A 288,358-nucleotide genomic window follows, 5' to 3' on the forward strand; every position below is an offset into this window, starting at 1 on the left:
AATTCTTGGTTGAGTTCCAAATGTATAGACACAGTCAAATTGATGTTTTACTCTATGCACAGGCCAGCTTAGAAATTTCCTTCTCCGTTTACATGACAAGTACAGGAACTGGTGAGACCAATGCAGCTCCAACTGTAGCAGTGACTGGATCTTTGTTGAGGTTTTTGATGTTCATCTTCTGGAATGACTCTTCCAGAGATTGCTGATGTGGGAAGTTCTTCTTCATATCTTATCTTTGTTCATTTTGTGGTTAGCCCAATTGGGCTTTGATCCTCTATAGAAGCAAAAAGAGACCTTTTTCCCCTCCTATTTTTATGCCCTTTATACCATGTGTAGAATTCAATGGATGTCAACACATAGGAACTGCTCTTTTATCAATAGAGAGGAATATTATCAGAAAACAGTACCACCACAGCGATCATCTGCAAATCTTTAACTGATCAAAATTAAGGATATTTTAGGCATGACTTAATCCTTGATTTACCGTTAACTTTATTCTATCAGGGAGTTATCCCCCTTTTCTTTCTTTATTTTCTTTTTCTTTTTCTTTCTCGTTATCATTAATCTAAACTTACATGAAGAATATTCTGTTTACTAGTCTCTCCCCTATACCTGGTCCCCACTATTAACCCCTTTCCAGTCACTGTCATTCTGCAGAGCAAAATGTTGTAGAATCACTACTTGTCTTCTCTGTGTTGTACAGCCCACCCCTTTCTCCCACCCACCCCCATTAGCATGCTAATCTTAATATCCTCCTTCTACTTCCCCCCTTATCCCTCCCTATCCACCAATCCTCCCCGCTCCCTTTCCCTTTGGTACCTGTTACTCCATTCTTGCGTTCTGTGAATCCGCTTCTGCTTTGTTCGTTCAGTTTTCCCTTCATTCTTACACTCCACAGATCAGTGAAATCATTTGGTATTTCTCTATCTCTTCTTGGCTTTTTCACAGAGTAAAATACCCTCCAGCTCCTTCCATGGTGCTGCCAATGGTAGGATTTGCCCTTTTCTTATGTCTGAGTAATATACCATTTTGTACATATATAACATCTTCTTTATCCATTCATCTACCAGTGAACATTTAGGTTGCTTCCAGTTCTTTGCTATACTAATCAGTGCTGCAATAAACATCGGGGTGCATCTGTCTTTTTCAAACTTGATTGCTGCTCTCCTGGTATATATTCCTTAAAATGGAATTCCTGAGTCCGGTGGTGAATCTTTTCTGAGCATTTTGAGGAACCTCCATACTCCTTTCCACAATGGTTGAACTAATTTACATTCCCACCAGCAGTGTAGGAGGGTTCCCCTTTCTCCACAGCCGCAACAACATTTGTTGTTGTTTGTCTCTTGAATGATAGCTATCCTTTGTGGAGTGAGGTGATAACTCATTGTAGTTTTCATTTGCATTTCTCTGATAAAAAGAGATGTGGAGCATCTTTTCATGTGTCTGTTGGCCATCTGTATTTGTTATTTGGAGAACCGTCTGTTCAGTTCCTCTACCCATTTTTAATTGGATTATTTGTTTTTAGTTTGTTGAGGCATGTGAGCTCTTTATATATTTTGGGCGTCAAGCCTTTATCGGATGTGTCATTTACAAATATATTTTCCCATCCTGTAGGGTTCCTTTCTGTTGTATTGATGGTGTCTACTGCTCTACAGAAGCTTTTCACCTTAATATATTCCCTCTTTTCATTTTTGCTGTTGTTTTCCTTACCCGGGAGATATTTTCAAGAAGAAGTCACTCATGTTTATGACTAAGAGGTTTCTGCCTATGTTTTCTTCCAAGAGTTTAATGGTTTCATGACTTACCTTCCGGTCTTTGATACATTTTGGATTTACTTTTGTATATGGGGTTAGAACACAGTGCAGTTTCATTCTCCTTCATGTAGCTGTCCAGATTTGCCATCACAATCTGTTGAAGAGACTGTCATTTCGCCATTGTATGTCCATGTCTCCTTTATCAAATATTAATTGACCACATATATTTGGGTTAATGTCTGGAGTGTCTATTCTGTTCCACCCGTGTGTGGCTCTGTTCTTGTGCCAGTACCATATTGTCTTGATTACTACGGCTTTATAGTAGAGCGTGAAGTTGGTGAGTGAGATCACCCCTACGTTATTCTTCTCTCTCAGCATTGCTATGGCTATTCGGTTTCTTTGGTGTTTCCGTGTGAATTTTTCATTTATTTGTTCCAATTCATTGAAGAATGTTGCTGATGATTTCATAGGAAAACTTCAAATCTGTATATTGCTTTGCTCAGGATGGCCATTTTCATGATATTAATTCTTCCTAGCCTCGTGAATGTGTGAGTTTGCATTTGTTAGTGTCGCCTTTAATTTCTCTTAAGTGTGACTTGTTGTTTCCTGAGTATATGTCTATCACTTCTTTGCTTAGGTTTATTCCAAGGTTTTTTATCCTTTCTGCTGCAATTGTGAACGGAATTGTTTTCCAGATTTCTCTTTCTACTGGTTCATTGTTCGTGTACAGTAAAGCTACGATTTCTGTGTGTTAATTTTCTATCGTGTGACTTTGCCCTATCCCGATATGAGCTCTATAAGTTTTGGTGTGGAGTCTTTAGGGTTTTTTATGTACAATTTCATGTCATCTGCAAATAGAGACAGTTTAACTTCTTGTCTACCAATATGGATTCCTTGTGTTTCTTTGTTTTGTCTAATTGCTTTAGTTAGGACCTCCAGTACTGTGTTGAATAACACTGGGAGTGTCGGCATCCCTGTCTTGTACCCAATCGCAGAAGAAATGCTTTCATCTTCTCGCTGTTCACTATGATGTTGTGTGTGTGTTTATCATATATGGGCTTTATTATGTTGAGGTACTTGCCCTCTATACACATTTTGTTGAGAGTGTTTATCATGAATGGTTGTAGAACTATGTCAAACGCTTTTTCAGCATCTATGGAGATGATCATGTGGTTTTCTCTGTCTTTATGTTGATGTGCTGGATGATGTTGATGGATTATCAAATGTCGTACTATACTTGCATCCCTGGGATGAATCCCACTTGGTCATGGGGTATCATCCTTTGGATGTATTTTGGAATTCGTTTCGCTAATACGTTGTTTTGTATTTTTACAATTACGTTCATCAATTATAATCGTCTGTAGTGTTTCTTTCTCTGGTGCCATCTTTATCTGGCTTTTCCATTAGAGTGATATCGGTTTCATAGAGTGAGTTTGGGAGTAATCCCTCCTCTTCTATTTTTTGGAAAACTTTAAGGAGTATGGGTATAATGTCTGATCTGTATGTCTGTTAATATTCCGAGGAAAATCCATCTGTCCCGGGGATTTGTTCTTTGGTAGTTTTTTGCTTACTGATTCAATTCCGTTGCTGGTAATTGGTGTGTTAAGATTTTATGTTTTTTTCTGGGTCAGCCATGGAAGGTTTTATTCTCCTAGGAATTTGTCCATTTCTCCTTGGTTTCCCAGCTTATCATCGTATAGGTTTTCATAGTACTCTCTAATAATTCTTTGTATTTCTGTGGTGTCCGTCGTGGTTTTTCCTTTTTTATTTCTGATTCTGTTGATGTGTGTTGACTCTCTTTTCCTCTTAATATGTCTTTCAAGAGGCTTATCTATATTGTTTATTTTCCCGAAGAAACAGCTCTTGCTTTCTTTGACATTTGATAATGTTTTCTTCTCAACATTATTTATTTCTTCTCTGGTCTTTATTTATTCCATCGTTCTGCTGACCTTAGGCCACATTTGTTCTCCTTTTTCCAACTTCGATAATTGAGACGTTAGACCATTGATTTGGGATTTTTCTTCCTTCTTTACATGTGACTGGATTGCTATATATTTTCCTCTTAAGACTGCTTTTGCCGTACCCACAGTAGTTTTAGCTTTCTGTTGTTGTCATTTGTTTAAATATAATGCTGAATCTCCATTTTAATTTGGTCATGAGTAATTGATAATTTAGGAGCATGTAGTTAAGCCTCCATGTGTTTGTGAGCCTTTTTGCTTCCTTTGTCCAATTTATTTGTATTTCTATGCATTTGTGGTCTGAAAAGTTGGTTGATAGGACTTCAGTATCTTGGAATTTACTGAGGCTCTTTTTGTTGCCTACTATGTGGTCTACTCTGGAGAATGTTTCATGTGCACGTGAGAAGAATGTGTGTCCTGATGCTTTTGGAGGTAGAATTGTGTAGATATCTAATAGGGCCATCTGTTCTAGTGTGTTGTTCAGTGATTCTGTGTCCTTACTTATTTTCTGTCTCTTGGATCTGTCCTTTGGAGTGAGTGGTGGATTGAAGTCTCCCAATGTGTATGCATTGCATTCTATTTCCTCTTTAATTCTGTTAGTATTTGTTTCACATATGCTGGTGCTCCTGTGTTGTATTCATATATACTCATAAATGTTATATCCTCTTGTTGAACTGCGCCCTTCATCATTATGTAATGTCCTCCTTTATCTTTTATTATTTTTTTCTTTTTTCTTTAAAATTTTTTGTGCTTTATATATGATTTGTATGTTTATCCCACTTTCTCCGTTATTATGTTTATAATTGTTATTAATTATTTTAATATAAAGGTGAGGGGTTGGTAGATGCAAGATAAAAGTAGAATACACGGTTTAGTGTTGTAAGAGAGCACATGTAGATGATCAGGTGTGTGCCTGTAGACTAAGTGTTAGTCCAAGCTGGACAAGGGCAATAAAACATCCACGTATGCTGATTTCTCTCAAAACAAGGGCATTGATGTTTTAAGCCTCACCTCTGTAGATTCACAGTTTCACACCTGATGGCCGCCCTCCAACTGTGCCTGTCTTATGTTGTTCATCCCTTGAAGAGTCTTCCCATCTCTGGCAAACAAGTCATCTTCCGGGACCATACAGGGAAATTTAAATTTGATAATTGAGGTAGAATCAATATTGTTTGAAAAGTTAGCTTTTTACTTCTTTGCAGTTTTATGCCATGTGGTTTCTGTGCCCAGCATTTTTCAGGAAGTATCTTTACCACTTGGAAGAATTATCTTACTCGGTAAATTATATATGAGGGACGACTTCTATTTCAGGGCTCTAATTAGCAAGGAAGAAGAAAAGCTATAGAAGTAGCAGACGGACCAAATCATGGGAAGATTGTTTATTTCTTTGAAATATCTTCTTGTAGATTAACTTAAGCATGTGTAGGTTTTAAACTACTAATTAAATTGCGCACACACATTAACATAGAAAGAATACACTTACATAACCAAAGCAGAACTATAATTACTAGCCATCTCCAGTGAAACCAAGAAAAACCAGTTAGGCATCGTAGGCATTTGTGAAAATTTATCTACGTTATGATGGATATTGTCCAACTGAACTTGAAAAGTCTGAGAGAAATCAGACAAATTAAATCATCCGATTCCTGGGAACTCTTCACATCCCATATGCTCTTTTAACAGTAGATAGTTTGTAGTTGTAAGATTTTGGAGCACTATAACTTGCCCTTCTCCTAATTCTTGGTTGAGTTCCAACAGTATAGACACAGTCAAATTGATGTTTTACAGTATGCACAGGCCAGCTTAGATATTTCCTTCTCCATTTACATGACAAGTATAGGAACTGGTGAGACGAATGCAGCTCCAACTGTAGCAGTGCATGGATCTTTTTGGAGGTATTTTGATGATCATCTTGTGGAATGACTCTTCCAGAGAGTGCTGTGTTAAGTTCTTCTTCATATCGTATCTTAGTTCATTTTGTAGTTTGCCCAATTAGGCTTTGTTCCTCTATATAAGCGCAAAGAGACCTTTTTCCCCACACTTTCATATGCCCTTTAACCATTGTGTAGAACTCAATGGAGGTCAACACATAGGAACTGCTCTTTTATGAATAGAGAGGAATATTATCAGAAAACAGTACCTCCACACCGATCATCTGCAAATCTTTAACTGATCAAAATTTAGGATATTTTAATCATGAATTAATCCTTGATTTACAGCTAACTTTATTCATTCAGTTAGTTATCCCCCTTTTCTTTCTTTATTTTATTTTTCTTTTTCTTTCTCGTTGTCATTAATCTAAACTTACATGAAGAAAATTCTGTTTACTAGTCTCTCCCCTATACCTGGTCCCCACTATTAACCCCTTTCCAGTCACTGTCATTCAGCAGAGCAAAATGTTGTAGAATCACTACTTGTCTTCTCTGTGTTGTACAGCCCTCCCCTTTCACCCACCCACCCAAATTAGCATGCTAATCTTAATACCCTCCTTCTACTTCCCCCCTTATCCCTCCCTATCCACCCATCCTCCCCACTCCCTTTCACTTTGGTACCTGTTACTCCATTCTTGCGTTCTGTGAATCCGCTTCTGTTTTGTTCGTTCAGTTTTTCCTTCGTTCTTACACTCCACAGATCAGTGAAATCATTTGCAATTTCTCTTTCTCTGCTTGGCTTCTTTCACTGACCATAATACCCTCCAGCTCCATCCATGTTGCTGCCTATGGTAGGATTTGCCCTCTTCTTATGTCTGAGTAATATACCATTTTCTATATGTACCACATCTACTTTAACCATTCATCTACCAGTGGACATTGAGGTTGCTTCCAGTTCTTTGCTATACTAAACAGTGCTGAAATAAACATCGGGGTGCATCTGTCTTTTTCAAACTTGATTGCTGCGTTCCTGGTTTATATTCCTTAAAATGGAATTCCTCGGTCCAGGGGTGTATCTTTTCTGAGTATTGTGAGGACCTCCTTACGCTTTTTCACAATGGTTGAACAAATTTACATTCCCACCATCTGTGTAGGAGGGTTCCCCTTTCTCTACAGCTGCAACAACATTTGTTGTTTTTTGTCTCTTGAATGATAGCCATCCTTTGTCTAGTGAGGTGATAACTCATTGTAGTTTTAATTTGCATTTCCCTGATAAAAAGAGATGTGGTGCATCTTTTCATGTGTCTGTTGGCCATCTGTATTTGTTATTTGGAGAACCGTGTGTTCAGTTCCGCTGCCCATTTTTTAATTTTATTATTTGTTTTTTGTTTGTTGTGTCATGTGAGCTCTTCATATATTTTGGCATCAATCTGTATCAAATGTTGCATTTACAAATATATTTTCCCATACTGTAGGGCTACTTTCTATTTTATTGATGCTGTCTACTGCTCTACAAAAGCTTTTCACCTTAATATATTCCCACTTTTCATTTTTGCTGTTGTTTTCTTTTCCCGGGAGGTATTTTCAAGAAGGGGTCACTATTGTTTATGTCTAAAAGGTTTCTGCCTATGTTTTCCTCCAAGAGTTTAATGGTTTCACGACTTACCTTCCTGTCTTTGATATATTTTGGATTTACTTTTGAATATGGTGTTAGACCACAGTGCAGTTTCATTCTCCTTAATGTAGCTGTCCAGATTTGCCATCACAATCTGTTGAAGAGACTGTCATTTCGCCATTGTATGTCCATGGCTACTTTATCAATTATTAATTGACCACATATATTTGGGTTAATGTCTTGAGTGTCTAGTCTGTTCCACTGGAGTGTGGCTCTGTTCTTGTGCCAGTACCATATTGTCTTGATTACTTCGGCTTAATAGTACAGCGTGAAGTTGGTGAGTGAGGTCACCCCTACGTTATTCTTCTCTCTCAGCATTGCTATGGCTCTTCGGTGTCTTTGGTGTTTCCGTGTGAATTTTTCATTTATTTGTTCCAATTCATTGAAGAATGTTGCTGATGATTTCATAGGAAAACTTCAAATCTGTATATTGCTTTGCTCAGGATGGCCATTTTCATGATATTAATTCTTCCTAGCCACGTGAATGTGTGAGTTTCCATTTGTTAGTGTCGCCTTTAATTTCTCAAGTGTGACTTCTTTTCTGAGTATATGTCTATCACTTCTTTCCTTAGGTTTATTCCTAGGTATTTTATCCTTTCTGCTTCAATTGTGAACGGAATTGTTTTCCAGATTTCTCTTTCTACTCGTTCGTTGTTCGTGTACAGGAAAGCTACAGATTTCTGTGTGTTAATTTTCTATCGTGCAACTTTGCTGTATTACGGTATGAGCTCTAGTAGTTTTGGTGTGGAGTCTTTAGGGTTTTTTATGTACAATTTCATGTCATCTGCAAATAGAGAAAGTTTAACTTCTTGTCTACCAATATGGATTCCTTGTGTTTCTTTGTTTTGCCTAATTGCTGTGCCAAGACCTCCAGTACTGTGTTGAATAACATTGGGGAGAGTGGGCATCCCTGTCTTGTATCCAATCGCAGAAGAAAAGCTTTCAGCTTCTCGCTGTTCACTATGACGTTGGCTGCGGTTTTATCATATATGGGCTTTATTATGTTTAGGTACTTGCCCTCTATACACATTTTGTTGAGAGTGTTTACCGTGAATGGTTGTAGAACTTTGTCGAATGCTTTTTCAGCATCCTTGGAGATGATCATGTGTTTTTGTCTGTCTTTATGTTGATGTGCTGGATGATGTTGATGGATTATCAAATGTCGTACTATCCTTGCATCCCTGGGATGAGTCCCACTTGGTTATGGGTTATAATCCTTTGGATGTATTTTTGAATTCGTTTTGCTAATACGTTGATTTGTATTTTTACATCTACATTCATCAGGGATAATGGTCTGTAGTGTTTTTTTTTTGGTACCGTCTTTAACTTCTTTTTTTCTATTAGAGTGATATTGATTTCATAGAGTGAGTTTGGGAATAATCCTTCCTCTTCTATTTTTTGGAAAACTTTAAGGAGTATGGGTATTATGTCTGATCTGTATGTCTGTTAAAATTCCGAGGAAAATCCATCTGTCCCGGGGATTTGTTCTTTGGTAGTTTTTTGCTTACTGATTCAATTCCGTTGCTGGTAATTGGTGTGTTAAGATTTTATGTTTTTTTCTGGGTCAGCCATGGAAGTTTTTATTCTTCTAGGAAGTTGTCCATTTCTCCTTGTTTTCTCAGCTATTCATCGTATAGGTTTTCAGGGTACTCTCTAAAAATTCTTTATATTTCTGTGGTGTCCGTCGTGGTTCTTCCTTTTTTATTTCTGATTCTGTTGATGTGTGTTTCTGTCTTTTCCTCTTAATATGTCTAGCAAGAGGCTTATCTATATTGTTTATTTTCCCGAAGGAACAGCTCTTGCTTTCTTTGACATTTGCTAATGTTTTCTTCTCAACATTATTTATTTCTTCTCTGATCTTTATTTATTCCATCATTCTGCTGACCTTAGGCCTCATTTGTTCTCCCTTTTCCAACTTCGTTAATTGAGAATTTAGACCATTCATTTGGGATTGTTCTTCCTTCTTTACTTGTGACTGGATTGCTATATATTTTCCTCTTAAGACTGCTTTTGCCGTAACCACAGTAGTTTAACTTTCTGTTGTTGTCGTTTGTGTAAATATAATGCTGAATCTCGATTTTAATTTGGTCTTTGAGTAATTGATTATTTAGTAGCATGTTGCTAAGCCTCCATGTGTTTGTTAGCCTTTTTGCTTTCTTTGTACACTTTATTAGTAGTTTTATGCATTTGTGGTCTGAAATGTTGGTTGATAGGATTTCAATTTCTTGGAATTTACTGAGGCTCTTTTTGTTGCATACAATGTGGTCTATTCTGGAGATTGTTTCATGTGCACGTGAGAAGAATGTGTGTCCTGTAGCTTTTGAATGTAGAATTGTGTAGATATCTATTAGGGCCATCTGTTCTAGTGTGTTGTTCAGTGCCTCTGGTGTCCTTACTTATTTTTTGTCTCTTGGATCTGTCCTTTGGAGTTAGTGGTGGGTTGAAATCTCCCAAAGTGTATGCATTGCATTCTATTTCCTCCTTTAATTCTGTTAGTATTTGTTTCACATATGCTGGTGCTCCTTTGTTGTATTCATATATACTCATAATGGTTATATCCTCTTGTTGAACTGAGCCCGTCATCATTATGTAATGTCCGTCTTAAATTTTTTTTCTTATTTTCTTTCTTTCTTTCTTTTTTTTAAATTTTTTGTGCTTTATATATGATATGTAGGTTTATTAAACTTTCTCCTTTATTATGTTTATAATTGTTATTAATATTTTTTAATATAAAGGTGAAGTGGTAGGTAGATGCTAGATAAAGGTTGAAAACATGGTTTAGTGCTGTAAGAGAGCACATGTAGATGATCATGTGTGTGCCTGTAGACTAAGTTTTAGTCCAAGCTAGACAAGGGCAATAAAATATCCACGGATACAAATTTCTCTCCAAACAAGTGCATTGAGGTTTTAAGCCTCACCTCTGTAGATTCCCAATTTCTCACCTGACGGCCACACTGCGATTGTGCCTGAATTATGTTGTGCCTACGTTCAGGAGTCTACCAATCTCTAGCTAACCAGTCATCTTCCGAGACAGTACAGTTAATTTTAAATTTGATAAGTCACATAGAAGCAATATTGTTTGATAAGGTTAGCTTTTTACTTCTTTCCACATTTATGCCATGTGGTTTCTGTGCCCAGCATTTTTCCTGAAGTATCTTTAACACTTGGAAGAATTTTATTACTCGGTTAATTCGATATGAGACTCGTCTTCTACTTAAGGGCTGTAGTTAGCAAAGAAAAAGAAAAGCTATAGAAGTAACCGACGGAAGAAAACATGGGAAGATTTTTTATTTCCTTTAAATATCTTCTTGTAGAGTAACTTAAGCATGAATAGGTTTTAAATTAGTAATTAAATTGGGCACACACATTAAAATAGAAAGAATACACTTACATAACCAAAGCAGAACTATAATTACCAGCCATCTCCAGTGAAACCTAGAAAACCAGTTAGATATCCTAGACATTTGTGAAAATTTATCTACGATATGATGGATATTGTCAAACTGAACTTGAACGGTCTGAGAGAAATCAGAAAAAGTAAATAAACCGATTCCTTGGAACAGTTCACATCCCATATGCTCTTTTAACAGTAGATTGTTTGTAGTTGTAAGATTTTGGAGCGCTATAACTTGCACTTCTCCTAATTCTTGGTTGAGTTAAAACAGTATAGACACAGTCAAATTGATGTTTTACTGTATGCACAGGCCAGCTTAGATATTTCCTTCTCCATTTACATGACAAGTATAGGAACTGGTGAGACGAATGCAGCTCCAACTGTAGCAGTGCCTGGATCTTTGTTGAGGTTTTTTGATGATAATCTTCTGGAATGACTCTTCCAGAGAATGCTGATGTGGGAAGATCTTCTTCATATCGTATCTAAGTAATTTTTCTGGTTAGCCCAATCAGGCTTTGATCCTCTATATAAGCACAAAGAGACCTTTTTCCCCACAATTTTATATGCCCTTTATACCATTGTGCAGAACTCAATGGAGGTCAACACACAGGAACTGCTCTTTTATCAATAGAGAGGAATATTATCTGAAAACTGTATCTCCACACCGATCATCTGCAAATCTTTAACTGACCAAAATTAAGGATATTTTAAGCATGAATTAATCCTTGATTTACAGTTAACTTTATTCTATCAGGGTGTTATCCCCATTTTCTTTCTTTATATTCTTTTTCTTTTTCTCTCTCGTTATCATTAATCTAAACTTACATGAAGAATATTCTGTTTACTAGTCTCTCCCCTATACCTGGTCCCCACTATTAACCCCTTTCCAGTCACTGTCATTCAGCAGAGCAAAATGTTGTAGAATCACTACTTGTCTTCTCTGTTTTGTACAGCCCTCCCCTTTCTCCCACCCACCCCCATTAGCATGCTAATCTTAACACCCTCCTTCTATTTCCCCCCTTATCCCTCCCTATCCACGCATATTCCCCACTCCCTTTCCCTTCGGTACCTGTTTCTCCATTCTTGGATTCTCTGAATCCGCTTCTGTTTTGTTCGTTCAGTTTTTCCTTCGTTCTTACACTCCACAGATCAGTGAATTCATTTAGTATTTATCTTTCTCTGCTTGGCTTATTGCACTGAGCTTAATACCCTCCAGCTAAATCCATGTTGCTCCCAATGGTAGTTTTGCTCTCTTCTTATGGCTGAGTAATATTCCATTTTGTATATGTACCACATCATCTTTACCCATTCATCTACCAATGGACATTTAGGTTGCTTCTAGTTCTTGCTATAGTAAATAGTTCTGCAATAAACATCGGGTTTCATCTGTCTTTTTCTAACTTGATTTCTGCTTTCTTAGTGTATATTCCTTGGAATCGAATTCCTGGGTCCAATGGTAAATCTTTTCTGAGCATTTTGAGGAACCTCCATACTCCTTTCCACAATGGTTGAACTAATTTATATTCCCACCAGCAGTGTAGGAGGGTTCCCCTTTCTCCACAGCCTCAACAGTATTTGTTGTTGTTTGTCTTTTGAATGATAGCCATCCTTAGTGGTGTTACGTGATAACTCATTGTAGTTTTAATTTGCATTTCTCTGATAATAAGAGATGTGGAGCATCTTTTCATGTGTCTGTTGGCCATCTGTATTGGATATTTGGAGATCTGTCTGTTCAGTTCCTCTGCCCATTTTTTAGTTGGATTATTTATTTTTTGTTTGTTGAGACATGTGAGCTCTTATATATTTTGGGCGTCAAGCCTTTATCAGATGTGTCGTTTACAAATATATTTTCCCATCCTGTAGTGCTCCTTTCTGTTGTTTTGATGGTGTCTACTGCTCTACAGAAGCTTTTCACCTTAATATATTCCCACTTGTTCATTTTTGCTTTTGTTTTCTTTCCCGGGAGATATGTTCAAGAAGAGGTCACTCATGTTTATGTCTAAGAGTTTTCTGCCTATGTTTTCTTCCAAGTGTTTAATGGTTTCATGACTTACCTTCCAGTCTTTGATAATCATTTATAATAGTTCAAAGGTTTTGTTACCTCTGTCATTTCTGTTGTCTCTATTATACCAAGAACCTTAGTAATATGGAACTGTACTGAGCGTCCTTGGACCTTTGAGAAGCCCATTCTCTGTTACTTCAGAGTAATCACCATTTAATCAATAAATGATCTCTCTGGAATGCATATTTTTCTTGTCACTCCCTTACTTAAACTCCTGAAATAGCTTCCATTTCCTTCAATTTATAGGTCAAATTCCTTAGCTTTGTCTTGAATAATCTGAGCCCACCTGACCTGCCCCATCACCTCTCCTGCTACTTTACCTCACACACCCACTGACAGGCCTGCCTAACTTCTGACTGGCCAGTCACCAGATGTATCCTGCTGTTTGGCAACTCCATTATCTGACAATTTTGGCCCACCTGCCTGGAAACTCTCTTCCTATTTTTCCACCTGGATAACTGCATCTCCTCCTCTAGAATATCTGTTTAACGTAGGGAAGGGGATGTGGGTCTCAGTTTAAAGGCAGTGATGTAAGGTTTAACTACATACAGCTGAACTACCATGCAAAACATATAAAACCATTCCAATGTAGATGAAACGTGATTTTGTTTATACAATATTGAACATAAATATGTATGTGAAAAATATGTATCATTAAATACCAGTATCAAATTCAGAGCAATGCAGTAAAAGCTAAAGCTGTAAGAAGCGGGAAACAGATCTCATGAGGGTATCACAGTTGCAATTCTGCCTTCTAATGTTTCCCTAACTCTGGGACTCCCTGAGTCTTCCTAGTTGCCTGAGTGATTAAAACTGTAAGTTGTCTCTGTCTGTCTCTTTTCAATGCAGATGCACCCTATAATGCTAACTCTCTATAGCGCAATAGTCTGTGAATCTTTTCCTGACCCCCTTAAACAATACCAGCCTCATAGAATTCCATTCATATCACTACTATAGCACCCATTGATCTTTGTCATAATTATCTAAGTATCTGTTCTCCCATATAGACTGTAAACTCCTCCAGTGTGTGAACCATATCATCTTTGTTACTCTACCCTTAGGACATAGAACAGCCCTTAGCAAAGATTGGACCAGTGTTTCTCAAGTCATATTCCATAGATCAGCACTGAAATTACCCAGGGCTCCTCTTAAAATGCAAATTCATAAAAGAGAAATAGCCATTTAAATTTAATTTTGATTTAATGTTGTGATTTAGCACTTCTTGGGTGAGAATGAGGAATCCCTGTTTTAAAGACACTTGTCAGGTGATACTGATGCAAATGTAAGCATAGCCCCTTTTCTGATGTCTTCTCTGTTTACTTCCTTGTCCTCCATAGATGTGACCTCTCCTGTTGATGCAGTGTAAGATATGGGAATGTATGTAAACTAGATGCATTGGTGTGTTGCTGGCACTGACAGGGGACACCTGGGAGGGAGCTGGAAGATGGCTTGAATTTTCCACAGAGGTTTTGCACCTGTGTCTGTGCACCTGCATTTAAGTTGCTACAAAAGCTGAGAAGTGGTAGTAGTGCTCTGTGACTCCTTAGGACTTGTCGCATCCTTTAAAAAGTGAATTGCAGCAAGACAAGGAGGGAAACTCATCTTAACTCAGTCTTATTGGTCTGTGGTTGAACACATCACTTTTGCTACTTATAGTTCAGACAGTCAGCCTGCATGACATTCAATCAAATGTTTATAGGACACTTTTGGGAAAACTTGTCCTTGCTTCTACAAGACAGGCTCTTTTCCTGGTTGCAAACAAGGAAACATGTGGCTCAGACGGCTGTTGACAACTTTCTTATGACTGTGAATTCTACATCCAAAAGCAACAGGACACACATTCTTCTCACGTGCACATGGAACATTTTCCAGAATAGACCACATACTAGGCCACAAAAAGAGCCTCAGTAAATTCCAAAAGATTGAAATCCTGTAAACCAACTTTTCAGACCACGAATGCATAAAACAACAAATAAATTGTACAAAAAAAGCAAAAAGGCTCACAAACACATGGACGCTTTACAACATGCTCCTAAATAACCAATGGATCAAAGACGTGTTTGAAATGGAGATTCAGTAGTATACGGAAACAAATAACAACAACACAAAGCCCCAACTACTGTGGGACACAGCAAAAGCAGTCTTAAGAATATATATATAATATATAAATATAAATATATATATAATACATAAATATAAAAATTATATATATAATATATAAATATAAAAATATATGGCAATACAGGCATATTTAAAAAAGGAAGAAAAATGCCAAATGAATTTTCTAATGTCACAATTATCGAAATTGTAAAAGAAGAACAAATGAAGGCTAAGGTCAGGAGAAGGAGGGACAAAATAAAGAACAGAGAAGAAATAAATAAAGTTGAGAAGAATAAAACATTTGCAAAAATCAATGAAACCAAGAGCTAATTCTTCAAGAAAATAAACAATATAGATGAGCCTCTTGCAAGAATTATTAAGAGGAAAAGAGAGTCAACACACATCAACAGAACCAGAAATAAGAAAATAAAAACCACGACGGACCCCACAGAAATACAAAGAATTATTAGAGAGTACTATGAAAACCTATATGCTGACTAGTGGGAAACCTAGGAGAAATGGACAACTAACTAGAAAACTAAAACATTCTATGGCTGACCCAGAAAGAAACAGAAAATCTAAACAGACCAAATACCAGTAACAAAATTGAAGCAGTAAGCAAAAAACTACCAAAGAAAAATTATCCGGGCCAGATGGATTAACCTGGGAATTTTATCAGACATACAGATCATTCATACTACCCATTCTCCTTAAAGATTCCCAAAAAATAGAAGAGGAGGGAATAATCCAAACCCACTCGATGAAGCCAACATCACCCTAATACCAAAACAAGGCAAAGACGGCACCAAAAAAAAATGACAGTCCAATATCACTGATGAATGTAGATGCAAAAAAACACAACAAAATAGAAGCAAACCGAATTCAAAAATACATGCAAAGGATCATACCCCATTACCAAGTGGGATTCATCCCAGGGATGCTAGGATGGTACGACATTTGATAATCCATCAACGTCAAACAGCACATCAACAAAAAGACAGACAAAAACCACATGATCATCTCCATAGATGCTGAAAAAGCATTCGACAAAATTCTACATGCATTCATGATAAACAATCTAAACAAAATGGGTATAGAGGGCAAGTACCTCAACATAATAAAGGCCATATATGATAAACCCACAGCCAACATCACACTGAAGAGCGAGAAGTTGAAAGAATTTCCTCTGAGATGGGGAACTAGACAGGGATGCCCACTCTCCTCACTGTTATTTAACATAGTACTTGAGGTCCTAGACACAGCAGTTAGTCAAAACAAAGAAACACAGGGAATCCATATTGGTAGAGAAGAAGTTAAACTCTCTCTACTTGCAGATGACATGAAATTGTACATAAAAAACCCTAAAGACTACACTCTAAAACTACTAGAACTGATATCGGGATACAGCAAAGTCGCACAATAGAAAATTAACACACAGAAATCTGTAGCTTTCCTATACACTAACAATAAACCAATAGAAAGAGAAACCAGGAAAACAATTCCATTCAAAATTGCATCAAAGAATAAAATACCCCGGAATAAACCTAACCATAGAAGTGAAAGACATAAACTCTGAAAACTTGAAGTCACTCTTAAGAGAAATTAAAGGGGACCCAAACAAATGGAAACTCATCCCATGCCCGTGGCTAGGAGGAATTAATATCGCAAAAATGGCCATCCTGCCCAAAGCAATATACAGATTTGATGCAATCCCTGTCAAATTACCAGCAGCATTCTTCAATGAACTGGAAAAAATAATTGAAAAATTCATATGGAAACACCAAAGACCCTGAATAGCCATAGCAAGCTTGAGAGAGAAGAATAAAGTAGGGGGGATCTCACTCCCCAACTTCAAGTTCTACTATAAAGCCATAGTAACCAAGACAATATGGTACTGGCACAAGAACAGAGCCACAGACCAGTGGAAAAGACTAGACACTTCAGACATTAACCCAAATATATATGGCCAATTAATATTTGATAAAGGAGCCACAGACATACAATGGCTAAATGACAATCTTTTCAACAGATGGTGCTGGTAAATCTGGACAGCTACATTTAGGAGAATGTAGGAGAAACTGGAAAATTGTCTAACGATATATACAAAAGTAAATTCAAATGGATCAAAGACCGGAATGTAAGCCATGAAACCATTAAACTCTTGGGAAAAACATAGGCAGAAACCACTAAGACATAAACATGAGCGACTTCTACTTGAACTTATCTCCCTGGGCAAGGAAAATAACAGCAAAAATGAACAAGTGGGACTATATTAAACTGAAAAGCTTCTGCACAGCAAAAGTCAACATCAGTAGAACAAAAAGGAACTCTATAAGATGGGAGAATATATTTGTAAATGACAGATGCGATAAAGGCTTGCTGTCCAAAATATATAAAGAGCTCACAGGGTTCAACAAACAAAAAACAAATAATCAAATTAAAAAATGGGCAGAGGAACTGAACAGACAGTTCTCCTATAAACAAATACAGATGGCAAACAAACACACGAAAAGATGCACCATGTCGCTAATTATCAGAGAAATGCTAATTAAAAGTACAATGAGGTATCACCTCACACCAGTAAGGATGGCTATCATCCAAAAGACAAAAAACAACAGATGATGTAGTGGCTGTGGAGAAAGGGGAACCCTCCTACACTGCTGGTGGGAATGTAAATTAGTTCAACAATTGCGGAAATCTGTATGGAGGTTCCTCAAAATGCTCAAAACACACTTACAATTTGACCCAGGAATGCCACTGCTAGGAATTTACCATAAGAACACAGCAAACAAGTTTATAAATGACAGATGCACTCCTATATTTATCGCACCACTATTTACAATAGCCAAGAACTGGAAGCAACCAAACTGTCCAGCAGTGAATGAATGGATAAAGATGATGTGGTACATATACACAATGGAATATTACTCAGCCATAAGAAGAGCACAAATCGTACCATTTGCAGCAACATGGATGGAGCTGGAGGGTATTATGTTCAGTGAAATAAGCCAAACAGAGAAAGAGAAATACGAAATGATTTCACTCATCTGTGGAGTAAGAACGAAGGAGAAAGTGAACTAACAAAACAGCAGCAGAATCACAGAACCCAAGAATGGACAAACAGGTACAAAAGGGAAAGGGACTGGGGAGGATGGCTAGGTAAGGAGGGATAAGGGGGGGAAGAAGAAGGAGGGTATTAAGATTATAATGCATAATGGGGGTAATGGGAGAAAGCGGAGGGCTGTACAACACAGAGAAGACAAGAAGTGATTCCTCAAAATTTTGCTATGCTGATGGACAGTGACTGTAAAGGGGTTTATAGCGGGGACCTGCATAGGGGAGAGAATAGTAAACATAATATTATTCATATAAGTTTTGATTAATGATAATGAGAAAAAAAAGAAAAATGAAAGAAAGAAATAAAAAGGGGATTACTAACTGATAGGATAAAACCAGCTGTAAATCAACGATTAATGCATGCCTTAAATATCCTTAATTTTGATCAGTTAAAAGGCGGCAGATGACAGGTATGGAAGTACAGTTTCTGATAATATTCCTTTCTATTAAAAAAAGCAGTACCTACGTGTTGACCTCCAGTGAGTTCTACACCATGGTATAAAGGGCATATCAAAGTGTGAGCAAAGGGTCTCTTGTGCTTATACAGAGGATCAAAGCCTAATTGAGCTACCCAGAACATGAAAAAAGATACGATATGAAGAACTTCCAACATCAGCACTCTCTGGAAGTGTCATTCCAGAAGATGATCATCAAAAAACCTCAACAAAGATCCAGGCACCGCTACAGTTGGAGCTGCATTCGTCCCACCAGTCCCTATACTTGCCATGTGGATGGAGAAGAGATATCTAAGCTGGCCTTGCATACAGTAAAATAACAAATTTGATTGGGTCTATACTGTTGGAACTCAACCAAGAATTAGGAGAAGAGCAAGTTGTAGTGCTCCAAAATCTTACAACTACAGACTAACTACTGTTAAAACAGCATAAGGGATGTGAATATATTCCAGGAATTGGTTGTTTTAATTTGTCAGATTTCTCTCAGACTGTACAAGTTCAGTTGGACAATATCCATCATATCATAGATAAATTTTCACAAATGCCTAGGATGCCAAACTGGTTTTCTTGGTTTCACTGGAGGTGGCTGGTAAATATATAGGACTGCTTTGGTTATGTAACTATATTACTATTATGTTAATGTGTGTGTGCAATTTAATAAGTAGTTTAAAACCTATACATGCTTAAGTTACTCTACAAGAAGATATTTCAAAGAAATAATCAATCTTCCCATCTTTTCGTCCGTCTGCTACTTCTATACCTTTTCTTCTTCCTTGCAAATTACATCCCTTAAATAGAAATCGGGCCTCATATCAAATTTACCGAGTATCGTAATTCTTCCAAGTGGTAAAGATACCTCAAGATAAATGCTGGGCATAGCAACCACAGGGCATTAATCAGCAAATAAGTAAAAAGCTAACCTTTTCAAACAATATAGATTCTCTCCCACTTACCAACTTTACATTTCCCTGTATGGCCCCAGAAGATGACTAGTTAGTCAGAGACAGGTAAGATTCCTCAAGGGAGAAACAACATGAGACAGGCACACTCAAAGGGGGGCCATAACGTGAGAAATTGGGAATCAACAAAGAGGTGAGGCTTAGAACCTCAAAGTCCCTGTTTAGAGAGAAATCTTCTGCATCCGTGTATGTCTTATTGCCTTTGCCTAGCTTGGACTAACACTTAGTCTACAGGCACACACCTGATCATCTACATATGCTCTCTTACTACACTAAAGTATGTTTCCTACCTTTATCTTGCATCTAACTATAACTTCACATTTTTATTGAAAAATATTAATAATAATTATAATCATAATAAGGGAGAAATGTGGGATATACATATAAATCAAGTATACAACAAAAAAAAATTTTTTAATGAAAGGAAGAAAGAAGAAAAGTAACAAAAGATAAAGAAGGACACTCCATAATGATGAAAGGCTCAGTCCAAGAAGAGGATATAACCATTATAATTATATATGAACACAACAGTGGAGCACCACAATATTTGAAAAAAATACTAATAGAATTTAAGGAGGAAATAGAATGCAATGCATACACTTTGGGAGAATTAAACGCAATATTCACTCCAAAGGACAGATCCACCAAACATAAAAATAAGTAAGGACACAGAGGCACTGAACAACACACTAGAACAGATGGACCTAATAGACATCTATGGAACTCTACAACCAAAAGCAACAGGACAGACAATCTTCTCACGTGTACATGGAACATTCCCTAGAATAGACCACATACTACACCACAAAAAGAGCCTCAGTAAATTCCAAAAGATTGAAATCCTATCAACCTACATTTGAGACCACGAATGCATAAAACTACAAATAAATTGTACAAAGAAAGCAAAAAGGCTCACAAACACATGGAGGCTTAACAACATGCTCCTAAATAATCAATTAATCAAAGACCAAATTAAAATGGAGATTCAGCAGTATATGGAAACAAATGACAACAACACAAAACCAAAACTACTGAGGGTACGGCAAAAGCAGTCTTAAGAGGAAAATATATAGCAATCCAGTCACATGTAAAAAAGGAAGAACAATCCCAAATGAATGGTCTAATGTCACAGTTATCGAAATTGGAAAAAGAAGAACAAATGATGCCTAAGGTCAGCAGAAGGATGGAAAAAATAAAGATCAGAGAAGAAATAAATAAAGTTGAGGAGAAGAAAACATTAGCAAAAATCAAAGAAACCAACAGCTGGTTCTTCAAGAAAATAAACAATATAGGTGAGACTCTAGCCAGACTTATTAGGAGGTAAAGAGAGCCAACACACATCAACAGGATCAGAAATAAGAAAGGAAAAACCATGACGGAATCCACAGAAATACAAAGAATTACTAGAGAGTACTATAAAAACCTATATGCTGGAGAGGGGCAGAAGATGGCGGCGTGAGTAGAGCAGCGGAAATCTCCTCCCAAAACAACATATATCTATGAAAATATAACAAAGACAACCCTTCCCAGAATAAAGACCAGAGGACACAGGACAATATCCAGACCACATCCGCACCTGAGAGAACCCAGCGCCTCGCGAAGGGGGTAAGATACAAGCCCCGGCCCCACGGGAGCCGAACGCCCCTCCCCCCAGCTCCCGGCGGGAGAAGAGTAGGCAGAGCGGGAGGGAGACGGAGCACAGGGCTGCCGAGCACCCAGCCCCCGCCATTCGGGCCAGAGTGCAGGGCGCTCGATACTAGGAAAACAGGGCAGCAAGAACAGTGAGCAGGCACTGGAGGCTGGGCGACTGAGGGCATAAGAAAAGCGCGCGACCATTTTTCATTTTTTGCTTTTTTGCTGTTTTGTTTTGGCGAGCGCTTTTTGGGAGTTTTAAAGGGATAGGGACCCCAACACTAGGGAAATAGGGCAGAAAGACTGGTGAGCGGAGGCCTGAGGCTGGCACCGCAGAATAAAGAAAAACGAACGACCACCTATTTTTTTTTTTTTTAATTAAAAAAAAAATTTTCTTTTTTTTTGGAGGGCATTGTTTTGTTTTGGCACGTGCTTTTTGGAAGTCTTAAAGGGGCAGGACGGGTCACTTAATCCAGAGGTAGGGAATCCTGGATCTCTGGGCACCCTAACCCCTGGGCTGCAGGGAGCAGGGAGGCCCCTTACGGAGATAAATAGCCTCCCAGCAGCTCCTGCTCCAATGAGACTCCACCATTTTGGAGTAGCTGCCCGAGCCAGGCCACGCCCACAGCAACAGCGGAGATTAACTCCATAGCAGCCGGGCAGGAAGCAGGAACCCTGTCCGCGGGCAGCTGCACAGCACAAGCCACTAGAGGCCGCTGTTTTCCCAGGAGAGGAGGGCCACAAACCAACAAGAAAGGAAGTCCTTCCAGCCGTCACTCGTCCCAGTTCTGCAGACTATTCCTATCACCATGAAAAGGCAAAGCTACAGGCAGACAAAGATCACAGAGACAACACCAGAGAAGGAGACAGACCTAACCAGTCTCCCTGAAAAAGAATTCAAAATAAGAATCATAAACATGCTGACAGAGATGCAGAGAAATACGCAAGAGAAATGGGATGAAGTCTGGAAGGAGATCACAGATGCCAGAAAGGAGATCGCAGAAATGAAACAAACTCTGGAAGGGTTTATAAGCAGAATGGATAGAGTGCAAGAGGCCATTGATGGAATTGAAACCAGAGAACAGGAACGCATAGAAGCTGACATAGAGAGAGACAAAAGGATCTCCAGGAATGAAACAATATTAAGAGAACTGTGTGACCAATCCAAAAGGAACAATGTCCGTATTATAGGGGTCCCAGAAGAAGAAGAGAGAGGAAAAGAGATGGAAAGTATCTTAGAAGAAATAATTGCTGAAAACTTCCCCACACTGGGGGAGGAAGTAATCGAACAGACCACGGAAATACACAGAACCCCCAACAGAAAGGATCCAAGAAGGGCAACACCAAGACACATAATAATTAAAATGGCAAAGATCAAGGACAAGGAAAGAGTGTTAAAGGCAGCTAGAGAGAAAAAGGTCACCTATAAAGGGAAACCCATCAGGCTAACGTCAGATTTCTCAACAGAAACCCTACAGGCCAGAAGAGAATGGCATGATATATTTAATACAATGAAACAGAAGGGCCTTGAACCAAGGATACTGTATCCAGCACGACTATCATTCAAATATGACGGTGGGATTAAACAATTCCCAGACAAACAAAAGCTGAGGGAATTTGATTTCCACAAACCACCTCTACAGAACATCTTACAGGGACTGCTCTAGATGGGAGCACTCCTAGAAAGAGCACAGCACAAAACACCCAACATATGAAGAATCGAGGAGGAGGAACAAGAAGGGAGAGAAGAAAAGAATCTCCAGATAGTGTACATAACAGCTCAATAAGCGAGCTAAGTTAGGCAGTAAGATACTAAAGAGGCTAACCTTGAACCTTTGGTAACCACGAATTTAAAGCCTGCAATGGCAATAAGTACATATCTTTCAATAGTCACCCTAAATGTTAATGGGTTGAATGCACCAATCAAAAGACACAGAGTAACAGAATGGATAAAAAAGCAAGACCCATCTATATGCTGCTTACAAGAAACTCACCTCAAACCCAAAGACATGTACAGACTAAAAGTCAAGGGATGGAAAAACATATTTCAAGCAAACAACAGTGAGAAGAAAGCAGGGGTTGCAGTACTAATATGAGACAAAATAGACTTCAAAACAAAGAAAGTAACAAGAGATAAAGAAGGACACTACATAATGATAAAGGGCTCAGTCAAACAAGAGGATATAACCATTCTAAATATATATGCACCCAACACAGGAGAACCAGCATATGTGAAACAAATACTAACAGAACTAAAGGGGGATATAGACTGCATTGCATTCATTCTAGGAGACTTCAACACACCACTCACCCCAAAGGATAGATCCACTGGGCAGAAAATAAGTAAGGACACGGAAGCACTGAACAACACAGTAGAGCAGATGGACCTAATAGACATCTATAGAACTCTACATCCAAAAGCACCGGGATATACATTCTTCTCAAGTGCACATGGAACATTCTCCAGAATAGACCACATACTAGGCCACAAAAAGAGCCTCAGAAAATTCGAAAAGATTGAAATCCTACCAACCAACTTTTCAGACCACAAAGGCATAAAACTAGAAATAAACTGTACAAAGAAAGCAAAGAGGCTCACAAACACATGGAGGCTTAACAACACGCTCCTAAATAATCAATGGATCAATGACCAAATCAAAATGGAGATCCAGCAATATATGGAAACAAATGACAACAACAACACTAAGCCCCAACTTCTGTGGGACACAGCAAAAGCAGTCTTAAGAGGAAAGTATATAGCAAACCAAGCATATTTAAAAAAGGAAGAACAATCCCAAATGAATGGTCTAATGTCACAATTATCGAAATTGGAAAAAGAAGAACAGATGAGGCCTAAGGTCAGCAGAAGGAGGGACATAATAAAGATCAGAGAAGAAATAAATAAAATTGAGAAGAAAAAAACAATAGCAAAATCAATGAAACTAAGAGCTGGTTCTTTGAGAAAACAAACAAAATCGTTAAGCCTCTAGCCAGACTTATTAAGAAGAAAAGAGAGTCAACACAGATCAACAGTATCAGAAACGAGAAAGGAAAAATCACGACGGACCCCACGGAAATGCAAAGAATTATTGGAGAATACTATGAAAACCTATATGCTAACAAGCTGGGAAACCTAGGAGAAATGGACAACTTCCTAGAAAAATATAACCTTCCAAGATTGACCCAGGAAGAAACAGAAAATCTAAACAGACCTATTACCAGCAACGAAATTGAAGCGGTAATCAAAAAACTACCAAAGAACAAAACGCCCGGGCCAGATGGATTTACCTCAGAATTTTATCAGACATACAGGGAAGACATAATACCCATTCTCCTTAAAGTTTTCCAAAAAATAGAGGAGGAGGGGATACTCCCAAACTCATTCTATGAAGCTAACATCACCCTAATACCAAAACCAGGCAAAGACCCCACCAAAAAAGAAAACTACAGACCAATATCCCTGATGAACGTAGATGCAAAAATACTCAACAAAATATAAGCAAACCTAATTCAAAAATACATCAAAAGGATCATACACCATGACCAAGTGGGATTCATCCCAGGGATGCAAGGATGGTACAACATTCGAAAGTCCATCAACATCATCCACCACATCAACAAAAAGAAAGACAAAAACCACATGATCATCTCCATAGATGCTGAAAAAGCATTTGACAAAGTTCAACATCCATTCATGTTAAAAACTCTCAGCAAAATGGGAATAGAGGGCAAGTACCTCAACATAATAAAGGCCATCTATGATAAACCCACAGCCAACATTATATTGAACAGCGAGAAGCTGAAAGCATTTCCGCTGAGATCGGGAACTAGACAGGGATGCCCACTCTCTCCACTGTTATTTAACATAGTACTGGAGGTCCTAGCCACGGCAGTCAGACAAAATAAAGAAATACAAGGAATCCAGATTGGTAAAGAAGAAGTTAAACTGTCACTATTTGCAGATGACATGATACTGTACATAAAAAACCCTAAAGACTCCACCCCAAAACTACTAGAACTGATATCGGAATACAGCAAAGTTGCAGGATACAAAATCAACACACAGAAATCTGTGGCTTTCCTATATACTAACAACGAACCAACAGAAAGAGAAATCAAGAAAACAACTCCATTCACAATTGCATCCAAAAAAATAAAATACCTAGGAATAAACCTAACCAAAGAAGTGAAAGACTTATACTCTGAAAACTACAAGTCACTCTTAAGAGAAATTAAAGGGGACACTATCAGATAGAAACTCACCCCATGCTCGTGGCTAGGAAGAATTAATATCGTCAAAATGGCCATCCTGCCCAAAGCAATATACAGATTTGTTGCAATCCCTAAGAAACTACCAGCAACATTCTTCAATGAACTTTAACAAATAATTCAAAAATTCATATGGAAACACCAAAGACCCCGAATAGCCAAAGCAATCCTGAGAAAGAAGAATAAAGTAGGGGGGATCTCACTCCCCAACTTCAAGCTCTACTATAAAGCCATAGTAATCAAGACAATTTGGTACTGGCACAAGAGCAGAGCCACAGACCAATGGAACAGACTAGAGAATCCAGACATTAACCCAGACATATATGGTCAATTAATATTTGATAAAGGAGCCATGGACATACAATGGCGAAATGACTGTCTCTTCAACAGGTGGTGCTGGCAAAACTGGACAGCTACATGTAGGAGAATGAAACTGGACCATTGTCTAACCCCATATACAAAAGTAAACTCAAAATGGATCAAAGACCTGAATGTAAGCCATGAAACCATTAAACTCTTGGAAGAAAACATAGGCGAAAACCTCTTAGACATAAACATGAGTGACCTCTTCTTGAACATATCTCCCCGGGCAAGGAAAACAACAGCAAAAATGAGTAAGTGGGACTATATTAAGCTGAAAAGCATCTGTACAGCAAAAGACACCATCAAGAGAACAAGAAGGATCCCTACAGTATGGGAGAATATATTTGAAAATGACACATCCGATAAAGGCTTGACGTCCAGAATATATAAAGAGCTCACACGCCTCAACAAACAAAAAACAAATAACCCAATTAAAAAATGGGCAGAGGAACTGAACAGACAATTCTCCAAAATAGAAATACAGATGGCCAACAGACACATGAAAAGATGCTCCACATCGCTAATTATCAGAGAAATGCAAATTAAAACTACAATGAGGTATCACCTCACACCAGTAAGGATGGCTGCCATCCAAAAGACAAACAACAACAAATGTTGGCGAGGCTGTGGAGAAAGGGGAACCCTCCTACACTGCTGGTGGGAATGTAAGTTAGTTCAACCATTGTGGAAAGCAGTATGGAGGTATATCAAAATGCTCAAAACAGACTTACCATTTGACCCAGGAATTGCACTCCTAGGAATTTACCCTAAGAACGCAGCAATCAAGTTTGAGAAAGACAGATGCACCCCTATGTTTATTGCAGCACTATTTACAATAGCCAAGAATTGGAAGCAACCTAAATGTCCATCGATAGATGAATGGATAAAGAAGATGTGGTACATATACACAATGGAATACTACTCAGCCATAAGAAAAGGGCAAATCCAATCATTTGCAGCAACATGGATGGAGCTGGAGGGTATTATGCTCAGTGAAATAAGCCAAGCGGAGAAAGAGAAATACCAAATGATTTCACTTATCTGTGGAATATAAGAACAAAGGAAAAACTGAAGGAACAAAACAGCAGCAGAATCACAGAACTCAAGAATGGACTAACAGGTACCAAAGGGAAAAGGACTGGGGAGGATGGGTGGGTAGGGAGGGATAAGGAGGGGAGAAATAGGGGTTTATTAAGATTAACATACATGGGGGGGTAGGAGAAAAGGGAGGGCTGTACAACACAGAGAAAGCAAGTAGTGATTCGACAACATTTTGCTATGCTGATGGACAGTGACTGTAAAGGGGTTTATAGGGGAGACCTGGTATAGGGGAGAGCCTAGTAAACATAATATTCGTCATGTAAGTGTAGATTAGTGATACCAAAAACAAAGCAAAAAAAAAAAAGGGCAGTTCCTGTGTGGTAACCTCCAACGAGTTCTACACGAGGTTATAAAGGGCATATAAAAGTTTAGGCAAAGGGTCTGTTGGTGTTTATACAGAGGATCAAAGCCTAATTGGGCTACCCCGAAAATGAACTAATATACGATATGAAAAAGAACTTCCAACGTCTGCATTCTCTGGAAGACTCATGCCAGAAGATGATCATCAAAAAACCCCAACAAAGATCCACGCACTGCTACAGCTGTAGATGCACTCATCCCACCAGTTCCTCGACTTGCCATGGGAATGAGTAAGGAGATATCTAAGCTGGCCTGTGCATACAGTAAAACAACAAATTTGACTGGATCTATACTGTTGGAACTCAACCAAGAATATGGAGAAGTGCAAATTGTAGCGCTCCAAAGTCTTACAACTACAGACTATTTACTGTTAAAAGAACATATGGCATGTGAACAGTCCCCAGGAATGGGTTGTTTTAATTTGTCTGATTTCTCTCAGACTGTTCAAGTTCAGTTAGACAATATCCACCATATCATAGATAAGTTTTCAGAAATGCCTAAGGTGCCTTAATGGTATTCTTGGTTTCACTGGAGATGGCTAGTAATTACAGATATGCTTTGGTTATGTAACTATAATCCTATTATGTTAATGTGTGTGCGCAATTTAAGTAGTAGCTTAAAACCTTTATATTCTGAAGTTACTCTACAAGAAGATATGTCAAAGGAATAATCAATATTCCCTTGTTTTCTTCCGCCTGCTACTTCTATAGCTTTTCTTCTTCCTTCCTAATTACAACCCTTAAATAGAATTCGTGCCTCATATCAAATTTACCGAGTATCATAACTCCTCCAAGTGGTAAAGATACCTCAAGACAAATGCTGGGCATAGAAGCCACAGGGCATAAATATGCAAAGAAGTAAAAAGCTAACCTTTTCAAACAATAAGGCTTCTCTCTCACTTACCATCTCTACATTTCCCTGTATGGCCCAGGAAGATGACTAGTTAGCCAGAGACGGGTAAGATTCCTCAAGGGAGGAACTACCTGAGACAGGCACAGTCGCAGGGGGGCCATCAGGTGAGTAATTGGGGATCAACAGAGGTTGAGGCTTAGAACCTCACTCCCCCTGTTCTGAGAGAAATCTTCTGCATACGTGGATGTTTTATTGCCCTGGTCTAGCTTGGATTAACACATAGTCTACAGGCACACACCTGATCAACTACATTTGCTCTCTTACAACACTAAACTATGTTTTCTAGGTTTACCTTGTATCTACCTACCACTTCAGCATTTTATTAAAAATAATAATAATAAAGAGAGAAATGTGGTATCCACATATAAATCAAGTATAAAAAAAATGAGTATTCATATTTGAACTGACTGTTTAGAGTTCATAATGCATGAGCAAAACCAAAAGTTTCTGTGATGACTGCCCTTGTACTGTTCACCATGTAACTTATTCATTTTGTAAGAATTTGTTCTACATGTAAGAACTTGTCTGTTATGCCTCAGAAGATTGGAGACTGACGAAAATTAGGCTTGGGGTGGATTAATGATTGTGCATTGAGCATTGACTCCCCTATACAGAATTTTACTGTCGTTAACAACCATTTGATCAATAAATATGAGAGATGCCCTCACAAAAAAAAAAAACAAAAAAACAAAACAAACAAACAAACAAAAAAAAGAATAGACTTCCAATGGTAAAATAAATAAGTAACCGGGATGTAATGTACAGCATAAGGAATAGTCAAGATATTGAACCGCTTGGTAGGGTGATAGCTGAAACCTCGAATTATGTATATAAATGTTCTACCACTGTGTTGTACACTTGAAACTAATGTAATGTAATACTGTGCATCAACTACCCTTCAATAAAAAATAATTATTTAAAAAAAAAAAAAACCTATATGCTGACTAGCTGGGAAACCTAGGAGAAATGGACAACTTCCTAGAAAAATAAAACCTCCTATGGCTGACCCAGAAAGAAACAGAAAATCTATACAGTCCAACTACCAGCTACGGAATTGAAGCAGTAAGCATAGAATTACCAAAGAACAAATATACGGGACAGATGGATTAACCTGGGAATTTAATCAGACATACAGATCAGACATAATACCCATTCTCCTTAAAGTTTTCCAAAAAATAGAAGAAGAGCGAATACTCCCAAACTCACTCTATGAAGCAAACATCACCCTAATACCAAAACCAGATAAAGACTGCACCAAAAGAAATGACAGACCAATATCACGGATGAACGTAGATGCAAAAATACACAACAAAATATAAGCAAACAGAATTCAGAAATACATCCAAAGGATCGTAAGCTATGACAAAGAGGGATACATCTAAGGGATGCAGGGATGGTACGACATTTGGTAATCCATCAACATTATCAAGCACATCAACATAAATACAGACAAAACCACATGATCATCTCCATAGATGCTGAAAAAGCATTCGACAAAGTTCTACAACCATTAATAATAAAAACTCTCAACAAAATGCGTATAGAGGGCAAGTATCTCAACATAATAAAGCCCATATATGATAAACACACAGCCAACATCATAGTGAACAGCGAGAAGATGAAAGCATTTCTTCTGCGATTGGGTACAAGACAGGGATGCCCACACTCCCAGTGTTATTCAACACAGTACTGGAGGTCCTAACTAAAGCAATTAGACAAAACAAAGAAACACAATGAATCCATATTGGTAGACAAGAAGTTAAACTGTCTCTATTTGCAGATGACATGAAATTGTACATAAAAAACCCTAAAGACTCCACACCAAAACTTATAGAGCTCATATCGGGATACAGCAAATTTGCACGATAGAAAATTTACACAAAGAAATCTGTAGCTTTCCTTTACAAGAAAAATGAACCAATAGAAAGAGAAATCTGGAAAACAATTCCGTTCACAATTGCAGCAGAAAGGATAAAATACCTAGGAATAAACCTAACCAGAGAAGTGATAAACATATACTCAGAAAACAACAAGTTACTCTTAAGAGAAATTAAAGGGGACACTAACAAAAGGAAACTCACCTATTCACGTTGCTAGGAAGAATTAATATCATGAAAATGGAAATCCTGCCCAAAGCAATATACAGATTTGATGATTTCTTTTCAAAATACCAGCAACATTCTTCAATTAACTGGAACAAATAATTGAAAAATTCATACGGAAACACCAAAGACCCCGAATAGTTATAGCAATACTGAGAGAGAAGAATAAAGTAGGGGGGATCTCACTCACCAACTTCAAGCTCTACTATAAAGCCATAGTAATCAAGACAATATGGTACTGGCACAAGAACAGAGCCACAAACCAGTGGAACAGACTAAACAATCCAGACATTAAGCCAAATATATGTGGTCAATTAATATTAGATAAAGGAGCCATGGACATACAATGGCAAAATGACAGTCTCTTCAAGAGATTGTGCTGGCAAATCTGGACAGCTACATGAAGGAGAATGAAACTGGACCGTGGTCTAACTCCATATACAAAAGTAAATCCAAATGTATCAAAGACCAGAAGGTAAGTCATGAAACCATTAAACTCTTGGAAGAAAACCTAGGCAGAAACTTCTTAGACATAAACATGAGTGACCTCTTCTTGAACATATCTCCCGGGTAAGTAAAACAACAGCCAAAATGAACAAGTGGGTATATATTAAGGTGAAAAGCACCTATAGAGCAGTAGACACCATCAACATAAGAGAAAGGAGCCCAACAGGATGGGAAAATATTTTTGTAAATGACACATCCGATAAAGGCTTGACGACAAAAATATATAAAGAGATCACAAGTCTCAACAAACAAAAAAACAAATAATCCACTTAAGAAATGGGCAGAGGAACTGAACAGACAGTCCTCCAAATAACAAATACAGATGGCCAACAGACACATGAAAAGAAGCTCCACATCTCTTATTATCAGAGAAATGCAAATTAAAACTACAATGAGTTATCACCTCACACCAAAAAGGATGAAAGGATGGCTATCATTCAAGAGACAAACAACAACAAATGTTGCGGCGGTGGAGAAAGGGGAACCCTCCTACACTGCTGGTGGGAATGTAAATTAGTTCAACCATTGTGGAAAGGAGTATGGAGGTTCCTCAAAATGCTCAAGAAAGTTTTACCATTGACCAAGGAATTCCATTCCAAGGAATATACACTAAGAATGCAGCAATCAAGTTTGAAAAAGACACATGCACCCCGATGTTTATTGCTGCGCTATTTACTATAGAAAAGAATTTGAAGGAACCTAAATGTTCATAGATAGATGAATGGATAAGAAGATGTGGTACATATACAAAATGGAATATTACTCAGCCATAAGAAGAGGGCAAATCCTACCATTGGCAGCAACATGAATGGACCTGGAGGGTTTTATGCTCAGTGCAATAAGCCAAGCAGAGAAAGAGAAATACCAAATGACTTCACTGAGCTGTGGAGTGTAAGAACGAAGGAAAAACTGAACGAACAAAACAGAAGCGGATTCACAGAACGCAAGAATGGTGTAACAGCTACCAAAGGGAAAGGGAGTGGGGAGAATGGGTGGTTAAGGAGGGATAAGGGGGGAAGTGCAAGGAGGGTATTAAAATTAGCATGCTAATGGGGGTGGGTGGGAGAAAGGGGAGGGCTGTACAACACAGAGAAGACAAGTAGTGATTCTACAACATTTTGCTCTGCTGAAAGTCAGTGACTGCATAGGGGTTAATAGTGGGGACCACATATTGGGGAGAGACTAGTGAACAGAATATACTTCATGTAATTTTAGATTAATGAAAACGAGAAAAAAAAGAAAAATAAAACAAAGAAAGAAAAGGGGGATAACTCCGTGATAGAATAAAGTTAACTGTAAATCAAGGATTAAGTATGCCTAAAATATCCTTAATTTTGATCAGTTAAAGATTTGCAGATGATCGGTGTGGAGGCACAGTTTTCTGATAATATTCCTCTCTATTGATAAAAGAGCAGTTCCTGTGTTTGGACCCCCAATGAGTTCTTCACAATGGTATAAAGGGCATATAAGAGTGTGGAGAAAAAGATCTCTTTGTGCTTATATAGAGGATCAACGCCTAATTGGGCTAACCACAAAATGAACTAAGATACGATATGAAGAAGAACTTCCCACATCAGCACCCTCTGGAAGAATCATTCCAGAAGATGATCATCAAAAAACCTCAACAAAGATCCAGGCACTGCTACAGTTGGAGTTGCATTGGTCTCCCCAGTTCCGATACTTGCCATGTGAATGGAGAAGGAAATATCTAAGCTGGCCTGTGGATACAGTAAAACAACAAATTTGACTGTGTCTATACTGTTAGAACTCAACCAAGAATTAGGACAAGTGTAAGTTATAGCGCTTCAAAATCTTACAACTACAGACTATCTATTGTTAAAAGGGCATATGAGATGTGAACAGTCCCAAGGAATCGGTTGTTTACTTTGTATAATTTTTCTGAGACCGTTCAAGTTCAGTTGGACAATATCCATCATATCGTAGATAAATTTACACAAACGCCTTGGATGCCTAACTGATTTTCTTGGTTTCACTGGAGATGGCTGGGAATTATAGGTCTGCTTTGGTTATGTAAGTGTATTCCTTCTATGTTAATGTGTGTGCCCAATTTAATTAGTGGTATAAAAACTATACACACTTAAGTTACTCTACAAGAAGATATTTCAAAGAAATAAACAATCTTCCCATGTTTTCGTCTGTCTGCTACTTCTATAGCTTTTCTTCTACTTTGCAAATTACAGCCCTTAAATAGAATTCGTGCCTCATGTCTAATTTACCGAGTAAGATAATTCTTCCAAGTGCTAAAGATACTTCAGGAAAAATGCTGGGCACAGAAACCACATGGCATAAATCTGCAAAGAAGTAAATGCTAACCTTTTCAAACAATATTCCTTCTATCTCACTTATCAAATTAAAATTCCCTGTATGGTCCCGGAAGATGACTGGTTAGCCAGAGATGGGTAGATTCCTCAAGGGAGGAACAACATAAGACGGGCACAGTCGCAGGGCGGCCATCAGGTGAGAAATTGGGAATCTACAGAGGTGAGGCTTAAAACCTCAATGCCCTTGTTTTGAGAGAAATCTGCATCCGTGGATGTTTTATTTCCCTTCTCTAGCTTGGACTAACCCTTAGTCCACAGGCACACACCTGATCATCTACATGTGCTCTCTTACAACACTAAACCATGTTTTCTACCTTTATCTGGCATCTACCTACCACTTCACCTTTATATTAAAAAATATTAATAACAATTATAAACATAATAACGGAGAAAAGTGGGATAAACATACAAATCTTGTATAAAGCTCAAAAAATTTTAAAAAAAGAAATAAAGAACGAAAAAAGAAAATAAAAGAAAAAGAAGGACATTACATAATGATGAAGGGCTCAGTTCAACAAGAGGATATAACCATTATGAGTATATATGAATCCAACACAGGAGCACCAGCATATGTGAAACAAATACTAACAGAATTAAAGGAGGAATTAGAATGCAATGTATACATATGGGAGACTTCAACCCACCACTCACTCAAAAGGACAGATCCAAGAGACAGAAAATAAGTAAGGACACAGAGGCACTGAACAACACACTAGAACAGATGGCCTTAATAGATATCTATACAATTCTACATCCAAAGCAAAAAGGACACACATTCTTCTCACGTACACATGAAACATTCTCCAGAATAGACCATTTGGTAGGCAACAAAAAGAGCCAAATTAAATTCCAAGAGATTGAAATCCTATCTACCAACTTTTCAGACCACAAATGCATAAAACTACAAATAAATTGTACAAAGAAAGCAAAAAGGCTCACAAACACATGGAGGCATAACAACATGCTCCTAAATAATCAATTACTCAAACACCAAATTAAAATGGAGATTCAGCAGTATATGGAAACAAATGACAACAACACAAAGCCAAAACTACTGTGGGTACGGCAAAGCAGTCTTAAGAGGAAAATATGTAGCAATCCAGTCACATGTAAAGAAAGAAGAACAATCCCAAATGAATGGTCTAATGTCACAATTATCGAAGTTGGAAAGAGGAGAACAAATGAGGCCTAAGATTAGCAGAAGGATGGAAAAAATAAAGATCAGAGAAGAAATAAATAAAGTTGAGAAGAAAACATTAGCAAAAATCAACGAAAGCAAGAGCTGGTTCTTCGGGAAAATAAACAATATAGATAAGCCTCTTGCCATACACATTAAGAGGAAAAGAGAGTCAACACACATCAACAAAATTAGAAACAGAAAAGGAAAAACCACGACGGACACCACAGAAATACAAAGAATTATTAGAGAGTACAATGAAAACCTATACGCTAATAAGCTGGGAAACCAAGGAGAAATGGACAACTTCCTAGGAAAATAAAACCTTCCATGACGGACCCAGAAAAAAACAGAAAATCTTAACGGACAAATTACCAGCAACGGAATTGAATCAGTAAGCAAAAAACTACCAAAGAAAAAATCCCCGGGACACATGGATTTACCTCGGAATTTTAACAGATATACAGGTCACACATTATACCCATACTCCTTAACGTTTTGCAAAAAATAGAAGAGGAGGGATTACTCCCAAACTCGATGAAACCATTATCACTCTAATAGCAAAACCAGGTAAAGACCATACCAAAGAAAAAAACACTACAGACCATTATCCCTGATGAACTTAGATGTAAAAATACAAAACAAAATATTAGCAAAACGAATTCAAAAATACATGCAAAGGATCATACCCCATGACTAAGTGGGATTCATCCCAGGGATGAAAGGATGGTACGACATTTGATAATTAATCAACATCATCCAGCACATCAACATAAAGACATATAAACCACATGATCATCTCCATAGAAGCTGTAAAAGCATTCGACAAAGTTCTACAACCATTCATGATAAACACTCTCCACAAAATGTGTATGGAGGGAAAATACCTTAACATAATAAAGCCCATATATGATAAACCCACAGCCAACATCATAGTGAACAGTGAGAAGCTGAAAGCTTTTCTTCTGTGATTGGGTACAAGACAGGGATGCCCACTCTCCCCAATGTTATTCAACACAGTACTGGAGGTCGTAGCCACAGCAATTAGGCAAAACAAAGAAACACAAGGAATCCATATTGGAAGACAAGAAGTTAAACTGTCTTTATTTGCAGATGACATGTAATTGTACATAAAAAACCCTAAAGACTCCACAGAAAAACTACAGGAGCTCATATCGGGATACAGCAAATTTACACGATAGAAAATTAACACACAGAAATCTGTAGCTTTCCTGTACACGAACAGTGAACCAATAGAAAGAGAAATCTGGAAAACAATTGCGTTCACAATTGCAGCAGAAAGGATAAAATACCTAGGAATAAACCTAACCAAAGAAGTGATAGACATATACTCAAAAACAAAAAGTCACTCTTAAGAGAAAATAAAGGGGACACTAAAAAATGGAAACACCCATTCACGAGGCTAGGAAGAATTAATATCATGAAAATGGCCATCCTGCTCAAAGCAATATACAGATTTGATGTTTTCCTATCAAATTACCAGCAACATTCTTCAATTAACTGGAACAAATAATTGAAAAATTCATATGGAAACACCAAAGACCCTGAACACCCATAGCAATACTGAGAGAGAAGATTAAAGTTGGGGGGATCTCACTCACCAACTTCAAGCGCTACTATAAAGCCATAGTAATCAAGATAATATGGTACTGGCACAAGAACAGAGCAACACACACCAGTGGAACAGACTAGACACTCCAGACATTAACCCAAATATATGTGGTCAATTAATATTTGATAAAGGAGCCATGGACATACAATAGCAAAATGACAGTCTCTTCAACAGATTGTGCTGTCAAATCTGGACAGCTACATGAAGAGAATGAAACTGGACCGTTGTCTAACTCCATATACAAAAGTAAATCCAAAATGTATCAAAGACCGGAAGGTAAGTCATGAAACCATTAAACTCTTGGAAGAAAACAGAGGCAGAAACCTCTTAGACATAAACATGAGTGACCTCTTCTTGAAAATATCTCCCGGGTAAGGAAAACAACAGCAAAAATGAAAAGTGGGAATATATTAAGGTGAAAAGCTTCTGTAGAGCAGTAGACACAATCAATACAACAGAAACGAGCCCTACAGGATGGGAAAATATATTTGTAAATGACACATCCGATAAAGGCTTGATGCCCAAAATATATAAAGAGCTCACATGCCTCAACAAACAAAATAAACAAATAATCCAATTAAAAAATGGGCAGAGGAACTGAACAGACGGTTCTCCAAATAACAAATGGCCAACAGACACATGAAAAAAAGCTCCACATCTCTTATTATCAGAGAAATGTAAATTAAAACTACAATGAGTTATCACTTCACACCACTAAGGATGGCTATCATTCAAAAGACAAACAACAACAAATGTTGTTGCGGCTGTTGAGAAAGGGGTACCCTCCTACACTGCTGGAGGGAAGGTAAATTAGTTCAACCATTGTGGAAGGAGTATGGAGGTTTATCAAAATGCTTAGAAAATATTTACCATTGGAACCAGGAATTCCATTCCAAGGAATATCCACTAAGATGCAGCAATCAAGTTTGAAAAAGACAGAGGCACCGCGATGTTTATTGCAGCGCTATTTACTATAGAAAAGAACTGGATGCAACCTAAATGTCCTTTGGTAGATGAATGGATAAAGAAGATGTGGTACATATACAAAATGGAATATTACTCAGCCATAAGAATTGGACAAATCCTACCATTGGCAGCAACATGGATGGAGCTGGAGAGTTTTATGCTCAGTGCAATAAGCCAAGCAGAGAATGAGAAATACCAAATGACTTCACTGAGCTGTGGAGTGTAAGAACTAAGGAAAAACTGAATGAACAAAAGAGAAGCGGATACACAGAACCCAAGAATGGAGTAACAAATACCAAAGGGAAAGGGAGTGGTGAGGATGGGTGGTTGGGAGATATAAGGGGGAAAGTACAAGGAGGGTATTAAGATTAGCATGCTAATGGGGGTGGGTGTGAGAAAGGGGAGGACTGTACAACACAGAGAAGACAAGAAGTGATTCTACAACATTTTGCTCTGCTGATGGACAGTGACTGGAAAGGGGTTAATAATGGGGACCAGGTATTGGGGAGAGACTAGTGTACAGAATATTCTTCATGTAAGTTTAGATAAATGATAACGAGAAAAAAAAGGAAAAATAAAACAAACAAAGAATAGGGGGATAATTCCCTGATAGAATAAAGTTAACTGTAAATCAAGGATTAATTCATGCCTAAAATATCCTTAATTTTGATCAGTTAACGATTTGCAGATGATCGATGTGGAGGCACAGTTTTCTGATAATATTCCTCTCTATTGATAAAAGAGCAGTTCCTGTGTGTTAACCCCCAATGAGTTCTACACAATGGTTTAAAGAGCATATAAAAGTGTGGGGAAAAAGGTCTCTTTGTGCTTATATAGAGGATCAAAGCCTAATTGGGCTAACCACAAAATGAACTAAGATACGATATGAAGAAGAACTTCCCACATCAGCAATCTCTGGAAGAGTCATTCCAGAAGATGATCATCAAAAAACCTCAACAAAGATCCAGGCACTGCTACAGTTGGAGCTGCATTCGTCTCACCAGTTCCTGTACTTGTCATGTAAATGGAGAAGGAAATATCTAAGCTGGCCTGTGCATAGAGTAAAACATCAATTTGACTGTGTCTATACTTTTGGAACTCAACCAAGAATTAGGAGAAGTGCAAGTTGTAGCACTCCAAAATCTTACAACTACAAATTATCTACTGTTAAAAGAGCATATGGGATGTGAACAGTTCCCAGGAATCGGATGTTTTAATTTGTCTGATTTCTCTCAGACCGTTCAAGTTCAGTTGGACAATATCCATCATATCGTAGATAAATTTTCACAAATGCCTAGGATGCCTAACTGGTTTTTCTTGGTTTCACTGGAGATGGCTGGTAATTATAGGTCTGCTTTGATTATGTAAGTGTATTCCTTCGATGTTAATGTGTGTGCCCAATTTAATTAGTAGTTTAAAACCTATACATGCTTAAGTTACTCTACAAGAAGATATTTCAAAGAAATAAACAATCTTCCCATGTTTTCGTCTGTCTGCTACTTCTATAGCTTTTCTTCTACTTTGCAAATTACAGCCCCTAAATAGAAGTCGTGCCTCACGTCTAATTTATCGAGTAAGATAATTCTTCCAAGTGCTAAAGATACTTCAGGAAAAATGCTGGGCACAGAAACCACATGGCATAAATCTGTAAAGAAGTAAATGCTAACCTTTTCAAACAATATTCCTTCTATCTCACTTATCAAATTAAAATTCCCTGTATGGTCCCGGAAGATGACTGGTTAGCCAGAGATGGGTAGATTCCTCAAGGGAGGAACAACATAAGACGGGCACAGTCGCAGGGCGGCCATCAGGTGAGAAATTGGGAATCTACAGAGGTGAGGCTTAAAACCTCAATGCCCTTGTTTTGAGAGAAATCTGCATCCGTGGATGTTTTATTTCCCTTCTCTAGCTTGGACTAACACTTAGTCCACAGGCACACATCTGATCATCTACATGTGCTCTCTTCCAACACTAAACCATGTTTTCTACCTTTATCTTGCATCTACCTACCACTTCACCTATATATTAAAAATTATTAATTACAATTATAAACATTATAACAGAGAAAATTGGGATAAACATACAAATCATGTATAAAGCCAAAAAAAATTAAAAAAAAGAAAGAAAGAACGAAAAAAGAAAATAAAAGAAAAAGAAGGACATTACATAATGATGAAGGGCTCAGTTCAACAAGAGGATATAACCATTATGAGTATATATGAATCCAACACAGGAGCACCAGCATATGTGAAACAAATACTAACAGAATTAAAGGAGGAAATAGAAGGCAATGTATACATTTTGGGAGACTTCATTCCACCACTCACTCCAAAGGACAGATCCAAGAGACAGAAAATAAGTAAGGACACAGAGGCACTGAACAACACACTAGAACAGATGGCCCTAATAGATATCTACACAATTCTACATCCAAAAGCAACAGGACACACATTCTACTCATGTGCACATGAATCATTCTCCAGAGTAGACCACATAGTAGGCAACAGAAAGAGCCTCAGTAAATTCCAAGAGATTGAAATCCTATCAAACAACTTTTCAGAGCACAAATGCATAAAACTACAAATAAATTGTACAAAGAAAGCAAAAAGGCTCACAAACACATGGAATCATAACAACATGCTCCTAAATAATCAATTACTCAAAGACCAAATTAAAATAGAAATTCAGCAGTATATGGAAACAAATGACAACAACACAAAGCCAAAACTACTGTGGGTACGCAAAAGCAGTCTTAAGAGGAAAATATATAGCAATCCAGTCACATGTAAAGAAAGAAGAACAATCCCAAATGAATGGTCTAATGTCACAATTATCGAAGGTGGAAAAAGGAGAACAAATGAGGCCTAAGGTCAGCAGAAGGATGGAAAAAATAAAGATTAGAGGAGAAATAAATAAAGTTGAAAAGAAAACATTAGCAAATATCAAAGAAAGCAAGAGCTGGTTCTTCGGGAAAATAAACAATATAGATAAGCCTCTTGCCAGACCTATTAAGAGGAAAACAGAGTCTACACACTTCAACAGAATCAGAAATAAAAAAGGAAAAACCACGACGGACACCACAGAAATACAAAGAATTATTAGAGAGTACTATGAAACCTATACGCTGATAAGCTGGGAAACCAAGGAGAAATGGACAACTTCCTAGGAAAATAAAACCTTCCGTGGCTGACCCAGCAAAAAACATAAAATCTTAACAGACCAATTACCAGCAACGGAATTGAAACATTAAGCAGAAAACTACCAAAGAAAAAATCCCTGTGACAGATGGATTTATCTCGGAATTTTAACAGACATACAGATCAGACATAATGCCCATACTCCTTAAAGTTTTCCAAGAAATAGAAGAGGAGGGATTACTCCCAAACTCACTCTATGAAACCAATATCACTCTAATAGAAAAACCAGGTAAAGACCGTACCAAAGAAATGAACACTACAGACCATTATCCCTGATGAACATAGATGTAAAAATACAAAACAAAATATTAGCAGAAAAAATTCAAAAATACATCCAAAGGATCATATCCCATGACCAAGTGGGATTCATCCCAGGGATGCAAGGATGGTACGACATTTGATAATTAATCAACATCATCCAGTACATCAACATAAAGACAGATAAACCACATGATCATCTCCATAGATGCTGAAAAAGCATTCGACAAAGTTCTACAACCATTCATGATAAACACTCTCAACAAAATGTGTATAGAGGGCAAGTTCCTCAACATAATAAAGCCCATATACGATAAACCCACAGCCAACATCATAGTGAAGAGTGAGAAACTGAAAGCTTCTCTTCTGCGATTGGGTACAAGAAAGGGATGCCCACTCTCCCCACTGTTATTCAACACTGTACTGGAGGACCTAGCCACAGCAATTAGACAAAACAAAGAAACACAAGGAATCCATATTGGAAGACAAGAAGTTAAACTGTCTCTATTTGCAGATGACATGAAATTGTACATAAAATACTCTAAAGACTCCAAACCAAAACTACTAGAGCTCATATCGGGATATAGCAAAGTTCCACGATAGAAAATTAACACACAGAAATCTGTAGCTTTCCTGTACACGAACAAGGAACCAGTAGAAAGAGAAATCTGGAAAACAATTGCGTTCACAATTGCAGCAGAAAGGATAAAATACCTAGGAATAAACGTAACCAAAGAAGTGATAGACATATACTCAGAAAACAACAAGTCACTCTTAAGAGAAATTAAAGGGGACACTAACAAATGGAAACTCACCAATTCACGTGGCTAGGAAGAATTAATATCATGAAAATGGCCATCCTGCCCAAAGCAATATACAGATTTGATGTTTTCCTATCAAATTACCAGCAACATTCTTCAATTAACTGGAACAAATAATTAAAAAATTCATACGGAAACACCAAAGACCCCGTATAGCCATAGCAATACTGAGAGAGAAGAATAACGTAGGGGTGATCTCACTCACCAACTTCACGCTCTACTATAAAGCCATAGTAATCAAGACAATATGGTACTGGCACAAGAACAGAGCCACACACCAGTGGAACAGACTAGACACTCCAGACATTAACCCAAATATATGTGGTCAATTAATATTTGATAAAGGAGCCATGGACATACAATGGCGAAATGACAGTCTCTTCAACAGGTTGTGCTGGCAAATCTGGACAGCTACATGAAGGAGAATGAAACTGTACCGTGGTCTAACCCCATACACAAAAGTAAATTCAAAATGGTTCAAAGTCTTGAAAGTAAGTCATGAAACCATAAAACTCTTAGAAAAAAAACACAGGTAAAAACCTCTTAGACATAAATAAACATGAGTGACCTATTGTTGAACATATCTCCCAGGGCAAGGAAATCAACAGCAAAAATGAAAAAGTGGATCTATATTAAGCTGAAAAGCTTCTTTACAGCAAAAGACACCATCAATAGAAAAAGGAACCCTACAGTATGAGAGAATATATTTGTAAATGACAGATCCTATAAAGGCTTGACACCCAAAATATATAAAGAGCTCACCCACCTCAACAAACAAATACAAACAATCCACTTAAAAAAAGGTCCGAGGAACTGATCAGACAGTTCTTCAAAAGGAAATACAGATGGTCAACAGACACATGAAAAGATGCTCCACATGGCTAATTATCAAGAGAAATGCAAATTAAAACAACAATGAGGTATCATCTCACACCAGTAAGGATGGCTACCATCCAAAAGACAAATAACAACAAATGTTGGCGAGGTTGTGGAGAAAGGGTAACACTCCTACACTGCTGGTGGGAATGTAAATTATTTCAACCATTGTGGAAAGCAGTATGGAGGTTCCTCAGAATGCTCAAAATAGGCTTACCATTTGACACAGGAATTCCACTCCTAGGAATTTAACCTAAGAACGTAGCACTCAAGTTTGAAAAAGACAGATGCAGCCTATGTTTTTTGCAGTGCTATTTACAATAACTAAGAATTGGAAGCAACCTAAGTGTCCGTCAGTAGATGAATGGATAAAGAAGATGAGGTTCATACACACAATGGAATATTACTCAGCCATAAGAAGAAAATAAATCCTACCATTTACTCAACATGGATGGATTTAGTGGATATTATGCTCATTGAAGTAAGCTAGTGAGAGAAAGGAAAGTGCCAAATGAATTCACTCTCCTGTGGAGGGCTACAAAAAATAAAAAAAGTGAAGGAACAAGAAAGTAGCTGCCTCACCAAACCCAAGAATGGACTAACAGTTACCAAGGAAAGTGATTGGGGGGGATGGGTTGGAAGGGAGGAAAGAGATGGAAAATGGGGCATTACGAGCAGCACTGATAATGTGGGTTGTGGGCAGGTACAGGGAAGGCAGAATAGTACAGTGAAATCAGAATCCCTTCTACAGCATATTACTGGGCTGAAGGACATTGAGTCTTATGGGGCATGTGGGGTGGAAAGGATAATGGGCTGAGTCAAGTAACCAAAATGTTGCTCATGTAACTGTTCCTACTCACATCAAGATAAAAAGAAACATACAGGACCTTGGATCTGATTTCCATTTTTCCTGATGCTGTCAAGTAGTCAGCATCCACCTCACTGAAATCACACCCCCAGGTAGGGCTTGAGGCTTTCGACTGGGGAGCTGCTCATATGAGTAGACACTTTGTGTCTCTACGAAAAATGAAGTTGCTCATGTAATTGTCGATTAATGAAAAATGAATAATAAAGCAAAAAACAAGCAAATAAATAATAATAAATATGTAAATAAAGAATGCAACATCACAGTATTAAAAAGACATATGTACTCCATTGTTTATCACAGCACTATTAAGGATACAAAAGAAATGGAAGAAACCTAAGTGTCCATCGGTAGATGAATGGATAAAGAAGATGTAGTTCATACAAAAATGGAATATTACTCAGCCTTAAGAAGAAAATAAATCCTAACATTTCCCAAAACATGGATGCAGCTTGAGTATATGATGCTCCTTGAAATAAGCTAGTGAGAGAAAGAAAAGTGCCAAATGATTTCACTCACCTGTGGAGTATTAGAAAAAAGAACAAAGTGAAGGAACAAGACAGTTGCAGCCTCACCGAACCCAAGAATGGACCAATGGTTACCAAGGGAAAGTGACTGAGTGGGATGTGTTGGAAGGGAGGAAAGAGATGGAAAATGAGGAATTACTAGCAGCACAGCTAATGTGGATTGGGGGAGGGCATGGGGATGGCAGTAGAGCACAGCGAAGATCACTATCGCTTCTACAGCATATTACTGGGCTGATGGACATTGACTCTTATGGGGCATGTGGAGGGTACTGGATAATGGGGGTACTCTAGTAACCATAATGTTCCTCGTGCAACTGTTTAGTACTGACATCAAAATAAAAAGAAACGCACAGGACCTTGATCCGATTTCCATTTTTCCTGATGTTGTCAAGATGGTAAGCATTCACCTTACCAAAATCACACCCCAGTCTAGGGAACTAGGCTCTGAACTGGGAAGCTGCTAATATGAACAGACGCTTTGTGTCTCTAGGAAAGAGGCACCTCTGTGACATCATGGATTCACCAGGCAACAGTACTGCTCTTGCAAACCCCACCCCAGGGTGGCAGGCATTGCCCAGCCATGGGAAGATGCATCATCTTAGCAACATTCCTGGTTCTGATGTATATATATATATACATATATATAAATATTTCACTCTTTAATGGAGAATAAGAACAAAGAAAAAACTGAAGGACCAAAACAGAAGAAGACGCAGAGGACCCAAGAATGGACTAAAAGTTACCAAAGGGTAAAGGTCTCGGTTTGATGCCTGGGACTTCAGGGATAAGGGTCAGGGAAAAGTAAAGGTGGCTTTATTATTAGCATGCATGTTTCATGTGGCACAGGTATCACTGTAGAATACTGAGAAGGAGAGGAGGGATTTCACAATATGTGGTCATGCTAATGGAAAGTTACTGCAATGGGGTAAGTAGCAGGACGATGAACATGGAGGGAGTCTAAAAAACAATGTTCTGCCTGTAATTGTAGATTAATGATAACAAAATAAAAAAATATGGAAATATTAAGGAGAAGTACTGCAACAGATCCACACAACCCAAGAATAGACTAACATTTACCAAAAGGAAAGGGACTGGGGTGGATGGGTGTGAATGCAATGATAGGGGGTGAAGGAAAAGAAAGTGTGCATTGTGGTTAGCATGTATAATGTGTGAGTAGAGACCCTGGAAAGCTGTAAAACACAGAGAAGACAAGTAGTGATTGTACAGAATCCTACTACACTGATGAACAGTGACTGCAATGGGGTATCAGGTGTATTTAGTGATGGGGGTAGTTTAGGAAACATAAAGTTGCTCATGTAATTGTCAACTGATTAAAAATGAATTATGAAGTTATAAACAAACAAATAATAGTAAATATAAAAATAAAAAGAATTCAGCAGCACACTTTAAAAAAGACATATGCACTCCTATGTTTATCACAGCACTTTTGAGGATACAAAAGAAATTGAAGCAACCTAAGTGTCCATCAGTAGATGAGTGGATAAAGAAGATGTGCTTCATATACACAATGGAATATTACTCAGCCATAAGAAGAAAATAAATCATACCATTTACTCAACATGTACGAGTTTGTTGGATATTATGCTCACTGAAATAAGGTAATGAGAGAAAGAAAACTGCCAAATGATGTCACTCACATGTGGATTATTAGGAAAAAGAAAAAAAGTGAAGGAACAAGACAGTAGCAACCTCAATGAATCCAAGACTGGACCAACATTACCAAGAGAAAGTGACTGAGGGGGATGTGTTGGAAGGGAGGAAAGAGATGGAAAATGGGGCATTACGATCAGCACAGCTAATGTGGATTGGGGGCGGGCATGGGGAAGGCAGCAGAGCACAGCAAAGATCACTATCACTTCTACAGCATATTACTGGGCTGATGGACATTGACTCTTGTGGGGCATGTGGAGGGTACTGGATAATGGGGGTACTCTAGTAACCGTAATGTTGCTCATGCAACTGTTTAGTACTGACATCAAAATGAAAAGAAATGCACAGGACCTTGTATCATATTTCAATTTTCCCTGATGCTGTCACGGTGGTCAGCATCCACCTCACTGAAATTACACTCCCAGCTAGGGCCCTAGGCTCTGGACTGGGACGCTGCTCATTTGAACAGACATTTTGCATCTCTAGGAAAGAGGCACCACTGTGACATCATGGATTCACCAGGCAACAGTGCTGCTCTTGTAAACTCCATCCCCAGAGGGTTGCAATGCCCAGCCATGGGGAGCTGCATCATCTTAGCAAACATTCCTGGATCTGGTCTATATATATATACATAGAAAATGATTTAAATCATGATTGGAGAATAAGAGCACAGAAAAACTGAAGGACCAAAACAGCAGCAGATGCACAGGACACAAGAATGGACTAACAGTTACCAAAGGGTAAATGACTCATTTGGATGACTGGAAATTCAGGGATAAGGGTCAGGGGAAAGAAAGGGAGCTTCATTATTAGCATGTAAAATCTTTGCTGTGGCACATGTACAGTTGTACAACACTGAGAAGACAAGGGGTGACTTCACAGTATCTGGTCATGCTGATGGAAAGTTACTGCAATGGAGTACGTAGCAGGAAGATGGAGATAGGGGAGTCTAAAAAACTTAATGTTCTGCATGTAATTGTAGATTAATGATAACGAAATAAAAAAAACAATGAAAAAATTAAAGAGCAATAGGGCAGCAGATCTACACAATCCAAGACTGGACTAACAGTTACCCAAACGAAAAGGACTGGGGTGGATGGGTTTGAATGCAGTAATAAGGGGGTGAAGGGCGAGAAAGCACTCATTGTGGTTAGCATGTATAATGTGGGAGGGGAGTTCCATGGGGGCTGTAAAACACAGAGAATACAGTTAATGATTCTACAGAATCCTACTACACTGATGGACAGTGACTGCAATGGGGAACCAGGGGGTACCTGGTGATGTGGGGAGTTTAGGAAACAAAAGAGTTGCTCCTGTAATTATTGAGTAATGAAAAATTAATAACAAAGAAACAAACAATAGTAAATATATAACTAAATAAATAATGCAGCAGCACAGTTTTACAAAGACATATGTACCTCTATGTTTATCACAGCACTGTGCAGGGAACAAAATATATGGAAGCAACCTAGGTGTCCGTCTGTAGATAAATGGATAAAGAAGATGTTCAAACACACAGTGGAATACTGCACAGCCTTAATAAGAAAATAAACCCTATCATTTGCTAGAACATGGATGGAGCTTGAGGATATTAGGCTCATTGAAATAAGCTGGGAGAGAAAGAAAAGTGCGAAATGAATTCACTCACCTGTGGAGTATTAGGAAAATGAAAATAAGTGAGGGAAAAGACAGCAGCATAACTGAACCCAAGAATGGACTAATGGTTTTCCAAGGGTAAGTGACTGAGGGAGATGGGTAAGAAGGGAGGAAAGATATGGACAATGGGGCATTCCGAGCAGCACAGATAATGTGGTTTTGCTGTGGGCACGGGGAAGGCAGTAGAGCACAGCAAAGATCAGTATCACTTCTAAAGCATATTAATGGGCTAATGGATATTGACTCTTATGGGGCATGTGGTGGGGACTGGATAATGGGGGTAGTCTAGTAACGGTAATGTGGCTCATATTACTGTTTAGTACTGACATGAAAATAAAAGAAACACACAGGACCTAGGATATGATTTCCATATTCCCTGATGCTGTCAAGGTGGTGCATCCACCTCACTGAAATCACACTCCCAGCTAGGGCTTGAGGCTCTGGACTGGGAAGCTGCTCATATGAGCACACGCTTTGTGTCTCTAGGAAAGAGACACCACTGTGACGTGGATTCTACAGGCAACAGTGCTGCTCTTGCAAACTCCGCCTCCAGGGGGCGGGCAATACCCAGTCATGGGGAGCTGCAGCATCTTGGCCAACATTTCTGGTTTTATGTATATATGTATTTATATATATATACATATAAAATGATTTCACTCATCAGAGGAGAAAAATAACAAAGAAAAACTGAAGGAGCAAAACAGCAGCAGATGCACAGGACCCAAGTATGGATTAATGGTTACCAAAGGGAAAAGGATTCGGTTGGATGCCTGGAATGGCAGGGATAATGTCAGGGGAAAGAATGGGGGCTTTATGATTAGCATATATAATGTTTGGTGTGGCACAGGTACAGATGTACAACACTGAGAAGATGAGGAATGATTCCACAGTATCTGGTCATGGTGATGGAAAGTTACTGCAATGGGGTATGTGGAGGGAAGTTGGAGAAAGGTGGAGTTCAAAATATTTTATGTTCTGCATATAATTGTAGATTAATGATAACAAAATATAAAAACAATGTGAAAATTAAGGAGCAATAGAGCAACAGATCTACACAACCCAAGAATTTACTAACAGTTACCCGAACAAAAAGGACTGGGGTGTATGGGTGTGAATACAGTGATAAGGGTGTGAAGGGAAAGAAAGGGTGCATTGTGGTTAGCATATGGGAGTTGGGACCAGGAGGGCTGTAAAACACAGAAAAGATGAGTAGTGAGTATCTTACTACACTGATTGACAGTGACTGCAATGAGGCTTCTGGGGGTACCTGGGGATTTAGGGCATTTAGGAAACATAAACTTGCTCATGTAATTGTTGATTAATGAAAAATGAATAATAAAAAAAGTAAGTAATAATAAATATATAAGTAAAAATAATGCAGCAGCACATTTAAAAAAGACATTTGTACCCCTATGTTTATCACAGCATTATAAAGGATACAAAAGAAATGGAACCAACCTAAGTGTCCATCTGTAGATGAGTGGATAAAGACGATATAGTTCATACATACAATGGAATATTACTCAGCCATAAGAATAAATCAAATCCTACCATTTGCAATAACATGAACGGAGCTGCACGGTATTCTGCACAGTGAAATAAGCCAGGCGGAGAAAGACAAGTATCAAATGACTTCACACATCTTTAGAGTATAAGAACAAAGAAAAAAGGGAAAGAGCAAAACAGCATGAGATTCACAGAACCCACGAATGAATTACATTTATCCAAGTGAAAGGAACTGCAGGGGTTGGCTGGAAATGGAAGGATAAGTGGGGGAGAGAATGAAATGGGTTTTATGATTAGCAAGTATAATGTGTGGGGTTGCATGGGGAGCAATGTGCAACACAGAGAAGTCAAGTTGTAATTTTACAGCATTTTAATATGCTGATGGACAGTGAAAGCAATGGGCTATGGGGGTAATTTGGTGATAGGGAGTGTCTAGTAAACATAATATTACTCATGTTCTTGTAGTTTAAAGAAAGATAGATGATAGTTAGAAAGACATAGATAGATTGAAAGATAGATGCATAGGTAAATTAATAAATATAAATGAATGAATGAATGAACGACTGAATGAATGAATAAATAAATAAATGGGCAAATAAAGTAGCAAATAAATAAATGAGCAAATAAATAACTAAATAAATACAATGCAGCCATCCAGTTTAAAAAAGACACATGCACACCTATGTTTATCACAGCACTATTAACAATAATGAAGCTAAGTGTCCCTAAGTAGATGAATGGATAAAGAAGGTATGGTACATATACACAATGGAATATTATTCACTCATAAACAGAAAACAAATCCTACCATTTACTAGAACATGGACAGAGCTGGAGGATATTGTGCTCATTGAAATAATCTAGGGAGAGAAAGACATGTGCCAAATGATTTCACTTATGGGTGAAGTATGAGAACAAAGGAAAAACTGAAGGACAAAAACAGCAGCAGACTCACAAAACCTAAGAATAGACTAACACTTAACCAAATGGAAAGGGACTGGAGAGGATCAGTTGGAAAGGAGGGATAATGGGGGAGTACAAATAAAGGGGGCATAATGATTGACATGTATAATGTGGGGGTGGCACAGGGACAGTTGTACAATAAAGAGAAGAAAAGTAGTGATTGAACAGCATCTTAGCATTCTGATGGACAGTTACTGCAAATGGGTATCTGGGGAGAAATTGGTGATGCGGGGAGTCTAGTAAATATAATGATTCTCATGTAATTGTACATTAATGATACCAGAAGAAATGAATGAATGAATGAGTGAATGAAGGAATAAATAAATATAAATATAAATAAATAAATAAATAAGGAACACAGCCATAGTGTTTAAAATGGACATATGCACCCCTATGTTTATCACAGCACTATTCACAATAGCCAAACAAAGTGTCCATCAGTAGAAGAATGGATAAAGAAGATGTGGTACATATACACAATGGAATATTATTCAGCCATAAGAAGAAAAAAATGCTAGTATTTACAACAACATGAATGGAGGTAGGGGGAATTATGCTCAGTGAAATAACCCAGGCAGAGAAAGACAAGTATCAAATGATTTCACTCATCTGTGGCGTATAAGAAGAAAGAGAACACTGAAGGAGCAAAACACCAGTAGCCTTGCTGAACCCAAGAATGGACTAATGGGTACCAAATGGACTGTGACTGTGGAGGATGGGAGGGAAGGGAGAAATAAGGGGGAAATCGGGGCATTAAGAGTAGCACACATAATAAGGGTGGGGGTCCAGCATGGGGAATGCAGTATAACACAGAGAAGACTAGTAGTGATTCTACAGCATCTTACTAAGCTTATGGAGAGTGACTGCAATGGTGTAAGTGGAGGTAACATAGTGATGAAGGAGTGTAGTAAACATAGCGTTCCCCATGTAATTGGAGATTAATGATAGCAAGTTTAAAAATAGACTAAAAATGAAATAAAAGAATGCAGTAACCAGTTTGAAAAAGATACATGCACCCCTACATTTATCACAGCACTATTCACAATAGTCAAGCTAAGTGTCCATTAGTAGATGAATGAATACAGAAGATGTGGTGCATATACACAATGGAATATTCTTCAGCCATAAGAAGAAAACAAATCCTACCATTTACAACAACATGGATGGAGCTGGAGGATATTGTGTTCATTGAAACAAGCTAGGTGGAGAAAGACAAGTGCTAAATGATTTACCTCATCTGTGGAGTATAACAATGAAGCAAATTTGAAGGAACAAAATAGCAGCAGACTCAGAGACTCCGAGAAGACACTAGTGATGACCAGAGGAGAAGGGTATAGGTGAGTGGGTGGGGATGGAGGGAGAAGGCGATGTAGGGGTATTATCCCTGGTATACATGTGTTGGGGGATCATGGGGAATACACCGTAGCACAGAGAAGGTAAATAGTGATCTGTGACATCTTGCTGCACTGATGGACAGTGACTTCATTGGGGTATGGGTGGGGACTTGATAATATGGGTAAACTGTAGTAACCACATCGTTTTTCATGTGAAACCTTCCTAAGAGTGTATATCCATAGAACCTTAATAAAAATTCTTGAAAAACAAAAATAAATGATATGTTAATCTCAAGAGATACAGAAAAATCATTTGAGAAATCCCTCAACATGTATTCATGACAAAAACTCTCAACAACTTACATATAGAGGGAATATATCTCAACATAATAAAAGTCATATGTAGTAAGGCAACAATGTGAAAAACTGAAAGTTTTTCCTCTGAGATCAGGATCAAAACAAGGGGGCCACTCCTGCTTTATTATTCAACAAAGTAGTGGAAGTCCTACCCAGAGAAATTAGGCAAGAAAAAGAAACAAAAGGCAAACAAATCAAAACAAAAAAAAGCAAAAACATCATTATATGTATGACTATACATAACACTGAAGACTTAAAAAGCTGTTACCACTAACTGAATGAAGTCAATAATATTGAGAATGTAAAATCAATATACAAAACTCAGCTGTGTTTCTACATACTGATAGTGAACTATCAGTAAGAGATATTAAGAAACTACTCCCATTTATAACTGCACTGAAAATAATAAAATACCTACAAATAAATCAAACCAATGAGGTGAAAAATCTGTATGCTGAAATCTATAAGACACTGATAAAAGAAGCTGAAGAATAGGTAAAGAAATGTAAACAGTCTGTGCTCATAGACTGAAATGATCATTATCACATACTACACAAACAAATCCACAGATTCAGTGTAACCCCTTACCAAAACTGCCATGGCATTTTTCATGGAACTACCACAAACCTAAAATGTGTATGGAACCATGGAAGTCTGAATAGCCAAAGCAATCTTGAGAAAGAACAACAAAGCTGGAGGCATCAAGCTCCCTGATTTCAAAATGTATCAATAAAGCTATAATAATCAAAACAGTACAGTACAGACACCAAGATCCATGGAACAGAATAGAGAGCTCAGAGGTAAACCCAGTCATAGAGGGTTAATTAACTTACAGCAAAGGAGCCAGGAATATACAGAGGGAAAGAACAGTCTTTTGAACAAATCGCTGGGAAAACTGTACAGAAAAATAACAAAACAGGATGATTATATTGTACCATAAACAAAAAGAACTCAAAATGAATCAAAGACTGAAACATTAAGGCCTAAAGTCATGAACTTCCCAGAAGAAAACGTAAGAGGGTAAACTCATTGACACTGTATTAGTTGATGGTTTTTTGAATTTGACACCAAGAGTGAAAGAAGGCAATAAAAGTGAGAAGAAAAGTAGGATTCTATCAAACTAAAAAGGTTCTGTACAGCAAAAGAAGCAATCAACAAAACAAAAAGACAATCTATAGATTGAGAGAAAATATTTTGAAACCACATAGCTGATAAGGAATTAATATCTAAAATATAGGAAGAATTAATGCAATCCAGTAGTGGAAAAAACCCAACAAACAACCCAATTACTAAAGGGGCAGAGATGTAAATGGATATGTTTCCAAAGAACACATACAAATTGCCAATGTGCACATGAAAAGGTGCTACATATCACTAATCATTAAGAAATGCAAATCAAATGCAATGAGATATCACCTCGTACCTGTTAGAATGTCTATTATCAGAAAGGCAAGTAATACCAAGTGTTGGAGAGGATGTGGAGAAGTGTTCTGTTTTGATGCACAGTTAGAAGATAAATTGGTCCTGCTGCTCTCTAAAACAGTATGGAATTTCAATAAAAAATAAAGAAACGGAACTACCATGTGATTCAGCAATTCTACTTCTGAGTATTTATCCAAAGGAGATGAAATCACAATATTAAAATATCTGTTCTGTTCAGTGCAGCATTGTTTCCAATAGCCAGGACCTAGAAACAATCTAAGTGTCCACTGATGGATGAATGGACAAAGAAAATGTTGTATATATATGCACAATGTGATATTATTCAGTTACCAATAAATGGAAAATCTGCCATTTATTATTACAACATGGATGTACTCTAAGTGAAATAAGTCAAATAATGTATGATATCACTTATATTTGGAATCTAAAACAAAACAGAACAAAAAAGAGAATTCATACATATACAGAACACACTGGTGAATAACAGAGAAGGCGCGGGTGAGGGGTGGGGGTAGGCACAATGGGTGAAGGTCAAAAGTTACAGACTTCCAGTTACCAGACACGTAAGTCCTGGGATGTAATATATAGCATGGTGAATATAGTTAACAATGTTGCATTTGTATATTTAAATGTTGAGAGAGTAGATATTAAAAGTTCTCATCCAAGAAGAATCCTACCTAAATACAGTGATGGATGTTATCTAAACTTACTGTTAAAATAATTTCACAATGTATAACACATATCAAATCATTATGTAGCACACGTAAAACTAACAAAATACAGTATGTCAATATATCTGAATTATAAAACTATTAATTTTAGAATAATCTAGCAGCTCGTAAAAAAGTACAATTCATGGTGCACCATTTGGATAATGGGCACGGGCGGGTCCAAGGGCGCCCCGGGGCGGAGCCAGGTGGCCGCGAGGGGCGGGCGCGACAGGCGCGGGCAGCCTTTGGCGTCCGCACGCCGCCAGGCCGCCCTACTGGCTGTAGCCTCCTCCCAGGCGAAGGCCTTCACGGAACCTCGGCGGTGGCGGCGGCACCGGGGCGGGGGTCGAGGAAGGCTGCCGCTTCGGGTGGAGTGAGGAGCGATTGTCTGAGCGAGGCCAGACTGGAAGCCTTCCCTCAATGACCCCCCTAGCACGCGCCCGTACCCGCCTCACTCATCCCAATGGCGCCGGGCGCCCGCTCCCGCTGCTCTGGGGCCTGGAAGTTCCCCAAGGGCACCCAGGAGCTGGAGGCTCAGCGGCCAACGTGGCCTCAGGGTACTGAAGGCGGGAGGGAGCTAGGGAGCCGCGGGCGTGAGCAGAGGGCAGGCGGGGAGCTTCACGCAGGCGCCGTGGGAAAATGACCCCAGGGGTCACCGCGGCGCGCTGCCTGATGGGGGGAAGCCCGGGAACCCTGGCGGACTGACGGCGAGAGCGCGGGAGCTCCGCAGGGCCCGCCGGGAGCTGACGCTGTGGCTGCTCTCTCCTCTCCAATCTCTCTTTTTTTTCAGTCTCACCATTATGTAGTCTGGACTATGCGGGTTTTTTTATTTTTATATTTTTTAGTATCATTAATCTACAATTATATGAGCAACATTATGGTGACTAGACTCCCCCCATCATCCAGTCCCCCCCCCCAACATACCCCATTACAGTCACTGGCCATCAGCATAGTAAGATGCTACAGAATCAGTACTTGACTTCTCTGTGCGATACTGACCTCCCCGTGGGACCCTCCCCCACATTATGAGCACTAATCGCAATGCCCCTTTTCCCTCTTCCCCCTCCCTCCCCAGATAGTCAGCCCAGTCCCTTTCCCTTTGGTAACTTGGTTATAGGGGGAGTCTAGTAAACATAATGTTACTCCTGTAACTGCAGATAAATGATAAAAAAATTAATAATAATAATCATCATCATCATCATCATCATTATAGATGATAGATAGACATACAAATAAATAAAAAATAAATAACATGAAGTCACAGTGGTGCCTCTTTCCAAGATACAGAATGTGTATGCTGCGAAGAGCAGGTTTCCACTTCAGGGCATGGTGACCCAGACTGGGATTTGATTTCAGTGAGTTAGGCACTGGCCACGTTGACAGCATGAGGGAAAATGGAAACCACATCCAAGGTACTGTGTGTTTCATTTTACTTGGGGTCAGTACTAAACAGTTACATGTTCACCATAATGGTTCCTATACTCTCACCATTATCTTATCAAGTCCCCACCGCATATGCCATACGAGTCACTGACCATCAGCCCAGTAATATGATGTTGAAGCACTACTTGTCTTCTCTGTGTTGTACAGCCCTCCCTGTGCTCCCCCCCACATTATACATGCTAATCGTAATGGACCTTTATTTACCTGCCCTCACCCCTCCCTTCCCACCAAGCCACCCCAGTCCCTTTCCCTTTGGTAACTGTTAGTCCGTTCTTGTGATTCTGCTGCTGTTTTGCTCCTTCAGTTTTCTCTTTGTTCTTATACTCCATAGATGAGTGAAATCATTTCATGCTTCGTCCTTCTGTTCCTGGCTTATTTCACTGAGCATAATACCCTGTAGCTCCATCCATGTTGTTGCAACTGGTAGGATTTGTTTTCATCAAGTGGCTGATTAATATTTCACTGTGTATATGTACCACATCTTCTTCATCCACTCATCTACTGATGGACACATATCTTGCTATTGAGAATAGTGCTGTGTAAACAGAGGAGTGCATATGCCTTTTTCAAACGGGGTTGCTGCGTACTTTTTTGTACTTATTAATTTATTTTTTAATTTTGATATCATTAATCTACAATTAGATGAGGAACATTATGTTTATGAGACTCCTCCATCAAAAACTTACCCCACATAGCCCATTGCAGTCAGTGTCCATCAGCGTAGTAAGATGCTGTAGAATCACTACTTGTCTGCTCTGTGTGGTTAAGCACTCCCTGTGGCCCCTCCACACTATGCATGTTAATCATAATGTGCTCTTTCTTTACTCCCCTTGATTCCCCCATTCCCACCCATTCATCCCAGTCCCTTTCCCTTTGGTAACTGTTAGTCCATTCTTGGGTTCTGTGTGTTTGCTGCTGTTTGCTTCTTCAGTTTTTTCCTTGTTCTCCTTTTCTACTGATGAGTAAAGTTATTTGATACTTGTTTCTCTCCGCCTGGCATATTTCACTGTGCATAATACCCTCTAGCTCCATCCAGGTTGTTGCAAATGGTAGGATTTGTTTTCTTCTTATGGCTGAATAATAGTCCATTGTGTAAATAATCCACGTCTTCTATATTCATTCGTCTACTGATGGACAATTAGCTTGGCTACTGTGAACATTGCTGTGATAAACATAGGGGTGCATGTTTCTTTTTTAACCTGTGCTGCTGCATTCTTTTTATTTATTTATTTATTATTTGTTTGTTTATTTTTATTTAATATACAATTACATGGGTAACATTATGTTTACTAGACTCCCCCCATCACCAAGTTCCCCCATGATACCCCATTGCAGTCACTATCCATCAGTGTTGTAAGGTACTGTGGAATCACAACTTGTCTTCTCAGTGTTGTACAGCCCTACCTGTGCCCCACCACATGTTATACATGCTAATCATAATGCCACCTTAACTTTCCCCCACCCCTTACCCATACAGTCCCAACAATCCACCACAGTGCTTTTCCCTGTAGTAACTGTTAGTCCATTCTTCTGTTCTGTGAGTGTGCTGCTGTTTTGCTCCTTCAGTTTTTTCTTTGTTATTATACTCTAGGAAGACGGAAATCATTTTGTACTTGTCTTTCTCTACCTGGCTTATTTTACTGTGTATAATACCCTATAGCTCCATTGATGTTGCAAATGGTATTAATTGTTTTCCTTGTATGGTTGAATAACAGTCCATTGTGTGCATGTACCACATCTTCTTCATCCATTCATCTACTCATGGACACTTAGCTTGGCTACTGTGAATAGTGTTGTGATAAACATAGGGGTGCATATGTCTTTTTAAACAGAGCTGCTGCAATATTTTTATTTATTTATATATAATTTATGTATTTACTTCTTTATTTCCTATTAATCTACAATTTCATGAGTAAAATTATGTTCACCAGATTCCCTGCACCATCAAGTTTCACCCCAGATACCCCATTACAGTCAGTGTCTATCAGGGTAGAAAGATACTGCAGATTCACTACTTTTCTTCTCAGTTTTGTGCATCCCTCCACATGCCATCCCTCCCACATTATACATGCTATTCCTAATGTGCCCTTTCTTCTCCCCACCTGCTATCCCTACATTCCCACCCAAACACCTCATTCCCTTTCCCTTTAGTAACTGTTGGTTCTTGTCAGTGCTGTGTGTCTGCTGCTGTTTTATTCCTTCAGTTTTTTCTTTGTTCTTATACTCCCTAGATGAGTGAAATCATTTCATACTTGTCTTTCACTGCCTTATTTCACTGAGCATAACACGTTGTAGCTCCATCCATATTGCTGCAAATGTTAGGATTTGATTTCCGCTTTTGGCTGAATCATGTTGCACTGTGTGTATGCAACACATCTCCTTCATCCGTTTATCTACTGATGGACACTTACCTTGGCTATTCTGATTAGTGCTGTGGTAAACATAGGGGTGTATATGTCTTTTTACAATGGAGTTTCTGCATTTTTTTTACTTATTTATTTATTTTATTTTGATATCGTTAATCTACAATTAGGTGAGTAACATTATGTTTACTATACTCCCCCATCGAAAAGTTACCTGATATAGCCCATTGCAGTCATGTCCATCAGCGCAGAAAGATGCTGTAGAATCACTACTTGTCTTCTCTGTGTGTACAGAACACCCTTTGCCGACCCCACATTATACTTGCTAATCATAATACCCCCTTTATGTAGCCCACCTTTTCCCTCCATTCCCACCTGTCCATGCAAGACCCTTCCCCTTTGATAACTGTTAGTCCATTTTGGGTTCTGTGAGTCTGCTGCTGTTTTGCTTCTTCACTTTATTCTTTGTTCTCCTTCTCTGCAGCTGAGTGAAGTCATTTGATACTTGTCTTTCTTTGCCTGGCTTATTTCACTGTATATACTACCCACTATCTCCATCCATGCTGTTGCAAATTGTAGGTTTGTTTTCTTCTTATGGCTGAATAACATTTCATTGTGTATATGTACTGTACCACATCTGTATCCATTCATCTCCTGATGGACACTTTGCTTGGCTATTGTGAATAGTGCTGTGATAAACATAGGGTTGCATATGTTTTATTTAAACTAGGCTGCTGCACTCTATGTGTATATATATTTATTTATATTTCCTTATTTTTTATTTATTTATCATTATCTACAATTACATACGTAACATTATGTTTACTAGACTCCACCCATCACGAAGTTCCCAACAAATAACCCATTGCATTCACTTTCCATCAGCGTAGTAACATACTGTATAATCATGTACTTGTCCTCTGTGTCTTACAGACCTCCTGGTGTCCCTCCTCCCACATTATACATGCTAATTGTAATGCACCCTTTCTTTCCCCCAACCCCTTATCCCTCCATTCCCACCCATCCACCCCACTCCCTTTCCCTGTCCATTCTTGTGTCCTGTGAATCTGCTGCTGATAGCTTGTTAAGATTTTTCACTGTTTTTTTACTTCATTATCATTAATCTACAATTACATGCTGAACATTAAGTTTTCTAGACTACTCCCATCAACAAGTTCTCCCCACATACCCCATTGCAGTCACTTTACATCACCATGGTAAGATGCAGTGGAAATACTCCTTGGCTTCTCCTCAGTTTTGTACAGCCTTACGTTTGCCTCACGAAACATTATACATGCTAATCATAATGCCTTCTTTCTTTCCCGTGCTCCTTATCCCTCCAGTTCCAGACATCCACCCCATTCCTTTTCCCTTTGGTAACTGTTAGTCCATTCTTGGGGTCTGTGAGTCTGCTACTGTTTTGCTCCTTCAGGTTTTCTTTGTTCTTATACTCCACTGATGATTGAAATCATTATATATATATATATATATATATATATATATATATATATATCCAGTAATGTTTGCTAAGATGATGCAGCTACCCATTGCTGGGCCTTGACCACACCCTGGGGTTGGACTTTGCAAGAGCAGCACTCTTGCCTACAGATTCCATGATGTCACAGTAGTGCCTCTTTCCTAGAGACACAATGTGTATGCTGGGAGGAGCAGCTTGTCTCTTCAGACCCTGGTGTCCTAGATGGAGGTATGATTTCGATGAGGGGGTCACTGACCACCTTGATAGCATCAGGGAAAATGGAAACCTGATCCAAGGTACTGTGTGTTTCTTTTTATTTTTATGTCCATACTAAACAGTTACATAAGCAACATTATGTTTTCTAGACTCCCCCATTATTAAGTACCCACCACCTACCACACAGGAGTCACCATCCATCAGCACAGTAATATTCTGTAGAAGCCCTACTGAACTTTGCTCTATTGTACAGCACTCCCCTTATCCCCCTTACACATTATACATGCTCAGCATAATGCACCCTTTCTCCCCCACCCTTAAACCTCCATTCCCACCAATCCTCCCCAGTCCCTTTCCCTTTGGTAAGTGTTAGACCATTATTGATTTCTCTAAATGTGCTAATGCTTTGCTCCTTCAGTTTTTTTCTTTGTTTTTACACTCTTTAGAAGACTGAAATCATTTCATACTTGTCTTTCTTTACCTGGCTTATTTCACTGTGTATAGTACCTTATAGCTCCATCCATTTTGCAAATGGTAGGATTTGTTTTCCTGTTATGGCTGAATAATATTTCATTTTATACATGTACCTCATTTTCTTCATCCATTCATCTACTGATGGACACTTAGATTCGCTGTTGTGAATAGTGTATTGATAAACGTATGTGTGCACGTCTTTTTAAAACTGGACTGCTGCCTTCGATTTAGTTCGTTATATTTATTAATTTATTATTTATTTATCATTAATCTGCTATTACATAAGTAAAATTATTTTTACTAGACTTATCCCATCACCAAGCTCCCCCTACTACCCCATTACAGTCACTTTCCATCAGTGTAGTAAGATACTGTCAAATCACTGCTTGTCTTCTCTGTATTGTCCAGTCCTCCCCGTGCACTCCGTCTGACATTATACATGCTAATTGTAATGTGCCCTTTCTTCCCACACAGCCTTTGTCCCTCCATTCCCACCCATCCACCCCAGGCTCTTTCACTTTGGTAACTCAGTCCATTCTCGGATTCTGTAAGTCTGCTGCTGTTTTACTCGTTCAATTTTTTCTTTGTTCTTATTTGACAATGATGAGTGAAATCATTTTATGTTTATATGTAGGCAAGAACTACTTATATTCCCTGAAATGATGCAGAACCTCATGGCTGGGCAGTGACCACCATGTTGGGGTGGAGTTTGAAAGAGCAGCACTGTTGCCTGGAGATTCCGTGACGTCACAGAGGTGCCTCTTTACCGGAGACACAATGCATATGCTGAGAGGTGCAGGTTCCCACTTCAAATCCCGATGCCCTAGATGGGGATGTGTTTTCGTTGAGGTGGGCACTGCCCACCTGGACAGCATCATGGAAAATGTAAACCAGATCCAAGGTACTGTGTGTTTCTTTTTATTTTGGTGTCAGTACTAAACAGTTACATGAGCAACATTATGCTTACTAGAATACCCCCATTATCCAGTACCCTCCACATACCCCATAAGAGTCAGTGTCCATGAGCCCAGTAATATGCTGTAGAAGTGCTATGCATGGTCGCTGTACTTTACTGCCTTCCCCATGCCCGCCCCTTGCCACATTATGTATGCTACTCATAATGCCCCATTTTCCCTCTCTTCCCTCCCTTCCAACCCATCCTCCTCAGTCACTTTCCCTTTGGTAACCATTAGTCAATTCTTGGATTCAGAGGGGATACTACTGTCTTATTCCTTCACTTTTTTTCTTTTTTCTAATAGTCCACAGGTGAATGAAATCATTTGAGACATTTCTTTCTCTGCCTGGCTTATTTCACATAGTATAATACCCTCTAGCTCCATCCATGTTGTTGTAAATAGTAGGATTTGCTTTCTTCATATGGCTAAATAATATTCCTCTTTGTATATGTAACCACAACTTAATCAAGGCATATCATGGTGGACACTTCGCTTGGCTGTTGTGTATTATGCTGTGATAAACATAGGGGTGCAGATGCCTTTTTAAATCTAGGCTGCTGCACTCTATTATTTATTTATTATATATATTTATTTTCATTAATTCATTTATTTTTTTATTTGTCATTAATCTAAAATTACATGTATAACATTATGCTTACTAGACTCCCCCCATCACCAAGATGTCCCCAGATTCCCCATTGCAGTCAATGTCCATGAGCATAGTAAGATACTGTAGAATCACTTCTTGTCTTCTTTGTGATGTTAAGCCCTTCCCATAACCCCCTCACACATTATACACACTAATCGTAATGCACGCTTTCTTTCTCCCCCCTCCTTATCCCTCCATTGCTACTTATAGACCCCAGTCCCTTTCCCTTTGTTAACTGTTAGTCCATTCTTGGGTTCTATGAAACTGCTTCTGTTGTGCTCCTTCGGTTCTTTCTTGGTTCTCCTTCTCCACATGTGGGTGAAATCGTTTGATAGTTGTCTTTCTCCCCCTGGCTTATTTCACTGTGTACAATTGCCTCTAGCTTGAACCATGTTGTTGAAAATGGTAGTATTTGTACTGTTCTTATGGCTGAATAGTATTCCATTGTGTATATATACCATGTCTGCTTTATCCATTCATCTACTGATGGACACTTAGCTTTCCTACTGTGAATATTGCTATGATAAACATAGGGGTGCACATGTAATTTTTACACTGGGCTGATACATCATTTCATCTATCTATTTATCTATCTATCTATCTATCTATCTATCTATCCATCTATCTATCTATCTATCTATTTATCACTAATCTACAATTACATGCCTACCATTATGTTTACTAGACTCCACCAATGACCAAGTTTCCCCCAGATATCCCACTGCAGACCCTTTCCATCAGCGTAGTACGGTAAAGTAGAACCACTACTTCTTTTCTCTGTGTTGTTGAGCCCTCCCCATGCCCCCCCTTCCACATTATACATGCTAAACTTAATCCACATATTCTACCTCCCCCCTTGTCCCTCCTTTCCCAAACATCCATCCCAGTCCCTTATTAACTTTTAGTCCATTCTTCAGTCTGTGAGTTTGGTGCTGTTTTGCTACTACAGTTTTTTCTTTGTTCTTGTACTCCAATGATGAGTGAAATCATTTTATATATATATGTATGCCGGATCCTCTGATGTTTGCTAAGATGATGCCACTCCCCACAGCTTCACAGTCTGCTCCCTCTGGGCATCCTGGACTGGGGACCGATGTGATGCACTGGCCGAGGCCTGCGACTACTTCCCGGTGTAATTCTATCCTGTGGAGAATCGTGTTCCTTCATTTGCTAAACTTGACAGCCTGCAACTGCGTTTCCTACATGCGTTTCCACTAGGCAGGCACAAGGTGGGTAGAGACAAGAATGGAATAACAATTCCATCCTGCCATCTTGGGGTGGAGTTTGCAAGAGCATCACAGTTGCCTGGAGATTCCATGATATCTCAGTGATGCCACGTTCCTAGACACAGAATGTGTATGCTGAGAGATGTAGCTAACCACTTTAGAGCCTGGTGCCCAAGACAGGGGTGTGATTTCAGTGAGGTGGGTGCTGACCACCTTGACAGCATCAGGGAAAATGGAAATAGATCCAAGGTACTGTGTGTTTCTTTTTATTTTGGTGTCAGTACTAAACAGTTACATAAGCAACCTTATGGTTACTGTAATACCCCCATTATCAAATCCCCACCACATAGCCCATAAGAGTCATAGTCCATCAGCGTAGTATGGTAAATGTATGTGCCCAGTAATATGGCCTAGAAGCACTACTGAACTTTGCTGTGTTTTACTGCCTTCGTGCCCTCTCCTGGCCCACATTATGCATGCTACTCGTAATGCCCCATTTTCCCTCTCTTCCCTCCCTTCCAACCCATGCTCCTCAGTCACTTTCCGTTTGGTAACCGTTAGTCCATTCTTGGATTTGGCGTGGGTGCTACTGTTTTGTTGCTTCATTTTTCTTCATTTTTCTAATACTCCACATGTGAGAGAAGTCATTTGACACTTTTCTCTCTCTGCGTGGTTTATTTCACTGAGCGTAACACCCTCTGGCTCCATCCATGTTGTTGCAAATGGTATGATTTGATTTCCTCATATGGCTAAATAATATTCCACTGTGTATATGTACCACATGTTCTTCATGCATTCATCTACTGATGGACATTTAGCTTGGCTATTGTGAATACTGCTGTGATAAACATAGGGCCACACATATCTTTTTTAAACACGACAGTGGCATTCTATTCATTTTTGAACTATTTATTTATTTGTTTCTTTATTGTTTATCATTAATCTACAATTACATGAGTCACTTTATTCACCAAGTTCCCCCTGCATACCCCATTGCAGTCAGTTTACATCAGCATAGTAAGGTAGTGTAAAATCACTACTTGACTTCTCTGTGCTGTTCAACCCTTCCCGTGCCCCTATCCCACATTGTACATTTTAATCATAAATTCCATTTCTCCCCCACCCATTATACCTCTGTTCCATCCCATCCTCCCTAGTGCTTTTCCCTTTGTTAATTATTATTCCATTCTTATCTTCTGTTAGTCTGCTCCTGTTTAGCTCCTTCTGTTTTTCCTTTGTTCTTATATTCCAATGATGTGTGAAATCATTTTATATATATATAAGTAGGCAAGAACCACTGATGTTTGCTAAGATGATGCATCTCCCTATGGATGGGCTGTCCCAGCGATCTGGGGGTGGAATTTGCAAGAGCAACACTGTTGCCTAGAAGTTCCATGACATCACAGTGGTGCCTCTTTCCTGGAGACACAATGTGTATGCTGAGAGCAGCAAGTTCCCACTTCAGAGCCTGGTGCCCTAAATGGGGGTGTGATATCACTGAGGTGGTTGCTGACCACCTTGACAGCATCAGGGATAATGGAAACCAGATCCAAGGTACTATGTGTTTCTTTTTATATGGTTTCAGAATGAAACTGTTATGTGAGCAACATTATGGTAACTAGACACCCCCCGTTATGAAGTTCCACTTACGTACCATGTAAGACTCAGTGACCATCAGCCCACTAATATTTGGTAGAAGCCCTACTGATTTTTGCTTTCTGACACTGCCTTCCCCGTGCCCACCCTGTGACCACATTATGTGTGCTACTCTTAATGCCCTATTGTCCCTCTCTTGCCTCCTTTCTAACTCATTCTCCTCAGTCACTTTCCCTTTGGTAACCATTGGTCCATTCTTGGGTTGGGCAAGGCTGCTACTGCTGTGATCCTTCACTTGGTTTCTTTTTTCTAATACTCCACAAGTGAGTGAAATAATTTGAGACTTTTCTCTCTCTGCCTGGCTTATTTCACTGATTATAATACCCTCTAGCTCCATCCATGTTGTTGTAAATGGTAGGATTTGATTTCTTCATATGGATGAAAAGTATCCACTATTTATATGTACCACATGTTCTTCATCCATTCATCTACTGATGAACACTTAAATAATAGTGCCACGATAATCATCGGGGAGCACATCTTTTTTTAAACTCAGCTGCTGCATTCTATGTATTTCTTTATACATTTATGTATTTATGTTTATTTATTGTTTATAATTAATTTGCAGTTACAGGAGTAACATAATGTTTGCTAGACTCTCCCCATCGCCAAGTTCCCCCCAAATACCCCATTATAGTCACTTTCCAACACTTCTCTGTGTTGTAGAGCCATCCCTATGCCCCTGTCCCCCATTATAAATGCTAATCATAATTCACAGTTTCCTTACCCACGCCCTTTTCTGTCCATTCCCATCCATCCACCCCAGTCTGTTTCCCTTTATGAACTGTTAGCCCATTCTTGGGTTCGGCGAGGCTGCTACTGTCTTGTTCCTTCACTTTTTTCTTTTTACAAATACTCCACAGGTGACTGAAATCATTTGGCACTTTTCTTTCTCTCCCAGCTTATTTCACTGAGCATAATATCCTCCAGCCCCATCCATGTTCTAGTAAATGGAAGGATTTATTTTCTTCTTATGGCTGAGTAATATTCCATCGTGTGTATGAACCACATCTTTATCCATTTATCTACAGAAGGACACATAGGTTGCTTCCATTTCTTTTGTATCCTGTATAGTGCTGTGTTAAATACAGCCATGTGTATGTCTTTTTTAAACTGTGCTGCAGCATTTTTTTTATTTATATGTTATCACTTATTTGTTTGTTTTTTTAGTTTTCATTTTTCATTAATTGACAATTACATGAGTAACTTTATGTTTCCTAAACAGCCCCCATCACCAAGTACCCCATAAACTCCATTGCAGTCACAGTCGATATGTGTAGTAAGATACAGCAGAATCACTGCTTGTCTTCTCTTTGTTTTATAGCCATCCTCGTTCCCAACTCTCACATTATAAATGCTAACTACAATGCGTCCTTTCTTTCCCTTCACCCCTTTGTCATTGCATTCACACCCATCCTCCCTTTTAGTAACTGTTAGTCCATTCTTGGGTTGTGTGGATCTGCTGCTGTACTGCTCCTTCTGTTTTTTATTTCTTCTTATACTCCAATGATGAGCGAAATCATTTTATATATACATATAATAAGGGCTGAACCGCTGATGTTTGCTAAGATGATGCAGCTCCCCATGGCTGGGCAGTGTCCGCCAAGTGGGGGTGGAGTTTGTAGGGAGCACTGCTGCCTGCAGATTCCATGACATCACAGTGGTGCTTCTTTCATAGAGACAGAATTTGTATGCTGAGAGGTGCAGGTTCCCACTTATGAGCCTGGTGTCCTAGATTGGTGGTGTGATTTTGGTGAGTTGTATGCTGACTAATATGACAGCATTGGGGAAAATGGAAACCATTTCCCTACATTAATCTACAATTACATGAGTACTATTGTGTTTACAGGTCCAAAGTACTATCTGTTTCTTTTTATTTTTGTGTCAGTAGTAAACAGCTACATGAGCTACATTATGGTTACTACACTATCCCCACTATCAAGTCACCAACACATACCCCATAAGAGTCACTGTCCACCAGCCTAGTAACATGCTATAGAAGTGCTACTGATCTTCACTGTGTTATACTGCATTGCCCGTGCCTGCTCCTGGCCACATTATGTGTGGTACATGTAATGCACCATTTTCCTACTCTTCCATCCCTTACCACCCAACATCCTCAGTCACTTTCCTTTTGGTAACCATTATTCCATTCTTGGGTTTGGCAAGGCTGCTACTGTCTTGTTCCTTCACTTTGTTTCTTTTGTCTAATACTCCACAGATGAGTGATTTAATTTGAGACTTTTCTTTTTCTGCCTAGTTTATTTCACTGAGCATAATACCCCCTAGCTCTTTCCTTGTTGTAAATGGTAGGATTTGTTTTCTTCATATGGCTGAATAATATTCCACTGTGTATATGAGTACATTTTCTTCATCCACTCATCTACTGATGGACACTTAGCTTGGCTATTACGAATAGTGCTTTGATAATCATAAGGGTGCACATCTCTTTTTCATACTGGGCTGCTGCATTCTGTTTATTTATTTATTAAATTTTTATCAATTATTTTTCATTAATCTACAATTATATGAGTAATATTATGTTTACTAGAATCTCCCATCACCAACTTTTCCCCAAATAACCCCTTTCACTAACTTTCCATCAGAGTAGTATGGTACTGTAGTATCACTGTTTTTCTTCTCTGTGTTGTACAGTCCTTCCCGTCCAATCCCTCCCTCATTATATGTGCTAATCTTAGTGCACACTTTCTTCCCGCCACCCCTTGTTCCTCCTTTCTGACCCATCCACCCCAGTCTCTTTTGGTATTGTAACTGTTAGCCCATTCTTGGGTTCTGTTAGTCTGCTGCTGAACTACTCAAGTTTTTCATTGTTTGTCTTTATTCTGTTATCTTTAATCAACAATTACATGCAGAACATTAAGTTTTCTAGAATCCCCCTATCATGAAATTCCACCCACATACCCCACTGCAGTCACTTTCCATCAGTGTAGTAGTAAAGTCCTGTAGAATCACTACTTCTCTTCTCTGTGTTGTACAGGCCTCCCTGTAATCACCACCCACATCATACATGCTAAACATTATGTGCCCTTTCTTCCCACCTACCCCTTTTCCCTCCATTCCCACCCACCCACCACAGTCTCTTTCACTTTGTTAATTGTTGGTCCATTCTTGGGCTCTGTGAGTCGGTTGCTGTTTTGCTCCTGACTTTTCTTTCTTCTTATACTCCCATAATGAGTGAAATCATTATATGTATATATACATACACACACACACACACGCACACACACACACACATATATATATATATATGTATATATATATATATACACACAGAAAACCGCTGATGTTTGCTAAGATGATGCAGCTCCCCATGGCTGGGCAGTGTCCTCCAACTGGGGGTGGCGTTTGTAGGGAGCACTGCTGCCTGCAGATTCCATGATGTCACAGTGGTACTTATTTTATAGAGACAATTTGTATGCTGAGAGGTGCAGGTACCCACTTCAGAGGCTGGTACCCTAGATGGGGATGTGACTTTGGTGAGTTGGATCCTGACCAATTTGACAGCATCAGGGAAAATGGAAACCAGGTCCAAAGTACTGTCTGTTTCTTTTTATTTTGGTGTCCATACTAAAGAGTTACATGAGCTACATTATGGTTACTAAACTATCCCTACTATCAAGTCCCAACACATATCCCATAAGAGTCACTGTCCACCAGCACAGTAATATTCTGTAGAATCACTACTGATCTTCACTGTGTTATACTCCCTTCCCCGTACTCGCCCCTGGCCACATTATGCATGCTACTCATAATGTCCCATTTTCCTACTCTTCCATCCCTTGCCACCCATCATCCTCAGTCACTTTCCTTTTGGTAACCATTATTCCATTCTTGGGTTCGGCGAGGCTGCTACTCTCTTGTTCCTTTACTTTGTTTCTTTTTTCTAATACTCCACAGATGAGTGAAATAATGTCAGACATTTCATTCTCTGCCTGTCTTATTTCACTGAGCATAATACCCTCTAGCTCTATCCATGTTGTTGTAAATGGTAGGATTTGTTTTCTTCACATGGCTGAATAATATTCCACTGCATATGTAACAGATCTTCTTCATCCATTCATCTACTGATGGACACTTAGCTTGGCAGTTGTGAATAGTGCTGTGATAAAATTAGGGCTGCACATGTCCTTTTAAAACTTGGCTGCTGCATTCCGTTTATTTATTTATGTCTCTTTATTTTTTATTTATTATTAATCTACAATGTCATGAGTAACATTATGTTTACTAGACTTTACCCATCACCAATATGCCCCAGATACCTCACTGCACTCACTCTCCATGAACCTCTAAAGATACTGAAGAATCACTACTTCTCTTTCCAGTGTTGCACAGCCCTCCCCTTGACCCCCCTCTGACATTATAAATGCTAATCATAATGCACATTTTCATTCTCCACCAGCCCATTATCTGTCCTTTCAGACTTACTACCCAGTCCCTTTCCCTTTGGTAACTGTTAGTCCATTCTTAGGTTCTGTGAGTCTACTCTTGTTTGGTTCCTTCAGTTTTTTCTTGGCTCCCCTTCTCCACAGGTGAGTGAAATCATTTGATACCTGTCTTTTTCCACCTGGCTTATTTCACTGAGTATAATGCCCTTTGGCTCCATCCATGTTGTTGCAAGTGATAGGATTTGTATTCTTCTTATGGCTGAATAACATTCCACTGTGTATATATACCACATCTTCTTTATCCATTCATCTACTGATGGACACATATCTTGGCTGCTGTGAAAAACATAGGAATGCACATTACTATTTTTACAGTCAGTGTAAAAAAAGCTCCATTCTATTTAGTTATATATCTATTTGTCTGTTTATTTATTTATTTATTCTTTATCATTAATCTACAGTTACATGGGAACATTATGTTTACTGGAATGTCTACATCATCAAGTTCCCCCCAAATACCACATTGCAGTCACTTTCCATCAGCATAGTAAAGTACTGTAGAAACACTATTTCTCTGTGTTGTAGAGGGCCCCTATAGCCCCCCCATCCCACATTATACATGCTCATCATAATGTGCAATTTCATTCCCCTCACATTTGCCCCTCCATATCTACCCATCCACATCAGTCTGTTTCCATTTAGTAACTGTAGGTCCATTCTTTGGTTCTGTGAATCTGCTGCTGTTTTGCAGCTTCTGTTTTCTCTTTGTTCTTATACTCCAATGATGAGTCAAATCATTTTATGTATATATGTAGGCCAGAAACACTGATGTTTGCTAAGATGATGCAGCTCCCCTCGGCTGGGAAGTGCCCACCATCTGGGGGTATAGTTTGCAAGAGCAGCACTGATGCCTGGAGATTCCATGATGTCACAGTGGTGCCCCTTCCTTGAAACAGTATGTGTATGCTGAGAGGACCAGGTTTCTATCCCCTACACGAGGGTGTGATATTGGTGAGGTGAGAACTGACCACCTTGACACCATCAGGGAAAAATGAAACCAGATACAGTGTACTGTGTGTTTCTTTTTCTTTTGGTGTCAGTACTAAAAAGTTTCATGAACAACATTATGGTTACTAGAGTACCCCCATTATCAAGTCCCCAACACATACCCAATAAGAGTCACACTCCACCACCCAGTAATATACTGCAGAAGCGCTACTGATCTTCACTGTGTTACACTGTCTTCCCCGTGCCCACCCCCACCCGCATTATGTGTACTAGTCATAATGCCCCATTTTCCATCTCTTCCCTCCCTTACAATCCCTCCTCCTCAGTCACTTTCCCTTTGGTAACCGTTAGTCCATTCTTGGATTTAGCAAGGCTGTTACTGTCTTGTTCCTTCACTTTTTTCTTTTCTCTAATACTCCACAAGTGACTGAAATCAGTTGACACTTCTGTTTCTGTGCGTGGCTTATTTCACTGAGCATAATACCCTCTAGCTCCATCCATGTTGTTGACAATGACGTGATTTGTTTTCTTCACATGGCTGAATAATATTCCACTGTGTATATATATCACGTCTTCTTCATCCATTCATCTACTTATGGACACTTATGTTGGCTATTGTGAATTGTGGTGTGATAAACATAAGCATTTACATGTCTTTTTTAACCTGGGATGCCTCATTCCATTTATTTATTTATTCATTTAACTTTATATTAAGTCATTCATTTATTGTTTATCATTAATCTCCAATTACATGAGTACCATTATGTTTACTAGACTCCACTCATAAACAAGTTCCCCCCAAATACCCCATTGCAGACACTTTCCATCAGTGGAGTGTTGTATTGTAGAATCACTACTTGTCTTCTTGATGTTGTACAGCCCTCCCTGTATCCCCTCATTACACGTCTGAATCAAAAAGCCTCCTTTCTTCCCCCAGCACTTTTCCCTCCATTGCATCCTATCCTCTCCAGTGGCTTTCCCTTTGTTAACTGTTTCTCCATTCTTAGCATCTGTGCATCTGCTGCTGCTCTGCTCCTTCAGTGTTTTCTTTGTTCTTACACTCCACAGACGGAAATATTTTGATACTTGTCTTTCTCAGACTCGATTTTTTTCACTTAGCATAATACCTCCTACCTCTATCCATGTTGCCGAAAGTGGTAGGATTTGTTTTCTTCTTAAGGCTCAATAATATTCCATTGTCTATATGTACAACATTTTCTTTATCTGTTCATCTCCTGATGGACACTTAGCTTGGCTATCATGAATAGTGTTGTGATATAGAAATGGGTGCATATATCTTTTGGAAACTGGGCTGCTGTAGTGAAATATTTATTTATTTATTTTGGTGTCATTAATCTACAATTACATGAGGAACATTATGTTTACTAGACTGGCCACATCACCAAGTTCCACACACACACCCCATTGCAGCCACTCTCCTTCAGTGTAGTAAGATGCTGTAGAATCACTTCTTGTCTTCACTGTGTTGCACTCCCCTCCTCATAGCCCCCAAATTATAATACATGCTTATCATAATGCCCCCTTTTTTCCCCACCCTTATTCCTCCATTCCAACCCATCCACGCAGTCCCTATCCCTTTGGTAACTGTTAATCCTTTCTTTGTTAATGTGATTCTGCTGATGTTTGTTCCTTCAGTTTCTTCTTTGTTCTTATACTCTAGGAATGGGTGAAATCATTTGATACTTGCCTTTCTCCTCCTTGCTTATTTCACTGAGCATAATACCCTGTAGGTGATTGATACTGTTGCAAAAGGTAGGTTTTGTTTTCTTCTTATGGATATATACCACCTCTTCTTTATCCAGTCATCTACTGATGGACACTTAGGTTGCTTCCATTTCTTGGCTATTGTAAATAGTGCTGTGATAAACATAGGGGTGCATCTGTCTTTTTCAAACTGGGCTGCTGCATTCTTAGGGTAAATTCCTAGAAGTGGAATTCCTGGGTCAAGTGGTATTTCTATTTTTAGTTTTTTGAGGAACCTTCATACTGCTTTCCACAATGGTTGAACGAATTTACATTCCCACCAGCAGTGTAGGGGGGTCCCCTTTCTCAACAACCTCACCAACATTTGTTGTTGTCTTTTGGAAGGTGGCCATCCTTACTTGTGTGAGATGATACCTCATTGTGGTTTTAATTTGCATCTCTCTGATGACTAGTGATGTGGAGCACCTTTTCATTGTTCACCATCTGAATTTCTTCTTTAGAGAACTGTCTATTCACCTCCTCTGCCCATTTTTTAATTGGATTATTTGCTTTTTGTTTGTTGAGGTGCATGCGCTCTTTATATATTTTCAATGTCAACTCTTTATTGGATCTGTCATTTATGAATATATTCTCCAATACTGTAGGATACCTTTTTGTTCTATTGATGGTGGCCTTTGCTGTACAGAAGCTTTTCAGCTTGATATAGTCCCACTTGTGCATTTTTTATTTTGTTTCCCTTGCCTGGGGAGATATGTTCATGAACAAGATGCTCATGTTTATGTCTAAGATATTTTTGCCTATTTTTTTCTAAGAGTTTTATGGTTTCATGACTTACATTCAGGTCTTTGATCCATTTCGAATTTACTTTTGTGTATGGGGTTAGACAATGATCCAGTTTCATTCTCTTACATGTAGCTGTCCAGTTTTGCCAGCACCATCTGCTGAAGAGACTGTCATTAACCCATTGTATGTCCATGGCTCCTTTATCATATATTAATTGAACATATATGTTTGGGTTAGTGTTTGGAGTCTCTGTTTTGTTCCACTGGTCTGTGACTCTGTTCTTGTGCTAGTACGAAATTGTCTTGATTACTGTAGCATTGTAGTAGAACTTGAAGTTGGGGAGCAAGACCCCCCAACTTTATTCTACCTTCTCAGGATTGCTTTGGTTATTTGTGGTCTTTGGTGGTCCCATATGAATTTTTGAACTATTTGTTCCAGTACGTTGAAGAATGCTGTTAGTAATTTGATAGGGATTGCATTGAATCTGTATATTGCTTTGGGCTGGATGACCATTTTCACGTTAATTTTTCCTATCCAGGAGCATGGGATGAGTTTTCATTTGTTAGTGTCCTCTTTAATTTCTCTTAAGAGTGTCTTATAGTTTTCAGGCTATAGAACTTTCACTTCATTGGTTAGGTTTATTCCTATGTATTTTATTCTTTCTGATGCAACTGTGAATGGAATTTTCCTAGTTTCTCTTTCTATTAGTTCATTTTTTGTGTATTGGAAAGCCACAGGTTTCTGTGTGTTAATTTTGTATCCTGAAACTTTGCTCTATTCCGATATTAGGTCTTGTAGTATTGGAGTAGAGTCTTTAGGGAATTTTATGTACAATATCATGTCATCTGCAAATAGTGACAGTTTAACTTATTTACCAATCTGGATTTCTTGTATTTTTTTGTTTTGTCTAATTGTCGTGGCTAGGACCTCCAGTACTATGTTGAACTACAGTGGGGAGAGTGGGTATCCCTGTCTAGTTCCCGATCTCAGAGGAAAAGCTTTCAGCTTCTCGCTCTTCACTATAATGTTTGCTGTGGGTTTATCATATATGGCCTTTATTATGTTGAGGTACTTGCCCTCTATACCCATTTTGTTTACAGTTTTTATCATGAATGGATGTTGAATTTTTTCGAATGCTTTTTCCACATCTATGGAGATCATCATGTGTTTTTTGTCTTTCTTTTTGTTGATGTGGTGAATGATGTTGATGAATTTTTGAATGTTTTACCATCCTTGTATCCCTGGGATGAATCCCACTTGGTCATGGTGTATGATCCTTTCGATGTATTTTTGAGTTTGGTTTGCTAATATTTTATTGAGTATTTTTGCATCTACATTCATCATGGATATTGGTCTGTAGTTTTCTGTTTTGGTGGGTTCTTTGCCTGGTTTTGGCATTACAGTGATGCTGGACTCATAGAATGAGTTTTGGAGTATTCCCTCCTCTTCTATTTTTTGGAAAACTTTAAGCAGAATGGGTATTATGTCTTCTCTGTATGTCTGATAAAATGCCGAGCTAAATCTGTCTGGCCCAGGGATTTTGTTCTTAGTAGTTTTTTGATTACTGCTTCAATTTCATTGCTGGTAATTTGCTTGAGTTCATAGTTTTTGATCATTGTTTTTGTAGCCTGAGAAAGAATGTGAAGTGAAAATCAGAAAGGTTCATTTTAATTATTTTAACAATATTGTAGCTTTAGTATGATTTGGGGAGTAATTTTTTATAAGCAGCAAACTCACATACAGATAGGATTTTAAAAGCTTACAATTTAAGCCTGATATAAAGAGATCATACCTGTAGTGTGTCTACCACCATGCTTGGCACATCAGGAGTGTTCAGTAAAAATTAGTTTTTCCCTGCCTCTAATACCTCAAGTAGTGTTGTTGCCAAACAGCTGTGTCTGGAAAGGTCTCTCCCTGTGCACTAGGCGAAGCACTTGGAGAAACCTGAACCTGGAGGGGTCGGGTTTTTTACTCTGGTCGAGAAAGAATTCTCAAGCAGGTCAGATGAGTGTAGGTCAGGAAGGAATTCATTAACGCAGAGCAGCAGGGAAGGGCAGCTGCCTTTCAGGCAGCAGAGAACAGGAAAGTGCAGAGGGAAAGTTCTCGGCTTAGGATAGTTTCACTTGCCACCTCCTGAAGCCAAATCATCTGGCATCCTGTGTCCTCTTGGGTCTGCATGGCATGGGGACTAGCCACTACAACTCCAGGATTTGGAGGAGCCATGGAACACAGGATGAAGTGAGACTGTTCTGAGAACTTCCCAAAAAAAGGAGATTTCCATGTCAGCTACCAAGAGCAGATCACACAGTTGCAGTTTCATCCATCCAGGTCACCCAGGCGACAGAAACATGCAGGTCCAAATCTGAGCTTTCAGCACTCCCTTCCTACTTAATAGGAGTAAAGTGGAAACAGAATGAAGACTTGGAAATAAAATGAAATAGCAAAGAGACAAATTTCAATAATTTGAGCAGTGAGAAAGCTTTATTTGAAAGCATGCAATGAAAGAAAGGAAAATACAGGCATTCTCAGAGAGGAGGCACACTGAAAGTTTGGGGATTCTGTCTTTTTTACACAGCAGGGGGTTAACAATATCACTGATCCATACAAGAGGCATATACTCAAGTAATGTTGCACTAGGAGAAATCTCAACTTCTCCCTAACAAACTTTACAAAACTAAGTAAGTTTAAAAGAAATGTAATGCGGCAAAGGGCAGGGGGTGTGGTTGTTGGGCATAGGCTTGAATTGTGTCTCAAGGTGTTTGTCTTTGGTGAGAGACACCATGTCTCCTCCTTTCCTTTATTATAAGTTCTCCAGCTAATTCTGCTAAATAAACCCAACACAAGGATTTTATTTATCCTGTTCTTCTCCAAGACAGTGGTTACTCTCAAGCAGTGAGGACATATCAGTTAAGACTGCTTGCCCTTCCTTGAGGTAGACTGTGGGGTTATTGTCTAATTACCAGAGAATATGTTAGGAATTTTACTTTATAACTCTCTGCTTTTGAAAATGGAATACTAGTATTAAGATTGGGTCGCTCCTGTTCTTACTATACTGCTTATATCTCAGCATTTTTCATTATAGCCAGGAAAAGTTAATTATGATGCTTGTCCCATATCCTTGGCCCTACCTCATTGTTGCAACCCACTGTCATTCATCACAGCCCATTGAAAACCCAGTTTTATACTTATATAGTTTTACAACCAAAGCCTAACACTTGGATCCATTTTATTTGAATTAATTGTTTCTGCTTCTTCATTTATTCTTATATATATTTTTTCATTAATTTTATTTTGGTATCATTAATCTACAATTACATGAAGGACATTCTGTTTACTAGGCTCCTCCCTTCACCAAGTCCCCCTCACATCCCGGTTCACAGTCACTGTCCATCAACATAGTAAGATGCTGTAAAATCACTCCTTGTCTTCTCTGTGTTGCACAGCGCTCCCTGTGCACCCCCACTGTACATGCTAATAGTAATGCAACCTTTCTTTTTTTCCTGCCCTTAACCCTCCTTTCCACCCGTCCTCCCCAGACCCTTTCCCTTTGGTAACTATTAGTTCATTCTTGGGTTCTGTGCTTCTGCTGCTGTTTTGTTCCTTCTGTTTTCTTTGTTCTTATACTCCACATATGAGTGAAATCATTTGGTATTTGTCTTTCTCTGCCTGGCTTATTTCACAGAGCATAATACCTCTAGCTCCATCCATGCTGTTGCAAATGGTAGGATATGTTTTTTTATTATGGCTGAGTAATATGCCATTTTGTATATGTAAAACCTCTTCTTCCTCCATTCGTCTACTGATGGAAATTTAGGTTGCTTCCATATCTTGGCTATTGTATATAGTGCAGCAATAAACATAGGGGTGCATTTGTCTTTTTCAAACTGGAGTGCTGCATTCTTATGGTAAATTCCTGGGTCATTTCTATTTTGAGCATTTTGAGGAACCTCCATACTGGTTTCCACAATGGTTGAACTAATTTACATTCCCACCAGCAGTGTAGGAGGGTTCCCCTTTCTCCACAACCTTGACAACATTTGTTGTTTGTCTTTTTGATGGTAGCCATCCTTACTGGTGTGAGATGATAGCTCATTTTTTGTTTTAATTTGCATTTCTCTGATGACAAGCGATGTGGAGCATCTTTTCATGTGTCTGTTGGCCATCTGAATTTATTCTTTAGAGTACTGTCTATTCAGCTCCTATGCCATCTTTTTATTGGATTATTTGCTTTTTGTTTGTTGAGGTGTGTGAGCTCTTTATATATTTTGGATGTCAACCCTTTATCGGATCTGTCACTACGAATATATTCTCCCATACTGTAGGATACCATTTTGTTCTATTGATGGTGTCCTTTGCTGTACAGAGGCTTTTCAGCTTGATATAGTCCCATTTGTTCATTTTTGTGTTTGTTTCCCTTGCCCAGGGAGATATGTTCAAGAAGAGGTCACTCATGTTTATGTCTAAGAGATTTTTCCCTATGTTTTTTTCTAAGAGTTTTATGGTTTCATGACTTACATTCAAGTCTTTGATCCATTTTGAATTTACTTTTGTGTATGGGGTTAGACAGTGATCCAGTTTCATTCTTTTACATGTAGCTGTTCAGTTTTGCCAGCACCATCTGTTGAAGAGACTGTCATTCCCCATTATATATCCATGGCCACTTTATCAAATATTAGTTGAACATATATGTTTGGGTTAATGTTTGGAGTCTCTATTCTGTTTCATTGGTCTGTGTCTCTGTTCTTATGCCAGTACCAAATTGTCTCAATTACTGTGGCTTTGTAGTAGAGTTTGAAGTTGGGGTGTGAGATTCCCCCCCACTTTATTCTTCCTTCTCAGGATTGTTTTAGCTATTCGGGGTCTTTGGTGTTTCCATATGAATTTTTGAACTATTTGTTCCAGTTTATTGAAGAATGCTGTTGGTAGTTTGATAGGGATTGCATTGAATCTGTATATTGATTTGGGCAGGATGGCCATTTTTACGATATTAATTCTTCCTAGCCAGGAGCATGGGATGAGTTTCCATTTGTTAGTGAACTCTTTCATTTCTCTTAAGAGTGTCTTACAGTTTTCAGGGTATAGGTCTTTCACTTCATTGGTTAGGTTTATTCCTAGGTATTTTATTCTTTTTGAGTCTATTGTGAATGGAATTGTCTTCCTGCTTTCTCTTTCTATTAGTGTATAGGAAAGCCACAGATTTCTGTTTGTTAATTTTGTATCCTGCAACTTTGCTGAATTCCGATATTAGCTCTAGTAGTTTCACAGTGGAGTCTTTAGGGATTTTATGTACAATATCATGTCATCTGCAAATAGTGACAGTTTAACTTCTTCTTCAGCAATCTGGATTCCTTGTATTTCTTTGCTTTGTCTAATTGCCGTGGCTAGCACATGCAGTACTATGCTGAATAACAGTGGGGAGAGTGGGCATCCCTGTCCTGTTCCTGATTGCAGAGGTAAAGCTTTAAGCTTCTCGCAGTTTTGGTGCTGGCTGTGGGTTTATCATATATGGCCTGTATTATGTTGAGGTACTTGCCCTCTGTACCCATTTTGTTGAGAGTTTTTATCATGAATGGATGTTGACTTTTATTGAAAGTTTTTCAGCATGTATGGAGATGATCATGTGGTTTTTGTCTTTCTTTTTGTTGATGTGGTGGATGATGTTGAGGGATTTTCGAATGTTGTACCATCTTTGCATCCTGGGGATGAATCCCACTTTGTCATGTTGTATGGTCCTTTTGGTGTATTTTTGAAAACGGTTTCCTAATATTTTTTGAGTATTTTTGCATCTATGTTCATCAGGGATATTGGTCTGTAGTTTCCTTTTTTGGTGGGGTCTTTGCCTGGTTTTGGTATTACGGTGATGTTGGCTTCATAGAATGAGTTTGGGAGTACTCCCTCCTCCTCTATTTTTTGGAAAACTTTAAGGAGAATGGGTATTATATCTTCTCTGTATATCTGATAAAATTCCGAGGTAAATCCATCTGGTCTGGGGGTTTTGTCCTTTGGTAGTTTTTTTATTACCACTTCAATTTCGTTGCTGGTAATTGGTCTGTTAATATTTCCTGTTTCTTTCTGGGTCAGTCTTGGAAGGTTGTATTTTTCTAGGAATTTGTCCGTTTCTCCTAGGTTTCCCAGCTTGTTAGCATATAGGTTTTCATAGTAGTCTCTAATAATTCTTTGTATTTCTTTGGGGTCCGTCGTTATTTTTCCTTCCTCATTTCTGATTCTGTTGATGTGTGTTGACTCTCTTTTCCTCTTAATAAGTCTGGCTACAGGCTTATCTATTTTATTTTCTCAAAGAACTAGCTCTTGGTTTCATTGATTTTTGCTATTGTTTTATTCTTCTCAATTTTATTTAGTTCTTCTCTGATCTTCATTATGACCCTCCTTCTGCTGGCCTTTGGCCTTATTTGTTCTTCTTTTCGCAATTTTGATAATGGTGACATTAGACCATTCATTTGGGATTGTTCTTCCTTCTTTAAATATGCATGGATTGCTATATACTTTCCTCTTAAGACTGCTTTTGCTGCATCCCACAGTAGTTGGGGCTTCGTGTTATTGTCATTTGTTTCCATATATTGCTGGATCTCCATTTTGATTTGTTCTTTGATACATTGATTATTCAGGAGCATGTTGTTAAGCCTCTGAGTGTTTGTGAGCCTTTTTGCTTTCTTTCTACAATTTATTTCTAGTTTTATGCCTTTGTGGTCTGACAAGTTCGTTGGTAGGATTTCACTCTTTTGGAATTTACTGAGGCTCTTTTTGTGGCCTGGTATGTGGTCTATTCTGGAGAATGTTCCATGTGTACTTGAGAAGAATGTGAATCCTGTTGCTTTTGGATGTAGAGTTCTGTAGATATGTATTAGGTCCATCTGTTCTAGTGTGTTTTTCAGTGCCTCTGCGTCCTTCCTTATTTTCTCTCTGGTGGATCTGTCCTTTGGAATGACTGGTGTGTTGATGTCTCCCAAAATGAGTGGACTGTATTCTATTTTTTCCTTTAGTTTTGTTAGTATTTGTTTCACATATGCATATGTTGGTGCTCCTGTATTGCGTGTATATATATTTATAATGGTTATATACTCTTGTTTGACTGAGCCCTTTATATTATTTAATGTCCTTCTTTATCTTTTGTTACTTTCTTTATTTTGAAGTCCACTTTCTCTGATACTAGTATTGAAACTCCTGCTTTTTCTCTCTGTTCTTTGTATGAAATATCTTCTGCCTTCCCTTGACTTTAAGTCTGTGCATGTCTTTGGGTTTGAGGTGCGTCTCTTGTAAGCAGCACATGGATGGGTCTTGCTTTTTTATGCATTCTATTACTCTGTGTCTTTTGATTGGTGCATTCACTCCATTTACAATTAGGGTGGTTATTGAAGGGTATGTACTTATTGCCATTGCAGGCTTTAAGTTTGTGGTTACCAAAGGTTCAAGGTTAGCTTCTTTACTACCTTGCTGTCTAACTCAACTTGCTTATTGAGCTATTATAAACAGGGTCTGATGATGGTTTATTTCTCTCCCTTCTTATGCCTTCTCCTCCCTTATTCATATGTTGGGTGTTTTGTTCTGTGCTCTTTTTAGGAGTGCTCCCATCTAGAGCAGTCCCTGTAAGATGCCCTGTAGAGGTGGTTTGTGGGAGGCAAATTCCCTCAACTTTTACTTGGATGGGAATTGTTTAATCACTCCTTCATATTTAAATGATAATCGTGCTGGATACAGTAGTCTTGGTTCGAGGCCCTTCTGTTTCATTGCATTAAGTATATCATGTCATTCTCTTCTGGCCTGTAGTGTTTCTGTTGTGAAGTCTGATGATAGCCTGATGGGTTTTCCTTTGTAGGTGACCTTTTTCTTCTCTCTGGCTGCCTTAATACTTTGTCCTTGTGTTTGATCTTTGCCATTTTATTTATGATGTGTCTTGGTGTTGCCCTCCATGTATCCCTTGTCATGGGAGTTCTGTGTACCTCTGTGGTCTGAATGGCATTTCCTCCCCTAGTTTGGGGAAGTTTTCAGCAATTGTTTCTTCAAAGACACTTTCTATCCCTTTTTGTATCTAATCTTCTTCTGGTACCCCTATAATGAGGATATTGTTCCATTTCGATTGGTCACACAGTTTTCTTAAAATTCTTTCATTCCTGGAATCCTTTTATTTCTCTCTGCATCAGCTTCTCATTGTTCCTGTTCTCTGTTTTCTAGTCCATTAATGGTCTCTTGCATCAAGTCCTTCCAGAGCTTGTTTAATTTCTGTAGCCTCCCACCTTAGTTCTTGCATATTTCTCTGCAAGTCCATCAGCATGGTTATGAACTTTGTTTTGAATTCTTTTTTAGGAAGATTGGCTAAATCTATCTCCCCAGGTTCCTTCTTAGGGGAAGATGGAAGATGTCGAAGCTGTCTGGGTTAGTCTTGTCTGGATCAAGTTTTTTTGTCTTTTCATGTTCATAGGTGCAGTGGAATGTTATTGACGCATCTAAAAACTGGGAGAGTCAAGAGTCTTTCCACTTGGCTCCTGCCCTTTCTTTACTGGGACAGCTGCGATCCCTAGTGGCCTGTGTTGGGAAATTGGGTGTAGACTGGGTCTCTGTATCTTGCCAGGCCGGTATGGAGGAAGCTCCCTTGCTGTGGTCATAGCCAGCCTCAGGCTGCTCTCTGCTATGGCGGGGCCCTGGAGGGGTAATGGATGGGGGGCTGTTTAGCTGTTTACCTCCGTGAGGGGTCTCAGAGCTGTTGCCCATGGGGTTAGTTCGCCCAGAGTTTCCTAGAATTTCCAGCTGCTGGACTGTGAACCGTGATGCTTCTGTACAGCTGTGGGGTCCCTGTCCCTTTAAGACTTTCAAAGAGCGCTCGCTTTTCTCTTTCACAGGGGTGCTGGCCGCGGGACTGTCTCACAGGTCTTACTGTCCTGCTTCCCTAGTACCCAGAACCCCACGTATGCACTGTGTCTGCGCTCTGGTGGGGATGGCGGGGCTGGGTGTTCAGCAGTCCTGGGCTCCCTCTCCCTCCCTGCTCTGACTCCTCTCCTCCCAGCAGGAGCTGGGGTGAAGGGCCTCATGTCCCACCGGGCTGTCGCTTATATCTTACCCCTTTCACCAGGCGCTGGGTTCTCACAGGTGTGGATGTGGTCTGGCTGTTGTCCTGTGTCTTCTGGTCTCTCTTTTAGTATTAGTTGTATTTGTTGTATTTTCAAATATATATATATATGTTTTTTTGAGGAGATTCCCACTGTCCTACTCACAATGCCATCTTGGCTCCACCTTCTTAAATATTTTTAAATATCTTTTTTGAAACTTGGTTATATTAGCTCTCTTGCACACTCTTGGGTAAACGAAGTTCTTCATTTTACTCACTATTATCTTTAAGAAACTAGGTAACCTAGCCTGAACTTTTAAAATACAGTTGAAATAAAAATATTGATTAGTAAAACAAAGAGGAAATAATATTTTTTGTTCCTTTATATTTCTAGGTTCTCATCCTGGAGCCTTGCAAATTTAGACTGGCAAAAGACAGAACAACAAGCAAAAAGCAAACAGAAGTTTATTAATATGTGCGTTATGCACACACATAGGAGTACTCAATGATGAGTACCTAAAGGGGTAGTTATAACTTGAGCTTATATAGCATCTCAACAAAAAAATACATTTTAAGAGAAGAGACATGAGCGGCAGAGCCAAGATGGTGGTGTGAGTAAGACAGTGGGAATTTCCTCCCAAAAAACGTATATATATTGATAATACAACATATACAACTATCCCTAAAAGAGAGACCAGAAGATACATGACAAACCCCAGACTACATCCACACCCGTGATAACCCAGCGCCAGGTGAATGGGGTAAGATACAACCCCCAGAATGGCGGGATTCGAGCGCCCCTCACCCCAGCTCCTGGCAGGAGTAGAGATGTCAGAGCGGGAAGGGAGGGGGACCCAGGACTGATAAATAGCCAGCCCTAGCCATCTGCAACCAGAGTGCAGACACACAGTGTATGGGGTGCTGGACACTAGGGAAAAAGGACAGTAAGACCTGTGAGCGGGTTCCCACAGCTGGCAACCTTGGGACAAAGAAAAGCGTGTGATTTTTCAAAGTCTTAAAGGGACAGGGACCCCACAGATGGAGTGAAGCACCCCGGGACACTTAGCCCAGCGGCTGGGAATCCTGGGGAACACTGAGGGCCCTAACCCCCTGGGCAGCAGCTCTGAGGCCCATCATAGGGATAAACAGCCCCCTGTCTGTTCCCCCTCCAGCACCCTTCCATAGAAGAGTAGCAGCCTGAGGCTGGCCATGCCCACAGCAAGGGAGCTTCCTCCATACCAGCCGGGCAAGATACAGAGACACAGTCTACATGCAACTGCCAAACACAGGCTGCTAGAGGTTGCCATTGTCCCTATAGAGAAAGGCCAGGAGCAAGTTAAAAGGGTCTTGGCTCTCCCAGGTGACAGACAAGTCAATAGCATACCACTGCATCTATCAACATGAAAAGGCAAAAAAATTTGATCCAGACCAGACTAACCCAGACAACTTCCACATCCTACCCTAAGAAGGAATCTGGGGAGATAGATTTAACCAATCTTCCTGAAAAAGAATTCAAAACAAAAGTTATAACCATCCTTATGGACTTGCAGAGAAATATTCAAGAACTAAGGATAGCGAATACAGAAGTAAAACGATCTCTGGAAGGAGTTCCAAGCAGAATGAACGAGATGCAAGAGACCATTAATGGACAAGAAATCAGAGAAAAGGAATGCAGAGAAGCTAATGCAGAGAGAGATAAAAGGATCTCCAGGAATGAAAGAATATTAAGAGAACTGTGTGAACAATCGAAACAGAAGAGTATTCTCATCATAGGAGTACCAGAAGAAAAGAGAGAGAAAAAGGGATAGAACGTGTATTTGAAGAAATAATTGCTGAAAATTTCCCCAAACTAGGGGAGGAAATGCCCTCTCAGACAACAGAAGCACACAGAACCCGCACGACAAGGGACTCAAGGAGGGCAACACCAGGACACATAATAATTAAAATGGCAAAGATCAAAGACAAGGACAGAGTATTAAAGACAGGGAGAGAGAAAAAAAAAGGTCAGCTACAAAGGAAAACTCATCAGACTATCATCAGACTTCTCAACAGAATCCTTACAGGCCAGAAGAGAATGGCATAATATATTTAATGCAATGAAACAGAAGGGCCTCAAAGCAAGAACACTGTATCCAGAATGATTATCATTTAATTATGAAGAAGGGATTAAACAATTACCAGCCAAGTAAAAGTTGAACGAATTTGCCTCCCACAAAACACCTCTACACGGTTTCTTAGAGGGACTGCTCTAGATGGGAGCACTCCTAAAAAGATCACAGAACAAAACAACCAACATATTAAGAATGGAGGAGGAGGAATAAGAAGGGAGAGAAATAAAGAATCATCAGACTGTGTTTGTGATAGCTCAATAAGTGAGTTAATTAAGACAGTAATATAGTAAAGAGGCTAACCTTGAAACCTGGGTAACCACAAACTTAAAGCCTTCAATGGCAATAAGTACATATCTTTCAATAATCACCCTAAAAGTAAATGGACTGAATGCACCAATCAAAAGACACAGAGTAATAGAATGGATAAAAAAGCAAGACCCATCTATATGCTGCTTACAAGAGACTCACCTCAAATCCAAAGACATGCACAGACTTAATGTCAAGGGATGGAGAAGATATTTCATGCAAACAACAGAGAGAATAAAGCAGGTGTTGCAATACTAGTATCAGACAAAATAGACTTCAAAACAAAGAAAGTAACAAGAGATGAAGAAGGACATCACATAATGATAAAGGGGTCAGTCAAACAAGAGTATATAACCATTGTAAATATATATGCACCCAACACAGGAGCACCAATATATGTGAAACAAATACTAACAGAATTAAGGAGGAAATAGAATGCAATGCATTCATTTTGGGAGACTTCAACACACCTATTCACTCCAAAGGACAGATCCACCAAAAAGAAAATAAGTAAGGATACAGAGGCAATGTACAACACACTAGAACAAAGGGACGTAATGGACATCTATAGAACTCTACATCCAAAAGCAACAGCATACACATTCTTCTCAGTGAACATGGAACTTAATCCAGAATAGAACACATACTAGAACACAAAAAGTGTCTCAGTAATTTCAAAAAGATTGAAATCCCACCTACCAACTTTTCAGACCACAAAGGTATAAAACTAGAAATAAATTGTACAAATAAAGCAAAAAGGCTCACAAACACACAGTGGCTTAACAACATGCTCCTAAATAATCAATGGACCAATGACCAAATTAGAATGGAGATCCAGCAATATATGGAAACAAATGAGAAAATCAACACAAAGCCCCTTGTACTGTGGGATGCTGCAAAGTCAGTTTTAAGAGGAAAGGACCTAATGTCACAATTATCAAATTGGAAAAAGAAGAACAAATGAGGCTTAAGGCCAGCAGAAGGAGGGACATAATAAAGATCAGAGAATAAATAAATAAAATTGAGAAGATTAATACAGAAGAAAAAAATCAATGAAACCAAGAGCTGGTTCTTTGAGAAAATAAACAAAATAGATAAGCCTCTAGCCAGACTTATTAAGAGAAAAAGAGAATCAACACACATCAACATAATCAGAAACGAGGCAGAAAACATCACCATGGACCCCAAGGAAATACAAAGAATTATTTGAGACTACTGTGAAAATGTATATGCTAACAAGCTAGATAACCTAGCAGAATTGGAAACCTTCCTAGAAAAATACAATCTTCCAAGGAGGGGCGGAAGATGGCGGCGTGAGTAGAGCAGCGGGAATCTCCTCCCAAAACAACATATATCTATGAAAATATAACAAAGACAACCCTTCCTAGAATAAAGACCAGAGGACACAGGACAATATCCAGACCACATCCCCACCTGAGAGAACCCAGCGCCTCGCGAAGGGGGTAAGATACAAGCCCCGGCCCCGCGGGAGCCGAGCGCCCTTCCCCCCAGCTCCCGGCGGGAGAACAGCAGGCAGAGGGGAGGGAGACGGAGCCCAGGGCTGCCGAACACCCAGTCCCAGCCATCCGGGCCAGAGTGCAGGGCCCCCGATCCTGGGAAAACAGGGCAGCACGAACAGTGAGCAGGCACTGGAGGCTGGGCGACAGAGGACATAAGAAAAGCGCGCGACCATTTTTTTTTTTGCTTTTTTGCTGCTTTGTTTTGGCGAGCGCTTTTTGGAAGTCTTAAAGGGACAGGGACCCCAATACTAGGGAAACAGGGCAGAAAGACCGGTGAGCAGAGGCCTGAGGCTGACACCGGAGAATAAAGAAAAACGAAAGACCACCTTTTTTTTTAATTAAAAAAAAATTTTTTTTTTTAATTAAAAAAAAATTTTTTTTTTTTTTTTTTTTTTTGGTCGTTGTTTTGTTTTGGCGGGTGCTTTTTGGAAGTCTTAAAGGGGCAGGGCGGGTCACTTAATCCATTGGTAGGGAATCCGAGATATCTGGGCACCCTAACCCCTGGGCTGCAGGGAGCAGGGAGGCCCCTTACAGAGATAAATAGCCTCCCAGCAGCTCCTGCTCCAACGCGACTCCACCATTTTGGAGTAGCTGCCCGAGCCAGGCCACGCCCACAGCAACAGCGGAGATTAACTCCATAGCAGCCGGGCAGGAAGCAGAAGCCCTGTCTCCGCGCAGCTGCGCAGCACAAGCCACTAGAGGCCGCTGTTCTCCCAGGAGAGGAGGGCCACAAACCAACAAGAAAGGAAGTCTTTCCAGCCGTCATTCGTCCCAGTTCTGCAGACTATTCCTATCACCATGAAAAGGCAAAGCTACAGGCAGACAAAGATCACAGAGACAACACCAGAGAAGGAGACAGACCTAACCAGTCTTCCTGACAAAGAATTCAAAATAAGAATCATAAACATGCTGACAGAGATGCAGAGAAACACGCAAGAAAAATGGGATGAAGTCCGGAAAGAGATCACAGATGCCAGAAAGGAGATCGCAGAAATGAAACAAACTCTGGAAGGGTTTATAAGCAGAATGGATAGAATGCAAGAGGCCATTGATGGAATTGAAATCAGAGAACAGGAACGCACAGAAGCTGACATAGAGAGAGACAAAAGGATCTCCAGGAATGAAACAATATTAAGAGAACTGTGTGACCAATCTAAAAGGAGCAATATCCGTATTATAGGGGTCCCAGAAGAAGAAGAGAGAGGCAAAGAGATGGAAAGTATCTTAGAAGAAATAATTGCTGAAAACTTCCCCACACTGGGGGAGGAAGTAATCAAACAGACCACGGAAATACATAGAACCCCCAACAGAAAGGATCCAAGAAGGGCAACACCAAGACACATAATAATTAAAATGGCAAAGATCAAGGACAAGGAAAGAGTGTTAAAGGCAGCTAGAGAGAAAAAGGTCACCTATAAAGGGAAACCCATCAGGCTAACGTCAGATCTCTCAACAGAAACCCTACAGGCTAGAAGAGAATGGCATGATATATTTAATACAATGAAACAGAAGGGCCTTGAACCAAGGATACTGTATCCAGCACGACTATCATTCAAATATGACGGTGGGATTAAACAATTCCCAGACAAACAAAAGCTGAGGGAATTTGATTTCCACAAACCACCTCTACAGAACATCTTACAGGGACTGCTCTAGATGGGAGCACTCCTAGAAAGAGCACAGCACAAAACACCCAACATATGAAGAATCGAGGAGGAGGAACAAGAAGGGAGAGAAGAAAAGAATCTCCAGATAGTGTACATAACAGCTCAATAAGCGAGCTAAGTTAGGCAGTAAGATACTAAAGAGGCTAACCTTGAACCTTTGGTAACCACGAATTTAAAGCCTGCAATGGCAATAACTACATATCTTTCAATAGTCACCCTAAATGTTAATGGGTTGAATGCACCAATCAAAAGACACAGAGTAACAGAATGGATAAAAAAGCAAGACCCATCTATATGCTGCTTACAAGAAACTCACCTCAAACCCAAAGACATGTACAGACTAAAAGTCAAGGGATGGAAAAACATATTTCAAGCAAACAACAGTGAGAAGAAAGCAGGGGTCGCAGTACTAATATCAGACAAAATAGACTTCAAAACAAAGAAAGTAACAAGAGATAAAGAAGGACACTACATAATGATAAAGGGCTCAGTCAAACAAGAGGATATAACCATTCTAAATATATATGCACCCAACACAGGAGCGCCAGCATATGTGAAACAAATACTAACAGAACTAAAGGGGGATATAGACTGCAATGCATTCATTCTAGGAGACTTCAATACACCACTCACCCCAAAGGATAGATCCACTGGGCAGAAAATAAGTAAGGACACGGAAGCACTGAACAACACAGTAGAGCAGATGGACCTAATAGATATCTATAGAACTCTACATCCAATAGCAACAGGATATACATTCTTCTCAAGTGCACATGGAACATTCTCCAGAATAGACCACATACTAGGCCACAAAAAGAGCCTCAGAAAATTCCAAAAGATTGAAATCCTACCAAACAACTTTTCAGACCACAAAGGCATAAAACTAGAAATGAACTGTACAAAGAAAGCATAGAGGCTCACAAACACATGGAGGCTTAACAACACGCTCCTAAATAATCAATGGATCAATGACCAAATCAAAATGGAGATCCAGCAATATATGGAAACAAATGACAACAACAACACTAAGCCCCAACTTCTGTGGGACACAGCAAAAGCAGTCTTAAGAGGAAAGTATATAGCAATCCAAGCATATTTAAAAAAGGAAGAGCAATCCCAAATGAATGGTCTAATGTCACAATTATCGAAATTGGAAAAAGAAGAACAGATGAGGCCTAAGGTCAGCAGAAGGAGGGACATAATAAAGATCAGAGAAGAAATAAATAAAATTGAGAAGAATAAAACAATAGCAAAAATCAATGAAACCAAGAGCTGGTTCTTCGAGAAAATAAACAAAATAGATAAGCCTCTAGCCAGACTTATTAAGAAGAAAAGAGAGTCAACACAGATCAACAGTATCAGAAACGAGAAAGGAAAAATCACTACGGACCCCACGGAAATGCAAAGAATTATTGGAGAATACTATGAAAACCTATATGCTAACAAGCTGGGAAACCTAGGAGAAATGGACAACTTCCTAGAAAAATATAACCTTCCAAGATTGACCCAGGAAGAAACAGAAAATCTAAACAGACCAATTACCAGCAACGAAATTGAAGAGGTAATCAAAAAACTACCAAAGAACAAAACCCCCGGGCCAGATGGATTTACCTCGGAATTTTATCAGACATACAGGGAAGACATAATACCCATTCTCCTTAGAGTTTTCCAAAAAATAGAGGAGGAGGGGATACTCCCAAACTCATTCTATGAAGCTAACATCACCCTAATACCAAAACCAGGCAAAGACCCCACCAAAAAAGAAAACTACAGACCAATATCCCTGATGAACGTAGATGCAAAAATACTCAACAAAATATTAGCAAACCGAATTCAAAATTACATCAAAAGGATCATACACCATGACCAAGTGGGATTCATTCCAGGGATGCAAGGATGGTACAACATTCGAAAGTCCATCAACATCATCCACCACATCAACAAAAAGAAAGACAAAAACCACATGATCATCTCCATAGATGCTGAAAAAGCATTTGACAAAGTTCAACATCCATTCATGTTAAAAACTCTCAGCAAAATGGGAATAGAGGGCAAGTACCTCAACATAATAAAGGCCATCTATGATAAACCCACAGCCAACATTATATTGAACAGCGAGAAGCTGAAAGCATTTCCGCTGAGATCGGGAACTAGACAGGGATGCCCACTCTCTCCACTGTTATTTAACATAGTACTGGAGGTCCTAGCTACGGCAATCACACAAAATAAAGAAATACAAGGAATCCAGATTGGTAAAGAAGAAGTTAAACTGTCACTATTTGCAGATGACATGATACTGTACATAAAAAACCCTAAAGACTCCACCCCAAAACTACTAGAACTTATATCGGAATACAGCAAAGTTGCAGGATACAAAATCAACACACAGAAATCTGTGGCTTTCCTATACACTAACAATGAACCAACAGAAAGAGAAATCAGGAAAACAACTCCATTCACAATTGCATCAAAAAAAATAAAATACCTTGGAATAAACCTAACCAAAGAAGTGAAAGACTTATACTCTGAAAACTACAAGTCACTCTTAAGAGAAATTAAAGGGGACACTAACAGATGGAAACTCATCCCATGCTCGTGGTTGGGAAGAATTAATATCGTTAAAATGGCCATCCTGCCCAAAGCAATATACAGATTTGATGCAATCCCTATGAAACTACCAGCAACATTCTTCAATGAACTGGAACAAATAATTCAAAAATTCATATGGAAACACCAAAGACCCCGAATAGCCAAAGCAATCCTGAGAAAGAAGAATAAAGTAGGGGGGATCTCACTCCCCAACTTCAAGCTCTACTATAAAGCCATAGTAATCAAGACAATTTGGTACTGGCACAAGAGCAGAGCCACAGACCAATGGAACAGACTAGAGAATCCAGACATTAACCCAGACATATATGGTCAATTAATATTTGATAAAGGAGCCATGGACATACAATGGCGAAATGACAGTCTCTTCAACAGGTGGTGCTGGCAAAACTGGACAGCTACATGTAGGAGAATGAAACTGGACCATTGTCTAACCCCATATACAAAAGTAAACTCAAAATGGATCAAAGACCTGAATGTAAGCCATGAAACCATTAAACTCTTGGAAGAAAACATAGGCACAAACCTCTTAGACATAAACATGAGTGACCTCTTCTTGAACATATCTCCCCGGGCAAGGAAAACAACAGCAAAAATGAGTAAGTGGGACTATATTAAGCTGAAAAGCTTCTGTACAGCAAAAGACACCATCAATAGAACAAGAAGGATCCCTACAGTATGGGAGAATATATTTGAAAATGACACATCCGATAAAGGCTTGACGTCCAGAATATATAAGGAGCTCTCACGCCTCAACAAACAAAAAACAAATAACCCAATTAAAAAATGGGCAGAGGAACTGAACAGACAGTTCTCCAAAAAAGAAATACAGATGGCCAACAGACACATGAAAAGATGCTCCACATCGCTAATTATCAGAGAAATGCAAATTAAAACTACAATGAGGTATCACCTCACACCAGTAAGGATGGCTGCCATCCAAAAGACAAACAACAACAAATGTTGGCGAGGCTGTGGAGAAAGGGGAACCCTCCTACACTGCTGGTGGGAATGTAAGTTAGTTCAACCATTGTGGAAAGCAGTATGGAGGTACATCAAAATGCTCAAAACAGACTTACCATTTGACCCAGGAATTCCACTCCTAGGAATTTACCCTAAGAACGCAGCAATCAAGTTTGAGAAAGACAGATGCACCCCTATGTTTATTGCAGCTCTATTTACAATAGCCAAGAATTGGAAGCAACCTAAATGTCCTTCAATAGATGAATGGATAAAGAAGATGTGGTACATATACACAATGGAATACTACTCAGCCATAAGAAAAGGGCAAATCCAATCATTTGCAGCAACATGGATGGAGCTGGAGGGTATTATGCTCAGTGAAACAAGCCAAGCAGAGAAAGAGAAATACCAAATGATTTCACTTATCTGTGGAATATAAGAACAAAGGAAAAACTGAAGGAACAAAACAGCAGCAGAATCACAGAACTCAAGAATGGACTAACAGGTACCAAAGGGAAAGGGACTGGGGAGGATGGGTGGGTAGGGAGGGATAAGGGGGGGAGAAGTAGGGGGGTATTAAGATTAACATGCATGGGGGGTAGGAGAAAAGGGAGGGCTGTACAACACAGAGAAGGCAAGTAGTGATTCTACAACATTTTGCTATGCTGATCGACAGTGACTGTAAAGGGGTTTATAGGGGAGAGCCTAGTAAACATAATATTCGTCATGTAAGTGTAGATTAGTGATAGAAAAAAAAAAGGGCAGTTCCTGTGTGGTAACCTCCAACGAGTTCTACACAAGGATATAAAGGGCATATAAAAGTGTAGGCAAAGGGTCTGTTTGTGTTTATACAGAGGATCAAAGCCTAATTGGGCTACCCCGAAAATGAACTAAGATACGATATGAAAGAGAACTTCCAACATCAGCACTCTCTGGAAGACTCATGCAAGAAGATGATCATCAAAAAACCGCAACAAAGATCCACGCACTGCTACAGCTGTAGATGCACTCATCCCACCAGTTCCTGGACTTGCCATGGGAATGAGGAAGGAGATAGCTAAGCTGGCCTGTGCATACAGTAAAACAACAAAATTGGACTGGATCTATACTGTTGGAACTCAACCAAGAATTTGGAGAAGTGCAAATTGTAGCACTCCAAAGTCTTACAACTACAAACTATTTACTGTTAAAAGAACATATGGCATGTGAACAGTCCCCAGGAATGGGTTGTTTTAATTTGTCTGATTTCTCTCATACTGTTCAAGTTCAGTTGGACAATATCCACCATATCATAGATAAGTTTTCACAAATGCCTAAGGTGCCTAACTGGTTTTCTTGGTTTCACTGCAGACGGCTGGTAATTACAGATATGCTTTGGTTATGTAACTATACTCCTATTATGTTAATGTGTGTGTGCAATTTAAGTAGTAGCTTAAAACCTGTACATGCTGAAGTTACTCTACAAAAAGATATATCAAAGAAATAATCAATCTTCCCATGTTTTCTTCCGCCTGCTACTTCTATAGCTTTTCTTCTTCCTTCCTAATTACAACCCTTAAATAGAATTCGTGCCTCATATCAAATTTACCGAGTATCATAATTCTTCCAAGTGGTAAAGATACCTCAAGACAAATGCTGGGCATAGAAGCCACAGGGCATAAATATGCAAAGAAGTAAAAAGCTAACTTTTTCAAACAATAAGGCTTCTCTCTCATTTACCAACTTCACATTTCCCTGTATGGCCCCGGAAGATGACTGGTTAGCCAGAGACGGGTAAGATTCCTCAAGGGAGGAACAACCTAAGACAGGCACAGTCGCAGGGGGGCCATCAGGTGAGAAATTGGGGATCAACAGAGGTGAGGCTTAGAACCTCACCCCCCCTGTTCTGTGAGAAATCTTCTGCATACGTGGATGTTTTATTGCCCTTGTCTAGCTTGGATTAACACATAGTCTACAGGCACACACCTGATCATCTACATTTGCTCTCTTACAACACTAAACTATGTTTTCTACCTTTATCTTGTATCTACCTACCACTTCAGCATTTTATTAAAAAAAATAATAATAAAGAGAGAAATGTGGTATCCACATATAAATCAAGTATAAAAACCAAATGAGTATTCATATTTGAACTGACTGTTTATAGTTCATAATGCATGAGCAAAACCGAAAGTTTCTGTGATGACTGCCCTTGTACTGTTCACTATGTAACTTATTCATTATGTAAGAATTTGTTCTACATGTAAAAACTTGTTTGTTATGCCTCAGAAGATTGGAGACTGAGAAAAATTAGGCTTGGGGTGGATTAATGATTGTGCATTGAGCATTGACTCCCCTATACAGAATTTTATTGTCGTTAACAACCATTTGATCAATAAATATGAGAGATGCCCTCACAAAAAAAAAAAAAAAAAAAAAAAGGACAGACTTCCAATGGTAAAATAAATAAGTAACCGGGATGTAATGTATAGCATAAGGAATATAGTCAAGATATTGTAACAGCCTGGTAGGGTGATAGCTGGAACCTAGAATTATGTATATAAATGTTCTACCACTGTGTTGTACACTTGAAACTCATGTAATGTAATACTGTGTGTCAACTACCCTTCAAAAAAAAATAATTATTTAAAAAAAAAAAATACAATCTTCCAAGACTGAACCAGGAAGAAACAGAAAACCTAAACAAACCAATTACCAACAACGAAATAGAAGTGGTAATCAAAAAACTACCCAAGAACAAATTCCCGGGCCAGATGGATTTACCTCCGAATTTTATCAGACATACAGAGAAGACATACTACCCATGCTCCTTAAAGTTTTCCAAAAAATACAAGAGGAGGGAATACTCCCAAACTCATTCTATGAAGCCAACATCACCATCACCCTAATACCAAAACCAAGTGGGATTCATCCCAGGGATGCAAGGATGGTACAACATTCAAAAATTCATCAACATCATCCGCGACATTAACAAAAAGGACAAAATACATGATCATCTCCATAGATACTGAAAAAGCATTCGACAAAATTCAACATCTATTAGTGATAAAAACTCTCCACAAAATGGGTATAGAGGGCAAGTACTTCAACATAATAAAGGCCATATATGATAAACCCAAAGCCAACATCATGCTGAACAGCGAGACGCTGAAAGCTTTTCCTGTGATATCGAGAACAAGACACGGATGCCCACTCTCCCTACTGTTATTCAACATTGTACTGGAGGTCCTATCTATGGCAATTAGACAAAACAAAGAAAGTTTTCCAAAAAATACAAGAGGAGTGAATACTCCCAAACTCATTCTATGTAGCCAATATCACCCTAATACCCAAACCAAGTGGGGTTCTTCCCAGGGATGCAAGGATAGAAACCAGATTGGTAAAGAAGAAGTTAAACTGTCACTATTTGCAGATGACATGATATTGTACATAAAAATCCCTAAAGACTCCACTTCAAAACTACTAGAACTGATGCTGGAATAGAGCAAAGTTGCAGGATACAAAGTTAACACACAGAAATCTGTGGCTTTCCTATACACTAACAATAAACTAATAGAAAGAGAAATTAGGAAGACAATTCCATTCACAATAGCATCAAATAGAATAAAATACCTAGGAATATACCTAACCAAGGAAGTGAAAGACCTATACCATGAAATCTATAATACACTCTTAAGAGAAATTAAAGAAGACACTAAAAAATAGAAACTCATTGCATGCTCCTGGCAAGGAAGAATTAACATTGTCAAAATTGCCATCCTGCCCAAAACAATATACAGATTCAATGCAATCCCTATCAAATTACCAACAGCATTCTTCAATGAACTTGAACAAATAGTTCAAAAATTCACATGGAACCACCAAAGACCCCAAATAGCTAAAGCAATCCTGAGGAGGAAGAATAAAGTGGGGCGGGAGAACCCACTCCCCAACTTCAAGCTCTACTACAAAGCCACAATAATCAAGACATTTTGATACTGGCACAAGAACAGAGTCACAGACCAATGGAACAGAATAGAGACTCCAAACATTAACCCAAACATATATGGTCAATTAATATTTGATAAAGGATCCATGGACATACAATGGGGAAATTACAGTCTCTTCAGCAGGTGGTGCTGGCAAAACTGGACAGCTACATGTAGGAGAATGAAACTGGACCATTGTGTAACCCGATACACAAAAGTAAATTCAAAGTGGATCAAAGTCTTGAATGTAAGTCATGAAACCATAAAACTCTTAGAAAAAAAACACAGGCAAAAATCTCTTACACATAAACATGAGTGACCTGTTTTTGAACATATTTCCATGGGAAAGGGGAACAAAATTAAAAATGAACAAGTGGTACTATATGAAGCCAAAAATATTCTGTACAGCAAATGACACCATCAATAGAACAAAAACGTATCCTACAGTATGGGAGAATGTATTTATAAATGACATATCCGATAAGGGCTTGACATCCAAAATATATAAAGCGCTAACACGCCTCAAGAAACAAAAAGCAAATCATCCAATTAAAACATGGGCAGAGGAGCTGAACAGTTTTCCTAAGAAGAAATTCAGATGGGCAACAGACACATGAAAAGATGATACACATCACTAATTATCAGAGAAATGCAAATTAAAACCACAATGAGATATCACCCCACACCAGTAAGAATGGCTACCATCCAAAAGACAAACAACAACAATGTTGGTGAGGTTGTGGAGAAAGGGGAACCCTCCTACACTGTTGGTGGGAATGTAAATTATTTCAACCATTGTGGAAACCAGTATGGAGGTTCCTCAAAATGCTCAAAATAGAAATGACCCAGGAATTTACCATAAGAATGCAGCACTCCAGTTTGAAAAAGACAAATGCACCCCTATGTTTATTGCTGCACTATATACAATAGCCAAGATATGGAAGCAACCTAAATTTCCATCAGTAGACGAATGGAGGAAGAAGAGGTGGTACATATACAAAATGGCATATTACTCAGCCATAATAAAAAAACATATCCTACCATTTGCAACAGCATGGATGGAGCTAGAGGTATTATGCTCTGTGAAATAAGCCAGGCAGAGAAAGACAAATACCAAATGATTTCACTCATATGTGGAGTATAAGAACAAATGAAAACTGAAGGAACAAAACAGCAGCAGAATCACAGAACCCAAGAAGGGACTAACAGTTACCAAAGGCAAAGGGACTGGGGAGGATGGTTGGGAAGGGAGGGATAAAGTTGGGGGAAAATAAAGGGGCATTACAATTAGCATGTATAGTGTGGGTCGGCACAGGGATTGCTGTGAAACATAGAGAAGACAAGTAGGGATTTTACGGCATCTTACTACACTGATGGACTGTGAGTGTGAAGGGGTATTTGTGGGGACCTTGGTGAACGGAGGAGCCTAGTAAACATAATGTTCTTCATGTAATTGTACATTAATGGTACCAAAATTAAAAAAAAATAGTTGTGCAGCCAGGGAAGGGGACAACGATAAGTTTCAGGGAAAGAACTGCCCAAACTAAACCTCATCATAATCTCATTAAAATAAAATTTACATTGTAGAAAAGAAAAGAAGAGACACGACAAAGGAAGAGGGCTTTGAGTTTCTTGGGTGGCAAATTGTTGGAAGGTAAAAAAATGGGAGAAATGGATCCTAAGTGTTAATTAGTAAAGTTTGCTATGTAGATATGTAGATTACTATGGTATTCCTATGTAGAATTATCTCTGGTGGTTATCTTCTTCCTTCCTGGTAGAGTGGAGGGTACACCTTTATGATTAATTCTAAGCAAATAAAGGTAAGCAGAGTGTTTTTCTCATGTATCTGCTTTTTCCCAATAGCCTTCAGCTTAAAACAATCCTTATCTCAAAGCACCATATTTTGGGGTGGGGTATTTTGTTACCCTTTAAAATTAAACCATTTTCTTTATGGTTCTCCCAAAATTGACTCATAATTTTGTAGTATTATTTTAATCCAATATTTGAGTTGTGTAACCAAGAAATTATTATTTTGGTGTCCCTGAAACATTTGTGAAGAGGGGGAGGAAAGGGAGAGGCAAGTTTTGGCAACTTTTCAAGAACATAATGGACCCACAAAGCAGAGATTAAAAACAAATGTTTTACAACATGCAACTTTCTGCCTGGTTATCTGATTCTATAGTGGTTTGTGTCTTTTATTGGATTTTGAAAGAGCCCTGGAAATGTTGCCTCAGTTCACTGGTATGCTCTGAACGTTATCTAAGTGATATTGTTAGGCAGAAAGACAGAAATGAGCAGGATGCAAAGGAGAAATGGCCCCCCAAAGATGATGCAGGGAGTTGATCAAATAGAACCAGAAAGAAAAAAGGACTCAGAGAGTTAATCAGATGAAGCCATAGGGTCCAAGAGTGACTCAGAAAATGTCCAGGGTCCCCCCAGATAAGAAACATCAGAAGCACAGACACAGCACAGCCCCCATTTCGCCAATCAGAACAACCTTAGAGAGCCAACAGCTCTCAAGGAAGGACCTCTCTGCCCTGCCAAAACCACATAAAAGAAGCCTCAGAATGAGCATCCTGGCCTGTCTCACCATAGGCAGGCCTGCTCTGTTACTCTATTCAGAGTGCACTGAAACTTTGCTTTCTTAACTTTGGTCTCTCATCTCACTATATCTGATTTCCCAGCGACACCAAGCTGAGTTCTTTCCTTCCTAACAAAATCGTTTCAGAACCCTGAACCCCAAGTCTATTCTTTGAAGTTCCAATCCCTTGAAGTACTTGGTATGGTTCTTTTCTATGAGGTTCTGAAACTGTTCTTTGTTGAAGATACAAATTCTAGTAGTTTATGGTAGAAGCATCAGGTAAGTTTTAGAGTAAACAATAACATTAACAGATTTAATGGCTGTAGTTAATTTATTACTATTTCCAATGCTATTTTAATAGAAGTTAAATTCAGTATTGGAGTACAGTATATAACAGTTTCTTAAGAGTTTTGATGAGGTGAGGGTTACCCCTGAAGGCAAAACAGTATTACATCTGAAGGACAGGGAGGGCACTGACAAGTCATCAGGGACTTCCCATAAAGCATATAATTTCTGAAATGTTTATGTAATAATATTTTATCAAAATAAACTTAATTTAGGGGAGGTTGAATGTCTCTTGATCTGATAGCTCTTCCCATGCAACTTGATAATAGTAATACATTAAACAAACATAATTCTTTCCCAATATCTCTCTTTATAAGGATAGCAAATCTCAGTGATTCCAGAGGCCCTCTGAGAAGTATTCATGGTTTTATGTATAAAATTTCATTTTAGGTATAAAGTATACCCTGAAATTTTTATTTGTTCTAAATTTAGGAACTGATTTAGGGAAGGCAAAATCAAGAGTTTCCAGAGATTTGAGCACTTTATTAGACAGGCTCATGAGTGAAAAACCAATTTAATCAAAGCACAGCAGTCCCCCTTACTGGTGGGGGATTCCTAAACCTCAAGTGGGTGCCAGAAACTCTCGACAGTACTAAACCCTATATATACTGTTTCTTCCTGTATTTACATATCCATGATAAAGTTTAACTTATAAATTATTCATAGTACAGATTAAGAATAATTAACAATTACAGCAATATACTGTAATAAAATTATGTGAATGTGGTCCCTCTCACAATATCTTACTGTACTGTACTCACCCTTCTTGCAATAAGTGAGATGATAAAATTCCTACATGATGAGATGAAGTGACGAGAACAATGTAGGCATAATGCACATATTAATAAACTTCTGTTTGCTTTTCTCTTGTTGATCTGTCTTTTGCCAGTCTAAATTTGCAAGGTTCCAGGAGGAGAACCTAGAAAGATAAAGGGACAAAAAGATTTTTTCCTCTATGTTTTACTAATCAATATTTTTATTTCAACGGTATTTTAAAAGTTCAGGCTAGGTTACCTAGTTTCTTAAAGATATGTCAGCAGGATAATCTGCTTCTGGACTATAGTAAACAGTGGGTAACAAACTATAGAAAGTGAAACCATGGATTAGATGGGGATTACTGTACAAATAAAGATTTGAAAAGAAACAGAATAAAACACTATTGTAAGTGAAGAGCCTCTGTGCTCTGGGGTTTTTTCCCCTTAAATTATTAAAGACATGATAAAGGCAACTTTTTAATTTTAATTTTTTATTGAAGTATAGTTGATATTCAATATTATATTGGTTTCAAGTATAAAACTCAGTGATTCAATAGTTACACACATTAAATCCTCACCCCAACTAATGCAGTTATTAACATTGAAAGATGTTACAGAACCACTGACTACATTCTCCATGCTGCACTTCCATCCCCATGACCAACATATTACAACTGAGATTTGGTGCCCCCTTATCCCCCTTGTAAGATAAATTTTAGCGGAAGTAAGCAGGCAGAGAGAGGCAACAAAGGGCCAGGTACTTTATTTGAATGCCCTGGGGCGAGGTTCCGTGCCCTTCCTGTCACAGGCCAGGGAAGTCACACCTGGTCAGGGAGGTGGGGGCTTATAAGGGATTAGGAGGGGGAGGAGTGGGCAAACTATCCTAGGGGGTGTGGAGAGGTATGATTGGCTAAAGGTGACATAATAGACAACTAGAAACTTTTTTCCTTCCCAGAGGGAGGAGGCTAACATCCCGGTCTTAGTTGGCACTTCAGAAGGATGGAATTCAGGAAGTGCTGTCCCCTTTCCATATAATGCACAGACCTTGGGGTCTGGTCTGTTCTCCCCCTATGGCATCTCCCTGTTCTGTTTGCATGTCCTTCTTTTTCCTTCCTCCAGCCTAACACCCTCACCCTACCCACTTACCCCAACCCCTCTCCCATGATAACCACCAGCCACTTCTCAGTGTCTATAAGTCTACTACTGATATGTTCATTCTGTTTTGTTTGTATATTTAAAGGTAACTTAAATCATAGAAAATTAGTCTTGTAAGACATAGAATCTCCATCTAGGCAAGATTACACTTAAAGAATGACCTTTCATACTGTAGGAGGAAAAATTCATTACTAAATAAAGGAAACAAGACTTTTTAAACTGAGGGAGTACTGTAAACACTAATATATTTTATAGCTTTGTTTCAGCCTCAGGTATTATAAACCAAAGTAAATTAAATTCACTTTCTAAAATGTCCTTTTTCATACTCTCTCGTATTCTTTTAAAGGATCTGTGAGGTCAAAATGATTTTCATTATAATACTAAAATGTAATTTGTCTTTTCGACTCTCATCCTCTCATGAGCATACTGTATTTCCCAGAGGCTATGATAATGCAATAGATTAAATGTAGAAGAAGATAAAAGGATCCATTTCTCTTCTGTGAGCTCAGATAGTAAAGAGATTTGCAAAAAATGTGAAACAATGCTATTCTTTTCAGAGAAATTCTGGTTTAAATAATATAGTTGTTTTTCATAAAAATTAGGTCATTTAGATTAACATGCAATGTGTTCATCATTGCTACTTTCCAATGAATCAATATTTTTAAACTTTCTCATTTTTAATATCATATTGTAATTATCAATAGTTATAATTCACATTATAATCCACATAACCAAGAGCTCTTTGAGGTTCTCAACAATTTTTAAGAGTATAAAGGAGTCTGGAAACCAAAACTCTGCTTTAGAAAAAAAAAGTATTCTTTTTCCTTGAAAAACCAAAGTACATACACATATACTGTTGTACTTCTCTGTCACTGTTACTGCTTGAAGACCCTCAACCACCTATATTAATTCTCAATTTTAACCAATGTGACTAACTGTGGGTAAAATTGCAGGATTTCCAGAATCTCTCCCCTGGCTTTAGTGCATTTCCATATCAACAGGTGTTCCTAAGGGGTGGAGAGAGGTAATTCATCTCCATATTAATGGATATTTACGTGGGCAACCCAGGGCTTATCTGAACCTGAGAGGCTGGAGAGGACCGGTATTTGCTTGCTTCTGACGGAGCAGGAGAGAAACAACCCCTGAAAGCTGTTTGTAAACAATAAATAGGTTTTAAACTTTATTTCTCCCTTTGACTGATTTCGGTTTCAGCTAGGTATTTTGCCCCTGGATATCCTCTCCCCGGAGTTACACTAACCTTTATTATAAAAAGAAAAGTGCAGGGTAGACAATTGAGAACTGTCTGATTTACGCAAGCATTTTAACAGACTAGCAGAGCTTTAGAATGTACGTGACAGAATTTTCTATAGCTATCAAATCTTTTTCATAACTTCTTATAATGGTGAAAATGAACACATTCCTCAACTCCAAGATATAGCTTCTCTATAGCATTTCAAAGTATGAAGCAAAAGGATGTCAATTTAGCATTATGCTTTGTATAAACCAGTGTTTCAAAATTTTACTTATAAAGTAGCTGTGCAATGATTAACTATTAATTTACTCAGTTTAATGTCAGGTCACAACTTTTAGTTGCTTAAAGATTTTGGAAATTATTCTCAAGCTGGTATAATATAAAACAGTTGTTGTTGAAATAAAGTTTGTCAGAATACTGATTTAATGTAGTTGAAAACAAATTTCTATTTTTCATAATTATAAACATTTTCAAAGTGACATTAATTTATTTGATCAGTAAGCATGTATGAGTTTATTAAAAACACACAAGTAAAATAAAATGCATGCTTGTATTATATTTAACACTAATATAACAGAGAAAAGACTTGCTAACATTTTCCATTTTCCATTAATTATGTAATCTTGGATTCTTAAAACATTTGTGGATCAGCTTGTGCAAGATGTTTTAAGTTTGGCACATTTAAATTATAAGTTCAGTTTTCTTATTTTCTGGAAGTTGAAGCCTATTTGATATATATATATGTTTATTCACTCTATGAGCTAATTTAAACAGTGCTCTTTTAATGCTTTTCAGATATATGAAAAAATCTTACAGACACAAGAGGTAAAGGCCTTTCTGAGTTTCAGAATACTTTGGAATATTTGTTGTCTTTATAGTTTAATAAGTACTCGTGGTTTATTACTCTTATTGGGCAGAAAACTTAGAGTCAGACTTAAGAGTCAGACTTAAGGCAGAGTCAGACTTAACTCAGAGTCAGACTTAAGGCAGACTTAAGACGACCTCATCGCGTGCGTATCGGCGCACGCCAGTCGGCCAGTGAGTTGAGGAGGCGAGCAGGCGGGCAGCGGCGTTGTTCGCTGAGCTCGCCGCTTGTAGCTTGCCACCGCTAGCCTCGGTAACCTCGGCCTGATCGCAGCGCTCACTCTTTCTTCCTGTATATCATCAGGCAGGACAAAGCATAAATGTGGTTTAAAGGGAGATTTTAATCAGGAAAGAAAGAAGACATTAGAATGAAAAAGAGCACCTGATGATCTAATGCTGGGAGGAGAAGTATTGATAAATCACTTCTCCTGTACTTGGCTACCTGAGTGTAATTATCTGTGCTGTTTATTCAGGCTAATGTATAACTTTAAATTTCATCATACTTTAACATATCTTTACATTTTAAATGGTTCAATGGATGGGTTCAATGAATGATAGATGTAGGTTTCAGGCCTTAATGCCTCTTATTTTACACACAAAACTTGTTAATGGAGTTTGACTCTGCAGCTTCCCAGGGACCCCATAAGCACTCTGACTTCTTGAGAATCACATTTGTAAGAGACCATTGCCAATTACTTTGAAATGGCATTATTTTTGGATTGCAGTCAACAGACTTGAGGCAAAACCATCACTCAAATGTATATGGGCAAAACATGTTCACAAATAAAGAATCCCAAACCTCAGCATCATTGAAAAGATTTGTGGTATCCAACCAATTATGTGAACTCTTAGGATAGGGTATGAGGCTTCACTTTTCTTGCTTAACCACGACGTTTTAAGAGCTAAATTAAGTCTGTCAGTTCCCTCCTCCTTCTCCTCCTGGTGAGGCTGTCGTGACTTATACACGCAGAGGGTTATCATCAGTGGCCGGCTGGTGGGCCATAAATAGTCTTTGACTCCACCCTCCCCGCCCCAAAGATCTGATTTCCATCGCCCTATGGCGGCCGTGGCGGACTTCCGCCTCCCGCACCCCCCGCGGCCCCTGCGCTCCTGGATTCTGTACGTCATATCCGGTCGTTGCGGTTCGGGGAACGAGCCCGCGCGACGAAGTGTTTGTTACTGTAGGGACCATCAGCTTTGACGACCTCATCGCGTGCGTATCGGCGCACGCCAGTCGGCCAGTGAGTTGAGGAGGCGAGCAGGCGGGCAGCGGCGTTGTTCGCTGAGCTCGCCGCTTGTAGCTTGCCACCGCTAGCCTCGGTAACCTCGGCCTGATCGCAGCGCTCACTCAGGTGCCACCGCCCGCTTCGCTAGCTCCTCCCCGCGCCCGGCTGGGCCCTCTTGCGGCCCACCCGGCCCTCAGGGCCCTCTGCCTCCTCGGATCGCTCCCCCGCCCTTTTCTGGCGCCTTCTCCCTGCCCCTGGCTTTTTTCCTCAGATTCTCCGCCTCCGCCTCTCCGCCCAATAACTTCGCCCCTTCTTCCTGAGGGCCGGGGCTGCTCTCGCCGGCTCCACTGGCTCGGTTTGGGCCACGTGGGCAGCGGCCGCCTCCGCGCGCTCCGCTGGGCCTGCCAGGCCCGTCGTCTCCACTCAGCCCCGCCGTGCTGGAGCCGCGCCCGCGCCCGGCCGCCTGAGGCGCCCTCGCGGCAGGCGTTTTTGGGCGCTCGGTGAGTCCTGAGCGCGCCTTCTCCTCAGGGCTCATAGTTCACGCAGCCCCATCCGGGAGGCCGAGCGGGCCAATTTCTTGGTCTCCTCACTAGTTTTCGACACCCTTTTCAGAGTCCTTGCCTGATCTCATGCCCCTCGAGTGGCCAGTTCTTTCACGGCTTGGTCAGCCAGGTCGCTTACGTCCATTCCGGCCAAGTGAGCTAACTTGCTGGGCCCAGTACAGGGAAAAGTCGTTTTGGAAAACTTACTGAATTCGGTCATTCTTTTGGACAGCCCGTGCTCTGGCCTGAACACCGACCATAGGGTTTGTTGTTACTGCTGTTTTCACAGTGGCCTGTTGAAAAAGCCCGTTTTTTTTCTGTTTTCTCTGTTTAGATAATCAAGAGACTTGGTTGCAACTGGCTTGTCCTGCAAATAGGTAGAGGAAAGGTGGTACCTGAGCCATTCAGTACGGAGTCATTTACTCTGGATGTTTACAGGTACAAGAATTCCTTGACAGAAGACCTTGGGAAGGCAGATCTTGTTATTAGTCATGCAGGTCAAGTGTTTTAGAATCTCAAAGAGTTCGGTTTTGGTAGACAGTCACAAATCTGAACCTTTTGAGGTACAGTGAAATCACTACAGTAACTCACTGTAGCCCTTTTGAATGTAATGCTCAAATATAACAATTGAGAACATTTGTGGAGATAATTTATTTCTGGGTGACAGAAGGCTGAAAAAAATTAAATCACCAACCCAACTTTAAGAAACCCTTAACACAGGGGAAAAAATAATTTACCTGATAACACAAGCAAAGAGTTGTGAAACTTGAAATTACTGTTTGGGCTTAAGCAGGAGTGTTCAGCCAGCCAGTTGGTTGGATTGATCATGGAGAAATTAGCTTAGAAAGATTTTTTACATATTTGTTAAGATTGAGTGTGAAATGAATGCTTTCAAAAATGTTCTTTAACGATCACATACTGTGTAACTCATTGCTAGCTTCTTAGAGAACCATCCTGTTGTAGTTAGATTGCCAGTACCTTCAAAAGAACTGCTTTTGGGGAGGATCGCTGTTTTGACTGCTGGAAAAGTGAGGGAGTAAGTTTCTTGGTTTTTAAAAAGCCTAGTTTGAAGAGAGGTCTTTCAAAATAGACATTACTACTGGGTTTGGTGATTAGAAATGTATACGATACTAATAGATTTTGGTATGGTTTTGCATGATTTGTGTATATAACTTGTTGAATTCTCCCAAACAGTCCTATGAACTGTAGTGTGTGCATTTCACAGGAAGAAACTGAGACACAGAGGTTAAGTAACTTGTCTAGTCAGTAAATGGTAAACAGTCTGCTGCTAAGAGTTTGTTTTAACTACTACCCTAGCATCACCTAAAGATTTTGCCTAGTTACTTATCAGTCTCTTTGCTCCCACTTAAAATAGCTAAATGATTTTAGATTTCAAAGTTGAATTGACCCAAGTATTGTATATACGAACATTAGTGGAGATTTGTTCTTGACTATTTTTAGGGTGGTACCTCACAGGCAGAATCATAAAAAGTGTTAAAAATTTTTCTTTATTGGTGTGTCTTCCTATTGAACGCTTGCTATATATCTACTTGCGTTTGAATGGAAGTACATTCAGTTTCATGTACAGTGTGTTGAACCTGAGACTGATGTAGATTCAAGACTCATACTTAGGGCTTAGTACTAGAGGGCAGGTGGCAAAGCACTCAGTCATGGGTCATCAGTGGTAAAGAATGTTTTCCAAGTCAGTTTTATAACACTTCATTAGAGAGCAACTGATGATTACATTTTTGTCATTTTAAAGGTATATAATTAAAAGGCCGGGATTGTAGTGTTGTAAATGTTTTTTTTTTTTACTTTTTAATTTTGTTATCATCAATCTACAATTACATGAAGAACATTATGTTTACTAGGCTCTCCCCTACCCCAAGCCCCCTGCACAAACCCCCATTACAGCCACTGTCCATCAGCATAGTAACATGTTGTAGAATCACTACTTGTGTTCTCTGTGTTGTACAGCCCTCCCCTTTCCCCCACCCCCTACATTATACATGCTAATCATAATACCCCCTTTCTTCTTCCCTGACCTTATTCCTCCCTACCCTCCCATTCTCCCCAGTCTCTTTCCCTTTGCTAACTGTTAGTCCATTCATGGGTTCTGTGATTCTGCTGCTGTTTTGTTCCTTCAGGTATTCCTTTGTTCTTATACTCCACAGAGGAGTGAAATCATTTGGTATTTGTCTTTCTCTGCGTGGCTTATTTCACTGAGCATAATACCCTCTAGCTCCATCCATGTTGTTGCAATTGTAGGATTTGTTTTCTTCTTATGGCTGAATAATACTCAGTTGTGAATATGTACCACATCTTTATCCATTCATCTACTGATGGACACTTAGGTTGCTCCCATTTCTTGGCTATTGTAACTATTGCTGCGATAAACATAGGGGTGTGTCTGTCTTTTTCAAACAGGAGTGATGCATTCTTCAGGTAAAATCCTAGAATTGGAATTCCTGGGTCAAATGGTAAGTCTATTGAGCATTTTGAGGAGCCTCCATACAGCTTTCCACAATGGTTGAACTAACTTACATTCCCACCATCAGTGTAGGACAGTTCCCCGTTCTCCAGAACCTTGCCAACATTTGTTGTTGTTTGTCTTTGAGTTGGTAGCCATCCTTACTGGTGTGAGGTGATATCTCATTGTGGTTTTAATTTGCATTTCTCTGATAACTAGTGATGTGGAGCATCTTTCCATGTCTGTTGGCCATATGAATTTCTTCCTTGGAGAACTGTCTGGCTCAGCTCCTCTCCCCATTTTTTAATTGGATTATTTGCTTTTTGTTTATTGAGGTGCGTGAGCTCTATATATTTGGATATCAAGCCTTTATTGGATCTGTCATTTATGAATATATTCTCCCATACTGTAGGGTACCTTTTTGTTCTATTAATGGTGCCCTTGCTGTACAGAAGCTTTTCAGCTTCGTATAGTCCCACTTGTTCATTTGCTTTTTTTCCCCTTGCCCAGGGAGATATGTTCATGAAGAAGTCGCTAATGTTTATGTCCAAGGGATTTTTGCCTATATTTTTTTAAAGAGTTTTATGGTTTTGTGACTTACATTCAGGTCTCTGATCCATTTTGAATGTACTTTTGTGTATGGGGTTAGACAGTGATCCAGTTTCATTCTCTTACATGAAGCTGTCCAGTTTTGCCAGCACCATCTGTTGAAGAGACTGTCATTTCGCCATTATATGTCCATGCCTCATTTATTGAATATTAATTGACCATATTTGTTTGGGTTAATGTCTGGAGTCTGTAATCTGTTCTACTGGTCTATGGCTCTGTTCTTGTGCCTGTACCAAATTGTCTTGCTTAATATGGCTTTGTAGTAGAGCTTGAAGTTGAAGAGTGAGATCCCCCTCACTTTATTTTTCTTTCTCAGAATTGCTTTGGCTATTCAGGGTCTTTGTTCGTTCCATATGAATTTTTGAACTCTTTGTTCCAGTTTGTTAAAGAATGTTTTTGGTAATTTGATAGGGATTGCTTCAAATCTGTATATTGCTTTGTGCAGGATGGTCATTTTGACTATATTAATTATTCCTAGCCATGAGCATAGGATGAATTTCCATGTGTTAGTGTCCCCTTCAATTTCTCTTAAGAGTGACTTGTTGTTTTCAGGGTATAGGTCTTTCACTTCTTCGGTTAGGTTTATTCCCAGGTATTTTATTCTTTTTGATGCAATTGTGAATGGAATTGTTTCCTGATTTCTCTTTCTATTGGTTCATTGTTAGTGTATAGGAAAGTCACAGATTTCTGTGTGTTAACTTTGTATCCTGCAACTTTGCTCTATTCCAGTGTCAGTTCTAGTAGTTTTGGAGTGGAGTCTTCAAGGATTTTTATGTACAATATCATGTCATCTTCAAATAGAGACAGTTTAACTTCTTCTTTACCAATCTGGATTCCTTTTATTTCTTTGTGTTGTCTAATTGCTGTGGCTGTGACCTCCAGTACTATGTTAAATAACAGTGGGGAGAGTGGGCATCCCTGTGTTGTTCCCGATCTCAGAGGAAAGGCTTTCAGCTTCTCGCTGTTCAGTATGATGTTGGCTGTGGGTTTACCATATATGTCCTTTATTAAGTTGAGGTACTTGCCTTGTATACCCATTTTGCTGATGGTTTTTATCATGAATGGATGTTGAATTTTTTTGAATGCTTTTTCAGCATCTACAGGAATGATCATATGTTTTTGTCTTTCTTTTTGTTGCTGTGGTGGATGATGTTGATGGATTTTCTAATGTTGTACCATCCTTGCCTCCCTGGCATGAATCCCACTTGGTCATGGTGTATGATCCTTTTGATATATTTTTGAATCCGGTTTGCTAATATTCTGTTGAGTGTTTTTGCATCTACGTTCATTAGGGATATTGGTCTGTAATTTTCTGTTTTGGTGGGTTCTTTGCCTGGTTTTGGTATTAGGGTGATGCTGGCTTCATAGAATGAGTTTGGGAGTATTCCCTCCTCTTCTATTTTTTGGAAAACTTTAAGGAGAATGGGTATTTTATCTACTCTGTATTTCTGATAAAAATCCAAGGTAAATACATCTTGCCCGGGGTTTAATTTCTTGGGTAGTTTTTTGATTACTGCTTCAATTTCTTTGCTGGTAATTGGTTTGTTTAGATTTTGTATTTCTTCCTTGTTCAGTCTTGGAAGGTTGTATTTTTCTAGGAAGTTGTCCATTTCTTCTAGGTTTTTCAGCTTGTTAGCATATAGGTTTTCATAGTAGTCTCTAATAATTCTTTGTATTTCTGTTGGGTCTGTCGTGATGTTTCCTTTCTCATTTCTGATTCTGTTGATGTGTGTTGATTCTCTTTTTCTCTTAGTAAGTCTGGCTAGAGGCTTATCTATTTTGTTTATTTTCTCAGAGAACCAGCTCTTGGTTTCATTGATTTTTTCTATTGTTTTATTCTTCTCAATTTTGTTTATTTCTTCTCTGATCTTTATTATGTCCCTCATGATCTTTATTATGTGCCTCATTTGCTCTTCTTTTTCCAATTTTGATAATTGTGACGTTAGACTATTCGTTTGGGTTTGTTCTTCCTTTTTAAATTATGCCTGGATCGCTGTATACTTTCCTCTTTAGACTGCTCTCGCTGCGTCCCACAGAATTTGGGGCTTTGTGTTGTTGTTTTCATTTATTTCCATATATTGCTAGATCTCCATTTTAATTTGGTCATTGATCCATTGAGTGTTTAGAAGTGTGTTGTTAAGCCTCCATGTGTTTGTGAGCCTTTTTGCTTTCTCTGTACAAGTTATTTCTAGTTCTATAACTTTGTGGTCTGAAAAGTTGGTTGGTAGAATTTCAGTCTTTTTGAATTTACTGAGGCTCTTTTTGTTCCCTACTATGTGGTCTACTCTGGAGAATGTTTCATGTGCACGTGAGAAGAATGTGTATCCTGTTGCTTTGGGTGTAGAGTTCTATAGGTATCTATTAGGTCCATCTGTTCTAGTGTGTTGTTCAGTGCCTCTGTATCCTTACTTTTCTGTCTGGTGGATCTGTCCTTTGGAGTGAATGTTGTGTTGAAGTCTCCTAAAATGAATGCATTGCATTCTATTTCCTCCTTTAGTTCTGTTAATATTTGTTTCACATATGCTGGTGCTCCTGTGTTGGGTGCATATATATTTGTAATGGTTATATCCTCTTGTTGGACTGAGCCCTTTATCATTATGTAATGTCCTTCTTTATCTCTTGTTACTTTCTTTGTTTTGAAGTCTATTTTGTCTGATACTAGTACTGCAACACCTGCTTTTCTCTCCCATTGTTTGCATGAAATATCTTTTTCCCTCCCTTGGCTTTTAGTCTGTGCATGTTTTTGGGTTTGAGGTGAGTCTCTTGTAAGCAGCATGTAGATGGGTCTTGTTTTTTTTCCATTCACTGACTCTGTATCTTTTGATTGGTTCATTCAGTCCATTTACATTTTGGGTGGTTAATGATAGGTATGTACTTATTGCCATTTCAGGCTTTAGATTCATGGTTACCAATGGTTCCAGGTTACTTTCCTTACTATCTTAGAGTCTAACCTAACTCACTTAGTATGCTGTTACAAACACAATCTAAAGGTTCTTTTCTATTTCTCCTTCTTTTTCTTCCTCCTTCATTTTTTATATATTAGGTATCTTTTCTATTTCTCCTTTTTCTTCCTCCTTCATTTTTTATATATTAGGTATTAAATTCTGTACTTTTTGTCTATCCCTTGATTGACTTTGGGGATAATCAATTTAATTTTTTTCATTTGCCTTGAAATCAGCTGCCTCACACTCCCTTCCGTTGTTTTACTACCTCAGGTGACAAGCTATCCAGCCCTAGGAACACTTCCATCTATAGCATTCCCTCCAAAATAGGCTGCAGAGATGGTTTGTGGGAGGTAAACTCTCTCAGCTTTTCCATATCAGGAAATTGTTTAATCCCTCCTTCAAATTTAAATGATAATCTTGCCAGATAAAGGAATCTTGGTTCCAGGCCCTTCTGCTTCATGGCATGTAATACATCATGCCACTCCCTTCTGGCCTGTAAGGTTTGTGCTGAGAAGGCTAATGTTAGTCTGAAGGGCTTTCCTGTGTATGTGATCTTATTTCTGCCTCTGGCTGCTTTTAACAGTCTGTCCTTATCCTTGATCTTTTCCATTTTAATTACTATGTGTCTTGGTGTTGTCTTCCTTGGGTCCCTTGTGTTGGGAGATCTGTGGATCTCCATGGCCTGAGAGACGATCTCCTTCCCCAGATTGGGGAAGTTTTCATTAACTACCTCCTCAAAGATACTTTCTAACCCTTTCTCTCTCTCTTCTTCTTCTGGTATCCCTGTAATGCGTATATTGTTCTGCTTGAATTGGTCACACAGTTCTCTCAATATTCTTTCATTTTTAGAGAGCCTTTTTTCTCTCTATGCCTCAGCTTCTTTGTATTCCTCTTCTCTAGTTTCTATTTCATTTGTTTTCTCCTCCACTGTATCCAACCTGCTTTTAATACCCTCCATCGTTCTCTTCTACAATTCGATCTCCGCCCTGAATTTGTTCCTTAGTTCTTGAATGTCTTTCCATACCTCCATTAGAATGTTGATAATTTTTATTTTGAACTCCCTTTCAGGAAGAGTCTCAAGGTCCATGTCATTTAAATCTTTCTTGGGAGTTGTATTAATAATTTTACTCTGGACAAGGTTCCTTTGGCATTCATGTTTGTATATGGTTCCCTCTAGTGTACAGAAGCTCTATTCTGGATCTGCTCAGCTTCTGAAGCAATGTCAGGGGTCGCAGGGGAGCAGTACTGGTGCCTTGGAGGAGGAAAGAGCTGTTCCCCCCTTCCCGGCTGCTGTGCCTGTCTCCACCGCCTGAGCCAGTGGGCCAGGCACACAGACATAAGTTTTTGTCCCATAGCAGCCGGATATGGATCCCTGCTTTCCACAAGTGGCCGGAATCTCAGTCTCCCCAGGAACTCTGTCTGTATTAACTTTCCAACCCGTTAGTCATGCGAGTCTTATGAAAGCACCATGAAATGTAGGTTTGTGCTCCCAGAGAAGATCTCTGGAGCTAGGTATTCAGCAGTCCCAAGCCTTCCACTCCCTCCCTGCTCCGTTTCTCTTCCTCCAGCCAGTTAGCTGGGGTGGGGGAAGGGCTCGGGTCCCACTGAGCCACATCTCTGGTACTTTACCCTGTTCCATGAGGTCTGCTCTTTTCTCTAGCTGTATGCAGTCTGACATCGTCCTCTTTCCTGTTGCTCTCTCAGGATTAGTTGCGCCAATTAAATTTTCTCATTGTATTCATTTTTAGGAGGAAGTCTCTGTCTCTCCTCTCACGCCGCCATCTTTAACCCTCAAAATAGCTCTTCTTCAAGTTTTTTATCTTTTGAGTCCTAGCTGTAACGCTTGGTGCAACACCTTAATTTTTTTAAAAAACTGTATTAACACATTTGATTTATTTGTGTAGGTGCGGAAAGTTGTTTGGAGACTCTTGAAAACGGAAAGCCACTTGTAGTGGTTGTAAATGAAAAATTGATAAGCAGTCATCAGCTGGAATTGGCAAAGCAGTTCTACAAAGACAGACATCTCTTGTATTTTACCTGCAGGTATACTAGAGACTGATGATTTGACCTATTTAATGTCTCCCTAGCCCTTGCCTACCTGCCTAACCTTTCTGTCTTTTTGACCTCCTACCTTTTCCCACTTCAACTGTCATTTCTGTGTTGTATTTCTTTCAAGTATAATTTCATTGCATGTGAGTATCTGTGTGTGTGTGTGCACACACATGTATGTATATTCATCTGGACATGAAAGTCACAAGAATATAGTTTTTTAATTTGTTTAGATTTTCTTTATCCAAGGAATGCATTTGCTTATTAATTGAAGTTTTGCCTTCAGTAAATGCATTGGAATCCCTAAATTAAGTTTTTACTCATTCATTAATACGACTAAACCTAATAAGTGGCAGCCATTACCTTAGGTGCTATGGATACAGGGGAAATACAAGAGAAAAAGTCCCTTCTTTCATGGTGCTTATGTTCTAGTTGTGGGAGTTAGTAAACAGTTCATAAATAAGTCATCAAGATAGTTTCACATGGTGAAATGTGTTATGAAGAAAATAAGGCAGGATGATGGAATGGGTGTGGTGGGTGAAGACTAATTATATAAATTCAGGGCAGCCATGACTTGGGTGTATAACGTTTGAGGTGATACCTCAGTGACAAGGAAGAAGTAGTAATGGGAAGCTAGAGGCAGAAAGAACAGCAGCAATTGCAAAAGGCCCTAAGTTAGGAATGAACGTGGAGTTTGGTGCATTTGAGGAACAGAGGGAAATTTAGTGTGACAGAAGTATAGTGAACAAGGAAGAATGTAGTGTAAAATGAGGCTGAGTGGGGACAGCTCGTATGAGTTCTGATTTTATTCTGTTTAATGAGAAGCCATTGGAATATTTTAAGCAAAGGCATTACTTTATGGTACGGAGTATTATTTTCTAGAAGTATATTAGAATTCTGCAAGAACTGATCAACATCACAATAGAAGGATGAAGAAAATTGCTGTTTATTTTCCTTAGTAATGCTTCTTGAGACAATAGAAGCTTGACAAAGGGTCAGGTCAGTAATTTCCAATTGTTTGAGTTTAAAAGCTATACTAATTTGATGTTGTAAAAAGTAAAGACCTCAGTGCAGTATTACAAAATTGATAATTTTTAAGTTAAAATAAATTGAAATTAAGAGAAATGAATCTTAGAAGAAACTGACTAGAACATATTGAGCTTTTCTTTTAATTTTATGTTTCTCTTAGGCAATTTAAAATAAAAATGAACACATGTTTATCATTAAATATTTATTGCATGCCTACTATCTGCCGGGCATTATTATAGGCACTTAGCATACATCACTGAACAAAACAGATTCCTATTCTCATGGAGAGGAGACAGATTTATTGATTATTTCAAGAGCAGTTGTTGGTGTCCAATTCCCTATAATGATGGAGAAGAGGAAATGTCAGGGTGGTTTTATAATAATAGAAGCCATTCTAGAAAGCATTGTGAGCCAGGGGAGAAACTAGTTAATCAAAATTATGTGGGCTTCAGATAATGGACATATCTGTCCCTGGGTAGTTGAGGTTATTATTGGTTAACAGACATTTCTAAAGAGAATAAATTCTCACCTTCCTAATTGGTTTATGTAAATCAGTTTTTCCCAGTCACTTTTGATGATTATTTTCATTCTAAATGTTGAATCAGCTTTAATTATATGTTGGTACATTAAAAAAGAGAAAACCATTGATTTCATAAACATATCCTATACTTTGGTTGAAGAGGAGGAAGCTATACAAATCTCCACTTTATTCATTTTTTACAGTTTTTTAGAAATCTTTTCTTTGTTATATTAATTTCAAGAAAGTCATACACACAAATGCCATAAGATGGTTGTATTTTTATTTTAGGTATATCATTTATTTGCCCCAAATCTGGGCTGGGTGGTTGTATGTCTATTCTAATTTAAGTGACTGGTTTAATTAAATTTCTGAATTGGAACCTTATTACCAATGTGCATGGTGGCTGTGCATTGCTTAATTGTATATGTATTTATGTTAGAAAATTATTGGCAAAAAAAGTTTTTCCACAATCTTCATGCATGGTTTAGTAGTCTCCCCAGCTTATTCTTATCTGGTAGCTGTTAGTTAAAGTTGCATTTATTCTGTTTTCATAAATTAATTTTTTCTCCCAATTACATATGCCCAGTCCTGAGAAGTGTTCCAAAGCCATGTGACCACATCTTCTATGAAATAATGTTTCTGAAATATTTCAGTTGACATAAGAGAAAAAGTGTGTGTTGGATTGATATCGACATATAGTCTCTTCATACTGCTTTAATCTTGGTATGTATATCTGTAGTAGCAAAATACTTATTCATGTGCAGTTTGAGAAGCATCACAGTGTGCTTGGAAGTTAGATTCAGTCATCAAGTGGGTAGCAGATGAATTATGGGCTTTCTCCCATGTTACCTAATATTTTTCTTCTGTTTTTTAGTACACTTCCTTGGTTATTACAGCCAGTGGACTTGTCAACACTGAAATGTTTCCTCCTGGCCAGCCAGAAAAATTTTCTGCATTTTTGGATAAAGTTGTTGGATTACAAAAATAAACACTTAAAACTCTGAACACTTTAAAAACACCCCACAAATCCAGTCTATGGAATATGGTTAAGTCAAGTTAAATACATACTACATGTTTGCAGAATAATATAAATTAATAAATTTCCTACATTTATAGAATGTATAGAAAATTTTATGGTGTAAATGTTAGCATTTGGGTCCAAATCCTAATTGCAATTTAATAAATTGATTAGATATTTTTCTCATATTTTCGTAAAAGAAATATGTAGTAACCATTCATAGGTTTGTCCTAGAATCCTAAGTGGATTCAGAATCATGAAAAAAATGAACAAAGCTTAAGAACTTGGACAAGAACCTCAAAGATAGTTACTAGTTTGAATTTTAAAAATGAAATAGTAACAAACTTCTTAAAAAAGAGCAAAGAGCACCTTTAGCTTCTTAATCCAAGGAACCAAATTTTTTAAAAAAGACAAGCAAAAATGATGCATTGTGCTCTGAAATAAAAAGCTCAGTAGTTACCTAAAAGAAATGAACAAGATTAACTATCAAGTCATTTGATGTATTGTACTTGGAGAAACTCTTTTTATCCTGAAGGGTGAAGTGGATGTGTTTGTTCACTTTCCTCTAAAATACAAATAGAAAGTGACAAAATAATCTTGCCTGATGTCAAAGCTTTACTGGTTTGAGAAGAGTAAATAAGAAAAGACTTAACGCCAATAGGACTTGATGTTATTTTTTAAGGCCCTCTCTTGCAGTGGTATTGAAACATTTATTGAAACATCAGAGGAATTGATAATTTATGTGCTTAGAAAATTAGTTGTACAAATGTGTAAGTGATCTGATGTGTGTAATGCCTAAATATATCATTTAGAGTTCACACAATTGAAGATACACATATATATAGGAATTCTGATGAACAGAGATTACCTTTTAAGACCAAAAATTAAACCAGATAAGCCATAAGTGTTCATAGTTTCCTGGTGGAAAGTTTAGATATAATCCATTCATAAAACAAGAGCATTCACTATGAAGACCTACTTTCCACTGTATTATCCCAAAATGTTGAATATTCTAAACATTTGACTGGGGATGCATTATGTGATGTTTTTGTAGATTCATTTTCCTCATTGTGTTTTACTTAAGCTAATGTTTATTAAAAATAAATTCTTACTAATGGTAGAAGTTGGTGGCTAAGAAGTACTCTGGGTAGCAGGAGGAAGCCAACTTGGATTACAATTTTGCTGAGAATAAGTTTAAAAGTGAGTAATTTGCATCTATATGGGTAGGAATTCACAGCACCATAATCATAATTGTATAGTATTTTGATGTGCTCATGTTGTAGAAAAGGCCCTATTCAAATATATGGGGAGAATTTGACTTCTGTGCTTTTAAAGTGTTTCTCTGGTTTGAGAAAAACAATTGTGGCTTAAAATTTATGTTTACTCAATCTTTCATCATTTTATGTCATGAAGGACTAACCATAGAGAAACAGGAACAAGTGAAAGGTTTACTTAGAACATCAGACAGCTGAAAAGCAACATAGGGCCCCCCAACCTTGGCTTTTTTAATTTCCCTAATAACCCAGATTCAGTTTTCTTGTTTAGCAGAAGCTTAAGTCAATGGTGTCAACTGTGTATAATGACATCCCTTTGATTACATATTTGTGAGAATTATGTCAGTTGTGGGGTTTAAAAATCAAAGGATATCTTCGCATCAATTTGATTTGGCGGGAATCCTCAAGATCGTCTAGTCCAATCTCATCATCTTCTCAGTTGAGAAAGAAGGTCAGAGGTTATAACTTGTCTAACAGCCTTTGGCAGAGCTGCCATTAGAAGCAGCTCCTCGACTCCTACTCCTGTGCTCTTTCCACCATACCATAATATATGGTGGAAGCTTTTTGTTTCTTTATAGTTTTGTTTAGTGTTTAGTTACTTTAATCTTCAGAGGAAACTTGTTCATTTCCAGAAGCTGTTCATCTCATTTCAGTTGGAATTGAACACTTTGTGTATTTAAGTTTTCTGTTGGTGTATGACAGCCTTACCTCAGACTTATAAATCTGTCATTCCTGAGTGTTTGCAGTCTAGCAAGATGTTCTGAGTGGGATTGGTACTAGATTGAATGAGTGAGGGCTTTAAGACAAATAACCAGATTTTTGGAGTTGGAAGAGAATTTTAAATGTACCAGATGGAAACCACTCATTTTACAGATAAGGAAAGAGGCAAAGATGAATTAATTGCCAAGTTTACATGGCATTGGTCCTTATGAAAAAATTAATGATAATCAAAATTCTATTAGAAATAATTTTCTCAGTGGAGTGAAATCACTTTGGTGTTATTACAAGACAGAGCTTCAGGTTCTTGAAAGCAATGAGTAAGTGGAGTGCACTTTATTTAATAGCAGCTTTCTGCTGCACGTATTTCAAGTTCCAGGAATAAGGAAGCAATAGAGAAAGGTTAGTGTTTTGAGAAATTTGCATCGTGGATAGGTTCAGAGGTGGAAAAGTAATAGTTAGAAAGTTGATGTTGGAGTAGATAAAAGATGATGTGAGGTTATAGGGTGATGGGAAAGATTTTAGATTACTGTGCTTACAATTTTGGAGGAAAAGTAAGAGCTGGTAGGATTTAGTGTTAGGTAAGAAAGAGTATACGAAGGTACTATCACGTTTTTTTAATTTCAGGCACCTTAGAGCACTACTTTGTATGCCTTTAATGGAAAATAATGCAGACACACAGGGCAGTGTAAAAATATGTTCATTCTGATATTTTCAGTCTTAGAAACTCTTCCTCAGACTAAGTCATTAATGACTAGCAGTGATCTAGATAATTTTCTTGGCCCTTTATTATGGTATAAGCACTTAATCCCACTGATTTGTTCACATATAAAATTTGCAGAGATGACCAAGAATCTTTACACAGTCAGAGAAATGAGACCTATCGGTGAACTATTAGAAATTAATTTTTTAGAACAATTTGGAATGAGTAGTCCTGATAGCTATGCAGTAATCAATTTTCTGCTGTACAATTAGCTTCACATTTCTGTGGGGGAGTAGGGAATGAAAAATAATGCCTGTTGCGTGCTTAGTAATATGTCAGGTACTATTCAGAGCACTTTACACATATGAGTACATTTAATCTTTATAATAACCCTATGAAATAGTTACTATTATCTCATTTTACAAACGAGGAGAATGGGCTCAGAGCATAATGTGAAAAAGGAGTTTCATATTAAATGAAGTGTCCAAAAGATGGCTTTGGAATTGTAATTGGAACACTGAATTATATTTCCACCATTTGTGGGGATAAGAATAGAATATTTGATATCCAAGAAATTTTGATAGTATGATAGCCACAGGTATTTAATATACTTCAGTTTTTACATTGCTATTCAGAATTATACAATTCATGTGGAGAAATTTTCCCAGTAGGTTTACCTAGTTGCAAGTTCTTTACTGGTTCTTTCGTTTTCTCTTTAAATATTTGTGTTTTAGCTTCCATTTTTGTTCTTTAATGTACTTATATTTCCTTGGTATTTTTATCACTTCCACAGCTTCTACTACTGATTTCCCTATCTGTAGTCCTCCATCCAGTTGCCTTTTGGTCTTGTTTGTCTGTTAGCTCTCTAGGCACCTTAAACGATGTGCCCCAAACTAAAATCATATTTCTGCTTTTCATCCTTCTGGGATCCTTATCACCATTTAGTGGTAATAATGGTGTTACCATTTAGTCAGTCCCCCACGCTTTAACTCTTAATCCCCAACCATGTATTGGTCACCATGTATTCTGAGCTTTACCTCCTAAGTGTCTCATGCCCATTTATTTCCTTATTTAGTATTTTAACAAAAATGCATAGTAAGACTTTTTTGTATCACAGGACTCAAGACAGGATTCCTGCCCTGGAGGAATGCTCATACAGTGTAGTTGAGGATGAACTGTTTTACTCATTCTTGAAGCCTCTGCCTGAAACACTTTAGGCTTTCCATAAATGATAAGTGTACTTTTGTAACTCAGTATTCTTTTCTCATTATCTTGCTTAGGAGTTGGTACTGGTTTTAGGAAATACTGTCATCACGCACATACTCATTTCATACAGTCTTTGACTTGACTCCAAAGTATTATGTCTTTTGTTCAGGAGGAAGTTGTGACCCTCACATTGTATGGTGAGTTTGTAGGATCAAGCATTTACAGGAGTAGCATCTAAAACATAGCAATGCTTATCCTGTGTAACGTCTTAATGGTATTTAAGGGTCTGTCATAATGGTGCTTATTGGGGATATTTTGGTAAAATGTGATGTAAATTAATTTTATTAAAAGCAGTAGCTATAGTGTTTTTCAGTACAAGACTATGTGGATAAAGGTTAAGGATAACTGCTGAATAACATTTAATTTGGTTCCCTGTTAGTTGATTAATTCCTGAAATATTTTAGCACAATCTTAATATTGTATGGTCTTTTAATTCTTACAATTTTTGTAGGTGACTAGACAAAAGGCGAGCAAATCTAGTTAGCTTCTAACAGGAAAGTACAATATATGCTTCTTGATTGATACTGATTCCTGTAAAATAGTTTGAGGCGTTTATATATTGTTATATACCATCTATTAACATTTCAGAAACTTTTAGATCTTTATTGTCTTTATGAATTTTTACCACATTCTGGTCAAAATTATTTATTATGATTGGCACTGATTTTATTTTAATGGCTACAGTCCTATTGTTTAAGGCAGTAGTTCTTAAGCTTCCTTGGGTTGTGCAGTCCTTCAAAATATTTAAAACTATTGCTCCTCTCCCTACTGGCACATACACACATTTTGCAGTGAATGACATTTCAGGGAGTTTAAAGATGCCTTGAGGCCCTAAGTAAAGAATCCTTAGACTAAGGGCAACTTCAGTAACTTCATTCCTGCTTGTAGGAATTATAGGTCATTGCTTATTATAATTATTAAACTCCTTTATAATTAAATCCTTTTGTTAAGTACATTTGAGTTTAATAATTCCCAGTTTTTAAAATAATATAGCAAATTATAAACTTTTCTCATCAAGTTTAACACATAACCAAACAACATGTTTTGAAACTAACCTTCATATTATTAACCCAGTATTTATAACCCCCAATGGCTTGTGTAGCACTGTTTCTAATTGGTGAAAGGAACTAAATGGAATTTAGTAATTAGTTTTAGGGTATACTGCATTAGGCTATTTGGTAAACCTGTACAGTAATTTAGTTATTAACTGTCAAGTGTGCTTCTAAAGTATTTGTTTCCTGAGCTGGTAGTCACTGTTGGAGCTGTCTGTGAGAAGCCACATAGTGCATCTTTTTTACTGTTCATTTTCTCTTTTGTACAGAATGTACTGGTTATTTCTCCACTTCCAGTATGAAGTGGGTGGATAATAAGTGCACCAAATTTAGGAGTGAAAAACATTCCTAAATCCTTAGCCTAACTAATATTCTGGATCTTAGTTTCCCCATTTGTGAATTAGTAAGACTAACTTCCTTCACTGGCGTTTTCTAAGACATAAAACCAATTATGTGGAAAGTTTGAAAATAAATGTCAAAATAAGACATTTTCTCTTGGTTAAGAGTTTTTGTTTTAAGAAATAGGAATAGTCTTAGAGATAGTTCCCTAGAATTCACAGTAGACAGTCCTAAGTAATACAGAAAGCAAAGTCCTCATTGACACCGAATTTCATATTTAAATTCATATTCAGTCTCTGGTTGGGTTTATAGAAAACTGAAGTGAATGGGCGTTTCCAGCACATCAAAACAAAAGAATGGTCTGGTCTTTATTCTCCCTTTCCTCAGTGCCCTGTCTATAGAGTGATGAGACATTGCAAATAACATAAATAAAAAACTAAACCAAAACAAAAATCCTCAGTATTTCTGCGTAAATATGATATATTTTTAAACAAGTACCGTTTTCCTTTTTTCTTATCTATATAGGCATGCTTCAGGTGGAAGTGGGGAAGAGAAGAAAATGAAAGCAAGTAGTTCTTGGTAATGTTTCTTCTGTTTTGTATATCTGAGAAGGATCACTGCTTTATTGGAAATCAATTCTTCCTTGTCTTTATTGTCTTCATTAAACCTGAGAAGGAGGTTGAATAGGGCTGTGTGGCCATATTTTGTTGTAGAACCATTGTGTTCCCTTACAAATAGTGCCTTACTAATTCTGTTTAAATGTCTACCATGAAAGAAAGTGGCAGGTTCTAGTTGAGGGGGCTGTTAAAAAGTGTTTTTAAAAAACTTTACCATCATATTTTTCATTAATGAAAGACATTAAAAATAAGTTATCAGAGTTGATGTATTCCCCGAATTGTCCCCATGTTTTTTGGAGCTAAAAATAATTGATATAAATGGTTTAGTATTCGTTTCTAAAATACCAATTGTCTTTTCAGCCGGTTCTGCCACAAGTTGTTATGTACATGTGTTTGTTATCTCTTTTTTTTCCAGTTTTATTTACATACAATTGACATAATACAATTGACTTATATAATTGTATAAGTTTAAGGTGTAGAACAAAATGGTTTGTTATATGTATGTATTGCTAAAAGATTACCATAGTAAGTTTAGTTAATACCCATCACCACACAGTTACAAGTTTTGCTGTCTTTTTAAAAATCTAGGTCTATTTCTTTCATTTAGTAATGCAAGATTTATTATTCATTTTTATGTGGCCGAGTCAATCCTACATTTTGCTAGAATGTTAATTCCTCTATGAGCTATTTTCATGGTTAATGTAGATCATTAATTTGACCATCTAAATATATTATCCATCATTGAATCACAGAGAATCAGAGTTCCTTAGACTTGAACGGGTGCTTAGAGATTGTGCAGCCCATCTCCTTTATTTTACAAATGAGGATACTGACCCAGAGAGATTAAAGTGGCATAATCAATTTCATAACACTCTTTTCATGTTACCATGATGCCTCTCAGAAACGAAAATAATTCAAGAGCATCATGTCCCATATACATTTACAACTATACTTTGTATGTTACAGGTAATACATGCTTTAGAAATATTCCAAGCATATACCTCATTTGTTTGAAATATGAAGGAGTGTTCTTAGAGTTAAAACTGCTAGTATTCATATGTTGTACTACAAAGAAGAAATAGTTTTAGAAATTAAAACAAATTACATTTTTTAAATTTTGGTATCATTATTCTACAATTACATGAGGAACATTATGTTTACTAGACTCCCCCCATCACCAAGTTCCCTCCACATTCCCCATTGCAGTCATTGTCCATAAGTGTTGTAAGATGTTGTAGAATCACTACATGCCTTCTCTGTGTGTACAGCCCTCCCCGTGCAACCCCCCGCACATTATACATGCTAGTCATAATGAACCCTTTATCCCCCACCCACCTTATTCCCTCCCTTCCCACCTGGTCCTTTTCCCTTAGGTAACTGTTAGTCCATTCCTGGATTCTGTGAGTCTTCTGGTGTTTTTGTTCCTTCAGGTTTTCCTTTGTACTTAATACTCCACAGATCAGTGAAATCACTTGATACTTGTTTGTCTCTGCCTGGCTTATTTCACTGAGCATAATACCCTCTAGCTCCATCCCTGTTGTTCCAAGTGGTAGGATTTGTTTTCTTCTTACGGCTGAATAACATTACGTTGTGTATAGATACCACATCTTCTTTATCCATTCATCTAGTGATGGACACTTAGGTTGCTTCCATTTCTTGGCTGTTGTGAATAGTGCTGGGATAAACACAGGTGTGCATTTGTCTTTTTCAAATGGAGCTCCTGCGTTCTTAGGGTAAATTCCTAGAAGTAGAATTCCTGAGTCAAATGGTATTTCTATTTTTAGCTTTTTGAGGATCCTCCATACTGCTTTCCACAATGGTTGATCTAGTTTATATTCTGACCAGCAGTGTAGGAGGGTTCCCCTTTCTCTACAACCTCACCAACATTTGTTGTTGTTTATCTTTTGGATTATGGCAATCCTAATTTTGTGGTTTTAATTTGCATTTCTCTGATGACAAGTGATGTGGAGCATCTTTTCATGTGTCTGTTTGCCGTCTGAATTTCTTCTTTGGAGAAGTGTCTGTTCAGATCCTGTGTCCATTTTTTAATTGGTTGATTTGCTTTTTCTTTGTTGAGGTGTGTAAATCCATTATATATTTTGGATGTCAACCCTTTATCGGATCTGTCATTTATGAATATATTCTCCCATACTGTAGGATGCCTTTTTGTTCTATTGGTAGTGTTCCTTGCTATACAGAAGCTTTTCACTTTGGTGTAGCCCCACTTGTTCATTTTTGCTTTTGTTTCCCTTGCCCGGGGAGATATATTCATGGAGAAGTTGCTGATGTTTATGTGCAAGAGAATTAGAGAATTTTGCCTTTGTTTTTTTCTAAGAGTTTTATGGTTTCATGACTCACATTCAGGTCTTGGATCCATTTCGAATTTACTTTTGTGTATGGGTTTAGACAGTGATCCAGTTTTATTCTCTTACATGTAGCTGTCCAGTTTTGCCAACTGGACAGCTGATGAAGAGGCTGTCATTTCCCCTTTGTATGTCCATGGCTCCTTTATCATGTATTAACTGACCGTATATGTTTGTATTTATATCTGGACTCTGTTCTGTTCCACTGGTCTGTGGCTCTGTTCTTGTGCAAGTACCAAATTGTCTTGATTACTGTGGCTTTATAATAGAGCTTGAAGTTGGGAGTGAGACCCCCTCACTTTATTTTTTCTTCTCAGGATTGCTTTGGCCATTCGGTCTTTGTGGTTCCATTTGAATTTTAAATCTATTTGTTCCAGTTCGTTGAAGAATGCTGTTGGTATTTTGATAGGCATTGCATTGAATCTGAGGATTGTTTTAGGCAGGATTGCCATTTAGACAATATTAATTCTTCTTAGCCAAGAGCATGGGTTGAGTTTCCATTTGTTAGTGTCCTCTTTAATTTCTTTAAGAGTGTCTTGTAGTTTTCAGGGTATAGGTCTTTTACTTCCTGGCTTAGGTTTATTCCCTAGGTATTTTATTCTTTTTGATGCAATTGTGAATGGAATTGTTTTCCTGCTTTCACTTTCTGCTAGTTCATTGTGAGTGTATATGAAAGCAACAGATTTCTGTGTATTAATTTTGTATTCTGCAACTTTGCTGAATTCAGATATTAGTTCTAGTTGTTTTACAGTGGAGTCTTTAGGGTTTTTTATGTACAATATCATGTCATCTGAAAATAGTGACAGTTTGACTTCTTCTTTACCAATACGGATGCCTTATATTTCTTTGTTTTGTCTAATTGCCATGCTTAGGACCTCCAGTTGAACAACAGTGGGGAGAGTGAGCATCCCTGTCTTGTTCCTGATCTTAGAGGAAAATCTTTCAGCTTCTCACTGTTAAATATGATGTTGTCTGTGGCTTCATCATATATGGCCTTTATTATGTTCAGGTACCTCCCCTGTATACCCATTTTGTCGAGATTTTTTATCATGAATGGATGTTAACTTTTGTTGAATGCTTTTTCAGCATCTATGGAGATGATCATGTGTTTTTGTCCTTCTTTTTGTTTATGTGATGGATGATGTTGATGGATTTTTGAATGCTCTACCATCCTTGTGTCCCTGAGTTGAATCACACTTGGTCATGGTGTATGATCCTCTTGATGTATTTTTTAATTCAGTTTGCTAATATTCTGTTGAGTATTTTTACATCTATGTTCATCAGGGATATTGGTCTGTAATTTTCTTTTTCTATGGGGTCTTTGCCTGGTTTTGGTATTAGAGTGATGCTGGCTTCACAGAATGAATTTGAATGTATTCCCTCCTTTTCTGTTTTTTGGAAAACTTTAAGGAGAATGGGTTTTATGTCTTCTCTATATGTGTTATAAAATTCAGCACTGAATCCATCCGGACCAGGGGTTTTGTACCTGGGTAGTTTTTTGATTTACCACTTCAATTTCGTTGCTGGTAATTGGTCTGTTTATATTTTCTGTATCTTCCTTGGTCAGTCTTGGAAGGTTGTATTGTTATAGGAAGTTATCCATTTCTTCTAGGTTTTCCAGCTTGTTAGCATATAGATTTTCATACTATTCTCTAATAATTTTTTCTATTTCTGTGGGGTCCATCCTGTTTTTTCCTTTTTCATTTCTGATTCTGTTGATGTGTGTCGATTCTCTTTTTCTCTTAATAAGTCTGACTAGTGGCTTGTCTGTTTTATTTTCTCAAAGAACCAGCTCTTGGTTTCATTGATTTTTTGTGTGTTATTTTATTCTTCTCAATTTTATTTAGTCTTCTCTGATCTTTATTATGTCCATCCTCCTGCTGACTTTGGGCCTCATTTTTTCTTCTTTTTCCAGTTTCAATAATTGTGACTTTATAGACTATTCATTTGGGATTGTTTTTCCTTCTTTAAATAGGCCTGGATTGCTATATGCTTTCCTCTTAAAACTCTCTTTGCTGTATTCCACAGAAGTTGGGGCTTTGAGCTGTTTTTGTCATTTGTCTCTATATATTGCTTGATCTCTCTTTTAATTTGGTCATTGATCCATTGATTATTTAGGAGCATGTTGTTAAGCCTCCTTGTGTTTGTAAGCCTTTTTGTTTTCTTTGTACAATTTATTTCTAGTTTTATACCATTGTGTTCTGAGAAGTTGGTTGGTAGAATTTCAATATTTTTGAATTTACTGAGGCTCTTTTTGTGGCTGAGTATGTGGTCTATTCTGGAGAATGTTCCATGTGCACTTGAGAAGAATGTGTATCCTGCTGCTTTTGGGTGAAGTGTTTTGTTGATGTCTGTTAGGTCCATCTGTTCTAGTGTGTTGTTCAGTGCCTCTGTGTCCTTACTTATTTTTGGCTCATTGATCTGTCCTTTGGAGTGAGTGTTGTGTTTAAGTCTCCTGAAATGAATGCATTGCATTCTATTTCCTCCTTTAATTCTGTTAGCATTTGTGTCACATATGTTGGTGCTCCTGTATTGGGTGCATATATATTTATAATGGTTATATCCTCTTGTACTGACCCCTATATAATTATGTAATGTCATTCTTTATCTCTTGTTACTTTATTTGTTTTGAAGTCTATTTTGTCTGATACTAGTACTGCAACACCTGCTTTTTTCTCCCTATTGTTTGCATGAAATATCTTTTTCCCTCCCTTGGCTTTTAGTCTGTTTATGTATTTGGGTTTGAGGTGGGTCTCTTGTAAGCCGCATATAGAGGCGTCTTGCTTTTTTATCCATTCTCTTACCTTTTTTCTTTTGATTGGTGCATTCAGTCCATTTACATTTAGGGTGATTATTGAAAGATATGTACTTATTGCCATTGCAGGCTTTAGATTAGGGGTTACCAAACATTCAAGGGTAGCTTCTTTACTATCTAACTGTCAAACTTAACTCACGTATTAAGCTATTATAAACATAATCTGATGATTCTTTATTTCTATCCCTTCTTATTCTTCCTTGTCTGTTCTTTATATGTTAGGTGTTCTATTTTGTTCTCTTTTGTGTTTCCTTTGACTGCTTTGTGAGTAGTTGATTTTAACTTTTTTTTTTAGATAATTATTTTTTATTGAAGGGTAGTTGACGCACAGTATTACATTACATTAGTTTCAAGTGTACAACACAGTGATAAAACATTTATATACATAATTATAGGTTCCAGCTATCACCCTACCAAGCTGTTACAATATCTTGACTATATTCCTTATGCTATACATTACATCCCGGTTACTTATTTATTTTACCATTGGAAGTCTGTCCTTTTTTTTTTTTTTTTTTGAGGGCATCTCTCATATTTACTGATCAAATGGTTGTTAACGACAATAAAATTCTGTATAGGGGAGTCAGTGCTCAATGCACAATCATTAATCCACCCCAAGCCTAATTCTCGTCAGTCTCCAATCTTCTGAGGCATAACAAACAAGTTCTTACATGGAGAACAAATTCTTACATAATGAATAAGTTACATAGTGAACAGTACAAGGGCAGTCATCACAGAAACTTTCGGTTTTGCTCATGCATTATGAACTATAAACAGTCAGTTCAAATATGAATACTCATTTGATTTTTATACTTGATTTATATGTGGATACCACATTTCTCTCTTTATTATTATTATTTTTAATAAAATGCTGAAGTGGTAGGTAGATACAAGATAAAGGTAGAAAACATAGTTTAGTGTTGTAAGAGAGCAAATGTAGATGATCAGGTGTGTGCCTGTAGACTATGTGTTAATCCAAGCTAGACAAGGGCAATAAAACATCCTGATTTCAACTTTTGCCTTTAGTTTGTATTTAGTTGTTCTGCTTTCTTTGCTGTGATTTTATTTTCTCTGCTGACATCTATTATCCTTAGGAGTGATTCCATCTAGAGCAGTCCCTTTAAAATTCCTTGTAGAGGTGGTTTATGGGAGCAAAGTCCCTCAACTTTGGTTTTCTGGGAATTGTTTAATCCCTCCTTTGTATTTAAATGATAATCATGCTGGATACAGTATCCTTGGTTCAAGGCCCTTCTGCTTCATTGCATTAAGTATATAATGCCATTCTCTTCTGGCCTGTAAGGTTTGTGTTGAGAAGTCTGATGATAGCCTGATGGGTTTTCCTTTGTTGGTGACCTTTTTTCTCTATCTGGCTGCCTTTAATACTCTGTCCTTGTCCTTGATCTTTGCCATTTTAATTATTATGTGTCTTGGGGTTGTCCTCCTTGAGTCCCTTGTATTGGGAGATCTGTCCCCATGGTCTGAGAGACTATTTCCTCCCTCAGTTTGGGGAAGTTTTCAGCAATTATTTCTTCAAAGACACTTTCTATCCCTTTTTCTCTCTCTTCTTCTCTTAGCCCTATAATGCAAATATTGTTCCGTTTCGATTGGTCACACAGTTCTCTTAGTATTTTTTCATTCCTGGAGATCCTTGTATCTCTCTCTGCCTCAGCTTCTCTGTGTTCCTGTTGTCTGATTTCTATTCCATTAACAGCCTCTTGCAGCTCATCCGGTCTGCTCTGAAGTCCTTCCAGAGATTGTTTTTCCTCTGTATTCTCCCTCCTAACTTGATCCTTTAGCTTTTGCGTATTTCTCTCCAGGTCCATCAGCATGGTTATGACCTTTATTTTGAATTCTTTTTCAGGAAGATTGGTTAAATGTATCTGCTTAGGCTCCCTCTCAGGGGTTGTCTTGGTGATTCTGGACTGATCAGATTTTTCTGCCTTTTTATGGCTATAGAGGTAGTTGTGGGCAGTTTGTGTGTGTGTTAGCTGCAAGACCAAAGTCCCTTCATGCTTGCTGGTCGCCTTGCCCTCCTCACTGCCTCTGCTGGTTACCCACCCACAAGGAGCAGCTTCTGGTTTTATTTCCTGAGCCACCATGGGCGGGGCAGCCATCAGGGCATCCCAGGCTCTACGGGGAATGGCAGGCATGCTGGGTACACTCTGCTGCACGAACTGCGACCTTTAGTGCCTTGTCTCGGCTCCCTCTGTTTGTGTGTGCTGGCGGGGCCTCTGAGTCTGGCCCAGCTGTCTGCAGAGGATTCTCTGGGCAGTTGCTGTGGGCACAGCTGCTCTCAGGCTGCTCACCTGCTATGGCAGGTCTGCCCTGGAGTGGGGATGGGCGGGAGCCTGTTTGTAGTCGTGAGGGTCCTCACAGCTGCGCTGCCCCCCAGGGGGCTGGAGCACCTGAATTTCCCCTGGATTCCCAGCTGCTGGGCTTAGTGTGCCGGCATGCTTCCATCCAGCTGTGAGGCCCCTGTCCCTTTAAGACTTTCAAAAATCACTCGCTTTTCTTTTGTCCCAGGGGAGCCGGCTGCAGGGACCTGCTTGCAGCTTTTACTGTTCTGTTTCCCTAATATCCAGCATACCACGCAACGTGTGTCTGTGCTCCCAGTACGGATGACTAGGGCTGGGTGTTTAGCAGTCCTGGGCTTCCACTCCCTTCCCGCTCTGACTGCTCTCCTCCCGCGGGGGAGCTGGGGTCGGGGGTGGGATGCTTGGGTTCCGCCGGGCCACGGTTTATATCTTACTCCCTTCATGAGGCACTGAGTTCTTGCCGATGTGGATGTAGCCTGGCTGTTGTACTGTATCTTCTGGTATTTCTTGGAGTAATAGTTGTATTATTTGTACTTTCAAAAATATATATGGTTTTGGGAGGAGATTTCCACCGCCCTACTCACCCTGCCGTCTTGGCTCCTATGTTATTTATTTTTAAATTTAAATATAACAAAGTATTTTTCTTTTACAGTTTGGTAAGATTTTACAAATGCATAATCATGTAACCACTACTATAGTGAAGGTACCTAGCTCCATATGTTCTTTCTGCTATCCCTTTTAAGTCAGCCCTTCCCTACAGTCCTAACTATGACAACTGATCTGTTTACCCTTCTTATGGTTTTGTCTTTTCCAATATATCATAAAAATGTATTCATAAAGTGTGTAGCCTTTTGAATCTGTCTTCTTTCACTTGCCACAGTGCATTTGATATTCATGCATGTTCTTGTGTATATCCATACCTAACTTTTTATTGCTAAGGAGTATTCTGTTGTATGAATGCCATGGTTTCTCCATTTACCAGCTGAAGTATGTTTGGATTGTTTCCAGTTTTAGGGGAATCATGGTTATGAATATAGCTGCTATAAACACTGATGCATGGTTTTTTTGTGTGGACTTAAGTTTTCTATTTCTCTTGAACAGATAACCAGAAATGGGATTGCTGAGCCATATGGTAACTCTCTCCTTATAAGAATTGCCAAACTATTTTGCCAGAGTCCCTGTATTGATTTATGGTCTTAACAGCAACATATGAGAGTTCCAGTTGCACTGCATCCTTGGCAACAATTCAGTTGTTACTATCAGTTTTAAAAAAATGGGTTTAGTCATTCTATGATGTATGTAGTGGTATCTCATTAAAGATATGCAGATGGCCAATAGGCACATGAAGTATGCTCGACCATATTAGCCATAGAGAAATGCAAAGCAAAACCACAAAGAGATACCACTTCATATCTACTAGGATGGCTAAAGAGATAACAGTAAGTGTAGGTAGGATGTGGAGTAACAGGAACCCTCAAAATGCTGGTAAGAATGTAAAATGGTGAAGCTGCTGTGGAAAAACAGTCTGATAGTTCCTTGAACAGTCAAATGTAGAGTTATGTGGTTCAGCAACTCCATTCCTAGGTATTACCCAATAAAATGGAAACATGTCCAAACAATAACTTGTCTGTGACTTTATAATAGCATTAGTCATAACAGGCAAAAAATAGAAAGAACCCAAATGTCTATCAACTCATAAATAGATAATTAAACATAGTTTATACAAAGGGTTTAGATACTGGTAAATGCCACAGCATGGGTGAACCTTGAAACTTCATGCCAAGTGAAAGAATCTAGTTACACAGGACTAAGTTCTGTGTGATTCTATTTGAAATACCCAGAATAGGCATATAGAGACAAAGTAAATAGTGGTTGCCTGGAATTGGTAGGGATAGGGGGATTAAAGGTTGATGGTAATGGGTGTGTGGGTTTCCTTTTGGGGTAATGAGAATGTTCTAAAATTTGGGTGGTGAATGCACAACTCTTAAGTATCCATTACATGCTTCGAATTGTATGGTTTGTGAATTTCAAAGCTGTTAAAATTACTAGTTTTAAATGTACAATTCAATTTTTAGTAAATATATACAGAATTGTGCAAACATTACCACAAAACAGTTTTCAAATATTTCTATCACCCCAAAAGATCCTTTGTTCCTCTTTGTAGTTAATAACTATTTCCATCCCACACCAGGCAACCAGTGATTTTCTGTCTCTTCAGATTGGTCTGTTTGGTATATTTCATATGAATGGAATCATGTATCTTTTGGAATCATACTCCTTTTGCCTCTGGCTTCTTTTAATAAGGTTCCAGTTTCTGCATGTCCATGCTAACACTTGTACTGTTTGTATTTATTATAGCCATCCTAGTGGGTGTGTAGTGATGTCTCATTGTGGCTTTAATTTGAATTTTCTTACTGACCAATGTTAAATATATTTTTACATGCTTATTAGCCACTCCTGTATCTTTGGTAAAATGTGTGGTAAAAGTGCCCATTTTAAAATTTGTTATTGTTGACCTTTGAGAGTTCCTTATATATTTTGGCACAAACTTTTTTTTTTGTCAGATAGGTGATATACAAATGTTTTATTCCAGATGGGCTTGTATTTTCATTCTAACAATGTCATTTGCAGAGCAGTTTTTAATTTTGACAAAGTCCAATCAATTTTTTATTACATTGTATTGAAGAAATCTGCCTAACTCAAGGTCCACAAGATTTTCTCCTATGCTTGTGTTTAAAAGTTTCAAAGTTCTACAGTTAGTTCTTTGAGCCATGTGAAGTTAATTATTGTACAGGATGTGAATGAAGTGCAGGTGGAAGATCATTTTTTCTTTTGCATATAGATGTCAATTATTCTAGCACGTTTGATGAAACTACTATCATCTCTTATTGAACTGCTCTTGCACCTTTGTTAAAAATAAATTGACAGTATTTGTGTGGGTCTCTTTGTGCTTTCTCTGTTTTCCTCTCTTTTTTGCCTGCTTGTCTTTTTCTTCTCTTTGTTCCCTTCCTATTGGACTCTCTCTCCCTCTCCCAGTTTTCCCTATTATCTTCCTCATGGTGAACTATATTTATTAATATTAATTGAAATTTTATATATACAGCTATAAATATGAAGAATTGTATTTTTTCTCTTCAGGTAAAAAAAATGCCAGAAATGATTAACTTTTTATTATAACCCTTAGTTTTTCTCAGGGAATTTGTGGCCTTAAAGAAAGATGGTGGTCCCTCTTCCCAAACGATGTTTCAGAACTTTTGCAAAAAGAGTTATTTCCCCAGTGTTACAGTTCCTTTAAAAAAGAAATTAGTTACGGTAATTTCAAATTGGTATGCTGAAAGGAGTCAAGAATTCACTCTTTTTTCTAAAATGCCTGTAGTTCATCCCTTAATTATAAGGTTAATTACTGACACTTCTCCCCTAGGCGGCAGTAATGATTACTACTGGATCCACAGATATGAGAAAAAGTTTTCAGAAAGCAGCTTAATTTTGTAACTTCTCCAAAGCCAGCTTTGATCTATATTTTTTAACACTTAAACCAATAAAGGAATTAGAATTTTGTATTTAAATAAAAACGAGAGACTTGACAATGAAATCAAGTAATACAAGTGACCAGTCCTGGTTTTGAACCCTACAAAGCACAGTCATATTTTATTTTGGTTTTCTCAGAATCTAGTTTTTCCAAAAAGTGCCCTGATACATTGAAACACGTCTCTTACGTAGTTTCTTAGAAAGTTTGTGGGCAAGATGTTTCTTTCATGCTGCTTCAGTTGAAGTTTCCATTGCTTCCATTTGTTTGGAAACACCCTTTTTTGTATTTACTATTTTTGTTAATGCTATACAATAGTTTGGAGATAGTGGTTCAGAATTCTATCAGCATTTCCTTGCATAATTAAGGAATTTAGTTTCTGTGATGCTAGCAGAGGGTTATTATTAACTGGGAGAATGAAATGAGATTATATAAACCCATGCCTGAAATCTCCAGCTGCTTGCTTTTGGCACTTTGCCTGAACTGTGATTTCTGCCCCTTCAGGTTAAGAGAGCCTTTCCCCCAACCACAGTCAGTTTCTCTGTTTTTTAAGATGTTCTTAATATTAAAGCTTACTAGTTCATTAGTTTCAGATTTTTTTTCTCATCTCCATGAAACTCTGGATAGAGCAGGGAACTTGGCAGAGACTGTTGTGGAAAATTTGGGCAGAGATATTAAAGCAATGTAATGTGGGCCAGGCTGTGTCATAACACACCTGAGCCTTATTGCAGACCTTTTCTGCCTCCTGCAGCAGTTGTCTTGAGTTAAGAAGCAAACTCGGCTTCTTTTTGGTCCACGCTCAGCTGTTTATGCATATTTCTCAACCTTGGGCTGATTGGATTAATTCTGCCCTTCCCCAAAAAGGTAGCTGTGCAAGTACCTTCCCCCTCCCACATCTTCTCAAGTCTAATTCTCTATACCTAGGAGCTTTGGCTTTTCCTCTTCTTTTCACAGGGTGGGGACTTGTCCTGCGCAAGCCAGCCATTTGCTTCTCCTGCTCCTGAGAATTGCCAAGATTCTACAGTGCTGACTCCCAACTGCCTTCTCATACCTAGACTTTGGGCTGCTTTCCAGATACCTGCATAAACAAGCCCTTGTCACTGCTACCCATTCCTACCTGCAGCCTTTTTCCTCTTTGCCACCCTGTTCCTTTGTCCTTCCCTCCCACCTCCACCCTCTCATGCACAATGTATAAAGAATGGGAAAAGTACTACGGCCAGAAGTCTCTGAGAGAGGCATCAATGGATGAATATTTAGGCAGCTTAGGGCTGTTTCGGAAGCTGACTGCCAAGGATGCCTCTTGCCTCTTTCGGGCTATTTCAGAGCAGGTAAAAGGAAAACAAATGTGTCTTCCCTATACTGAGTTTTCAGAGTTTGAGACATGGCATGGTACTGTAGCTAGAAAACCTGTAACCCACCAAAGCAAAACTCCCTTAACCCTTCCCTAGTAAAAACATCAGGTCTATAAGCCAGTTATTACCTTGCTGTGTGCCTTTACTCGTTAGTCCAAATCTGTTGCTTCCTTTTGCTATCTTAACTTTTCTAAGTGCCACTTTGGAATGTAAGGAAGGTAATGGGGTTAAACAATATTTTGAAGTGTATCTTGATCCTTTTCAGCAACGTTCCACTTCTTTGAAATTTTATGTCTAAGGAAAAATTTATAGGCTGTTCCCCGACAGACTTGAAAAGCAGGGGGGGGCATTGACAGAATCATCTACCCTCATTGTCACTAAAGGAATCACAAATTTTAGTGAGGACTTAATTTCCTAATTTCCTACATATGTTCTGATTAAGGGATAATGAAGTGTCCAGTTCATAGTCTTAATTTAGAAGCTTCTGTGTCAAATTACTGCTGACAGTGAGCTGGTCTTTCTCTTTTTTTAGTTGTTTTGCAGCCAGGTCCATCATTTGGAAATCAGGAAGGCTTGTGTTTCATATATGAGAGAAAATCCACAACCTTTTGAGTCTGTAAGTAGAATACATACCTGAGCGAGAGCTGTGGATAGAGTACATAGCATGTGGGAAATGAATTTTGAGCTTCTATGTATGAAAATTGTATCATTCTCTCAATAGCAAATATTAATTTCCAGCTGGCTTCCTTCCCCCTGGCTAGCCATGCTTCTGGACCTCCTTCTGTAATTAGACTGTTTTGTACTCCAGTTAAAAATTGAGAAGAAACAGTTAATCTGTATACTTCCAACTACTTTCTCCCCCACACCAAAAATTCCCCAAAAGTTAACATTTTGACTGCTGTTTTTTATTATCCATACCACTGTTTTCTTGCACAATTAATCATAGTTCACAAAGGTTTGGCTATGTAAGTGTATATTTAAAAATATGTACAAATACAAATCTCCTCTGCTTTAATTCTGTGCACAATGCTCTTCAGCCAGCCAACTTAATCTTATAAAACTTAATTGTAAGGAAACAAATTAGGAAACCTATTTTCATGTGACAAATTGGTAATTGAAGCACTGTAACTAATGATTGACTTTAAAACAACTTAGAAGACATCTTTGAGTATGTTGAAGCGTTTGAATTCTTGGAACAAAATAAGGTTTTATCAAGGTGTTTTTTGAATTGTGTCTTTTGTGTGGCTGTTGGGTGTTGTGTGTTCTTTTTTTTTATGTGTTTAGTTTTTCCAGTACTGTATGTTTTCTTCTGATTATAGTTTGGGTATTTGCCTGCTGTTCGAGGTTTACTCTAAATTTTCTCAACAGGTTTTGGTGAATTTTAACACTACGTAAAGGATTTTATACTTCAAAGCTTATTACCTTGAAATTAATTACAGTCTTCACCCCACCTGGGGAAGGATTATTTGTGAAATTACTTTAAATGCAAGATGATGGTGTAAAGCAGTGCATCTCAAGTACTTTTGTGCCTACAAATCACCTGGGGATTTTGTTATCATACAGATTCTGATTCAGTAGGTCTGAGCAGGGCCCGTAATTTCTGCATAGTTAAACTCCCAAGTGATGTTTGCTGTTGTTTGTGCATGGCATTTTGAGTAACAGAGGTGTGTAAAATTTTAAAACTATGAGGATGAATCTCCGAATAATTATGCCAAGTGCAAGAAGCCAGAACCACCCTCCCACCAAAGTACATACCATACAATTTCCTTTATATAAAACTCTAGAAAATGCAAACCAATCTATTGTGACAGAAAGCAGATCAGTGATTGCTTGTGGGTCGGTGGGGCTAAGGAGGGGCACAAGGAAACTTGATATTCACTATCAAGATAATCATGGTGGTTTCATGACTGCGTACATATGTCAAAACTTAACTGCATTTAAATATTTGCAGTTTATATGTCAGTTGTACTTCAAAAAGTTGTTAAAAGGGTTTGAGGAAAAATTAAAATTTGATTTCACATCTTGTGATATATTTTCATGGAACTAGTCATATAGTCCTTGAATTTTTATTTTTATTTAGGTACTTTACATACAGTAAAATTGGCCATTTTAAGTTGAGTGTTACTAGTTTTGGCAATAATATGCAGTCATATAACTGCCACTGTAATCAAGATACCGAACAATTCCATCACCCCAGAAAGTTGCCTTGTGCCCTGGGCTTTTTTGAAATAAATTTCCTTTAAGATTCCTCAGTTTAACTTGGTAAATGCATGTCTCCTGTCAAGTATGAAATTATTCTAATTATTGGGCTTGCTTGATTCATGAAAATTGTCAGGTCACTTAAATAGGAATTTCAAAACTAAAAGGCATATTAGTGGATGAAATGCACAGGTAGGTGTGTTGGATTTTCCCAGAGGAGGACGCCGCCCCAAATCACTCATGGAAGGCGTCTCTTGATGCAACAAGCAAGAGGAATTTATTCAGAGGCCAGCTAGCTGGGGTCCATGCATTAGCCCGATGCAGCGGGTCTCAGCGAGGACCCCGAACTCACAAAGCCAGAAGTTTTTATAGCATTTTCAAAGGGGCAGTATTTTCTACAGTCACAATACAGTTTTGTTTTGTTTTTTTTCATAGACACATAAATTTTCGGCTGACGCCTCATCCTGGGGGTCTGATTAGATAAAATCACTTTCAGAATGTTTAGGGTGGTTCTAGCAAGATAAGCTTAACTGATTGAAGTTGGCTAACTAAAGGTCACTACAATTAACACTGGCTGACTAACTTGTTTTTCAAAGTTCTAGTAATTTTTCTCCTTCTAGGTTAGAAAATGGTGTTTGAGCCTTTAAGATGGCTGTGCTTATGCTAACTTTTGATTCTTCAGGTTCTACATTTCCCCACTTCTCTTTAAGGGCATTCCAATCATGGAATGTCTGTATCTTCCTGTTGGGTGAGTGAATGATATTGTTGCTGCAACATTAGTACATGAACGGCACTCACTCTTTCTCTAACAAAAGTTATCAGCCGATTTAATATGCAGGGTCCTAAAGTGAGGAGCAACACAAAGATTAGTAAGGGCCCAGCCAGAGTGGATATCAAGGTCGTAAACCACGGGGACCTAGTGAACCAAGATTCAAATAGCCCTTGGCCGGCTTCTCGTTCTCTCTTTCTCTGGTCTAGCCTCTCCCTAAGCTTTGACATTGAATCTCTTACTATTCCGGAATGGTCTACATAAAAGCAGCATTCTTCCTTTAAAGCTGCACACAATCCTCCTTTTAGAAATAGCAGATCCAGCCGTCGTCTGTTCTGTAAGACTACTTCAGAGAGGGAAGTCAGAGATTCTTCAAGTTTAGTAATGGATTGCTCTATGGTTTTTAGGTCTTCATCAGTAGCTGTCCTTAGTCCCTCATAATGTTGGTTCCCTTGGATAATAGCGGCTGTCCCTGTTCCTACTCCGGCTGCGACTCCTATCCCTAACAACACAGCTAAGGTCAGCGAGACCGGCTCCCTCCGTTATCTATGCCTAGGTTCAAATTCAGCTACGAATGAGAGGTCATCATGATACATCAACCTGGGCACTAGCTGAACCATGATATAGAAATCGCGGGAGGAGTTGAAGGCAGAAGTAGAGACACATGGGGTCATTCTAGTGTTACAAGCCCACTACTCTTCAGGAGGAGGGACTAGATACTCATTTTCACCTGAGGAGGTCACAGCTATGGTTTTATTACACAAAGCTTTATGGGTGGGAGGGACTGAACTTAAACATTTTTCTCTTCTAGTTACTTCAGTCAGAGTTAGCTTCTTGTGGCTTCTCTAGCTACAGATCTCGTGACGGGTTGTCCTGTTAAAACTGCCTAATAATCTCAATCTTTCATAATAAGGCAGCCCAGAAGAGAAACACAACTAACAGGATTCAGTAGTGTTAGGGTTGGTGGTATTTAAGACCTGAAAAGCCCCTTCAAGGAGGTTGAGAAGGCGTTGTCCGGTGCCAGGAAGGGAGGTGGCTCGGCCAAGAGTGGAGGCGGAGGGAGTGGTGGCAGAGTCTATAGGTGGGGCTAGGGCCTGTTTTGGGGCTGGGGCTGGGAGACGCGGTTGATCCCTCAAGACAGCGTTGGGTCTTACTGGGGCAGCTGGAAGGGTCTCAACTTTGAGCCTGATAGTAAATATGAGGCTTTTATCATATTTAGATTCATAGTATCTGAGCCTCCACTGTCGTCCAGTGACTCATTTATCATACTGGCGCCCCTTATCACTGAACGTGATATTTAAGGGGTTGCATAGCCCTGTCTGCTCACAGTTTGGGGATGTGTGGTTCAGGACTACTTTAAGGAGGTCTTAACTGGACACGGGATTCTAATAAACATTACCCGTAGTTTCACAGCTTTAAGAGCTACAATAAAAGGATTCTAAGCCCCCACACTGTCGGGCTTGTTGGTGGGTTCGTCCGTCATGGGGGCAGACATAGAAGGTAGTGGTTTTTATTCTATTGCGTGCTAGGGGATAACTACACTCGCTGTCTCTATAGGAAACCTGGCTCTGGGCTGCAGAATAATCGCGGTCTGGTGGTCGAATTAGGTGGGCCTGTCTCTAAGGTATATTAGGTATGTCTCAGGTATCTAATCTAGCAACTAGGGCGCAAACATCAGGGTGCAGGGACGGCCACCAGGTCTTAAGGGGGGCAGTCTTAGAAACAGACTACACTGCCTCTCCTGTCTGAGAGAAAACCTGCCATGTCAGCAACCTGGGTTCATGGGGGTTAGGGTTCTGGAAGGTGGGAAGTAACTGGGTCATTAGAATTAGAATTGTTAGTGACACAATCATTTTTACACAAGCGAAATTTAAGAGGGTTATCAGTTCGAATTACTCGCCAGTCCGGGTCTGGTTGAGGCGCTTTCTTCAGATGTGAAGCATGTATCCAGGAAGAGATGCCATCTACTTTCACAGCTGTAGGTGTGGTCAAAAGGACGATGAAGGGTCTTTTTTACCGAGGCTCAAGATTTTCTGTTCGATGTCGCCTTACGTAGACAGAGTCTCCCACTTGGAACGGGTGAGGTACTGAAATGTCTTTTGGCCGATAGGCTTCTCGGATAGAGGCTCACACTTCTTTCTGCACAACTTTTAGAGCCCGTAACTTTTCAAGCAGAAACTTATTAGTCACAGATTCAGGGGATACGTGGAGGTGAGCTGCATTTAGTGGAGCCGGGGCTCCAAACATAGTTTCAAAGGGTGTTAGTCTAAAACGGCTGGGGGTGTTTCTAACTCGGAATAAGGCGAAGGGAAGGAGGACTAACTAATTATATAAACCAGTCTCTATGGATAATTTAGTCAGGGTCTCTTTTAGAGTTCTATTCATTTTTTCTACCTGTCTTGAGCTCTGGGGCCTGTATGCACAATGCAATTTCTAATTCGTCTCCAAAATCTTGGCCAATCCCTGACTTACCTGGGCAACAAAGGCAGGGCCGTTGTCGGAGCCGATTACTTTTGGGATTCTAAACCTGGGAAATATTTCTTCAAGGATCTTTTTAGACACTGTCTGAGCTGTCTCAGTTTTGGTGGGGAACACCTCTGTCTATCCTGAAAATGTGTCTAAGAAAACTAGAAGGTACTTATATCTATACTTAGCAGGCTTGATCTCAGTGAAGTCAACTTCCCAGTAAGCTCCTGGGTGATCTCCTCGAAGTCTTTTCCCAGATGTTACTGGATTTTTACTCACATTTACTAACTGGCAGGGAACACAATTTCTTACAACTTCGTCAGCCAGTTTTCTTAATCTAATAACATGATAAGGGGAGTCTTGAACCAAAGTCTTTAGGTTTTTTGCTCTCAAATGTGTCAATTGATGCAATTGCCTTAAGTACTCTTCTGCCTCTCTCTTAGGCAGGACAACTCTCCCTTTTTCAGACTTGTATATCTCGTGGGGTGAGGAATTTTTAAACTTTAATTTGTTTATACAAGCGAGGTCTTCGGGTGTATACTGGAAGCTCTTAATACAAGTGGCCTCCGGGTACACTTGGAGGGGTAAGATATTCATTCCCTGGGCTGCTTGTTTTGCAGCTTGGTCTGCTCTTCTGTTTCTTTGAGCTATTAGAGAGTCACTTTTTTGATGCCCAGGGCAATGTATTATTGCCACTTCTCTAGGTCTATGGATGGCTTTTAACAAATTTTAAATTTCTTGTTTGTTTTTAACATTTCTCCTGGCAGAAGTCAATAATCCTCTCTGTCTATAAATAGCCCCGTGTATGTGAGCGGTGGCAAAAGCGTATCGGCTGTCGGTATAGACGTTAAGTCTCTTACCTTCTGCCATCTTTAGAGCCTGAGTCAGAGCAACAAGCTCTGCTCGCTGTGCAGAAGTGCCCGTTGGAAGTCCACTGGCCCACACGATTCGGTTATCATCTACTACTGCAGCTCCCGCCATTCTCTTACTATCTATAATGTAACTGCTCTCGTCTGTATACCAAGTCAGGAGTCCTGGCCCTTCTAAAGTCTGATCTTGTAAGTCCTGGCGGGTCCCCGTCTCCTCAGCCAGGATTTCTTGGCAGGTATGAAGTACTTCTTTTTTCAAATCGGTGAGCAGAGTAGCTGGGTTTAGGATGGCGGGTGGGGCAAATTTCACACGATCACGATTCAGGAGTAAGGTCTGGTAGTGAGTCATTCTGGCATTTGACATCTATCTTTCGGGTGGTTGCCGGATTATGCTCTCTAACGCATGTGAAGCAACCACAGTGAGTTTTTGTCCCAGTGTTAGTTTGTCAGAATCTTTAACTAGGAGGGCCACAGCTGCTACTACTCTCAGGCAGGCAGGCCACCCACTACTCACGGGGTCTAATTTTTTTGACAGATAGGCGACAGGTCTCTTTCAAGGTCCCCATTGTTGGGTCAACACTCCTCGAGCTACTCCGCTCCGTTCGTCCACGAAAAGAACAAATGGCTTAGTTACGTCTGGCAATGCTAGAGCGGGTGCTGAGAGGAGGGCCTTCTTGATAACATCAAAGGCTTGTTGTTGCTCAGATATTCAAACAAACAGGGCTGTCCCCTTGGTAAGGGGGTACAGAGGGGCGGCCAAGGAAGCATATCCGGGCATCTACAATCTACAAAACCCCACTGTCCCCACAAACTCGTGAACCTGGCGTGCTGTAGTGGGGACTGGAATCTGCGTTACAGTCTGCTTCTGGGCTTCAGTAAGCCACTTTTTCCTTTTTCTCAGGGAATATCTCAAATAAATCACTTGTTGTTGGCAGATCTGTGCTTTCTTAGCAAATGCTCTATACTCTAATTTGGCAATTTCAGTCAAAAGGGCTTCAGTGGCCTCTTGGCAGGTCTCTCGGGTGGGAGCGGCTATCAATAAGTTATTAACATATTGCAGCAAAGTTACTTGTGGGCTTGAAGCTTGGTAGAAAGCCAAGTCTTGATGTAAAGCTTCATCGAAGAGGGTGGGCGAGTTCTTGAATCCTTGTGGCAAATGAGTCTAGGTCAATTGCCCAGTAGTTCCTGTGGTGGGATCTTTCTACTGAAAGGCAAACAGCAGTTGGCTGTTCTGGTGCAAGCGCAGACAAAAGAAAGCATCCTTTAGATCTAAAACTGAATACTAGATGTTTTTTGGGGCCAGGGAGCTTAGTAGGTTATAGGGATTTGGCACGGTGGGGTGAATGTCCTGTGTCTTTTTGTTAACTTCTCTTAAATCTTGTACTGGTCGGTAATCTCTCGTTCCTGCCTTTTTTACAGGCAGCAAGGGGGTGTTCCATGGGGATTGACATTTTACTAATATTCCCTGTTCTATAAGCTTCTGGATGTGTGGCTTAATTCTATCCCTGGCTTTTTCACTTATTGGATATTGCCTCACAGTCACTGGCAAGGCTGAAGCTTTTAGTTCTATGATTACAGGGGGCTGGTTCTTGGCAAGCCCCATGCCCGCCGTCTCCGCCCAGGCTCCTGGGAATCGGTCGAGCCACTCCTGACTAATTCGGGAGGGCTCTGGTTCTATAAAAAGACAGCATTCGTCTTCTAATCTTATGGTCAGAATACTCAAGTTCAAAGGCTTATTTTCTTGATTAGTCACCAGAGGTTTCTCAGCTTGAAAAGATATTTGGGCTCCTACTTTGGTCAAGATGTCCCTTCTTAACAGGGGCGTAGGGCATTCCGGTATAATGAGGAACGAGTGACTTACTCGTCCTACTCTTAAGTCTGCTGTCCTTCGGGTGGTCAGTGCATATTGTTTCTGGCCTGTAGCTCTAATCACTCAAGACTTTTTGCCAGAGAGAGGGCCCTTGTCTTTAGTTAATACAGAATGTTGAGCACCGGTGTCTACTAGGAACTCAACGGGTTGCCCCTCTACTCTCAGAGTTACCCTGGGCTCGGGGAGGGGTTCCAAGCCCCGTGCTCTCTAATCTTCGTCTTCTAGCAGAGACAACACCTTTTCTGGAGGCTTCTGCAGTGGCTTTTTAGGGCATTCTTTCACTCAATGTCCTTTCTCTTTGCAGTATGCACATTGATCTTTATCTAAAGGAGGCTGGTTGCCCAGGTGCCCTGCCTTACTAGTTCTACCACTAGAGGGCGGGCGTCCCTTACCTTCTACTACTGCGGCCAAGATTTTTGTTAAATTTCTCTCATGCTTCCTATCCCTCTTTTCCTCTTTACTTTCTTTTTCCTTTTCCTTCCTTAATTCCTTCTCTTCCTCAGTCTCTCTCTTATGATAAACTTTCTCAGCTTCTTTCACCAAATCTCTCAATGACAAATCCTGTAAGCCTTCTAGTCTCTGAAGCTTCTTTCTAATATCAGGCACTGATTGCCCAATAAAGGCAAGAGCCACTGAAGCACTGTGTTCCTCAGAAGTGGGGTCAAAAGGAGTATACCGCCTGAAGGCTTCTATCAGGCGTTCTAAGAACACTGCGGGTGCCTCAGCGGCTCCCTGACTAACCTCTCTTACCTTGGCCAAATTGGTGGGGCGCCTTGCAGCCCCGCGGAGACCTGCCACCAGAACCTGGCGATAGATGGTTAGTCGCTCCCTACCTTCTGGAGAATTAAAGTCCCAGTTGGGTCTGGTCAGTGGGAACCCCCTTTCTATATCATGAGGGAGTTGCAACGGTCGTCCGTCAGCTCCAGGCACGTTCTTTCGCGCTTCCAGGAGGATCCTTTCTCTTTCTTCCGTGGTGAAGAGTACCTGTAAGAGCTGCTGACAATCATCCCAAGTGGGCTGGTGAGAGAACATCAGGGACTCTATCAGTCCCATTAGTCTCTGCGGTTCTTCTGAAAAAGGAGGGTGGTTAGCTTTCCAATTATATAAATCGGCAGAGGAGAATGGTCAGTATTGCAGAGGTTGGAAAGGCGGGTCTCTTTCCTCCCCAAGAATGGGGGCCCCATAAGACCTGAGGGGAAAAATACCTGATGGGTCCAATGTGGCCCCTCAGCGCCGCTGAGTTCCCTGGGCCGGTCCCGGAGCTGGCCCCAATGCCTCAGTACCAGAGGCTAGAGGCATCGGAGGTGCCAGGGCCGGAGGCACTGGGGCCTCGGCCGCCGGGGCAGAGGCAGGAGGGTAAGGAGGGGGATCATCAACCATGAGCAAGTCTTGAGTGTCAGGGTGTATTTTGGTGGTTCTTTCCCTTTTCCCCGAGGTTGAGCCTGAGCCAATAAGACTCGAGAGTTCTCTTTCTTTCACACCCAGGGCTTTACCCAGGGCGGTGGATTTTCCACTAATTCTTGCCAGACCACAATGTAGGGCTGCTGATCCGGATGTCCCCAAGTTGAATTCTGGAAAACAACAGCTTTTACTGCAAGCAGAGTGGAGAGGTCAAAAGTCCCCTCCGGGGGCCATCTAACGTTAAAAGTGGGCCACTCAGAGGTACAGAAAGTCTGCCACAGCCCTTTTTTAACTTCTACCAACAAGTCATGCGCCCTTGCTCTCACTTCTGTCCAATGACCTAACGTCAGGCTAAGGGGGGTCGTCACGGTCTGTCCCATTGCCAGTATAACAATTATTAGACAAGTAAAGGACACATAAAACAGAGACACACAGAGATTAAACACACAGCGGCCGCTTTTTGTCTTCCTCAGATTTCTGACCAAGAACCGGAAGGAATCAGTGGGCTGATACTCTCGACGCCCAAAAACCAACCCTATCTCATCCGGTTCACTTCTGCGGAAAAACAGGTGGGAGGCCACCAGGCGTCCCTGGCCCTCCAAACTCCCCAGGGCGTCCACCAGGGTTGCAGCCTGCGGTGCTCCAAGTATGTCTACCGACTGCAGTCGCGACCACTTACGGGACCGGGACGGCTGCCAGACAGAGGGTACCCTTTTCAGCACTCCGACTGGTCTCACTGAAAAGCAGAACACAGAACACAGACAACTCAAGGCGCCACTAATCTTACCTCTTCCTCCAAGAACGGCTTCGGGAGTGAAGCGGGGTGAGCGCACGATCCTGGACGAGCCCCCAAATGTTGGATTTTCCCAGAGGAGGACGCCGCCCCAAATCACTCACGGAAGGCGTCTCTTGATGCAACAAGCAAGAGGAATTTATTCAGAGGCCAGCTAGCTGGGGTCCATGCATTAGCCCAACGCAGCGGGTCTCAGCGAGGACCCCAAACTCACAAAGGCAGAAGTTTTTATAGCATTTTCAAAGGGGCAGTATTTTCTACAGTCACAATACATTTTTTTTTGGGTTTTTTTTCATAGACACATAAATTTTCGGCTAACGCCTCATCCTGGGAGTCTGATTAGATAAAATCACTTTCAGAATGTTTAAAGTAGTTCTAGCAAGATAAGCTTAACTGATTGAAGTTGGCTTACTAAAGGTCACTACAATTAACACTGGCTGACTAACTTGTTTTTCAATGTTCTAGTAATTTTTCTCCTTCTAAGTTAGAAAATAGTGTTTGAGCCTTTAAGATGGCTGTGCTTATGCTAACTTTTAATTCTTCAAGTTCTACAGGTGAATAAGCCAGGATCAGTTCCGAAGATAATTGTATAGTCCATCTTTTCTCCACTCAAAACTTTGTGTATGTGCAAATCTTCTTGAGATGCTGTGCAAAGTCGTAATTTAATACTGAGATTGTTGATTTGAACAAAAATCCACTGGGGGATAATATTGCAGAATATAATCAGATTTCGGTAATAATATGTAATTGGTTAAGTCAAGATTTTTTTTATTTTTGAAGTACGTAGAGGGATCTTTTGAGAAATACCTGGAACGGTTGGGAGATCCCAAGGTAAGATCAAATATGGGGGTTTACACTTTTCAGAGTATTTTGAATAGTAACCTAAATACTCATTTCAGCTGTGTCACTTTAGCTAGACTCAAGCTGTTTTCTTAAGTAGCTAGCTGATTTGGATCAAATAGTTCTTGCAAAAGTTTGGAGGCTGGCTACAGACCTACTGTTTTTTGTCGAATAATGAGAATTCTGTGTTAAGAATTTTATCATCCATAGACTAGTAAAAGAGTACACACTGGGAACAGGACAAGCCTAAGCCTTTTCACTCTAATCGGGGAGGGGGAATGGTAATGAATGTTACTAGGAGGTTGTTACTTAGAACTCTTCTGATTTGTAGTTATCTTTTTTGTGTGGGAGTAAGATCCATAAACACATTTATTTAAAAATAATGTATGTGATTAGTTCCATAGTTGTGGACTTAAAACACTTGTACTAAATACCCTGCTGACTTCATATTCGTACACTAATTCCATTTTTATTGTGCCTTTTAAATCTTCCATATTAATTGTCCTTGTTAATACCTAACTAAGGTTGTCTTTAGGTCTATTTTTTTCAGACTAAGTTTATGTTAATGATTAACTATCACAATATCCTAAGCCTCAAAGCAAGTTATAGAAGTTCTTCATCTAAAGTAGTGCTAAGTATCTAAAAAAAACAATTGTTAAACTTGGAAAAACTACCTGCTAGCTGCAGAACATTTTTAAAACTTTATGCACTATTTATGTTTAGGAAAGTGCTGGCCAGCTGGAAATAAGGGCTCTTTCTCTAATTTATAAGTAAGTTGAACCTCCTTTTTTTCAAAAAGAGAAAGTGTGTGTATGTGTGTGTAAGATTTCTATTAAAGTCCCCTTAGTATTGGGAAAATTTGAGATTTGATGTATCGATATATAGAATGAAGAGACTAAGGAAAGTCAGTTGGTACAATTTTGGGGTGGAGAACCTCTAGAATTTGTGTACATTTTAAGGGAAGAATAAAGGATTTTAAGAACTGCTGGTATTATAAAATCAGAATATTTATCTTAGAGTTTTTATGTGTTTAACTTTGTGCCTCTTTTGCTTGCATCCTTAATGGAACAGTATCACTTCTAAAATAAATTGGATCTTAAGGACAAAAACATTAGATATTACAATGATGGTATGTGGTTCTTCAAAGAATTACAATACATAAGTGTACAGTGTATCTGGTATTAAAATTTCATAGGGAAATTAAGAAAAGCCTAAAAAGGCTTTTTAGGGAGGTGATAATGGGAAATTTGAGAAACACTGCCCTACTGCTTTTGCAAGTTCTATTTTGGTCTTTAGAACTGTAAAAGCATTTTTGAAAGTTGTGCGATTTTGAAAAATAGCTACATAATGTAGGTTAGAGGTGTGGAAATCTTGTTCATTTGAGAAGTTTAATCTGTTTTGACTCCTTAAAAATTTTTAAGATGGTGAGATGGCATAAACTTTGGTAGGGTTAGAACCCTCTTCTGGGGAGTTAGTTGTTCAAGTCAGTATTTTGCAATCTTCTCCTTTCTTAGTTAAGTCCAGCAATAAGTAGTATTGAAGAGGCATTGGGCAGGCTGATGTCAGTTGTTGGCTTTTAACTCACTGGCACCCGGCTTGTAAATTGGCTTGCTTCTGTTTTTGTGTGACCCTCAGGCTAAGAATGCTTTAAAAATTTCTTTAAATGGTTAAGAAATCAGAAGACTATTTCATGGCATGCTAAAATTACATGAAATTCAAATTTCAGTCTGCATAAAAATAGTTTTATTGGGACACAGTTATCTGCGTTTGTGCATTGTCTCTGGCTGCTTTCAGAGCTACAATGTCAAAGTTAAACCATATGGCATGCAAAAACTGAAATGCGTAGTGTCTGGTGTTTACCAAGAAAAAATTTGTCGACCCCTACCTTAAATAAATGGGAGCCCCCAAAACTCAAAAACCTACATACACTTGTTAATCTATCTTTGCTCTTTCTCCCATGTTAAGATACATATATTAAGCAATCCACTGGACTTGACCTACCTTAATTTAGCATTCTTTAGTCTTTTAAACATTTGGATTATTTTATATAAATGAAATATGCAGTTTAAAAGCACAAATACTTGTTCTTACAAGTTTCTCATTTATATACTAAGTTACCTGTTCTCGCCCACCATTGTTTTCTATTCATGTAGACGGGATTTCATTATTTATCGCTATCCCAGAAAACCTCCAATTTATGTCACAGATAACGGCTATGAAGACAAGGTAAGAAGATGAGTGAGTGTTTACTAAAATAAACTGAATGATACTGCTGGCTTACCAGGGCATAGGAAATCCTTTTTTTTTTTTTTTTACCTAATTAATGGAAAAAATAAGCATAGTCTAAATGAGAATTTTCTCTGCTACCAGCCTTTTCCTCTCCAGTCAGTCCTCCAACCTTAGTATACCATGCTTCCAGATAGTTTCCCTTTGTATCTCAAATGTCAATTCTTTTTAAACTTTCCCAGCTCCCCTGGAGTTATTTCCTCCCTTTGATTTCCTCTAACATGACCTGAAGTAATTACAATATTTATCACATTGTATTGTTTTCATTTCTACGTTCTCATTAGTCTGAAGAGTGTGCTACTACTGACCAGTAGGGTGCTTGGAAAATAGTAGGTTGTTTTGTTGGTTGAGAACTCTCAACAGGTAAACAAATTGTTCTTCAGCATACAATTTTTATTTCAAGAATATTTTAAGAAAAGCCTTTTATCCTGATTACAGATTTTAAGAAAAGCCTTTTATCCAGATTATTTGATTAGTAAATATAGACTGCACAGATTTGAGTTTTGTAAGTTGTTTCATTCCATGGAACAAAATTCAGGCAACATTTTTATTATGGTGAGAGAAGACTGGACACTGAGAGAACTGTTAAGATGTTTAAGTAACCTAGATAAAAGATGTGAACTACACAATTGGCATTAGGAATAGGGGAAGACCAAGTGGGCTGCAAGAGATAATTTGGAAAATAAGTATAAATTGGGGCGCATTGTTTTACTAATGGTACTTCCATCTGTTTTACTCAGCAAACATTAATCCTCTGTAGTGTACCATACACTTTACTGGGCTTTGGGGATACCAAAGTAAATACAACAAAATCCTTGCCAGGGGTCTTAAGGGGTTATCAAGACAGACATGTAATAGTTAACTACAGCAAAGTAATACATTTTATAAAGAAGTATGTACAAAGAGCATAGGAAAAAAAGCCCTTCACTCTGCTTGAGTTTAGAAAGTTTCATGGTGGTAGTGACATTTATGGGGAATACCAAAAAATGAGTCCAACAAGTATGAAGGCTATCTATTTAGAGGAAACATATGCAAAGGGATGGAAGCAAGAGATCCTTTGGGACTCAAATAATTGGGTGGGGAGAGGACAATGCTGAAAAGACAGGCTAGAGTTACATGAGGGGTGTTAGAGAAGAATTTGGCTTTTTATTGTACAGAATAGTCAATTGAAGTTTTCTTCTACTATTTTATTATTGAGCTTTTAAAACATACAGAAAACCTAAAAGTATTTTACAGTGAGCATCCATATACTCACCACCTAGTCCGCTGTCAGTATTTGGTGTCCTTGTTTTATCGTATATCTATCCCATCTCTGTTTACCAATCCATCTTAATTTTTGATGTCTGAAATGTACTTTGAAATACATCAGTACAGGTGCCCTTGAACAGTTTTTAAACAAAGGTGTGACATAGTCTGAATTGTTTGAAGAAGAGGAGTGTTAGCTTTTTTATTTTAGCAATTTTACACAGCACTGCCTGAGGAGATTTAGACATTTAGATCTTTATTAGGATGCTTTAGACCTGCAATTCATTTTTTTCCTGGACATTTTATTCTGAAAGTTTTCATATACAGAAAAGTTTTGAAAGAGTTGAGTAGTGAATATCCATATTCCCAGCCCTTAGTTCCTACAGTTACACAGCTCCATTTTTAAATGAGTCCTATACATCTTAGAGATATTATTGAACTAATTAAGGGGAAAGCATCATACATTGGGAGCCATGATACTACAAAAATGCAAGGTCTTTTGAGTATGCAGCCATGAGAATAACATGTATAAATCTCATCCTTGAGCTGATGAGACTCTTATTAGCTTATAGAGAGAGAGCTAATACTTATCAGCATTTGTGTATTTACATGCAAAGGATTGTGTATATATGTCTAATTTGGGAGTGTATAAGTGTGTTTGTTCATACTGAAACTTAAGAATGGAAAAGCCAGGTGGCAGCAGAGTATTTTTGTTAGGTGACACCTTGATTTGCCTTAAACTTGTACTGTATCTCATTTTAGGCTCTTAAGATTTGTATTTGAATTGTTTGGGTTTTCAAAAATCACTATCAGAGACAGTGAGCATTATCAGTGAGCCTTCCATAAAATATATTCTAGAGCAAATTCTCAAATAAATGCCTAATGGTCACCTTGGTTCCTTTCATCGTCTATATTGACTTAACTCTGTATTTTACATAGCTATCCAGTATCAGAGAAAATGCTACTGGAAACTAGCCATCTTCACTCAGCCTATTGGTCTATCTAGAAAGAATAGAAGTAAATTAATATATTAAAAACGAAATAAAACTTAAACCTGGGCATGTAGAGTAAAAAAATCAAGTCCCCGTTCATGCTCTTAAATCTCATGCTTTAAACTAGTTTGGGTGGGTATCCCTCTGTATCGTTCTCTTTCTTTGCATTTATTTTCTAAATGTAGATGGGCTCAACTTAACATTCTGTTACTTGTTCTTTTCAAATATCTATCCTCATCAATAATGTAGATCTACTTCATTTTTTCACTACTTTATTGACATTACATCCCACCCGCCTACCCCCAACAGACAGACCACCCACAAGTTTATATGAACGAATTATTTTATGTTGGGATACCACCAAGAACATGAAAGCCATCGTGCCTAGTTTTGCCTCTTCTGTCAAAATTGAACTCATTGCTACTTGAATAGAGAAATTGTACAGTCATCTTTCTTCTTTACTGCTTGTTCATCAGTTTTGGAACTGGCAACGTTTGTATTATGTTTTATTAGTTTATTATGTTTAGTTTTATTGTAACTACTCCCTAACAACTACTCTCAGTTATTAACCTTTCTTAGTTTGAGTTCCCAGTTCTAGTCCAAAATACAGAGGCTTCTCTGCTCAAATCTGCTTACTGTTCCTTGTGGATTAAAAAACTCTTAAATGTAAATACCCCTGGGGGTGGGTAAAACTTAAAAAGTTAAACTTTTCTGTGAGTAACTTTAGCTTGACACTTGCCCTCAGTTCTCTGAATTGGATTATAACTGTTGGGATTAAAGTTGTGATCACAAACAAAAGGCTAGGGAAGAATAAAAAATCTAGAATCAGAGAATTTGATTATTGGGAGAAGTTTGCCCAGGGTAGTGTAAGAAGGTAGAAAAAAAAGTAAAAAATAAAAATAATAAAATAATAAAAGAGTGAAAAATTAAAAAGATAATTTTCTGCCAAGGAACTTTGGTGGCAACGTCTTCCCAGAGAATCACCTTTGGTACTTCAGGTTGCTGATAACCAGAGATATCTTCAAATTAGGCTAAATCACTAAGGATTACATCTCTTACACAAGACACAGGGTTTTGAACAAAAATTCAAAAAGGTTTTGGAGCAGTTTATAAACATATTTCCTCACATGGAACTAGGGAGCATTTGTACTGAAATAATTTGGTTAGGGAACATGGCCTTTGAATTGGTGTTCCAGAAAACTAGGAGACAAAGGAATCAACTAAGAAATTAACTCATTCTTTAGCCATCTCAGTGCCTTAATTCATTAAGGAAGTCTCTTTAGTAGTATTGATAGCTTGGTATATTGCTATTTGGTACAGTGGAAAACATATTTAATAAAATTGAAGTCCCTTCCCAATACAGTGGAAAACATATTTAATAAAATTGAAGTGCCTTCCCAATCCCCCATACTCTGGGTTTAGGGTATTTGAGTATTTGACCTAATTTTTCCAGTCATTTTTAGAAGTTAAGCTAAGTCTTTTAACTTCTCGTAGGCTTTCTGTTTTATTTACCCAGTTTGTAGAGGTTTCCATGTTTTGCAAATCTGTACATCAATACTTGTTTCTTGTATTTACAAGAATGTGATCGAGGCTTACAGTGAAGTCTGAGCAGGGCTTTCAGTTTTAACCTCAGCATTTAAAAGTCACTGTCAAGAAAATCTCTGAGGTATAGCTTGCATTTATCTATGTGTAAATTTTAAAGATCACTTTTATTCAGTTTTATTGAGATACAATTGGCACATTATGCTGGATGAAATAAGAGACAAACACTGTATGATATCACTCATGTATAATTTAGAAATCACTGTTTTTAAAAAGCAGTTTCTGTTTAGCAACTTAATTTCAAGTAGTTCATGGTTGTAAGATGTGTAACATTCACTTAATTGTTCTGTGTGTGGTTTTTTCTTCAGTTTCTACTCTGCTCTTCAAGTAATGGGCATTATGATTCAGTATACTCAAAACAGTTTCAGTCAAGTGCTGCTGTTTGTCAAGGTACTTGAAGACTTTATAAATGTTTTGGTGTGATTTCAGGTGATTTGTTGGCCATCTTTAAATTGAAGAACCCACCATGAATAGCTCTTTTAAAACCCTGTTGATACCTATTGAATTTGTATACTGGTTAATAGCTGTTTACATTGTTATAAAACCACCTTATTTTGATAATTTGCATTTTGGTCATTTCTTCCTTTAGCTATATTGTATGAAATTCTCTATAAAGATGTGTTTGTTGTGGATGAAGAAGAGTTGAAGACTGCAGTTCAATTGTTTCGAAGTAGTTCCAAAAAGAACAGAAACAATGTGACTGGCAGTGAGGATGACCTTATTGACTACAAGAGTTCAACTCAGGATAGGTAATAAAGGGAAAGGGGAAGTCAATCACAAGATCATTAATATTCATGTTTCTATGCATCATCATTTGAAAGTGGAAGGGACCTGGAAGCTTATGCCTTATACAACACATATGAATGTAGGTATATGTGTATTTATAAGGATATATATTTTTTTAATGGGGAAAGAGAAGTTTTACCAAAAAGATAGCCTGTACTGTGAGTTGCTCAGGCTTTGGGGGGTTTGGTGCAAGTTGGAATCTAGTTTTTTTATTGCTAGAAGAAACTTTAGAACTATCAAATCCCATGATTCTCAAACTTCAGTTGTATACAAATTGTTTAGGGTGCTTGTTAGAAAGGCAGATTCTGGGGCCTACCTTCACAAAATTTGATGTCAGAGTGAAGTTAAGAATCTGCTTCTTTAACAAGTACACCCAAGTATTCAGATTTAGGTAAACTGTGGACCACATATTGACAAAAAACTGATTCAGAACCAGCCCCATCGTTCTTTAGAAGGTAACTGAGGTTCAGAGTGGTTACTTGACACACATCCATCTAGTAAAGAATCTCTCAGGCTAAAACTAGTTTTAGAATCTTTTGAATATCTGCTTTTGGTACCCCTAAGTATGTAGATTGTGGCAGCTATTAAACAGATTTAGTCAAAAACTTACATTTAAAATTGTAGTTTTATATTCTTGATTCCTAGTTCTGTCTGGAAATTCAGATAGGTTTGGCTCCAGTAAGGTATCACATTGTCTTTTTGTCATACAGTTGTATTTCTTGGATGTTTAATGCTTGCGATTATTTTCTTTTTTTGGTAGAAGAGGGTTTTCTTGGGTGTTTTTTTTTTTAAAGCTTATATGGGAATGCAGGAGGTAGCTGCCATATATCAGGGTAAAAGTTTCTTTTCACTGATTTTGTCTTAAGGGCTTCAGGCTTACAGAAACTACAGTAGTAGGAAGTCAAGGTATATTAGTTATCTATTGCATAGCAATATTACCACAAACTCAGCAGCTTAGAATAACACACTTATCTCTCAATTTATGTGGGTTAGGAGTCTGGGTATAGCTTATCTGGGTTTTCTGCTTAGGGTCTCACTCTAGTATGCAATGAGGATGTTAGTATTGAGTTCTTACCTGGAGTTTTGACTGGGGAAGGATCCACTTCCCTACTCACATGGTTCTTGGCAGCATTCCGTTCCTTTCAGGTGTAGGACTAAGATTTTTTTTCTGGTTGTCAGCTAGAGGTAACCCTCAGCTCTTTACTACATGGGGCTGGAGAACATGGCTACTCTTTTTCTTAGAGTCATAGAGCTACCAGCAACATAGTCATTACATTCTTATGTTAATGTAATGATACACATCCTATTGGTTAGAAGCAAACTTAGGGAGAGGGGAATCACAGAAGGGCATGATTATAGGGGCCATCTTTAGAGTGTTTCCCCACAGGAGGTATGAAATATAGGAGGTAATCTTCTGAGTATACTTTCAGAAAGGAAGCATAAAGGTAAATGTTGGGATGAAAAAGTATTTGCCTCATTTTCAGAACTGAGCTACTTTAACCGCTAGGTGGTGCTACAGATGTCAGGCTTAAGACTTCTTAGCTTCTGCATTTATATAAAGCTCTTTGTTCTAAATCTTTTTAATTAGGACTGAAGAGTTAGGTGCCTGCTGTGATGCTGAAAATATACCAGAGGAGTACAGTGAAGGAACAGATGAAGCAAAGGTTTGAGATTTTCTAGGGCAAAGAAATTTCATATTCTTGGCATATGGCATCATAACTTAACTCGTTAAGGTCAAATTAAGTGCATTCTAGTTAAATGGGGTGGTGGAAGAGTTGATGTTTTCCTTTGTGGAAGTCTTAATCTGAAAATGTAAAATACATGCTTAATGTTCTCTCTATTTCTATTCTTCAGGAATTGTAGATTTTTTTTTCAAAGTAAACCAAACCCTTGATAAATTTCAGCTCTTTTCAAGTTATATTACAAACCCAATAGATAATTAGTTTGTAATCAGTCTTCTGATGCTAAGGTTTCTTTTTGTCATTAAAAATATAATAACCCTGTTCTGCAAAGAAAATAGTTGATAACCATGGTTGAAGAAACAGGAGAAATGTTACCATCTGTATAGGCATAAAATCAAGCAAACCTTCCATTTGTAGGACATTATTACAGTAATCACTGTGCATACTTCAAGTGCTGATAATTTGCAGAAAGAATTGAACATAGTGAAATTCTCAGAAGTAGAAGAGTAGAAGAAGGTAATTCCTTTGGAAATCATAACAAATTTTGACGAAAGCAAACTTTTCAGATTTTTTCCCAGTGATTTTAGGATATAGAAACACTTGCACCTCTGTGTGCATATCAAGATGAGACTCGTTGAATATTTGTGACTGAATACTTAATGCTGGTCTGTATTGCACTGATTTATATATATGTCATGTCTTGAGTTGTTGGCTGCTTTAGACAAAATTTCCCTTCTGCCATCTTTTTAGATCATTTGCATAATTGCTGCTTTAGTTTCCTCACCTTTCAGATGCAATAAATAAAATTTATTGTGGCATACATTTATTCTTTTAATAAAGAAGGTATGGAAGCCATATGTACATAATTTTTTAAAAAAAAGAAAAGGAAGGAAAAGAACCTAATTCTTCCTTCTTCATAGAAGGAAGACTTAAGCTAAGGATGGGGAGTTTGTAGCATGATTATTTTTATTTTAGTCTCCAGGAAACCAGTCAAAGATGCCCTTCCCCTACAAGGTGCTCAAAGCCCTGGATCCGGAAATCTATCATAATGTAGAATTTGATGTTTGGTTGGACAGCATAAAAGGTAATGACATGTCAACAGAATACTTTTGAATCCTGACAGTTCCAGGAGAATAATTTTGCAGATTGTTTCTAACAAGAGATGTTATTAGATGTCAATGCACTGTTATGTTAAAAAAAAAAACCAGCCTGGTACTTTTTAGCTTAATACATGGTTTAAATCTAAAGAGGAAACAAATAAACTTAGAAGTGAGGATAGATCTTGGAATCTGATGTTTATGTGGGACATCAACTTTGCAAAGACTGTGTGGTGATAGTGTGTAGATAGCTAGGACTACCAGACACTTAAAACTGGAAATAAGCTTATTTAAATTGTTAAGACTTCCCTCATTGATAATACATCAGATGTCTGCAAACCATGGCCTGTGGACCAAATCTGACCTGCCACCTGTTTTTATGTGTTCCGTGAGATAAGAATGGTCTCTATAATTTTAAGTGGCAGGAAAACGTGAAAGAACAGTGTATTGTGACACATGAAAATTAAATGAAATTTAGATTTCAGTATCCAAATTTCAGTGACAGCGTTGAGTAGCTGGAACAGTCTTTGTGGCCCACAGAGGTTAAAACATTTACTATGTGGCTCTTTACAGAGAAAGGTTGCCAACCCTTAAAATAGGTCATTGTTTTCTCCTTTTTAGGTAACTAAGTTGATCAAAGTAAGCCTTAAGTTCTGCCTTCAATGTAGCCCTTAATTGTTTAATATTCAACAACTTGAACTTTGCTGAACCTAGCTATTGTTAATCTAGAATGAGGTTATGACCTCATGGAACACAAAATGTTGTTAACAATAAGAGACTACTTGAGGAAGCTGTGTAGTCATACTTTTTTTACCTTTTTTCATTTTTTTTTTAATTGAGGTGTGTTACTTCCTGGTGTTTGACCAATTCTAGGATTATAACCTCCAGTTTCCACCTATTTGTGTTTTGTAGAACAAAAATATTCTGGCAGGTGTCCTTAAATTGATTTAGAGAAAAACTCATGAAGAGGAATAGAATGACTCATTAAAACTTTTTAAAAGAAACTTAGCTTATAGTGGTAACATTATTAAAGACACTGATAAAATTTACAAAATCAAATGATGTAGAGCACTTGAGCTTGAATCTTCATTTTCTCTTAATAGAACTTCAAAAACCGAATTACATGGAGTATGCTGGGAGACTGTACTATTTGGGAGACAAGTGTCAGGTTAGTTCTTTCTTTAAAGAATTAGTAATATGTTTTTCCAAATAATTTGTGGCTATAGTTATTAATATAAAGTTTAGAAAACTAATTTACAAAGTGCTCGAAAAATGTGCCTTCTAATGTTTGTGTTAAATTTTAATTATAAATGTTTGTGATTAGATATAAGGCTCTTTCAGCATGTGCTGCCTCCATTGAACCAGACTGCCAGTGTTGATTATCAACTGGTTTAATAAGTACACGTCTGAACTCCATTTGGGAGAACTGATCTTTTTATTTGGCAGAAGCCAGATAATGTCTATCAACCTGAGACTAGATATATTCTTACTGTCTCTTCCCATTTCAGGTTCACTTGGATTCAGGTGGAAGATACTATAATGCTTATATTCAGGAAGTTGGAAATGAGAACAGTTCAGTAACAGTCTTCATTGAAGAATTGGCAGAAAAGTGAGAATATAAAAAGTTGTTGAATTACCAAAATCTTTGGCTCTTGATGCTTTTTTGTTGAGAATTCCCAGCATGCTAGTAAAAGAACCCAAGTTATATCTGGTAGAAGCTTAAGATAACTTACTTCAAATTGTAAAAGCATATGCTGAAGTATGATGTTTCAGTATACGTACTTGTATAAAAGTTTCCAAATCCTAGGCATTAGCAAACTTATTAGGAATATTAATACAACAGAATTCTGGTATAAAACTGTTAAGATGAATTAGAAAGCTGCTTTGCTAACTGAGTCTCTGCAAGTTGAGAACATAAAACTAGGTTATGCTGTCCTAACAACCAAAGAGATCTCAGGCTTAAACCAATAATGTTCATTTCTTGTTTAGCATGTTTACAGTCTGTCAGAAAAGAGGACTCAGTCCAACAAAGTCTCTATCTAGGCATATGTTTCCATGATCACAGTTAGGGAATGAGACCATGACAAATCATGTTCAGGTTCTTCAGGTATATGCTCACATTTTATAGGCCAAAGTGGGTTACACAGATGAGCCTGAAGTCAGTGGGGGTGGGAAAATATAATCCTCTTCCAAGGAGAGGGAACAAGTGTTTGTAAACTTGTCTACCACAATCTCTCCTCTGGAACAGGATACATGCTATAAATAGCTATGAAATTGTACAAACTATTATTAGATTTTCTAGTCTGAATAGAAAACCTTAACAGATAGCTAGTGTCAATGGTTTAAGTAGAATACACTTGAAAATGAGGCAGGAGGGGTTGGGGTATGTGTAACTACTGAGAATCGAGTCTTGTTGCAATGGCTTCATGGTGACATCTTTAAAATTTTAAGGCATGTTGTTCCACTGGCTAACTTAAAACCAGTTACCCAAGTGTCACCTGTTCCTGTCTGGAATCCTGTGCTTGTTCAGAAAAGAAGAGGTTACCAGAAAACTTCGGGGATCTATGGCCCAGAAATGGGTTTGTATGCTGAAGGTTTTATTATTTTCCCCTTCTTGTACTTGTCTATATTGTATTTTTTTTAAGGTATAACATAAGATAGAGTTTCTCAACTTTAGCACTGCTGACATTTTGGGACAGATAATACTTTGTTTTGGGACGTGGTCCTATGTATTGTAGGGCGTTTACCTACATCTCTGGCCTCTGTCCATTGAATACTGGTAGCATTCTCTCCCCCATTGTGCCAACGAAAAATGCCTCCAGACATTGCCAAATGTGCCCCAAGTAGCAAATTTATCCCTGGTTGAAAATCAGATTCCTAGGGGATTTTGTATAAAGTTAAGCTGAAATAGATTTTAGAGACAAGATTTCTCAAAAGAATGAGGACAAACACCTCACAGAAGCAGCCAGGGATATTAATAGGCATACTTTCTTGGATAATAGTAATGTAAGCAATGAGAATGACTTTTTTGAGGACCAAAGTTGCCTATACAAAAGATAGAGTTGAGATGTCTATTGATAGAGATTACCTGCTCATTTTGCTCTTCCAAATACAAAATTTCCCTCCCTGTATTTATTTGGTTTGTTAAAAAAAATCCGATAGTTTTAGGCATTTGTGAGAGTTGGGAGGAGACACTACATCTTTTGGTTTGGTTATGAAGTTTATTTGCTGCCTCTTGGTTTGCCTGAAAGCTACGTCAGACATGAACATGAAGCAATGGAAGAAGATGTTCAAGAAAGTTAGAGGAAAGGAGATTCATATGACTATGGCTTACATCGAGGGAGACACTTCGTTCCCGCCAAGACTTCAGCAGAGTACGCATTACGGGCATAACCAGTCACAGGAAGCTGGCAGTACTACGTCTAGTGAATATTCTCATCCTCAACATTCATCTCAGAGACCCAGTTGGATATATGGGATGCCCACGTAAGGCTTTACTGACTTTAACGATAATGTACATCTCTATTTAAATACTGTAAATCATTCCTGGACAGAATTACTGTAGAATTTAGAAATATCTTAATAGTTTACATTTCTCTTATAATATCTGCCTAAAGGGAGCATAGAGGATAGAAGTTATGTATACTTAAATTCTCATCTAATAGATGTATTGGAAGATAAGTATTCTCAGAGTCTAGGGAAATGTGGAGCAGTTGGAAGAGATGCTAGGTGATAGAATGCTATCAAGGTGAGCGCCGTAAGTGTGGCATTATATTCTTGAATGATGGATAGACCTAATACCAGTGGTGAGGAGAGCAAGGCTGTATTTGGATGATTTTAGAATGATGTTGTTTATTCTGTTTAACTTGAAGAACTGACTTCTCAAGCACTACTGAATAAAGAATTATATTTTCCCATCCCTCTGTTCTTAGGGATTCATCTTGCTTTATAAATAGGCACAATGTGGAGGGCCCTAAAGTTGGTTTTTACTCTGGCCCAGGTAAAAGGTGCTGCCAGAGCTATGATAACTTTTCCTATAGATCTCAGTAAGTGAATATTCAGTGTTGAAAGAGAAAATGGGTAAGTTTGGCTTCATTGCTAAGTAACAAATATGTGATCTAAATTTTTTTTAAGTTTCAACATTGAGATGTTTGAATTGTTATTTAGAAATTAGAAACAAGTTACTACCATGTTCTGTCATTTTTTTCTCCTTCTCATACTCTGAAATACTTAAGTTCCTTTAGGCGTAGTCAGCGCCAAATGCATTGTGTGAATAAGAAGAGTGAGAATAGCTTTGCTCCCGAGAATGGACAGATGCCCAGGGGCTTGGAAGAAACCATTACTGTTTGTGAAGTTGAAGAAGAGAGTGGGACTGCTTATCCAACTATACCTGTAAGTAGATCAAAGCTTCACTCAAAAAGCTGTTTACCTTTCCCTTTTCCTTTTTTTTAAAATAAAGGCTATGTGGATAAATTTTAGCTTTTTACACAGACAACCAAATAAAGCCCTTCTGATAAACATGAGTTTTGCATCTAAGAGCTTTTAAAGGTGAAAAACTTATTTTTAAGCTTTTCTTAGAGATTTGTTGATAGAGGTGGACAAATAATTTGGACAGTATTTTCTGTTTTCTTGATTATTATTTCTTCATTTTTCTAATGTGAAGTACATTTAATATATTTATAACTCTTTTCTCCTGACTACAGAGGCAGAGAACTGCATGTGTATGTTTATGTGTGTGTGTGTCTTTGGTACAGAATCATGGAGGACCCTCTACAATGGTGCCTGTTCCTTCGAGACACTATGTTGAAAGGCAAGGACATAGCTCAGGCACACAGACTTTGAATTCAGAGGAGGGCAATGACCAGAATGACAATGGTGAGTCAGTTACAATTATATAAATGTTTTTTTTGAAGATATTTCTGTGGCATTGTAGATTCAAAGTTTTGTGGGTATATATTCTGGTTTTTGAAAGTTACCAGTTCTTGTGTTAGAGCTTGTTAGGTTTTTGAAGGTGTTTTGGTATTTTTTAGAAGAACATACTTCTATTTCTGTAGGCCACTAAATTGTTATAACTTATTTTCAGGTCTCTGCATATGTCTTTAGTGAATTTGATTTGGTGGGACTCCAGTATGGAAAACAACTATTCCTTATTAGTAAAACACTATTCCTGTTGTCCTCACAATTTGTATAACTACTGTAGGCTTTTCACATGACTAGCTATTATTTAACGAGATTTCTATGAGATAACTCTTTCATCCGAAGTAATCTGCTTTGTTTATGAACATTACTATTCACTGAATCCTATTGACCATCCACTGTACTAAGTAATTATATTGATAATTTAATAAAATACTTTATCCCTCTGATGGATGTGGTGTCCTTATTTTGTATTGAGGAAACTGAGATAGAAAGGGTAAGTGACATGGCCAAATTCATACCCTTGGTAAGTGACAGAGATTTATATTTTTAATAATTGCTTCATTTAGATATCTGCATACCACACAATTCACCTATTAAAGCATACCATTCAGTGGTGTTTAGTATAGTCAGTGTTGCATACCTATCATCAACACAATCAATTTTAGAACATTTTAATCATCCCAAAATGAAACCCTGTACTCATTAGCAGCTACTCCCCATTTTCCGCCCATCTGCCTCCACCCAGCCCTAGGAAACCACCAGTCCGATGTCTGTCTGAATGGATTTGTCTATTCTGGACATTTCGTGTAAATGGAATCATGTAATATGTGATTCTTTGTGACTGGCAGAGATAATTTTGAATGTAGGTTTGTCTGGCCCTAAAATGTATACATATATGCCCTTAACGGTTGTTACAGTGCCTCTCACCACAAGTGTGCTTATTTTTACCATTTTACTGTAAGGTGGCATGCCAGCTGAAGCATTTCTGGAGGAATTGGGTGATTAAAGAGATGCAAAGCAGCTGAATGACTTAACAGTCAAGTTGCTTATTTTCTTGTGATGCTCCTCTTTCTGTTACTTATGTAGAAGGAAATAGATATTTCTAGAAATTTAATAAGAAAACATGTAGCACAGGATCAATCTGTGAAGACTTTGTAGGTGCATGTGCTTAAGGATGTGTACTCTCTGCTCTTTTACTCAGCATGGTCCTTTTGTCTTCTCTCTTTAGCCTGGTGGGTACCTTCAGATGTACTGCTCACTTGTAGTGGCATAATCACAGTCTTTGTTTCTCACCTTAAATCCTGATGTTTGGAGTGGTTGCATGCATGCATGTTTGATAAGTGATGTATTTAAGAATCAAATCCAGTTTTGACCTGTGGGGTTTTGCTTGGTGGAAAACTGTCCAGTTGAAGATCGACTTTCTCTGCATTTCAATGGCATAGCAATCGTAAAGCAAAGTACCAGAATCCACTAAGCCATCCTTTGAGAACAAACCGATTTTAAATGTATTATTTACCTGAAACAGGTGGAAAAAACAGATGAGGCATGACATATCTGTAATGTTTAACCTTAGCAAACTATGGATTATACTCAGATTACTTTGTACACCATTAACTCTTATGTCAAGCACCGTGTCCTTTTCACCCATCCCCACCTATTGATGAGCTAGGTTCTGTTATCCATGTCTTACGGTGAAGAAATTGAGATACAAACTAAATAACCTGCCTAAAGTAATATAGTTCATCAGGATTCAAATCTAGACAGTCCTAACTCTAGAGCAATGAACTTAATCACTGGAAAAATTGGACATAGCTGTTTTTCTTTTTTTAACCTCTGCCTGACCTCTAAGAACTAAGGGAATTTTCAGAGGAGAGATTTGTATTGTTTAAAGCCATTTTCTGGCTGTAGTATCTCCGATCACTTGTTTCAAGGATGCATACATTTTGGCTTTGAACACGTATCAATAAAACTTGAGAAAAAGCAAGTTTTATTTGGCCATTTGGCTCTGCTGAGCTAAAAAGCCCTACACGAACATCCTTCTTCTGTCTTTTATATAAATACAAAGAATATATGTATCCTTCAGGTCAGTGAGATCTAGATGTAATCTGACATTTATCATTATTTTATAAAATTTCAGACTCTAAAATAATGCTCACTTTTTACTTTACTTTGGCTATATTCTCTAGAACCGGTCTATGAAACTTCAGATGTTCATAGCACAACTGAATCTACAGCAAACTTGGTAGGTATTTAACAATAATGGCCAGCACCTATAGCTCCTACTGTGTACTAGGGCACTGTTCTAACAGCTATACATATAAATATATTTTAATCATAACAATCCTATAAGGTATTTAGGGTATCATTCCCATCCTATGGATGAAGACACTGAGATCCAGAAATTAAGTAACTCATTCAAGATCACACCCCTTTTCTGAAATTAATCTGTTTACAGATATTCCTAATACATGTCAATACAAGAGGAAATTAAAACATCAGGCATGATATTTTAGAGGATTTTATCACGCTTTTTGTATTAGTAGGAATGGTCCATAATCTCACTTAATATAACAAAAGTTTGCCTCTTGGTCATGCTGCATGTCCAGTGGAGGTCTACAGGAGGGCTCTGCTCAGGGACTCAGGCTGATGGAAGCTCCAACCATGATTTCCAAGGCAGGAACCAAAAGGTAGTGAATGGTGCACTGCCTCTTACAGCTTCCACCTAGAGATGCTATGAGTCACTTTCTTTGCACTTCTTTTTCATCAGCCAGAGTATGTCCCACCGAAGAATCTAATTTCTCTGTGCCTGGAAGTCAAAAAGCTGGAAATATTTTAAAAGCACTTAAGGACTAAAACAGTTCAGCTCAAACTCCCTCCTATAGGCAGAATGCTTGATTTCACCTCAAGGGTGTCAACCCCAAAATCATGTTCAGTGTAATTAAACTCAGTCCAAGGTTTCTGGGAAATGTGTAGTGCTTTCTGTATTGTGTCCAGATGTGGCTCCTCTTGATCTGGAAGCCTAAAATTAAAGAGACAAAATAATTTACCTCCTACACACCCAGGTTATAACGGGGGAGTGGGGACTGAAAAACTGCAGTAAAAATTCCCACTTGGGGAAAATGGGAGAAACATTACCTGCTTGTAACAAGTGTGTTATGATAGACAGACATTGTGAGGACCCTCAGCTGAGGCCTGGGGACTGCTCCCCAGAGGGGCTCCCTCGTTCACTGTTTTCTAGAACTCTTGGGTACTCAACCTACTTTATACTTATAGGAAATTGGGGGCCCAAGTGACATTTTGTCTCAGTTGCATGGTTTTAGTTGTTATAGTTTCTTCGACTGATTTACTGTGCTGCTGCTTTGGTTCCTGTTAGTTTCAAGTGCCAATAGCCATACTGCCAGTTCTTTTTTTTTAAATAGATATTCTACTTAGATTTGCTATAATTCTTTGCTTTCTTATTCCTATGTCTCTCTCTTACCTAACCGCAGATACCTTGAGCTTATCAGGAATTGATGGAAGATCCATCTTTGGATGCTTTTTCATGAGCCATTTTGGTAAAGTTCAAGATTCATTAGGTGCTATATTCTTAGTTTGGATTCTTGCTTTGAAGCCAAGTTTTAACTGTTCTTTGTTGTTCAGAGCATTTATCAATTTTATCTGTATAGTTGTGTGTTGAAGCAGTTGCTTCAACCCTACAAGTTTCTGTATTCAAGGACTCTATTCCCTTTCATTTTTGCCTGCAAACTACTTTTATATACATGTCTGTCTTAGGATACCTTATTAAACTCGTCTACTAGTAATCACAATATGAAACTTACATTGTTTTCTAAATGTCTTCCCCCAATGGCTTCAAGTTCATAATCTTCTCAAGTTAGGTTTTTGTTACAGCAGCACCCTACTTCTAGTTACCAACTACTGTTTAGTCAGGTTAGCTGTAGTATCAACCTCTGAAAATCTCAGCAGCATCACAAAGGAAAGTTTTCTTGCTGATATTGTATGTCCAGTGCAGGTTAGTTGCAGGCCTTTGTTCATCATAGTCACTCAGGGACGCAGACTGTTGGACTTGGGCTTTCACAGTCACCTTGGCAGGGCTAAAGATAGGAAATTGAACACTGGTTCTTAGTATTTCTGCTTGTATTTCATTGGCCAAGCAAGTCACATGGCCATACCTCACTTTAGATGAGGCCAGAAGAGCAACCTACCATGTACCCAGGAGAACTGGAATATTTGTGAAGAACTTGAATAACTACCCTCCGTTCTCTAACTTTGATTAATTTTAACTTTGATAGCTTCAGGTACAAGATTTTTGTTTTTACTGTTTAGGCCATCTTAGGAAGGTGAAAACTATGATGTGTAATTCTTTTCCCCTTACTTCTCCTTTCCTTTCTTTGCCCCATCTAGAGAAATAGGTTTTTCCCCCTCCATCATTACTAGTCTCATATCACGTGTCTCTTAAAATAGCCTTTCACTTAAAACAGCGACTTGCACAAAAAAATGAAGAAAACAAGTAAAAAATCTTAACATCAGGGATAATAAGAGTAGACATTTCTTTCTGTTCACTTATTTTCACTTGCCACATATTCTCTTTTGTTCTGAATTTACTTTATCATACATCACCAGTAGCTTTCAATCTCTTCATAATGTGCTCCACTTCTACCCTCTAGTCACCAAATCCATAGCAAGTTCCTAAGTAATTTTTTCACAGCATTCTGAGGGGAGAGGACCAATGCAGAACTTAGGGATTTCTGGGCACAGGACTTCTGAAAAACTGTGATCATTTATTCTTACATCTTATTTCCATGCCCAGTTCTCAACTAAATATTTTCCTAGAGTTTAACATTGATACTGGATCTTCAGAGCCAGGGCCAAAGATTGCTTTTTGGCAGGTGCTTTGGCTGTAGTTGAACAGACTTTAGAAACATGCAATCTTATGTCCATGTAAGTTAGGCTCACCTTTGTCACAGTGTGATTCCTCTTTTTTCCTGTGATTACTTCCCTTGATACCCTCTGCATTATCATTATTACCAATTTCCACTGCTAGTTTTTCTTTCTGTCATGACCATTTGTCATGCATAACTCTGAGCACTTTAAAATCATTTTACTTTGACAAAGACAAGGTCTTGAACCAGAGGGGAGCAGTGTTTGCACTATACTACATCCTTCTTGGATAGGATGTGGCTGAACAACCAGATACCTACCTTTGTCTTAAGTTACATCTTCGAATGGCATGCTTTCTTTTAGCAAAACTGCTGCTGGTCCTACTGATGTTGAAGCTTCTAAGGCAAGGAAGGCCACGAAGAAAGTGTTTACATTACAGTCCTCCATTTTATTTTAGTATCTACATTGGGACTAGAGTTGCATATGATCAGGATCTCTGTAGATCAGAAATAGAGCAGTCACCTCAGTCAGGCAGGAGATTGATACCTTCTGGAATATTACCTTAGTACTCACTTCCAAATTTGAATACTTTGAGGATATACCATATTCGCGTAATTTTAGGAGATGTTGAAACAGAGCAGATTTTTTTATTAATATGTTGTTTGGTTTCTTGATTTCCCTTTATTTAACTATATTTCTGTATTCATTAAAGTCTCTTCAGGACAGAGGACCATGTTCTATGTCTCCTCAGGACACAGTTACCTCATACAACTACCCCCAGAAGGTAATCTTCATTGTGTTATCAAGCAGTTGCAATGGTCTGAAAAGAGGAAAATAATTTTTTTCCTCTTGTTCACTTTGCCCTTCATCATACTTTCAAGAAGCTGCTTATATTTCTATATTAAGTATTATTGTACTTTGTGGTGTCTGGCACAATGAGTAGTAAATTCATTCAACAAATTGAGCATCTATTGTGATCACGACACTGTTCTGTGTGCTGGCATTAGACTACTCATATTCTACTCTGGATCTCTTGTATAATGAGTAAGCTAATACAAATTACCTGTCAAGTCTATGTCATTTACTAAAACTTCCCAAAACTTCCTTCCCATACAGGGTTTACGTAAAGATTGACTTCTCGATGTTTTAGTAGTCAGAATACTAATTCATGAAATTTAGGATGAGGTAAGAGACCAATATTATTTGAAAAATTGAACTTAGAGTTTTAAACTTTCTTCCACACTTACAGGTGCTGGTAAATTCTGCAGGAGTTGCAGCTTCCTGTGCCAGTAATGTTCCAGCTTCAGTCTTATCAAACTGTGCAGCAGCTATTCAAGCTGGTAATACCAGTTCAGTTCCCTCAGAGAATGTTATGCAGCCTCTATTTGTATCTCCACCTACACAAGGCAGGCCAGGTAGGTTATCAGTGGTTGCTACTTTGGAAACCTCTTTTGCTATTCACGAACATGAACATACAACAATTCTAGTGATTAGATAGGATTACTTTAATAACCAGTATTAAATTTAAGCTAGTTAATAAAATATGTTCTATAGTTGAGGAATCCGTGATATTAAGAGCCAGAGTTTCAGTTTTTTTTCTTGCAAATTTCGCTTTGATATGATTTTGTAGCTATTTTGCTACTCCACTGAGAGTTTAGAGGACTTCACAAGTTTCTTAAACTTTGAGTCAAGTTTTATTGTACAGGAATTAGAGATGTTTCTCCCTTCACAGATAATTTGTAAAACGTTTGCTATAAAATACTTCCCATATAATGAATCATTTTCCTATGAATGTTGTAATAAAGAATTATGGGTTCCAGAATTTAAGAAATCTAGGCTTGAATCTTGGTTTAACAACTTAGTAGCTGTGTAACTTTGGGTAAGTTTTTGAACCTTTCTGATCTAATAGTAATTTAAAGTTCTCAGAATTCTGGAAAGGTAATGTCAGCAGCATAAGTTTTCAATCTGAGTCTTCAAATAAAAATGGAAATAGCAAATCCAAACCATGGACAATACTTACAACAAAACTAGGAGACCAAAGCATCACCCTGAACCCCCCAGATTTAAACAGGTCGGGACAAACCACCAGTCACAAGACTTGCATGCTATCAGGTCTGTGTTTGTGCAAGAAAACAGAAGCACTGGGGCTGTTGTCTGATGGACCTGAGAACAGGAGAACTACAAAAGAGCTAATAATTCATGGGAAAGTGAGGCAGCCAATTTGGAAGGAGCAGCCAAGACTGGGAAGGGATTTGACCTCTCCAATACTGGGTGAGTGCTTTGGGTACATGGTAAAGGAATTGAAGGTCTTGGAACAATTTAGCCCCTAAGAACACTCAAAACTGACATTCCAAGGAGAAACTGCTGAGAGTGCAATCAAAATTGATCAGTATAGTAAAAAGAGCAGGTCCTGATTGAAGTTGAGAACAGAGTCAAGGCATCCTAGAAAGCATTCATGGTTTTTAATACTGCACAAGAAAATAAAGTCCTATGAAGTTAGAAAAGCTTACCTGTACTCATTCTAAAGTTCATGAAAAATAATTTCACTTAAAAATGAATGGAAGAAAAGTGCAAAATAAAATTCTGTACAAAGATATTTTGAGGGGAAAAAAATAATATCCCTAAAGGCATGAGGTATGTCAGAAATATGCCTACTTAATTAACTTTCAGAATGAGCTAAAGACATTAGTAAAATGGTAGAAAAATAGCAAATGAGTTAGAAAAACTCATATGTGACAGACTTCAGGAAAGCATTAGAAATGGAAGAAAGTAATTTCAGTAATGAAGGCAAAACTATAACAAACATGACCAAAAATATACAACAGATAATGCTTTAAGAGAAAGATGTAAGAAAGAAGGGAAATCTAAAATGAAGAAAAGGAAGATTAAAAAAATCAAAAGTGATGTATTAAACATAGGCAGAGGAGACTAAACACTGTAGAAGTCCTCCCTGAAGAAGAAAACCAAAGTAAGGAGAAAGAACAAATGGTAACACCTCTAATTCAGAAAACTTTTATGAAATTGAAAAAGCTTTAAAACTGTGTACTGAAATAGCACTCTGCTTATCTGAGAATATTGACCCAGAGCAAGCAACAGCAGAACATTTTAGTAAAATGTCTGGACTTTAAAGAAAAAGTCCTTTTGTAATCTAGATGAAAGAGCCTATGGGACATAAAAAAATGAAATGCAATTCATCAAACTTAATAGCCTCTGCCAGAAGAAAATGGAGTAACATTTGAGATAATAAATAAGAATGTAAACCAAAGATTTTATATCTAATTAAACTGATTATCAAGCCTAAAGGCAGATGTAAGAATTGAGAGAATCTTAGTTGCATGAGCCCTTCCTGAAGAATCTACTAAAGCCATGCCATCAAGCAGGGTAATCACTAGCCACATGTGACTATTTAAATTTCAGTTAATTATAGTTGAATAAGCTTTCAGTTGCTCAGTCACCAGCCACATGTCAACTGCTCAAAGTCACATAGAGATAGAGGCAACTATATTGGACATCCCAGAAGTGTTATTTCTGCCATCACAGAAAGTTGTATTGAATGGACATCAGTGTACTAGAGAATGAGCTTTGACTTTAAGACTACTAAAACAATTAGAAATATCAGCATAAGATCTGATGGTATTAAATACATAATTACTGGAAGAATTAATACAAACAGGCTAGAGGTTGAGAATTTACTGTGTAATAGCAACAGCCTTATACTTAGACATTGTAGATACAGCATAGCTATTTTTAAAAATGGGAGAGTTGAGAGACCATGTAGTAAGCATTTTTTAATGCTTTCATGAATCATATCAAGTTCACTCAGATTGTTCTGAAACGAATCTTGGCTAAAACAAGAGTGAGTATGGGATATTCTAATTTTATCCCCTCATGTCCTAGCAAACCAGGAGTCTCAATATGGAAGAAAGGTAATACAGATGTGATAAAGAGGCTGAGTAAAAGCTTCTGTGGTCCTAAATTTGAAAGTATCGATATAAACTTAAGGTATTTTATCTTTAAATATATGTGTATTTTTCGTAGCTTTGTCCACAGAAAAGGCCTAGAAATCATGAATAACCTTAGCACTCAATTTGTAGTCTTGAAATACTATTTCTCACTTTAAAAAAAGGTGGGGCCTTTGTGGAGAAATGGCTGCAAGAAATGTTCAAGATTAGCCTGGATCATTTTGTCATGGCAGATAGCTAGGAAGAGTTACTAGACTCACGTCAAAAGGACTTAGGACCTGTCTTGAACAGGTTCCCACTGGCCAAAAATGGAATAATTTAAGCCTCAGCAATGATAATTACAGTAGGTTAGAACACATAAAATGTGTTAAATTTTAAATTTCTTAATGTTTTTAAATTTGTTACCTTAAGAGGATGATAGGAAACCAGTTCATTTTCTTGAACACTGCAAAATCAAGTGAAAGAAGCATTTATCCTGCTTGCCTTATATGAACTGAACCAATGTGTAACCAAATAGTAGTTGAGGGCAAATGTTTGTGTGTGTGTGTGTGTGTGTGTATAGTTAGAATACTAATATACATGCATATATATATATATATATATATATGATCAGTGAATAAAAGGGGCAGAACATAATCATTTTGCAGTCCTTACTGAATGGATGGGTATTAAGCAGAAATAGCTGCTGAGATTGCAGAGGCAGTCATATGTTACTTACAGAAGCGCCAAGGGAATTAATCCTGAGTCTGATCCAGCCTCCTGGATCCAACTGCCCAGTTTCAGGAAATGTGGAAGAACATGTTGAAATGCACCAAGTGTATGTGATCAGCAAAATCCAGACTGGGAAATTTAACAGGTCCAAGGGCCCAGATTCTTCAAAAAAAAAAATGAAAGGAAATGACAGAAGTGGAGAAAGGACCAACAGACTTAAAAGAGATTCAAGACATAAACTTAAGAAAACTATCTAGGGACACATATTTGGGTAACAAAACCCTTAAGACCATAAGGAAATGATATTATGAAAGGATAACAGTTAATGATGGTGGGAAAGGGAGGGTTATGATTGGGATGGGACACATGGAATTTTTCTTGAATGGCTGGCAAAGTTTTACTTGACCTTCATAGTGTCCACTTTAAAATAATTCATTTGATGTGTTTTCTTTGATGTAGAACTTAAAAATTAACTGTTTAGCACAGTGCCTAGAACAAAACCATGCAGTATATGTTAATTACCATAGAAAATTTTCACTGCAAATGTTAATGTAGACCCTGTTTTACTACTTTGTGCTAATTGTAAGGAAATGCCACTCTGTTTCTAGCAGATGCATGAGCTTAAAAAAATGAAGTAACAGCTGAATTAAACATTGTAATACCTCACTTACAGTCATCGAACGCTTACTCTTTAAATGCCAAATTGTGTTCTATGTAGATATTTCTAAAAATGTATACTGCCTTCATTTATTTTACTTTTTGTTTTTTGAGTCACTTAGGAACCTCAGCTGTAAGTCTACTAGTTCATGGCTGCTTTTTAGTTATTCTTTATCATTCCCGTCAGTCCTCTAGATGAAACAAATCATATTTCGCATTATGTTACTCATGTGTTTCTCTGGCACACCATTTCATCCTGTTTTAAGCCACTTCTTACCTACTAGATGCTATGATTGCCTTTAACATGAGTCTCCTCATAAGCATTAAATCCTGTCAACTGAGTTTTGGTAACTTCGAAGGTGCTTGTCAGAGCTGCGACTAGGGACTCATTTGCCTTGGATGCAAGATTTAAGGAAGTGCCAAAAACCCACAATAATCAAGATAGTACTTTAATGCACTATTTAAAAAATAAAGGTTAAAGCAGAAAATATCCATGATAAAGTATTGAAACTTTAAATATAAAATCTGTATGCCAGGCTTAGGGTGAGTTGAATGAGACATTCATTGTTGGGGGTCATGCAGGTGCAGGCTTGGATCCTGTCTTAATTTAGAATTTTTATATCTTACTTGTCATGGGTTATTTTGAGTGTTAACTTGGTGGCCCCTTCAGTTTTGCACCTCACTACACCTAGGTCCAGGCCTGATCTGTAAGAGGCCGAATCTTACTATGCATATTCATATTCTCCCCTGAAATGTCCTGAAGCAGACTGCACCTACAAAGACAAGGGAGAATAAGCATTTTTAGTACATTACATTGGTTTCCACTAATACTTTAGAAAGGTTCCATTGTCCTGGAGTTACCTCTTGAATTATATACCCTTTAAGCCTATAGAGCCCTATTAAAACTGTGAATGAGAATACTCATGTATCTCTAGAGAGTAGCTAGAAATTATGAAAGCTTTTTCTTAGGGGGTTTATTACATTATGTACTTACAAGTACGGTGAGTTCAGATAAAGTTAACCTCCGTATCTCTTGTGCCGTTGATCCTCTCAGGCCCGTGAGAACTTACTTAGCTACATCTATGTCTAATACTTGGTTTTTATTTAGTGATCATGACCACATTCTGTCTTCAGCTGAGTGAATTTACTCCATTTGCTTTTTTAAAATGGTGTGATTTGAGTGCTAGTTTAAGAGAATAAGAGTAAACAAATCCATGAGGTCTTCAAAGCATTTGGAGATGTTCTAAAAATTAGATTCCTCTTCTAAAACTATACAGGTGAATATTTCTATATGCAAAACAAAACTCCAAAACAGTTGAGCACGTTTTTAAAGTTTAACTTAGATACAATAAAATTTGTCTTTTGGTGCCCAGTTGTTTAAGTTTTCACAATACATAGAGTTGTATAACACCACAACCAAAAAAGAAGTTTCATCACCCCTAAAGAGCTGTTTATCAAGTTTTATATTACCCTAAGACACAGATTTCCTATTACTATTAGCCTGTAACTGTATAAAGAGTATAGATAAGTGTGTTATTAATATTTATGTTAGTGAATGAAAACAGTGTGGTTTACTTCTAATACTTGGCCTTATTCCTCATTAAATTACTAGGATAACAAATTCAGCTTATGTGGACTGTTAGTTGAACTAAGTGTTCTAAAACTGAATTTAAACCTTTATTGAAGAACAAGACTAAATTTTCTATACTTCTCAGGATTAAAATTAAAGTGCGGGTAACAATGATAAAATTTAGTACTTGACTTTCTAAGTCAGCTAAAATGATTCAGTTAAACTTGAAAGGTTCTATCACTCACCTTTTGTCAAAAATGTAACACATTTTCTGGCATACTATGTATATATAGGGATATTTTTTACTAGGTTGGAACTGCATTGTTTCCTTTATCATCATAGAGAAATGTATTCATATTTGAACATATTTATATTTTAATTGTCAAAAACTGACTCCTATATGAATATTGTTTTTAAAACATAGTAACAGGTGTAGAAAGTTAAAGGAATAAGGTATTTCAGCTAGCCTGTTTTAGATTCTGTACATGCTTAGAAATGGAAATATCATGATTTAGAGTTCCTTATGTTACTCCAATGCTACAAGTAGAAACCTTCAAGGATTACTTCATCTGTAATCTGTGCAATTTAGTCTCTCTTACTAGCTTCTTAATGATCCAATAGTGGCAGATGTCTGAAAACATCCTTAATTTTGTATTAAGCTAAGTAAAAATTTTGCTTTAATGGTATTTTATTTATGTACTTGTTAGCTAATGTTTAAAGTCTTTGGTAGTCAAAGTTCTTCACTTTCAGTTTTTTTTCGTCTTAATTTCAAGTAATTTACAAAACTAAAAGTAACCTGTAATAAATCCTAGTTTTTGACTGGCTTGTCTAAGAGAATATGGGCAACTTACCTTCCAAGTTTTTTATTTTAAGTCAAAACATAAGAATTAGAGTTGTTCGACATATTGGGGGTGGAGGAGGAGTAGACAATGAGCTATTGCTTGTAAGGTATTAAGGTTGTGCATTGCTACTTTTTGTTTCTTTTTTAGTGATCACCTCACCATCCTGTCCATACCTCTCTGCTCCTATTCCTGCTGCCTATCTACCACCACCACCTGTTTCTCCTCTTCCTCCTCCTTTTCCTCCTCATCCTTCTTATCCTTCCTATCCTTCCTATCCTTCCTATCCTTCCTATCCTTCCTATTCTCTTTATCCTCTTGAGGTGGGAGAGGCTTCAAATTTACCACCTCCACCTCTTCCACCTCCACCTCCACCTTATTCCTGTGATCCAAGTGGCAATGATCTGCCTCAAGGTAAGTAGATTTTGAGACTTGGGTGAGGGTTATTTAGGTCTGAGATGTTTCTCCCTGAAGAACATTCTCAACTGGATATCTTTACTTTCTCAACTGTTTTTCTTGAAAAGCAGGAGTCGATAACAAATTTTTGTTCATTTCATAAATTCCTACCATAAGTGTATGAAACTGTTGTAATCTTTGGTATTTAGGATTACCTACCTAAATGTAATTCCAACCTAATTTCAAAGATTTGGAGAATGTTTTTGTTTGGAGGAATTGGGGGTCTGATTTGTCGTGGATTTCAGCCATGTGTTGTTTCCTCCATCAAAGTAAAGAGCAGTTTCCCATAGGAAATTCTTTGTTTTACACCTCTGTTTGGCAGTGTTTTTCAAAAGAGATTTGTAGTTGAAAATTGTAGCTTATTTATACTTTCTTTACTTTAATGTTATCTTGATTTTTTAGCTGCTTCTCTGTTCTGTTTTTTTTTCTTCCTAGCCCATATGGTAGTTACCAAGATCATCTTCACCTCCATTCTTTCCTTTTTCTTTACCTTAAAGCTTCATTATCACCTTTATATAGATGGTTCCTAAATCTGTCTAGCCCTGGCCTCTGAATTTTCAGGTACTTGTGTCTAGCCACTTGCTACATTTGGCTTTCTTACTTTCAAACTCAGTCTGTCTATAATGAAATTCATTGTTATCTCCCTTTTTCTTCTCTCCAGGCCATGTAAAACATGGACTCTTCTTGGTTTCCTGTTTTGTTAATAATGTGTCATTTCTACCTAATTTACCCAGCATCTAAACCCTTACTCCTTCCCTTCACTTACGTACCCCTGCCCAGAATCTACTCAGTTGGCACATAATGCTAATTATACATATTCCAGCATTTTATGAAAATGTTCAAACATACATGAAAGTTGAATTTTAAAATAAATATTGATATATCCACTACCTGGATTTTATCATTAACATTTAACTGTACTTCATGTATCCATCTTTCCCTTCAATCCATCTTATTTTTGGTGCATTTCAAAGTAAATTGTAGACTTCAACGATCTATTGCATAAAAACTTCAGCATACATATCTTTAACTAGAGTTTGATACTTATATTTTCTTCTGATGTAAAGTTTACATATAATGAAATGCACAAATCTTAAATGTACACTTGCTGAGTTTTGACAAATAGATACTTGTACCTCTGTAACCTAAATCCTGGTCAAGATAGAAAATACTACCATTATCCCACAAAGTTCCCTTGTGCCCCTTTCTAGTCATTCCCCACCCCTAGCTCCACTTCCTTTAAGAGGCAATCACTGTTCTCTTTTTTCTGCCAGTTTTATCTGTTTTAGAACTTCATGTAAATATAATCATACAGTATGTGCCCTTTGTGGAAGGCTTCTTAAACTCAGCATTATGCTTCTGAGGTTTTTCCATGTTGCTGCATATGTACCAATGGTTGTCCATTGCTTCCCAGTATAATTTAATTGTATGGATATTCCACAGGTTGTCCATTCTATTAATGGACATCAGGGCTATTTCCAGTTTGGGGCTCTTACGAATAAACCTTTCATGAACATTCTCATAAAAGTCTTTGCGAGCATGTTTTCATTTCCTTTGGGTAAATACCTAGGAGTGGAATTGATTTGTCATAGATTGGTGTTTGTTAGTTTTGTGTAAAATAGTTGAACCTTATCTCCTCCTACTTTTTTTTCCCCAAACTTGAACCTTAGCACCTACTTTACAAGAACTCTATTCACCTGGTTTTCTGCTTCTGAGATGGTGATTCCACTGAAATTCTCTCCATCCACTCAGTCATTTTCATGATAATCCCCCATTGCATTTCAAAATGATTTTTTTGAATTTTTATGGTACTTACTGTGCCACTTGTTTTTAACAGCTTGAGCTATAATTCACATACCATATAAGTCTCCCTGTTAAAGTTTACAACTCAGTGGTCTTTAACACATTCACAAATATGTGCAACTATCACTAATTCTGGAATGTTTTTATCACCCCAAGAAGAAACCCTATCCGCATTATTAGTCATTCCTCATTCTCGTCCCTGGCAGCCACTATTCTACTTCCTGTCTCCATAGATTTGCCTGTTTTGGATATCTCATATAAGTAGAATCATACAATATGGGGTCTCTTGAAGTTGGCTTTTTTGACTTAGTATAGTGTTTTCAAAAGTCATCCATGATTGTAGCATGTATCTATTCTTCATTCTTTTCTGTGGCTGAATAATCCATTGTATGGATATGCTGCATTTTTATCTATTGGTTTATTGACATTTGGGTTTCCACTTTTTTGCTATTGTGAATAATACTGCTCATGATATTTTTTTGAAGAATCATAGATATACCATCTTATGAAGGTTCCACATGAACAACATTGTGGTTTCAACATTCACCTGTATTATCAAGTCCACACCACCCCCCACCATTGCAGTCACTGTCTATCAGTTGTAGTAAGATGCTATAGAGTCATTGCTTGTCTTTTCCATGCTGTATTGCCTTCCCCATGACCTACCTATACTGTGACTGTGAATTATAGTGCCCCTTAATTCCCTTCTCCCTCTCCACCCACTCTCCACAACCCCTCCCATTTGGTAACCCCTAGTCCTTTATCAGAGTCTGTGAGTCTGCTGCTGTTTTGTTCCTTCAGTTTTGCTTTGTTGTTAGATTCCACAAATGAGGGAAATCATCTGATACTTGTCTTTCTCTGCTTGGCTTATTTCACTGAGCATAATACTCTTCTGCTCCATCCATGTTGTTGCAAAAGGTAGGATTCCTTTTCTTCTTATGGCTGAAAGATACTCCATTGTGTATATGTCACATCTTCTTTATCCATTCTTCTACTGATGGACACTTAGGTTGTTTACATATCTTGGCTATTGTAAATAGTGCTGTGATAAACATAGGGATGCATATGTCTTTTTGATTCAGGGATCTTGTTTTCTTTGGGTAAGTTCCTGGGGTGGAATTACTGGGTTCAGTGGTATTTCTATTTTTAGTGTTTTGAGGAACCTCCATATTGCTTTCCACAATGGTTGAACTAGTTTATATTCCCACCAGCAGTGTAGGAGGGCTCCCCTTTCCCCTCATCCTCACCAGCATTTGTTGTTTCTTGTCTTTTGGATGTTGCCTTTCCTAACTGGTGTGAGGTGATACCTCATTGTGGTTTTAAGTTGCATTTCCCTGATAATTAGCGATGTGGGGCACCTTTTCGTGTGCCTGTTGGTCATCTGAATTTCATCTCTGGAGAAGCATCTGTTCAGATCCTCGGCCCATTTTTTAATCGGGTTATTTATTATTTGGGTGTTGAGGCATGCTACCTCTTCATATATTTTTATGTTAACCCCTTGTTGAATAAATCATTTACAAATATATTCTCCCACACTGTAGGATGCCTTTTTGTTCTGCTGATGGTGTCCTTTGCCATACAGAAGCTTTTTAGTTTGATGTAGTCCCGCTTGTTCATTTTCTATTTTGTTTCTGCTGAGGATATTTGTATACAAGTTCTGTGTGACTGTATATATATATATGCTGAGGAGTAGAATCTCATGCCATTTGTGAATTTCCTGCTATTATCTTTTCATATTTTTTAGCTAGAGCATTAGGCTTTATACTATACTCCCACAAAATAGTCAAAATACAAGCTGATTCTTCAAAGTGGTGTTATGTATGTTTTTACTTAAGAGTTTCCAACTTAAGAAAGCTGTTTTCTGAGAGTTCATTTGTTAGTGGAACACGTTACCTTATTTATGAGAATGTATATGTATTCCAGGTCAGTCAGTGAAGATAAATATAGAGAGAGAACGGGAATGCTATGACTGTTTCCCCTCCTACCATACCATCTAGTTTTTGTTCACTTGTGAGATATTTTAAGTTCTGTGTCTGGAAAAATTTTATCACCTTAGGGTATAACTTCTTTTGAGTTACCTTCTTAATTGCCTCCTCTTTTTGGAGTTCTAGGGGTTGTAAATTGGTCGTGTTGAATAAAAGCAAGATGAATTGTTTCATACACTTATCTCAAAAGGCATCACTAATCTTAGCATTGGGAGAGCATTCATTTGTACAGTGTGGAGCTCCATTAATAGAGGACCAATATGATTGCTTATGTAGTAGATTTGTATTAAAGTAAAATTTTAGTCTTGAGGCAAGCAATAAAATACCTCTACTGGATTTTTTCTAAATATTAGCCAACGTGGCATTCCTGTAATGTCTGCCTAATATTAAGAATAGAAATAAAATATGTATTTGGTAAATTAAACTTTGGATCAGAAAATGGTCTCTATAGTGATAGGTAAGTAGTCATTTACATTTACTAAGGGAGACTTGAGGGTGATGTTAATGTGTCGATAAGGTATCTACCTTAGTACTCAAAGAAAAGCTTCTAAGTGTTCTAAATGCTTATGATTTGTAATCACTAAAATCAAAATTTTTAATTTTAGATATGAAAGTTCTGCAGTACTATTTCAATCTGGGATTGCAAGTAAGAGTCATGTTTAAATTGCTTTGATAAAGTCTGTATTAAAAATGAAGCTGTTTTGATAAGCAGACTCTTGAACTTTAATAGCCAAGAATACTGACAGGGGCCTAAAAGTTTAATTCCTGTCTTTAATAATGTATCTCTGAAGGTGATACAGGTCAGTTTTCTACTTTAGCCTCATAGTGCTTCAGTTTCTCTTAAAAATAGTTGTTAAATTATGGTGAGTAGGGGCTCTAAGCACCCTAGCTTTGGCATATATTGGCCTTCACATTTAATATATGCCAATCCTTCTGTATGTTGTTCTGTTTCAAAATAATAAAAGGATTATTTATCCATACTTAAAACATTTTTATGACTAATTATGCATTTCATTGGAAAAGTAATCAGACTAATTCAAAGATATTTAAAGAGCTCTATTATTTTAAAGTGTTCATATACATAGGTAATTGCCAAACACTGATTTCACTACCCTGAATTGTTGAAGGCATTTACTGACAGATATGTTTATGTCACTGACAGGTGTTTCTGATTTCAGGAAAGACCTGTTTTATCATTTCAGCCATCATTTTCTCCCTGAAATACACTTGACTTCTGATACAACAAGATGGCATTTTTCCTGAAAAGGAATAATACATCTTAATGTCTGGTGAATGATCCAGTCTCCTGGATAATGTTCAGAATAGTTCATATTCCCAAACATGGATTTCTCTAAAACCTTGGACATACCATTTCCAGAAAACTGTATTCTCCGACTGTCACACATTTTTAAATTGAGTAGTAGAGTGTGTTTTGTTCTTCAAGACTACATTTCTTAAATGTAGTTTCAAGAACTGAAAAATAAACTATTTTCCCCTTCAGTTATGTTAGTTTATTATAGTCACATATGGAAAGGTAACTCATTCCATAAGGTATGGCATTTTAAAATATTCTGCATTTTACATCATGGGAATGCAAATAAATGCAGAATAGACATTTTAATGATTTTTCATATTAAAAGTAATAGCAGTCATTGTCATTAATCTCAGAAATGCTAAAACAGCCAAATTATAACCACTGTACACTGTGTTTCCTTACAGCTTATATACTTTCTTACAAAATATGCGCTGCTATATAATTTTATAAATTTTTAAGTTAACAATGTGAGCACTTTTTTTCTATTACAGCATTTTCATATTGCCTCTATTTGAATTCATCATTCCGTTGCCTGTTGTCAAATAGTTGTGTTGTTCATTGTTTTTTTGCTTTTATAAATAATGCTATGAAAGACATGTTTGTATACAGGTCATTGTGTGTATCTCTAATTAAGATGCTTTCTTAAAAGATTTTATAGGTCCAACTATGAGATTGGGACGCTGGAAAATATCCTAAAAGTTATGATAGAGAATAGATTTAGTAAATGTCATATCTTTTAGGTCAAAAAGTCATTGCAACCCCACCTAAAAATCATGGCCCAACTTTTTTTTAAGTGAGTAACCATACTATTTTAAGAAAAGGTAACCGTAAAGAATGTGTGTTTTCCCTCTCTTATCTAAGTGCTATCACCACAACTACTGGCACTCCTTGGTCTATGTGCCATATATGCACCAGCAGCGGCAGCTTCATGTGCAGAATTATCCAGGCTATACTGAGACACCTTCTCTGGCAGACCAAACCAGTTCTCAGTTGTACAGTGAGGTGGAGAGTCAAGATGGCACACAGGCAGAAGCATCAGCAAGTGGTGAGTATATAGTAAGATTGCCTGCAAGAAAGACAATTAGATTTTATTGTAAATAATAGTCTTCAGGTATTTCATTAGGTCTATATACCAGAGCAGTGTTTCTCAAAGAATGCTATGCATGTCCTTTAGGGTTTGTGAGACCCTTTTAAGGGATCCATGAGGCCCAAAGTATTCATCATCATCCACAGATTTTAATGGTCTCTTTCACTGTCTTGTATTTGCACCGAGGGTGCAAAAATCAGTGGTGGGTAAAACTGCTGGTGCCTAAGCCCCAAATTAAGGCAGGAGCAATGAAACTGTGTGCTAGTGATCAGCATCTTGTTCATTCCCACACCCACAATACAAAAAAATGCCAGTTTTATTTTTTGTTTCATCAAAGATACTCTTATTTCTATTAAATGTTTATCATTGAATAATTGTACCTATTCTGTGTAACAAAATGGTAAGTAGTAATAAGCACTCTGCATATTGATGACTACCTTAAAAGGATTTGTGAGGTTGAGTTCTGATCTGAACTAGCTTTTTTCATAGAACACTATTTTTACTTGAAAAAATGATGGACTGACTATGGTTATTCAGACTTGGGGATCTCGCAGATATTTTCTCAAATGAACAATGTGAGCCTGTCATTTCAAATAAAACTTCTGGTAGTATTTGTGGTCCAAGGTAACAATTACAGTTTTTGAATAAAAATTAAAATTTTTGAAAACTTGCCTTCCACTATGAGTTTGACAGCTTCCTAGTACTTAACTCTCGTAAAAAGATAGATGGGTCTATTAATGAATGTCATGTTTTTACACTGTATAATGAAGTGTGTCAACATTTGGGATATCGGTATATCTCAGTGAAATAATATTTTCTCTTTTACCAATGTATAATGTCACCTGTGCATGATTTTGTAACATCTCTCAAAAGTACAAGATAAAACTGTATTTTAATACTAACAGAGTACAAAAAGTCCACATTGCTACCGACCTTTAAAAAACTACGACTTACCTAGTTTGGGTGTAGTGTCAGAAGTTATCTACAATTACCTGGAAAGGCTAGTTATTTGAAGACTTCCCTTCCTTCCAACTACAAATCTGTATGAGGCCAGATTTTCTTCATATACTCCAACCAAAACAACATTATCATGATCGATTAAATGCAGAAGCAGATAAGAGAATCCAGCTGTCTATATTCAGCCATACATTAGAGATTTGCACAAGTGTAAAACAATGCCACTTGTCTCAATTTTTGTTTTGGAAAATCATTTTCTGTAAAAATTTTTTATTACCAGTAGTGGGCTTATTTTTACATGAATTAAATATTCTTAACTTTCTTAGTTAATTTCCTAATACAGTAAATATTGATAGTTATAACCCACACAAGCAAAAGCTATTTCAGATCCTAAATTTTTAAGTATGTAAAGGAATCCTCAGACTGTTGTACCACACCATAAAGATGGTTGCTCTGTCTGTGAGTTCACAGTATAATGTAAGGAGGCAATATGAAGGATTGAGAACAGGATCTTTGGACTGCCCTTGGAAAGAGTCAGCAGGAGGTGGAAGAAAGGATGTAGAATAACCTAACCAAATCTGTTCCCCATCCAGCACTGCTCGCTTGATGGTGGCGATCTTGGCTGAGTTACTTAACCTCCCTAACTATCTGTAAAATGGGAAATACTTGATTTGCCAGGATTGTTCTAAGAACTAAATGAGAGAGATACCCTGTATTTATATACTAAACGCATAAGTATACTGTGTCAGGGTCATGTGAGGAATATGAATATCCTTCCTTCCCTTTTTATTTTAAAACATACTAATGGTTTTGGAACGTTAGCCTTATGGAATCTTATTCCTAGTCTGGTGGTGTGATGTGGCCTGTGGTAATAAAAATTAAAAAGTTTCAACCTTTAATGTATTTTTGTACCAGGTACCATTTATAAATTTTCAATTGTAGTAAACCATGAGACCTTGGCAGTCTTAATTTCACAGAATGAGCTAATCTATGTTATCCCAAGTAATGAAGGACTCCTTTTTGTTTACTACTTATATAGTCACTATAGCAGGGTCAGAACAGTGTCTATGTAGCTAAAGTGCTGTAAAACTAAAATTACGCTAATATCTTTATGACATTAAAGACATGACACTTAAATTGTTTGTCTTTTAGGATGCTCTTTAGACCTTTACCTTAAAGTATAGGCTGGATGGTATAGACACCCAAGTTTTTTTTATTCTGGTATCATTAATATATACTCTTATGAAGGTTTAATGTGAAAAACAATGTCGTTACTACATTCACCCATTTTATCAAGTCTCCCCTATACCCCATTGCAGTCACTGTCCATTAGTGAAGTAAGATGCCACAGAGTCACTGCTTTAGACACCTGAATTTTTAATTGCTTAAGAAATACAGAATAGTTATTTGGATGATATATGTTACACTGAAAGCTATTGAATAACTTAATTGCAACTGACTGTTAAAAGAATTTAACTGACTAGAAGGACTCTAGAGAAAGTAGCATCTAGTCTGTTTTGGTACTTACATGATCCCAGAGAGATAGTTGTCTCTAAGTAGAATATATTTGACACATATACATGCAACACACACTTTTTTTAGGAAATTTTCATACAATCTTCTGTTAACCTGTCTTAAATTACCAACGCTGATTATCTAAAGTGCTCCCACCATAATTGTTGTGATCTTTCCTATAGTTAGTGATAAATTTATTTTTACCTGTAAGATCATCCATTTATGTTGATGCTTTGTGTATCTTTGTATATAAAGCATACTGTTTACATTCTTTATTTCAGATACTTTTCCAAATGCTGACCCTGCACCTGTGCCTCATGGAGAAGTCTAATATCCAGTGATGTCAGATCCTTTTGGGCAGCCATCTTTGCTTGGTTTTGAATCCTGCCTTCCTGTTGTGCCTTATTATCCTTATGGTTTCCCTTGGCATCCAGTTGGTGCAGCATGTGGTGGTTCTTGTTATATTCATGGTACTATGAGACCTGGGCCAGTTGGCTATATCGCTTCACCTCCATTAGCTTCTCATCATGTACCTCAGAATATGTAAGATTCAGCAGTATGAAGCATTCTTAACACTGCCATTTTTCTTGCTGTTCTGGTTTTTAAAAATTGTTTTATGTTAGTGTTTGAGTTAGGTTGTTAGAGTGGTTACTGTTATATTTGTCTCTAAAATTATTTTATCTTCTGGTTTAAATAGTACTTTAAAATAAAGGAGTATTGCTCTGGGTTGTGGTTAAGGAAATTGAGGTAGATGTGCAGCTAGCCACATACTGAGCATACTTCATTGTACTCAACTGTTTTCCTTTCAGCAGGCTTGTCAACTTCGTATTAACTGATGGTACCAACTGACAAAAAGAATAAATCACATGAACTATATCCTTGGTTTAGATATTACATACCATATTAAACCATGAAAAGTGCAACAACTGCTTTTTTATGAAACCAAGAGCATTTGCTTCTGGGTAACTAGCAGTATTGAATTCTTTCTTAATTGTCTGAACTGAGTTGTGTTCTGTGATAACCATATCAAAGGCACATAGTGCTGTGCTTTAGATTTATCCCATATGCTCTGTTTAATACTGGATTTATGTAAGTGTTCTACTGCACACTACTGAATTGGTGTTCTTTGCAGTTAGCAGTGAATAAAATTTGCATTTAAAATTGCTAAAATTAGTGTGATTTTCATTTCACTTTTTCCTGGCAGCAAAAAGTAACAGACATTTGATTGTTCCAGTATATTTTCTTCCACTCTACTTTGGTTGCAAAACAACAAATTTATGGCAAGAATTGATGGGACCAGTTGAAATGTTATTTGATCGTAAGATACTGCAATGCTTGTACTACCATATCTGGTTGTTTTCCCTTGAGAATGTTTCTTTTTAGGTTGCATTTATTTAAGTCTGTTTACTTCCTTCTGGAACTTTGATCCAGACTTACTTTTTCATTGTCCTGTACTTCCAGTTGTTGTTATTATCTTTCTGTTTTTGTTTTTAGACTTGTATCTCTCCAGGCCTGCCTTGTCTCTGACTTTGTGAGATGTATTTCATCAGCCTTTCTGCCTTCTCCCTTTCATTTACCTAAAGACCAGAAGATTCTTCTGAGTCAGTTCTCTGAGGACTAATTGATCATGAATGCTTTGCAGTTTCTCACCTGACAAACATCTATTTAAAGTGTATTCTTTGGTTGCCACAAAAGTTATTTATATTGTCTTAACATTTATAAAGTCTTTATGTTAAGATCATTAATGCTTGTCCTTTCCAACCTTGAGTTACACCCCAGGCAAAAAATATGGAGACTTTGGTACTTGAGCTGCTGTAACAGCTGAAAGAACTGGACTGGAATCCATTTCAAAAAAGGTATCATATCTTCAATGTGCTGTTCTCGAGACGAATGATATTAATGAGTTCCAAATCAGTGACCTAGTTAAGGCTTGTGCTTCATAAGACACGGAACTGGTTGTGTTTTGTTTTTGCATCCTTGATCTTAAATCCTTGTTGTACAAGTATGTGACAACTTTAGTAAAGAAAGATGGAAGGCAGTGAGTGTACTGGCTTCATAACAATTTGTCTATTAGTGTTTTAGCTTCTCTGCTAATCTCCTGTTTTATACAGGTACAAATTGTTTTATGTTTTAAGGGAAGATTTACTTTTGTCAAGCTTAAAACATGGAGCAGTCTCTGTCTAACATTTTTGTATGCTAATGTTTCTGAAATACACATTATTCTCAACAAGTGAACTGTCCTGTACCTTCAACTGTCAGTGATTCACTAAATAAGCTTCTAAGGGGTGTTTTAGATGGTTGTAGTCTTGTCTTGAGAACGTGGGCCTGGAAACTGGTTTTAAGACAGGCACACTTGTCTTAGGCTTCCACTTGGTTTGTTTTTAATTTTAAACTTGTAGGTTGCTGTGGTCTGTTACTAATTATTGCAATTTGATGAAATCCTTGTTAAATTAAAAACCAGGGATCAGTGGTGTTTACTAGATCAGCTTAATTGTTACTGTCACCTGTGTTGAAGTCACCAGTTAAATCATACAAGTATAGTCTACACTTGTTTATGTATTACAGTCTTCTCAGAGAAATAATCAAGGAGTATACCCTGATCCTTTTATTGTCTTGGGGGTAGGGAAGATGGAGATAACCTGTTGTCTTGCCAGTGGGTTTCATCCCTGGGCAAGTTCGCTGTGGATTCAGTGTGACCAAAGAAACTGACAGCAAAACGTTCTCTGGGGTGAAAGGGTTTATTACCCGGCTTGTTCTCTGGTGGTAGGTCGAGCACTAGCGTCTCTGCCTCCACCCAGAGCACTGGGCCAAGTTCTCTATGTAACGCAATGATAGCTTACTGTCTAAAGGTATGGAAGCAGCAGCCCAGCAACAGGCCAGTTACATCATCAGTTGGTTTGAATACTAAAAATTAAACATAAGATTTTAGAGAGGGTGACATGAAATGTCTATAGGTAGGTACCTTGTTAATATATCTGGGGGTTAAGGCAACCCTATACTGTAGGCAGCTATTGGTAAATTCTGTAATTCTCAAGAATATTCACTACATACAGGTAAAAATTAATTTTTTTTAATCCATGACATTTATTTGTAATTAAAACTAATTGAAGTGAGCAAACCATTTTAGGTTTTACTGCTTCATTGTGTTTTCTAATCGCCACCACTCTGAGTTCACTTTTCTCCTAATGTTGCCAGACTAGAGCTTGGAAACCAAGAAATCTTTTACTGTTGAACTGCTTTTTGTTTTTTTTTTTATTTTAACTCTTTCCTGGTAGGTGGCTCTTGCCACTGGCTAAATCTTTTGTGAAAATGGAGTGATTTCAACAATATTAAAGTTAAACTGAATAAATTCTTATGAATTCAGGCCAGTCAATAAAAATGTTAAGATCTATTTTAGCCAGATATTACTGATTAACAATATTGTTTTATTGGGGTTAAGTGAGTGGTCAGTCCTTGTACCTAATCAACAGGCAGATCTTTTCTTGGAGACCTTTTGGCTTTTTCAAACTATGTAATACAGGCTTTTCACATTGTTTACAGAATTATAGAAAAGTTTCTGTCCTAGTAATGGGGTAGTAAAGTTTTAGACTTAAAAAAAAAACTAATGTGTTCTGCAACACCATGGATGAATATAGAGGGTATTATGCTCAGTTAAATAAGCCAGGTAGAGGAAGACAAATACCACAGGATTTCACTTACTTGTGGAGTATAACTCCCAACAGAGCAATACAGAAGAAAAAAAATACCAGTAGGCTAATAGACACCAAGAAGGGACTAATGGTTACCAAAGGGGAGGGGTTGGAGAGCATGGGGGTGTGGTTGGAGGAAGGGGACTAAGGGGCACTATAGTCCACAATCATAATATAGGTTGGTCACAGGAACAGTAGTACAGCATGGAGAATACAATGAATGATTCTGTAATGTTTTTCAGTGTTGATGAATAGCGACTGCACTAGAGGGGATGAGGACTTGATAACATGGGTAAATGTCGAACCACTGTGTTGTGTATTTGCAACTAACATAAGATTGTATGTCAGTGATACTTTAGTAAACAAAAAAACTAATGTTTTGCTTCCTTGTTGGTATATTAGCCTGATCAAAGTGACAATTTTTATCCTGATAAATTTCAGTTATGTAAGATGAATAAGTTCTAGAGATCTGCTGTACAACTTTGTGTCTATAGATAACAATACAGTATTACACTTCAAAATATGTTAAGAGGGTATCTCTCATGGTAAGTGTTCTTAGCACAATAGAAATAAAATGTTCTATCACATGTATAGCCCTACCAAAAAGAACTCCACCATTTTATAGTCAATTGTTTTGCTTACTTCTACAGTTGAACTTTGTTTCAATTTTCTTTCATTCCTTTAGCTCTGCTGAAATAGTTTCAGCTACCCAAAAAGTTTTCCTCCTGGTTGTTTTGAAGCATAATGTAGATTTGGCTTTTGTTAACCTAGTTCTTTTCCTTTGCTCACTGCTTATTTTCCAGTGTTTTATTTTGAAAAAATTTAAACATAATAGGAAGTTGAAATAATTGTGCAATGAGCATCTGTATATCCACCACCTAGATTCTACAATTAACATTTACTATACCTGCCTTATAAATCCTTATTTTTGATGCATTACAAAGAAAATTGCAAACTTAAGTACACTTCACCCTTAAATATTTCAGCATGCGTCTTGTTAACTAGAAGTCAGTGTTAAAAGGTTTTTTTTTGCTGTTGTAAAGTTTCCATGCACTGCAATGCATGAATAGGTGTTTGATGCAGTGAATTTTGACAAATGACACATCTGTGAAACTCAAGCTCTTATCAAGGTAACATTTCCATAACTCAAGAAAATTCCCCCATGCTCCTTCCCAATTCCTGCTTCCCTGATCCCCACCCCTATTCAACCACTGTTCTTCTGATATATCCCCCATCATAGATTAGTTTCTATTTTTACAGTGTATGTAAATGAATCAGACTATGTGTACATTTGCATAAGGCTTCTTTCAGCATAATGTATTTGGAATACCATCAATGTTGTGTCAGTATTTCCCTTTTATTACTCTACAGCATTCATTGTAAAGTTATGCCATTGTTTGTCCATTCTGTTGATGGACACCAGGGACATTTCCAGTTTTTAGATATGAATAAAACTGAACCTTTTTGTACAAGTCTTTATTAGCATTTGTTTTCATTCCTCTTGGAATGGAACTGCTTGGTCTTTAAGTTAGGTGTATATTTAGTTTTTTAAGGAACTGCAGAACATTCTTCTAAAGTGGTTGTGCCAGTTTACACTCCCACCAGCAATGTATGACAGTTCCACTTTTCATCCTGGTCAAGATTTGGTGGTGTCATTTTTTTTGGTTTTAGCCATTCTGGTGGGTGTGTATAAGTGATATCTTGTTATGGTTTTAATTTGCATTTCCCTGATTGTGTTTAGCATTTCTTCACTTGTTTATTTGCTAGTTGTATATATTCCCTTTTGAAGTATATTCAAATTGTGTTCTATTATTGAGTTATAGGAGTTCTTTGTGTATGTTGGTTACAGAGCTTTTTCAGATATTAATTTTGAATCGTCCTGAATTATCTAACCAATATATAAATGTTGCATACCCAATCATGCTTAAAAGAAATTAGGCAAGGACTTGGAAGTGAGTTATTTGACTGAAAGGGAAATAAGCTATTCTGGTATGCCTACCAGTGCTCTGGTGGCCTAAAAGTTAATATTGATTAGTAAAATATAAGACAGTATAACGTAAGGAGTCTAAATTAACGAGGGGAAAGCTAATTGCTGAAAAGTCTATTACTACAAAATCTTAAAAGGAAATGTCAACTGATACTTGAGGAAATATTGCCCAAATGTACCCAGATTATACTAGTTTAATAATGATCCGCTTGATCCAGTTTACATGTGTTCTCACCCACAGATTCAAACTGTTCTGTATAACATGTGTCATATTTGGGGTACTCTTTTAAGAAATTTCCAGGAGAAGGCCTGTAAGTTTTCTCCGTGTTGTAAGCTATAGCTTTATAGCTGTATTGGTCCTGTCGTATCATCATCTCCAAGTTCTTTATAAATGCTATTCAATGCTTAAATGTTCAATAGTCACAGCTTGGTTTAATGGGAAACACAAGTTAGAATGATACTTATTTTCAATCATGTATTTTTTCAAATATATTGGAATGGGGAGGTCTCCTTTAAGTGTTTCTGCTGTTTCAATGATAGTGTAAAATGCATTGTTTATAAGTGTTTATTAATAATAGGTGGCTATAAATGATTACATTGGAAAAGGAACAAAACAGCTTAATCTGAGCAGCCGTACATTTCAGGGGAAAAAATGAAATGCTCTATTTCTGTTTATACTGAAGCTAAAAATACACAAAATCATTTTATTGAACAAGATATTTTTGAACAAATTTAAGGATGACACTGAATTTGCACTTTTTACAGAAAGTATTTAAAGTTATAGTTACTCAAGGAGGTTTTAGTTTTCAAAATGGTATTCTGCAAAGCCAAAGTGTGATTTACACAACTACATTTGAAATTTTCCATGTTCATGGTTAAGCTCAGGAGATACAATTTTAGCCTTAAGTTTGATGCAAACATTTTCTGTATGGTGATTTGTGATTGAGGTCTCCAGCTAGGCTAAGAAAGTGAATGAAACACCACTGATTTTCTACTCTTCTTTATCGTCTATCAAATGTTACCTCCAAACTACATTGTTTGTTTCAAATAGGAAGAAACTCTTCATCCTCAATTTCATCCCTGTGGAGAAATATTTGAAACAATCCTGTGAAAAGTTTAAATACTGATATTTTCTTGAATACTGCCGCTGGTGCACACTCTTATAAGAAGGACAAAATTCTTTCACTTGAGAAGGGTGTGTCTGTTTATCCTTGTCTGAATTAAAATTTCCTTGAAAAAGTCTTTGTGTTTAGGTTGAAATAAGAGAACATACAGCTTTACTTTTACTATCCTAAAAGAGTAATTCGAACAGTTAAAAATTTTTAAATGAATGACTTGTCAAATTGGATTGCCTTTAACATTAAAACCACAGACTAACTAATGTGTTAACCCTTTGGGTTTCGAGGTTTCCTCATGAACTGACACAGCATTCATTTTAAGTGCCATTGGTTCCATTGGTCCTATCGGACACTTGAGAATTCTCCCTCTCTTGATCAAGTATACTAAATACAGTTACCACTCTCCTTGTTGGGACTACAGGCTACATTGCTTTAGCTATTTAAATTGATCACTTAATACATGTTGTAAAAGGAAATCCTACAAGGTGTGACCACAGAGTGATCAAGCTGTACTTTCATGTGACTAGATCGTATACAGGAAATACCTCGTCCAAACGTGATTTTCAAATGACCTGAAAATTCAGCTGCTGCCGTCCTCCTACTAGAGTAGCAGCCTACTTCTGCTACCAAAGATTCCTGAGTCCAAAACTCTCCCTTCCATTTTTATTTGACAGCTGGGCTTTTCTTCCTGCTGGAGTCTAGTTACACAGTGTCATTCCTTATGGATCAAATAAGCTTTGGGTTGCCAATTCTGGGTTTGTTTACAACATTAGCCTTTGAAACTGGGAATGTGTTTTACTGTTAAACACAGATGTTTCAAGGGTTCACTCAGGGTCTTTCCCAAAGCAGTGGAGGTTCTATTCCTAAATACCATGTTTTCTCATGTCTCCTCCTTGGGAGGCTATAAACTTACTCTGGTAAGGCTCCCACATTTCAAGCATGTTTGATACTAGCTAGATTCCAGACTGAAAAGAGGAACAAGGACTCTTAGGGGTGTTGGAAATTTTTGTATTGTGATTTTTGTGGTGATCCCAGGGATATATATAACTGAAAATTCACTGAATTATACCCTTTTAAATGGGTAATAGTAATTGTAACCAGTAAAGTTAAATAAGTTGATTTCTCAATATTAAGTTGAGAAAAAAAGGACTGGATGTCTCACTGTTTTATAGTGGTGCCTATCAAAATGCCTTTTGTGTATTATCACTTGAGCCAGAAAAAGTAGAACTCATTTTGATCACCCAATTTTTTACCTAATATGGATCTAAAATTACTTTTGAACATTTCTAGAAATTTAATCATGTAAGATGATGATTTTCTACCATGGAGGATATTCAGAGGTTATATTGTGGATTTTGAAAGTCCTTCCAAAAGCAGAAGTCCATGGTGATTTGACTAACGCCAGAATTTGAATATGGGTACAGCTTCAGGTAAACTGCTCTAAATAACAACGTTCATTTGGGTGTGTAAATTCTGGCATGTTTATGAAAGTATCAGTCCCATTTATACCCTCACTTCATGTGTTTGTTTCAAATATGTGAGGCTAAAATATGACACCAGATGTAGAATCTAGATTTCTCTCATACCAACCAATTTTCCCTTTTGTTTCCTCTCATAAAGTTTGGGAAAATTCATTTATTAGATAAAACTTGGCGAAAACAATCCTTCCAGTAATTGCTCAAATGTGCATATTTAGAAAAGCCAGTCAATATTTCATAGTTTTAAATGTAATCGTATTATGTGTCTAATGTGTTCAACTAAGGAACATGTGATCACTAGGGGAGAACTTGCTATGATATGAAATTCAACCTAAATATTAACAATTCATAGCTAGTTTTCATATACTGTTACACTTCTGGGTTTTGTTGAGGGGGAAAATGATGTTGATAATGTTTTAATCCAGAAACATTTTTTCCCTGTGGGAAGCTCCATGTCATTTTGGTCAGCTAAAATGTTTGACAGTTTGGTGGCCTTATGTTTTAAAGTGCCTATCCGTGCTTGTCCTTACTTTGAAAGCTTTTCTGTTTCCTTGCTATCACCATGTAAGTACCTCAAGTTCACCCCACAAACATCCAAAGGCTCTTTTTTACCTTGTCTTCCAAAGGTTAGTTTTAAAGGTTGATTAAGACCAGAGAACTGCCAAGAGGGTTTCTAGGTTGGAAGGGAACCAGTGGCAGTGAGTATTTTGGGAATATAATGAACTTTGTGGGAAAAGACATAAAATGGCCCAGCCTTTCTTAAATGTGTGTGCAAGTGGTTGGCCACTTCATGCTAAAATAAAAGTCACACTGCCATACAGTCATTCAAGTGCCACTAAGGGTGATGCCTTTGTATGTGTGTGTGTGCATGTGCTGAGGTACAGCTCCTGGGATGTTAGGTTGCCTTGAAAACTGCTCATAGATAAAGTCAAAGGGGAAACTATGCTGCTAATTGGTGAAAATGACCTTCACACTGCAGGCCATTGTTACCTCTTCATCTTTTTTGGCACTGCAAGGTTGTTTGGAATTGTAAAGTCTTTTTGACAGTAAGTGATGAGGCTAAGGCAGATGTGCAACAATCATGGATTTATGAAGGTTGATTATAATGGTCAAAAGTTGCAGGCACATTCTGTTATTATATAAATTGTTTGCCTTTCATTTGTGTAATAACAGGAAGCTTCTACAGAGCTTTCACAACTTTTCACAGGTAAGAAAACTACCTTTTGGTATAAGGGCATTTCACTTAACTTTATATTTAAACAATTATTAATATGTTCATGTCTCAAGTACCATAAGCACTGATGGTATAGTTTCAGAAAAAGACCGCAACTTACAGACAATAAATGAAAACATATACAAATCCACTCTAGAGTGGGAATAAAACAAATATAATGAGCTTGAAAATCCTAGAACATGGAGGAGCCAAGATGGCGACATGAGTAGGGCAGTGGAAATCTCCTCCCAAAACCATATGTATTTTTGAAAATACAACAAATACAGCTATTCCTAAAAGAGGCGCCAGAGAATACAGTACAACAGCCAGGCTACATCTACATCTGTGAGAACTTGGCATCTCAGGAAGCGGGTAAGATAAAAGCTGCGGCTGGCGGGACCCAAGCGCTTCCCCAACCCCAGCTCCCTGGCGGGAGGGGAGGAGTCAGAGCAGGAAGGGAGTGGAAGCCCAGGACTGCTCAATAACCAGGCCTAGTAATCCACACCGGGAGTACAGACACACATTGCATGGTGCGCTGGATACTAGGGAAACGGGATAGTAAAATCTGCGAGCGGGTCCCTGCAGCCGGCTCCCCTGGGACAAAAGAAAAGCAAGTGATTTTTGAAAGTCTTAAAGGGACAGGGGCCTCACAGCTGGATGGAAATGTCACGGCACAGTTTGCCCAGCAGGCTGGGAATCCTGAGGAACTCCAGGCACCCTAGCCCCCTGGGAGGCAACGCAGCCCCGAAGCCCCTCATGGCAAAAGCAGCCTGCTGTTCATTCCCCCTCCGGCATGGTCCCACCACAGCGGCTGAGCAGCCTGAGAGCAGCCGTGCCCACAGCAGCCGCCCAGGCCAGTCCCAGGGCTGCCAGTGGTGAGCAACTTCTCGGCACAGAGGCACAAAGGGGTGCCATTCTCGCAGGAGAGCACACTTGGCATGCCTCCTCTCCCTGCAGGGCTCTGGGCTACCCAGAGGGCTGCTCCCAGTGTGCGGGGAACCAACACAGGCAGCAGAGAGGGGCAGGGCGGCCAGCAAGCAGGAAGGGACTTTGTTGTCCCAGCTAACACATGCGCAACCTGCCTACGACTACCTCTATCGCCATGAAAAGGCAGAAGAATTTGGTGAGTCCAGAATCACCCAGACAACCCCTGAGAGAGGAGGGCCTGGGGAGACATATAACCAATCTTCCTGAAAAAGAATGCAAAATGAAGGTCATAACCATGCTGATGGACCTGCATAGAAATATGCAAGAGCTAAAGGAACAAGTTAGGAGGAAGAATACAGAAATAAAAGACTCTCTGGAAGGACTTTTAAGAGCAGACTGGATGAGGTGCAAGAGACCATTATTGGAATAGAAATCAGACAACAGGAATACAGAGAAGCTGAGGCAGAGAGAGATACTAGGATTTCGAGGAATGAAAGAATATTAAGAGAACTGTGTGACCAATCCAAATGGAACAATATTCACATAATAGGGGTACCAGAAGAATAAGAGAGAGAAAAAGGAATAGAAAGTATCTTTGAAAAAATAATTGCTGAAAACTTCCCCAAACTGGGGGAGGAAATAGTCTCTCAGACCATGGAAGCTCTCAGATCTCCCAACCAAGGGACCTAAGGAGGACAACACCAAGACATAATAATTAAAATGGCAAAGATCCAAGACAAGAAAAGGGTATTAAAAGGCAGCCACAGACAGAGTAAAGTTCACCTACAAAAGAAAACCCATCAGGCTATCATCAGACTTCTCAGCAGAAACCTTACAGGCCAGAAGAGAATGGCATGATGTATTTAATGCAATGAAACAGAAGGGCCTTGAAACAAGGATACTGTATCCAGCATGATTATCATTTAAATATTAAGGAGGGATGAAATAGTTCCCAGACAGGCAAAAGTTGGAGGGATTTGCCTCCCACTAACCACATCTACAGGATATTTTAAAGGGACTGGTCTAGATGGAAGCACTCCTAAGGCTAAATAGATTTCACCAGAGAAAATAAACTCACAGCAAAGAGAGGATCAACCAAATACTAACTAAAGGCAAAAAAATAAAATCAACTATTCACAAAAGCAATCAAAGGGAACACGAAGAGAACAGAATAAAACACATAACACAAAGAATGCAGGAGGAGGATTAGTAAAGGAGAAAATAAAGAATCATCAGACTGTGTTTCTAATAGCTTAGTAAGAGAATTAAATTAGATGGTTAGATAGTAAAGAAACCACCCTTGAACCAAATTCAAAAATATATCAGGATCATACACCATGATCAAATGGGATTCATCTCACAGATGTAAGGATGGTAGAACATTCGAAAATCCATCAATGTCATCCACCACATTAACAAAAAGTAGGGCAAAAACCACATGATCATCCATGATCATCTCTATAGCTGCTGAAAAAGAACAAAATTCAACATCCATTTGTAATAAAAAACTCAACAAAATGGGTATAGAGGGCAAGTACCTCAAGATAATAAAGGCCATATATGATAAACCCACAGCCATCACCATACTTAACAGCGAGAAGCTGAAAGCTTTTCCTGTGAGATCAGGAACAAGACAGGGATGCCCACTCTCCCCACTGTTACTCAACATAGTACTGGAGGTCCTAGCCATGGCAATTAGACAAAACAAAGAAATACAAGGCATCTAAATTGGTAAAGAAGACATCAAACTGACATAATTTGCAGAAGACATATTGTACATAAGAAAAACCCTAAAGACTTCAGTCCAAAACTACTAGAATATCTGAATTCGGCAAAGTTGCAGGATATAAAATTAATACACAGAAATCTGTGGGTTCCCATACACTAATGAACTAGCAGAAAGAGAAACCAGGAAAACAATTCCATTCACAATTGCATCAAAAAGAATAAAATACTTAGGAATAAGTCTAACCAAGGAAGTAAAAGCCCTATACCCTGAAAACTACATGACAGTCTTAAGAGAAATTAAAGAGGACACTAACAAATGGAAACTCATGCTATGCTCTTGGCTAGGAAGAATTAATATTGTCAAAATGGCCATCCTGCCTAAGGCAATCTACAGATTCAATGCAATGCCTATCAAAATACCGACAGCATTCTTCAATGAGCTGTATTCTTCAACAAACTGGAATAGTTTTAAAATTCATATGGACCCACAAAAGACCCCAAATCACCAAAGTGATCCTGAGAAGGAAGAATAAAGCAGGGGCGATCTTGCTTCCCAAATTCAAACTCTACTATAAAGCCACAGTAATTAAGACAATCTGGTACTGTCACCAGAACAGACACACAGATCAGTGGAACAGAATAGAAAGTACCAAAATTAACCCCAACATATGATCAGTTAATATATGGTAAAGGAGCCATGGGCATACAATGGGGAAATGACAGTCTGTTCAACAGATGGTGCTGGCAAAACTAGACAGCTACATGTAAGAGAATGAAACTTGATCACTGTATGACCCCATACACAAAAGTAAATTCAAAATGGATTAAAGACCTGAATGCAAGTCATGAAATCATAAAACTCTTAGGAAAAAACATAGGCAGGAGGAAGGGGCAGAAGATGGCGGTGTGAGTAGAGCAACGGAAATCTCCTCCCAAAACAACATATATCTATGAAAATATAACAAAGACAACCCTTCCTAGAATAAAGACCAGAGGACACAGGACAATATCCAGACCACATCCGCAACTGAGAGAACCCAGCGCCTCGCGAAGGGGGTAAGATACAAGCCCCGGCCCCGCGGGAGCCGGGCGCCCCTCCCCCCAGCTCCCGGCGGGAGAAGAGCAGGCAGAGCGGGAGGGAGACGGAGCCCAGGACTGCCGAGCACCGAGCCCCCGCCATTCGGGCCAGAGTGCAGGGCGCTCGATACTAGGAAAACAGGGCAGCAAGAACAGTGAGCAGGCACTGGAGGCTGGGCGACTGAGGGCATAAGAAAAGAGCGCGACCTTTTTTTTTTTTGCTTTTTTGCTGTTTTGCTGTTTTGTTTTGGCGAGCGCTTTTTGGGAGTTTTAAAGGGATAGGGACCCCAATACTAGGAAAACAGGGCAGAAAGACCGGTGAGCAGAGGCCTGAGGCTGGCACCGGAGAATAAAGAAAAACGAACGACCACCTTTTTTTTTAATTAAAAAAAATTTTTTTTTTTAATTAAAAAAATTCTTTTTTCTTGTTTTTTTTTGTGGTCGTTGTTTTGTTTTGGCGGGTGCATTTTGGAAGTCTTAAAGGGGCAGGGCGGGTCACTTAATCCAGAGGTAGGGAATCCGGGATCTCTGGGCACCCTAACCCCTGGGCTGCAGGGAGCAGGGAGGCCCCTTACGGAGATAAATAGCCTCCCAGCAGCTCCTGCTCCAACGCGACTCCACCATTTTGGAGTAGCTGCCCGAGCCAGGCCACGTCCACAGCAACAGCGGAGATTAACTCCATAGCAGCCGGGCAGGAAGCAGGAACCCTGTCTGCGTGCAGCTGCGCAGCACAAGCCACTAGAGGCCGCTGTTCTCCCAGGAGAGGAGGGCCACAAACCAACAAGAAAGGAAGTCCTTCCAGCCGTCACTCGTCCCAGTTCTGCAGACTATTCCTATCACCATGAAAAGGCAAAGCTACAGGCAGACAAAGATCACAGAGACAACACCAGAGAAGGAGACAGACCTAACCAGTCTCCCTGAAAAAGAATTCAAAATAAGAATCATAAACATGCTGACAGAGATGCAGAGAAATACGCAAGAGAAATGGGATGAAGTCCGGAAGGAGATCACAGATGCCAGAAAGGAGATCGCAGAAATGAAACAAACTCTGGAAGGGTTTATAAGCAGAATGGATAGAATGCAAGAAGCCATTGATGGAATTGAAATCAGAGAACAGGAACGCATAGAAGCTGACATAGAGAGAGACAAAAGGATCTCCAGGAATGAAACAATATTAAGAGAACTGTGTGACCAATCCAAAAGGAAAAATATCCGTATTATAGGGGTCCCAGAAGAAGAAGAGAGAGGAAAAGAGATGGAAAGTATCTTAGAAGAAATAATTGCTGAAAACTTCCCCACACTGGGGGAGGAAGTAATCAAACAGACCACGGAAATACACAGAACCCCCAACAGAAAGGATCCAAGAAGGGCAACACCAAGACACATAATAATTAAAATGGCAAAGATCAAGGACAAGGAAAGAGTGTTAAAGGCAGCTAGAGAGAAAAAGGTCACCTATAAAGGGAAACCCATCAGGCTAACGTCAGATCTCTCAACAGAAACCCTACAGGCCAGAAGAGAATGGCATGATATATTTAATACAATGAAACAGAAGGGCCTTGAACCAAGGATACTGTATCCAGCACGACTATCATTCAAATATGACGGTGGGATTAAACAATTCCCAGACAAACAAAAGCTGAGGGAATTTGATTTCCACAAACCACCTCTACAGAACATCTTACAGGGACTGCTCTAGATGGGAGCACTCCTAGAAAGAGCACAGCACAAAACACCCAACATATGAAGAATCGAGGAGGAGGAACAAGAAGGGAGAGAAGAAAAGAATCTCCAGATAGTGTATATAACAGCTCAATAAGCGAGCTAAGTTAGGCAGTAAGATACTAAAGAGGCTAACCTTGAACCTTTGGTAACCACGAATTTAAAGCCTGCAATGGCAATAACTACATATCTTTCAATAGTCACCCTAAATGTTAATGGGTTGAATGCACCAATCAAAAGACACAGAGTAACAGAATGGATAAAAAAGCAAGACCCATCTATATGCTGCTTACAAGAAACTCACCTCAAACCCAAAGACATGTACAGACTAAAAGTCAAGGGATGGAAAAACATATTTCAAGCAAACAACAGTGAGAAGAAAGCAGGGGTCGCAGTACTAATATCAGACAAAATAGACTTCAAAACAAAGAAAGTAACAAGAGATAAAGAAGGACACTACATAATGATAAAGGGCTCAGTCAAACAAGAGGATATAACCATTCTAAATATATATGCACCCAACACAGGAGCACCAGCATATGTGAAACAAATACTAACAGAACTAAAGGGGGATATAGACTGCAATGCATTCATTCTAGGAGACTTCAACACACCACTCATCCGAAAGGATAGATCCACTGGGCAGAAAATAAGTAAGGACACGGAAGCACTGAACAACACAGTAGAGCAGATGGACCTAATAGACATCTATAGAACTCTACATCCAAAAGCAGTGGGATATACATTCTTCTCAAGTGCACATGGAACATTCTCCAGAATAGACCACATACTAGGCCACAAAAAGAGCCTCAGAAAACTCGAAAAGATTGAAATCCTACCAACCAACTTTTCAGACCACAAAGGCATAAAACTAGAAATAAACTGTACAAAGAAAGGAAAGAGGCTCACAAACACATGGAGGCTTAACAACATGCTCCTAAATAATCAATGGATCAATGACCAAATCAAAATGGAGATCCAGCAATATATGGAAACAAATGACAACAACAACAACACTAAGCCCCAACTTCTGTGGGACACAGCAAAAGCAGTCTTAAGAGGAAAGTATATAGCAATCCAAGCATATTTTAAAAAGGAAGAGCAATCCCAAATGAATGGTCTAATGTCACAATTATCGAAATTGGAAAAAGAAGAACAGATGAGGCCTAAGGTCGGCAGAAGGAGGGACATAATAAAGATCAGAGAAGAAATAAATAAAATTGAGAAGAATAAAACAATAGCAAAAATCAATGAAACCAAGAGCTGGTTCTTCGAGAAAATAAACAAAATAGATAAGCCTCTAGCCAGACTTATTAAGAAGAAAAGAGAGTCAACACAAATCAACAGTATCAGAAACGAGAAAGGAAAAATCACGACGGACCCCACGGAAATGCAAAGAATTATTGGAGAATACTATGAAAACCTATATGCTAACAAGCTGGGAAACCTAGGAGAAATGGACAACTTCCTAGAAAAATATAACCTTCTAAGATTGACCCAGGAAGAAACAGAAAATCTAAACAGACCAATTACCAGCAACGAAATTGAAGAGGTAATCAAAAAACTACCAAAGAACAAAACCCCCGGGCCAGATGGATTTACCTCAGAATTTTATCAGACATACAGGGAAGACATAATACCCATTCTCCTTAAAGTTTTCCAAAAAATAGAGGAGGAGGGGATACTCCCAAACTCATTCTATGAAGCTAACATCACCCTAATACCAAAACCAGGCAAAGACCCCACCAAAAAAGAAAACTACAGACCAATATCCCTGATGAACGTAGATGCAAAAATACTCAACAAAATATTAGCAAACCGAATTCAAAAATACATCAAAAGGATCATACACCACGACCAAGTGGGATTCATCCCAGGGATGCAAGGATGGTACAACATTCGAAAGTCCATCAACATCATCCACCACATCAACAAAAAAAAAGACAAAAACCACATGATCATCTCCATAGATGCTGAAAAAGCATTTGACAAAGTTCAACATCCATTCATGTTAAAAACTCTCAGCAAAATGGGAATAGAGGGCAAGTACCTCAACATAATAAAGGCCATCTATGATAAACCCATAGCCAACATTATATTGAACAGCGAGAAGCTGAAAGCATTTCCGCTGAGATCGGGAACTAGACAGGGATGCCCACTCTCTCCACTGTTATTTAACATAGTACTGGAGGTCCTAGCCACGGCAATCAGACAAAATAAAGAAATACAAGGAATCCAGATTGGTAAAGAAGAAGTTAAACTGTCACTATTTGCAGATGACATGATACTGTACATAAAAAACCCTAAAGACTCCACCCCAAAACTACTAGAACTGATATCGGAATACAGCAAAGTTGCAGGATACAAAATCAACACACAGAAATCTGTGGCTTTCCTATATACTAACAACGAACCAACAGAAAGAGAAATCAAGAAAACAACTCCATTCACAATTGCATCCAAAAAAATAAAATACCTAGGAATAAACCTAACCAAAGAAGTGAAAGACTTATACTCTGAAAACTACAAGTCACTCTTAAGAGAAATTAAAGGGGACACTAACAGATGGAAACTCACCCCATGCTCGTGGCTAGGAAGAATTAATATCGTCAAAATGGCCATCCTGCCCAAAGCAATATACAGATTTGATGCAATCCCTATGAAACTACCAGCAACATTCTTCAATGAACTGGAACAAATAATTCAAAAATTCATATGGAAACACCAAAGACCCCGAATAGCCAAAGCAATCCTGAGAAAGAAGAATAAAGTAGGGGGGATCTCACTCCCCAACTTCAAGTTCTACTATAAAGCCATAGTAATCAAGACAATTTGGTACTGGCACAAGAGCAGAGCCACAGACCAATGGAACAGACTAGAGAATCCAGACATTAACCCAGACATATATGGTCAATTAATATTTGATAAAGGAGCCATGGACATACAATGGCGAAATGACAGTCTCTTCAACAGGTGGTGCTGGCAAAACTGGACAGCTACATGTAGGAGAATGAAACTGGACCATTGTCTAACCCCATATACAAAAGTAAACTCAAAATGGATCAAAGACCTGAATGTAAGCCATGAAACCATTAAACTCTTGGAAGAAAACATAGGCGAAAACCTCTTAGACATAAACATGAGTGACCTCTTCTTGAACATATCTCCCCGGGCAAGGAAAACAACAGCAAAAATGAGTAAGTGGGACTATATTAAGCTGAAAAGCTTCTGTACAGCAAAAGACACCATCAAGAGAACAAGAAGGATCCCTACAGTATGGGAGAATATATTTGAAAATGACACATCCGATAAAGGCTTGACGTCCAGAATATATAAAGAGCTCACACGCCTCAACAAACAAAAAACAAATAACCCAATTAAAAAATGGGCAGAGGAACTGAACAGACAGTTCTCCAAAAAAGAAATACAGATGGCCAACAGACACATGAAAAGATGCTCCACATCGCTAATTATCAGAGAAATGCAAATTAAAACTACAATGAGGTATCACCTCACACCAGTAAGGATGGCTGCCATCCAAAAGACAAACAACAACAAATGTTGGCGAGGCTGTGGAGAAAGGGGAACCCTCCTACACTGCTGGTGGGAATGTAAGTTAGTTCAACCATTGTGGAAAGCAGTATGGAGGTATATCAAAATGCTCAAAACAGACTTACCATTTGACCCAGGAATTGCACTCCTAGGAATTTACCCTAAGAACGCAGCAATCAAGTTTGAGAAAGACAGATGCACCCCTATGTTTATTGCAGCACTATTTACAATAGCCAAGAATTGGAAGCAACCTAAATGTCCATCAATAGATGAATGGATAAAGAAGATGTGGTACATATACACAATGGAATACTACTCAGCCATAAGAAAAGGGCAAATCCAATCATTTGCAGCAACATGGATGGAGCTGGAGGGTATTGTGCTCAGTGAAACAAGCCAAGCGGAGAAAGAGAAATACCAAATGATTTCACTTATCTGTGGAATATAAGAACAAAGGAAAAACTGAAGGAACAAAACAGCAGCAGAATCACAGAACTCAAGAATGGACTAACAGGTACCAAAGAGAAAGGGACTGGGGAGGATGGGTGGGTAGGGAGGGATAAGGGGGGAGAAGTAGGGGGGTATTAAGATTAACATACATGGGGGGGTAGGAGAAAAGGGAGGGCTGTACAACACAGAGAAGGCAAGTAGTGATTCTACAACATTTTGCTATGCTGATGGACAGTGACTGTAAAGGGGTTTATAGGGGAGACCTTGTATAGGGGAGAGCCTAGTAAGCATAATATTCGTCAAGTAAGTGTAGATTAGTGATACCAAAAACAAAGCAAAAAAAAAAAAAAAGGGCAGTTCCTGTGTGGTAACCTCCAACGAGTTCTACACAAGGGTATAAAGGGCATATAAAAGTGTAGGCAAAGGGTCTGTTTGTGTTTATACAGAGGATCAAAGCCTAATTGGGCTACCCCGAAAATGAACTAAGATACGATATGAAAAAGAACTTCCAACATCTGCACTCTCTGGAAGACTCATGCCAGAAGATGATCATCAAAAAACCCCAGCAAAGATCCACGCACTGCTACAGCAGTAGATGCACTCATCCCATCAGTTCCTGGACTTGCCATGGGAATGAGGAAGGAGATATCTAAGCTGGCCTGTGCATACAGTGAAACAACAAATTTGACTGGATCTATACTGTTGGAACTCAACCAAGAATTTGGAGAAGTGCAAATTGTAGCGCTCCAAACTCTTAAAACTACAGACTATTTACTGTTAAAAGAACATATGGCATGTGAACAGTCCCCAGGATGGGTTGTTTTAATTTGTCTGATTTCTCTCAGACTGTTCAAGTTCAGTTGGACAATATCCACCATATCATAGATAAGTTTTCACAAATGCCTAAGGTGCCTTAATGGTTTTCTTGGTTTCACTGGAGATGGCTGGTAATTACAGATATGCTTTGGTTATGTAACTATACTCCTATTATATTAATGTGTGTGCGCAATTTAAGTAGTAGCTTAAAACCTATATACGCTGAAGTTACTCTACAACAAGATATGTCAAAGAAATAATCAATCTTCCCATGTTTTCTTCCACCTGCTACTTATATAGCTTTTCTTCTTCCTTCCTAATTACAACCCTTAAATAGAATTCGTGCCTCATATCAAATTTACCGAGTATCATAACTCCTCCAAGTGGTAAAGATACCTCAAGACAAATGCTGGGCATAGAAGCCACAGGGCATAAGTATGCAAAGAAGTAAAAAGCTAACCTTTTCAAATAAGGCTTCTCTCTCACTTACCAACTCTACATTTCCCTGTATGGCCCCGGAAGATGACTGGTTAGCCAGAGACGGGTAAGATTCCTCAAGGGAGGAACAACCTAAGACAGGCACAGTCGCAGGGGGGCCATCAGGTGAGAAATTGGGGATCAACAGAGGTGAGGCTTAGAACATCACCCCCCCTGTTCTGAGAGAAATCTTCTGCATACGTGGCTGTTTTATTGCCCTTGTCTAGCTTGGATTAACACATAGTCTACAGGCACACACCTGATCATCTACATTTGCTCTCTTACAACACTAAACTATGTTTTCTACCTTTATCTTGTATCTACCTACCACTTCAGCATTTTATTAAAAATAATAATAATAAAGAGAGAAATGTGGTATCCACATATAAATCAAGTATAAAAACCAAATGAGTTTTCATATTTGAACTGACTGTTTAGAGTTCATAATGCATGAGCAAAACCAAAAGTTTCTGTGATGACTGCCCTTGTACTGTTCACCATGTAACTTATTCATTATGTAAGAGTTTGTTCTACATGTAAGAACTTGTTTGTTATGCCTCAGAAAATTGGAGACTGACGAAAATTAGGCTTGGGGTAGATTAATGATAGTGCATTGAGCACTGACTCCCCTATACAGAATTTTATTGTCGTTAACAACCATTTGATCAATAAATATGAGAGATGCCCTCACAAAAAAAAAAAAAAAAAAAAAAGGACAGACTTCCAATGGTAAAATAAATAAGTAACCGGGATGTACTGTATAGCATAAGGAATATAGTCAAGATATTGTAACAGCTTGGTAGGGTGATAGCTGGAACCTAGAATTATGTATATAAATGTTCTACCACTGTGTTGTACACTTGAAACTAATGTAATGTAATACTGTGCATCAACTACCCTTCAATAAAAAATAATTATTTAAAAAAAAAAAAAAAAACATAGGCAAAAATCTTTTGGACATAAACATGAGCAACTTCTTCATGAACATATCTCCCTGGGCAAGGAGAACAAAAGCATAAATGAACAAGTGGGCCTATATCAAGCTGAAAAGCTTCTATACAGCAATGGACACCACCAATAGAACAAAAAGGCATCCTAAAGTATGGGATAATATATTCATAAACGACAATCCGATAAAGGGTTGACATACAAAATATGTAAAGAGCTCACCCACCTCAACAAACATAAAAGAAATTAATCCAATTTAAAGATGGTCAGAGGATCTGAACAGACACTTCTCCAAAGAAGAAATTCAGATGGCCAACAGACACATGAAATGGTGCTGCACATCGCTAGTCATCAGAGAATTGCAAATTAAAACCACAATGAGATATCACCTCACACCAGTAAGGATGGCCACCATCCAAAAGACAAACAACAACAAATGGTGAGGTTGTGGAGAAAGGGGAACCATCCTACACTGCTGGTGGGAATGTAAATTTGTTCAACCATTGTGGAAAGCAGTATGGAGGTTCCTCAAACAACTCAAAATAGAAATACCATTTGCCCCAGGAATTCCACTGCTCAGAATTTACCCTATTAATGCAGCAGCCCAGTTTGAAAAAGACATATGCACCCCTGTTTATTACAGCACTATTTACAATAGCCAAGAAATGGAAGCAACCCAAGTGTCCATCAGTAGATGAATGAATAAAGAAGATGTGGTTCATATACACAATGGAATATTATTCAGCCATAAGAAGAAACAAATCCTACCATTTGCAACAACATGGATGGAGCTAGAGGGTATTATGCTCAGTGAAATAAGCCAGGAGGACAAAGACAAGTATCAAATTATTTCATTCTTCTGTGGAGTATAAGAACAAAGAAAAAAGCTGAAGGAGCAAAACAGCAGCAGAATCACAGAACCCAAGAATGGACTAACAAGTTACCAAAGGGAAAGGGACTAGGGGGTAATGGGTGGGAAGGGAGGGATAAGGAGGTGGGGAAGGAAGGGGGCAGCATGATTAGAATGTGTAATGTGGCGGGGGACATGGGGAAGGCTGTACAATACAGAGAAGCAGTGATTCTACAGCATCTTACTACACTGATGGACAGTGACTGTAATGGGGTATGTGAAGGGGCGTTGGTGATGGGGGATTCTAGTAAAATGTTCCTCATGTAATTGTAGATTCATAGTATCAAGAAAAAATACTAGAACATCCTGGTGTGCTGCCTGAATCATTCCATCAATTAACTCCTTTACTTCTTGAACATTCCATTTTTTAAAATCATTGCAGCAATAACTCTTTTTCTTCTTGAACATTCCATTTTCAAAACCCCCTAACAGCTCCTTTTTCTCTGGACCACAATGCAGCATACAGATAGAAATCCTAGGCCACATATCAGCATACATACTGTAATATCTCAAGTATGCAGTAAGCCTAAACTATGCAGACTTAATTCTCCAAAAATATTTATATTTTTATAGGTAGGTTATTCTGACCCAAATGGTCATTTTTTCTTCAAACCAGGTACCCCAAGTCCTGTGAACTCTCAATATTAGCATTGCATTTGTGCCACAGGGGACGCTGTAATGACAATTCATTTTAGCAAATCCTCACATCTTGTGAAGTTTCTTTCCATTGAAGTTATTCCTGCTCCTGCTCCCTTCAAAATGATTTTGTAGTTACCAAAAGTTATGAAGGGCCATGGCCAGAGCAACCAAATTCTATCAAGTTTCATTGGATGAGTTCTCACTTTTACAAATATCCTCCAAAAATCTATGCAAACCAAATCCCACAACTGTTGGAAAAGTTGATGGAAAAGATCACCAGAAATACACTGAAGATAGCATTTATCTGTACTAAAGTATGTCCACATTGAATTGGGGTATTGGGTATTTGGTTCCCAACGGCTGGTTCTATACCAACAAAATTGATTTTTTGGAACAAATTTCTAGATAAATCAAGCCAAGGAAACCATCTAAAATGCCTATAAATTTGAGGCCCAGACACAGGGCGTGGATTGGAGGGAGCTGACAAGTAGGTATAATGAGGTTATTTAAATGATGTGAACAATCACATCAGCTGCTATTGGCTATGTCTATACAAGCAATGTTTATTAGCACTGTTTTGAAAACTCTGTCACCAAAATAATATCAATTTTTCTTATGTCCTTTTTAACAGGAAAAATACATCTGCTCTTAAGTACTTTTTACCAGATGAGCTAACAATCTAAGGTCTGGGCCACTTAATACCACTTGAGTTAGTCAAACCATTTGAGTCTCACCCACAAGGCAATATGAACATCAAATGATTTTATTTTCTTGCTAATGTATCAACTTAATTTTCACCAAAATTCTCAGCTTTGCAGGAGAGGTTTTGCACTGTAATAAGAATTATAAAGTCCTTATTGAAAAAGTATTTGATTATTATTTAAGTCATTCAAAAGGCAGAGGGTCTAGTTTTTTGTAAGTTGTTTAATCAAATTGTGGAGATACTTAGATGTCTAGGACTTAGTTGAAATAGAGTAAATTAGGTCAGAGTGGAATGAAAAATGAATATGGGAAGCAGAAAATTTCCAAGATTCCCATATAACCGGACAGAAGTATAACCTGGAGTGTTTATCTCCCTGTAAAGCTTGGCATCTTCCAAAAATGATTTTGAGTTTGCAGTCTTTCCCTTGTGTTCCACAGGACTTAAAAGTAGAGGAGATATTTTAACAATGGCCATTTTCTAATATAATTAAGACATTTTCTTTGTAGCATTTTTACCTTTACTAATTATCAGGGAGACTTTGATGAAGCAAATGAATACAGGTGTCTAGAAGTGATAAAGCCAACAGTAATGGAGGTGAACCATGTTATAGACATTTAGACAAAGAGTAAATAATTTTTGTGCCACTTACCATTATATTTGGTGGGGTACATTTTTAATTTTGCATTTAAATGCATATGTCATTTTGAAATTTGTGCATTTCACAGCATTTGGGAAAATGAACAAAAATATATGTGTTGGTCATCCCATTTCCACATCTGCTATGTACAACATATATATACTTACTAATGTATAAGTTTATGGTATAGAAGATTTGGATTTATTGGCAGCTGTGTGACTTGAGCAAGTCATTATGCTTTTCTGGATGTGTTGTTTTTCCTATTTGTAAAAGAGGTTAAATAGAGTACATCCTCTCTAAGGTTCTCTTTTAGCTCTAATTTTTTGTTTATATAAATTTACTGTCAAGATGGCTTATACTCTTTCTGGGGTCAGAGGACATACTTAAGCATTGGATTTGAAATACCTTTCTTGATAGTAGCTGATTCAGAGGGTGGAGAGTGGAACAGAAATCTCTTTCCCTTCCTATGTTTTACTGAGTTAGAGTTAATAAAAATGTTGGTGTCACCAACATAGAAGTTAGGGCAATAGCTGTTCAGCTTTAACAAATAACTGGCCCAGTCCCCAACATAGCTAGACCTCCACACAGCTAGTGACATTTTAAGCCCAAGGTACAAAGATAACCCTGAGAAGATCTGAAAAGGAATGTACTGCCCATGAAATAGGGCACATTTATTTGAGTAGTAGAGACTGGCTGCTGTGATTCGTACACATTCTCTCTTTAGAACATAACTGGGAGGTGACTGTCTAGACCCTCTGCCTTTTGAATGACTTAAATAATCAAATACTTTTTCAATAAGGACTTTACAATTCTTATTATAGAAGTTAGGACAGTAGCTGTTCAGCTTTAACAACTAACTGGCCCAGTCCCCAACATAGCTAGACCTCCACACAGCTAGTGAAGTTTTAAGCCCAAGTTACAAAGATAACCCTGAGAAGATCTGAAAAGCAATGTACTGCCCATGAAATATGGAACTGCTTTCTTTCAGTAGTAGAGATTGGCTGCTGTGATTTGTATACATTCTCTCTTTAGAACATAACTGGGAGCATGACTATACCTAGCTACCCTTTTCTGACAGGTTGATAAGCTGCCAGAACAATTATACTTAGGTTATCATAAGTATATTGCATTCAGGAGAAAGACTCATCTTTCTCTTTTGATGAAATAGGGCCATGTATTAGGTTTTGGTGCCATCAATATTAGAAATATAATCCAGATTCTATTTATTATTCAGAGTGAATTTGCCCATTGGAAAAGTTGGATCTGTTACTTTAGAAAACTTCCTTCTGGAAAGCAATCTGTTTTTTATGTCAGGGAAATTTATGATAGCCCTACTTAGCAAAGCAAGAGAAAAGTTGTATTTTTGAATAAATGATCATTCAGATATGAGCAAGAAATTATTTTGGGACCATGTCTTGCCAAATGGTTCTTGATTCAGCTTGTTCTCTTAATAACTTTTCCCTGGATAGATCTGAGCTTTATTTTTCAACTCCCTCTCTTCTCCGACCCCTGCCCAATTTGTCTCTTTTTCATGTGGACTATTTTGACCATCAGTCGATGAAGCTAGGCTGGAAATGAGAGTCAATTCAAATAACAGAAACTACACTGTCAAAAAATATGTTTTGGAGGCATATTTACATTGTTTTAAAATGATTCATTTCACTCTCTTACTAGAAAGTAAACATGAATTTAGATGGATTTCTATAGCTGTTGACATTTACAAGAACAGAGTGACACTAGCTTTCCTACTCTTCTCAGCGTTACACTATTAATTTAATCTCCAGAACGCAGACTTAGGGCTGTTTCAGGTCAAATGTTAGAGTGTAATTGGGGATACTTTTCTGCTAATGTTGGAAAAGCCACCCCTGTTCAGTAGGTTATCACACAGTTGTTATTAGGTCTAATGTGATGGCCATACACATTACAGACTTCATTTCTAACCTGCATTTTTATATACTGATGAGGTACTCTTAAGCTGTATAAAACAATTTGTTTGGATGTATAAATGCAGAATTCTTTTAAGACTGAATTTGGATCATGTTTATAGTTCTAAACATGGCTTTAGAACTATAGGGTTCTTTGTTGTCTGGGCCACTTAATACCACTTGAGTTAGTCAAACCATTTGAGTCTCACCCACAAGGCAATATGAACATAGGGTTCTTTGTTGTCATATATGTAACATAAATTTACACATGCAATTCCACTGTCTCCAATGAATATTAGAAGTGCAACCTCAATCAGGTTATCTAGATGTAAAATTGTTTTGTTGCTTTTATCAGAAAGCAATTAATTAAAATGAAGATGCTCTTTTTATATTTCAATACCTCAACAGGATGTTATTTTTCTTATAAAAAATTTCAAATCCAGGCTTTTAGAAATGCTTTTGAAAGCAATAATGATTAAAACTATCAATAGTAGATAGGACCCTATAAATATACCAGCTAGTTATTTTTTCTTGCCAATATATGAAATGTAGTGACTATTCATTAGAGTACAGAAGTTTTTAAAAACAGTACACATCCTAAATACTAATCTCAATGCTATCAAAATGTAAAATGTAAGTTAACTGAAATACAGAAACACACAGATTCTCATTGTCCAGTTTCTTGGCTTTTTCTCTTTTGTCCAGTTCTTTTTCATCTCCTTTTTCTGGTGACTTAAGCAGCTTTAAAGAAAAACAAATTTATTTTTATTTTGAAGGGTGGAACACTCTCGTCTGACTCCATCAAAAAGAACAGTATACTAAATATTCTAAATTTAGGCTATTGAAGGCCTTTATCTCTGCAGGTACTCAAACTTTCAGGTGAACAACTAGTGCACAAGAGCACTAAAAGGATGCTGCTAATGTGAAAGTGTTACCCACTCAAATGAAGAGGTTTAATTACTTTGTGGCAATAGGATCAAGGCTCCTTTGGCTTGAAATGCACTAACCTTCAAGTGAACCAGTGCACACTTCCATGTATGCCTTCTGTACCAAAGCAACATGTTTCTATAACTTGATGCAAAAATATGCCACAAATTTAAAAGGGTAGGCAGGTCACTACTGTGAGATTGTTTTTATGTTGTACTTGGAATGATAAATACCTTGGTCATCAAAGGAGTGATCTATTGCAAGAATAATTCTGCCTTGAGCCTGAGAGTAACATACTTATGATGGCACAATTGTATTATTAGAGGTGAACAGCAAGAATTACTTGGCATTTGGTTTAAAAATTAAAATACCTCATACAATGGAACAGTGAAGTCCCATCTGTACTGAGCAGGAACTCTATTCAGTGTCATAAAGATATGACAGAATGCAATTCCAAAGTAAATATGGTTTACAAAGTCCAAATTGCTAAGAAACATTTTCTCACACTACTGCTATAAATCTCTCTAGAACACCCCCAAGTGTTGGATATTCAGAGAGATTCTTAGGCAAAATCAAAGAATTTCATGTCTCAGAGTGAAGGCTTCATACATACATAGGCTCATCTCAGGGTGAAGGTTTCACACGAGTCACCAAGCAAAAGGCAAATCACACAAGACTTAAGCACGAGGTGTTTCAGCACAGCCGCTGCAAATGAGAAGTCCAACACTAAGAAAGCACCATTGTAAAGTGAGGCTACCATGTTCAGGTTTCACTGGAAGTGTTCTTATTTCTCTAATGGACATCTTTGTTAGAAACCAAGATGCTCATTTCGCTAATAAGAACTTTAATGAACATCTGTAGCACAGCTGTCTCTACCTCCTGTCTTGCTATGGTTAAGAAGAGCAAGTCAGGTCACTTGTGGCACGGCAGACAGAGCGACTGCTAGAAAGAATTAAATGGGAACCTCCACACCCTGCCACCAATGAGTCCTGGAGAGCCTTGGGGAACCCTAGCCACATAAACTATATTCTGAGATGGTAGGAGACCCTGTTACCATCTCTGTGGCACATTTTCTTTCTCTGACATGGTAGGTCTTAGTACTTCACCAGGAAATTTTTTGGAGCAAGAGCTGCCTAAGCCATGCCCTCAGAAGAGAAGCAGTAAGGCTGGGAGCTTTCTACAAGTTTTTCCCTTCCTAAGTGCAATGCATTAATCACAGTCTGCTGCTCACAGATTCCCAGGTAGATGCAAGAAGATAATGGGGGGAATCGTGAGAAGGGAAAGCAGGGAATGCAGGATATTTATCCCTAGTATTCCCACAGGGAGGCTAGTTATGATAGGCACATAAACAGAAGACAAAGCTATGTATGCATGGTTGTCCTCTAACTGTCTATTGGTGAATCTTCTGGGTACACAGCACATCAGGAAGTCATCTGGGCTTTCTATAAATTAAAAATTTATAGCAGTTAAGTTTTTAAGAAGACTCAAGTCAGTCTGAATGGGTTTTCTACAAGTAAGACTACCATCAACACCAAAAGGGTTTAATGAAGACCTGGGTGTGAGGCATGATTGTAGGTGCTCTGTATCATGTACTTGGTCCTTACATTTTTCTGATTCACAGCTTGTAACAGGAACCTGTGTACCTGAAGACAGTGGAAAACAAACAGATGAGGCAACTTCATGTATCAAATATGAAGGAAAAGCTGAATAAAAACCCATAATTCATGCTGGCCAGCCCTAAGCCTTTATTTATGAAGAATAGAGAACAATAATCCAAAAAGTGAGTATCTTCAATGGTAAAAATAATACAGATCTGCACCGAATATATAAACTACTTAATCCTTTAAAATTATCTTAAACTAAAAAAAAAGAATGTTATAGGAAAGATTTCTATTGGTTTACCTCCCCCTCCCAAAAAGACAAAACCAAAACCAAAACACTATTTACACCAACACAAGGTGCATGCGTATATAAAGAAGTAAACACATGCAATTTTCAGCAACATGAATTCACTTTAAGTTATTTTCATACCTTAATCTTTGGTTCATCATTTAAATTGTCCCTTTCTGGAACACTATCTTCCTTAACTTCTCTCTATCTTTCCTTTTTTGTTTCTCTTCTTCTTTCCAGTTTATCCTCTCTTCTTCTCTTTGTCTTTCTCTTTCTATTTCTTGTCTCCTCCTTTCTTCTTTTTCTTCTCTCATTCTCTAGAAAGAAATATCAACACAAGCCTTCAAACAAGATAATCATCACCAAAAACTCAATCCCAAAGGTATGATGTGCACCCACTAAAATGGATCATCTTTCCTTCCTATGTTCTACAAGTGGCATTCTATCTCCTTTACCCCCTTCCCACCCCATTCAGAACATGAGAGAGAATTAAGACCAAGGCCTGCTAGTGGCAGAGTCTCCCTACTGCTGCCTTGTGCTATTTCCAGAAATTTTCAGAAAATCAAGAGAGTGGACTCTCTGGGTTTGCAGAGTGAATCCCTGGTCCAACAACGAGAGTGAAGGAAAAGGCCAGAGAGTGAAGCCAGTGAGCTAAATCTTTACAGAATAATGGTAGAAAAAGAAACTATTTATCCTATAGTATCCCAATGCTCTTACATTTACAGAATGCAAACAATATATAAAAGTATTGAGAAAACTATAAAAACAAAAGGTTTACCTACTTGTCTTTTCAGGAAACTCAAAAGTGGGGTTGTCTTTTTAGCTACATAAATGTAAACAGATTATTAATAATACTTATCAACCCCTAGAAAGGATTCCATTTTCTGACATTCCCTGACAACCACCAAGGTGGGAAAATAAGACTCCTTAACAGAAATTTCACAGCTATACTGTCAAACAGATGTCTTACAGTATTCTATTTCAATTGTGAAGGTTTAAAATACTTCTGAAAAAGTGAAGAAATTCAAATGAAAACAGTATAACAATATTTCAAAAGAGAAATTCCCAGTGTCAGTGAGAGTTAAGCACAAAAGATATTCTATTTTTTTTATATGCCACTATAAATTTGTTCAACTGGGAAGAAATTGGAAGAAGGGACTAAAATATCCTTTTGACACCTATTTCCATTTCTGTAAATTCATTGTAACATTAGAGATAAGCTTATACTATGCATCCATTAATAAAAACCAAGTTTTAGAATAATATTTATTTCATTTTTCAATATTCTGAACAATGCTATTTAGCCTCAGAGCTAGCGTTTTGAAAACACACTTCCTTTGGATGAATTCCTAGGAGTACAAATCCTGTGTCAGAGGCTATGCTTAGGTTTAGAGCTGATACATTAGAATCAATGTATTAGAAACCAACATCCAAACTAGAATTTCTTAAGAGGTTTTCAATTTTGCAGTACTTCATTTCATTTTTTGATATTTTCAGGTCAAGAAAATTTTTAGGAATGAGTTTATTAGAAGAAAACACCAATTGATGTTCAAAGGCTTACCAAAATCTAAAGGTCCCTTGAGTCTCTTAACTTTTTATACTTATGTTCATTTGTGTGGCACTAAATAAAGGTCACAGAGAATTTCTCCCCTCTTACCAATGCATTCTCATCCTGTGAGGCAGGTATTATCATTCTCATTTTACAGTAGAAGAAACACAGTTTCAAGGAACTTAGTGCCTTCCCAGTGGCCACACAGCTAAGCTAGGATGGAAGTGGGAGTCACACAGGTCTTCTGAGGAAAAAGAATGCTTTAACTCCTCCTGCCCACTTACCTATTAATTCTCTATTTTTTGCTTCTATTTCCTCTAGCAGTGTCTCTGGAGTAGATGTTATTTTCTCATTATCTGCAACATAACATTCCAAAAATGTTCTATATTCTGGATCTAAATAATTGTTTTAAGTAAACAAAATAGGAAATATTACCTAGGATGTTTATCAAAGGTGGTAATTTTCTACTTCACTGAAGATTGAAAACCAACCTAACCATACCCACAAGATAAACCTTTTAGAGTTTTACTGGTCACTTAACTCTCAGAACTCCTGATATCCACTAAGGGAGTGTGGGACTAACATGGGGTCAGGGAAAATGAGACACAGCACATTAAAACAGAACTTCCAGGGTTGTTAGTTGGCTTTTAAAATGCACTATTCCTACTAATCAGTCACACTTACGGGAGAACTGAAAGTCAGTTATGGGAACTTCAGAGGGTACTATGTATAAGCATGTAGCAATTCCTGTATGGGTATATCTCAGTTTAAGTGAACTCAACAAATGCAACTCAGTTGTTCAGCAAAAAGATAAATTGGGTGTATATCCTAGCTGTGGCGCTGGAGGTGATGTTAATTCCTGGAGTTCTTTCCTAGATACGTCTGACATCAGAAAGGGTAACAAACCCGAGTCACCCTATTGCTTATACTTGGGAGTTTCTATGCACTCTGGAGCATGTTACTTGATCTGGTCTTCCAGGCCTGAATCTGTGATACAACCAATAAGCAATGGTGTCTTGAGTCTTTTGTTTTTTCTACAAAATAACCATTATAGTAGTAAATAACAAAAATAAAATTAGATGATTCTAAAATAGCAGTGTGATACAAAAATACTGCAGCTAAGTCCTTATCCAACATAACAAATTATGGAGAGCTCAGAATCTGGATCCAGTTCACCTTAAATGACAATTATTAGTTTTTCAGTTCCTGTATTTCAGTTAAATGTAATTCCTAGGCATGCAGTTAACTGCATATTTAAAACAGAGAAAATAGGACTGGCCACTTCATCTACTTTATGTTAACTTACTTGAGTATAGAACATTTTCTATCACAGCTCTCAATGGTAATTCCTCCTCTTTATAAGAATAATGGAAACCAGAAGTCAAAAATATTATCATAAAAATGGTAATAAAAGGCGTTAAGGAGTTGCTATACTTTGAAACATCTGAATTTTTCCACTGTGTTCTAATCAAAATACCTAAGCTGATTTACTGCTCAAAAGACAGCAATAGATTGCTTAATTGTGGAGGAGTGAAATGCTACCAGCCAAAGAGAGTGGAAATTATAGAGGAACCCCACCTACATTCTAACAATTAAGCAAAGTTTTCATCAGTGAATTACATTTCTCATGAACTTTATTCCATGTTTCACTATTTAAAAGACTGGAGTCCAATTAATTCCCACAAAGGTAATGTATTTTCAAAACCCAATGCAATAGCTTTACATAACTAGAACTATACTGTACCATCATCGATAGTCCCAACTTTGGTAACTCTTTTCTTAGTCTTCTTTTTTTGCAGCTTTTTGGAAAGGTGCAAATTCTACTATGGCAGGATATTCCTGACCTGTTTAGAAAAAATACCACACTTGCTACAACAAAGAAAATATCAAAGGTGGATACAAGAGTCAACCCACTGTTTTTCAGGCCTCTTTGGTGGTGGTCATCTTAATAGGACTTCTCCACAGACATAAATAACACTCACATAATTAAAATAAGCATATTACCAAAGGAAGCCCAAGTTCATACTGATAACATAATGAAAAGATATGGCAGGGAAGTAAAATATTCATTTAAGTTGAACTTTGAAAGCATGATATTTTGATACATAGGGGAAAAACTACAAATTAATTTTAATTTAAAAATATATCAGAAATCTCTAGAATAGGCAAATCTATGTAGATAGAATGTGGATTAGTTAGAGCTGGGGGTAGTGTTGGTGAGAATGAGGAGTGACAGCTAATAGGTATAGGGTTTCTCTTTGGATGACACATGTTCTTAAATTAGAGTGGTGAGAGTTGCACAACACGGTGAATATACTAAAAAATACTGCACTGTACACTTTAAAAGGGTGAATTTTGTGGCAATGAATTGCATCTCAATAAAACTGTTATTAAAACATGCACCAGGAGCCACTAAAAGCATGGGCAACAAAAATAGATAAATTGGACTATATCAAAAATAAAAACTTCTGTGCATGTAAAGACACAATCAACTGAGTGAAAAGAAAACCTACAAAACAGGAGAAAATATTTGTGAATCACATATCTGATAAAGGTCAACATACAGAATATATAAAGAACTAGAACAACAAAATACCTACTTAAAAAATGTTCAAAGGACTTGAATAGATATGTTTCCAAATATAGTATACAAGTAGCCAAAAAGCATAAGAAAAGATGGTCATATGCTCAAGCATACGCAAAGATTAAAATATTACTTCACTAATCATTAGGGAAGTGCAAATCAAAACCACAATGAGCTATCCCCTCACACCCATCAGAATGTTTACTATTGAAGGAAAAAAAGCAACAAGTGCTGGTGAGGACTTGGAGAAATTAGGGTAAATTAGAACCCTCATGCATTACACTGTGTGGGAATGCAAAATGGTGCAGCTGCTCTAGAAAATAGAATGCTGCTTCCATACAAAATTAAAAACAATTTACCATATGACCTAGCAATTCCACTTTTGGACAATGTTCAAAAGATGAACAGATGTTTGTACACCCACACGCATAGCACCATTATTCACAACAGCCAAGAGGTAGAAGCAACCCAAGGGTCCACTGATGGTTGAATATACAAAATGTAGTATATACATACAGTGGAATATTACTTAGCCTTAAAATGTAAATCCTAACACATGCTACAGGATGGATCAACCTTGAAGACATTATGCTAAGTGAAATAAGCCAGTCCCATAAAGCCAAATACTATATGAGTCCACTTACATGAAGTACCTAGAATGGTCAACTTCATAGAGAGAGAATGGTAGTTCACAGGTAGAATGGTAGTTGTCAGGGGATGGGAGGAAGAGGAAATGGGAAGTTGTTGAATGGGTATAGTTTCAGTCTTGCAAGATGAAAAGGTTCTAGAGATTGGTTATACAACAATGAAATGTACTCACCACTACTAAACTGTACACTTAAAAATAGTTAAGATGGTAATTTGTGTATTTCACCACAATTTTTAAAAATGCAAATAAAAGGGAATGAGGTAATGACACATGCTATATAAAATGGATGAAACCTGAAAACATGCCAAGTAAATGGGGCAGTCACAAAAGGCCACACGTTGTATGATTCAGCTTATATGAAATGTCCAGAATCCACAGCTAGATTAGGATCTACTGAAGCTGTAAGTGGAAGAAAGAAGGGGAGATGACTGCTAATGGATGTAGAATTCTTTTTTGAGTGATGAAAACACTCTGGAATTATATAGTGGTGATGGTGGCACAACTTTGTGAAAGCACTAAAAACCACTGAGTTGTATGATATGTGAGTTGTATCTCAATTTTAAAAAGTGACTACTGGAAAAAATACACCAGATCGCTGCTATAGAGTAATGTCATACAAGATATGAAACGCTATGGTCAGATCATTGGCATACAGAATAAGTCACAATAAAATAAGTAGAATTGACCAGAAGGTATCAGAAGGCAGTCATGGAAGAAACATGATTTTGGAAATTCTAGTGAATGCAGAATCAGATTAGCTTAATAACTGATATACGTGAGAAGAAATAGATAAACCAAACTGAATCAGAAGAAAACAGTGGAAGATAAGCTGAGAAAACAAAAGTGAGGCCAAACTGTGGAGCCTTCTGCCTAGCAAGCTAGGAAGGAGTTTGGATATTTTTCCCACAACTGTTATATTTAATGAGTATTTCAAAAAGACTAATTTCATGGCAATTTAATGGACTGAATTACGTTGAAATGGAAAAATTGAAAATCCTTAAGCTTAGATACAGTGGTTATTAATCATTAGGTGATGACAATATTAAGTGAAAGTTTTGGTAAGCCTAGGTGAACAAGATATTAAAAAACAATAAAATGAAAAGATTCATTATTTGTTTAATGTGAAGAGGAAAAAAGTTAAACACAGCTCAGAATACCAGGAAATCACTGTCTACTGGAATAAAGTCTGAGTGGAGAAGTTGGTAGTTTGGGGAAACTGGGGGGGGGAGGATTAATAAAAGCTGGATAAACACAGTGGCAATCCTTCAACTTTTATTGACATGTTTCCTGACAAAGATTTCATTTTTACAAACTCTGAATTGATACTGAAAAAAACAACAAAAAGACACATCATTCACCTATGATTGCAAAGCCAAAAGAAAAGTGGAAAAATGCAGTTTAGACATTCTCTGGCTAAATGTTGTAAGCAGCAGATAATAAATAAAAGGAGTTGGGCCATACCCTTCAGACTCCTGGACACAAAGTGGGAGATCACCAGGTTCAGTGTTTTAATGAGGTACAACAAAATGTTAAACAGTATTCCACCTGGGAACTATTGGCTTAAAGGATTTGAATTGAGTTAACAAATGTTGATCCTTGAACCAAGATGAGAATTATACATTTAAAATTTGTCATACAAGTTTAGAGAGTCATTTATCAGTATTATTGCTGAAACTAGTAAACAGATCACCTAATCCAGGGCAAAAAAATTGTCATAGAAGAGAAAAGAGCAGCAATTTCATTCAGTTGATCAAACTACAGAAATAGCAGGTTAATAAAAGTACTGGACGGCTTCATATCTTAGAAAAGATATGAAGGCATTAAGAAAAAACTGTGAAACACTGTAATGCAATGTTAAAACATACAAATGATAAACTCCCCTTCAGTTTCAAAGACACACCTTTATTGTCAAGGAATACATAACCGTCAAAGCGATCCCTGAACAAAATAATGTCCTCCTGGTTTTTAAAGTTCATGTATGCTCTGGTGTACATATGAGGATAAAGACAGCAGAGAGGAAAGCAATTCTGTAAATGTGCTTGCAGGTACCTGGCTGAATTACAATTATACATACATTAAAGAGACAGGCTCAAAAATCAAATGTAAAACGGGATAAAAAAGAATGGGAGAAACTATTTTTCATTTACCCTCTTCCCTCTTTTATTTATTTATTTTACGTAGTATCATTAGGAAAAAAACTCAAAGTAATCATGCTCGGGCAGAGGCTGAAGATGTTCCTGAAGGTGCTCCTTGGTCAAACTGGGAGGTAATCTCCGAATTACCACCTTAAAACTGTGTCAGGAAAATAAAATTAGTACAAAGCAATTTTCTGTCATACCTGAAAGAAAGAAATCACCACCCCTGAAGAAGTCTGGGCTTTAAAAGATTATGAGATCATTTATACAAACCTAGGACAAAATATTCTTTTAATGCTCAAAACTAGTCAAACATAACAGTAACGTGGTTTTTAAAAACTCTTAGAAACGAGAACTGCACGGAGAAAGGAAAATTTCAGGTTCAGTTAACCCGAAGCCCCGCAGTTAACTAGGTTTTCGCATTTTCTGTCGCTCATCTTTCAATAAATACTAGTAGTGTTAAGAAATTAGTAGACCAACCCTGGTCTTTTGAGGATGCCACGAGTTCTTGATTATTTCCCCTCCACCTCCAACACATCCGAAAACAAAATCCTTCCTCTCATTCAGCATAAAGAACTCAAAACTCTAAGGAATACCAAATTCCCTTATTGCTCCCGAAACAGGATGCACCCTATCTGGCCCCAGACCATTAATCCCACCACACTCCCTCGGCCCGCCGCCATTAATATGCACACAAACCAGTCCCACCTGATGGCCCCTTCATTGCTTAGTAATTCTCCCCAGCTAACCTTTTAATTTCTCGTCCTCTTCACCCAGTGCTTCCCCGGCCCATTGGCCATCTCAGAGCTGTGACCTAAACCTTCTCGTCTGGGATTCCCCCGTTTTCCTCACACCCACGCAGGGGCTTCCCCCATTTCGGGCAAGTGGATGGGACAGGGTGATGCGGTTCTCACTCAGGTGAAGGAACAAGAGGGGGAAGCTGGGTGAGAAAGAGGACAGCCCCACTCCCAACCTTCCTCCACGGGTGTGGGACCTGTCCCGCCCTTTCCTGGGCCAACAGCCAGTCCAGAACCTTGCTCAGCGCCTCTTCTCCTTGTTCCGATCCTGCTTGTCTTCCCCTTTTGTGCTCTCCCCCGAAGCCCTTCCGCCTGCGTGTGGCCCGCGGGGGATTCAAGAGGGTTACTCGCTTCTCCTTAGGCCCGTGGTCCTTCTCCGCCTTCACTGCTACGGCTCTCTGCTCTCAACGCCGGCAGAAGCGCCTAAATGTAGCTCGCGGCCCACTCGTGCGCCCCCAAGCAGCGCCCCTAGTTCTAAGCTGGGGCCAGTGTTCCATTGGGCCCAGCCAGGACCTCGCGAGACTTCTAGGCGCCCAGGCTTCCCTCTGTGGAAAGGTTCTAATTTCTGGTCTTAACCTCCCGCCTCCCGTATCGCACTGCCCAATCCGCTCGCGGCCCGGAGTCTCAGGGCCCGCTCTTCGGACGTCCTTAGTCACTCGGCCATCTCGATTAGGGTGACGCTTTCGCGAACCCCAAATCCCGGAATACAAAGCAGTAACCCATTTCGGGCCAGGCCTTCTGGAGTTGTAATATCTCCATTTGTAAGCAAATGGAATTCTGAATCTTGGAAGTTTAGTATTTTTCCGATCAAAAGATACATTTTGCGGGCTTCATTTTCCTCAGATAAACCCGATGTTTATCCAAAGTTTTGCCTCACCAGGGAAACAACTAATATTTTTTATCGTTTGTGAAAGTGTGCTTTCAGAAGCTTTAGAATTTATTTTCCTTCCATGGATTAGAACTCACAGATTTTTTAGTTAACAACTTTCACAGATACTTAAAGGGGTGATAATAACCAAAATATATGAGATTTGTTTTCATCACCCCTTTGTTAAGTAAAAGCATTCTATCATGGTAGTGGTACCCCACAGGGAGGAGACAATAAAACCTAACTTGGGTTTAGATGGGATCACTCTCCTTCCTGCTTTAAAAGGGCCAATTATACATTATTTAAAATAGTCCCAAACTTAACAATCCAAATCTGTCAATGGGCAAATGAATAAACAAAATGTGATACATCCATAGAATTAAATACTACTCAGCAATAAAAATGAACTGATATGTCCATCAATGAGAATTAATCTCAGAATGATTATGCTGAGTGAAAGAATTCAGACACAAGGAGAATATACACTGTGCAATATCATTGCATAAAATTCTACAAAAGGTAAAACTATTTGATGGAAAGCAGAATAAATGATTGCTAGGGGACTGGATGAGGAGAAGCAAGTGACTTCAGAGAAGCTCCAGGGAACTTGCAGCCATGAAAATGTTCTTACCATGATTATGATGGTGGTTGCATGACTGCACACATTCATGTAAACTCATTGAGTTGTACACTTAAAATTGGTGAGTAGAATTTTGTGTAAATTTATACTTCAGTAAAAGCCAGCCCCCCAATTTATAAAATGCAAAATTTGAAAAATATTGCCTTAAATTATAGAGCATTTGTATTTCATCAACTCTAAGATACAATTGAATCTAATGTCACCATTATTTTATATACAAAGAAAGAAAGAAATGATGCCAATTACTCTTTGATACACCATCAATTTCAAGATGTATCCTGATTTCAGAGGTCTTAATATGTGAAAAGAAATCTATTTGAATTAATTGAACATATTATTTCTTTGCTTTTGTATCACATGCAATTAAGAAAAAAGGAAGAGAAATGGGAAAAGAGGGCAAGTGATAAGTAGAGAACTATAGATACAACCACAGAGGTTAGTACCAAGTTAAGGATGCAATAGAAGCCCAAGGAAGAAGGCTGGCTCAGGTCCCCAGTCTCATTTGGTTGACAGCTAGAATGCATTATCCAGACTTTGTACTTTTCTCACCTTTATTGCCAAGCATATGCTTGGGTTAGTTCCTAATTCCTGTTCCCAAGACCAGTCCGCTGTATTTGGGTCTATCACTCACTGTTGCCTCCAATACCTGCCTGTTCTTACAAGACTAGCTTAAGTATCTGCCTCTGACCTGCCATTTGGCTCTGTATTTACATCTTGGTGTATGCCTCGTTTTTGGAGTGCTTGTTAGCTTTTAACCACTGACAATATGTCGGTCATCAGAGTTGCGTGGTGGAAAAGTAAAAGGATTCTGTCTTGGTACTGATGCCCTACTGGGAGGACAAAATAAAACTCAACTTTCATTAGATGGGATCACTCTTCTTCTTGCTTTAGAAAGGAGCAATTATATATTATTTAAAATAGTCCCAAACTGGAAACAATCCAAATATTTGTCAGTGGGCAAATGGATAAACAAATGTGGTACATGCATGGAATGAAATACTACCCAAAGTAAGGTCCAAGGCTCAGTCCTTAGACAAGCTCTTTTCTATCTACAATTACTTCTTTTTTAATCTTACTCATTCTTTTCACTATTCTCTCTTTGCAAAAATTTCAATATTTATACCTCCAGCCCATAGCTCTTCCCAAAATTTCAGGCTCATATTTCCACCTGCCTACTTGACATCTCCACTTAGATATCTAACACATTCAGATTCCTTGAACACATTGAAAACTGAACATTTCACCATTCCCCACACCAACTGTACTAGTTTCCTACTGCTGCATTAAGAAATTACCCAAATTTTATGGGTTAAAATAACAAGTTTATTATCTTAAGGTTCTGAAGGTTTAAAGTCCAACAACGTGTCTCACTGGTCTAAAATCAAAGGACTGACTTCCTTCCTGGAGACTCCAGGAAAGAATCAAGTTCCTTGTCTTTTTTAGACTTTGAGGCTGCTTGTATTCCTTGGCTGGTGGTCGCTTCCTACATCTTCAAAGTGAGCAATGTAGCACCTAATTCTTTCCATGCTTCATCTGTGTCTCTATTTCACTCTCTCTTCTGACTCAACTTTTTACTTCTGAAGACCCCTGTGATTATACTGTGCTGAACTGGATAATCCAGAATACTCTCCCTTTGTTTATGTGAGGTGATTAGCAAACTTAATTCCCTTTGACATAAAATTTATGTCAAAAAACAAAATTTGAAATGGGTAAATTTGAAGATCTAATTGGCTTTATTAAGTGGGCAGCGTGCCATTCAGCAATCAGATGTTCCAATGAGCTATAAAAATTGGAAGGATTTTATTGGCAGGAGTGTGGGGCAAGGAAATGATTAGCAAAAGAAAATAAAGGATTGTTTGAGGCCAGGACATCTTCTATTATGGGATGGGGGTGGATGGCAGGGATTTTTTTTTGGTATAATTAATCTTCAATTAAATGAGGAACATTACATTTACGAGACTGCCCACATCACCAAGTCCCCCACACAAACCCCATTAAAGTCACTGTCCATCAGTGTAGTAACATGCCATAGAATCACTACTAGTTTTCTTCTCTGTGTCACGCAGCCCTCCTGTTCCCCGCACATTATACATGCTATTTGTAATGCCCCCTTTCTTACACCCCCCATTATCACTCCCTCCCCACCCATCCTCCCCAGTCCCATTCCCTTTGGTAACTGTTAGTCCATTCTTGGTTTCTGTGTTTCTGCTGCTGTTTTGTAACTTCGGTTTTTTCTTTGTTGTTATACTCCACATATGAGTGAAATCATTTTGTGTTTGCCTTCTCTGCCTGGCTTATTTCACTGAGGATAATGCCCTCTAGTTCCATCAATGTTGTTTCAAATGGTAGGATTTTTTTCTTCTTATGGCTGAATAATATTCCATTATATGTATGTACCACATCTTCTTTATCCATTCATCTACTGATGGACACTTAGGTTGCTTCCATTCCTTGGGTATTGTAAATAGTGTTGCAATAAAGATAGGGGTGCATCTCTTTTTTCAAACTGGGATGCTTCATTCTTACGGTAAATTCCTAGAAGTGGAATTTCTGGGTCAAATGGTATTTCTATTTTGAGCATTTGGAGGAATATTCATACTGTTTTCCACAATGGTTGAACTAGTTTACATTCCCACCAGCAGTGCAGGAAGGTTTCTATTTCTCTACAACTTCGCCAACATTTGTTTTTGTTTCTCTTTTGGATAGTGGCCATCCTTATGGTGTGATGTGATATCTCATTGTGGTTTTAATTTGCATTTCTCTGATGACTAGCGATGTGGAGCATATTTTCATGTGTCTGTTGGCCATCTGAATTTCTTCCTTGGAGAAATGTCTGTTTATCACTTCTGCCCATTTTTTAATAGGATGATTTGCTTTTAGTTTGTTGAGATGAGTGAGCTCTTTATATATTTTGGATGTCAACCCTTTATCAGATCTTTCCTTTATGGGTATGTTCTCCCAGACTGTAGGATGCCTTTTTCTTCTGTTGGTGGTGTCCTTTGCTGTACAAAAGATATTCAACTTGATATACTCCCACTGGTTCATTTTTGCTTTTGATTCCCTTTCCCAGGGAGATATGTTCATAAAGAAGTCACTCATGTTTATGTCTAACACATTTTTTCCTGTATTTTCCTCCAAGAGTTTTATCGTTTCATGACTTACATTCAGGGCTTTGATCCATTTAGGATTTACTTTTGTGTATGGGGTTAGACAGTGATCTGGTTTCATTCTGTTACATTTAGCTGCCCAGTTTTGCCAACGTCAGGTGTTGAAGAGGCTGTCATTTCCGCATTGTATGTCCATGGCTCCTATATCATATATTAATTGACGGTGTATGTTTGGGTTAATATCTGAACTCTCTATTCTGTTTCACTGATCTGTGGCTCTGTTCTTTTTCCAGTACCAGATTGTCTTGATTACTGTGGCTTTGTAGTAGAGTTTGAAGTTGGGGAGTGAGATACCGCCTGTTTTATTCTTCCTTCTCAGGGTTGCTTTGCTATCTGGGGTCTTTTGTGGTTTTATATGAATTTTAAAACTTTTTTTCCAGTTTGTTAAAGAAAGTTGTTGGTAATTTAATAGACATGGCATTTAATCCGTAGATTGCTTTAGGCAGAATGGCCTTTTTGACAATATTAATTCTTCCTATCCAGGAGCATGGAATGAGTTTCCATTTGTTAGTGTCCTCTCTAATTTATCTTCAGAGTTTCTTGTAGTTTTCAGGGTATAGGTCTCTCACTTCCTTGGCTAGATTTATTCCTATGCATTTTTTCTTCTTCATGCAATTGTGGATGGAATTGTTTTCCTGATTTATCTTTCTGTTAATTCATCACTAGTGTATAGGAAAGTAACAGATTTCTATGTATTAATTTGGTGTCCTGCAAATTCACTGAATTCTGATATTAGGTCTAGTAGTATTGGAACGGAGTCTTTACAGTTTTCTAGGTAAAATATCATGTCATCTGCAAATAGTGACAGTTTGACTTCTTCTCTTCTATGAATCTGGATGCATTTTATTTCTTTCTTTTCTCTGAGATCTGTGTCTAGGTCCTCCAGTACTATATTGAATAACAGTACAGAGAGTGGGCATCTCTGTCTTGTTCCCAATCTTAGAGGAAGAGCTTTCAGCTTCTCACTGTTAAGTACAATGTTGACTGTGGGTTTTTCATATATTACTTTTATTATGTTGAGGTACTAGGCCTCTATACCCATTATGTTGAGAGTTTTTATCATGAATGGATGTTGAATCTTGTCGAATGCTTATTCAGCATTTATGGAGATGATCATGTGATTTCTGTCCTTCTTTTTGTTGATGTGGTGGATGATGTTGATAGATCGTCCAATGTTGGGGTATGTTACATCCTTGCATCCCTGAGATGAATCCCACTTGATCATGGTGTATGATCCACTTGATGTATTTTTTAATTCGGTTTGCTAATATTTTGTTGAGTATTTTTACATCTATGCTCAGCAGGGATATTAGTCTGTAATTTTCTTTTTTGGTGGGGTCTTTGCCTGCTTTATGTATTAGGGTGATTCTGGGTTCATGGAATGAGTTTGGAAGTATTCCCTCCCCTTCTATTTTTTGGAAAACTTTAAGGATAATGGGTATTATGTTTTCTCTATAAGTCTGAAAAAAATTCAGCCATGAATCCATCTGGCCCAGGGATTTTATTCTTGGGTAGGTTTTTTATTATCGCTTCAATTTCTTTGCTTCTAATTGGTGTGTTTAGACTTTCTGTTTCATCCTTGGTCAGTCTTGGAAGGTTGTATTTTTCTAGGAAGTCGTCCATTTTTTCTAGGTTTTCCTGCTTTTTAGCATAGAGAATCTCATAGTATTCTATAATAATTATTTGTATTTCTGTGGGATCCATTATGATTTTTCCTTCCCATTTGTTATTCTGTTGATGTGTGTAGCTTCTTTTTTTCTCTTAATAATTCTGGCTAGGGGCTTATCTATTTTGTTTATCTTCTCAAAGAACCAGCCCTTGATTTCATTGTTTTTTTTATTTTATTCTGCTCAGTTTCCTTATTTCTTCTCTGATCTTTATTATGTCCCTCCTTTTGCTGACTTGAGGCCTCATTTGTTCTTCTTTTTCCAGTTTCAATAATTATGACTTTAGACTATTCATTTGGGATTTTTCTTCCTTCTTTAGATAGGCCTGTATTGCTGTATACTTTCCTCTTAGAACTGCCTTTGCTGCACCCCACAGAATTTGCGGCTTTATGCTGTCAGTGTCATTTGTCACCGTGAAAGGAAAAATCATGACAGATCCCACACAAATACAAATAATTATTATAGAATACTATGACATTCTATATGTTTGATCTCTGGTTTAATTTGGACATTGATCAATTGATTATCAGGGAGCATGTTGTTTAGCCTCGATGTGTTTGAGTCTTTTTGTTTTCTTTGTACAATTAATTTCTAGTTTTATGCCTTTGCGATCTGAGAAGTTCGTTGGTAGAATTCCAATCTTTTTGAATTAGTGAGGCTCTTTTTGTGGCCCAGTATGTGATATATTCTGGAGAATGTTCCATGTGCCCTTGAGGATAATGTGTATCCTGCTGCTTTTGGGTGTAGAGTTCTGTAGATGTCTGTTAAGTCCATCTATTCCAGTGTGTTGTTCAGTGCCTCTGTGTCCTTACTTATTTTCTGCCTGCTACATCTGTCCTTTGGAGTGAGTGGTGTGTTGAAGTCTCCTGAATGAATACATTGTATTCTATTTCCTCCTTTAATTCTTTTAGTATTTCATTGACATATATTAGTGCTCCTGCATTGGGTACATATTTATTTATAATGGTTATATTATCTTGTTGGGCTGACCTCTTTATTATTATGTAATGTCCTTTATCTCTTGTTACTTTCTTTGTTTTGAAGTCTATTTTGTCTGTTACCAGTACTGCTACACCTGCTGCTTATTTCTCTCTATTTTTTACATGAAATATCTTTTTCCATCCGTCGACTTTTAACCTGTATATGTCTTTGGGTTTGAGGTGAGTCTCTTGTAAGCAGCATAAAGATGGGTCTTACTTTTTTATCTATTCTCTTACTCTGTGTCTTTTGATTGGTGCATTTAGTCTCGTCACATTTAGTGTGATTATTAAAAGATCGGTACTTATTGCCATTTCAGGATTTAGATTTGTAGTTACCAAATGTTCAAGATACGCTTCTTTACCATGTAACTGTCTAACATAACTCACTATTAAGCTATTGTAAGCACAGTCTGATGATTCTTATTTCTCTCCCTTCTTATTCCACCTCCTCCATTCTTTATATGTTAGGTGTTTTTTATGTGTTCTTCTATGTTTCCTTTAACTGGTCTTGTTAGTAGTTGATTTTATTTTTGCCTTTAGTTAGTATTTGGCTGGTCTGATTTCTTTGCTGTGATGTTGTTCTCTCTGGTGATACGTATTTAGCCTGAGGAGTGCTCCCATCTAGAGCTCCCTCTAAAATACCCTGTAGAGGTGGTTTGTGGGAGGCAAATTCCCTCAACTTTTGCTTCTCTGGGACTTGTTTAATCCCTCCTTCATATTTAAATGATAATCATGTTGGATACAGTATTCTTGGTTCAAGGCCCTTCTGTTTCATTGAATTAAATATATCATGCCATTCTCATCTGGCCTGTAAGGGTTCAGTTGAGAAGTCTGATGATAGCCTAATGGGTTTTCCTTTATAAGTGATCTTTTTTCTCTCTCTGGCTGCCTTTAATACTCTGTCCTTGTCTTTGATCTTTGCCATTTTAATTATTATATGTCTTGGTGTTGTCCTCCTAGGGTCCCTTCTGTTGGGAGTTCTGTGGGCCTCCATGATCTGAGAGACTATTTCCTCCCCCAGTTTGGGGAAGTTTTCAGCAGTTATTTCTTCAAAGACAGTTTCTATACCTTTTATTCTCTCTCCCTTTCCTGGGACCTGTATAATGTGAATATTATTCCATTTGGTTTTGTCACACAGATCTCTTAATATTATTTCCTTCTTGGAGATTCTTTTATCTCTCTCTGCCTCAGCTACTCTGTGTATCTGTTTTCTGATTTCCATTCCATTAAAGACTTCTTACACCTCATCCAGTCTGTGCTTAAGTCCTTCTAGCAATTGTTTTATATTTGTATTCTCCCCCCTTACTTGCTCCTTTAACTCTTGCATATTTTTCTGAAGATCCGTCAGCATGGTCATGACCTTTATTTTGAATCCTTTTTTTGTGGGGATTGGTTAATTCTATATCCCCAGGCCCTCTCTTGGGTGTTTTCTGTGTAATTCTGGACTGGACCAAATTCTTCTGCCCTTCATAGAAATTTAGGTAGCTGTAGGCAGGTAGCACATGTGTCAGCTGTGGAACAAAGTCCTTTCCTGTTTTCTGGGCACCTTGTCCTTCTCCAGTGCCTGAGTTGGTTACCCACACTCCTGGAGTAGACTCCGGCTTAGTCCCCCAAGCTGCTGTGGGCCCTAGAATGAACCTCAATAAATGTAAAAGGATTGAGAGAATACAAAGTATGTTCTCTGCCCACTGAGGAATGGAATTAGAAATCAATAAATAGAAGAAAATTGGAAAACTTACCAATATATGGAAATCAATATGCTCCAGAACAATCAACAAAGTAAAGAGGAAATCAAATGGAAAATTAGAAAATACTCAGAGATGAATGAAAATGAAGACAGAACATACCAAAACTGAGGAGTCACTGCAAAAGCCATGCTTAGAGGGAAATGTAGAGCCACAAACTATTACATAAAAAAAAAAGAACCATAGACGGGTGGAATCAAGATGGTGATGTGAGTAGGGCAGTGGAAATCTCCGCGCAAGACCATATATATTTTGAAAATACAACAAACACAACTCCTCCTAAAAGAGAGACCAGAGGATACAGTACAACAGCCAGACAACATCTACATCTGTGAGAACTCAGCATCTTATGAAGAGGGTAAGATACAAGCCACAGACCAGCGAGACATATGCACTTTCCCCACCCCAGCTCACCAGCAGGAGGAAAGGAGTCAGAGGGGGAGGGATTGGAAGTGCAGAACTGCTACATAACCTGCCCCAGTAATTTGCACTGGGAGCACAGACACACATTGCATGGTGTACTGGATTAGAAAAATGGAAAAGTAAAATATGTGAGTGCATCCCTGCATCTGCCTCCCCCAGGACAAAAGAAAATTAAATGATTTTTGAAAGTCTTAAAGGGACAGTGACCTCACAGCTGGATGGAGTCATCCTGACACACTCAACTGAGCGGGCTGGGAATGTTGAGGAACTTCAGGCACCCCAATCCCCTGGGTGGCAATGCAACCTTGAAGCCCCTCACAGTGATAAGCAGCCTACCATTTGTTCCCCACAGGAGTGGCTCCACCACAGTAGCCGAGGATCAGAAGAGTGGCCGAGTCCACAGCAGCTGCCCAGAGTCTCCTGTCTGCATGCAGCTGCTGGGGAAAGACCCAGAGGTTGCTGCCAGTGTGCAGATGCTCCACATAGATGAGGCTGCTGCAAGGCATGAAGGAGAGCACACCTGATGCACCTGAAACTCCCTGCAGTGCTCTGAGATGCCCCAAAGGCTGTCCCACATGTGGTGGCTAAAAGGATTTCCCTGATTGCTATTCCCAGTGTGTGGGTAATCACAGGAAGCAGAGAAGGGTGGCAACCAACTATTAGGTAGTGACTTTGTTCTCCCAGCTGATAAACATGCCACCTGCCTGTGACTATCTCCAATGTCATGAAAAGGTAGAAGAATTTTGTCCAGTCCAAAATTACCCAGACAACTTCTGAGAGAGAATCTGGGGAGATCAATGTAACCAAACTTCCTGAAAAAGAATTCAAATCATTAGATTAAATATATCATGCCATTCTCTTCTGGCCTGTAAGGTTTCTTTTGAGAAGTCTGATGATAGCCTGATGGGTTTTCCTTTATAAGTGACCTTTTCTCTCTCTCTAGCTGCCTTTAATACTCTGTCCTTGTCCTTGATCTTTGCCGTTTTAATTATGATGTGTCTCAGTGTTGTCCACTTTGAGTCCCATCCCTTGGGAGTTCTCTGTGCTTCTGTAGTCTGAGAAACTATTTCTGCCCCCAGTAGGGGGAAGTTCTCAGCAATTATTTATTCAAAGACATTTTCTATCCATTTTTCTCTCTCTATTCTTCTTCTGGTACCCCTATAATGTGGATATTGTTCCTTTAGGATTGGTCACACCATTCTCTTAGTATTGTTTCATTCCTGGAGATCCTTTTATCTCTCTGTGGATCAGCTTCTATTTGTTCCTGTTCTCTGGTTTCTATTCCATTAATGGCCTCTTGCATCTTATCCATTCTGCTTGTAAATCCTTCCAGAGTTTGTTTCACTTCTGTAATCTCCCTCCAGATGTCTGAAATCTCCCTCTGGACGTCATCACATAGCTCTTTCATATTTCTCTGCAGCTCTGTCAGCATGTTTATGATGATTATTTTGAATTCTTTTTCAGGGAGACTGGTTAGGTCTGTCTCTGCAGCTCCTCTCTCCAGTGTTGTCTGAACTATCTCAGACTGGAGTGTATTTTTTTGCCTTTTCATGATGACAGCGGTGGCTTTAGGCAGGTTGTGGTGTGTTAGCTGGGAGAACAAAGTCCCTTCCTGCTTTCTGGATGCCTTGCCCTTCCCCACTGCCTGTGTTGGTTACCCGCACTCCTGGAGCAGCCACCGGGTTAATCCCCTAAGCTGCTGTGGGCGGGGTCTCTGTCAGAGCAGCACGGAGCCCTGCCGGGAGTGGCAGGCATGCCAGGTGCGCTCCTCTGTGAAAGCAGCACCCCTGTCTAGCAGCTCTGTGCCAGCAGTGGCCTTTGGGTCTGGCCCGGGTGGCTATGCATTGGGCTGGGATTCCGGTCGGCTGCTGGGAGCATGCCTGCTCCCTCTGGCACCACTGCAGGTGTGCGCAGGGCTCTCCTGCATGAACCTCTCCCAGGCTCGTCTGTCTCTGCTGCTGCTGGTGCACACTTGCCACACCCGGGCTGTTCTGTCACCACTGCTATGGGCTCACGCAACTCTCTACCTGTCCCCTCTGGTGCCTTTGGCGCACACATCTGCTCCCAGTCCCTTCCAGTGCTGCTGCCTCCGGAACATGCTGCCACTCTCCTGCTACTGGGTCAGTGTTTTGGGGTCCGTGCTGGTTGGAGGAATGACGGGCAGGCTGCTTATAGTGCCATGAGGGGCTTCATAACTGTGCTGCCTCCCCGGGGTTTATGCTGCCTAAAGTTTCCCAGGATTCCCAGCTGCTGGCTAAGTGTGCTGGGATGACTTTGCCCAGCTGTGGGGTCCATGTCTCTTTAAGACTTGCAGAAAGCATTCACTTTTCTTTTGTCTCAGGGGCACCGGTTGCGGAGACCTGCCCACAGGTTTTGCTTTTCCTTTTCTCTAATATCTAGCACACTGTGCACCTTGTGTCTGCACTCTGGGTTCGGATTTCTAGAGCTGGTTGTTTAGCAGTTCTGAGCTTTCACTCCCTCCTGGTTCCAACTCCTTTCATCCTACTGGTTTCTGGGGTGGGGGAGCGTTCGGGTCCCGCCTGGCCGCGGCTTGTATCTTACCCCTTTCTTGTGATGTTGAGTTCTCACAGATGTACATGTATCCTGGCTGTTGTACTGCATCCACTGGTGTCTCTTTTAGGAATAGTTGTATTTATTGTATTTTCATAAATATATATGTTTTTGGGAGGAGATTTCCTCTCAACTACTCCAGCAGCCATCTTCCTGTGATTCCAACTGTATAATTTTTAAAAATAAATATGATTGTATTTAAAAGAAGTAAAAAATGTGAAGTTGTTTTCAACCTCAAAATTTATTTCTGCTCTATGTCTGCTTTGTTAATGGTGGTAGCAGGGAGGTACTCAAGATGATAACTGATTCAAAGATTTATCAGAGAAACAATATTAGAAATGCTGCCAGTTGTCAAGAAAAACCATTTCAATTGAGCCATTAATTTTAGAAGTCAAAATTGCCAGTGAACTGAAACCTGAAGAGTTGGTATTATTAGTTTCCCCTTCCATACTTCAGATTACTCTTGAAGTTTAAAAAAGCTGTCATAATTTTATTTGGTTACATAAAATTTTCACACCCACTTAAGCTTTAAACTCAGGTCTGATTTTTAAACCCAGTCAACTAATTTTATCCAGCAACTTGACTGGTTTGTAGGATCAATTCATAACATGTCTTTGAAGATACATATGATAAATGATAAATGTATTTCACAGTATTTCTTCAGTTTCTCATAGCATATCCTATTCATTGTCATAAAGGTAAAACATCAAAATGTAACATGATCCAATAGCAGTATGTATCAGACAGAAAGTAACCTTATGGAACAAGATGCTAATTAGTTTCTGTATCACATAATTTTTGCAGTTCTCAGCAAATGAGAGACTGGGTATTTTTAGGTTGAGTATAAATGTTTTGAATAAGTCACTGTGAAAGGTGGCTTTGTGTTCATTATTATTTAGTCATCTATTTGTAAATGTAGATAGATCATGAAGTTTTAAATTCTATTGCTTAATATTTTATTTGGATTATAAAAACATGCATTTATATTCTCTGTTTCTTGTAGATTGATACAGTAAAGTGCTTGCTAATGTAAAAATAACCTCCTGTTCTTGCTATCCAATTTAAACGATTTGGCTCTGACTGGGAAAGAGACTGTACAGTTAAATTCAATAATTACTTTGAATTTCCACAAGAACTGGATATGGAACCTTACACAGTACCGGTGTTGCAAAGCTGGAAAGAGATAATACCCAGAGAGTCAACTGATAAAACAGTATGTGCAGTCTGAAAGTGAGACACAGTAAGCGCAAAATACAGACATGTGGGTGTGCTTGTACACAGTGGTCAAACAAGTGTTGGGATTTTTATTCATTTTTACTTCTTTTAAATTTTTTTTCTTTTTTTTTCTTCTTTTTACTTCTTTTAAATACAATCATATTTATTTTAAAAAATTATACAGTAGGAATCACGGGAAGATGGCGACTGGAGTAGTTGAGAGGAAATCTCCTCCCAAAAACATATATATTTATGAAAATACAATAAATACAACTATTCCTAAAAGAGACACCAGTGGATGCAGTACAACAGCCAAGATTCATCTACATCTGTGAGAACTCAACATCACAAGAAGGGGGCAAGATACAAGCCGTGGCCAGGCGGTAACCAAACAAAGGAATGATAAAGATGAGATAAATTGCTGGTATATATTTGATGAAGGAAATGTAACAGTGTAAAATGGATGATGATGAAGAAATGAAAAATGAGTGCTTTGGTGGAGAATACGTCAGACAAGTATTTGATCATATGACGAAATGCGTGTCATTCAGGCAGCAGAAAAGGTGGTGGAATGCTTATGTACTTGTTTATAAACGAATAGACACAATAGACCAAGATGATGAAATGATAAGATATATATCAGAGCTCACAAGATCCCATCAGATTATGTCACCAGCCATTGAGAGAAGTGTATGGAAACAAAATGTGCAATTCATGCATAACCAAATGCAGTACAGTGTAGAGTATTTTTAGTTTATAAAAAACTACTTACATGTAATGGTATTTACTTAATTAAGCTGTGCTCCAGGTAAGTCAGGCATTTAGCTTCTTACTAGTAAAGAATACTTTTTATTTCACTTTTAGGATTTCTTATCAGGTGTTTAATATTTTTGTTTCATTTTACCTTTTTTTCCCATAAAGTCATTAATCTCATTTCATCTTAAATATGTGAGCATATTCAGTTCCAGTTACTTCAGAGTCAAATATTTAAGTGGCCATACATTTGAATTGTGTCTATCAGTATCTACAAATGTAAAACAGCTTTTATTTTGAATAGTTCTTTTTGTTACAAAAGCATTGCTTTGAAATATGATTTGTTGAAGTGCTAAGATAAGCAGTAAAGATTACAAAATTTTATGTAAGATGTTTTAAACATAGAGCATTTATTTAAACAAAAATTTGTTTACATATGTGTGTTACGTTTAAGGACAAGATTGCTTGTTGCCTGAAGCACAAGAAATAACTATGACTAGTATTCAACTTGCAGCTAAATTCCTCGTCACCAATAGTTTTCACACAAAGAAAATAGTCCATGGTCCTGCCAGTGATTGGTATATAGCTATTCATTTTATTCATATTAGACTTAAGAGTTGGTTTGTTTCATTACTGTAGTGCTTTGTTTTTCCCTATTATTGGAATCCTTTTTCAAATTTCCAATATAGAATAAAAATCTTAGTAGGAATATTGAGAGAAAATCAGAATAAAATTGCTTGATGTGCTTTTAATATTCAGAAATTGGCTCCTGTTTCTATTTCATCTTTTGTGTATTTTATCATTAAGCTTTAATCTTTGTTGATGGAATTCTGTGTTTAATAAAGATACAAGATCTTAAAATTGTTATACTCTTCAGGTTAAGATTCTGATTGCAAAAATAATGGGGACATTAAGATATCTTGATTTCACAACTATTTTCAGCATCTTTCAGAATACTTGTTAAGGAAATATCACTAAATCAGGAAGAGGCTGATGATAGATTTGCATCTACCTACACATGTTTTCATTTAATTCATTTCTGTAATCGTGGCACTAGACTAAGTCTCAGGCCTAATTAATCATAAAGAACATCTTTTTGGTTCACAGAAACCTGTTGATTTACTTGAGCCATCAAAATAGAAGCACATCAATAAAAGTGATACTCATATATTTTTCTGTCTTAGGTATGATGCACTGTGCATTCTACTCCATCACTGCAAGAATGTACATTTTTGGGCTCAATATGTTCTTGTTAATATTCTGAATCCCTTCTCTAAATATCTTCTGGAGTGTCCTAGTACTGAAGTGAGGGGTGCGTTTGCAAAACCTGTAGTATTTATTGCACATTTTTCATTGCAAGATGGGCCTTGCCCTTCATCTTTTACATCTCTGGGGCCTTCCAGTCAGGTAATTGAAAGCTTTTCACTAATAATGCAATAAGAATAAAGTCTCTTTTTATCAAGATCAAAGAAGTAAACATATTCATTTATTTAACATAACACATGCCTGTATTACTGAGTTGATTAAAAGTATTTCATATTAATGAATAATGATTATTGGGCAATTTAAAACATAAGGAAAGTTTCTTCTGTTTATTCAGTTATTTGCTGTTATATAGTCAGGTTTCCGACTGTATGTTCAGTTAAGGTTTACTTTTATAATGGCTAATTTTAAATCTTCAAGTCAGCTTTTTATTCACATGGGGCATTTTTTGCAGTTTCAACATCATAAAGCTTCTATAGTGAAATCCTCAGTTCTTCATTCCCTTCTGAGATTATATTTAATAATTTTTCTCTTGACATTTCTAAGTAATGCAGCTTTATATATATATATATATATATATATATATATGAGCTTGTTGCCAATAAAATATTTTGTCTTTTACAGGCATGTGAAAACGTAAGGCTGAGTGACCACTTACTAAGAGCAGTCTTAAATCTCCTGAGAAGGGAAGTTTCAGAGCATGGCCATCATTTACAGCAGTATTTCATTCTATTGTATTGAAGGTAAGAACTTCTCACTCGGTTTACTGTATTATTTCATATTTGATGAAAGCATTTAATTGAAGTGATGAGATCTAATATATTCTAGACAGAAGTGGTATTCCATACTTAAAATTTTTTAACCCATTTCATACTTTCTATATAACTCTTTAATGGCACTTCGCATCTTGTACAGTAAAGTATTTTGGTATACTTTTTCCCTTGATAATTGTTCTAACCTTAGTTCAGAAACTGTCTTACTCTTATTTTTATCTCTTAACGCCATTTTAAAATCTACTGATTTCCAGGCCACATCCCACACATATAAATAAAAATTCCTAGAGCTAAGGAAAGATATGTGTATTTTTTAAAAAGATCCTACTTTTTTGTGCTTGTCAGGCATGAAGTTGGCCTGTACATATGTTTTGCTAAAATTAAGATAAATTAAAATCACAGATAATGTTACATACATTATTCTCTTAAATTCTTCTGTTGAAACCAGTGTCAGTTAAAAATTATAATTTTCAAAAATACCTTTTTACAGGAACCTGCTTTTTCTCACAGCATCTGTGCATTTCTTCTCTGTGGTTTCAGATGCTTACCTAAAAAATTACCCTGCATTATGCTGTTATACCATTGTATTTTGGTAGTTTTAAGTACTTTTGTCTTCCTCTCCAACTAGACTGCAAAATTCTGTGATCAGGAGTTGGCATAGTAGTACTCATTCACAGCTGAATGAATGAATGGATAGCCAAAAGTGTACATAAGAAATTCTACAGTATTTTCAGTGTTGTTTTAAGTCATTGTTAATTTATTAAAAAAGGAAAGAATAAATGTGTTATAATTGAGTTATAAATTTAACTGTCAGGGATTCAGGTGTTGGTGTCCCAGCAACTCAGAGTTCCAAATTTCTTGAGGTGTAGTCTAGATATGAGGTTTGCAATTAATATTTTAGATTGTTATGGGGAAATGATTCAAAGAATTAGCATATTGTTTGAAATTTGTTGAAATTTTGAAGAATTAGCATACTGACACATGCCAAATATAAGTAAAATCCTTGTTTTAATCCTTTTTAATGCAAAACTACAAATTTAAAGATTAAGAAATCCTATTTTATACAGTTTCCATTTTTAATACTGCTTCATAAGCTGCTCACAACTGGCCCCTGATATAATCTAATACCAATTTTCACTTCCATAAGTGAGTATAGATTGAACATCTTAATCTTAAATCCTTATGGCCAGATACAGGTTTGGGTTTCAGAATTTTTTATATTTTAGGAAGGTAAAACTGCATTTGCCATACATGTGACATCCCCAAAACAGTATGCATCAGCACCCTACAGTCAATCATATAAATATTTCTGTGATGTATAATGAATTTTCATTCCTGGGCAATCAGTGGTTAATGGATAAGTGAAAAGATAGCCCATGTCTAATCAAGTAGGTTTTTGCCAAAAATGCCATAACTACAACTTTATGAAAATCTTCATAGAACTTTTTGAATGTCAAATAAAACTTTGTGAATTCTTTTTGTGGTCCTTGGAATACAGCAATATATGAAGAATCTTAATGGATTACGAGTATTACATGATGCAACAGAAAATGCAAAGTGCTATGAAATACAAGCGGGGAATATCTGAACTATGCTTAGAGAGTAAGAAAAGACTTGCTAGAGAAAGTGGTGTGGGAATTGGTTGGTAAACAGAGTGAATGGCAGATGGAAAGACCTGGCTCATTGGATTTTGAAAACCATTTTGTGACTGAAAATCGCAGAAGGGACTCGCAAAATCCTATAATCATGCCCTCTCAGCAAGCCTTGTTAGACAGTCTGTGCTTAACCATGAGGGTATTGAGAACCATTTTAGCATACACTGGTTCCCCTGTATCTGTGGTTTTGAAAGTTTCTGCAATTTTAATTACTGGAAGCCGACCTCAGCCAGGTAAGCCAGTGATTTGATCCTCCTTCTGACGTAGCATCAGAAGGTCAATGGGAAGCATAACACTATGTCATGTGCCTACATCATTCACCTTCATTTCATATCACACAGGCATTTCATTATCTCATCAAAATAAGAATGAAGAGTACAGTAAAATACTTTGAGAGACCATATTATACAGCTTTTATTACAGTACAATTGTTATGTCCTTTTACAATTAATCTTTTACTGTGTCATATTTACAAATTAAGCTTCATCATAGATATGCATGTATATATTATATCCACACACACGCACATTTTTGGTTTTTATTTCAGTACTATCCACAGTTTCAAGCACCCACTGAGTGTCTTAAAATTTAACCACCAAGGATGAAAGGGCTACTTTACTAATGAGGTTTACCAAGTCCAAGGTGTGACTTGAAGAATAGCAGGTTAAATTTTGTCAGTCTTGGACATCTAAGAAGACCACAAAACAGTGTGATATCCAAAATTTGAAATCTGCATACAGACACTCATTACTGTAGATTGGGAGTAAGAAATTTTCAAAAAAGAGAGGTAGAATTAAAATGAGGGCAAGGGAATACAAAGCTAAAGCATTTCAAGAACAGTAAGGTAGTTAAGTGTGAGAGCTGTTCTTGCACTTCAAACCAACAAGGTTGGGACGCAAATTAAATTGGCATGAGGAAGGGGAAAATAAGGAAAGTACAAATAGCAAATCTAGGTGCTTTTTTTCCTCAAAAAGTTTCTTTGATATAAAGGAAGGTGGAGGAAGAGGCAGGTTTACTAAAGATTTTTCTCATTGTATTTAGTTTATTTTTATCACCTTATCTTTCTCTGTTGAGAATTGCTATCATAGCCCCCAACTCTCAGTTCTAAAAAAAGGTACTTTTCCCTTAGGGCTCTGTAATTGGAATGCCAGAGTCATGATCACTACTCCATAGTTAGACTAAGTCAATGTATTTTCTGTTTTTTTCTGCATTCCATCTGCAGCTCTGTAATCTAAATAAATGGGATGAGCTTTAATCATAACAATAGTATGTGGCTATATTAATTACTTTTTTCAGTAATGCAGCACTTTCCATTTTAATTGTTTTTGTTTTTCTGTTTATCCTATACATTATTTTTCTCCTTTTTTTACAGGTGTGACAGAAAAGACACAGATCCTGAAATTGGATGTACCTGCTACCTTTATGCTTGTGTCTTTAGATGAAGGGCCAGGTTCTCCAATCTAGTATGAATATGCTGAATTAGGCGAGTTATACTCAGTAGTAGCTCAGCTGATCTGCTGTTGCAATGTCTCATCAAGGATGCAGTCTTCAATCAATGGTAAAGTGGAATGTTCCATCCATTCTTCAGTAGTTCAAAAATAATGCTACTTTCCTATATAGCACTTAGTTAAAACTCTGAACATTTACAAAAACGAAAAACAGTGAAGATCCATGCTTTGGGTATATTATATCTTAAACCATTAACTTTCTCACATGTTTAAAAGAGAACCTTTTATAATTTACTAGGATAAAAATTCCTTATTTGTGAAATGGTTGCATTAAGAATCTTAACTAGGTTTTTTCCTTCAATGTCAGCATTTAGTTATGTGTCTTTATCATCTTACTCTGCCTGATCATTTTATTGTGCTTAGAAATTTAATTTAACTTGCCAGTTTAGAAATAAAATTCAGTATTGTAAGTTTGCAAAGAAGTCAGTTGGCATTTCATTGATGACAAATCTGTTCTAGGTAATCCTCCTCTTCCCAATCCTTTTGGTGACCCTAATTTATCACAGCCTATAATGCCAACTCAGCAGAATGTTGCGGACATTATATTTGTGAGAACAAGTTACCTGAAGAAAATTATTGAAGATTGTAGTGACTCAGAGGAAACCATCAGATTGCTTCATTTTTGCTGCTGGGAGAATCCTCAGTTCTCATCTACTGTCCTCAGTGAACTTCTCCGACAGATTCAAGGAAAATAAACATTCAAATGTCTATGATTTGATTCACTCTTCCTTTAAATAAGTAATTCAGTTATACCCATGTTTAGGTTACCTCCTCATACACCTGTGAACTTCGGCCATATTTGGATATGCTTTTGCAGATTTTACCGATTGACGGTTCCTGGCAGACTCTCAGGTACACACTCTTTGCTACCAGAGTAAATACACTTTTTATGATTCTAGAAATGAATGAAATTGCCAGTAGCAAAATATATTCTTAATTCTTGAAGCTCTATTAAATGTGTTACCTTTAAAAAAATATGATGACATCATAAAAATGAACGAGGAGTTGCACCCATGCCAATATAAGCACATTTTTAATTCTTTTCTCTTAGTTATTTCATACTTAATACTAGTTTTTTTCTTTAATTTATTTAAAGAAAACAAATAGTTTTTTTGTTAAATACTTAAGTTCTATTAATATTGTAGGATTACATTGCACTCATTTTCTTAGTTATACTAGGTAATACTTGTTTTCTAAAAATAATCCCCAGCATTTTAGTAGTCTAATTAGTATATGAGGAGTTAATATAAGTTTTTAGAACGGTTAGCTTCCTAAAAGGCCTCAGACTTCCTCCTAGAATTCCTCCTATGTGTGTTCATTGAACTAAAATTCAGCCTGCGAGTTTCACTGGTGAAACTAGTTTAATATGGGAAATAAATAGTTTAATATAGGAAACAAATATGTGTACATACTGTTACTTTAGTTATTAGAAAAAACTAAAACAAGTTTTTATAAGAACACAATGCTTAAAAGATAGATCACTAAATTTCAGGGGGACTGGAAATACAAGATTCTTGAATTAATTTGTTTTCAAATTGTTAACTAATTCACCATCATAGATTTCAAGCAAATTAGTATTGTCAAAATAGCATTAACCAAAGTAAAAATTATGGACTATATACTTCATACACATTGTGGGACTGCTTAAGTGACATTTATTAAAACTATATTAACAAGGAAGATAATAGAGACATAATAAAATTTTTTAAATAAGGAAATACACAATTAAACATAAAATTGGTGACAATAATGTATAATTCACCTCAAAGAATAAAACAAAAACCTAGCCATAAAGTATAGAAAAAAATTTTTAATGAACCATGAATGTATTAGATTACTCCAGAGAAAACAGGACCAGTAAGATGGAGATGCATAAGAAAAAGAGAAAGAGGAGATAGGGTAGAGAGATTGAAGGTTAAAGAATTGGCTCACACAATTGTAAAGGCTGACAAGGTCAAAATGTGCAGTGTAGGCTGGAGATGCAGGAAGGAGTACACACAGCAATTCAAGTCCAAAGAGAGAGTGGAGGAAGAATTCCCTGCATCTTGGGGGACGTCAATCTTTTCTATTAAGGCCTTCAAAGGATTGAATAAGACTCTTCCACATTACTGGGATGGGGGTAACCTCTTTTATTCAAAGTCTTCTGATTTAAATGTTAATCTCATCTAAAAATTACCTTCACAGAAATATCTAGAATAATGTTTGGCCAAGTACCTGGTTACTGTGACCTAGCCAAGTTGACACATAACATTAACCATAACAGCGACCTGGGGTTGCATACTCTCTAATTTTCTTTCTAAATTATTTCCTATGTTTTCCAAATACCTGATAATGATAATTTACTTTTATGATGGAAAAAGACCTGTAAACGCACTTTAAAACACAGCTCCCTTGGAGTCAGCCCCAAGCCCCAGTGCTCTTCCCGGGGCTCTCAGTGCCCCTTGGAGGGCTCCCACAGCACTTCTCACCTGGGTCCTCTATCACTGCTATCTGTGTCCACCATGTGGCTTCCTCTGCTAAATGTCAAACTCTTAAGAGGTCAGAAGCCCAGTCTTACCCCTTCTTGACTCTCCTTACAGCATGGGAAACTCTTTTCTCAATTAACTGTCCAGTTGGACTGTATTAAAAACTTCAAATATTTCCTTCTTTAGGAGCATCTTCAAAGGAGTTTTAGAAACTAGGATTTTAGTGAACTAAGGAAGATGTGGAGGCAGTGGGAACCTGTGTGAAGGCATTTAGTTCAGCCCCAGGTTATATGCGGACTCCTAGGTGCACACCCTCCTGAGAGGATTAGTTGTGTGTGAGTGGATGGCACTTGTATACCAGTTTTTAATAAAATCCGATAAATAAGATATTTTTACCTCTGTTAAAATTGCCTAAAAGTTATCAGTACTTTGTTTTCTGAAAATTCCCTTGAGTTTTAATTTGTTGCATATGCTTTATCTTTTTAGTTTTTGCTATATGTAATATTGATACATCTGCTTCACTTATTTCTGGTAGGTTCCTCATGGATTGAATGTCTATAGACTAAACCAATCTTGCTTTGATTTTCATGGTTGGAAATAATTTTCCAAAGATGAAATATGCTGCTCTCAAGACATAATTTAAATGTTACTTAAAATGATGTCAACTGCTTGATATATATACGTATTTAAAGTAACATGTGATGAGATTAACTGTAATACTACATTGTGATAAAGAATTTAAATTCCACCATATGTATGAGAAACCTATTTTTGGAACGATAACCAGGGAAGAAAATAAAGATGCACCAAGTATTGTCTGGACCTTAAAAAAATAGCATTAACCAAAACCAGGGCCATGAAACTAAAATTTAAAATTTCTAAGCTACCATTATGTATTACTCAGTACCTATTTCAGTGTTATGAGACAGTTTGATAAGTCTTAAGGGATATATTTTAATGAGCTCTTTTTTTTAAAAAGAACTTCTAATCTTACATTGTTTACTGTAACTTATATATGTTTTAAAACTCATCAATCACACCTGGCTTTCCTTTTTCTACTAAGGAAGTGATAGTAAAAGTATAAATACTGGGTTAATATGGGAAATGGTGGGCTTTTGGGTACAAATTGACAGGGAATTATGAGCACAAGCTTGAAATGTTTTGTGTAATGAATGTTTATTTTATTCAGTAAACCCTATTTAAGAGACATTTACAAACTATCTACTATGTGCCAGACACTGTTACAGGCAACAAAACAAGAAGGGCAAGGCAGAATTTGATTGCAATTTACACGAAAGCAGTTGCACTGATGATACTATGTCAGAAATAGTGAGTTGTCGACTTTGTTATCAACTAAAACTGAAGAATGAAGAAAACTATATACTACATGTGTTTCAAAATGAACAGTGCCTATACATTTTACATTTTTTGTCTGAAATGATTAGGCTGAAAAATCACTGAAATTATCAACGTGCTTGTGTTGAAACAAGCCTACCCATACATATACACACATATTTGTTTTGATTGGGAATATAATTATACTCTATTCAGTAAAATTAAAGGATTTTTTTTTGTTGTTTAGATAACTTTGTCCAGGTAGTCACAAAGCAAAAAGTTTTGTTTTTTTTTTGCCAACAAATGATTTTTAAATTGGCAATGAAAAATGTTATGTTGAGATTTGGCTAGAACTGAGGTGCAATAATTGTCAATGGCAAATAAACCATATTTTACTCTTGCCAGTGAAAATTGCTTTGCCCACCATATGTGTATTCTAAGGAAGATAATTCAAGTTAATTTTGTATTCACTTTAATAATCACTAGAAACTCACTTTGCATTCCAAGAAGCAATCTTTCAAAATGATCTGATTCAAAGCAAACAATTCTCAAGCCACAAAGGTAGGACATACTGGTAGATACCTTCAATAAAAATAATGCAGCATTGGTATTCTTAGAGCAAAAGCATTTTGGATTGATAACAGTTTGTTAAGACTTCAAATTCTCAGGTCGGACTGGTAGCCAACTAACCAAATTGATTGTAACTCTGGGATATTGGCTGCTTTTTTATTTCTGTACTTGTTTTCTCAACAAGTAAATGAGTTTACTAAAGATTAAGAGTGTTAAATAGATTAGATCATCACATCCAAAAACGTATGCTGAACAGTGCATAGTAGGCTTCAAATGTTTACTACCTGTCACAAATTTTTATATCTTCCCGTTTTTTAGAATTTGTAATGCTCTTAAAGGAATCCCAGATGATCAAGATGGATTAATTGATATAATAATCAATTGCTCTAAAAATCACTATAAAAAATGAGCGTATCAGTGTATAAAATGTGTGGTAGCTCTGTTTAGCCGCTGTCCTGTTGCTCACCAAATATTAAAGGTGGAAGTCTTTCCTCAAGATTTGTAGTAACTGGAATCATGAAAATTTGGAATTTGCATTTTAAATTAACATTGAAATTATTCTAAATTCTTTTTCATAAATAGTTTTATTTCTTTTGAAGGGTAGTGGAGATCTTACAAGAAAGTGAATCTGGGCTGTAGAATGGCTTGCAGATGAACTTGAAAGAAGACTGTACCCTTGCAACCCTCAATACACTTATAAAAATTGGTCTTATCCAGTGCAAAGCAATAAAACATCATCACGTGGTTATTTATTAGGGAGGTCACATAGTGCTAGGATGACACTTGAAAAAGCTTGTGAATTCTGTCCAGAGGAAGTAAAAAAAAAAAAAAGCCACCAATGGACAGCAAATCGAAATGGAAGAAAATAAAGTAATTTTTTATAGGGCATGTTACTGTGTAAAGAATATGTGTGGCAGTTTGTTGGTTTTAGTGTTTTGTGATGACTGATTTTTTTAAGAAATCAACAGAGCCTAACCTCCTCTGTTCTCATTATTTTGAAGTACTTTCTGCAAAACTATCTAAAAACATATTTAGGATACTCTAAATGTTTTCCTCTAATTGCAGTTTATTTTATCACAGTAAATGAAAAAACATTAAATAAACATGGCAGCATTTAGGATTTTTAAAAAATATCTCACTGGTAGATTGAAAATAAATTTAAGTTGCTTTTATAATCAACCTTTTAATCTCTTTTAAATATTTAAAATTAGGATCCACAAGACCAAGATGCCCCAGATGAGCATCAGTCCCCTGCACCAGAAGATGCCCATTACATACTAAGTCATCTGGATCTCACTATCAGCAGGTAAATAGGAGTTGGAGTATTTTTGTTTTTAATTTTTATCACCCAAACCAATTCTTTGTGCTTTACTTAAACAGCATTTATTTTTCTTAACTGTTTTGTAACTTACTAGTTGTGATGTAACATAATAAGGGATTATCTAGAATAGCTTGCCAGGTTGATAAGGAGGTATTGGATTGAAATAGCATGTTTCTATCTGCCCGCACGGTATTCTCTCTGCCAACTACACAGGCCTTAATTAATAAAATTGTGTGATGTTTTACATTAACATAAAATTGATAGCTATCAAATAAATGTTAAGAAAGGGATGTCTTGATTGGTTTGGCTGCAGTATTGAATTTCATAAATTTTTTTTAAATTAAGTTTTTGATTTTTCAATAGATGGTTCACGGAGAAACACAGATGCTCAAATGTTCATTTAAAAATAACAATTTTGGGGACAAGTTTTATGAGGATGGTTCTGAGTTTAAACCACAAACATGACTAATTCAGATCTTTCAAGACTGTAGTTCTTAAATTTAGAATGCCTCAGAATCACCTACAGGCATTTGTTAGAAATAGAGGTTGCTTCGTCCCACCTTCAATATTTTTCACTCAGTCAGAGTGAGTGTTTTTGCAACACTTTTCATTTCTAACAAGTTTCCCACTGATGCTGATAGTGTTAATCAAGGACCACACTTGGAGGAACCAATGCTCTTAGCAGAGGCATTGGTGAAAAACAGTGTCAAAACACTTTCTTGATGAGGGGAAAATCATATTATATCATAACCTCACAGATTTACGTGTAGCTTTTTCTCAAAACACTGTTTATCATAGTAGTACTTGTAGCAATTCATGAATTGACTTCTAAGTTATTTCTTAACTACTGCATTTTTTAAAGATAAATTCCTAGAAATAGGAGACATATCTGCTTTTAGACAACCTTCAGCTCACGCATTTTAATTGATTGTGATATGTGAAATGTTTAACCTACATGTCTCTTTCACCCTCAGAGTAATCATGTGCATGGACAGCCATATACAGGGCCTGCAGCACAACCTTGAACAACTACTAGCAAACTGGTCAACAAGCACAAGAAAATTATGAAGGCAATGAAAAAGTATCCTTATCTCAAGTGAAGGATCAGTGAAACACCCGTATTTAACTAGTTCCTTTAACCACACACTCAGGCTTTACAGTCCAACTTTTTCTGTGTCTGGCTTCTATTTACAGTCCAAACTTTTACTGTGTCTGGCTAGTATTTAAAACTAGAAAAATTGTTTACCACAGAGGGTATATTCACTGTTTCATTTTCAGAAATTTGCTATGAATATATAAGCCAATTTAAGGGAAAGTGTACAGTCTTTTGTAATAAATAGCTGGTACTAATATGTAAATGGCAAAGGGGTATATGGTATATTAATATTTGTTAATTTTTAGGCAAGAAAAAATTTTGGATTAGGAGTCAACTACAAAAAATAATTTTTCTTACGTCTGCTGCATTCTGCAACCAGTATATCTTCTTCAAAGCAATTGGATCAAAAGAGCTCATCCATATCAATCATGCCAGTAGTATCTTGTTGATTTTTAGTTATTGCAGCTTTGTTAAGGCTGAGAAGTAGCCCTTGAATTAATATGGATAATACTGTAAAAACTGGTATATAACATTGTTTCTGGGTATTTTTCATTGTCCTATTATTCTGTTACTACTTCAATAATTCAAATATGGGTAGTTATGCTAATGGTAACATTTAACATGTCACACTGTGTGTTTGTGTAGCCACTGAGGACAAAATTACCTGAATGACAGAAATTTACTCCCAAAAGATCTTTTCACCAAGAGTTTTTATGTCTTATGGAAGAAAAAATACAATAAGGGGAGATATGTGACAAACAAGCAGTTTTTAGTTATAGATATTCTTTATTTTCAATGTTTGACAGTACATTATTTTGATGGGATTAAAAAACATGGAAGTTTTAAAAGTTGGAATTTTAAGATATTAAAATAAATATGCAAAACTTTGCTCTGTCAGAATGTATGGAACATAATAGGAAACTCTATTTGATGTGTTTTATTTCTGATAGTGATTATTAGGTGAAGGTTCTAAAATTTTGTCTCCACAGGAGACCAGTGAAGTGGATGTCATCAGAATTCCACAGTGTTTTGAAGCAACATTGCACCAAGATGTCTGGCTGATTTTCTAGTCAGTCACAATTTACTTGAGGCAAGAATTGTCCCAGATCCTTTTCCATTCCAAAACTCGATTGTTGTGGAGTTTGAAATATAAACTTCACTTAAGTGTAATTCTGAAGTACTGTTTTAGAATAAACATTTGCCTCGGAATTCCAAGAAACTCAAGTTAATGCTCTATTTTAAAAAGAATTGGTAACTCGTGAATGTATGTAATATTTTGGAACCAGTTTATAAAACAAATATCCCTGCAAAAAAAGATACATCCCATTCTGTACTATTTAATATTTTTCTGTTTTGTTTTATAGAAATTATTTTGCTTAATTCACAAATAGAATTTGGCTTGAGAATAATTTTGCCCTGTGGTTGGCTTTGGTTCTGGTTATTCTTTTGTTCTTAAGGACTACACATTAAAATTAATTATTTGCAAAATATGCATTGGAATAACAATGAGTTCAGTATTTCAAATACATTATGCTGTTGTGCTAAAAACGCATTCATCCTTTGCCCACGTGTATAAGGATTAAGAGGAAAGAAAACTAAGCACTGATACTTCAAAAATTTCCCACATTAAACAGAATCATACTTTTGGCACATTTTTACAGGCAGTTCTTGTTATTTACATTAGTTATATTCTATAAAGTCATTGTGCACACTGAGTTAGCAAACATTGAACCAGTGCTCATAGGGGAAATACAGGGTTAGATCCTATAAACCTCTGATCATATTTTCATCAGCCTATTGATATATTAACTGGTCTTATATTCATATATGCATGAAGACACCTTACTTCATATCCGTTGTTAATCCACATTGAACTCAAGTCTACCAGGCTTATGACTCATCCTTAGTCAATGCTTATCTAAAATGTAATTTCTCCATAAGGCATGACAGAGCCTTCCTATGCTTCAGAATATTAGGCAGCACTTAGTGTTTTGCTTGGGGACCATTAATAGCAAAAGCCCAACAAGAAGCAGGAAGAAAAGGAGTAGAAGTGGCACTCACCAAGAAAAATACATATATATGAAGGTCATTTTCACCTTCCTTAGCTTTGTCTGGGGACATTCATACCAGGCTACTAAAATTTTTGGCTGTTTTTTGCACTTCAGTGAATGGCAACACAGTATTGAGTGTGAGATTAAAAGTGAATTTTACTAACCAGACATATTAGTAAATACAGAATCTACAAATGTTAACTATATTTCTGTGAATTTGATGGTATTTTAATGGACAAGGAGGTTTGGCGGTTTTTTGACATAAAGCGTTTGGAACTGAAAAAGTAGAAATACAAATATAAATGGAAGGTATTATTTCCACTATATATAATCACTACTCTACATAACCAATCTCTTATTTTAGGGTTTCTTTGGTACTACAGAAATATAAAGCCAGAGAGATTCTTTTTTTATACATGTGATTAAAAAAGTATTTTATTGGGATATAATATGTCAAAAGCTGTATTTATTTAATGGTGTACACGACAGTGACTTTCGGAACAAGTATACACCTGTGAAAACATCACCATCAAGGACATAGATTATATCCATCACCGCCCACAGTAACCTCCCACTGTTTTTCCTTGGTATCATTAATCTACAGTTACATGAGGAACATTATGGTTACTAGACTCCCCCCATCACCAAGTCCCCACAAATCCCATTACAGTCAGTGTCCTTCACCGTAGTAAGATGCTGTAGACTCACTACTTGTCTTCTCTGTGTTTCAACAGCCCTCCCCGTGCCCTGACCATCACATTATACATGCTATTCGTAAGGCCCCCTTTCTTTCCCTCCACTCCCCCTTACCCCTCCCTTCCCACCCATCCTCCCTAGTCCCTTTCCCTTTGGTAACTGTTAGTTCATTCCTGGGTTCCGTGATTCTGCTGTTGTTTTGTTCCTTCAGTTTTTGCTTTGTTCTTATACTCCACATATGAGTGAAATCATTTGGTACTTGTCTTTCTCCACCTGGCTTAGTTCACTGAGCTTACACCCTCTAGCTCCATCCATGTTGTTACAAATGGTAGGATTCGTTTCCTTCTTATGGCTGAATAATATTCCATTGTGTATATGTACCACCTCTTCTTTATCCATTCATCTACTTATGGACACTTAGGCTGCTTCCATTTCTTGGCTATTGTAAATAGTGCACAGATAAGACAAGTAGTGATTCTATAGCATCTTACTATGCTGATGGACAGTGTCTTAATAGGGTATGTGGGTGGGCGGACTTGGTGATGGGGGAGAGTCTAGTCAGCATAATGTTCCTCATGTAATTTTAGATTAATCATGCCGAAATAAAAGAAAGTAAAAAAGTTTCTGTTTTTTACTGGCTTACTTTTCAATCGAAATTTAATTTCTCAGTCTTCTCCCTTAGTTACTTACATACAAAAATTAGAACTGCACAAATAATATTTCTTCATGGTTAATTTTTTAAAGTGAATCATAACAATATCTAAACCTAATATTGGTTAAAAAACACAGAGCAGGAGGCACTTCAATTTGAATTTCAGTGATTAGGGAAAATAACTACATATTCAAATAACTAAATAAGAATATCAAAATATGTTTTTCCCCAGTATTTATTAGTATTTTTCCTCTTTCTGCTCACCTATTTGTTACTTTTACTTTATTTGGAAGTTCTATGAATTTCGAATTGAATTTTAAGTACCTGTAATGACCCAGGTTTCCCCCAAGACGACCCCAAGATTTGATAATTCACTTGAAAGAGTCGTGTTAACTCAATAAGAGCTATGAAATTGGTTCTTGTTTGTAACCTACTTACATAAAAGGCTATAGATTAGAATAAAATCAGCCAGATGAAAAGACACATGAGGCAGAGTTGTGGGAGTTAAAATTAGGTCAAAGCTCCTAGTTTCCCTCCCTCCATGAAGTTATGGATAATGCTAAGTAGTTCCACTAGCAATGATGTGTAACAGTGTGCATAGAGTATTAACAGGAAAGTGCACATAAACTTTAATGCTGAGTTTTTATTGGCTCAATCTTTTAGATATGAATCTTGATACTGCAATGTAGGCTATCTATAAATCTCACTGTGGTAAGTATCAGCTGAAACCCCAAAACAATAGGAAAACAAAGACAGGTTTTTTCAGGGAAGACATTCTGAGGCTTAGAGGCTTACCACTGTGCAGGAGGTAGACCCTTTTCTACACAGCCCACCCTCCAGCTGTTCTACATAAAAACAATTTATATTTTGCTGAGCATCTACATTTAGTCTTGCTTTTGTATAGCATATACAGCAATACATTATCAATATAGATATCCCTAACATTTGAAGGAACCAGTATGGGTGGACGTAGATTTTAAAAAATAAATGCTTCCTTTAAATCCTATTACATAGGTTTTCACATTTCTGTACTAATTTGATTACTGATTTTTCCTTTGACCTGCTAAGTATATCTTCAGATGAACTTTTGTAAAACTATTTAGTATAGATGACTAGTTAACACCATTTCTTCCTCAGCCAGTCATTTTCTGTAATATTAACATGCTAAAGGGACTTCAAATCAGTTTCCCAATACATCTCATCAATTCTAGTACTATATACATAAAGTAGTTAAATCTTATCAACTATGCTGGTATCACATTAAGTAAATATACAATTCAGTTTAATTATAGAACTTATCAGTAAGGATTGCAAAGGCATTACTTGCTATGGCTATGTGACAGAATCAGTGCTTGCTCTTATATCCCATATCATTATGGATAGGCATTATTACAGTTCACTGTGATTTCAGTTTTCTCTGGATATCACTTTCCCAAACCTAGCCCAAAAATCTAAAAGGGTAGAAGAAATTTTCCCATACCCTACAGCATCATGCTAATCCACTTAAACTTTACTGGTCCTATGTTTTGATTCTTCTGTAAGAACATAAAAATAAATGATTTAACAGTGCTTTCTCAGTAAATGCAGGATATCGTTCAGAATGTCCTTACCTTGCGTTCTTGCTCTCATGTAAAGTCATTATGAGCAGGAAACTGTCGGGAGCCACAGGCCATAGAAACAATGGTCTCGCCCTTTTCGCCTAGGTCTCTATTTTCTCAAGCCTGCCCTGTTTACAAAAGATCAGTTGACCCAGCTTGCGATTAGACCGATTAGACCGCTGGGATAGAGATTAAGCAGCTGCCGTGATAACATCTCCTCCTTAGTAAAACATTCTGTCTTTCCTCAGTAATCCCCCACCCATGATCTTTTCCAGAGAACATTCTTCAGTTAGGTATCCTAGCAACCTAGATAATCCTTGCCACTTCAGCTGGGGCTGTTTCCCCCTCCTAGCTCCTATATAATCTACCTTGTAAGAATAAACTTTGAGACCTTGATCAGACTTTCGACTTGGTCTCCTTCTTTGTGTCTGGTTTGTCCCTCATCCAGGTTAACTTCCCCTCGAGCCCTTGTTGAACTCCCTGCCAGCCGGGGCAGGAAACAACTAGAAAAACCAACAATTTACAGCTTTATTTTAATGTCAGTTTATAGTGATTTGATAAGAACACAGCCATAGGAGCTCTACTACTACCTCATTATTAACCTCTGGTAAGTAATATGACTCCTATATATTTTGTTTTCATCATGTGTAAAATGAGCAAATGTGTGAGAGTTAAGAAGTAGTATATTCTAAGAGCCTACACAGTACTTAAGATGAATTCCTACATCTTTTTATTATCGAAATTTTTACTACAAAATTAGCTTGAAGACACAGACACTTCTGTTTTATTTCTACAGAAGCCGCAAACAATAAATTTCATCCCTTGTATTGTTTTCCATCATTATGACAATCATTTTATTTACTCCTGCAAGATCATAACCACGGGGGAATACAGTGCCAAATAGCTAACATTTCCTTTCCCTAAGGGTCTTAATACTACTAGTGATTTTAGAGAAAATTTGAAATACCCTGTTAGTCTCCCCTAATTTTTTTCATACCTGAATATTTAATTGATTGCATTTAGCCTTTCAAATAATCACTAGCCATCCTGGAAGCAGCTTCTAGGATGCCAATAGCTAGGTCATCCATGTGTCTTTTCTGGTAACTTTCCCATCCATCAGTGGTTATTTGTGAAAGGAAATAATTTGTTAACCAGTGAGTTTAAATAGAGGCAAGCACCTTAGTTAATGTGAACCATTGAACATTAATCAGAAATGAAAGCATAGTTAGGGAAGACTCAGGTATTGACAACACTTAAGGAATTTTTTAATCCTGTATATTACTATCACTAATCCAGATTAAAAGAATAGGTAAGAGCCTTTGAGCATTTCTGAAATGTCAATTTGCTGTAAACACTTTACGTATATTACCTCAGTTCTCAAAGCAGCCTTATTTTGGGGGTGGGTGCTTAATTATTCCAAGTTGTAGGTAAGAGTTAGACTTGAAGAGAATAAAGGTCTCAGTAATATGTGATACAGCAGTGATTTGAATTCATTGCATAGTAAGTTCATTGCATAGTACAAATTTCACCATCCTACGATAATAACAAATCTCAGAGGTAAGTTTTTATCATGGTTTTTCTCACCCAGGGTGGACTTACTCTTTTCAGTCAAAATAATTATAATCTGTATGTGGAAAATTTGGTCCATAAACATTTATTTTTCTAGTTTCATTTTTTAAAGTGCCCAAAAGTGAAGAGCAAATTCACTCTTGGTTCTCATAAGCACCAACAAGAAAATCCTGTTATGTGCAAGCAGGTATGTTAAGCACCAACTCTTTAATAGCTAATACTTTATATAGAGACCATCTAGCTCAACTGATTTCCAACACTGACTGCAGATCAGAATTCTGAGTTTAAAAAATAAATAACAAAGTCCCATCCTGAAACAAACTAAACCTCAAGTTACTTAGGACTGAGTTTGGGTGCAGTTTGCTTTCAAAGCTCTAAATGTAAAAAATTTTCAGATGCCAGGGCCTATTATTAAAATATGAGAAAATGTGATTGCCAGATTATCTGTCAACTCAATTTTTTTAAGCTCCCAAGGCATGTTTGAGAACCATGATCTAAAGCTCATACTTCATAAATAGTGTTTTATTATACCACATTATCCTCAGAGTTTCTGAAACAGGAATATGGGAGTAGTTTACTTGGGAGTTTCTGGCTTTGAAGTTTTAGGTTGTTGGCCAGGGATGCAGTCATGTAAACCCTTCACTGAGTTGGAGGAGCCACTTCTTGGAGGTTCAATCACATGGATGTCAAGTTGATGCTCACCATTTGTTGACAGAAGATCGTGCTTGCAACCCACATGGAGCTGTCCTTAGGTTTTTCTAAGTGTCCTCAAAACATAGTAACTTCCTTGAAAAAGCAATCCTTGTAAGTCACACCTTGCTACTTTGGCCATATTCTATTTGATAGAAAAATGTTTTCATGTAAAACCTGACTGGGCCACAGTGTACTGAGATATTTGGTCAAGTATCTGGTATTTCTAGGTAAGATCAACATTTGAATGGTAAAATGAGTAAAGCAGATTTTTCTGTCTAGGATAGATAACGTTTTCCAATCAACTGAAGACCTGAATAGAGCACAAAGGATAATATGGAATTCCTCCTACCTGTTTGAGCTAGGACACTAGTCCTTTTGGCTTTTGGAATCACAGTGAAAATCAGGTCTTCCTGGGTCTCAAGATCAAGGCTGCTGGCTTTCATACTGGGAATTGAGCCACTGGGTCTACACCTTGCTGTATGCAGATAATAGGGCTTGTCAAACTCCATAATTTTGGGTAAAGTAATTCCTTATAGTAATTCTCTTTGCATAAACACATATATACATTCATATATATTGTTTCTGTTTCTCTGAAGAACTCTAAATAAAAGGACATCATAAGTCCAGCCTACATTAAAGGTAACAATTGAAAATTTTTTCAACTATCTTACACATCATGCTAACAGGTAAGCTTTTTATCTCCATAATTTTTAAAAATTGCAACAGCAATCTGACCACATGCCTTTTAATCAGAATTAAAAGGCATCCAGGTTGGTATGGAAGAAGTTTAACTGTCACTGTTTGCAGATGACATGACATTGTACATAAAAAACCCTAAAGAATCCACTCCATAATTACTAAATGTAATACCTGAATTCAAAGTTTAAGGATACAAAAGTAATACACAGAAATCTGTTGCATTCCTATACACTAGTGATGAACAAGCATAAAGAGAAATCAGGAAAATAATTCCATTCACAACTGTATCAAAAAGAAAAAATACCTAGGAATAAACCTATCCATGGAAGAGAAGACCTTGTGGGTAAAATTGTAATATTTCCAGAATGTCTCGCCTGGCTTTGGTGCATTCGAATACCCTCAGGGCTGGAGAGAAATTCATCTCCTTGTCAGTGGGTAATTACCTGGGCAACCATGAGTGTATGAACCTGAGAGGTTAGGGGAAAGAGTTTGCTTGGTTGCTTCTTCCAGAGCAAGGGAAAGAGATGGTGCTGGACTGTAGTTTGTAAGCAATAAACAGGTTTTAAACTTTATTTATCCCTTTGATCTCAGTTTTTAGAGATACTTAGCCCTGGGATTTCCTCCCCGTGGACTTACAGACATACACAATGAAAACTACAAGACACCACTGAGAGAAATGAAAGAAGATACCAATACATGGAAGCACATGCTGTGTTCATGGGTAGAATTAAAATAGTCAAAATGGCCATCCGGCCTATAACAATCTGCAGATTAAATGCCATCCCTACCAAAATAGCAACAGCATTCCACAATGAGCTAGAGCAAATAGTTCTAAAGTTCATATGGAATACAAAAGACCCTGAATACCCAAAGCAATCCTGAGAAGGAAGAATAAAGCTGGGGGAATTATGCTCCCCGACTTCCAGCTCTATTACAAAGCCATGGTAACCAAGAGAATTTGGTCCTGGCATAAGAACAGACACATAGACCAATGGAACAGGCTAGGCAGTCCAGATACAAAACCACTCAAATATGGTCAATTAATATACGATAAAGGAACCATGGATAATCAATGAGGAAATGGCTGCCTCTTCAACAGCTAGTGTTGACAAAAGTGGGCAGCTACATGAAAGAAAATGAAACTGGATTATTGTCTAACCCCATACACAAAACAAAACTCAAAATGGATCAAATACCTGAATATAAGACATGAAACCATAAAACTCTTAGAAGAAAACATATGCAAACATCTCTTAAATATAAACAACTTTTTCCTGAAAGTATTTCCTCAGGCAAGGAAAACAAAAGCAAAAATGAACAATTGGGACTACATCAAGCTAAAAACCTTCTGTACAGTAATAGACACTGTCCATAGAACAAAAAGATATCCTTCCGTATGAGAGAATATATTTGTAAAAGATATCTAACAATGGGTTAATATCCAAAATATTGAAGAACTCACACACCTCAACACCCAAAAAAGCAAATAACTCTGTTAAAAAATAGGCATAGGACATGAACAGACACTTCTCCAAAGAAGACATTCAGATGGCCAAAAGGCACATGAAAAGGTGCTCCACGTCACTAATCATCAGGGAAATGCAAATTAAAACCACAAGGAGATATCACCTCACACCAGTTACGATGGCCAACACAGAGAAGATTAGGTGGGGTAGGAGGAGTTTCCATGCTTAATAAACTGAGGATTTACTGGACTGAACAATGTCAGATAGATTTCTTTGTTGCCGAGCTTTGCAGAACCTTTAATATGTTCATTCAGTCTTCAAAGATCAATACAATGTGCATTACTTATATGGCCAAGGAAGGCTTGCTTTAATGAGTATCTTGCACTTTTGGAAATGTCCCTCTAGACGAACAATCACTTCCATAACTATTGTTATGATTATAAGGCAAGTCAAACTACTACTCTTTATTGAAAGGTCATCTTTAAAGACATAAGAACAAGGATCTGCATCTTCCCATCTTTCCTCTCTTAATTTGGTTTTGTAGTTCCATTCCAAGTAATACATTATTAGTGATCATAAAAGATTGCACGTAGGGCACTTTCCACTTCACAGTGAACTTCCCCCCTTCCTCTTTCTGCTCTCAACACATCCTACTCATTAAAGAACTAGAAAGATCTATATTCTCATCTCCATATTAAAAGGATGCAAAAAAAATGAATCCCATAGAAACTGAGCTTCAAAGTCACACTCAGTCAGTGACTGAGCTGGTCCTGGAGAACAAGCTTCCCAACTCTGGACTATACCCATGGCAAAGCCTGTCCCTCTTCTGTCCCCACTGGTCCTTCCCTCCCTATCAAGTGCTGCATTTATCTCACTGTGCATCTGAAGGTGGGTGGTAATGCTGTGGACTCCTTTCTGGCTCGATTTGGGCCTTTTCTTTCATCTGCTAATTGAATCATGCACTTCTCTTATAGGAGAGCAGAATCTTCAAAAGGGGCGAAAAAGACTAGGAACAACAAATGCTGATGAGGATGTGGAGAAAGGGAACCCTCCTCGAGTGCTTGTAGGAAGGTAAACTAGTTCAACCATTGTAGAAAGCAATATGGAGGTTCCTCAAAAATCATAAAATAGAAATACCATCTGACCCAGGAATTCCACTCCTAGAAATTTACACTAGGAATGGAGGATCTCAGATTCAAAATGATATGCACCCATATGTTTATTGCAGCACTATTTACAGTAGTCAAGATAGGGAAGCAAACTAAGTGTCCATCAGTAGATGAATGGATAAAGAAGAGGTGGTACATATACACAATGGAATATTATTCAGCTATAAGAAACAAACAAATCCTACCATTTGCAACAACATGGATGGAGCTAGAAGGTATAATGCTCAGTGAAATAAGTCAGACAGAGAAAGACAAGTGCCAAAAGATTTCCCTCAATTTTGGAGTGGAGCAATGAAGCAAAACTGAAGAAACAAAATACCAGGATACTTGTAGACTCCAAGAAGGGACTAGTAGTTACCAAAGGGTAGGGGTGTGGAAGGGTGGGTGGGGAAGGAGAGAGAAGCTGATTGTGTTGTATCATGATTGGTGCACATGGTGTCTGTGTGGAGTCACAGGGAAGACAGTGTAGCTCAAGAAGACAAATAGGGAGTCTGTGGCATCTTACTACATTGATGCACAGTGACTTCAATTGGATAAGGGGGGTCGACTCAATAAGAGTGAATGTAATAACCACATTTTTCATGTGAAAGCTTCATAAGAATGTATATCAATGATACCTTAATAAAAATAATAAATAAATAAATAAAATTAAAACAAGAAATTTACTGCTCTGGTCACCTCCCAGGAGAGCAGCTTGGTTTGAGAACATATCAATTAAAACTACCTGCCCAGCTCCACAAGTTGGGCTAAGTTATTGTCTGCTAAAGAGTACATAAAGAATCTTACTTCTTATTTTCTTGAATGGTAAAATGCAATTTTATCTTTAAGAAGGAATCCTTCTTGTATTTCACTATGGTGTTTACAGCTGGGCCTGCATGCTAAATTCGTTCTGAAGGTTTCAAATTACTTGATAAGGGCTAAAGGAGAAAAAACAGCTTATAGATAGGTTAATAAGATCTGGGCCTGCATGTTTAACAGAATAAAGACATGGGCTATGGTTGACATACGTTCCTTTATCTCGGTAACATTCAAACATTGCATGCCAAGTTACTCCTGGCTTGTTGAGCTTTAAGTGAGCAACTCATTAACTCTGAGTCTTTTTTAGTGGGCTTTCCTGGACTTTTTCCTCTTTCCACCCCACTCATATCTATTTTCCTAACACGTATAAGCAATCATCCACTTTGGCTCACCCATGTCTCTGGGAACTCAACTGCAAAAAGGGACTCCACCAAACCTCCAAATCCAGGCATATACCCTTGCTCGCCCCACCTTGTTATCAGCTATTGATATGGAAATGTACTACTTTTCTCCACCCTTGGAAACACTACTGATATGGAGATGTACAAAGGCCAGGCAAGAGATTCTGGAAATACTGCAATTTGACCCACATTTATGTCTGTTGTTAGGGCTAATTTTCACATACATACATAAGACCTGTCAGAAACATAGCTTTGAGACAGGGATGGTGGGTGTAGTCAGAGTAGGGTGAGGGCCTCCGGGAAAAGCAGGGTGGAATATTTACAGTCAGAGCCAAGTAACATGGGCAAAGAAGTTCCTACTGAAAGTTTGTGCTAAGCACTTTGTAAATTCAAGATCACACTAATTCTCTAGGGTAAAGATACAGACATCTTCAGTGAGATCAGTGAAAGGTCAAATGGCCAGGAGCAACTTGGCCTTGAATGTTTGAGTGTTCTGCAAGGGTATCAGCATAACTCAGGACTCTGCTGTCAGCCCTAGCAATCAGACTATGTCCCAGCCCACCTTTAGGACAGGGCAGGTGATGCAATCCCACATCCCTAAGTTTCTTTCATGTTCTCGAAAAATCCTCAACTGCCTATAAAACCCCCTAGACAATGCACCACTATGGACTCTCTTGTTCCCTCCTTGTTCTTTCATGTTCTCGAAAAATCCTCAACTGCCTATAAAACCCCCTAGACAATGCACCACTATGGATTCTCTTGTTCCACTATGGAGTTCTCTTGGTGTGAGCCGAGAGCTCTGTCCTTTCACTTTATCTCTAAATGAAAGCCTGTACCTTGCTCTACTTCCTTGAGTGTTTGTGAAGCTCATTCTTCGGCTTCGTCATCAAGAACCCCTGCATCATCTTCTAAGTCTCAGACTCACATTTTGTGCTACTCTAAATGAAAAGGAAATGATGCGAATACACCTCCCTAGTGCTCCATAGCATGAACTCACCAATCTCAGAGTTCAAAAAGGTCCTTAATATTAGGAAGATTAGTTTCTCAGGAAAGCATTTTGCAAATTTGTGTAATCTGGTTTTCACGATGACTGACAAGTGCCACTGGTGACGGTTAGCAAAGGGTCAGGTATGTCCTATGTCCTGAAATGCAGTGAACAGTTAGTTCTTTACAATCTTTCACATGGGTGAAAATGCAAAAACCCTTTCTGTCAGAACTCTGCTTTTCATATAAATACAAAGTATTTTGACTAGTCTCAACATATTAGGATATTTTTAGGAATAGGAATGCCATATAATTGTAAATACATATTTCCACCATTTTGGAAAACATTAGCTCTGTTTACATAAGCAATTATGAACACATTGTATTTGTATATGTGGACATTTACATATTAAATAATTTTTATGTATATTCCTTTTATTTTGTTGTGTTAGATCATTTTGGGGAGGAAATGCATTAGGGAATTTAGTTTATATCATACCTTTTAATCATATTTATGCATTAAGTTCACAATGGTAAGTGTCCTGGTTTTTTACTTGCTGAAAAAACATTTATGTAAGCTAGCTTTCCAGCTAGAAGTTGAAAAAGCAGTAAAGAAACTTGATCCAGTCACATTTGAGTGTTTTAAAACTGAAAAAGCAGAAATATCTTTTATGTGACAAATTTTTTGAGAATGTAATATGAATCCCAGCAGCAGGACACCCATGGAGGATGGTGCAGAACCTTGCATATTTAATTGTTTCCCTAAGAGGAATGTTAGCGCATTTCTTAAACAGAAGCTGCTGCTCACTTGTATGTTTTCTTTCATTTGAGGGGCCTATGGCGCTAAATCTGAACTAAGGAACCTAAGAGAGAAGTGATTCTTCTGACAACAGTAGCTCACTTCCTTCCATTCCAAGCCTATGTGGACAAGCACAGTAATTTCAGCAGGTGGATTATGCCATTCCAAACAGCACTAAATCCCTTGGGCCCCAAGAGTATCATCCACAACCTCCAGGGCCCAGTGGCTTTGGACAGCAGTGCAGCAGTAGAAGCTACAGAGCCTACACCACCGGCGAAAAACGAAATGCCTCCTGCCAAGAGGAAGGAGCAGAGGAGGTGGGTTGGCACTTTACCTAATCGTCATTCACCTTAAAGTAGTTTCATTGTCCCCTCACCAAATAACGGGTGGCCCCCAGAGCATGGGTTACATCTCGGCCGCTGCGAAAGCAGAGAGGCCTCGGGTTCCTGCCCAAGACCCCAGCATCCTAAACCATTCAGACGGGCAGCTTCCCACAGCCAGCTGGAATACCCCCTCCGATGTTCCTCAACCTGAACATCCTCTGCAGACTCTACCCACAACGTCTTTTCTTTCCCCTCCCAGAGTATTCTACTCAAGCCACTGTTGACTTCTGCACAAACTGGCCACGCACCCGACGACACCTGAGGTCACATGAACCAAACGTTATTTAGGTGTTTTTTCTGTATTTTTTTATTAAGGTATTATTGATAGACACTCTTACTTAGGTTTCACATTCACATGAAAAACAGTGTGGTTACTACATTTACCTCTATTATCAAGTCACCACCCATACCCCAGTGCAGTCACTGTCCATCAGCACAGCAAGATGCCACAGATTCACTGTGTTCCTTCTCTGTCCAACGCTGTTCTCCCGGTGATCCCACCACACAATGCGTACTATGGGCATTTTAATGGTCTTGCATAGGAAAAACTTCCCAAAGGCAGGCGAGGGCTAGTAAAAACGTAAACATTTTGTGTGAATTCTGACTACTGGAAGGGAAAAGGAAAAGAGCGCTAGCTCAGTAAAGAAGGAAACCTACGAAAACACGGAGGAGGAGAGGAGTTAAAGGGGATTTGACACTACGTTTAAGCTCTCGCGATAGTTCGAAGAATGACGGCTTATTCTCAGCTCCCAAGAAGTCCAAGACGTTGCCGAAGGACAGAAGAAATAAAGCTCTCGCGAGTTCTGAGAGTTTTAGGGAAACGCGATTAACCAGAAGACCCTAACGCGATTTAGTCATTTATACGTAAGAGGGGTGGTGCCGGGAGAACGTAAGAGGAATACACAGAACGGACAACGCTGGACCGAAGGTGGAAAGCTCCGGTTTCTTGGTTCGCTTCTGGCATGAGTGAGCTTGAGCGGGTCCACCAGCAGGTAAGGAGAAATGTGCCTTCTGGGCTGTTTGCGTGCTCCCCCTTCCCTGCTTAAGGTAGCCTATGGCGTAATGGAAACTAGATGCCTTGAAGGAAACTCTGTGGCTTGAGGTGAGTGGGAGTCTAGGTGGTGAGAAAACCCAATTAAGCTTGTGCAGAGGCGGCGGCAGTATTGCCGGCTTTCACTGTTACTAGGGACAGGCTCGACTCAGGTATCTTACCCGGCTGCCCACAGTGGCGGCTTCTGTATGTGTGCGCGTGCAGTCTCCCAGAGGTGCACGTGTGCTGCGATAACTAATTAGTAAATGGATGGAAGTACGCGAAAGGGTACGAGAGGCTTGGTTGTCATTGGTCGGCCTTGATTAAAGCTTGGAAGTGTCGTTGGTGTGCGCATGAGAGTAGTTGGCGGCCGCGGAATGTGAGAGCGTCGGGAAGGAGTGAGGCCGTCTCTTAGCGGTAATGGCGGCGGCCGCTTTGTTTAGGCTGTTTGGCTGTGCCTCGCTGTTGTCGGGTAACAAGCCTCAGGCCCACCCGATCTGGGTCGGTGGGAGCGGGGCCGCCGAATGACTGACTACAAAATAAACTATGAAACGGTTATTTAGTTTTGTCTCGCGGGCCTTCTGCCTCCTTGTAATAGCCGGGTGCTGCCGATAACGAGGCCATGTTTAGGTAGTGGAAAGTTTTGTGATGCAGGAGAGCCGGAAGAGTCACTAGAGGAGGGAACAATGGCCTCTGTGTGCCTCCCTTAACCGGTGACTGGAGGTAATGGAAGCTGGAAGCAGGCTGGAAGACTCTTGGGAAGTTAGGAAGGTAGTACTGCCCTGCTCCCTCTCCTAAATCAGTGAAGTCGCGGGATGACTGTTTAGCCGTGGGCCGTGCGTATTTGGGGAGTGGTACAATGTGGTGTTCATGTTCTTCTGTTAATCGTTCAACTTTGGGGTTAATGAGACGAAAAGTACTCGGACAGTGGATCAGCTGAGTAGATAAGGTTTTTGTTACTGACTTTATTGTGACTAAGGAGAGAAACCTTGAAATAGTCAAAGCTAAGGATTTCCCTAATTAAGTAGAATACATTTTTCGCCAAAATACTGGGAATGGGGGAAAGGATACGTAGTCTGAGGAGCCAGGAGAGCTACTCTATTTCATTTTTCTCTATTTTCTCCAGAGAAACAGTAAATGAGTCGTTTTGCACTTTCAAGGCACACCTTATGTCTTCCACATTTAGTAGAAGGAATTTATAGAGCATAACTTTTTACACAAACTGAAGAACTCCTACTAAATTGTGCAAGAATCTTAATGACACTAATTGTTCCTAAATTTTAGTTACATGTATATTTAAGGGATTTGATAGATCTCACCGCTTGCTTTTATGAGGATGTTTTCCTGCTAATGATGCGTTATGTTAAAAGCCTGCAATTTTGTGAGATTTGACGTGTTTAAAAGAGCACAAAAGTTGAAAATAAATGTAGAGCAAAGGCATTCACACTTGTAAAATTACCTGTGCAAATGGAATCTGTTTAACTCTCGAAAAACTGCACCCCGCGGCTAATTAGAATTAAGTAATAAACAAATTAGTCCAGGAAAAGTTGTGATAACTAAGATTTAATGCCTTAATGTTGACCCTTGGTGTAATTTGGTAACGTTATCTTAAACTTTTACTCAGTGTTTATAAACGTTATTGTCTTAGTAACATTTGGTGACAGTGCTCTTTGCTCTTCGTGGGTTGTTGTTTTTTTTTGGTGTATATAACTGTTCTGCTTCTAAATAGAACTTAATTAAGCTTCTTTGGTTAGTTACAGTGCAACAAAGCGGAATAACCATTTTCTATGGTGTTGAAATCTCACCAGTGTGTTGGCAGGTAGGAACTGAGATTGAAGACAGACTTTTACAAGAATGAAATGTCAGTTGTGCCACACTATAATCCCTGCAATGCGAGAAATAACTGCTTTTCAGTTGAATGATCCAGTGTTAGTAAAGTGCCACAATGCTTAACTGCCAGTTGGTGATGAGGGGTGGGTTTCTGCTTAGGGATTAACCGAATTGAATAGTTGATCAGTCTTGAGATAGGGTTATTTAAGGAGATTGCAAATTGTGCTAAACGTTTTTTGGGTAGATGTTTTTAGGCTTAAAAGAATACCAAGCAGAAAACCAGTGGCTTTGAGAAATGATTAACAATTTAGTTTGATAATTAAAGATCTTTTAGTAAGGAAAATTTTTGCAGGGAAAATTGCTTTAAATGAAGGTGTTTGAACTATCTGTAGTGGGATGCTGGCGTCCTGCCTCTTGCATTTGTCCTTTGTAGGGTTTATAAGTAATTTTTAGTATCTTTGGTGACAGTAACTACATTTTTCTTGGTGAGTAGTTCATAATGGGTATAAGTATTGAATCACTATGTTGTACAGTTGAAACCAGTAGTATATTGTGTATCAACTATACTTAAGATTTTTAACAGCTGCAGACAGGGCAGCTAGCCTATATATAGGGTTAAAGGGAATGTAAGTCTTGAGATTTGTATTTTGTTTGTAATGCTATCTATACTTGATTTTTACCTTAGTAGTGTAGTAATGCGTGTGTCAGCATGTGAAGTTTTAATATCTTATCTTTCAGTTTGCTGGTCTAGATCTGAAATCCTCTGATAATCAAAGTGAAGGAGGAATTACAACAAGCAGTAAGTAATTTTTTTCTCTCTAAAATCTTCATTAGCTTAATGTTCACATGTCATTGTTTTTGCTAATTTTAATTGAAGCTTTTTTCCCTTCTGTTTTCCACATGAATTACTTTGACAAGCCTGGACAGTAAGAGACTTGTGGTTCTATTTGAGTGGTAACTTGGTTTAGAAGAAAATTAATGTAGTACCAATACATTTTTACTGTTGTTTCCTGGGCAAGCAGGAAGGAGGTGGGAGACATGTTCTATCTGTGAAATTACCTGAACTGTTACCATATTGTTCAGAACCTGTATTTGTTTATGTGTTAAAGTTACTGCCATTTATTTCCCATGAAGAATCTGAGACAAATAGAACTAGGCTGTATGGGTTGTTAGGTGGTAGTGAGAATTTAAAATGTCAGCTGTATGGTGGGGACTTGGTGCTGGGAATCTAGTAACCACCATGTTGCTCATGTAATTATATGACACCAAAATAAAATAAATAAAATGTCAGCTGTATTAAATTCTTTAAAATCTTTCTATATCTTTTTGTTATCTCTTGAAATATTTTGTTCTTTGGGGGAGCAGAGTTGGTTTGATTTCCTGTTTTGAGGACTTCATAGACATTACTGTTTGGGTAGGGAGAGGAATTGGTGGTGGTTTATCATTTGGCAGCTGATCTCACCTTGGGCTCAGGCTTGCAGGAAAGCAGTGGATACCCTTCAAAACTTCAAGTATATGGTTAGTTCAGGTAATGTTATTTGCCATTATATGGATAATTTAATTCTAACGGATTGGGATACTTAATTCAGTCGGAAAGTTAGAGATTAAAATTTGAGTTTTAAGGTATAAAACTGACTTTCTTCTTCTACTATGTAGATTAAGTGTTTTTATTCCTTGGTGATAGACCAGGCTGTTCACTTACAAACAATCAAGGTAACACACACTGTTCTTATTGTCATTTTCCTTTCCCTGCTCTTTAATCAACTTGGACTTCATTTATCAGAATAGAAACAAAGCCTTATTTTTGGGTAATTGGAGTTGATTTAGTGCATTTTTTCCCCTCAGATCTGTGTTTTTTGTTTGTCTGTTTGTTTGGTATCATTAATCTACAATTACATGAGGAACATTATGTATACTAGACTCCCCCAATCACTAAGTTCCCCCCACATACAATATTACAATCACTGTCCATCAGCATAGTAGGATGGTGCATGTTTTATTTTTTTTATTTTAATTTTGTTATCATGAATCTACAGTTACATGAAGAGCATTATGTTTACTAGGCTCTCCCCTACCCAGGTACGCCTCACAAACCCCATTACAGTTACTGTCCATCAGCATAGTAAGATGTTGTAAAATCACTGCTTGTCTTCTCTGTGTTGCACATCCCTCCACTTTCCCACACCCAGGACATTATACATGCTAATCATAATGCCCCCTATCTTCTTCCCCGCCCTTATCCCTCCCTACCTTCCTGTTCTCCCCAGTCTCTTTCCCTTTGGTAACTGTTAGTCCATTCCTGGGTTCTGTGGTTCTGCTGCTGTTTTGTTACTTCAGTTTTTCCTTTGTTCTTATACTCCACATATGAGTGAAATCATTTGGTATTTGTCTTTCTCCTCTTGGCTTATTTCACTGAGCATCATACCCTCTAGCTCCATCCATGTTGTTGCAAATTTTAGGATTTGTTTTCTCCTTATGGCTGAATAATACTCCATTGTGTATATGTACCACATCTTCTTTATCCATTCATCTACTGATGGACACTTAGGTTGCTTCCATTTCTTGGCTATTGTAAATAATGCTGCGATAAACATAGGGGTGCGTCTGTGTTTTTCAAAGTGGAGTGCTGCATTCTTAGGGTAAATTCCTAGAAGTGGAACTCCTGGGTCAAATGATAAGTCTATTTTGAGCATTTTGAGGAACCTCCATACTGCTTTCCACAATAGTTGAACTAATTTACATTCCCACCAGCAGTGTAGGAGGGTTCACCTTTCTCCACAACCTCGCCAACATTTGTTGTCTGTCTTTTGGATGGTAGCCATCCTTACTGGTCTGAGGTGATATCTCATTGTGGTTTTAATTTCCATTTCTGTGATAATTAGCGATGTGGACCATCTTTTCATGTGTGTCTTGGCAATCTGAATTTCTTTTTTGGAGAACTGTCTGTTCAATTCCTCTGCCCATTTTTTGATGGGATTATTTGTTTTTTGTTTGTTTAGGTTCGTGAGCTCTTTATATATTTTGGATCTAAATCCTTTATCTGATCTGTAATTTACAAATATATTATCCCATTCTGTATGGTACCTTTTTGTTCTATTGATGGTGTCTTTTTCTGTACACAAACTTTTCAGCCTAATATAGTCCTACTTGTTCATTTTTGCTTTTGTTTTCCTTGCCCGGGGAGATATGTTCAAGAAGAGGTCACTCATTTTTATGTCTTGAGAGATTTTTGCCTATGTTTTTTTCCAAGAGTTTTATGGTTTCATGACTTACATTCAGGTCTCTGATCCATTTTGAATTCACTTTTGTGTATGGGGTTAGATAGTGATCCACTTTCATTCTCTTACATGTAGCTGTCCAGTTTTGCCAGCACCATCTGTTGAAGAGACTGTCATTTCCCCATTGCATGTCCATGGCTCCTTTATCGAATATTAATGACCATATATGTTTGGGTTAATGTCTAGAGTCTCTAATCTGTTCCACTGGTCTTTGGCTCTGTTCTTGTGCCAGTACCAAATTGTCTTGATTACTATGTTTTTGTAGGAGAGCTTGAAGTTGTGGAGTGAGTTACCCCTCCCCCACTTTATTCTTCTTTCTCAGGATTGCTTTCGCTCTTCGGGGTCTTTGGTGTTTCCAGATGAACTTTTGATCTATTTGTTCCAGTTCGTTGAAGAATGTTGTTGGTAATTTGATAGGGATTGTATCAAATCTGTGTATTGCTTTGGGCAGGATGGCCATTTTGACGATATTAACTCTTCCTAGCTAAGAGCATGGGATGTGTTTCCAATTTTTAGTGTCCTCTTTAATTTCTCTTAAGAGTGTCTTATAGTTTTCAGGGTATAAGGCTTTCACTTCTTTGGTTAGGTTTATTCCTAGGTGTTTTATTCTTTTTAATGCAATTGTGAATGGAATTGTTTTCCTGCTTTCTCTTTCTTTTGGTTCATTGTTAGTGTATAGGAAAGCCACAGATTTCTGGGTGTTAGTTTTGTATACTGAAACTTTGCTGTATTCCAGTATCAGTTCTAGTAGTTTTGGAGTGGAGACTTTTGGGTTTTTTATGTACAATATCATGTCATCTGCAAAGAGTGACAGTTTAACTTCTTCTTTTCCAATCTGGATTCCTTGTATTTCTTTGTTTTGTTTGATTGCCGTGGCTAGGACCTACAGTACTATGTTAAATAACAGTGGGGAGAGTGGGCATCCCTGTCTAGTTCCCGATCTCAGAGGAAAAGCTTTCAGCTTCTCGCTGTGCAGTATAATGTTGGCTGTGGGTTTATCATATATGACCTTTATTATGTTGAGGTACTTGCCGTCTATACCCATTTAACTGAGAGTTTTTATCATGAATGGATGTTGAATTTTGTCAAAAGCTTTTTCAGCATCTATGGAGACGCTCATGTGGTTTTTGCCTTTCTTTTTTTTTTGATGTAGTGGATGATGTTGATGGATTTTCAAATGTTGTACAAGCCTTGCATCCCCGGGATGAATCCCACTTGGTTGTGGTGTATGATCCTCTTGATATATTTTTGAATTCAATTTGTTAATATTTTATTGAGTATTTTTGCATCTACATTCTTCAGGGATATTGGTCTGTAATTTTCTTTTCTGGTGTAGTCTTTGCCTGGTTTTGGTATTAGGGTGACGTTGGCTTCATAGAATGAGTTTGGGAGTATTTCCTCCTGTTTTACTTTTTGGAAAACTTTAAGGAGAATGGGTATTATATATTTTCTTTATGTCTGATAAAATTCCGAGGTAAATCAATCCATCTGGCCTGGGTTTTTTTTTCTTGGGTAGGTTTTTGATTACTGCTTCAATTTCATTGCTGGTAAAGGATTTATTTAGATTTTGTGTTTCTTACTTGGTCAGTCTTGGAAGGTTGTATTTTTCTAGGAAGTTGGCCATTTCTTCTAGGTTTTCCAGCTTCTTAGCATATAGGTTTTTATAGTAGTCTCTAATAATTCTTTGTATTTCTGTTTGTTCCATCGTGATGTTTCCTTTCTTGCTTTCTTGTTTCTGATTCTGTTGATGTGTGTTGTTTCTATTTTTCTTAATAAATCTGGCTAGAGGCTTATCTATTTTGTGTATTTTCTCAAAGAACTAGTTTAGTTTCATTGATTTTTTTTTTCTATTGTTTTATTCTTCTCAATTTTGTTTATTTCTTCTCTGATCTTTATTATGTCCCTCCTTCTGCTGACTTAGGCCTCTTTTGTTCTTCTTTTTCCAATTTTGATAATTTTGACATTAGACTATTTATTCGGGTTTGTTCTTCCTTCTTTAAGTATGCCTGGATTGCTATGTACGTTCATCTGAAAACTGCTTTAGCCGTGTCCCACAGAAATAGGGTCTTTGTGTTGTTGTCATTTATTTCCATATATTGCTGGATCTCCATTTTAATCTGTTCATTGATCCATTGACTGTTTAGAAGCATGTTGTTAAGCCTCCATGGGTTTGTGAGCCTTTTTGCCTTCTTTTTACAATTTCTAGTTTTATACCTTTGTGGTCTGAAAAGTTGGTTGGTAGAATTTCAATCTTTTTTAATTTTCTGAAGCTCTTTTTGTGGACTAGTATGTGGTCTATTCTGGAGAATGTTCCATGTGCACTTGAGAAGAATATGTATCCTGCTGCTTTTGGGTGTAGAGTTCTATAGATGTCTATTAGGTCCATCTGTTCTAGTGTGTCGTTCAGTGCCTCTGTGTCCTTACTTATTTTCTGTCTGGTGGATTTGTCCTTTGGAGTGAATGGTGTGTTGAATTCTCCTAAGATGAATACATTGCATTCTATTTCCTCTTTAATTCTGTTAGTGTTTTTTGCACAAATGCTGGTGCTCCTGTGTTGGGTGTATATCTATTTATAAAGGTTATATCCTCATGGTGGACTGAGCCCTTTATCATTATGTAATGTCCTTGTTTATCTCTTTTTACTTTCTTTGTTTTGAATTCTATTGTGTCTAATACTATTACGGCTACACCTGCTTTTTTTTCCCTATTGTTTGCATGAAATATCTTTTTTGGATGGTGTATTTTTTGAGGATATTTTCTTAGGCTTTTACAGTGATGGTCATACATGTGTATGTTATAATTCATGCAAGTTAACTAAGAGATGGCCCTTTTTAAATGTTTGTTAAGTAACTATGAGTAACTGAACTGAATTTGATATGAGGAATTTTTTCTTAATCCATGTTGCCAAGATTGCCAGGCTTGTCTCCCACCCTTCAATTTTAGGGTAAAAATTATATTATTTAAGCAATAATTGATTTTTCGGTATTTATTCCCTACTGCAAAACAACGTTTAGAGGAGGCTTTAAAGCTTGTTTTTGTAAAAAGCTGTGTGTTGGATGTTATAATGTGCTTTTAATTTTTTTTTCTCTTAGAACAGAGTTCTATACCTCCTCACTTAAGGAACAGAGAAGCATCTAAAGGTAGGTGATTAACAGCAACTTTGTATCCAACTTTTTGTACGTTTAGAGATGAGTTAGCTTAGGGAAAATGAGGTACCTGGGAAGTCTGTACACATTTTCTCTTGTTCAAGAACAAGCATTTCCTAACTTTGAAAAGGTTCATCTAATTTTATGTAATTCAGAGTTACTTCTTTTCACCCACTTTCACTAGTATAATTTTACTGTTAACAGTTCCCACCAGTCTGCGGTTGTATCTGTAAACATTGACAACATGATTGATTTTAATTTGAAAATGGGTATGTCTCTATTAAATATGTATATTAAAACTGCACATGTATTAAGCCACCTTATACAGGTTTACTGTAGAACAGTTAAATGCAGGAGTACAAGCTTGTGCACACTTAGTAAGTTGGATAGATTCTCTGATGTTAGCTTTTTGCCTGAACTGCTTCATTTGAAAGGTTTGCTTAAAATGTTATGAAAATCCTGAATATATTTTACTGTTTGTTTTTTAATGTACAGTGGTGAAAGCTTATTAAATATATTGTTAGAATGATTTGTATGACTGAAATTTTTGAAAGAAGGGAAAGGTCAGGAAAAATATTTAAAGCTGAAAGGGAAGAATAAAGACTGGTAAATAAGTAAGGGTAGGGGGGTGTTTTAGGAAGGGAGAAGATAAACTATAGCTTGAGGTCTGTGGTTTTCCTGAATGAAACTTTTAAGTGTGTATAGGTCTACCAGAAGGTAATTCAGCTAATGCTGGGTTTTTTTTCAAAGTAACTGCAGAGTTATGAAAAGGGTTAATGAGTTCTCCTCAGTGTATCTTGCTGGCATAGCATCCAGAGTATATTAAGTGTTTTGAAATGGAGTTGTCAGTACCTTCAGGAGTTTTTTGAACAGATCTTAAAAATTCAACAATCACCCTGCTAATGGCTGTGTCTCATCCATCTGGCAAATGGTGGAGCTACAAATTTAATAAAGTGTCTGATTCTCGTCTTTATCAGCTTGTGGTGTAAGTTTACTCTTAACTTTTCAATGTCTGTAGATGAGCCTTAGAGACATGTCCAATTAGGAAATTAGGCAAGGGAGGTATTGAAGTTTTCTTTTTTCCTTGATATACTTGTGTTCTCACCAAGCTTGATCCAGCATTGTTGTACTCTAGTATTTGACAGTAGTTTATGTAAGTATACCTATACAAATAACGTGCACACCAATTGTTACTTTGGTTTTCTAATACTGAAATGGGGAGATGCTTACCAATACCTCATGCAAGGTAAATTGAAAAATAGAGAGATCTTCATGAGAATGGATTGAGGAACCTTTCTGGAAGATCCGAGGGTGTTAAAAGTTTTAACAGATGGACATGTTTACTAAATTTAGGGTTCTTACTGAAAACTCTACCTGCTGCAAATGTTTTGTGGTTTATTCCTTGAGGATCATTTGAAAAAATCCAGTGGTAGTTTTTGAATACAGATAGCTTCATTTTATATATAGGTACGTCTGAAGACATTTAAAAGTGCACTGGAGTCAAATAGAAATATCAAAACTGCTTTTACGAGTCAAATAGAAATATTAAAACTCCTTTTACACTATTTCCATTCACTTAATTTATTTCTTGTAAGAGTAACTAGAACAGTGCTTATGTATTGAAGATGTTCAACTGACTTCTCATATTTATATCGCTGCTGATAAAGTTCCTACCAAGTTGCCTTCTCCAAGTCTTCTAATTGACTAAGTCCTGTTTTCACAATGCCACTTATTTTCTACAGAGAGCCCATAAGAAGTAGACAAAGCATAATTCAGTGCCTGGAATTTAGTGCTTCAGCCATTATAAAATTTGAATTTTTTGTCCTATTATATCTGACCTGTTTCTTACTAATCACGTAGTGTATCTATTCTGTTTTTTGTTTCCCTAGGCCACTAACAGTACCTGAGGCTAATTAACCTTTTGTTACACTGGGAATTCCAGAAAGGGTATATTGTCTGACAATAATATGTATTTTTATTTTACCAACTTTTGTATTATGGTTTGTGAGGTATTTAGGGGTGGGCATAACTAAAATGCTTCCGTAGAGCTACCCTAGCTACTTGCTTACTTCTGAAGGTAAAGATTTGGGAGAGGCACTTGAAATTTCTCTGAGAGAGCAGTCTCAGCTTTTAAGAAGATTATCTGTGGTCTTTTCAAAATAATCTTATTGGAATAAGCCTAGGTTTTAGGAGTATAGCAAACCATGACACTTGAATGGAATATAAACTGTGTGTTTTATGGTCAATGTAAAAGTAATATACTTTCGTTACATGTAAACTTAATTTTAAAGGGGGTGTTCATTTAGTACATTGATGTTAAGACCATAAGGTTTCCTTTTTCCCTTCAGTAATTTCTCCTAGAAAAGAGGACTTAAGGCAAGAAAATGACTATTTGCTGGTGAAAACCTACTACCTATAACTTTCAGTTCTCTTTTCCAGTGATTTTCATGAATAATCCATTGACCCTTGGTGTCCTACAGGGATGAAATTTAAAAAGAAGACTGTGAAAACCTCCTTATTTGGAAAGATCAGAATTATGTCATATTTTTTTTCTTTTTCTGTTTGTTTGTTTGGGGGGATTAGATGATAGACACCGGTCAGGTTGGAGTTGTAAAGATAAGGATGCCTACTGCAATTTTGGGTCTCGAGATTCAAGAGAAAAGCCCATTTTCTTCAGTGATCATGGATGTAGATCAACGGGAAGGTAAATTATTGTGTTATTTTGTTGATCTTTAGTCATCCTTAATGGAACATTCTTCTATTGCAAATTTAAGCAAATGTTGGTTTACTATTGTTAGCTCAAAGATCTTTACTGATTTAATATTTTAATTTACATGCACTAGAAATATGCAATTTGATAGTGTTATTTTTATTTGTTTAATCATTTATGGCTTTTTGTGTTGGTTTAAACATTTTTTATGATTGCACAATTTTGATAAACTGATCTTACGAATTTAATATCTGGTTGCCCCTGTATTATTTTTTACAAACAAGACTAAGATTCCTTCTTTTCTTCCTGATCTTACATTTTTGGGTTTATCAGTTTCAAAATTCAGATGTAAAGTTTATAGTAGTTAAATGTATTGTAGAACTTAATTCTTAGCATGTGAGACTTGTTCTAAGCCGCACAATTGTAGAAAAAGGAAAGAACAATGCTGGTTTTCTAAAGCTGAAAATGTATCCATTATGTATAACCATTGGTTAAGTAGAAGACCTTATTTCACAAATTGAGATGTTAATATTGAATTTTGGCATCTTAAATGTCCTTGTGACCAAAATGTTTAACTAATATATACTTCTAGAAAGATGATAACATGGCTTTGGATAAATGACATATTTTGGCAAATTGCTTGTGGTTAGGTTTGATGATCGTGGACGAAGTGGCTATGATGGTTTTGGCAGTCGTGAAAGGACTGGCTTTAGCAAATTTGAATGCAGTGGACACAGTCGTTGGGGTGACAGATCAGATGAGGATGATTGGTCAAAACCACTTCCACCAAGTGAACGCTTGGAGCAGTAAGTTTATGAAAGGTGTTGATTGTTATGACAACGTACTAGCTAGTATAATATGCATTATAATAATTTGGTTTCAGGGAACTGTTTTCTGGAAGAAACGCTGGGATTAACTTTGAGAAGTATGATGATATACCAGTAGAGGCAACTGGAAATAACTGTCCTCCACATATTGAAAGTGTAAGTTGCTTTGTGTTACTTTTTTAACAATTCTTTATTAAAGTTACTACTGAAAACTTCATTGGATTATGAAAAAGGAGAGACTGATATTTTTTAATGTTACCATTATCAGTAATCTTGAAATAAAAAATGTGTCTAATGAAGAACCAACACTATTTGTACATTAGTCCGCTTTCTTAAAAAATAACATGACGATTTTACCTGAAATGAAAGCAGGTGTAATCTAGTCATGAATAGGTAGGCATTCAGTTGGCTTCTTCCATTCTTGTATTATCAAACAAATTACAATGGATAGTGTATTTCTCATCTTATGTACATTTGATCTGGTTAAATTTCTTTACATTTCAGTGATGTTGAGGTGGGAGAAATTATCATGGGGAACACTGAGCTTACTTGTTACACTCGTCCAACTCCAGTGCAAAAGCATGCCATTCCCATTATAAAAGAAAAAAGAGACTTGATGGCTTGTGCCCAAACAGGTAAGCTCACTTGATGAAGTTTAAAAGTCAGTATCTTACCTAGACTAGCGCTAAAAGTAGTACATTGTGTAGGGGTACCTGAGTACTGTGTTTATTAGCTTGATTTTGAGCTAGGTAAAGGCTAGTTGGTGATGTCTCTTTTTACCTTGTGTCTTTGGATCCTTTGGATGAAATCAGTGTGTCTCATCAGGGTATCTTGGGGAAATCTGTAACAAATTGTCAGTTTGATACTGCTGCAACAGAACAAGGGAAGATCCTGTGATCCATAAAAATTAGGTTGGGGAAAAGGAAGAGAGTATTTTGGGAATTGGGGAATGGAGGAGGGCAGGAATAGTAATTTATTCTTAATTTAGGTTGGGTTAAAGATGGCAGAACAGTATTAAAACTTCTGTTTGGATGTATTACAAATTTTGAGTCATTTGAATTTAAAGTTGATGTAAGTTTTCTCAATCTCTGTCATATATGTATTATACGATGTGTATAGTAAGTTTTATAACAGTTAATGCACATTTCACAAACTAACTGCTTCAGGTGTCCACTTGGTGGAGAGGTTTTAACCAACCGTCCTCGTCTGATTTGTCACACTGATTGTGTCCACTGTGTTCATATTTGGCTAACCCAATCATATCACCATGCTTGCCCATCTTTTATACCTAATTGTGGCCTTTAGGTTAACGCCACTGCCTGCTTTCTCAATGAGTTTTCCTGAAACAACTACAGTTTTCCAATGGCAGAGACATACTGGCCCTGAGAACCCTCTTTTGGACTCTTCGGAATTGCTGACTCCTGCTTCACATTCCAACAGTGTATATACCAAAAAAAGTATTGAAGTGGAAGTGGATGCAGGATTAAGCAAAATGGTTGTTTCTGTGTAAATTAAAATGCAGAGAATTGAATAGTGCATTGTATAAAATGTTCACAGAAGTTCCTCGGCTGGCACTTTTTGCTTAGCTGTGTAAATATACCATGTTTTCCAGAAAATTAGGCATAGAGTAAAATTTTCATAGAGTAAAATTTTCTTAACACAAGAGGGTGTTTGGAATACTTCATAAAATGTTTTTCTTACAGGCTCTGGAGAAACAGCAGCGTTTCTCTTACCCATCTTAAGTCAGATTTATGGAGATGGTCCAGGCGAGGCTTTGAGGGCTGTGAAGGTAAAGAAATCCTTGTAAGAAGTTTTTTCATTGGAAGACTTACCAAAAATTTGTTGGGACCCTTCTTTCTAAGTGATGCCAAGTGTACTTTATTTTCATATTTAAAATTTTGTTTTCAGTCTGATTATCCAACAGAAAGCCAGTTTTGCATGTAATTTTTAAGTAACAAAGGGAATTTTGATGTCAAGAATTTTTTAAAGAATGAACAAATTTTGGGTCTTTAAGTTTAATTCATAAAATTTCTTCTTAGGAAAATGGAAGGTATGGATGCCATAAACAATACCCAGTTTCCTTAGTTTTAGCTCCTACAAGAGAACTGGCTGTACAGATCTATGAGGAATCCAGAAAAGTAAATATGCATTTTACTTATTGTTGCTATTTTTAATTAGTGATACATTTCTGACTACCCAATGAATCCTTTGCTTACAGTTTTCATACCAGTCTAGAGTTCGACCTTGTGTGGTTTATGGTGGTGCTGATATTGGTCAGCAGATTCGAGATTTAGAACGTGGGTGTCACTTGTTAGTTGCCACTCCAGGGCGTCTCCTGGATATGATGGAAAGAGGAAAAATTGGATTAGACTTCTGCAAGTAAGTTAATTTCTGTATCTGAGATGTAGCTTTCTTTTGATATCATTAATCTACAATCACATGAGGAATATTATATTGCCTATACTTCCCCCATCACCAGGCCTCCGCCGAAAACCTCATTACAGTCAGTTTCCATCAGCATGTTAAGATGCTGTAGAATCACTACTTCTCTTCTCTGTTGCAAAGCCCTCCTCGTGCCACCACTCCCCATATTATACATGCAAATCATAATGCCCCTGTCTTTTTAACCCCCTTATCCCTCCCTTCCCACCCATCCTCCCCAGTCCCTTTCCCTTTGGTAACTGTTAGTCCATTCTTGGGTTCTTGGGGTCTGCTGCTGTTTTGTTCCTTCAGTTTCTTCTTAGCTCTTCTACTCCACATACGAGTGAGATGATTTTGTACTAGTCTTTCTCCTCCTGGCTTATTCCTCTGAACATAATAAACTCTAGCTCCATCCATGCTGTTGGAAATGATAGGATTTGTTTTCTTTTTGCAGCTGGATAATATTCCATTGTGTATATGTACCACTATCTTCTTTATCCATTCATCTCCTGATGGACACTTAGGTTGCTTCCATTTCTTGGCTATTGTGAATAGTGCTGCGATAATCTTAGGGTTGCATATGTCTTTTTCAAACTGGGCTGCTGCATTCTTAGGGTAAATTCCTAGGAGTGGAATTATTGGGTCAAACGGTATTTCTATTTTGAGTTTTTTGAGGAACCTCTGTACTGCTTTCCACATGGTTGAACCTAATTTACATTCCCACCAGCTGTGTAGGAGGGTTCCCCTTTCTCCACAACCTCGCCAACATTTGTTGTCATTTGTTTTTTCGATGCTGGCGATCCATACCGCTGTGAGGTGATATCTCATTGCGGTTTTCATTTGCATTTCTTTCATGACTAGTGATGTGGAGCATCTTTTCATATCTCTGTTGGCCATCTGCGTTTCTTTGGAGAACTCTGTAGTTTAGCTCCTCTGACCATTTTTGGATTAGATTATTTGCTTTTTGTTTGTTGAGGTGCACGCGCTCTTTATATATTTTGGATGTCAACCCTTTAATCGGATCTGTCATTTATGAATATATTCTCCCATACTGTAGGATTCCTTTTTGTTCTATTGATGGTGTCCTTTGCTGTACAGAAGCTTTTCAGCCTGGTATAGTCCCGCTTATTCATCTTTGCTTTTGTTTCCCTTGCCTGGGGAGATACGTGCATGAAGAGGTCTCTATCCGGTTCCGCTGGTCTGTGGGTCTGTTGTGGTGACAGTACCAAATTGTCTTGATTACTGTGGCTTTGAAGTAGAGCTTGAAGTTGGGAAGCAAAATGCCCCCCACTTTATTCTTCCTTTTCAGGACTGCTTTGGCTGTTCGAGGTCTTTGGCGGTTCTATGTGAATTTTAGAGTTGTTCCAGTTTGTTAAAGAATGCTGTAGTATTTTGATATGGAGTGCATTAAATTTGTAGACTGCTTTAATGAGTTTGGCCATTTTGACAATATTCATTCTACCTGGGCAAGAGCATGGGATGAGTTTCCATTTGTTAGTGACCTCAGTTTCTCTTAAGAGTGTCTTGTAGTTTTCAGAATAGAGGTCTTTCACTTCCTTGGTTAGGTTTTATACCTAGGTATTTTATTCTTTTTGATGCAATTGTGAATAGAATTTTTTTCCGATTTCTCTGTCTCCAAGTTCATTGTAAGTGTATAGGAAAGCAGTAGATTTTCTGTGTATTAATTTTGTATCCTGTAACTTTGCTGAATTCAGATATTGGTTCTAGTAGGTTTGGGGTGGAGTATTTAAGTGTTTTTATGTACAATATCATGTCATCTGCAAACAGGACAATTTGATCTGACCTCTTCTTTACCAATCTGGATTCCTTGTATTTCTTTGTTCTGTCTAATTGCTGTGGCTAGGTCCTCCAGTACTATGTCGAATAACAATGGGGAGAGTGGGCATCCCTGTCTTGTTCCCAATCTTAGTAGTAAAGCTTTCAGCTTCTCACCGTTAAGTATGATGTTGGCTGTGGGTTTGTCATATATGGCCTTTATTATGTTGAGGAACTTGCCCTCTCTAGCCATATTGTTGAGAGTTTTTATCGAGAATGGATGTTTAATTTTGTTGAACACTTTCACAGTGTCTGTGGAGATGGTCATCTGGTTTTTGTCTTTCTGTTTGTTGATGTGGTGGATGATGTTGATGGATTTTCGAATGTTGTACCATCCTTCCGTCCCTGGGATGAATCCTACTTGGTCATGGTTTATGATCCTCTTGATGTTTTTTTAATTCTGTTTGCTAATATTTTGTTGAGTATTTTTGCATCTATGTTCGTCAGGGATGTTGGTCTGTAGTTTTCATTTTCTGTGGAGTCTTTGCCTGGTTTTGGTATTAGAGTGATGCTGGCTTCATAGAATGAGTTTGGAAGTTTGCCCGCCTCTTCTATTTTTTGGAAAACTTTAAGGAAAATTGATATTCTGTCTTCTGTGTATGTCTGATAAAATTCTGTGGTAAATCCACCTAGCCCGGGGGTTTTTCTCTTGAGTAGTTTTTTGATTACTGATGCAACTTCGTTGCTAGTAATTGGTGTCTTTAGATTTTCTCTTTCTTTCTTGGTCAGTCTTGGAAGGTTGTATTTTTCTAGGAAGTTGTCCATTTCTTTGAGGTTTCCAGCTTGTTAGCATCCAGATTCTCATAGTATTCTCTAATAATTCTTTGTATTTCGGTGGGGTCCGTCGTGATTTTTCCTTTCCTATTTCTAATTCTGTTGATGTGTGTAGAATCTTCTTTTTCTCTTACTAAGTCGGACTAGGGGCTTATTTCGTTTATTTTCTGAAAGATCCACCTCTTCATTTCATTGATTTTTTCTATTGTTTTATTCTTCTCAATTTTATTTATTTCTACTCTGATTTTTATTATGTCCTTTGTTTTGCTGACTTTGGACTCATTTGTTCTTTTTCCAGTTTCAATAATTGTGACTTTAGACTATTCATTTGGGATTTTTCTTCCTACTTTAAATAGGCCTGTATTTCTATATACTTTCCTCTTAGAACAGCCTTCGCTGTGTCCCGCAAAAGTTGGGGCTTTGTGGTGGTGTTGTCATTTGTCTCCAAATATTGCCTGATCTCTTTTAAATTGGTCATTATCCATTGATTATTTAGGAGCACGTTGTTAAGCCTCCATGTGTTTGTGAGCCTTTTTGCTTTCTTTGTACAATTTATTTCTAGTTTTACACTTTTGCGGCCTGAGAATTTGGTTGGTAAAATCTCTACCTTTTTGAATTTACTGAGGTTCTTTTTGTGGCCTCATACGTGGTCTACTCTGGACAATGCTTCATATGCACTTGAGAAGAGTGTGTATGGGTGTAGAGTTCTATAGAAGTCTGTTAGGTCCTTCTGTTCTAGTGTGTTGTTCAGTACCTCTGTGTCCTTAGTTTCTGTCTGGTGGTGATCTGTCCTTTGGAGTAAGTGGTCTGTTGAAGTCTCCTAAAATGAATGCATTGCATTCTCTTTCCTCCTTTAGTTCTGTTAGTATTTGTTTCCCATATGCTGATACGCCTGTGTTGGGTGCATGTATATTTATAATGGTTATATCCTCTTGCTGGAATGACCTCATTCTCATTACATAATGTCCTTCTTTATTGCTTTTTACTTTCTCTGTTTTGAAGTCTATTTTGTCTGATACTAGTACTGCAACACCTGCTTTTTTCTCCCAGTTGTTTGCATAAAATATGTTTTTCCATCTCTTGACTTTTAGTCTGTGTATGTCTTTAGGTTTGAGGTGTGTGTGTGTTAAGCAGAATATAGATGGGTCTTGCTTTTTTATCCATTCTGTTACTCTGTGTCCTTTGATTGGTTTATTCAATCTGCTTACATTTATGGTGAATATTGAAAGATATGTATTTATTGCCATTGCAGGCTTTAGATTTGTGTTTACCAAATGTTCAAGGGTAGCGTCTTTACTACCTGTCTTACAGACTTCCTTATTAAGCTATTATACACACAGTCTGATGATGATTTCTCTCCCTTCTTATTCCTCCTCCTCCATTCTTTATATGTTAGGTGTTTTATTCTGTACTCCTTGTGTTTCCTTTGACTGCTTTTGTGCATAGTTGATTTTATTTTTTGTGTTTAGTTAGTGTTTGGTTGGTGTGCTTTCTTTGCTGTGATTTTATTTTCTGTGGTGACATCTATTTAGCCTTAGGAGTGCTCCCATCTAAAGCAGTCCCTCTAAAATACCCTGTAGAGGTGTTTTGTGGGAGGCAAATTCCCTCAACTTTTGCTTTTCCGGAAATTGTTTAATGCGTCCTTCATATTTAAATGATAATTGTGCTTGATACAGTATTCCTTGTTCTAGGCCCTTCTGTATCATTGCATTAAATATATCATGTTGTTATCTTCTGGCCTGTAAGGTTTCTGTTGAGAAGTCTGATGATATCCTGATGGTTTTCCTTTGTAGGTGACCTTTTTTCTCTCTCTGGCTGCCTTTAAAACTCTCGCCTTGTCCTTGGTCAATGCCATTTTAATTATGCGTCTTGGTGTCCTCCTCCCTGGGTCCCTTGTGGTCTTCCAAGGTCTGAGAGACTATTTCCTCCCCCAGTTTTGGGATGTTTTCAGCAGTTATTTCTTCAAAGGCACCTTCTGTCCCTTTTCCTCTCTTCTTTTGGTACCCCTTTAATGTGGATATTGTCCCATTTGGCTTGGTCACACAGTTCTCTGAATGGTCTTTCATTCCTGGAGATCCTTTTATCTCTCTCTGCCTCAGCTTCTCTGTGTTTCTGTTGTCTGCTCTCTGTTCCATTAACGGTCTCTGGCACCCCAGCCAGTCTGCTCTCAAGTCCTTCCAGAGATTGTTTTATTTCTGTATTCTTCCTCCTAACTTGATCCTTTAGCTCTTGCATATTTCTCTGCAGGTCCATCAGCATGGTTATGACGTTAATATTGAATTCTTTTTCAGGGAGTTAGGTTAAATCTATCTCTCCAGGCCCTCTCTCGGGCACCAAGAGTAATTCTGGACTGCACCAAATTCCTCCGCCTTTTCATGGCGGTAGAGGAAGCTGTAGGCAGGTAGCGCTTGTGTCACAAAGTCCTCTCCTGCTTGTTGGTCACCTTGCCCTTCTCCGCTGCCTGTGCCGGTTACCCACACACCAGGAGCAGCTTCTGGTTTTATTTCCTGAGCTGCTGCAGGCGGTGCAGTCATCGGGGCATCCCCGGGCCCTGCGGGGAGAGGCAGGCACACTGGGTGTGCTCTCCTGCGATAACGGCTACCCTTCACACCCTGTCCCAGCTTCCTCTGTCTGTGCCGGGCTGCCACATGCCGTGGAGCCTCTGAGTCTGTCCCCGGTGGCTGTGGAGGAGGCCCTGGGCAGCTGCTGTGGGCGCAGCTACTCTCAGGCTGCTCCCCTGCTGTGGCAGGACCACTCGGGAAGGGTAATTGACAGGAGGCTGTTTAACCACCATGAGGGGCTTCAGAACTGCACTTCTGCTCAGAGTGTTAGTGTTTATGGTGCCTGAAGTTCCCCAGGATACCCAGCTGCTGGTCTGAGTGTGGCTGGATGCTGTGAGGCCTCTTTCTCTTTACGTCTTTCAAAAAGCACTCGCTTTTCTTTTGTCCCTAGGGCACCAGCAGTGGCAACCTGCTCACATGTTTTACTGTTGCGTTTCCCTAATATCCAGCACACCATGTACTGTGTGTCTGTGCTCCCGGTGAGGATGACTAGGGCTTGGTATTTAGCATACCTGGGCTCCCTCACCCTCCTCACTCCAACTCCTCTCCTCCCGCTGGTGGGCGGGGGTTGGTGGAGTGCTCAGCTCCTGCCGGTCCTCAGCTTGTATCTTACCCCCTTCATGAGGCGCTCGGTTCTCGCAGCTGTAGATGTAGCCTTACTGTTTGTTGTACTGTATCTTCTGGCCTCTCTTTTAGGAATAGTTGTATTTGTTGTATTTTCAAAAATATATATGGTTTTGGGAGGAGATTTCTGCTGCCCTTCTGTCACCACCATCTTGGCCCCTCCTCTGAGATGAAGCTTTTTTAATATTAGTGGTCATTTTGTAGTGATTTATTAGTATTTAGATTAAAACATGAATGATTTTAACTTTCTACATAGTCTTTGAAAAATAACAGTTAGCCTGTATTGGTACAGAGTCAAGTAATAATCTCCTTTGCTTGTGTGACTTAAGTGTATTTCATGTGTTACTTTGTGTAGTAAGAGTGTTGGATAAATGTATCAAGCTTAATTAAAGACACAACTATATTCAACTGTAAGTTTCTCATCAGATCCTAAATTGGGTGTTTTTTTGTAACAGATACGTAGTGTTGGACGAAGCTGATAGAATGCTGGATATGGGATTTGAACCTCAGATACGTCGTATAGTTGAACAAGGCAGTATGCCACGGAAGGGTATTCGCCACACCATGATGTTCAGTGCTACCTTTCCTAAGGGAATACAGGTGTTGTTTTTTTAGAAAAAATACAACTTCCTTTTTTAGAACGTATTTGTTAATAAGTACTTGAGTGTCTTCAGACACTTAAAAAGTTAGAGTAATAATACTTCAGGCTTTTATTTTTCCCTTTTTTCAGTGGCTTGCTCATGATTTCTTGGATGATTATATCTTCCTGACGGTAGGCAGAGTTGGCTCTACGTAGTTGGGTGGAAGAGTCAGACAAACGGTCATTTTTGCTTGACCTCTTAAATGCAGCAATTAAGGTGAATTATAAGTAGTGTCAGCTAGGTGTAAGAAAGACCAGTTTGGCTCTCCTTAGCCTCTACCTTGTCTTTCACTTACCTTCTTAAGTGTTAAGTTTTTATTAGCTCCATGTGCTTGTTTACCTAGCACAAAATGAAAGCCAGTTAATATTTAGAAAAGGTAATTACACCTGTTGCTGTTAGTAAACAAAATCTTACATACAATTTTTCAGGGAAGGATTCACTGACGTTAGTGTTCGTGCAGACCAAGAAGCGTGCCAGTTCTCTCGAGGATTTCTTATCCTGTGAAGGATATGCTTGTACCAGTATTCATGGAGATCGATCACAGAGGGATAGAGAGGAGGCCCTTCACCAGTTCCGTTCAGGAAAAAGCCCGATTCTAGTGGCTACATCCGTGAGTACATTTTTGTTTTTGGGTTATGCATGTTTGACTATTGCTTTCTTTTAACAAAAGTTATTTTTCAGGTGGCAGCAAGAGGATTAGACATTTCAAATGTGAAACATGTAATCAATTTTGATTTGCCAAGTGATATTGAAGAATATGTACATCGGATTGGTCGTACAGGACGTGTAGGAAACCTTGGTAAAGTGTTTTAGTTTGACACAGAATCTGAAATACTAGAACCTTTATTTTTAAGGGAAGGTTGGACATGACATCAATCAGGTGTCAGATAACAGTTATTTGTATTCCAGTTTAACTTGAATTATAACGTCACATTTTTGAGTTGTAGTTATTCTGCATATAAGTAAAAACACTGAGCAACTTCACAGGAATCCAGGCATTATATACATATTTGGACTCTTGTAGGCCTTGCCACCTCATTCTTTAATGAAAGAAATAGAAATATCACAAAGGATTTGTTGGATCTACTTGTTGAAGCTAAACAAGAAGTGCCATCTTGGTTGGGAAACATGGCTCATGAACACCACTGTAAGGGCAGCAGTCATGGACATTCTAAGAGGTACGGATTGTTTCCAGCCTTCTTATTTTTCTCTATGGGGGTTAAGTAAAATACTGTGCACAATTCGCATACTTGGATAAGGGATGGCCTTAGGAAGGCTGAAATGGAGTCAAAAATGTTGATGTTAACTGTTCAGGTCTTCAGGAACACTATTTGAGGAATTGATCACATTGGAAACTGGTTTGAAAAATCAGAAATAGTGGGTCTATGGACAGAATTGTCATTTTATTGAATTTCTTGTTCATTAAAAGAATTTTTCCTTTTAATAGTAGATTCAGTGGAGGAATTGGTGCCAGAGACTATCAACAAAGTAGAGTTTCCACCAGTTCTGCCTTTAGTAGTAGTCATGCAAGCAGCAGCCACAGTGGTGGAGGTGGTGACAGCAGCAGCAGAGGATTTGGTGGAGGTAACATAATTTTTTCCATTTCATATTTTTGGCAAAGACTTCTTTTTTTCAAAGAATAAATTAGTGGAGAAATTTAATTTCTAAAGAACACAAAATCCAATTCTGTAGCTATCTTTTAAAACGTTTATATTTAAAGTACTTGAGAAGAAAAGTTACTTAAAAGTGCTGGCTGAATTTTTTTTTTAACATCTCTTGACAGCTAATTTTGGAGGCTTCTGCACTACTGATGGACATGGAGGAAATTACAGCTTCCAGGGTGTCAGCTGCTGGGGCAATTGAATCTGCTTTACAACAAAGTCATCCTTGTAAACAACCTCATCTGGAAACCACATGTATCTTAGCCAGAACATATCGTGTAGCTTTAAGAACTGCTGTCCAGTTACCAACTGTGATTGTCCTGAAAATTCAACGGAGCTCAAAGACACAAGAAGAAAACAGTAGTCAACAGTCTATTAATAAAGTTGATTTAAAGATTTAATTGATGTAGCTTGGATTAACCCCCCCTCCTGCTTATTCCCACCCCAAACTGCATTTATACTTTTTTGACTAAGGATCGTTTGTTAATTGTGACTTAAACTTAGGACAACTTACTGTTTTGATGTCCTTTTGGCTCACTAATGCCCAAAATGTCAATCGTTCAAATAAAGATACTGAAGTTGGGTTAAAATCAAACCTTGGCACACAGGTCTAATGATGTCACTTAGCAGGAATCATCAATTTGATATAAATGTAAAGGAAAAAACTTGGGCAGTGGCTTGTGTTGAGATATTTTCATAAAGGAAGACTGGGAAGAAGAACATCTTAGTGCTGAATTAGTTCAAAATGTGGCGAATTGTACTAAGTGATTTGCTCACTCTATTCTGGTTTGGCATTTAGAACTTTTGAGCCATTGCAGCTATGTTGAGGTGGCAAGTACAAATGTATCCGTATATATTTCAAAACATTCTTCAAGCATTTTTCAAGTAATACAACTCCTCTTGTAACGTTTAGGGTAAAGTCAGGCAAATGTGGGCATACTATTAGGAAAAGTGAAGAGGTTTGATAACAAGTGCTTGGAGGGGATTTCATCTTAATTAGATGTTTTTGATGCTGGCCATGCATGAAATTTAAATAGTAGATGACTGACCCATGGCAATTTACCAGTCCTCTTTATGGGTTAGAATTTAGTCTTTAACGCATGCTAGTGTTGATGTTTCTTGGTCAAGAGGATATAAGCAGGATTATACAGCAGGCTTTAATACAGACTCACATTAGTCTGTTAAAACTGCACTGAAATGTTAAAATGGCTTACATTTGTAGACTTTGTAGATTAGAGTAATAAACAAATCCTTGAGATCAAAGAGGATGAAAATATGTACTCTACTGCACAAGGTGTCATTTCTCTATACTGCAGTTGTATTCTCTCTTAGTTGCATAGGATTCCATTATATTTATAGCCTCTTTCCTAACTTGGCCAAAGACAATTGTCCATCCCTAAAAATACCTCTGCCACTCTGAACTCTCTGCTAATTTTGTGTCTGGAATGCAGTAATCTTTACCAGTTAATCTTTATCATGGCATAATGCAAAAACATCATAAAGTGCAGGAGATTTCAAGCATATTGTGCCTTGTAAAACATAAGTAGTATAGGCATTTGTTATGGTGCTATTACACTTATTGTAGAGGTTTAGACTCTGGTACATTTTCTCCATAACTTTCTACAAAGTTCTTACTGCAGTCAGAGAATTTTATATATGCATCTTTTGTGCGTTCTAAAGTTCCAATCTTATTTTGTCTCTTGGAGATGGTTGAAGGCAGCTTGTTAACTATGGATTCTAAATCGTTATTTGGAACCACAGAGTGGTCGTTGAAATATATTTGCACACAATAGATTTTAGATACTTTTTGTTGCTAGTTTGTGTAATATTCATTGAATATTTTGACACATAATTTGTTTTTGTAAGCCTAAATGTGTTCTTAGAAAGTTTAGAGAAACTTGACCAGAGGACAGTATGAAAAAACACTGGCACTTAAATGTTGAACGTCACTGTATGTGAAAATGTGTTTCAGGGTAGTATGAGCTTTTAATGTTAAGTTTTATTAAGCTTGACTCAGATTAATCATTGGCAGTGTAGCTAGCCAATGATTTCTTGACAATATTTAAGGACAAATGGGCAACTTGAAATTAAAATATGCCAAGGTTTTGATATACTTAAAATATTCATGAAACATTTGTGAACACTGGTGTGAAGTATCCACATTATCAAAAGATTCTCTTAGTTTTGTTAAGGTATATGTTTGGTTTGGTTTCTAGTAACTAGCATATTTGCAATCCTCAAACATGGTTATCTTTGGTAGTCCCATAATGAGTGAATATTCCAATGTTCTGTCCACCAGGAATATTTTCACTTTTAACAAATGTGAAACTTTTAGCAAACTAAAAACAAATGTTGTTGGTAAAACATTTAAACTTTCTAAATGGAGACATTGGACTTCATGTCACTGTAAGATTATTAGTGCTAATTGTATTTGTTTTAGGTGCTACCACTGCATGTGCTGGATTTATTCTGTTTTTATTAAAGTGAAAAGTTGAACTCAGCCTTTTTGTTTTCAATGGTGACTTAATGAGGTAGAAATGAAATTGTACTCTAAACGTGAAGAATTGAAAGTCAGATTTCTTGGTGTTATGCCAAAGCTATTTGTGAAATAGTGCTTGCTCATGAAGCCAGAAGCATTTGTGCTCCTTAATGTTTGGGTAAATGATGGTGGAATTTAGGTTGGAATATAGAGAAGAGGATCTTCATTGTAAGTCACAGAAATATGAAAAGCCCATATGTGTAGTGTGTATTCCATGGATCTAGTTAAGGATCAAGAAATAGATGGACCCTGTTAAGTGACAGCAGAAATGGCATAGGTGTCCAGTCTACACAATATCATCTATTTCTGTTCTATGATCATCTATTATTACAACACAGTAATGCAGGCAGCCACTAACAATTAACAGATGAAAGAGCAAATCAGTTAAACATAAATCATAAAAGGCTACAAATCTTTTTTTTTAAGGTAGAGAATCTCAGTGTCCTTTCTGTCCTGATGGAACGAACATCCCATCTCTATAGAGGGCAGGGTGAGCGCATTACGGATAAATGACAGTGTATGGTTGGTTTTTTTGTTAGTACCTTTTTGTAAGTGAAACATTTATATTCTATGTTTTTTCTAAATTTTAGTATCGTTAATCTACAACTATGAGGGACTTGATGTTTAATAGACTCCCTCTATCACCAAGTCCCCCCAATGAACCCCATTACAGTCAGTGTCCAGCATAGTAAGATGCTGTAGAATTACTACTTGTCTTCTCTGTGTTGCGCAACCCTCCCAGTGCACCCCTGCCAACATAATACGTGCTAATAATAACGACCACTTTCTTTTCAACATATCCTTCCCTTCAACCCATCACCCCACTCACTTTCCTTTTCATAAGTGTTAGTCCATTCTTGGGTTATATGAGTCTGCTGAATTTTGTGCCTTCGGTTCTTTGCTTGTACATATACTCCGCATATGAGTGAAATCATTTGGTACTTGTCTTTCCATGCCTGGTTTATTTCACTTTGCATATACCCTCTAGCACCGTCCAGGTTGTTGGCAAAGATAGGATTTGATTTCTTCTTACGGCTGAATAATATTCCATTGTGTATATGTACCACATCATCTTCATCCATTCATCTACTGATGGACTCTAGGTTGCTTCCATTTCTTGGCTATTGCATATAGTACTGTAATAAACATAGCGGTGTGTATGACATTAAAACTGGGCTTCTGCATTCTTAGGGTAAATTCATAGGAGTGGAATTCCTGGGTCAAATGTTATTACTATCTTGAGTTTTTTTGAGGAACCTCAATACTGCTTTTGACAACGGTTGAACTAATATACAGTCCCACCACCAGCAGTGTAGGAGAGTTCTCCTTTCTCCACTATGTCTCCGTTTGTCTTTTGGATGGCTGTGATCCTTAACAGGTGTGAGCCTATATCTCATTGTGGCTTTAATTTGCATTTCTCGTGACTAGCAATGTACAGCATCTTTTCATGTGTCTCTTGGCCATCTGAATTTCTGTGGAGAACTGTCTGTTCAGCTCCTCTGCCTATGTTTTAATTGGATTATTTGCTTGTTTGTTGAGGTGCATGAACTCTTTATATATTTTGGATGTCAACCCTTTATCGTATCTGTCATTTATGAATATATCCTCCCATAAGGTAGGATGCCTTTTCTATTGGTGCTGTCCTTTGCTGTACAGAAGGTTTTCGGCCTGATGTAGTCCTGCTTGTTCATTTTTGCTTTTGTTTCCCTTGCCCAGGGAGATATGGTCATGAAGAAGTCATTTGTGCTTATGTCCAGGAGATTTTTGCATATGATTTTCTCCAAGAGTTCTATGGTATCATGCTTTACATTCAGGTCTTTGATCCATTTCGAATTTACTTTTGTGTATGGGGTTACACAGTGGTCCGGTTTCATTGTGGCACATGTATCTGTCCAGTTTTGCCAACAGCAGCTGTTGAAGAGGCTGTCATTTCCCCATTGTATGTCTGTGGTTCCTTTCTCGTGTATTAATTGACCGTAAATATCTGGACTCTCTTCTGTTTCTTCCATGGTTTCTCTTACTTGTTGTTACTTCTGTGAGATAAAACATTGTCTGGAGTTCCAGGTCTTCATTTTCAATTGTTAGTGGAATTCTCATGTGTTGAACAGGTGTTTTTGTTGCTACCTAGTCATCATGCTTTTCCTTCATTTTGGGTATGCATGTGTTTGGTTCTGAAATGAGTCTCTTGTAGGTGGTGTATAGATGGGTCTTGTTTCTCCATTCTGGCACCCTGCATCTTTTAACTGGTGTATTCAGTCTATGTACATTTAAGGTGATGATAGATACGCCCTGACTGCCATTTTACTTTGTGGGTGTTTTTATATCTCTATTCATACTTCCTCTCTTATTCTCTTTTATTTGATGGATTTCTTAGTGTTGTGATTAGATCTTTCTCGGGTATCTGTTACAGATGTTAGTTTTGTGGTTACCAAAGGTTCAAGGAAGCCTTCCTTACTATCTAACAGTGTATCTGAAATGGCTGGTGACTCTTATTTCAAACACAGTATGTAGGTACTTTCTATTTTTCTTTCTCTACCTCCTCCTCACACTTTGTGTATTAGATGTCATAATCTGCACTTCGTATATCCCTTGGCTGATTTTGTGATTCATTGATTTTGCTTCTGAGTTTTAATTTCATACTTGCTTGGTAATTAATTGGCCTAACAGCTTTATTGTGGGTTTATCTTCACTGATTGAAGCTAGAACTGTTCTATCTACAGAAGTGCCTTGATCATATAAAGGCTGGCTTAGTGATGAAATCCTTCAACTTCGTTTTATCTGAATATTAATTGTGGAATCCCTGTTTCGGATTTGGATCAGAATCTTGCCAGGTGGAGGATTCTTGGTTGGAGGTCATTCCACTTCATTGCATTAAATACGTCCTGCCACTCCCTTCTGCACTGTAAAACTTCTACAGATATGTCCTGATAGCCTGGACTGATGGGATTTCCTTTTTAAGTAACATTCCTACTCTTTGACTACTTTCAATATTTTCTCCTTATCCTTGATCTTTGCCATTTTACTCACTATGTGTATTAGTGCTGTTTTCCTGGGGTTCCATTTTTTAGCAGCTCTCTGAGCTTCCATGACCTGATTGTCCATTTCTTTCCCTGGATTGGGGAAGTTCTAAGCAATTATTTCCTCCTAGAGACTTTCTGTCCTTTTGTGCCCCTCTTCTTCTGGCGCACCTATTTAGGGAATGTCCCATTTGGATTGCTTGCACAATTCTCATTATTTCTAGAGATTCTTTTTTCTTTTTTCTTTTTTTTTTTAGATTCAGTGTTCCTCCTTGTTCCCTGTTTAATGTGTCATTGACAACGTCAACCTGTAATCCATTAGCAAGTCCTTCCATTGTATATTTCATTTCTACACTGTTATTCAGCTCTGAGTGACTCTTGCAGGTGGTCTTTTGTTGAAATCCAACCTGTGATCTGAGATATTTTTCTGTATGTAGATGTAGATGTGTGAACATGTTTATGATTTTTATATTGAAATCTTCATCAAGATTAGTGATCTGTGTTCCATTGAGCCCTTTTTCTGTAATTTTGTCTTGAAGTTTTGTCCAGAACATAATCCTCTGCCACCTCATTTGGCCAGGCTGTCTTGTGTTTCTTCCTGTGGAGTAAAAGTAAAAGCTTTGCGAAAGAGGCACCATCTAGTGCTCAGAAGCCCAAGGCACTTTACTTCTCAAGTACAGGAGTCCCAGCTCTTGGTGTGCAGTGGACAGGGGTCACTTTTTTGTATGGCTTGTGGTGGTCTGATTGTGTGAGCAGTTTGCTTCATCCATGCCTCTGTGATCACACAAGTCACTGCTGGGGTTACTGTGGGTGGGGCTGACCTCCAGTTGGCCTGCAGCAATGGCAGGGACTGCTGCGCAGAGGCATGCAGAACCTGGATCCCCTGGGAAGGAAGGAGCTCCTAGGGCTGGTTCCTACAGGCATCTCCCCAGTTGGGCTGAAACAGCTGAGAAAACGTGGACGTCCTCACTGCCTACCTTGCCCAAAACTCTTGACACTAGTGCTGAGCCAAGTGGGTTGTCCTCTGGCCACCTACAGATTCCGGGCTGTGTTGCAAGCAAGGCGGATGGAACATCTGGGCCTACCGAGAGTTCCTGACCTGTGGGACCTACTTTAGATTGGGGAGGTGTCTGTCACCTCTCTTTCTCATCGTTACCCTTGCCCCCCTGGCACGCCTTCACTGCTGGAAAGTCTTTTCAAACTACCCACCTTGATGTTTTGTCAGGCGCTGGCAGGTCCTGACTGCTTTCCACAACTGGCTGGAATCTCAGCTACCCGGAGCACTCTGCATTTTTGTTGTCCAGCCCCACTAATCACCAGAGTATCGTATCATGTGGGCTTGTGCTCTTGAAGCAGATATTCAGTGATTTGGGCTCCTTTTCTCTCCCTGCTCTGTTCTTGTTCCTCCCACATGTATGCTGGTGTGGGAGGAAGTCTTAGGTTCTGCTGGGTCTCAGCTTTGCCACTTTACCCTTTCTGTAATGTCTTCTCTTCCCCAGATATAGGTAGTTCTGCACTCTAGGTCATTTTCAGTCTGGTGGTTTTTCACGGTTTATGTTTTTTGGGGAGGGGGATTACACTTTGTCTTAAATTTTCTGCCATCTTTTTCCTTCACTAGAGTCATTATACTGTTAGAGGATAAAGAAGACACTTCAGAAGGGACTGAGCATTGGGGTCTCAGAGTTGGGGTGAGGGGAGATGGCATAGAACTGTGCAGCACAGTAGTAGGAATTAATTTACAGAAGGGGGACAGTAGATGATAAAGAACTGAGAAAAGAAAGGGGAGGGGTATGATTCTGGCTGACATAAGTACCAGACACCTTGGACGTGGGGAGTGTAAGAAATGAACTCCATTGGCACCAGGTGATGAGATAGCAAGGATTGGATTCTGGATAAATTGATTTAGGATTCTTGGTAAAACTGAACAGCCCACAAACAGATGAGCCTAACAGTTTACGTCTAGTGGGAAAAGAGGAGGGTTTGGTCGAGCATAGAATTTTGTCAGCTATTATGATTTATGCTGGATGTGTATATTTCTGCTGCTTGCATTCTAAAGTGACATTGCTGGATTGTATTTCCTTGTTCTCAGTAGATACTGTTAGTTTCTAAACCTACTGTTTTAGAATTCTCCCGCAGCTGTCTGAGGGATGTGATGTATTAATATTAGTTGTATCATTTTTAGTATCTCAGATATGCAAAGGTGTGTATTGAAGTATTTTTAAATGTGTTTTCTTACTAATGAGAGCACTTGAACTATTTTGCTCAGTTCATGTAGTCAGAAAGTAGTTGATCTCATCAGGGAAGTACTGTTACTTAAAGCTAAAGTGACATGATAACTTGTGAATTGTCTTTCCAGAAAAAAGATACGGTAAGAGAAATTTGATGAGCACAACGTTGATAATTTTTTGTTGTTGGTATCGTTCATCTGCAATTACATGAGCAACATTATGGTTACTAGACTCCCCCCATCACCAAGTCCCCCCCACAAACCCCACTACATTCAGTGTCCCTCAGCGTATTAAGATGCTGTAGAATCACTACTTGTCTTCTCTGTTTTGCACAGCCCTCCATGTACCTCTGTACCCAAATAACACATGCTAATCGTAATGTCCCCTTTCTTTTTGTTTCCCCCGCATCCGTCCCTTCCCAACCATTCTCCCCAGTCCCTCTCACTTTCATAACTGTTAGTCCATTCTAGGGTTCTGTGATTCCGCTGCTGTTTTGTTCCTTCAGTATCTTCTTTGTTCATATACTCCACATATGAGTGAAAATCATTGAGTACTTCTCTTTCACCGCCTGGCTTATTCCACTTTGCATAATACCCTCTAGCTCCATCCATGTTCGATATGGTAGGATTTGATTTCTTCTTATGGCTGAATAATATTCCATTGTGTATGTGTACCGCATCTTCTTTATCCATTCATCTACTGATGGGCACTGGGTTGCTTCCATTTCTTGGCTATTGTAAATAGTGCTGTGACAAACATTGGGGTGCATGTGTCTTTTTCAAACAAAGCTGCTGCATTCTTGGTGTATATTCCAAGGAGTGGAATTCCTGGGTCAAATGCTATTTCTAGTTTGAGTTTTTGAGGAACCTCCATACTGCTTTCCACAATGGTTGAACTAATTTACAGTCCCACCACCAGCAGTGTAGGAGGGTTCTCCTTTCTCCACTACCTCGCCGTTTGTCTTTTGGATGGCTGCGATCCTTAACTGGTGTTAGCCGCTATCTTATTGTGGCTTTAATTGGCATTTCTGTGGTGCCTAGCGATGTGCAGCATATTTTCATGTTTCTGTTGGCCTTCTGAATTTCTTGGAGAACTGTCTGTTCAGCACCTCTGTCCATTTTTTAATTGTTTTATTTGCTTTTGGGTTGTTTTGGTGCATGAGCTCTTTATATATTTTGGATGTCAATCCTCTATTGGATCTGTCATTTATGAATATATCTTCCCATAATGTAGGATGCCATTTCTACTTGTGCTGTCCTTTGCTGTACAGAAGCTTTGTGTCCTGATATAGACCTGCTTGTTCATTTTTGCTTTCCTTTCTCTTGCCCAGGGAGATATGTTCATGAAGATGTCAGTCATGTTTATGTACAGGAATTTTTTGCATATGATTTTCTCTAAGAGTTTTTTGTATCATGACTTACATTTAGGTCTTTGATCCATTTCGAATTTACTTTTGTATATGGGCTTTCAGAGTGATCTGATTTCATTCCCTCACATATAGCTGTCCAGTTGTTCCCAAAGCAGCTGTTGAAGAGGCTGTCATTACCCAATTGTATGTCTGTGGTTCCTTTATTGCATATTGATTGACCGTATATATCTGGACTCTCTATTCTGTTTCTTCCATGGTTTCTCTTAGTTGATGTTACTTCTGTGAGATAAAACATTGTCTGTAGAGGAGCCAAGATGGCGGCGTGAGTAGAGCAGTGGAAACCTCCTCCCAAAACCACATATATTTTTGAAAATACAACAAAGACTACTCTTCCTAAAGAAGAGACCAGAAGACACAGGACAACAGCCAGAACACATCCACACCTGCAAGAAACCAGCGCCTCACCGAGGGGGTAAGATATAAGTCGTGGCCTGGTGGGACCCGAGTGCCCCACACCCCAGCTCCCGGTGGGAGGAGAGGAGTTGGAGTGGGGAGGGGGAGGGAGCCCAGTACTGCTAAATAGCCAGCCCTAGCAATCCTCACCAGAGCGCAGACACAGTGCATGCATGGGGTCCTG

The 288,358-nt window shown here is 38.0% G+C and overlaps 1 protein-coding gene and 2 pseudogenes across 1 annotated transcript; 2 read left to right on the plus strand and 1 right to left on the minus strand.

The window, feature by feature from the left end:
- Window positions 1-53,356: 53,356 nt before the first annotated feature.
- Window positions 53,357-179,359, plus strand: LOC130682182 (putative bifunctional UDP-N-acetylglucosamine transferase and deubiquitinase ALG13; annotated as a pseudogene).
- Window positions 179,360-205,391: 26,032 nt separating this feature from the next.
- LOC130682183 (regulator of nonsense transcripts 3B-like) lies at window positions 205,392-226,844 on the minus strand (annotated as a pseudogene).
- A 29,835-nt stretch (window positions 226,845-256,679) lies between these two features.
- Window positions 256,680-278,894, plus strand: LOC130682184 (ATP-dependent RNA helicase DDX3X-like). Its single transcript, XM_057496330.1, is given in 19 exon segments — window positions 256,680-256,760; window positions 258,828-258,888; window positions 264,460-264,507; window positions 264,919-264,924; window positions 267,097-267,217; window positions 267,874-268,029; window positions 268,107-268,220; window positions 268,555-268,685; window positions 269,754-269,839; window positions 270,090-270,188; window positions 270,269-270,429; window positions 276,722-276,866; window positions 276,997-277,058; window positions 277,060-277,123; window positions 277,341-277,517; window positions 277,589-277,706; window positions 277,932-278,085; window positions 278,355-278,491; window positions 278,691-278,894. Coding segments are annotated over 19 exon segments (2,001 nt in total). The 3' UTR covers window positions 278,771-278,894.
- Window positions 278,895-288,358: the final 9,464 nt, after the last annotated feature.

This window comes from Manis pentadactyla, chromosome Y (assembly GCF_030020395.1).
Source record: "Manis pentadactyla isolate mManPen7 chromosome Y, mManPen7.hap1, whole genome shotgun sequence".
NCBI classification, from domain to species: Eukaryota; Metazoa; Chordata; class Mammalia; order Pholidota; family Manidae; genus Manis; species Manis pentadactyla.